The 270,189-nt window shown below is 38.3% G+C and overlaps 17 protein-coding genes across 37 annotated transcripts; 5 read left to right on the forward strand and 12 right to left on the reverse strand.

The window, feature by feature from the left end:
* Positions 1-222: 222 nt before the first annotated feature.
* atf7a (activating transcription factor 7a) lies at positions 223-31,692 on the reverse strand. 2 transcript variants are annotated; one of them, XM_081386234.1, is made up of 14 exons: positions 31,619-31,692; positions 22,386-22,457; positions 13,806-13,902; positions 12,334-12,464; positions 11,974-12,138; positions 10,913-11,070; positions 9,702-9,795; positions 8,883-8,972; positions 7,208-7,327; positions 5,978-6,127; positions 4,376-4,564; positions 3,264-3,369; positions 1,145-3,176; positions 223-1,104 (listed from the first exon to the last, which is right to left on the reverse strand). In XM_081386234.1, the coding sequence occupies exons 2-13, from the start codon at positions 22,431-22,433 to the stop codon at positions 2,941-2,943; spliced, it is 1,584 nt and encodes a 527-aa protein (XP_081242360.1). In that variant the 5' UTR covers positions 22,434-22,457; positions 31,619-31,692; the 3' UTR covers positions 223-1,104; positions 1,145-2,940. The 2 variants fall into 2 exon arrangements, with proteins under 2 accessions (XP_081242360.1, XP_081242361.1); XM_081386235.1 differs by lacking the exon at positions 8,883-8,972 and having other exon boundaries at positions 31,619-31,675.
* A 1,219-nt stretch (positions 31,693-32,911) lies between these two features.
* Positions 32,912-38,590, reverse strand: asb8 (ankyrin repeat and SOCS box containing 8). 4 transcript variants are annotated; one of them, XM_081386239.1, is made up of 4 exons: positions 38,503-38,590; positions 36,398-36,604; positions 36,216-36,320; positions 32,912-34,878 (listed from the first exon to the last, which is right to left on the reverse strand). In XM_081386239.1, exons 2-4 carry the CDS (start codon positions 36,524-36,526, stop codon positions 34,243-34,245), a joined length of 870 nt encoding a protein of 289 aa, XP_081242365.1. In that variant the 5' UTR covers positions 36,527-36,604; positions 38,503-38,590; the 3' UTR covers positions 32,912-34,242. The 4 variants fall into 4 exon arrangements, with proteins under 4 accessions (XP_081242365.1, XP_081242363.1, XP_081242362.1 ...); XM_081386237.1 differs by having other exon boundaries at positions 38,465-38,590; XM_081386236.1 differs by lacking the exon at positions 38,503-38,590 and adding an exon at positions 37,691-38,003.
* Positions 38,591-47,436: 8,846 nt separating this feature from the next.
* On the reverse strand, positions 47,437-58,769 carry larp4aa (La ribonucleoprotein 4Aa). 6 transcript variants are annotated; one of them, XM_081387486.1, is made up of 17 exons: positions 58,590-58,769; positions 55,090-55,216; positions 53,826-53,969; positions 53,570-53,660; positions 53,313-53,449; positions 53,118-53,221; positions 52,898-53,008; positions 52,759-52,812; positions 52,464-52,676; positions 51,680-51,783; positions 51,041-51,082; positions 49,989-50,198; positions 49,804-49,855; positions 49,557-49,715; positions 48,740-48,864; positions 48,442-48,634; positions 47,437-47,891 (listed from the first exon to the last, which is right to left on the reverse strand). In XM_081387486.1, exons 1-17 carry the CDS (start codon positions 58,752-58,754, stop codon positions 47,505-47,507), a joined length of 2,418 nt encoding a protein of 805 aa, XP_081243612.1. In that variant the 5' UTR covers positions 58,755-58,769; the 3' UTR covers positions 47,437-47,504. The 6 variants fall into 6 exon arrangements, with proteins under 6 accessions (XP_081243612.1, XP_081243616.1, XP_081243615.1 ...); XM_081387490.1 differs by having other exon boundaries at positions 53,570-53,657; positions 58,071-58,629; XM_081387489.1 differs by having other exon boundaries at positions 58,071-58,629.
* An 808-nt stretch (positions 58,770-59,577) lies between these two features.
* On the reverse strand, positions 59,578-68,776 carry pfkma (phosphofructokinase, muscle a). The gene is made up of 22 exons (XM_081386968.1): positions 68,590-68,776; positions 67,730-67,803; positions 67,556-67,633; positions 67,127-67,316; positions 66,826-66,991; positions 66,676-66,720; positions 66,395-66,503; positions 65,728-65,823; positions 65,518-65,610; positions 65,295-65,420; positions 64,939-65,003; positions 64,760-64,823; positions 64,530-64,676; positions 64,281-64,351; positions 64,108-64,195; positions 63,283-63,435; positions 62,145-62,309; positions 61,979-62,040; positions 61,696-61,807; positions 61,505-61,604; positions 60,015-60,120; positions 59,578-59,924 (listed from the first exon to the last, which is right to left on the reverse strand). Exons 1-22 carry the CDS (start codon positions 68,678-68,680, stop codon positions 59,771-59,773), a joined length of 2,355 nt encoding a protein of 784 aa, XP_081243094.1. The 5' UTR covers positions 68,681-68,776; the 3' UTR covers positions 59,578-59,770.
* Positions 68,777-69,378: 602 nt separating this feature from the next.
* On the reverse strand, positions 69,379-76,299 carry troap (trophinin associated protein). Its single transcript, XM_081386969.1, has 16 exons — positions 76,097-76,299; positions 75,818-75,892; positions 74,841-75,060; positions 73,917-74,436; positions 73,652-73,782; positions 73,414-73,462; positions 73,098-73,237; positions 72,922-72,985; positions 71,808-71,938; positions 71,658-71,718; positions 70,986-71,053; positions 70,809-70,907; positions 70,610-70,717; positions 70,204-70,513; positions 69,855-70,030; positions 69,379-69,755 (listed from the first exon to the last, which is right to left on the reverse strand). The coding sequence occupies exons 2-16, from the start codon at positions 75,871-75,873 to the stop codon at positions 69,681-69,683; spliced, it is 2,208 nt and encodes a 735-aa protein (XP_081243095.1). The 5' UTR covers positions 75,874-75,892; positions 76,097-76,299; the 3' UTR covers positions 69,379-69,680.
* Positions 76,300-76,799: 500 nt separating this feature from the next.
* Positions 76,800-89,041, reverse strand: phf8 (PHD finger protein 8). Of its 3 annotated transcripts, XM_081386967.1 has the most exons (23): positions 87,933-89,041; positions 87,292-87,418; positions 87,031-87,138; positions 86,849-86,934; positions 86,479-86,599; positions 86,097-86,257; positions 85,844-85,985; positions 85,392-85,578; positions 85,065-85,227; positions 84,492-84,579; positions 84,297-84,403; positions 84,094-84,185; positions 83,442-83,531; positions 83,053-83,358; positions 82,026-82,117; positions 81,757-81,923; positions 81,565-81,650; positions 81,363-81,481; positions 80,917-81,233; positions 80,709-80,804; positions 80,522-80,631; positions 79,012-79,393; positions 76,807-78,928 (listed from the first exon to the last, which is right to left on the reverse strand). In XM_081386967.1, exons 3-23 carry the CDS (start codon positions 87,126-87,128, stop codon positions 78,840-78,842), a joined length of 3,099 nt encoding a protein of 1,032 aa, XP_081243093.1. In that variant the 5' UTR covers positions 87,129-87,138; positions 87,292-87,418; positions 87,933-89,041; the 3' UTR covers positions 76,807-78,839. The 3 variants fall into 3 exon arrangements, with proteins under 3 accessions (XP_081243091.1, XP_081243093.1, XP_081243092.1); XM_081386965.1 differs by having other exon boundaries at positions 76,800-78,928; positions 87,031-87,418; positions 88,367-88,711; XM_081386966.1 differs by having other exon boundaries at positions 87,031-87,418; positions 87,933-88,708.
* A 3,025-nt stretch (positions 89,042-92,066) lies between these two features.
* arf3a (ADP-ribosylation factor 3a) lies at positions 92,067-98,161 on the reverse strand. Its single transcript, XM_081386980.1, has 5 exons — positions 98,114-98,161; positions 96,616-96,782; positions 96,318-96,428; positions 95,240-95,364; positions 92,067-93,341 (listed from the first exon to the last, which is right to left on the reverse strand). The coding sequence occupies exons 2-5, from the start codon at positions 96,761-96,763 to the stop codon at positions 93,180-93,182; spliced, it is 546 nt and encodes a 181-aa protein (XP_081243106.1). The 5' UTR covers positions 96,764-96,782; positions 98,114-98,161; the 3' UTR covers positions 92,067-93,179.
* Positions 98,162-103,877: 5,716 nt separating this feature from the next.
* wnt10b (wingless-type MMTV integration site family, member 10b) lies at positions 103,878-122,396 on the reverse strand. Of its 2 annotated transcripts, XM_081386977.1 has the most exons (8): positions 122,333-122,396; positions 119,010-119,167; positions 116,615-116,780; positions 115,818-116,492; positions 115,324-115,503; positions 107,653-107,915; positions 106,147-106,598; positions 103,878-105,448 (listed from the first exon to the last, which is right to left on the reverse strand). In XM_081386977.1, the coding sequence occupies exons 6-8, from the start codon at positions 107,813-107,815 to the stop codon at positions 104,957-104,959; spliced, it is 1,107 nt and encodes a 368-aa protein (XP_081243103.1). In that variant the 5' UTR covers positions 107,816-107,915; positions 115,324-115,503; positions 115,818-116,492; positions 116,615-116,780; positions 119,010-119,167; positions 122,333-122,396; the 3' UTR covers positions 103,878-104,956. The 2 variants fall into 2 exon arrangements, with proteins under 2 accessions (XP_081243103.1, XP_081243104.1); XM_081386978.1 differs by lacking the exons at positions 115,324-115,503; positions 115,818-116,492; positions 116,615-116,780; positions 119,010-119,167; positions 122,333-122,396 and adding an exon at positions 109,262-109,394 and having other exon boundaries at positions 104,822-105,448.
* On the forward strand, positions 113,465-116,884 carry wnt1 (wingless-type MMTV integration site family, member 1). Its single transcript, XM_081386976.1, has 5 exons — positions 113,465-113,554; positions 114,159-114,264; positions 115,353-115,606; positions 115,765-116,030; positions 116,295-116,884. Exons 1-5 carry the CDS (start codon positions 113,545-113,547, stop codon positions 116,784-116,786), a joined length of 1,128 nt encoding a protein of 375 aa, XP_081243102.1. The 5' UTR covers positions 113,465-113,544; the 3' UTR covers positions 116,787-116,884.
* A 3,377-nt stretch (positions 122,397-125,773) lies between the features above and the next one.
* On the forward strand, positions 125,774-127,075 carry rps26 (ribosomal protein S26). The gene is made up of 4 exons (XM_081386981.1): positions 125,774-125,839; positions 126,430-126,607; positions 126,694-126,824; positions 126,983-127,075. Exons 1-4 carry the CDS (start codon positions 125,837-125,839, stop codon positions 127,016-127,018), a joined length of 348 nt encoding a protein of 115 aa, XP_081243107.1. The 5' UTR covers positions 125,774-125,836; the 3' UTR covers positions 127,019-127,075.
* Positions 127,076-128,025: 950 nt separating this feature from the next.
* Positions 128,026-138,709, reverse strand: ikzf4 (IKAROS family zinc finger 4). Of its 4 annotated transcripts, none has more exons than XM_081386973.1 (8): positions 138,594-138,709; positions 136,604-136,663; positions 136,005-136,105; positions 135,586-135,891; positions 135,294-135,461; positions 133,765-133,917; positions 132,507-132,638; positions 128,026-131,661 (listed from the first exon to the last, which is right to left on the reverse strand). In XM_081386973.1, exons 2-8 carry the CDS (start codon positions 136,642-136,644, stop codon positions 130,865-130,867), a joined length of 1,698 nt encoding a protein of 565 aa, XP_081243099.1. In that variant the 5' UTR covers positions 136,645-136,663; positions 138,594-138,709; the 3' UTR covers positions 128,026-130,864. The 4 variants fall into 4 exon arrangements, with proteins under 4 accessions (XP_081243099.1, XP_081243097.1, XP_081243098.1 ...); XM_081386971.1 differs by having other exon boundaries at positions 128,033-131,661; positions 135,294-135,476; XM_081386972.1 differs by having other exon boundaries at positions 128,033-131,661; positions 136,005-136,109; positions 136,609-136,663; positions 138,594-138,691.
* A 920-nt stretch (positions 138,710-139,629) lies between these two features.
* dnajc22 (DnaJ (Hsp40) homolog, subfamily C, member 22) lies at positions 139,630-143,350 on the reverse strand. The gene is made up of 4 exons (XM_081386979.1): positions 143,207-143,350; positions 141,372-141,944; positions 140,050-140,342; positions 139,630-139,919 (listed from the first exon to the last, which is right to left on the reverse strand). The coding sequence occupies exons 2-4, from the start codon at positions 141,916-141,918 to the stop codon at positions 139,737-139,739; spliced, it is 1,023 nt and encodes a 340-aa protein (XP_081243105.1). The 5' UTR covers positions 141,919-141,944; positions 143,207-143,350; the 3' UTR covers positions 139,630-139,736.
* Positions 143,351-144,297: 947 nt separating this feature from the next.
* On the forward strand, positions 144,298-166,500 carry lmbr1l (limb development membrane protein 1-like). Of its 2 annotated transcripts, none has more exons than XM_081386974.1 (16): positions 144,298-144,670; positions 155,190-155,274; positions 157,172-157,205; positions 157,966-158,105; positions 158,899-159,002; positions 159,099-159,222; positions 159,393-159,461; positions 159,584-159,648; positions 159,961-160,033; positions 160,257-160,340; positions 160,425-160,501; positions 160,587-160,664; positions 160,889-161,053; positions 161,177-161,243; positions 162,141-162,302; positions 165,285-166,500. In XM_081386974.1, exons 1-16 carry the CDS (start codon positions 144,608-144,610, stop codon positions 165,368-165,370), a joined length of 1,476 nt encoding a protein of 491 aa, XP_081243100.1. In that variant the 5' UTR covers positions 144,298-144,607; the 3' UTR covers positions 165,371-166,500. The 2 variants fall into 2 exon arrangements, with proteins under 2 accessions (XP_081243100.1, XP_081243101.1); XM_081386975.1 differs by lacking the exon at positions 165,285-166,500 and adding an exon at positions 164,167-164,307 and having other exon boundaries at positions 144,471-144,670.
* Positions 166,501-174,404: 7,904 nt separating this feature from the next.
* Positions 174,405-180,303, forward strand: dhh (desert hedgehog signaling molecule). The gene is made up of 3 exons (XM_081386015.1): positions 174,405-175,340; positions 177,966-178,227; positions 178,501-180,303. Exons 1-3 carry the CDS (start codon positions 175,029-175,031, stop codon positions 179,292-179,294), a joined length of 1,368 nt encoding a protein of 455 aa, XP_081242141.1. The 5' UTR covers positions 174,405-175,028; the 3' UTR covers positions 179,295-180,303.
* A 2,664-nt stretch (positions 180,304-182,967) lies between these two features.
* On the forward strand, positions 182,968-219,946 carry kmt2d (lysine (K)-specific methyltransferase 2D). 5 transcript variants are annotated; one of them, XM_081387568.1, is made up of 54 exons: positions 182,968-183,379; positions 186,160-186,242; positions 186,604-186,715; positions 187,014-187,216; positions 188,583-188,692; positions 188,801-188,963; positions 189,052-189,223; positions 189,336-189,450; positions 190,168-190,349; positions 190,568-190,725; positions 191,259-191,408; positions 191,872-192,686; positions 192,799-192,936; positions 193,581-193,694; positions 193,801-193,905; positions 193,991-194,172; positions 194,266-194,430; positions 195,125-195,234; positions 195,333-195,374; positions 195,476-195,646; positions 196,009-196,194; positions 196,280-196,396; positions 197,124-197,387; positions 197,476-197,559; positions 197,646-197,732; positions 197,821-197,985; positions 198,122-198,206; positions 198,291-198,529; positions 198,688-198,761; positions 198,863-198,913; positions 199,002-200,609; positions 200,698-200,865; positions 204,134-204,261; positions 204,372-206,197; positions 206,286-206,409; positions 206,860-206,947; positions 207,024-207,084; positions 208,071-208,303; positions 208,392-211,322; positions 211,401-211,544; positions 211,663-211,827; positions 212,057-212,204; positions 212,293-212,374; positions 212,454-212,629; positions 212,708-212,832; positions 212,929-213,064; positions 213,171-213,286; positions 213,393-214,731; positions 214,834-214,970; positions 216,437-216,567; positions 216,681-216,966; positions 217,043-217,116; positions 217,198-217,306; positions 217,403-219,946. In XM_081387568.1, exons 2-54 carry the CDS (start codon positions 186,194-186,196, stop codon positions 217,493-217,495), a joined length of 15,036 nt encoding a protein of 5,011 aa, XP_081243694.1. In that variant the 5' UTR covers positions 182,968-183,379; positions 186,160-186,193; the 3' UTR covers positions 217,496-219,946. The 5 variants fall into 5 exon arrangements, with proteins under 5 accessions (XP_081243694.1, XP_081243696.1, XP_081243695.1 ...); XM_081387570.1 differs by having other exon boundaries at positions 198,176-198,206; XM_081387569.1 differs by having other exon boundaries at positions 197,649-197,732.
* Positions 219,947-220,314: 368 nt separating this feature from the next.
* acvr1ba (activin A receptor type 1Ba) lies at positions 220,315-239,683 on the reverse strand. Its single transcript, XM_081387573.1, has 9 exons — positions 239,402-239,683; positions 226,128-226,370; positions 225,285-225,530; positions 224,977-225,207; positions 224,363-224,530; positions 224,100-224,256; positions 223,884-224,008; positions 222,817-222,947; positions 220,315-222,456 (listed from the first exon to the last, which is right to left on the reverse strand). The coding sequence occupies exons 1-9, from the start codon at positions 239,490-239,492 to the stop codon at positions 222,331-222,333; spliced, it is 1,518 nt and encodes a 505-aa protein (XP_081243699.1). The 5' UTR covers positions 239,493-239,683; the 3' UTR covers positions 220,315-222,330.
* A 2,765-nt stretch (positions 239,684-242,448) lies between these two features.
* acvrl1 (activin A receptor like type 1) lies at positions 242,449-255,031 on the reverse strand. Its single transcript, XM_081387113.1, has 10 exons — positions 254,425-255,031; positions 251,744-251,815; positions 251,239-251,463; positions 250,166-250,344; positions 249,866-249,965; positions 249,048-249,194; positions 248,606-248,881; positions 248,291-248,488; positions 244,355-244,485; positions 242,449-243,440 (listed from the first exon to the last, which is right to left on the reverse strand). The coding sequence occupies exons 2-10, from the start codon at positions 251,811-251,813 to the stop codon at positions 243,294-243,296; spliced, it is 1,473 nt and encodes a 490-aa protein (XP_081243239.1). The 5' UTR covers positions 251,814-251,815; positions 254,425-255,031; the 3' UTR covers positions 242,449-243,293.
* Positions 255,032-270,189: the final 15,158 nt, after the last annotated feature.

A 270,189-nucleotide genomic window follows, 5' to 3' on the forward strand; every position in this document is an offset into this window, starting at 1 on the left:
ATAAATTGACCAGATATATGTATAAATATATTGTATTCGTCACACTTCCAAACGTTTTGTAGCCTTTAATAATAGGACTTTTTAGTTTAGTGGAACACTGCCCAATTCTATTATATTGAAACAAAATTATATAGAGAATTATATAAAACATGTTATGTATAATCTTTCGTGGTGCCTAAATAAGACTAAACACATTTTAGTTTTTTTTTTTGTTTTTTGTTTAATCAAAACTGCAGCACGGTGTTCAGAGTATTTCACTTCAACATGCATGAAAAATAGTAAATATATATGGTACACATATGTACATTACAAGGGACAATTTTAAAAACTATCGGTCCAACTTGGAGTGAGGCTATTTCCCATAAAATACATACTTTTAAAAAATCATTTATAATTTTTTCTTTAGCCTATAAAATCATCCTATTCTAAAGGACTTTTGTTTTGTTCAGTCAGACTATCTCAGGGAAACTGCATTCAATTTTACTTGCATGAAATAATTCCATAATAAATTATTTGTGCATTTTGTTGGAATAATGGATCATTAAGTCCATCAAGACAGAAATCTGGTATAACTTTAAAGTGATTAAAGTGAGAGGGGGGGATCAGTCAGGGACCGTCTCAAGGCATCCTCATTAATCTTTACAAATAAAAATAACTACAAATATTTGAGTACAAAGTGTTAGAAGAACAAAAAGAGAATGAGAAAAGAAAGTCTACAAAAGAATTTCTACTTTTACATCTTACAACACACACAAAAAAGATTTATTATAGATATTTCTATAGTCCTGGCAGCATACAATGAGAAAAAAAAAAAAAAATCATAAAAAATTAAAATTAAAAAGTGCCAGTGAGGCAAAAAAATCTCCATTCTGTTCATTTCAGGTCAACAATCCTCTATATGGGTTCTGCTGAACAATTACAGTGCCAGCACATAATATAACAGAAAAGCCAGGGTTAACACTTAAACCAGGAGTCATTCATGAGATATCGGTCAAGTGGGAAGTTTGATATGCTGTTTGAAAGAAAACCTGACAATCTCTGAGACACCAAACAGAACTGTTTTTTAGTGCATTCTAGCAGGCCTATATACATTTTGGACTGATACTGTGTAAATGCAGCATTCAAACTGCAAATGGACTGATACTGTGTAAATGCAGCATTCAAACTGCAAATAATGACAGAAAATGAACGAGAATTCAAGTTACATACTGAGCAACGACAGTACATCTTAGTCCCTTGTTTATATGCTGCCTTAATTTTGAAAGTGTCTGATATTGTGTAAAAAAAGACAAGACTGTGAGTTTGGATGAACATCAGGTACAGGTAAAACCATTCGAACAACAGTAGATTTGGATACTCTTTGATCCCTGCAGCCTTCTAGTTTGATGTAATAGCACCCTATTGCATCCAGGTGGCAGTATAGAATATGCTCTAAATTAAGGGCAGTGCTCTCTGGCTGTTTAAAGGCATAATTCATTACCTCAGGACTTATGATTCAGATAAAGCTTTTAACATCTCCTGACAGATGCCTGAATGCGATAGGTGGCCAGTCGGGTCAGCGACATGGAGCGAGGATAACCTATAAAGAGGCACTCGTGTGATTCATAAGGCAGAATCCATGTCTCTTTAAATTTTTATCAGGGACTGTGTATGTTTATGAGCGGATAAGGAAGCAGAGAAACAAATAGTGTTACAAAGTATCGGGATATCAACTTTAACAGTCTGTTAATTGTGAAAGTGACTGAACGGGAGGTTATAGAGGCACTAGGGCAGTATTACTGTAAAAGTGAGGCGGAGAACTAAGGAAGTCCATTTCCACCACATCATAAAATGCTCTGGTAAAACAATTATGAGATGTCAAAATTATGACAAAAACATCAAAATTGTCATAATTCTGACTTGTCTCATAATTTAAACTTGTCATAATTGTACATTTTCATCTCATTATTGTTATAATTATGACTTTTACGCCATAAATGTGACTTTTTATCTCATTATTATGAGTTTTCTTATTTTTTCTATGACCAACTTAACTCAATCTAAAGTTGAATTTAAAACATTGTGATCACAGGGAAAGAAAATGGCTAACTTTGGAAAGACATCGATTTTTCAAGACACTGGACTGTGCGCAAGGGTCCTGGGACAGTATGCTATTTGTGGCTTGCGAGTTTGTCGTACACAAGAAAACAAAGATGAACTATGAGGTTCTGTAGCCCAAACTGAATGCAATGTGCCAATACAATACCGTTTATATATAGCAAAAAGGTTGCATGCTAACAAGGCCGTCTTAGTGTATCAGTCCTTCACAAACTGCTATTTTCCATTGTACATCACTGTACACCCACACAAGAAGCACACATGCACACGTCGATTATAAACGTATATAACAGGTTAAAAATGAGGTAAGATGAGCGAGGGTCAGATGAGGGGGGTGGCCACTTGAAAACTAAAAAAACTCTAAAATAGCAAGGTAAAAGATCGTACAGAACATTAAAGCATCATGTTTCTCTCAAACACACACACACACACATACTAATACATATATATAAGAATATATAAAGTATTGCATCGTCACAAATTTGAGATGCAGCCTGCATGTGTGTGGATTAATGTGCAATACAGCACATGTACACATGCACCGAGTGCACCGTCACAATTCAGGCAATGTCTTTATTGCAGTGTGTATGTGCATATGTCTATGGGGATACGTTTAATGACAGGAAGTGCTTTGCAGTCCTACAGCCAGTGGAGGAGCAGGAGGAAGTTGAAGGAAGGAGCAAGAGTTACAGAGGATGCAAAGGAGAACACGGTTTGGAGTCCAGCCCCCATAGTCTATGGCATAGTGAACAACAACCTCCTTCCGTCTCACTCTATACGTGTACAGATCTGCCCCCTCTCCCGGGATGCGGAGAGTCCCAGGCAGACTGTTAGCTGCTCTCATCATCTGCTGGACTGGTGGGACTGTGTGGCCATGATGACATGCGATGGCCCACCGCTCTCCCCTCGCTGGCTGCCCATCCCTGCCAGCACCGACATGGCCACCGCCTCAGCCGCGGCACGGGAGCTCAGGCCGTTGGGCCCTACTGTAGACGAGGGGCTGTGGGCCAGAGAGCTGTGCTGAATGACCGGGGCCGGGGAGCCCGTGGGCTCAGACGTCTCTTTCATGTGTTCCTCTCCTGAGAGACAAAAAAAAAAGAAATGAAAAGGAGATTAGATCATGCAGATGATGCAAGTGAAAGAACCACAACTCAAGTTCCACTTACCTAAGTAGGCGGCTTTCTTTTGGAGGTTGGTGACAGGGCAGTCTTTATGAGCTAACAGCAACTGCTTTAGATGAGCAACTTCGTTTCGCAGATGAGACACCTCATTCTTGTACACATACAAAGAAGTGAAAACAAAGTGTGAACATGACACTTGGACACAAACTTGCAAACACATTTGTATCTACTCAATTTCAAAGTACATACAACAATGCCAAACCATCGATGCACACAACAAAAGCAATGAAAAATAGTATAAATAATTAAAAAAATGAAGTAATGAGAAAACAATATAATAAATAAATATATCAAAAATATTTTCTTTTATAAAAAATAAAAATATTAACATTTTTGCTGTTATTAATATTATTAATGATGATCAATTTGAAATATTAAAATAAAATAAAACAAACAAATAAATCCATACATACACATAAATAAAAATATTAAATTCTTATAAAATTATGTATATATATATATATATATATATATAATTTTATTATAATAATAGCAATAATAATAATAATAGTAAAAAAATGTATAATAATAATAATAATAATAATAATAATAATAATAAAATAGTCTATTTTTGGAATGAGATACTAGAAATAGTGCAGTATATGCAAAGGTATAAAAGAAATTAAAAATATTTCAAAAAACAGTGTGTAAAACAGTATAACCTCATCATAACCTATTTACATTAAGTGAGATACATTTATCTGGTAAATAAATGTTTGCTTCCTTTTTTTTGTTGCAATTTTGTGCAAACAAAATGTATCTTTTAACTCTAACTTTATCTTATCTTAACATTTGCCACTTAAAGAGATTACAAAATATCACAGTTGGCATTGATTTTAGTTCAGTCTTGACTCTTTAAATAGAAGTTAAAGACAAACGCATTGCATTGTGGGATATGGTCTCCCACACAGTATATTTTGGTTGCATGCATCTTGTATAAGAAAATGTAGGTACTCCATGAATTGCATACATTTTGAAGAACATGGAGGAATCACTTCTAACACATTTTTCAAGTTGCTATAAGCAATATTTCAGTGCTCATGCAGCCCTGATTTTAGATCAAATTACAAGTCAAAGAATTTTTCATGCATACTAACCGACAGCGAGACGTTCATGGATGTGAGCTCCTCAGCCTTCTTCTCCAGAGAGTTGACCCACACCTTGCGTTTCTGTCTGCAACGAGAAGCTGCTGCTCGGTTCCGCTCAAGGAAGCGCTGCCTTCTCTCATCAGGGTCGTCATCAGTCGTCCTCCGCCTGCGACCCCCGGTGGGCTGAGCGGGTGACACCTGAGCACAGCAGGACAGAGTAAACAGAGATGTTTACTGCTTGCTCTGCTTTCAAACACTCCCGTGAATATTTGTGTAAGCACACCCTTATTCCTTTTCCACCGACACCGTTCCAGTGCGGGTTCCCGGCCTGTGTCCGTTCTCAAACTGTTCCGTGCATTTCCACTGCAGAAAAAGGGGTTCCTAGCCAGAAAGATTGTTTTGAAAGAACTCCAGCCCTAAAAACTTGCTGGTCTCGAATGGAGCCGGGGAGCAGAGGGTGGAGAAATGTTGTTGCTGTCTATGGCAGTCTCGCTGAGCAATTTAACAACGTTGCACAACATATCTAAATATGCAACGTTATTAAATATGTATGCAACGTTGCTCTTTATGTCTAAATATATAAAACTGTGGGTGTGAGAGAGACTCATCGTGTGAGAGCATGAGTGAATCAATGGTTTCAGTTTCAATACATCTCCAAAAAGGACATATGAGAGGACCGGGATTTAATGCGAGCTGCCGGTACGCTAGAATCATTCCCGATACTGGAACAGCAAAACAGAAGCGCCGCACTGTCTGCACAAACACCAGGACGCACACTGTTTAAGTTAAACTGGTTATAGTCAGGTAAACAACACCATTCGTTCTTCAAGTCTGTGGAAACATGAGACCGGTTCGCCTGGCCAAAAACAGGCTCTGACTTCAATTTTTCGCTCATTTTGTCGCTCTAGCGCGAACCATCCTGGTGGAAAAGGGGTATGTGAAAGAAATTCTATTTACGTGTTTTTGCAGTGTTGATTGCACGGTTTCTTTATATAACTTTACTCAGTTTCTGTGTATAACCCATTAATAATTTGAATAAAATATTTATTTTTCATGAGTGACAACCATGTTAAAATGCTGGACTGAATCTGAAATTTTGACGAAATTTTGCTCTGCTTATTAAACACACAGGGACGCACAGCAGCACACAAACATGCCAAATATTAAAAATAAAAGGATTACAATGTAAAAGATTATTATTGTGTACATAAAGATATGGTGGAATCCGGCTTGTCCCGTAGATGATCAGCGTGCGCACTTTTACCTCGCGCACGAGCAGATCCGTTTGCAGTCGTTCCACTATCAAATTCCGTCAGGTAAATAGCAAATCCGCCATGGCGCGGGCGCAACTGGCATTTAAAGGGAATGGGAGATGAGACTCTGATTGGTTTATTGCACGTAAAGCCAAAAACACACCCATTACTCATTATGAGAATAGGGACAACTGTTTGGCGCACCGACCATTTTTCCCGCCGCTAAACTAGCAAAAGTGGATTCAGACACGCCCTAAGTGCACTTGCGCCGTGTGCTTTAGACCATGTGCTTAGATCGTTAAAAAAGGGCCCCTAATGTTCGCAGTTCAGACAATTCGAGCGTGAAAACGTGCTATACCTGTGGCTGAGCAGGGGATGGGGCGTCTGGATGCTGGACCAGCAGCTGGCTTTGCTCAACCCTCTGAGGTACCATTGCACTGGACCCCATCGCCACACCAAGACAACCCTGAGCAGCGGGCATCTGCTGAGATAATGCTGCCTTCAACCTCTGAGAATAACAACAAACACACCATGGTAATGTGGCACAAGATGGCATTCTGTCTAATTACAGACAGCTGTTACAGCCCAAACACTCAATTTGAATCCTCTTTCATGTGGAATGGCAAGAAAAGTCATTTCATAAAACTGAACCACAACTCATCAAGCACTGAGGATAGAAACCATGTGACAGAAAGGAAATAAACACGTGTGAACTTCTGTATTTTATTTCTATGTGTCAGGATGGTCATGTAGATTTTTTCTTCTCCAAATCTTAAAGGGGTCATATAATGGTACATGCACTTTTACAAGTTGATTGTACTGAAATGTGTGTTGGCAGTGCCTGTACACAACCATCATAAAATGATAAAAATCCATCCAGTGTTTTTTTTTTTTTTTTTTTTTATCTTCTTATGTTTCCTCCCATCTCAAATCAAGCTGTTCGATTTTGTGACGTCACAAAATCGACGCCCCTCCCACGATGGTTGATTGACAGCAACGTTTCAACACAGACCCGCCCTCGTGAGCGAGCTGTCAATCATAGCACGCGCCGACGCGCGTTCACTGTTAATATCTGGAGCACTGAGAATGGCGTCTAAGTTATTGTGGTGTTCTGTTCTTGGGTGCAATAAGGAACACAGCAGTCATTTTGATGTTCCTAAATCCGAACCGCTGAAGACGCAGTGGCCGAGTTTGTTTTCGAAGGGAATATTCCCCAGGATCAACATCAATGCTTTCATGTTTGCGCGAATCATTTCACACACCAGACTGCTTTACAAACGAGGGTCAGTATAAAGCTGGTTATTTGCTAAGAAGCTGCTCCTGAAAAAAGGATCGGTACCAACTATTCGTGTTCCTGCTGCACCTCCAGAAGAACTGAAGTGAGTGTAACATTTTATTGATCTTTATATTAATCTTTAATAGTTGCTTAGTTCCAACAGCCAGTGCTTGTTTGTTGTGAAAACTATCATCCATGTGACGTGCTGGATTAAGACTTTCAACATAGGAACACTAAGAGAAAGCTATGCATCTGAGCGTCTTGCATAAAGATCCACAGGCTGGCACAGAAAGAAAAAAAGCTTGCCCTCACCATCTTTGCCTCAGTGTGGGGGTTATAACCGGAAGGTGAAGACGAGCCGCTGCTGCTGCCCCCTAGTGGAGGCCCGGGAATTCCTGGAATGTTAGGCACCATACACAGGGGCCTCGCCAGCTACACCACAGAGCCAAACACAAAACATATTATGAGGCAAATTATAAATGACTCCAGAGATCAAAAATAACAGCTCACAGAAACATCATATTGAAATAGAAGTGAATAATTTTTGAGCTACAACTGGCACTGTGCTGAAACAAGGGGGTTACATGATACAAAAAACACACTTGGCCTTTAAAATTGAATCAGAGCAAAGTCCATTAAGGCAAGTCAATTCAGTTGGTGTCCATCTTGGTAATGGACCAGAGCAGCTATTTTATATATAGGTAATGGGTATAAAGGTACAGTTCCTGTACCCTGTACCAATTTATTCCTGTACTTCAGTGAGATCAAAGGACTGAAAGCTCCAAAACTATTTGTCGGGATTACATTTCAATAATATATTTCTAATCAGAACAAAGTTTGCTTCTTTAACTCAAAATATGCTAAAAGAAAGGGTTTTGAGCACCTCTAAATATGATGATTCTCTTGCAAATTATCCCTTTCTCAAAATATAAAGGCAGCTACAGTATATTTTAAGAGTGAGAACAATAGTATTAATTTGACATTAACATTATATACGTAATATGATATTATAAAGACAACCTTTTGTTTAAAAATTAAATAACAGATATGAATAGTTATTGTACTAAAATGTAGTGCTTTAAACAATAAAGGAAATATGTAAATATAGCACTTTCTGTTACTCTGAAATTTTTCAAGTGTTGGTTTAGTATTATTTATATACTATTAGAGTATTTATTAATATTTTTAAATTAGCTTTTTTTATATTTTGTTTTATTTTTAGGGTAGTTTTTAGTACATTTGTAACATGCTTTGTCATTTTTATTAGTTTTTGTTTTGTTTAATATTTCTGTTTAGCTTTAGTTTATTTTTATTTCAGTTTTAGTAATTTTAGTATTTTAACTTAAAGCTTTATTTCAATTAACAAAAACATGTTTTAGGCCGTTTCTCAATATGCGTTCTTAAGCGATCTTGCATCCTTGTGTTCTTATACTACGCCATGATCAACCGTCGAAGTTTAATTCCAATACTCCAGAACGCAAGTACAGAAGACGCATTAAAGTACACGGATGTGTTTTTGATAGCGAGGTTGCATCGAATGCAGACTTGAGAGAATCGACGACGTACAGAAGCCTATAAGCTTTAAACTTCTCGTTCCCACTTAAGAGATTCCCGCTGCAAGCTCGCAAATATAAGACGTCTTGTGAAAGTAAACATTTATCATTCTGTTTTGCTTCATTTTAAGAAAGTGATAAAGACCTGGAGAAAGCCTGCAGTATTTTAATTGGCATATTAAAAAATATCTTAACATTGACAAAGCATAAATAACATTAAACATATATGCTCGTTTTCACAAATACATGCGGTAAAATAAAACGATATAAAATTCAATGAAAATAAATGTCTATAATAACATGAAATAAATGTTTTAATAGTTTATGAGATTTGTTTGTGATGTTATGTTGTATTTATAGTGCATTGGCTGCTACTTATAATATGCTGGGACGGTCAGTTGAGCAACAAGATCACAGCACATCTCAATTCTCACAAGGATGCGTTCTGTGTCCTCGCGTCCTTCCGAGTTCGTTCTTTCAAAGTAGCCTGGCAAGACCGGCCTCCACGAGAACGCAAGTCCGTTCTTGGAATTGAGAAACAGCCTTAGTTTCAATTAACAATAACAACACTGAATTTTCCACAGACCCCCAGCACCATTTTGCAGACCCCAGTTAAAAAACAGTTTTACAGAGTAGTGTTAAGGCCCATTCACACCAATGACGATAACTATAATGATAAAGAAAGACAAATCTTTCTCAATGTAAAAGAATGGCCACACTAATCCACACCGTGTATTGTTAACTTTAACAATAATGGCACACATGGAGACGATATCATTGGAATTTTTTCTTCCCAGTTGATGAAAGATAAAAACTGACAGCCAATCAGAATCCATCCTGTTTTAAAAGAGCTTGAGCATTTAAAGTGGCAGACGACAAAACTGCAGCACATGCTTGGAATAAACAGAATGATATCATGCATTGGTGTAAATGCAAATATAGTTATCGTTATATTTACCGTTCTTGGTGTGAACGGGCCTTTACAGTCTCTCCAATTATTTTCCTTCGAGTTGTCCATCTACTTATACCAGGAGTGTCCAATCCTGCTTCTGGAGGACCACTGTCCTACAGAGTTCAGCACACCTGAACCAGCTATTCAGGGTCTTATTGGCATACTAGAAACTTGAGGCAAGTTGGAGCTAAACTCTGCAGGACAGTGCCCTCCAGGACCGAGTTTGGACACCCCTGCCTTATACTGTTTCTGATTACAGTATAAGTTCAAATGAATTATAGTAAATACACTTCAAACTTACAGATATTACAGAGGGCATCTGCATAGGACCTGGAAGCACAGGAACGGTTTGACCATTGGGAAGCATCATCATTGGGTACGGCACTGTGGGAGACCTGAAAGAGAAGTAGAGAAATTTCCAGATTGCAACACCCAATCAAACTGAAGTTCTGCTCTTTTTTTCTCTCATTCAATGCCAATAATAGAGCATTTGCCTCTGCAGTGAAAACTGAACTTTGGTCAGGGATGCGTATACACTGACACTGTTGATTTGCTGCAAAAGCACTGCCAGCTGATTTCCAGATTTAGATCTATCTATGTATATCAGGCTATGTTGTGGGAACAGTGCTCATGTCCAAAAATTGCTGGTTTATAATCATTCGGATGGGTTTTGGACTTCTGGTTTCTTGCTAAATCCAGATAGATTTTGGGCTTTTTGAAATTCTGCAAAAATGTGTCTGTTCCAAATTGTTTAAATCCACTTTCAGATTCTCCAAATGGGTTTTAATGTGTAGACCAAATGGACGGATGTAACTTGGCTTTCTTTCACATATTATTGAATGCTGACTTGAAAAAACTGTTGAATAGTCTGTACTTTTCTTATTTGTTTTAAGTTTGATTGCATATTCACGGCTCAACGCTAAGGATTTTTCTACTGGACCGGTCGAGCCAGTGGTTAAAATTTTTACATGCCCTGCCAAAATTTTCACTGGCCCCACAACAAAAAGTAAAAGAAAAGAAAAGAAAATGGGCCAAGTATTGTTTTCGTTATTTTAAAGCTACTAGATAAACTCATTTAAACATAAAATAGGAACAAATAATCAAATTACGAGTAATAGAAAAAATAAATACAAAAGAACAAACATTTAAATGAAATAAACAGTGCTTTTCAGATTTTTCAAGTTTTTAGCCTTGATATTGTAAAGCCAACTTCTGATTTCGTCTGATTTCGTCGTCTGATTTCCAAGGAAGGTTCATTGGCTTCCATATAGACTTCGGATTGGTAATGTTCTGTTGGCAAGTTCTTCTCTCTTCCTGTCGACTATCTGACCAAACATTCTTGGGACGTCAAGTATGGCATCTAAAATGAGCCAGCTGCCCACATTTTCCTAAGAATTACTACCGCACCAACTTAAAGCAGCACAGTGAGTCATATAGAAATGAGTCATAGAGAATAAAGCTAACGGCCCAAAGAAACGACTCCTCATTGATACGCTGTGGCTGTTCTCTTACCCCAGTGTGCGGTTGGACGGTGGGGTATGTGTGATGACAGAGGTAGGAGAGGGCATGGTGGGCTGTAGGCCGTCATAACCCAGGTGCAGGGGGAGAGAGCCAGGACGCACTATGGCAGGGGTGGGAGCCGAACTGAAGGCAGGCTTTGGAGGAGAATCCTGTAAGGTAGATAATCAGCCAGCTAAGCACAAACATCTCAAAGCTTTTAATTCAAAAGCAACACTGTTTACTTCCAAAATGGATGCCACCCAGTCGTGATTGTTTGTTTAGTGATGCAACACATCTAGTTCATTCAATGCCAAATACATAGTTTAGTGAAATGTATAATTATGGTCTCCATAGCTCAGTGGCCACGTGAATGTCAAATGTGTGCTAGCATACGTTACTACTAACTATTTATATTTTTTTATATTCTATGTATTCTACAAAAAGACTAGTGATAATGCTTTAGTTTTAATTTTATTTTAAATGTATTTTACTTTAATAAATGAAATACATTATTTGGATAATTATTTTAAATTATTAAATATAATTATACAAATACATTTATAGTTAATAATAAAATAATAATAAATACAAATTATTAAATTAAATTATTAATATTAAAATTACATAATATTTTAACATAGAAGTGAAAAGTGAAATGCTAGAAGTGAATGTTTCAATTAAAAAATGTACATGAATTTCAGAAATAGTATTCAGTTTGTACTCCTTTTGCTTTATTGACAGCAGTGTTGAGCTGCATAAACTCCACAAGTTTGTGTAAAACCTAGGATCATGTTCTCCAGCATGATTTGAAAACAATCCAAAGAGCATCTTGTGCTTCAATGCAAGATCATCTGATTTGTCTGTACAGAGATTCACATGATCAATGTCACAAATTTACCTGATTAGTGACCTAGAAATTATACAGAATCTTAAATATTCATTTTACAATTTATAAAACATTTATAACATTTTAAGTTTAAATAATTTTGAATTGCGGATATCCAGTGTTGTCTCAGACTTTTGAGCTTTACTGTATCTGCTCTAGCACAATTTGGTTTGCATAAAGCCTGTACCTGTCTTCTGCCTATGGGCTCTCTGCTGCTATCTGACATGCTGGAGAAGGAGTCAGGGCTGTCAGGCGGAGAGGAGTCCACCTCCACGGGGTCCTCCTCCTTCACCTTAACGTCTGAAGGCGTCTGCAAACTCATGTCTAGTGCTCCCGAATTAAGAGCCGGCAACTACATGGAAAAAAGAAAGAGAGATGAAGAATGCGATAGACGGAGAGAGGGCTAGACGAGGCAATGTTACACGAGAACTGATAGGGAGTCTGCAGTCCATAAATCTGAGTTCTGGCAGCAGGCAGCCAGAGCTCCTCATGTTTGGAGCACGTCTGACTGTATGACTGAATCCCTCCACCCAGTCCCGCAGCTCACCGGGTTCTTGGCCCTCTTGTCCTCATCTTCCTGGCCTTTAGGGAACTCCTGCTCGAACGAGCCGGCCAGCTCATTGAAAAGGCCCACCTCTTCACAGTTCTTCAGGAAACGAGTGGGAGTCGGCGTCTGGTCTGGGATAGAGAGTGAGAAACCGAGAGATCTCATTGTTTCCTTATGAAAGACATGGACAATATAAACTCTGCCGTGCAGCCAAATGGCTGTACGCAGCCGTGCAAACCAAATCTGCTAACGATTTAACATGATAAATCTGTGAGAGTTCAAGGTTATTACATTTGTGTTTTTTTCCCCAAAAGTTTAACAAGACAAAAAAAAGCACATTGAGAAATTTCCCCCCTTATAATTACTAGCTTAAGGGGATTTAGCTTCACTCAATAGCTATAAAGTAATGATATCAAATTGCATTGTTAAATCTCTACACTATTTGTTTTGTCAGTGCCACTGAAACCAGCATTCCTGGTTACCATTTCCCACAAAAGTAGTGACACACAAAAACATGGATGTAAATATGGGGATGGATGATAGGGACATGAACCTACCAAAGACAAATTAATAATCACTATCAATATTTATTTAATTAATATAATTATGCAGAATGTATGACGGTACATTTTAAGATTCTGTCGGTTTCAATGTACATTCATGACTGGGCCTTTATATTGGGCGGTCATGGCCTAATTGTTAGAGTCAGACTGGTAACGAGACAGACTGGTTCGATTCTCAATACCGGCAGGAAATGATTGAGGTGCCCTTGAGAAAGGCACCTAACCCCCAATCGCTCCCTGGTGGCCACTGTGTCTGTGTGTGTGTGTTCATTACTCCTAAAGTAAAAGTATGTGCACTAACACGGATGGGTTAAATGCAAAGGACAAATTCCGAGTAAGGGTTACCACACTTGGCCTTTACATGTCACTAACACTAATATAGGTTTATTGTGGGTTATTTTACTGTCAGGAGTACATATAATATAAAAACATTATACGGTCAAATACAAATTGACTTCAATATAAGGTGATTATCAAATCCATTTATAAAATTAAAAATTTAGTATTTTTTTTTAAATGTAATTAAATGAAACTTTTAAATTTAAGTTTACTGTTTAAATTAAAACATGTATGAAAACTTTTGTAATATTTCTTAAAAATAATGTTTTAATCAATTGTATTTCTATTATTATTATTATTATTATTATTACTTTAAGAAGTACATTGTACTGTGCAATAGCATTCATAATTTCATTCATAATTTCTTCAAGAAGACCTTTGAGTTTCTGTGTGTTTTAATAAGATGTATTATTATTATTATCAATTGAAGAAGTGATAATAATAATATCACTTGAAATTTCTTCAAGTTAAACTGAACTTTTATTTTTTATTTTGACAAATGAAATGGTAAAATGAATATGTTTGAGGCACTGTGCGTTCATACTATCATATTGTCTGGGTGCAAAGTACCTGCAATGATGACTGAGTCCGTTCTGGCGGGTCCAAAATTCAGCGTCATTTGATGTTTGTGTTTGTGGACAGCCAGGTGGTCCTCATTAGTAAACCTCTACAAAGGGACACAGATGAACAGATGGATTACGAGACAAATCTGGCCAGTAGAAGAAAGAGGAGCCTTTCATGACCTCAGGGCAGAGACACACTTCCAAAGGAATCTAGAGGGAGTGGCATTGACAAGATGTCTTTCGAAACAGATAATGTAGGCCAGAGAGGACTTCATTATGATCGTTTTTCACCAAACCCGTGCCCTACTCAATGTCTCTGAGGTATAGGATGTAACTATACAGTGTCAGTGTCAAAGACTTACAGTAGAAGTGGCTTTCTGTTACACAGCTGACCTTTGTACCCTTATACAACCTCTAGGCTTACAATGCTTACGTTTCTTTACGCTTCCGTTCAGAAGTGCAGCTAAAGCATTACACTGTAAGTATTGAACTTCCACTTTTGTCAAACAATAAAAATGTCTTTCAGAACAGTCCAAAAATACATTGTGCAAATGACAAAAGTGCTGATGCTAAGGTGGAATTTCGTGGTTTAAAACCATGATGTTATGCATGCAGGATACAACAGCTCATGGGCTGAGCAAACTACATAGATGTATTCAATTTACATTTATGACAGGCAATCATGCATTCTCCAATGTGCTTTTATATTTACCTTATATTTAACAAAACAGCTGTTCTGATGTTAAAACCGTGCGCTGCACATGCACAGCTAGTGAATCGCGGACATTAAAGAAACCATTTCCACAAGTATTAAAGATGCTTTTTTGGAATATGATGAATTAAAATGTTATGATCTGACAGATAGTAGTGAAACAACTGTGCTAAGTAGGAATGGGAATCCAATGAAATGTAAAGATTCTGGTTATAAATTTACAACAATTCTTGATAAAGATATTTGCAGTCACTTTATAGAAGCAGCCTATTTTCATCTAGTCAACTACATAATAAATGAATTGCATTAAAGGTCCTGTATTATGCCCCTTTTCACAAGATGTACTCCCAAGAAAAACGCTCTGTTTTAGTGTGTGCCCTTTAAATGCAAATAAGCTGCTGCTGCACGACCCAGGGGGCGGAGCTTCATGACGGAGCTCGCGCACAGTCTCTCAGGACAATTTCATCTCACAGAATGATGATAATATCAGAAACTCTCAGTAACGGTGTTCAGTTCGAGTTGGACAATAATGCCTACAGAGTCAGAGTGCTGTATAGAGATGGAACAGGTATAGTTTAGTAGTTTAATTACGGTTATTATAACGTATTTGTCATCTGCTTGTATGAATCCATTATTTATTAATAGCCTACAAGTCTGCTGTCTGAATGATGATCAAACATATACTGATGAGTTTAATAAAGTTTATTGTACATCACACAAAAGATGAAGCGTCAGTTTTACTTCAGAAAATCACCACAAGAGCTGAGTAAACACAGTAAGTTATTAGAAGTGCGCAAGTACATAAACGAATTTCGGTAGAGTTGAGGGAGCATTCCTGTGGGCGGAGGTTAGTCAAAAAACTGTTCTAGTGACGTCATTAAAGAAGGAAGTAGAGGGATGTAGTCCAAACGGGCCGTTCGATGTAGGCGACTTCTGTTAAATAAAATATCTCGCTTGGCATTGAACTTTGAGCTTTATCATTTTACAGATATTATTTATACCCTAACAACAACATTACACACTAACTAAAGTTTGAAACATGGGATCACGAAGAACGGGACCTTTAATAATATAATATGAACAACAGGAGTAAGTACAACATAAGATTTTACACAGTAAGATGTAAACTGTATGTTTTTGATTCACTAAAAAGAACCGGTTCATAAAAGTAATTAATTTGGGAATCAGACTACTTTGGACGTGTTCTTGTCATGTTTAAGTCATGTTTTTGACTTAAATAATTATTTGCTGACATAATCTGCAATAATCTGACAACAATGTTTGCGCTGCATGTTTTTGATTGACTAAAAAGAACCATCTCAAAATAGATATACGCTTGGAAATCGGACAACACTGTTTGAGCCCCATGTTTCTGATTCAGTAAAAAATAACTGATTTAAAAGGAGTGATTTGTTCAGAAATCAGACTACATAAGTTGTGATATGTTTTTGATTCAACAGAAATAACTGACTCAAAATAGCTTGCTTGGGATTCAGACTACACTGGTTGCAATGCATTTTTGTTTGACTGAAAAAAAAAAGTGTCATTTGTTCAGGAATTTGGACTCCACTTGTGCTGTATTTGTTTTATTCATTAAAAAGCGGACTTCGCTGATTAAACGTGACTCAGTTCAGGGTTTTTTGTGGGGGGGGGGGGGGGGGGGTTTGGAACGTTTGCCGAAATTAACAGTTGTTTGAAGAAGCACCTCGACTACTGAATCCTTGCAGGCTTTTCCAAAACAACTCATGCGAAGGTGGAGCATCTAGGATTATCTTTTCCTCTTTCTGAGTGGATTTCATGACTCAAACCATGTTCACTGGGCTCCACAGTCTTCTTCAGATTATTTCTGGCTCCATGTCATGGCTGCAGTTCAGCAGTGACAGCGCAAAGTGGAAACACAGTCAAGTGTCAGAAGCTTATTTTTAGCTGTGCCAGCATCACCAATACAACAACTGCATGTCTCATAGCTTTTTCCCCCTCAACTTAAATGAGTTACTCTGGCAAGGACAACACATGATAATAAACAAGGACAACAGCTTGATTGAAGCAAACAGAGAAACTAATTAACACCAACAAACAAGAAATGCAGCTAGATTGTCTTGCATGCAGTAGGCTTCATTTTTATACTTCCTCTTTAGTAGCCATATCTTATGTTTGTATCTTCCTCTAAGAAAGAAGAATGCGACAATTGTGAAATGCAACAAATAGTGCTATTCTAATAGTCAAGAATGAATTATGTTATATAGCGGCACAGTTTAATATTTAACTGACCTAAAAATTGGGTGTAACGTTTCTTTGTAAAAAAAAAAAAGAATAACCGCATCGTTCTCCACTCATGGTTCTGCACACACTTCTGATGAGGCATATATAATAAAGTAACAAAAAAAATGCATAAACCACTAATGTATGTTTTTGTTAATTAATACACTCCGGATTAGTTTCAAGTGATGGTAGCTACCCTATCATCTGTTAGAATGTAAATCTATTGTTGACAAAAGTGTTGCAGTTCAGCATAGCAAACAAAGGAGAGACACCGCTGATATTAGCCAAATATTGCTGCTGCTGTCTGTTTTTAATGTTAATCAAAAAACAAAGAAATCTCTCACTGCTCTTGACTGAATAACTTTTGTAACTTTAATAAGGCTTAATCTTTATTTAATTTATAAAGTGAAGATTATATGCAGTGTTATTTTACATTTGATTACATTATCAAGGCTCAAAATTGCGACCATTTTGGTTGCATATGCTGGCGAAATTAAATGCGACCTCAAAATTTATTTGGGAGTATTTGTGCGAGTGCAAATAATTATTGTGGAGCGACCTTTCTTCTAGAGATGCACCAATCGACCGGCCCATAAATTGGAAATGGACGGTTTTTGCTCCAAAAACACGAGCGGCAACCGGCTGGTTTTTAGTTTCATTTTGGCTAATCTCTTTTCTGGACTTGCACACAAACTGCATTGCAATCATTTCTCGCAATGTCATTCATGTGAAATTATAATGAAGTCTGTTAACAGGACGTTAACAGGCCAGAGACGGGACATGCTGAAGACTGATTTAAAGAGGAGAGCGCAGACGCGCAGCAGAGAAAATACCAGGCACAGCAAGATCACAGTTCGCGATGCTTGAAATATGGGTAGAAAAATATAAATATTAAATTGGGGTGGGGGGTTATATGAATGGATCTCTGAAGGGAACTGACTGTCTATAGAACAGTTTCGATGGCATTTTCTTTTCCTCTTCCCATCTGTGTAAAGTAGTGTTTATAAGCACAGCTCCTTTGTGTAAAGAAACGCTTCTTTTCCGTAAGCGCCACCTGTTATCAGATAGTGAATTGGCATTTTCATTCAGTCCATCTCTTTTTGTTTTGTGAAGGTGTCTTATGTAACATATTTCATAAAGCTAAAGTCAGACCATTCTGTATTCACTCTAAGTCTTGAAATTATGCAATCTAATTTAAATCAAAAACATGTGTGTAGCATCTTTGTTTGGATCGTGATTAAAATGCAGTGGTTGCCTCTAATTTCAAATGGCAACAGATGGTTGTTTTTTAAGGCCATTTTAGCCTGTTATAGATCAAATAAACAATAAATAAAAAAGGGGCAACCGGTATCGGAATTTGCCATGAAAATTCATAATCGGTGCATCACTATTACAGGGTTCCTACAGATTTTCCATTTCAAAATTCAATACTTTTCCAGACTCAAATTTCCAGACCTCCTTCCAAATGATTTTTCAGACCATTTTTAACATACATGGTTCAAAGAATTATTTTCGGTAAATAGTACAGTCATCTGTAAATATATATACATTTATAATATATATAAAAATTTGTTCTGTTTTTCATTAGTTTTCTCAAAGTGATAACATGCTTGCATGATGAGAAGAAAACTAAAAAGCTTTATAAAAGTGATGTGTCAGAGAAGAATATATGCAGATTATACTGTAAATGTGGTTTGATGGTTTCATGATCACCAAACAGCAAAGTACAGTCAGATTTAGGGGCCATTTACACGACCATTTTCAACTAAAAACGAAAAGCTTTTTAGAAAAAGAAAAAGTTTCGAAAACGTTTTTGCCGTTCATTTACATGATAACAGCGTTTTGTAATGTCATCAGCGTGTAATGTTGCTGTTTGAGCGTAAACAACATCTGCAAAGTTACGGCGCTCAAAGTTCAATGCAAAGGGAGATATTTTATTTTACAGAAGTCGCTTTTGAAGGACTACAACAAACGGCTGGTAGGGACTACAACGAGATTCTTCCCGGGTAGGTGACATTCATCCAAAACGACACATTCAGCCAGACTTGGCAGAGGAGCTGTAATAATGTAAAATGTGAAAAATAATGAATAATAAAAATAAAGCATGAAAACATATTCTAGTACACACCAAAAACAAAATCAAGACTTCGTAAAAGGGCATAATAGGACCCCTTTAAACACTGAAGAACATTTTCAGTAAAAATACAATGAATATGCAATATAGTGCATATATTTAGCAAAATGCTCCTCTCTAGAGTTTATTTTTTCCAGCTGACTAATAAGTTTATGGTCATTAAATGGCTTTTCTGGGGTAAATGTAATATTACATGACATATTATTTATAACAGGGGTGTCCATCCTGTTCCTGGAGATCCACCGACCAGCAGGATTCAGATCCAAGCCTGATCCAACACACCTGCCTGTAATTATCAAGTGCTCCTGAAGATCTAGCTGCTTCAGATGTGTTTGATCAGGGTTGGAGATGAAATTTGCAGGAAGTTAAATTTCCAGGAACAAGACTGGGCACCCCTGGTTCACAAGCTGTTCTATTGATGTCTTTCCGCAGATGATACACTGATTGAGCGATTGCATGAGACATGATATGGATTTCAGTTGTACTTTATCTTTTAAACATTCCTTCTGATGTTCATTCATGATCAGTCTAAACTTTTGCTTGTACTCCTAACTTTTTGAAGTTGGAAGCACCAGTGCTACCAAGTAAAAAGTTTATTACATTTGTATCACTGCAATATTGGCATTCCCACATATTCTATTAAAAAACAATATGCCCATTCGAACACTTCTGGTGGCTTCACTGCCGGCTGGCAGCTTAAAGCGCAATGAGCAATCCAGTCATTTATATAGATCAGTGGTTCTATATAATATGAAGTGTCTGACAGAACCCTTTAAGGTTCTATATAGAACCTTTTTTCTTTTCTTCATGTTAAGCAATGCAGAAAGCAATGCATGGTATTTGTCAACTACCAAAGTTTAAATACTCTGACCAAGTTCTACTAGCAGGAAATGGTCATCTATGCATAAAATCACAGTTTTTGTTGGCCTAGGCTAGGGTTAGTACAGATGCTCCTACATGTTGAGCTTCTTCCCATTAGTTATTCCCATGTTTAACAAAATTGTTGTTAATTGAAAACTGAATATTTTTAATATGATAAATGTATTTACTGTGACTTTTGGTCAATTTAATGTTTCTTTCTTTTTAGTAAAAAAGTATTGTTTCTTTAATAAATAAAAAATTATTGACCCCAAACTTTTGAACGGTAGTCTATGTCCAGGACTTCCTGTTAAAAACTAAACCACAAACTGACTTGCAAGCACTAGCTAAAGTGTAGCCTTTAGTTAAAACCAATTTTAATTTTGTTGAACAATGTTTTTTTTATATTCATATGACTGCGATACAGAAGAAATTAGTGTAAAATATCAGACATTATAATCAAAGAATCAAAGAACATTAAAAAGGATTAATTTACTCTGAAAATATCTTTAGACAAGCACTAGCATTGATAATCTCAAATCTCAGTGTTATTTTTCAGTAATAGGTTGCCAAAACAGTGGAGTCACATGGAAATCTGGTTCACTGGGATGGAGCAAAACAATCTTAAACCCCTATAGACTTCAGTATGACGCAAACAGCGTTTGCTCATCAACAAAAGAACAATACCTCAAGTAGAGTAAATCCTCACTCCCCTCATCCAGCTACACACATCTAAGCATCTCAACAAAGCCTGACAGATGTGCACAACCTGATCTCTGTTTCAACCAATCTCCTTTATTTCCCTTTATGTGGCCTTTAGTTTTGGTTTACGGAGCTGAGTGGTTTTAAAAAATGTCTTCACCTGACAACATGATACTGCTATGATGCTTCAGAATGCTTCAATCATTCAAAACTCTTTAGGGTCAGTTTTTTTTTTTTTTAAGAAATTAATACTTGGCAGTAACAACATCTATCAAGTTACAAAAGATATGGATTCCTAATTCATCAAAGAATCCTGAAAAAAATTCTTCACGGTTTCCACAAAAATATTAAGGAGCATATATGTTTTCAACACTGATAATAATAAGAAATGTTTCTGAGGCAGGAAATCAGCATATTAGAATGATTTCTGAAGAATCATGTGAGACTGGAGTATTGATGCTGAAAATTCAGCTTTACCATCACAGGAATAAATTACATTAAAAAAATACATTCAAATAGAAAACAGTTATTTTAAATTGTATTAATAATTCAAAATATGATTATTTTTGATCAAATAAATGCAGCATTGGTGAGAGCATAAGAGACTTCTTTCAAAAACATTGAAAGATCTATACTGACCACAATTTTTTAACCGGTAGAACAAGTCTATGAGATTTTGTCACCTTTTTTAATCATCTGCAAAAAAAAGTATAAGCAATAGTAATAGACATATTTGAAAATTCCAATATCTAAGGCAACTTTTACGTAAGGAAGTCTGGCTAGGTCAGAGCAAGCAGTAGCAAACAGTCATAGTCCCTGTGGATTATGGAAAGAAACATCTGCAAACAACTAACTTGCATAAATCATTCATTAAGTTCATGTTGTTCCTCTCAATTCTCAAGATTATGCTGCCAACGGTACGGTTAAATGATCATTGTTGCATTCAGTACTGGAGAGGCAAGGTGTAACTGTTAAATTGCCTCATTTCGGTCCATGCTACATTTCTCACAATGTTTTCTATGTAACTGCGGAGGAGAACATTCAGATCAAAACCACAAAATGAACATCACTGTCTCACTGAGTAGGATGGGTCTCGATCACTTCCTCTTTCGGTTTTCAATGCCCTCAAAGCACCACAAGCCTCCAAAGGCCACATTGTTTTTCACTTCTTACACTGGAAAATATAATTACTTGAGAAGCAAAATTGCTTAAGACATTATAACTTATTTTCAGAGAAATATATATATATATATATATATATATATATATATATATATATATATATATATATATATATATATATATATAAATACACACACACATAAATACACACACACACAAACACACACACACACACACACACACACACACACACTCTCTCTCTCTCTCTCTCTCTCTCTGAAAATATTCACTTACTTTCTTATATTTCCTTATTTAATTTTTTGCTTTTCGTTTTTTTTTTTTTTAAAGAGTATTAGATGTTTTTACTGTAAAAAAAATACAAAAATACAGAAACCTCTTGACTGACTTCACCAGCATAAGCGCACTTATTAGTATTACGTATTAGTCAATAATCTCATCATAGCGTCTGCATGGACTTTGACTCAAACCAGACAAGTGTAGACGATAACCGAGCTAAGATTAGTCATTGGCTAAGTTTGTGAGTGAGTTAGACAGTGGAAGAGACATTAACGCAGTTTCACAAGTGCGCTATCAGCTCCATCAGTGTGACAAAAACAACATGTTTACAGAGCGGTACAGCAGGCACACCTCTCTCCACACACACGCCGGGCAGACGTGCTGCCACCGTACAGCTGTGAGGACGACGTGCACGCTGACACTCTTCAATAACCAGAGGAGAATGAACCAGCAAAGAACACCCACACCTGAAACCCAAGACAAAGTGAAAGTGAACTTACCTGCCCACAGCCAGGAGCGCTGCACACAAAAGGCTTGTCATCCCCCATCTTTGCAAAGGCTTTGCAATGTAACTGTGGAAGAGAAGACGAGAACATTACTGAAGGGTTTTCCTAGAGGTTTAAGCCAGGAAAAGTTCTACAGTCGTTTCCAGGGATGCTTCTGCCTGGATCCTCGCTCGGCTCAGGAAACGACGGGTGTTTAAAAACAATGAGAAGAAACGAGCACATGCATGTTAATGCAGCAATCACAAGTTTCCCCGGTGATAGTTTCTTCACACTGGGGGCATCTGGCAGACCAATGACACGCGGTGTTTGGGATTTGCTCAAAGTCTTTTTGGCCCCTCCTCTACTTTTCATTGTAGTCTTCCTGACACCATCTCCACAAAGCTCGTCTGCGACGACGACTCTAGTGCCACTCTACACCTTTGTCCGCAGTCATTCTCTGAACTCCTCCACCCGTTTCTCAGGATCAAATATCAGCAACCCACACTCCCAGACACTCATCACTTTTCACAGGAACTCAAGACATCTACATTGACATCGAGAGGTTGTGCTGGTACCGTTTTGCCAGACGCCGGGAACTGATTTACCAAGGAGATAAGATCAATTGATTGCATTTTCATCTAATTCAAGAGAGTGTAACGAGTGTAAGTGTTGTAAATGAAGGAATGGCAGTGCTCTAATGGTAATTCTGGAGAGACATGTCTGGAATGAGCCGCTCTGATCCAGGGGAATGGCATGCGTGTGTATTGGCTCGTTGTAGACACTCCCTCTTTTCCTATTAGCTGAACCACTGCAATTATTCCAGACAAACTGCCAGCACCTTCCACACAAACACACGCATGTTTGACATTACTCTGTAATCAAACCAAACCAAAGCTTCCCTGGATCCATGTTAGGATCTAGCCTATGTTCAGAATAGCACTGGTTATCCAGAGTTTTTTCATGACTTCTGATTGCAGGTTATACTCACAAAAAGCCATTTTTAGCCAATTTTTTTATTAATTAGTTCATGTATTAAAGGGATAGTTCACTTTGAAATAAAATTTTGGTATGTTTTAGCTTACCTCAAGGGCATCCAAGATGTAGGTGTCTTAAAGACATTCGTTCCAATGAACTGCCGTAGCCAATGCGAAATCTAGTGTATATATCTATGCACCAGTCTGCGTACACGTCACACACCAGGATTCGCGCGCGCCCTCAGATCACTTGGACGTGGCTGTGTATAAGAGGTAAAAACGATATAAATACTATTCGTTTTCTCACACAAACCGCTCGTTTCGTGTCTTAGGCCATCAATGTGTACTTACGATGGGGAATTGTTTAATTTGGACGATGGGGAATTGTTTTAATTTGGACTCTGTGCATGCTCTTTGAGACAGTGACCACAGACCTGCATTATATGACTGACAGACAAGAACGGTTTGACCTAAAAATATCAAAATTAAAACTACTGCGGAAAAAAAGACACCTACATCTTGGATGCCCTTCAGGTAAGCTAAAACATACCAAAATTTTATTTCAAAGTGAACTATCCCTTTAAGTTTGATTAATTATTCATTTAGTAGGCATTACAAAAAATGTCCATGAATTTTTAAAATAAAAATTTCAATGACATTTCCAGGCCTGGAAATCACAATTTTAAAATGTAAAAACTTCCACGTTTTCCAACAACAACATTCAACATGCGAATTGCGATATTTGCTCAGAAATGGCTTAAAACTAAGTGTTTTGCTTTTCACTTAATTAACACAAAAATATAGGCTATATTTTATCATTTGCATTTATATACACTAATACAACAATATATAGTAGTAGACAAAAACATTTGCAAACATATAACTCTACAAAAAATCCAACATGGAGACCTCAAACCATTTTTAAAGAGATAGTTCACCCAAAAATGAAAATTCTGTCATCATTTACTCTCCCTCAACTTGTTCCAACCCTGTATGAATTTCTTTCTTCTGGCGAACACAAAAGAAGATATTTTGAAGAATGTCTGTAACCAAACAGTTGATGGGCCCCATTGACTTCCATAGTATTTTTGTTCTTCTCTATACTATGGAAGTCATTGGGGCCTTCAAAATATCTTCTTTTGTGTTCATCAGAAGAAAGAAATTCACTCAAGTTTGGAACAACATGAGGGTGAGAAAATGATGACCATTTTCATTTTTGGGTGAACTATCCCTTTAAGTGAAGCAAATGAATTGCTGAATCTGAGTTTTGAATCAATTCACTGTAACAGACAGTTTGAACTGATTCACGTGAATTTTAACTTTTTTTCCTCCAACTGGATGAAATCTGAATCTGAAACAACAACAAAAAAATCGTCCCTTCTGCACTACGTAATTTTACGTCAAATCTGTCAATTCTGACAGCCCAAAATGTGAAGACTAATGTGGCAACCAGCAGCGACTCCTTCAGACTGCATACTGAGGGGAAAGTTGTCTAGTGTATTCCAGCCATTAGGAAAAGTAATAAAACTATGTCAAGGTCCTTAGTAAACCTATCGGCTAACTAAAGAGCATAATCATAATCTTCACAATGTTGCTTCCTTTTATACTGACAACATCACGAACATACAGTAAATATTCAATACATTACCCAGCTTTTGTTCTAAATCTATTTATGTATGACACACATGTTTAGAATCATTATACATGCGTTTTATATTTAGTAGTGGTGGCCTTTAGCCATCTTGACTGGGATGGTTGAATCTGTCTTTACAGCAATCTACACTCTCACTCCTTTAAACCCAACGGCCCACGTGTGGAGAGGCTGGGAATTTTGGAAAAAGTAACACGTTCATTAAATTTAAATGGAGGGAAGTTTCATTAAACTTTCAACATGCCCCACCAGCTCGGAATGACGTCTGGTGTGTTACACAATCACCAGCGCAAACAAAAGGTGAAGAATGAACCAAACATCTTCCTTGACTATAACAGCAGGGATTTAAATGGGTAAAGCTTGCTTGCGTTGTCATCTGTGAAAATTTAAAAAGCCATTTAAAATGGCAGGTCTGCAGCATGAGTCGATGCCAATTTATGTAACACCGGCGCTGCAAAGTTTACAGCAAACAAAAGCAATTGCGCTCAAGGTGCCAATGGAATAGGAATGTGCAAAAAATATACATATTTCAAGAAACATTTATTACTCATATGCACATGCGGTTTAGGAGGCGTTTACAAAACATTACTTCATTAGATAAATGTAGCCCTTGTGTACAGATGGACAGAGCACAAAAGAATTAAACAATGCTGTGGTCTCAAGATGAGTTTTTTTTAAGGTTAAAGGACTATTTTTAAACTCACATTGTCTTAAAACACAACACTTGAGGGAGGACACTAAAAAAAAACACTCCAAGATGTGACACAACAGCCAAATAAAAAAAAAATGAAAATGCACTCATATGAAAATTTTGCCCAATACCGATAACTTTTTATATTTAAAGGCCGATAAACGATTTATTGGCTGATAAATCTAAATCCACATTTTTATATAATTTTTGAGAGCCTGATTAAATTCTCATCATTAAAAGTCATGTCCCAAGCACACAATTAAAATGTTCTCATTATAATTTTATGTAGCCTATATGACAGACTTGCGCTTAACTGTATTTTCCTTATTTGAAGTGATTCCAATCATATTTCACGCAATTTAAAACCATCATGGCTAACAGTGCGCATCGGAAGTGTCTCAGCTGAAGGAAATAATCCATTATTTATCAGCTTTAATATAAAAACGAACATATATCGATATGGTGGCCGATGTATCGTGCATCCCTAAAAAAACGCTACTGTACAAAGATTTTTTTTAGTGTGCAAGTTGTCAACATGCTATATATAAGGCACAACAACAACAATAAAAAGTAAAAAAAAAAAACATTTTTTTAAATATAAAAACCATTATATTTTTTAAATAAATAAAATCAAATATTAGGCCTAGACTTTAATTAGAATAGAATACCGTGACCCTACATAGGATAAGCGGATGTATGGATAGAATAGAATAGAACTAAACATAAACACCAATGTCCATACATCACTATTTCAATTGTGTTAGTGTTCAAGTGTCCCGTGTGGAGGGACGTGCAGTTATTACAAGCTGAAATTAGCAGCCACTGCCAAGACCCTTGCTCTGTTTTCCATAAAGAAAGTAACTGCATCTTGTTTGCCCCTGAAAAGCCCTTCCCATTACGACCGAGATCAAAGTGGCGTACAAGCTAAGCGGCTTGATTCCTTGCAGACCTCACACGCTCTACAAGTGAGCCAACAGCTTGGTGCCAGAGCTTTCGGTCTGGTTGCAATACACACAGACAGTTTGGTCAGAGAAATGCACGGAGTGACTATATACAAATGAGAACCACCCATTCGTTATACCCTGGGTGAAGTGTCCACATCTCAGTGAGCCTCAAACTAGGGGAGCGCACTCTCTGAAGTTTACCATCACAATAAATCAGACAAACAGAGATCGGCCCACCTGCATCAATGTGTGCTACAACTGACCATCCAAAACAAAAATAGAGCCAAGATAGATTATTAACAAAGACATTCTGGAGTAATCTAAGACTACTTCCTGTTATGATTAAGACTTGTTTGCAATATAAAAGCATGGGAAGCATTTGAACGTTTGTACTGAATTATTTCCAACAAATTCTAAATAAAACCCTTTATTAATCAGACATCATTCTCTTAACATTTCAAAGAGTCTGCATTAACAAAATTGCACCTAAAAAGACAAAAAAACGTTGGCAAACAAAAATATTTGGCTGGGGGAAAAAACGTTTTTGGATTAAATAGTTTTGGCGGGCCGAAACCATTGATTGAAACGGTGACGTTTAAACAGCGCTTTTTCAATTTCGCATTTTAACCGTGTCAGCATTTATTTAGCATTTATTTATTACCGTGAACACAACGTGGATAAACTAAAAATAACTGGGTGGATACTGGACACACTTCACAGTGACCAAAAAAAGGATGCTAAAGTAGCAATCTGTATAATTTGCTTGGCTGAAATATTGATAAAGTTGCCGAAGAACTTTACTATGACTGGTTTAGCTTATTTGAGAACGCAACACCATACCAAGCTCAATTATCAATTATCTAAACTTTATTTGCTGAAAATTCTACGTTTTTTGGCCTTTCTGTCACTTTTTGTTTTGATTGCGATTGTAGAAACAGGACAGAAAATGATGACGAGAAAGGGGAACTGATACAACCAGACTCAAACCAGAGTTTACATGAGAAGCATAGCTCAATGTGTCCCTGCACTAGTGCTAGTTGCTAGGCCACGGCTCTGACAGCATCCATCTTTGATTGTACTACCGAAGATAAAATCAAACAGCTGGGTTTGTCTATCATCAACAATTTAAACAGGAAGACAGCTGGTAGTACAAGCAGTGCACTGCTTTGGTTGAGTTTTTAAAAATGCAATGCATTCAGGGTTCCCACACCTTTCGACCAATCAATTTCCATGACTTTTGCATTTACATTGAATCATTAAGAGGAAGCTTTTATCCAAAATTACTTAAAAATTATGAGTCTTATATTAACAGATCATACAGGAACAACTAGCATTATTAGAGGTAACTTTGTAAACAATAACTTTTCCGTAACTCATTAGCCTAGATTTTTTAGATTTGAAAAAAAAAAAAAAAAAACTAGATTTTGACAATGTATTAAGAAGAATTTATAAGCTATGAAATATTTTAGAACATGTATATTCCCTATAGAAATTTCCATGATTTTTCAGGATGAAATTTCAGTGGCTTTTTTTCCCCCTCCAAAAACCATGATTTTGTTTTAATCAAAGCCTGGTTCCTCAGAATCATTTGGGTCCGACAAGGGGACAAGCAGCATCCTGCTGTTAACATGGATTTCTCCTACTCAGCAGGTGGACGTGTAGCGAGGTCCGGCTATAATCTGCCTCAGGCGTGCACTGTTTGATGCTGTCTGCTAGGAAACTGACAAAACAAACTGTATTAATAGCTCCAGCTGGAGCCAAGAATGAGGAATCTGGTGAGTGAGCTGCCAGAGAGTAAGGGAGACCCCACAAAAAGGGAGCGACAGAAAAGTGGGACAGGGAGCAGAGAATGGAACGAACGGTTTTGGAGGGTGTTCGGTAACTCGTAGGTAAAGGCCAAAGGTGCTGCGGATAGTGTCGGGGATCAGGGGTTTGCGTTCTATGGCCGATTTGGATTTATGTAACCTTAGTGAACCTGAGCTTTGGAAAATGGAACAAATGAAACTTTAGATCCATGTCTGCATGTCTGCAGTGTGCCCGGTGCTAAATCCATGGTGAGGAAATACACAATGTAGCCCAATGCAATCCCCAGGGCCCGTACTCCGCTAAGAACAATGTGGACGCCCTTCCAAAGTCCCCCTCTGTAAAAAAAACTCTGCTACAACAATGTTGGACATGCTACAAGTCAACAAAAGCCAAAAGTGTTCCATATCCATATCTATATCCACAATATATTGCAATGATTTTGCTGGTGTTTAGTATTATGCAACACTAAATTAATTAAAATGTAAATGCTGATATTGTAAAGTTGGGGGTCAGTATGATTTTATTTAAGACATTTATATTTTTATTGAGCAAGGGTGCATTCAGTTGATCAAAAGTGACAGTAAAGACATTTATAATGTTACAAAAAATATCTTGTTCAAAATAAATGCTGTTCTTTTGAACTTTCTATGGTGTTCCTAAAACAATATTAAGCAACACAACATTAATAACCATCAACATTGCTAATAATAAGCCATTTTTGACATTGAAGACTGGAGTAATGACTAATGACTAACTTTTTACAATATTTTGCTTCTTGCATTAAACTTTAGTGTATGGTCAAGATGATTGATCCTATCCTATGACTCCAAAAAAAGATAAAAAAAAATTAGAAATTCCAGAGCAAATACACATCAAGATTATATTAAAAGGCTGGAAAGAAATATCAAGATATATTGCTGTCGAGTATGGCCATGTTCTGAAAGAGCTGCTAATTATATTATAATTGACATACCAACTATATTTTGGCATATTTTACTAGTTCTCTAAACATTACAGCAACACGATGGCATGTGAATATCATATTTTAACGATCCCGAAATCACAGCAATCCATCAAGCCTGACGTGTTTGCCAAAATCGGATTTTCCAGCCACCCATACTGTCCATTCATTTTTTTCTAAAAATGGAGTATCTCCCTCAATCTTTGAGAGCTCTCTCACAGTACTTCATGGGCCTGTCACACCTTTTAGAGCAGACCAAATATTACATAACATTAGAAGAGCACAGATGCCCAGAATCAACTCAAGTACGGCTGGCAGTTTACCCTTATTGTCTCTTTTATTTGAACAGTCTGTTATTTGGTCTGCTGGAAATTTGAAACAGTGTTATTTGGTCTGCTCAATTACTCAATAGATGCATCCGGACAACCGTGCTGTCAATTACATTATCCTGTATAAAACTGTTGCCAGGACAACTTACATAATCATAACATAGGCTAATCCTTCATTCACAGTTCACTGACGTTTAATCACAGAGCATGGTTTTAACAAGTCAGAAACAGAGCCGATTTCATCATGTGAAACTTGCATATGAAGTTCCTTCCTGTAAAACGTCTTCACATTGCGTCTTCACCATGAGCTAGGCTACTACAGCAGATGCCTTACAGCAGAGGTGAAAGCAACAAGCAAGGCTCCGAGCTCTCGTTAATCAAGTCGCTGAGAAGCAATTATTGTAACAGCTGCAAAAATGTTCACTAGTGCACAAGCAAATATGTCTACTGAGAGGATGATGTATTATATGGGGACGTACAGTCATTCCAAAGAGTAACATTATTGGAATTCAACAAGCGCCATGCGAAGATGACCTATATACACAATTACAGGTCCTCAGATGTGTTTACAGGCACTCTAAGATAGGACATTCACATGCTCAGAAGAAATAAAGTAGATGGTTATCAGTGGTTTTGGGGGGTGTCTCTTCACGCTACATGCATTATGAACAAAGATGTGAAATGCTCACATTATCTTTGTTTTATTTGAATGATCTTGGCCAAATATACACAACACTTGGGATAATCAACAGCAGGTGCTTGTTTTGTATAGCATTTTTATATATCATACAAACAAGCCATAATCAAGTATTGTGTGTTTAATTGGCAAGCAAATATTGTGATTTAGAATGCTGACATTTGTGTGGGGTTGACCTATTTTATTTATTCATGACAAAAACAAAAAAAATAACCTAATCAAATAGTAATTTTAACATTTACTAAACCTTTAGCAAAAAGTTTAGTTAAAAATATGAAAAGCAGCACTAAGTTACTCAGACATCTCTGGAATGTATCCTACTTTAACTCATGATTGTTTCTATGTGTAGGGTAACAAAAATAGAAACTTTTGAAGGCAAATGTACAGTTATGGCAACTAAAAACAAAAGGTAAGGTTGCCGGGTTTTGTTTAAATATAATTTTCTGACACTTTAATGTGCAATTTCTACCTCTTATGTTGGATTGCTGCATTACACCATAAAATAACGTTCGTTTCTAGAGTCCTCGCCGAAAATAAACGTCGCTAACTATTTAGCAAACCCATGCTAACTTGATGTCTTGCGGACATGCCAACTTTAAAGCCAGCCTTTTCCCGCATGTGCCCGCCCTACCGTTGTTCTGATTGGTCACGTGCACGTCAATCAAATTTATGTAATTGCTGTTTGGCTACAATAAACGTCAATCATGCTTATTAGTTGCGTCTCATTGGCGGACGCAAATTCCACTCAAAAATGGAATTCACGGACTTACAGAGTACAGGCTCATATCTCCCCCCCCAGAAACAAAAGTATGCAAAGACTACTTTAAAGCAAATAAAGTAACTGTGGTATCTAATTTGCCATTTTATATAAGTAATAAAACGTATTAATTGACAAAAATAAAATAAAAACAACAACTCCATAGTATATAGTAATAATAAATGGCGGCTTGACACTTTTCTTATTGCTAAAATTTCTGCCCTCGCTTGTCAAGAGCCCTGAACGAGCTGCAGTGTACGCGCAGACCTCGGTGGAAGACCACTGCCAATCTGACAGCCTCACAGCCGCCACATTAAAGTTACTCTCGATCACAGACAAACCTTTTTGACGAATATAAATAACGATTGGACACTGTTTCAAATCCACACAATCATCGATTTCACATTTTTGACAGAATAAGAATGTTTACAAACTTACCACAGCGCCCCTCTATCCCACTCTCTCTCTTTCTCTCTCTCTCCTCTCTTGGAATCTGACACGCCCCTCCCAGTGAAGTATCGCGAGATTTTGGCGTCACACAAGCGTGTCTGTGGCGTCCCCGGCGTCCCTCACCTGGGGTGTTTACGATCTTGTCAACTCATTAGTTGGTAATTCCATATGCTGACATTCTTGATGCTTTTACTTTCTGTATGATGATACAGAAACATGTCGATGAAAGAATTATAGCTCATAATACTCTGACTGTAATATTTTTTGTGGCAAGAACTTTTTAATATGAATGTTAATGTTCTTACTCTAGAATAGATTATTTTAACTTGTAAATAACTAAAAATAAATGTCTAGAATTTGTTGTTGCCATCTGTATTTCGTAGGATAAATTTAATACGCAAATTAATTTCCAAGATTTCTTTGTAAGGTACTAAACTGACCCGTTTAATATTAATATTTAATATTAATATTCTCAATATATTAAACAATAATATATAACACGTTATATCAAACTCGAATCTATTTTTCCAAGATTCTGATAATAAAATAAAATATAAAAAATGATTGTAGAGTCGTTTTCTTTGTTCCTTTAAACAGTGATTCTGCATTCCAAATCTTAATGGCAAAGAATTTTATTTTATTTTATTATTCATACCCTAAGATTATGTTATAAACTTTGGCAATGTTGACAAAAAAAAAAAAAAAAAAACATGTGGTTCCCATCTCTGGGCTTGTCTCTCTTCACAAGTGTTCAGTGATTCAGTCCTCTGCTATTGATTAACTATGTAAGCCAATGATGAAGATGAAAACTGTGATGTAAACTGGAGGTGACGGCTTTGAAAGGACAGGAAGGTTATTTTATTCAGTCCTACTGTAGTTTCCTTCCTGACTGATTTGCATTCTCATAAAGAGGACATCCTGTGCTTCGACAGGAGTTTAAATAAAGCATGATGGAAAACAAACAGTGCTTGCTAAAATAAGGAACTGAAATGATAATATGCAATAAAAGTATGCACTTTTCTCATCAAATTTCCTATTCAGAAAACAAAAATATGGCTTCACAGAGTGTTTTTTATCTTAAAAAAGTACCATACAGCAAATGCTAAAAATCAAATGTACATTTTTGCTTTTGCAGCTAATATAATTAATGTAAAATAGTCTTAATAGATAATGGCTGGTTTTTTAACTATTGCAACTTGTAAGTAGGTTAAATATAGGTAATTAAAACTATAGATAATTTTTCCTTAAGGGTTGATACTGCATGTAACAGTCTTTTTCTTTCATGTAAAATTTTTATTTTTATTATTAGTATTTTACAAACAAGGCAATTGACAAAATTCTGTAGCTTTATCTGACTGTTTTATATCATGTGGTATTCCAGCGCCCTCTACTGGTAAAAAAAATGTATACACATAGTTCAAATAAGGTCTTGTGTCATTGACAAAGCATTATGTGCCCTTGATCATGTTCACAGTTCACTTGATTTCGGGAAATAACTGCAGTAAAACGATTGAACAATGCATGAAGTCTTTTACTGGTTAGTCTGCATGCATGAAACTAGATGTAAGCACTACATACTTCTTAATCAAGCAATATAACAACAACAACAACAACAAGAGAAATGAAAATAGAGCTGCAAAAAATCTCTTGGGGTTCACAAGTGTAGACGTCCATTCATTTAAGACATTCCATTTACAATTTGCCAACATTTGGAATGATCATGCTAACGTGACACTGAGGCTGAAAGAAAATGAACATTCCCAATATTGACACAGAAGATTCTTGTTAAGGTTCGTAATGTTTTCATCTCAAACGTAAAAGCACAGCTCATTTTCTGCAATCATTAGCACCAAAAAAAAAAAAAAATGTATAATACAGTCCAACACTCTAAATCAGAGAAATATGCATCATGAGTATGAAAGTGATAGAGGGACAGAAAAAGACGTTGGTTTGAAATCCAATAAAGTGTTCTTACACTGTCATACTTCAAAATGCCAGAGATTAGAGAACAAATGTAAAACAATGTTGTTTTTGTGGCAAATTTACTATATTTTTCCCCCAACTTTTCCAGGATGTACTTATTTTCGATGACTGGGAAACCTCATAAAATGATTTAACAAAAATGTTAATATTTATTTGACTTTAAAACTTCATCTAAAGGCCTCAGTTATTTCCTTTAAAAACATTACGGCATAAATTAAAAAAAAAACTCCAAGAAGTTTGAAACGCAAGAATGTAATATATGATTATAACTTAAGTGCTGTTAAAGTGTTATTTTGTTTCCACTGCATTTACGTGTAAATAATATTTTTAAATAATTTTGCATTTTAGAATATTTCACATCTGTTATTTTAACATCATGGGTTCATAAATGCATTATCGACGTCTCTCTCCTACCAGATCGCTATTTCTCTGCACCAAAGCACATAGTCGCACTGCAACCCAAGTCTGAATTTGCTTGATGACATTATGGCAACAAAACAAAAAAATGGGCAACTTCCTCTCATATTCACTCTGTATATGGACAGACACACTTCAGACTGCAGTCTGATTACAATCACATGTTCACATAAACAGAAGACCGCGTCTGACATTAAGGACAGTCTTCTCGCTCAGTCTCTGAGGAGCACATATTCTTTCACTGACTCTGGAAGCGGGAGCTGTTTCACCGCAGACGGGAGGAACTGGACTCCCAGGCTATTACGAACGGCGCAGCGCGCCAAGGCTCGCAACGAGGGCGGCTGGGCTACCAGGTTAGTGAGTCGAGCCAGTAACTGAGGATCTTTAGTGAGCTCACGCGGTAAGGAGCCGTCGGCCCTGCGGATCTCGAACCTCCCCGCGGCGCGGCAAAGCAGCTCCAGGCACTCTTCCTCCTGCTCCGTGCCCAGGCCCCGAGCCAGCAGCGCCACCAGCCGCGAGATGGGCGTCTGGCCCTTTAGGTTGGTGACGTGGACTTGAGCGCCGTATTCGAGCAGCACGCGCACACTCTCCAGGTTGCCCTTCATGGCCGCCCAACTGAGGGGCGTGTCGTTATTGTAATCGCGGACATTCGGACAGGCGCCGCTCTCCAACAGGGCCCGTACGCACTCTGGGTTATCTTTGAAGGCGGCCCAGTGCAGCGGGGTATCCTTGTTTCCGTCCAGCGCATTTGGCAGGGCCCCGTATTCTAGAAGCAGCTCCACGCAACCCTCGTCCTTCTCTGCTGCGTAATGCAGGGCAGTGCGGTTGTAACCATCCAAGGCGTTTACCTATGTGAGAAATGGTATAAATCTTCTATAATGTGCATGCTTTGAAGATTAGAAATGTCAACAGAAGGGCATTTATTTGATATAGAAGTCTTTTGTAAACATTTTAATGTCTTTACAGTTTTCGAACACACTCAGAATAATAGTTAAAAAAAAATCTTACTGACCCCAAACGTTTATCTATAGATTTTAACAAAACGGTTTAATTTCTTATTAATATTCTAAAAGCTTTTGTCTGCCAAATCAAAGTCACGTGGGCAAACCAACATGCAAGAAAACAAAAAACAAAACAGGAAATGATGAAGAGGACCATAGAGAGGACCACTGCACACACTCATGATTGACAATCCAAGTGAAAATCCAAGATTTTTTTACCTATTTATGACAATAAAAAGTTGGTTTAGGCTTTTAAAATATTTTATGGAGTGACTTCCCAAAAACATAATGCTATTTATGAATTAATTATTTCTGATATGAATAAATAATTTCCCCTTAAAGGGTTAGTTCACCCAAAAATGAAAATTATGTCATTAATGACTCACCCTCATGTCGTTCCAAGCCCGTAAGTCCTCTGTTCATCTTCGGAACACAGTTTAAGATATTTTAGATTTAGTCCGAGAGCTTTCTGTTCCTCCATTGAAAGTCAATGGACGGCATACTGTTCACGTCCAGAAAGGCAATACAGACATCATCAAAGTAGTCCATGTGACATCAGTGGCTCAATCTTAAGTTTATCAAGCAACGAGAATACTTTTTGTGCGCAAAAAGTAAACAAAAATAACGACTTTATTCCACTATTCATTTCCTTCTCTCTGGTCCTCGTAGTGTTTTTGCGCAGCGCCTCTATGTTGTACGTCACACGTAGGCTCACTATTGGCCGACGCTGATCATGTGTGATGCGTGTGACGTACAACATAGACGCGCTGCGCTATTACACTACGCGAACTCACGCGAGGCCCAGAGAGAAGGAAATGAATAGTGGAATAAAGTCGTTATTTTTGTTTACTTTTTGCGCACAAAAAGTATTCTCGTCGCTTTATAAACTTAAGATTGAGCCACTGATGTCACATGGACTACTTTGATGATGTCTGTACTGCCTTTCTGGACGTGAACAGTGACATGTCCATTGACTTTCAATGGAGGAACAGAAAGCTCTCGAACAAAATCTAAAATATGTGTTCCGAAGATGAACGGAGGTCTTACGGGCTTGGAACGACATGAGGGTGAGTCATTAATGACATAATTTTCATTTTTGGGTGAACTAACCCTTTAACAAATATTTAAACTGTCAAAACACTGAATTTAGGGAAATGGTTGGTTGTCTAAGCTATATGATGTACCTCTGCGCCTTTCTCCAGCAAGAGCTCCACGCAATCAGCATCCGCCACCATACAGGCACAGTGCAGGGGCTTCAGCGTGCCATGCATCCTGTTCACATCTGCTCCCTGTCAAAGGAGCACATTTTCATTCAGAATGTGATATATACGAAACAACTTTCTAAAGCTTTGGTGACACAACTTACCCTGCGTATAAGGTCTTCCACATTATCATGTGGGAAGGAGCGAATGGCCGCTATGGTTCGAATGAGCCTTTCCGACAATGAGTATTTGCTCTGAATACTCTGCATGATGTACCACATAGTAGAGCTCATGTGGAACAACAGGACATTTCACCCAGGCTGGGTGACGCCACACCGAGATGAGATGGCTGTGAAAGTGAAAAAATAATCCTAGAGAGAAAAAAGAGAAAAAAATCGATTAACGAGAATGATGTTGACAGAACAAATAATATCTTTCTTTACATTAGGAATCATTATTCTCTTTAATACCAATTTAATATTTAGTACTGGTTGACTTGTACAATTTATTTAATGATAATAATAGACTAATAATCTGACAATTGTCAAATTATATAGATGTCAATAAATATTATAAATATTAAACAAATGATAAAAAAATTATGAAGATTATATTTTAACTTGACAATTATTAAAATGAAATAAAAATGAATAGATGTCAATAAATTAATCATAATAAATGAATAAATAAAAGATAAACACATTTTTGTTTTCATACTAGTACTGTTTTTATATTTGCCTGTAATTTAATGTAAAAAAGTACATTAATTGTACCCGTTTTTTATTGTTTAATTTATAGATTGTTGCCTTTATTTATATTTTCTGCATTTATTTATTTAATCTTTCACTTCTTAAATGTTCAAACTCTATTCATTCATTAATTTCTATTTGTCCATATGATATGAGGGTAAATAATGCATCTCTTCAAAACACTCATTCATTTTTAATTTTGTCAAATTTTGGTACTCCTAGGTTCAGGTAATTCTCTGGTGGGTTAAATGGAGCTTCAGACATGAAAACCATTGACATATAGTTTATACTAGTAAAATAAATGTATTCTGCGTGTAGCAGGTGCCTGACACACTCGACCCAGTCTTATAAATGTTGATCAAAATATGCATACAGCTTGGGTCATCCAGATAAATAAGGCAAACGGGCTGCTTGCTGTCCGTCTCGTCTTGTTGTCATGCTGTCAACAAAAGGTCGCATGACAGATCAGCTAGCAAAAACCCACATTTGACAAGCAAATGAAGTCTAAAACATGACAGCTTAATAGCGCTAGAAAAAAAAAAAAAAGTCTAGTCGCATATAAAATAAATGCTTTCAAAAAAGAAAAAGAAAATACAGTGTTGTGCTCATGTTTATCACTCCTTTCTGTATGTGTCCTACCGGAGTGAACTAACGTTAGCCGTTTGGGGCTAGTTTCGACACCCGGGACGTGAAATAACATTTTCTTACCTCTGGATCTTCTTAGGTGCAAGTGTACGAAAAAAAGAGAAATGTAAAGTGTGTAATAGAAGACGATTAGATGCTAAAACTGTAACTGTAAGAAGTGAAACCAGCTGCAGGTTTGGAGAGCTAATCTGCCAGTGTGTCCGCTCGCTCAACACAAACACAGTGACGTCACGAGAGGAAGTGACAAACAATTTTAAAACGCCATTTATCCGTTTGTTTTCATTGGCGAGAGACATTTGTATCGTGTAATTGCGGCTAGAAATACAGCTAAAATTAGTTGTGCGCGTCTGTATGTGTGAGAGGCCATTCTTCACATACCGTACTGTTCGTGCCAAATATAGACACGATGGGCCCTGCTGTGCTGCGGGCCCCTGACTGAATGTCACTTCACTCAGTGCCCTCACACCCCCATTGTTTCCATGTTACAGAACAATTTAGATAAACTTACCCAAAAGATACATAATGCTTAAATTTGTCAAAGTAGTGTAATGTATGCATGCACCAATATTATATTATGACAGATGTATAACACTGTTAGTGTTTTATTTTTGTGAAAACAATGTACTGTCTGCAGATTGTCCTCAACACATTAGTGCTCAAAAGTTCAGGGTCAGTAAGTATTTTAAATGCATTAAGGCGAGACACGGCAGGCAAAAACATCGATTTTTCATGCAGTGGTCAGTTTTGAGATTTTGGGCTAGTTTACTCATTCAATGTTCTTTCAAGCTGCTATAAAGAAAACGTTGAAAATATACATTAAGATGTTTATTTTATTACATTTTGTTTACTTGCGGCGCTGTTTCTCCCGAATTTACCAAGAAGTTAGCATTCCAACGCGACATGCCGAGTTCCCGTCTGTCAGTCTGTCATGACCGGTATCGTCGTTGTAAAGCTCTGAGTCTCCTGCACAACGCTATGTAACCCAAATATGGGCATTTCCTTTCTATCAGTAACCAATCGTGAATGTCCAAAGGGGGATTTAAAGCTAATGACGAAATCTCATTTAGAGCTATTAAATCTTTAAATGCCGTTTTCTCAAAATTAGTTTTTTGTCATTCTCCAGTAGGCTACAAACATCTCAGCCTATGTAGCACCTGTAGGCTACACCAAACTTTCCAGTTATAGGCTACACTTAGCAGTATTCTGAAGATATTTTCCAAGGGATTTGTTAATAAATCATTCCTGGCCTGATTTTATTGACATTTTATTCAAGAAAATATGGCGATTTTTTTTTTTAAGTCTATGGACAATATATTTTGATTTCCTAGGAAATGAAGCATAAATCCTGAAATCCCTCTGAATTTTTTTTTAATATTGTGTGTAAACAAAATGAAAAAAGAATTTTGCACCTGGCTTTATCGTATGTTCAGATCTATCTACCGAAAATATATACAAAATCACACATATTTAATGAGATGATGCCTAATTTGTATAATTAAACATACATATTTCAAAAACTTGTAATACATTTTTTTATATTGTGTAAGTAGGCCTAATCAACTGAGGAAGTTTCATGGTGATATCTGTTATTTAAAAAATGTACCCTATTCACCTGTCGTGTCTCGCCTTAAATTCAACATAAGTGACAGTAAAGACTTTTAAATTGTTACATAGCATCTTTTAAGCCACTACATCAACATCTCTCATCATTTGGGTGGGGGAACGGATTCCGACCGCTGGATTGCTTGCCGTCGGATTCTGTTCCCATATGTTTGTATGTAAAAAATGAGGTTCTAATAATTACAACATTTTTGGTAGCCAGTTGGCACCAATGTCCTTGTGTGTAGTGCACTGTCTGCGCTTCAGGAGACCCGAGTTCAAGACCAGGTTCATAACCTTTCCCTGATCTTGTCTACTACTTTGTTTTCTTGTCTACACACTGTCCTATAAGGGTAAAAGGCAAAAACACCAAAAAATAAAGGTTTAAACTTATGCTGGTTAAGCTCCATCCTCACACATAATAGAATCATTCTCTCTCTCACACTAGGGCTGTCACTTTTTATTCGATATTCGAATATGCATTCGAACATGACGTGAAATATCCGAAACCGAACTATAAATAAACTATCCGGTTTTTAAAGTGCCATGTTTTGCGCATTTTTTACAGTCTATGATTAGACCGTTTGCTTTTTATTTTATTGTTTGCCATCTCATCCAGTAGCGGCCGCTCTAAACGTATTGTAGCGTAGGCCCATGACCAAATCAACCGAATAATAGCCAATAGCCAGCTTGTTTTGAAAATGGAAGATAACGACAAGACAAATGAGTCCGCGCTGTAATTCCTGCCCATTACACACACACACACACACACACACACACACGACCCACAGAAAAGACACGTGTCAGTATCGAGTTCTCTTTCGGGCTTGAACAAACCATAACACACAAATTATGCCAAATGTCCGTTTTGTCGAGTGTCCTCATAAGAGCAGTCTTAAATTATTTAAATAAAGTCTTAAATGAACGTAGAGATTTGTGAGAAAATGCGACGCATGTCAGATCGCGTCTCTGTCCGCAGCGGCTGGTCTTAAAGTGTCATTAATGTTAATAACAAAGGTAAGAGAGTACATTACTCACTCAGACCCGGCGCCAGGAGGATTATTATACCGGTAGCCTAATCATGAATGCACTCCGCTATCTTTTAACACATCTCCGGCGAACGGCTTTTTCACGCAAAAGAAAAACTCTTCATGAAGCACAGTGAAATTCAGCGACCATGTGGCGTTTCCTGATGGATCGAGGTTGTTCGTTAACTTCATTTTACTCGTAGATATTCGAATATATTCGAATACATTTCTTGATATTCGATATCCGTTCGAATTTGATTTTTCTCAAAAGTGACAGCCCTATCTCACACTCTCTCTCTCTCTCTCTCTCTCTCTCTCTCTCTCTCTCTCTCTCTCTCTCTCTCTCTCTCTCTCACACACACACTCACTCACTCACTCACTCAGTGCCCTGCATAAGTATTTGGACAGTAAAGCTGTGCTGTGAAGTCAAGACAGCTGTAAATATAATTAAAAGAATAAAAGTCTGTCACATTTTATTTCTGGCTGTTTAAACCCACACGTTTTAAGAACTGCACTTTTATTAAAGTTTTATTATATATATTATATATATATATATATATAGAGAGAGAGAGAGAGAGAGAGAGAGAGATGCAGTCGTTTTCATCCATTTCTTGTTTTGGGGAGTTTCTGCCTTCAGTTTCCTGTTCTCCTCTTAAACTGGTGAAATGCATGTTCAATTGGATTTAAATCTGGAGAATGACATGGTCCTTTTCTTTCTCATACTCATTGAATTTGTGAAACTCATCGTGTTTTGGGTCATTTTCCTGTTGCAAAATGAAGCACTTGAGCCTGGTGGCATTTTCCTGTACACTTCGAAATTAATTTTGCTGCCACAGTCATGCCAGGTCCAGAGGCAGCCATGATACGCATGACACTATAGGATACCTCCACCATACTTTACAGATGAGGTCGCTTTGGATCATTTGCAGTTCAGTTTTTCTTTCTCCACAATTTTGCTTCCCCGTTAATTTGATAAAAGTTCATCTTTGTCTCATTTGTTCATAAAACTCATCTCTATGCTTTTTCACAAACTCTAATCTGGTTTTTCTATGTTTGGTGCTGATGGAAGATTGAGTTTTGCTCTGTATATGTAATTCTTCAGTCGAAGTCTCCTGTGAACAGTAGATTGTGAGACCATCATCACCCCAGCTTTTTGGAGGTTGCTGATCATTTGACTGACAGTTATTTTAGTTTAGTTTTTTTGTGTGTGTGATTTGTCTGTCATCAACTGCTGTTGTTTTTCTTGGCCGACCCGGTCGTTGACGGTTGCTGAAGTCAGCAGTTGTTTCTTTCTTTTACAGGACATACCAAACTGCTGATTTGGCTATGCCCAATATTTGTGAGCAGCCCTAATTGCTTTTCTCAGCTCCCTCGTCTTCATCCTGGCTGGAGCTGCCAACTCTCACGCATTCACCGTGAGACTCACGCAATTAACACTTTTCACACGCCACGTATCCATTTTCTCACGCACAGAAAAATCGCGAAGCAAAGAGGACACGGAGACCAACAGACTAGACAGAACAGGTTAGTTAAGATATAAAAAAAAATCTCAGCTCTCAGATTCTGTCAATTTTATTACGAAATTCAAACAATAAATACCGTTTTGGCGTTTGTAAATGTGACGTGACAGATCCCAGCGGCACGTGAACCGATGATCTCTACTAGCTAATAGTAGCCTAGCCTAAATAAACACGAACACTGTTGAAAGATAGGCTACTACAGTAGGCCTTGGCTACAACTTACCGAAATGTATATTCATCATACATAATGTCGATCAATCACTGTTTTTCAACCGCGGAAAGGGTCAATAAAACAGCTAGAGAACAATTATGTCACATAACATTTACCTCAGGAAAGCCATTTGATGACCATAGGCATGTTGGCTAGAAAAAAATAGCTATAGAGAGTATTTAGCTAAATATGTGTACTATATTACATATTTATTACAGTTTTACTTATATCATTAAATAAAGTTGTTAATATAATAAAAAACGCATTATATTTCATTTGAGTTATTTTTAACCTTAAAGGAGACATATCATGCTTTTAAATCGTTCCTTTTAACATATAAATCATACATTTGTAGTCTATATAAAGCGGAACTGCAATGCTTGGGTCTGAATTCCTCATTATTATAGCTCCACAGGCCCCCTTTTTACCCCTTTTCTGGTGTGCGTCTGACAGCAACTCGTTTTGGTGCGGTCTCTTTAAATACAATTGAGACACATCATAACCCGCCCCCTCTCCAGTTTGCAGAGGTGACACTCCACCCCGTTCGGCCATTTTTGTAGTTTAATAGCAGAGATACGATTATAGCGGCACAGAAACTTTTTATTCACACGTTATTAACAAAATGTCAACAACGGAAGACTTACATGTTCGAGCCAGAGTCCGGAGCCGGAGCGAGATGAAAATGAAGACGACGAACCTGCAGAAGAACGTCTTCATATGGATGTATCGCAATGGTGTGTTACTTACTGTATTTACACATGAAACTTTGGTCTCCCGACCTTTTACCACCGTGTCGATTTATTTTGATTAATATGTGCGAGGGAGAGAGAGCAAGACAGCGTCTAGTATGGAGAAGGTTTACACTTTCGCCAGGGTCTGAAGAGAGAGAGTGAACGCGCGCGCGACCGGGTCTCACTCTCTCTCTGCTCGTTCTTTCAGTTAAACATGCGCACTGTCATAAGCGCGGCAGTTCATCTACAGTAGACGGTGTAATGAAGCGTATGGGTTACTACATCCAACAACCGAACATTTTAACTTACCCTCTCGTAACTTCTGCATCTTTTAGCTTGGACTACAAAATTGCAGCGAGAAATAAAAAATGGCGGATTGCTCGAAGTGTTGGGCTGGAAGTCTAGTCCTTATTTGGCAGTTCCGCTGCAAATACTGTGACGTGATTGTTCACAAAACGTCATAGATAACAGAAAAATCTGAACAGGTTGAAAAATATGACCAAAACAGAATATAAAGATATCAACGAAGCACCTGAAGAGAATAATTTCAACTTTTCTGTACTTCTAAACACTCCAAATATACAACACAATGCATTTAAGGGCTAAAAAGGTGGATTTAGCATGATATGTCCCCTTTAAATAATACTACCAGCTGAGAGGGCTCTCTGTATGTTTACAGCATTAGGTGAGATTTTTTTTTCTTGAGAAAAATGAACGCCTATCTTGTGTACCTAATATTTATCCAAATTAGTCAATATTAAATCAAATCACAAGAATTGAACTGAAATCCTGAAATTTGTTTCAAGCAATAAAAAAAAAACGTAGCTTACCAGAAATTGTACCATATAAATTGTGCCTTTAGTTATTTTAGAATCAATGTAAAAATGCTTAAACCGAACTTGAAATTTATACTTGGTTTTAATGAATAGAACATTCATTACATAGTTCATGTGAAAAGACAAATTTGTTTTTTGTTTTTTATGTAATGTTTATTTAAACAGGAACATTTGACAACATTAAGTGTAACTGGGACATGAACTTACATTTGATTTATGCATACACATATACGTACGTGCGTATGTATCAGCATATTGAAATGATTTCTGATGGATCATGTGACACTACACTAAAAACTGGATAATGGCTGTAGAAAACAGCTTTAATATCACAGGAATACATTACATATTTAAATATAAAGTTATTAATTATTAATATTTCACAGTATTACTGTTTTTACTATTTTCAATCAAATAAATGCAGCCTTGGTGTCACATAAGAGACTTCAATTATAATATAAGATATAAAAATATCTTAAAGACATGAAACGAACAAACAGATTTTTATAGCACTTTTCTTATATACTATTGTACATCCAAAGCGCTTTACAATCATATCAGGTGGTCTCTCGCCACCTGTGTGCAGCATCCACTTGGACAACGCAACGGCGCCAGTGCGCTCACCACACACCAGCTATAGGTGGAGAGGAGAGAGTGATAGTGCCAATTCAATGGATGGGGATTATTAGGAGGCCATGATTGATGAGGGCCAATGGAGGCAATCTGGTCAGGACACCGGGGTTACACCCCTTCTCTTTACGAGAAGTGCCATGGGATTTTTTTAATGACCAGAGAGTCAGGGCCTTGGTTTAATATCTCATCCGAAGTACAGTATAATGTCCCCATCACCATAATTGGGCAAGACTTCAGGGTTAGCACCTCCTGCTGGCCTCACTAACACCTCTTCTAGCAGCAACCCATCCAGGTACAGGTATCCGTTTAGCTTTAGTGGGCACCAAGTGTTGGGCCACAGTGTGATATGGCTGTGGTGGTGTATGATAACAAAATGGGAAAAAAGTAATAAACTCACTCTTTAATTACCAATATTTTAAATAATTTAAATAAAGTACTTTATTCAGTACCTTTCTTAGGGAAAATAAATCCATGATCCGTAAATGTTTTTTTTTACTGACTACAAATCTCTTCTTAACCAGACAAAAAGCAACACAAAAGAGTTCAATAACATAAATTGGGAAAAAATGCGGCAAATGAACCAGTCAAGAGTAAGGCCAAAACAAAATAATTTATTTTCTTTTTGTGACATTTTATGCAGACAGCTAGAATTTAGTGTCTCACTTCAATCCATTGTTATATAATTCTTCCCTTTGCCACACCAATCCCTAAATCAATTAACAGTAATAACCCAAACATTAAAGAGAAATTTGCTATTTTCTGTAGATTTTTGCAAGCCTGTCAACATCAATATCATTACCTTATGCTCCTAATATAATTTCACATTACATAACAAGATTTTTTTTTAACAAGTTAGTGCATTTCATTATCCTAAACCACTAGCTGCTCAAATTCATTAATGAAAACAAGAAACAAAAAAAAAAAAGCCCCAGTGATTTGTTATTTACCGCATTACTAAGCCTCTAGTAAATGCATCAAGTATTTTCTCTGCTGAAATCTCAAAAAAAATATACAAATATGTTAAATCTGTGACTCTCTCCCAATGTTTTTTGTACATATGATAAACTTACAAGGGACAGGGGGGTTGCATGGGGGGGGACATCAGAATTAAAATAAATTAAAAATCAGTTTTTAAAAGCAATACTTTACATTGAATTGAACAGCAATACTGTATCCTCCTGATTAAACGTTCAAATTACAGCACCAATTCACCACAGCACTTTTTTTTTGTAGTGAACGCATCCCTGCTATTCATATTCCCAACTTAGTCACTATCAGGTACCATCTACCAAAGCAACAATTTCTTATCACCCATACACATGCCACCCCATCAAAAAGAACACGCTGGCATTGGCATAGCAATGACGACACTCACATTAACCATGGCAAAGCTATATGAAACCTTGCAGCAATCGTTACAAGAGGATTTTGCACTGATATTGTCATTTGTCCAACAGTCAAAACGCTCTGTTTAGGGAAGAAATGTCGTCGTTTAAATAAGGGGGGTGTGTATTACAATTCATGGAGGACACATTCAGGTGATACCAAGCATCTAACATTCAATTCTCCTTTAAATATCATCTCCTTGAAAACATAAAACGTCATGAAATGACCGAATTGGAAATTCACATAAATGTGAGACCAGAAACGGATTTAATTTGACAGGAATGAGATGAGACATGTCACCCCTGAGCCAGATAACCCACTCTGGGCATTCATTTCGCACATAAATCATCATAAAAATGATTTCAAAAGAGACCAGTACTGCCGATTTTGGCTTTCGAATGCCCAATAGGTCATAAACAACGGATTTCTTCCACTGAAACAAGGAGGTGATGGTGATGAATGTGCCTTAAGAAACAATCACTTATGTGATTGTTATATAACAGTGGTAACCATATTATCATTTCAAATGTAATGGATAGAAACTAAACGTCAGACCTGCTTGACCTATATCATCATTATGACCAACAGCTCCATCCAATTAATCAACTCTGAATATAAGATTATGAAAACAGGAAACCTTCTAAATCAGAACCAATCCACTTAATGATCATGATTCTTGACTCTGCCTTGCATTAGCCCAAACCACCATCACCTTGTTGTAAACATAACCTGACTAATCATCAGGATATTTGAGCATGCTCAAAGCAGTCCAGGAAGGAGAATGCACAAAAACAAAACAAATCTGAGATGACAAAGTTCATGAGTGCCTATGTACCTGACTGTTAAAGTTATCATTCACAGGCTGTTGATTACTCAAACTAACTACAAAACAATGACAAATCACACATAAAATTAAAAAAAAGAAGAAAAAAAAAAGATTCACCCATAAGCAAATCTGTGACATAACAGCATCATAATTGGCAGGCTTTGACTTCATGAAGTGACAGTAGGCTATATATTTGAATCATTAACAAGGCTCCAAAATTGATCGTAAGTAAATCCGAGCGCCCATTACAGAGTTAATCACGAGCTACAGTATGTCACGCAAACTAATGCAAAACTCCAGACCAAAACGCACTGTCAGCCCTAAAGATACTCGCGAAATAATCCACTTTCAAGCACGCGCCACATATTCTACACGGGATCTAAATCCCAGATGAATCGACTCTAAAGCAAACCACATCCTTCCACACACAGGTTAATTTACACGGTCAAACCACCCCAGGGGTCGAGCGCCCATTGTCCTTTAATTGCGAATCAATCAACCGAAAATGAAAGAAAAGAAAGATGAATCATTGCATGTCAAAGTGATATCTTTGTATAGGTGCATGACATTGTTTATGCATGTTCCTTTTCTTAGTGCATAAGCTCTTTGCAGACCACCATCAGGGCCACCCAACTGCCCACTTTCACACCTCTCCCGAGCAGGGCTAAGAGAGGCCACCCACCTCTGAAGGAAAAAAATTCACATGGATTTACATTCTGAAGGGACATTGTCAAGTTAGAAGCATAAAATGTTTGTTTTTTTCCTATTTGATGGTGTCCTTCAGCAAGCAACAAATGCTTCCAATTTCTGATGCCCATTTTGCCTGGATACCCCAGTCTGTGCATTGTCACTTCATGAGACTTTTCCTCTGGAAGTGCTCCAGGCAGGAGAGGTGAATACCATTTTAAATTTTGACTTTTATCATATTTCATCTCATTATTTTTATATATATATATATATATATATATATATATATATATATATATATATATATATATATATATATATATGACACACACACACACACACGTGTGTGTATGTGTGTGCGCATGTGTATGTACGTGTGTGTGTAAATATTCATACATTAAGCATTTCTGTTCAGAGTCTTTACTTTGGCGATATGGGAGGGATGTTCTGCTCTTTTCCAGTGTGTCTGGAACCTCCCTGGGGTGAGCCGCGATGGCCGAAAGGGGGGCGTCTCTGCTGCTCTCGTAGCTTGAATCCCCCCGTACTGGTTCTGGGGGGTCCATTGCTGCGAGAAAAGCCCTGGGAGTCACGGGCCGGCCGGCCCTCCCTGGCCTTGCAGTTGACCCCCGTTTCCTGAGGCCGATCCGGTTTGCTTGCAGGGCTGGAGGGCTGCTCATCCACCTTGTTGACACGCAGCTCTCTCAAAGGCTGTGCATTTGCATTGTTAGGGCTGGAAGTGGATGCTGGAGGAGGGGGATCCTTAGGTGGTCGCTGACATACTTCAGCGTAACTGAGCTTGCGAGGTTCCTGAAGAGAAGAGAAGAATTAGTAGAAGGTTTCTCACTTAGCATTAGTCTTCAAGTACTGGGAGACCCATTGGATCGGCATTATCAAGGATGGGTTACAGAACTTTAGAAAGCGGTGGCATGTAAAAATGTCTTAAAGACTTAATTGAATCTATGTCTCTTTTAGGTTAGAGTAAGATGGAGGGAGGTTGATGTAATCAAGTTTCTTAAGTATTTAAAAAAAAAAAAAGTAATTTATGTAAAATTACAATGCTAATATTTAAGGCTGCCTTAATTTCTTTGCTTTCAAATTTTAAACCAAAGAGGGTTTTCTTGGTGAGAAATTTTTATTTAGGCCTTGACGTTTTCATTTGAAAAAGCATATTTTTCTCTCCATTTTGGCCTTGCGTCCACACTGAGAAGGTGTTTTTGTCCTGCGTAAAGGGAGCTTTAAGGAATGGGATCTTGAACCTGCATCCCACTGAACAGAGACTAGAATTCAGGAAGAACAAGACACTGACCAGTTGTCCATTCTAACTTTAATCGTCAGTCTGAGGGAAGCTATAACTCACCAGCGCCGGGGTGCTGGAGGGGGCAGTGTTAGATTGAGGGGCTGCAGACGTTGCAGAGCTAGGCTGAAGCTTTGGACCAGGTGCTGTTGGGGCAGGGGTGGGCAGCACGGCTGCGACAGGAGTAGAGGTCACAGGCGTCTCTTTATAGACCGGGGGCTCCACATTCTCCGGTTTCTTCTCCAGGTGGTTGGAGCTATAGAACACAAGTAGCACAAAAATAAAATAAAATAAAATAAAATAAATCACACACAGATAGAAACAAGTTTTTGTATGCTAGCCATTTGTAACAATCGCTTACCTGGAGGTCACGGGTTCAGGAACGTGAGCAATCATCTTGGCTACAGGCTGGGTGGGCCTGGAGACAGTCTCCTCTGAAGCTGGGCTTGTGGGACACGCAGCAGACTCTTTGCTTGAATCCTGATGCTGGAGAGAAACAAAATGACAAGCAATGAACAAAACCATTCTGAGTGGTGTGAAAATTAGGGCTGAATGATTAATTGCATTTGCGATAATATCGCGATATGATAAAACAATATTTTTTAACTGCAAAGGCTGCAATTACACACTGGTCACGTGACAGGAGCAGTCTGCAAAGAAACCATCAACTTGGCACACTATGCATATAGGCCTGGCCTACAGGAAAGAACATTTTATGTTTAATTCAATATGTTGGTCATACTATACAATAGGGGTGGGAGAAAAGATTCTCTATCCAACGATTCTGAGCTTAGTTTTTAACCACAGATGCACAATGATGCTGTGTTTTAGAAACACCAGTATTCTGCTTGCTTCCAATTCCTCACACACACACACACACACACACCTTTCATAAAATAATCTTTCATAAAGTTCGGAAAGCTTGAAGCGAATTACAAAGACATTAAGTTTTATTAATAAGGTTAATTAATAAAAAAGTAGCCTAGATCAAGAATTGACTCCCAGGATCGGATTGTGAGATGCCTTAAGATTCCCACCCCTACTATACACTGATTTATTGCTTGTCTTTGTTGAATAATACGGAAGAAAAGACCTTAAAAAATAACCGCAAATTAAAATTAAATTTCCCACATTTGTTCAGCCCTAATGAAAATGCTATTGTCTTATGCTTAACAAACCTTTTCCCTATTCAGGCCCCGTACAACATCGGAGAGGCGGTTCTCCAGCACAGGCTCCCCCTGCGGACTGACAGAGCAGCCAGGCAGCGGAGGGAAGTTGGAGGCGGCCAGGTCAAATTTGGGGGGCGGTACTTTCACTTGAGACAGGGGAACTGGTCTCTATGCAAACAAATAATAAAAAAAATTTAAGAGGGCATAAATAGAAAGGGGTCTTAATTGTAAACGGCAACACAAAATTAGAAATTACTGTTGTGCGATCATCGTCTCGCCGCCTTCGAGTGCCTCTGTATGTTGTTCTCCTAAAACAAAAGATTAATCCAATTTACTAAATGTGCAATCTGAATGAATTTAAATTAATGAAACGCTCCACAATAGTTTTTTAGCTAAACTAAACTAAAATGAGCTAAAAGTTTAAAGAAAAAGGTGACAAACCTTCCACGTCCTGCCATGATGCCATCATCAGTTGGATCGTTGGAAGATAGGTGTGAAAAAGATGAGTTGATCTCGGTGGATGATAGCACCGGCCCGCCGCTGGAGGGAGGCTGGGGACTGTGCAGGCCAGACAGTCCATCCACAAGAGCCACCGGGGACACAGTGGAAGAGAGTCCATCATTAGCCCTCGTCTGAGGCTTCACATGGTTCCTACTCGAAAAGCAGAATCAGAACCCTACGTGAGATTTGCAGCTGTGTCTCCTGTCCATACAAACATTTTTCACTAAACATGTAAAAGCGTGGATGTAGATGACGGTCTTTCAAGTTACGAGCAGCATGCAATGGCTCCAAAACAAAAATGGACAAACTTCTGGCTTTAAAACCAATATACTTCCTCCTGCCAGTGAGCTTACATTAGTATCCAAGCTTACATTAGTTTTACATTTATTTTTTGTATATTGTCTGCAGTAAACCCACTTCAGGCATTTAAATTAGGGCTGTAAATATCAACATTTATTAGTTAACAATTTTAGTAAGTTTGACATTTAAATGCAAAATTGCATGCACTACAATTTAATCAAATCACGTTACTCGGACAGCCCTTAATCTAAATGTTTCTTTAAGTTAATAAGACCTAAGAGAGAGAAATGTTTGAACACTGCTGAAGTAGATCATTCAACATTAAAAGCTGTTAGTGTGATGATTTGAGCACCATTATAGTAAAAATACATCTTAAACAATGTTAATGAAATTATGAAAAGTTAATGTGAGTGAAATAGACGCACTAATAAATGAAGGGTAATTCTATTTCTGACAGAAGTTGCATAATATGCATTTTGCGTGACTGAAAGATTGTTTGGATTAAGTCGATAATCATTGTAGTGTCGCCCCGTTCATTTATTATTTTCCTTCAACCCTTCCCAAGTTGTTTTGTTAGTTAACCAGAATTTTCTGAGCTGAAGAGCTGAACACCAAAGCAAGTAATTTAGCTGTCTGGAGAGGACAATAAGAATGGCTTGATGATTGTTGATACATGACATTTGAAGTTGTACCTGAAGGCATTTATTACATTCTTTCTTGAATAGAGTGGAACACTGTGGGAACAGTAAAAAAAGATCCAAGTGATCTACAGTGACTGCCTACATTCTTACACTACAGAAAATAAATTTGAACTTGAATGAAACTTTCCTACTTCTTGTAACAAATAAAATATGCGAATGCAAATTTTAGATTTCATTTTCGTTTACAATAGTGAACAGTGCCTGCCCACTTTTTTTTAGTGACCGTGGTTCCGGAAGTAAATTTTCCATTCATTTTTCCCAAAGGGATTTTTAAAAAGTTACAGTACAAGACATGAACCAAACCAACCAGACAGAAATTGACTCATAACATTACAAACACTGATTTGAAACTAAAAAGTATTTGGAATTCCACTACAAAACTTTATTTAGAAAAATAAGAAGCTGAAATAATGTGGGCTGATTGCTTCAATAAAATCATACACCATCGATAAACAACCTCATAGCTCACAGTAGGTCTGTCTTTAAAGGTTTATAAAAGTTATCGTTAAAAATTAATGGGATTTTTACTTTCCGGAACCCGGCTGTTTATTCTATAGTGATGTTAGAGCTATACAGTCAATTAATGCAAAATAAACAGGTGGTAGAATGAAAGTGCCCAACTTAACCTACCGGTTCCTGCTGAAGGGACGGCTGAGGTTTAGAGAATTTGAGCCAGTTTTGTAGTGTCCAGGTGAGCTAAATCCATTAACAAAACCACTGTTGGGAAAAGGTGCCTGTGGAAAACACAGAATGTCACTATCAGCTTAAGCGCCTCTATTATGTGGTTTTAAAAGTTCCTAATTTTGTTCTGGAGGTCTCCTACAATAGGTTTATTTGCATCCCAGGTCAAAAAAATGCTTCAATTGTTTCATAATATACATTGCACATCATCTCATTTCGCAATGAGTCTGAAAACGGTTTGTTTGAAGATTCTAAACCCCTCCTTTTCACGAGCATAGTCTGCTCTGATTGGTCAGATGGGAAAGTCAGTTGTGATTGGTCTACAGCTTACAGTGCGTGTCAGAAACAAAATGCTTATTACCATATCTGAATTTCAGCTCCGGAGGGTTCCTCGGTGCTTTATAAATAGACTGGAATTATGCAAATTTGTTACATGGGTATGTAACAGGAAGTGAGAGTGGAATGGCTGACGAGACAACTCATTTCGGCAGTTCAGAATCAATTCTTTCTTTTATGAGACAATAACTTTATTTGTTGTGCACTTTGATCTTTAAAACTTAGCAGACCTTTTATATTCACAAACAGCTATAGAATACACACTACATGAAAGGTAACATTCGAAAAAGCATAATAGGGCTACTTTAAAATAATGATATATAAAAACAACTAATAACAACAAAAATGATTGGCTTATTGTATCAGGTGTATCCTTAGTCAAAATACCAAGTCTTACCAGGGGAGTCTCAAAGTATGGAGTAGGAGATGGCGTCCAAGTAGGAGGTACTATGCCGTAGAGTGGGTACTGCTGCTGGGGGCTGTAAACAGGCTGCATGAAGAGCGGGGAGCTATACTGCGACTGAGTGTGAGATTGCTGAGGATACACACTGCAGTCCAGGTTTCGATAACCATTCTTCGCAAAGAATGTGTTGATGGCTTTTATTCTGGCCTGAGAATAGGAAATGCAAAAAGTAAGAACCCATCTAATATGTAAACAAATTTAATGCCACACATTTTAGTATAGAACTTGCCATGATTGGTTTTCCCTGAAAAGTCTTCACTTCTTCCCTTAAATATCTGTATGCCTGGATGGAGGCAAAACCCCCAATTAGTTTAAAATCCAAGGGCAAGCAATTTATTGCATCTCCAAATCATAATGGAAATTCATACCTGTTGAGCGTCTGTATCTGATTGGAATGTAATGTACCAGTTGTTGTTGTGTGCAAACTCCACACTTATTACCTTAGGACAGTTGTCATTCTTAAACAAGGCTTCCACTTCCTGGTGAGAAAAACAAACAAACACACATACATTTATGAGAGGATCCAATAATATCCAAAATAACCCAAGCGATCCCATTTCATGATATAATTTTTTTTTTTTTTTTTACCTCAACAGGTGTTGTTTCAGGGACTTCTCGCAAAATGATAATGCAACGCTTGTGATTTGGCCGCACTTTTTCCCCTTTTTCATCGACTTGGACCATAGGAGATGCTGTGGGCGGTCAGAGCAATATTAATTGTGTACTTTGACTAAATAAAAAAGAAATTCAAGCATAGATGTAAAATGCAAAACAGGCACGTACATCTCAGGACATCCAAGATGAGGTCCATGTCAGTTGTGAGGACCTTGATTCCTTCCATGCTGGCAATAGTCCAAATGGGGACAAACTGGTCACTGTCCATTTGAGATATTAGGTAAAGATCCTTAGATAAGTTCTCCCTGTGGGATGAAAGAGGAGCATCAGTAAACGCAGCTGATGGGAGGAGAGTGGCTGTAAAGTGCTGTTTACTTATTTGCATTAAATTGAAAGCTTACATCACACTACAGGCCTGCACTTACCTGGAGAAGCAGAACTCCAATTCTTTTTTGAGAGACTCACGCAAAGTCTCTTCAGAGACGGGCTGTTCCTCAGGGAGCTTGGACTCCACTGCTTGGAAACAATGTACGTAAACATTAAAGGTAAGTGTGTGGCACATGCTTGCTAACTGAAAACACCAATAATAGATAACAGTGATGGATTTAGGCTGTTTATCTTGCTAACATGTGCATTGATTGATGTGAACTATCATATTTCACAATTATGAACATCACTTACCATTAGTTGCTGTAGTGCGCTCACAAACCGGGAAGCTTTGGTCAGGGGGGTCCATACCATTCACCACACCTACTACTGTACTAGAGGTGCTGTTGTCCTCGAGAGCAGAGAAGCCAGACGTGTACTGTTTACCTACAGAGGTATCTAAGTGAATGCAGAAACAAAATGACAAAGACAAATCAAAATATATAATTTTATTTATACATAAATGAATACAAATAAATATATTTACATTTCTATCATTTGTTTTCGCAACCTTTGTAGGATAGGATGTCAAAAAAAAAATCTGCTAATCTGTAGCAGTTAAATGTTTTGACACTACCGTTCAAATACTTGGCTAGTAATACTTTTACTCAGCAAGGATGCACTTAATTGGTCAAATGACCACAATGACATTTATAATGTTAGAAAATATTTTGATTTTAAAGCTGTTCCTCTGCACTATAGCAGCGTTAGTGAGCAGAGAAGACATTTTTCAAAAATCTTTCCAAAAAAATAAAACAATAATTAAACTGAATGGAACGGAATTAAGAATAAAGTAAAAAGGCTGATTATATATAACCTTTTATCTCCCAGAACTAACCGTCGTAACAAAAAAGAAACCTACAGATTATGCATAACATGGTCTTATGGTTAGCAGCAGCCAGCAGCCATATCACCCTGTAGCCCAAGACTGGTTTCCCACTGAAGCTAAGCAGGGTTGAGCCTGTTAGTACCTGGATGGGAGACCTGGGAAAACCAGGTTGCTGCTGAAAGAGGTATTAGTGAGGCCAGCAGGGGGCGCTCACCCTGTGGTCTGTGTGGGTCCTAATGCCCCAGTAAAGTGACAGGGACACTACAGTATCAAAGAGCACCGTCCTTCAGATGAGACGTTAAACCGAGGTCCTGACTCTCTGTGGTCACAAAAAAATCCTTTCAAAAAAATGTCTTTCAAAAGAGTAGGGGTGTAACCCCGGCATCCTGGCAACATTTGCCTTGTGGCCTCAGTCCATCATAGCCTCCTAATCATCCCAATATATATGTACTAATTGGCTTCATTAATCTGTCTCCTCTCCACCAATAAGCTGGTGGGCGTTCTGGCGCACTATGGCTGCCGTCGCATCATCCAGGGTGATGCTGCACATTGGTGGTGGTTGAGATTCCCCCTTCTATGTAAAGCGCTTTGAGTGCCGAGAAAAGCACTATATAAATGTAATGAATTATTTATAAATTATTATATGCACAGTGATTAATTAAGATTAAGAATGTTTGGAAATATACTTGCCTTCAGTCGTATTGTTCTGGGACCAGGGGGAGGCCACAGTGCCATCCACAGGAGCTTCATTTTGTGTTGCAGGAATCTCCTGCCACACCTTGGCATTAGGGTTCAGACCAGCTCCTTTAGCAGTGACCTAGTACAATAGAAGGAAATGCAATGAAATCAATAAACTGGAAGATTTGTTTTAAAATCTTCAGGAGACATTTTATAATACAAGCATGTTTAGAGAATATTGACATCCCTCATTCAAAGGCCCTGATAACTGATTTTATAACATTTTTAGGTCTCTTTCTATAGACACGACGTGTAAAACGCTTCCTGTGTCGTTCCCATGACACTGAGGTTTGTTTACATGTCTTGAGTAACACTAAGAGCAATGACAGACAAGCCAACTTAACCCGAGTTTCCTTGACACCACATCTCTTACCCTCAAAAGCAACCTAAAAAGCCAAATGCTTAACCAGACATGAGAGATGGTACTTCAGTCAATGATAATAATTTGAAAATATACCATAACACAGAAAATGGGACCTTGTTTCTCACAGATATGAATATTGTGCTGGGATTTCTCTTTGCAGCAAATCAAGAGTGCTTACGCATTTCTTTCTCCTCTCAAAAAAAGCACAGAAATTTAATCTACTTGGTCCTGGAGACGTAAAAACATTTTTATACTTCAGCAAATGTAAAAGAAAAGATGTTAGTGGTATGTTTTGCTGAGAGAATGGACTAAACTACATCCTCAGTCACCACCTTCGGTCAATACATATACACACAAAGGCAGCACAAGGTGAGCAGAAGCACAAAGACGCAAGTCTACAACACATGAGCGGCCAAAACTACCATTTTACCCATTGGTCACAAGGCCTGTCAATAAAGACACAATCAGTTTCTGCAAAAGAGCTTGAATCTTTCTCTGCCAGTCCATCCTGCTTGTCAGACAGGGAAAGATTGACCGTTTCATTCAAACCTGACAACACCATTTCATCCTAACAACAGACAGCTTTCACAATAAGAGCTGATATCTAGTACAACAGCACAATGGCGAGTGTGATTTTGCTATTATATAACAGTTCAATAAATAATTAATATTAAGTAACTTGCATTTTAGACAGAACCTGGCCAGATAGTCTGTAGAATTCTTCTCCAATTTCCACCTACAAAAAAAAAAAAAAAAGCTAAAGAATTTAGTTTTGTGTCACAAAGCCGGTCTGGAACAGCATATGTGAGAAAAGCAGAGCGTTTCTGCTTCAGCTCCACTCCGAGTTTTACAATTTTCACTCCCCCCACACACGAGTGATCTCGAAGCGACAGAAAACACTGTTGTAATAACAGGTCATTAACATTTTTCATTCTATTTTAACACACTGTGGAAAAACAAGCTTTAAAAAGACCTGAAACAAAAGAATTATTTTTAACAGACTCCCCTTCAAACTAAAATATCATTCATTTAAGTGAATCTAAAGTCTTCCCACTTAAAAGGAATTTACTGAAGCAGGTGAAATATAAAAGGTTCCCATGTGTACATTTATTGCACGTTTAATATTTTGGCTACAAATTGTGCATCCAAAATAATTCATACCTGCTCATTTCACATGGCCACGGGGGCGCCATTGGGAACAGCCACCTGCTTCCTAAACCTCATCCTCCACATAAACTATCAAAAACAGCTGTTACGCTTTGTTCGCCTGTAACACAAACACCACTAAAAGATCCTCTAGGATTCTAGGATTAAGTGTTTCTGGAGGATGTCAGCCAGAAGAAGACATCATTTGGCCGAAAGCAGTCTTTACTGTCATTCTCTGAAAAACTCAGTTGCTACGGGTCCTCGCAACCTGAAGTGAAGGACATGTTTGGTATATTTAAGAGAAGGACGTCGGCTCACAACTATTCAAGCTGAAACAAATATGTGCTACTTATTACTCAGAAAACCATATCAACTTCCCAAGCCAATGTTATAAACATTATTTGGAGTTCGTCTGTTCTAGTCGGGTTTAACCCCGTGTGAGCTCACGTGTGTCATATGACTGCGTGAATAAGCTTATGAAAGCAGGCCGCTGAATGAATGTCGCCGAATTACAGCGGGGTTTACTGGAGAATTTGACTAAAATCAGTGTCCTTAAGCCAAAGTGAATTAAGTTATAACTAACAAACGTCTAATATGTGAACATTCGCTAGCATGTAGGCTAATTTACCCGGTTACTCATGTCATGCTCGAATGCCTTAAAGGGCCAGTTCACCCAAAAGCGTAAATTCTGTCGTGTTCCTTCCTATAATACAAACAACCAACCTTTACCAAGGAATTAAGTTAACTGTAATATCAGCTTGCTATTTCAAGACACATACAGATACAAGCAGCACAATGTCATAAAAGGTTGTTAAAAAAAAATCAACTCAGAAGAACATTTTGTATAAACATCTGTATAAAAGATGAATGAAAAGATGAAATGCGTCTATGCTAAAAAAAAATGTTTTCTGGGTCCATCTTAGAAAATAAATCCTTATATTGGTTAGGATGTGAGGCACTGACAGCCTCTGTCTCTATTTACTTGCGTTGCACCTTTTTTTCAATGGAAGCGAATAGTGAATGCTGCTGTCATTCTGCCTAACATCTCATTTCGTGTTCATGAGGGTTTTGCCCAACACGATGGTGAGGAAATTACGTTTTTTGGGCGAACTGTCGTCTTTGTGTGCGACAGAGCAATCTTAAAACCACAAACATGATGCAAAGTTCAGCCGCAGATTAGAAATGTCTTTTGTAAGAGGGCCAACTCAGAGATTAATGAATCATCCTTTCAATTGACAACAAGAAGCGTCTTCAACCACATGGCCAGCTTGCAATTTAGGTGATGTCAAGCTTGCAAGCTGTGTGAACCGACCGATGGCCTTATATAGCGAGCGATCATACTTCCTATGACCCTATTTTTAAGAAGGGCAACGGCCAGAGACCGATCGTCCTGTTGGGGAGGGGTGATGAGGCCCCGACTCACCATGACGCCTGAGTCTCCCCCGGTCCCGGGTGTGATCTCGTCCTCCCCACGGGTTTTGGGTCCCGGCTCAGCCTCCTCCTGCAGCTGCGGCTCTCCGCCCTGGTCTGAACTCATCGGCCGCTCCTGGCTCACTGCGCCTCCGTCGTTCTCTCCCTGCCCCCCTCGGCTCACCCTTTTTGCTGATCAAGTAGTTCTTTTATACACCAGAATACGCACAGATGACGGTCCGGTTAAATAAGCTGAATTTATTGAGTGCTCGGTGATGAAAGCTCAGAGTGCGAGCTGGCTAGCTACCGAATGAGCTAGTTCTCCTGCTGCTAACTAGCTGACTAGCTATCAATGCAGCGACAAATACGGCTCAGGCTCCGACGTTTGGCAACTGATGGGTGAAAATGACAGCGCAAGCGCCGAAAATAGCGAATTCGCTCCAAACGCGCCTTCCTCGCGATTTACACAAACTCCAGTGCCATAGGGCACATTCCTAAATGGGCGACCGAAGCGGACACAGGGGACACGCACCTTATTAATGAGTAGGCAGACATTAACACAGTCCGCCACCGTCCCACACTCCTCTGCGACCTCTTGATATCCTCTGAAGCTGATCCGCTCAGCTTCCGGTTGGAGCAATGGCTGACTGCAGGTTGTCTGCCAAAATAAAAGTATTTTTCTTAATAAAAGTTTCATTTCACAACAGTCCCACTTTTTCTTGTTTACTTCTTTTAAACTTAGTCTATTATTTTATTTGATAGTCAATATTTTGTCATCATTTACTCAGTTTCATATTATTTAAAACTCATCACTTTCTTCTGTGGAACACAAAACATGTTAGGCAGAATCACTGACAGCCTCAGTTAAATTTTATGACATTTATTTCTACGCAATAAAAGTAACCGATGAGAGAGGGTGACTGGGATAATTTAAATGACATTAAAATAGTATCATTTTATTCAGATATATTGATAGACATTCTTGCTTCTTCCCATTAAAATACAGAGGTGCTTTAACAGTCAGACACTAATCAATCAAAGGCTCTTCGATCAGGAAAAAATGTAGGCCTGAAGTTTAATAGTGTAAAGGAGCATTTCACCAAACTGGTGATTATTGTTATAATCTGAGGATGAAAATGAATAAACATACTGATGTAATAAAGCAGATCAAAGATAATCTATTCATGACTGACATCTGGTGCTGAATATAGTTCTTTGACTGGAGACTTGCAGGAAAGTTTCTTCGTTATATAGGAGTCTCCAAAATTTAAATTTACACTATATACTCCTTTAGTCAGTTTTGGTATCAGATGAAATAGTATGTTATGGTTTTAGTTGTTCATACTTATATTACTAATAAACATATTTATAAATGCGTGTTTGTTTGTATAATCATTGAAGGTTTACTAGACTAGAAAAATGCATGTTACTACATGCTGTTGGTATATTGACATTTAAATTCCTTCTTAAATTAAAATATAGATACATATATAAATATATATAAAAGAAAACCAAGGGCATTTGATAATAAGAGTATTTTATTTTGCATATTGCAACACAGTATTTCCATAAATACTATAAATACAAACAAAATGAAAGAATAATACACAGACAGGTTACTAATACACAGACATGATCACCTGTCATTTCACACGATTGTTAAAATGCTCTGTGTAGTCAGTCACATCTGTCTGTCCTCATTTTTGCTTATGATTACTTTGTGAGGGTCAAGTGCACTGGATGCTTCTTGCTTATGACATGCTCCATACTAGCATGTTCAGAGGTGTCCAGACTAATCTTGTACTTGGCCAAGATCTTCATAACAGGCCTCAGCTTCAGCCACCACTGGCTCTTTGGAATACGGTGTCTGAGCGAAAGAGATAAGAAATGAATAAGTGGGGTCACAAACTTCTGAATGATATGCATTTAAATGCACGAGATAAAGGAAGATTCTTACTCGAAATCTGTCTGTTCTTTCAATTCAGCCAGAGGCTGAAACACAAGTCCTCTCTTCCTCATACCCAACACGCACACAGAGTCTGGGGTGTTAGCAAAGATTCGCCCTGTACAGACAGTCAAATCAGAAATACATGTTTTATTTAAAGGGATAATGTACAGCCAGCCGGTTATTGTCACAAAATAATAAATAATAATTGAATAAAAATGAATATTACTTTGCTACTCACTGACTGACTAAACATTATAACATGGCTTCTGACCAAATAAATACATACGTGGACATTTGAGAAGAATTAATTTTAGAATTGATCATCGATCAGTAAGATTTAAAAAAAAAAATTAAAGGGGGGGTGAAACACTCAGTTTCAGTCAATCTCATGTTAATCTTGAGTACCTATAAAGTAGTATTGCATCCTTCATATCTCCAAAAAGTCTTTAGTTTTATTATATTTATAAAAGAAAGATAGGCTGTACCGAGTCTTTCCGTAAAAAAACGAGCAGCTGGAGGCGTGCCGTGTGGGCGGAGCTAAAGAATCACGAGCGCTGTTCACTGTTTACTTGCTGTGCTTACGCGCCAATAGCTAACAACACACAGACATTTGAAGCAGTTTTACTCACCGCCTGCGGTTCCAACGCACGACCGTGAACCTTTATCGTTGGGACTGCTCCATCCTTAAGCATTAGACGATCTGCAAATCTGGCAAATACTTCCCTAAAGCCGAGCACAGCGCTTTGATGGGCGTACTGCTTTCGCTCTCTCGCTCTGGTCTACGGGTGCGCGCGCGCCCTTCCGGGAGAAGTGCACTTAGGACCCATATAAGGAAATTCCGCCCCATCTGACGTCACACATGCCCATACTCGAAAAAAACTTTCCGAAACTTGTGACAAACCGGTAGAGTATTTTTGCCACAGAAATACTCCTTCAAACGTACAACTTTATTTTTGAAACTTTGTCCATGTTTAGCATGGGAATCCAACTCTTTAACAGTTTAAAAAACTCAGTATGCATGAAATAGCATTCCCCCCCCCCCTTTAAAGAAGCATCCTATGCTCACTAATGCTGCCTTTATTTGACCAAAAATACAGCAAAAACAGTACTATTTTGAAATATTTTGCTAAGTAGAAAATTCAAAAGAACAGCATTTATTTGAACATTATAAACGTTTTTACTGTCACAATTTAATGCATCCTTGCTTGATAAAAGTTTTTTTATTTTTTACTTATGAGTCATAATGTATATTATATTAAATCTTCCGCTAAAAAAATTAGTTAGTCCATTCAACTGTACAAAAAGATTGGCCAAATCAACAAAAATAACATGACAAGTGCAACAGTTTTGCAATAATATTAATGGTGCATTTGTATGAAACAAGAGAGCGATGTGATACAAGCAACATGAATGTAGCAGTGGTTTCCAGCAGACTGACTTATAGCTTTGCCACGGACGACAGCAAATATAAGGAAATATCAGACTGCATTATTTCTCACCATGTCTGTAACAATCCTTTAATTTCTCAGTCAGCCAGAGAACAGCCTTAGCACCCATCTTGGTAGCAAAGTTTCTGTCAAAAGGTGTCGGGGTGCCACCCTATAAAAAGAACAAATGTGAGACAAAACAACTGCTAATAATTGTGCATTCTTAATACGTATTAAAATAAACAGGGCTTATTACATCTAACCTGCTGCATATGGCCGAGGACATTCTTACGGCAGTCAAAAACACCCTTTCCCTCCTCTGAATACAGGTTGAAGATGAAATCAGTGGTGTAATTGGAATTGCAGTTTTCATTTCTACAAGACATGTTCATTTAAAGGTTTATTTTGACAATTCATGTTCTACTATTATTTGCTGAAGTAACCGATGCATGCTAAAGACGCTGTTTTTAGTTACTCCTTTAAGGAGTCTCACCTCAAAGGTAAAAACAAACTAAAACAGTCTTCATATTACGAATACGGACAAACCTGAGAATTAGGCCTCTCTTAACAGTGGTCTTCATCTTCTCAACAAGATGTTCCACATTTGTCTGTAAACATGAATTATTTGGAGAAATTCAAACTGAACAGTTCCGTTTTGAGTGATTTGATTAAGTCCATTTTCTTTGCTGTTTGTTCCGAGTTGCTTGTTTACCTCTAAGTCACGAATGCCAAATTTCTCTTCATATATATAAGCAGCATCAGCACCTGCAGAGAGACCAGACATGGTGGCCAGGTAGCCGCAGTATCCTCCCATAGTCTCAATGATGAACACACGGCGCTTGGTTCCTGCAGCCGACTGCTTGATCCTGTCACAGGTCTACAGAGGCCTCATGTGAGGACACTACAGAATAACCATATACTGGGGATGCACCAGTATTACACTTCTGGCTGAAACTAATAAGCCAATAATTATTTTTCATGTTAAGTCCAATAGCCGATAAATGATTGTTTTGTTGAAATAAAGATAAAACGCTTCAGGCAAGACATCTTAGGTGAATAGGGTAAATATTTAACTAATAGATATCACCATAGTTTTCCTAGTAAATTGATCACAGTACATTAGGACAAGTTTTCTTAAATGTTGGTTAAATATGCAAATGAGGCACAATTTTGCATAAACGTCCAGAACTGAAATCTGAACAATGGATAAAGCCAGGTTAAAAATTTGTTTCGTTTTGTTGACATATTAGAGTTAAGGGTTTTTACGTTGGAGATTTTGGATATCTCTTTTCATCACTCAAGAAAGCGGTCAACAGCCATGTTTTCTAGGAATAAAATGTTACAAATATATCAGGTAAAAACCTTCAGATTATAGATAGAAATCAAACTGTAAAGTTTGGTGTATGTAAGGGCTACTAAAGTGCATGAGAAAAAAATCATTTTGAGAAATGCGCAAAGTTTTGTCATTGAAAATAAAGGCGCAAATAGATAGTGTAATAAAATAAACACTTAATTGTGTATTTTGGGTGTTTTCTTTCCACTAGTTTGAAAGAGGACAAGTTATAGAAGCAAAAAAGCCCAAATTCTCAAAAAAAACAATGGTTTTGCCTGTTGTGTCTTGCCATCAAGTCCATTCAGGCATCACAGCCTTATAATGTACATTATGTAAATTAGATTTGCTAAAGATTACATTTAAGTAAAAACCAAACATTGAAATAAATAAATACATAACTAAATATATTTTTTAAAAATGAACAAATTCATTGAAAATATTGGCTCATAATCAGTATGGTACTGATATATACTGTGCATCCCTAAAATGTAGACAGTGTGTGTGCTGTATCTCTAACCGTGGTAATGGTGTTAAGGGCGGTGTCGGCTCCGATGCTGAAGTCTGAGCCAGGCACATTGTTAGATACAGTAGCAGGAATGATCACCATGGGAATACACAGTTCTTCATACTTCTCTCTGCCTTGAACCATCTCTAGTCCACCCGAAAATGCCTGAAAACGGGAATGTGAAGACTGCAGTTTTAAAGGGATAGTTCACCCAAAAATTCAAATTCTGTCATTAATTACTCAGCCTCATGGCATTACAAACCCACAAGACTTTTGTTCGTCTTTGGAATACAAATGAAGGTAGTTTTTAACAATATCTGAGGAAATTATGTCCATTGACAGCTACGCAACTACCCCTTTGACGCTTCAAAAAGTTTGAATTTAGGCTTTTATTCACATATAAACATTCATCCGCTCACACATCAGCTGTGGTAAACGGAAGCTCAAGCATGTCCGCTCGATGTGCAAAGAACCAATGAGGTTTATTCTCGTGTTATGCAGAACATTTGATCTTCTGCAAGAACCAGTGAAGTTTGTTCTCGCGTGTCAAGCAGGTTCTGTTGAGCTTCTGTTTATGTTCGCTGATCAATGTTTATATGTGAATTCATATGGATTTAAAGCGTCAAAGTGTCAGTTGCGTAGGCTGTCAATGGAGAGTACAGAAAGCTCTCAGATTTCATCACAAAGATCTTCATTTGCGGTCCGAAGCTGAACGAAAGTCTTAGGACTGACATGAGGGTGAGTAATAAATGACTGAATTTTCATTAACCCTAACCCTATAATGTGGCCTGAACAAAATGTGGACAGAATAGGACATGGACATGTTTCGTCACTTGCCTCGAAACCCCCAATGATGATCAGGGCGTGAATATTGTACTTGGCAATGTTCAAACTGATTTCCTCCATGTACTTTCCAGGTAACACTCTGCATTAACAGAATATGAAATACTTTCAAGTATTGCAGAACTATAAATGATGTAAAGTGAAAAATAATCTAAAGTGATCAGTACCTTTTGGTTCCCAAATCAGATCCACCTTTCCCTGTCCAGTCTCCAACAGTGTTCCAAGTGATGGGCTCAATCTAAACATTATGTTAGACAGAATATTGAATTGAAAAACAGAATTGTTATACTATCATATATAGTTTGAACAATATTTTTGACCAATTAAGCAGCCTTGGTCAGAATAAGATACATTTTTTTTTAAAAAGTGCCAATCCCAAACTTTGAAACGCTGCTCGATTCGTTGATGTTGCTTACCTTTTCCTGAGCCAGACCCTCAAAGCCGTCATGAACCGCCAGCATGTTGTGACCCTGGATGAGTCCGATCCTGACGGCTGCACGTACTGCTGCGTTCATGCCAGCGCAGGGGGCACCCACGTTTAAAATAGCCACATTAATGCTACCCTGGCCAACAAAATAAAGAAACACATGATTAAAAATGAGAATAAAAAGATAAGAAATGAGAATAAATGAATGAATCTCCTCACCTTTTTCTCCGGGGGGCGCACATGAGCTAAGAGTTTATATGTGTTCCAGTTATTCTCAAAACTCCTGCAAACCAATCACTGAATATACTATTACAATACAAGTTTATAATGCTACTACTACTAATAATAATAATAATAATAATAAAACAAGAGAGCAAAAGAGACATTTCTGAACATACCTTCCCCTGAGTTTTATAGCATCGTCAAATCGTCCCTCTTTCATTGCAACAGTGACATCCTTGGTCTATATTTAAAAAAAAAAAAAATAATTCTATACACTCTTAGAAGAAAAGGTTCTATATAGAACCTTAAAAGGGTTCTGTCAGGTGCTTCAGATATAAAACCTTTTTAGGGGTTACCATCATGGGATCATTTTATGGATTTAGTTTTAATGCATTATTATTATTATTTTAATTCATTAAAAAATTTAATTACTTTGTACGAATTAAACATTACTAAAAAAAATTGACCTAATTTCAAGTAGAAAGTCATGAAATTATTATAAATATTTTTCGAAATGTATGCGTATACACACCACTTGCACACACTCCATCAGGGGGAGTCTGACAGCCTGGTTTCCAGAGAGACTGACCACACAGGCAGGAGTTTCTGGAGTGGCTTCTAGCAGAGCCATTACAGCCTCCACACCCATCCTACTGCCCTGATATACAACAAACATGCACATACTCATCCGAAATACAAAAAGGGTGGAATATACAAAGGGAAAATTGAGAAAATGTGAAGGTGTGTGTACTCACTAGCACCCTGTCAAAAGCTGAGGGGGTGCCACCTCTCTGCACATGTCCAAGGATAGTGGCACGAGTATCAAAGCCCAGCCTCTTTGACACCAGCTGAACGAGAACAGAAAAACATAATCAAAGTGCACTTATAGACAGCAGTTACATCACTATGCTAGAGCATCTCTTTCAAGAGCATGTGTAGTATGGCAAGTTAAGGAGTTAAGTTACATCTTTCAGCTGGTCACAGGTGATTGGCTCCCCTTTTTTATTGATCGCTCCCTCAGCCACAATGATCACATTTAGACGAGAACCTGCATTTCTGGTCTGTTTGAGGAGAGATACAATTATGAATCAATGCAAAGTCTGTATATAAAGTCTTTGATTATTATCAGCACTGTGTTTTATGTAACATGTAACAAGATAATAATAGATATTGTAAGAAAATCTTGAATTAAACTATTTGTAATGTTCTATAGGAAAAAAAAACATGTTTTTATCTTGATTTAACCACAAACCTTACAACATTTAGCTAGATTTATGCTTAAAACATATATAAAAAAATATTTCCAGTTGATAAAAATAATACAATTAAATTAAATACAACTTTTTCAGTTTTGCTTTTCCAGTAGATTTACACTATACCGTTCAAAAGGTTCAGGGTCAGTACAATTTCTCATTAAGAAATGAATCATTTTATTCAGTAAGGAAGCATTAAATTAAATCAAACGTGACAGTAAAGACATTTAAATAAAAAAATAACAGACTTTTTTCAAAAACTTTAAGTAGTCTAACCAATCCCAAATGGTTAAATATGTCAAGGATGTTTAACTATGTGCATATGTAATGTGTGGTTTTTTTTTTTTTTTTTCGCGTGTTGTCATCTATTGCTTTGTACCTCAGTCAGTCTTCTGCACAAGTGCTCCTCCCACCCGTCATCTGGGGGCATCTCAGGAATAAACACCCAGTCAGCACCGCATGCAAGAGCAGTAACTAGAGCAAGGTAACTGAAACAGACACACACACACACACACATAATTAAATGTGAGATTCCAGCATCTATATATTCTAAACCATTTGATTTGGGTGTAAGGGGGTCTGGTTTTGGTCTTAGAGGGTCTGCGCACATAAGCTGACTTCAGTGTATAAGCAAACACACATACACAAGCACATTCTTACCCACAGTGTCTTCCCATGACCTCCAGGATAAAAGCACGTTGGTGGCTGTGGGTGAGAGCAGAGTTCAAAATCACAATTTAGCAACAAATGTCTAAACAAAAAAAAAAAACAGTGATTGCTGATATTTGATCAATTACGCATATTTGTGACCTTTGTGCTGTTGTGGTGATACTGTCCACCACCTCAATGATGCGATGTAGGGCAGAGTCTGTGCCGATGGTCATGTCCGTTCCGCAGAAGTCATTGTCGATAGAGCCGACCATACCCACAATATTCAGATGAGATGAAGCCTTGGCCTCTTCCTTGGTGATCTTACCTGTGTGCAGAGAGACAATTCAGTTTAATCAGAATTAGGGATTCCAGCCTTCAAGCAATAAAACAAATGTACACAGGCTATGTTTACACGATTTAATGTGTTTCAATAACACCTTCAGCACAGATCGTTCATTACCTTTGCTGATTAGATCTTTCAGCAAGTCATTCCACTCAGTACGAAATATGTTGGCACCGGTCAAACTGCCATCGCCACCAATTACACAGAGATTAGTGATGCCCCGCTTGACAAGATTGCAGGCAGCCTTCAAACGCCCATCCCTAGTCTGGAAATCCATACAGCGGGCACTGCCAATGACTGTGCCACCCTTCAGACAGAAAGAATTCAGACAATCAGGACACTACATATAGTGCAAATGAAAGAAAAACTCAATTTGGATGTTATCTTATCACCATCAACACCAGTGTCATCTTTAATGAGCATATATTCTTTCAGCATATTTTTTTTTCATTTAGCAAATGAGTAGTGTTGTATTGTATTAGAATTGAACTTAAAATCCTAGTATACGAATAATAAACTGAATGTCATCTGAAAGTACAGGCTCACCAGCTGTAGCATCATGGACACACTCTCCCATGTAGCGGGACGGATGTTATCCCCTCCGTCAACCAATCCCTGATAGCCCTACAAACAGCAAACAGACATGAAATGTAACAACATTGTTAACTGATATGATTGGCATCTACACGTTTGTTTTTATTCTTATAAAGTTCAATATACCTCATGGACAAAAAAGACTTTGGCTCCAGTGTAAAGACCAACCCTGACAGTGGCCCTCACGGCTGCATTCATCCCTGCAATAGACAAGAAAACCTCTGTCTGTTCTCATGTCATAATCATATCTTTAACTGTAGAGATACAAGAAGCTACACAGGGCTGCAGGGAAAGTAAAGAGAGATACCTCATGACATTTCATTCCACAGGTTGAGGAATTATGCGAGTGTCTGAGGTAACTTAATTCTGTGAACTCAACAGTAAAGCTCAAGGTGTTGTAGAAAAAAAAACCTTACTCAGTGTCTCTAGTTTCAACAGTGAGCAGCTGTGGAACAGCCTGCTACTCTCCATAACCTCATGTCATTTCAGAAAAAGGTCACTGGAGATAAATTTAGCCTTCAATTATGGAAATAGGTAGACAGGGTACAGAGCGACAGGGTACAAGAGCTAGAGGCTAAAGCTAAAGGCTACAAGAGCATTTACATTAATGGACCAGACTTGAGCAAATCAAAATACTACAGAAGATATATTTTTGTTAGTACATTTTGTGCTTTTGTTCTGCTTCAGAACATGTATTTAACTCATTTAATTGTAAATCATTTTTTGTGGCAATTCAGTACAATTCTTGTTATATTCAATTCCACGCCATAGATTATATATGTATAGAAAATGTCTATAAAAATAGTATAAACTTTACCATATCTGATCAGAGGGGGAAACCCTCTTTTGCATTAGGTATACTACAAGCATACTCCAAAAATTGCACCAAAAGTATTATGATCTAATTATCCACGCAGGAATGTTTTTTACCACCCTCTTGGAAACCAGCATGTATCAAAAAATCTAAGAGGCAGGTCATTACTTACCCTGGGCATCACCACCTGACGTCAGTACAGCAATGGCCCGACCGACCCCCATGTTTGTCGGGTCCACCACAGCTGTGTTTATGTTTGACATGGTCCAGGAATTCCAGAAATTGGTGGCTAAGGGAATTGGAAAAGGAGGCAAATGAAAGACGTGCTAGCACCGTCTCTCAAAGCAAGGGGCTCCAGAAGGAAGGGTTTTATAGGACAGTGTTCCAGTAAGTTGTGCCCACCCCCTGGATTTCATTTCACAAATACCACAGTCACACACCCCCTGATTCAGCTAAATATAAGGTATCAACTTGAAAGGTTGGATGCTACCAACCGCAAAGGTTGCATGCTCAATAAATAAAAGTTTTTTTATCATCAAGTTTACCATGTCTCAATGTTACATAGTCTTAATGTTGTTTTATTTGAGTATTTATTTATAATAGATTATTTAAATGTGGCTTGACTAAAAACCAAGACTTTACATAATTGAAATAATTTCATGTAAAAGAAATTACATAATGTAATGTAAAATGTTTTTTTTTTTGATCACTTTCACAAAATAATATCCTTAATGGATTTATATACTTTAACGTTGTAAAGCTGCATATTACAAAAAAAGCACTCATATGCATGTACGTATGCATGCATGTATGCATCTATGTATGCATGCATGTACAGTATGTATGCATGCATGCATATATTAATACATATAAATAAAAATCATATAATCATTTGTGATTGCATGTAGAACCTTGTATGATTCAGGAAAAGAACGAATGATTGAACAAATCGAAAAAACGTAATGTAAAACTTTGTTTATATATAGATTTATTATACACTTTACACAAGAGACAAGTTGAAAGCACAGTGTTTCTAGTCAGTGACAAGTTCAGTGTAAAAATTATGAAAGTGTTCAGTATACAAAGTGTTCAGTCACGCTGTCAACAGTGAATCCCATCAAACATTGTATCGGTCCAAGACTTTGCTGATCTAACTGTATGACAACATGCCATTTCAAAAGTGTAACTAGAAATACTGTTTCAGACGGTATTACATAACTTTACACAGACCTACTCAAGAAATATGCTTTGGGACATATGCCTTTATGCTCTGATTGAGGAACCAGAAGGGACTGGATTCAAATGTACCGGTGAGGACAGGCCAATGGGTAAAAAACTCTAAAGAGAGGACAGAAATAACAAGATGCATCAACAGCTATTCAACTTGACAACCAGCTTAGTTTGCTGTGCACAATTCAGAACAGACCAATCACTCACAGAATAGTCTTTAAACAGAAGTGTGGTGGCCACCGGGTTGCCACAGCGGGGCTGCAGTGGGCAGGACAGCAGGCGAGAGGTGTACGTAGCACATTCCTCATCCAGAATCATCTCCTCCAGAGGCGTATGACGTCGCCGCAGAGCAGATACAGCGGTAGAGTGTATGACGGTGGGAGCTACAGACAGATGGATACACATTACCAACACATTTAATGCAGTACACGCTACTAAAAAAGCTTAAAGTCTTCAGGATGTCTGCTCATTAATTACAACATTACACCGATATGGTCATTTACACCACTGTGGGGAAGAAAACAGACAAAAAGGTTGATTTTAGTTTCATGGTTACCTTTTGATTGGCTTTGTTTAGTCAGGTCTAAGCTAGGATTGATCTGTGATCCATTTCTTTGGTCTGATAGCAGTGGTAGTGCATTATGGGATGTAGGCCGGTCTACACAGAGCTGCAAAGGGACGTCTGCTCCAGTGGTCTTCAGAGTGTCCTGAGACCGGTCTGGTCCAAGTCTTTGACTTGATGAGAAAACAATGACCGACCCTCTGTGTGCTGCTTGTATGAACGGCTGGGCTGGTTTCTTGCCTCTGTTCTCAGTGTGGCAATGATTTGAATCTGAATTTTCCTTCATTCTTGATTGAGCTTCAGCCTGAATGAGGAAAAGACAATGTGAGATTACTTTTAAACCATCAAAAAATTGACCAGTGATGCATTAATTGACATTTTACAGTTAAAGCAATCATACAGTTTGGTGACTTTTCAGTAATTGTTGCGAAGTAACGTCATCTTGGTCAATCCGGTCATCGTCCATCTGCTCTTGGTCCTCAAATAACCTCTGAACAACATCCTCCCCCTACAACACAACAAACACCCAGTGTTAACCTGCCATTCTATCATGAAGATCAAGTAAACGACAAAGGTTCTGCATCATGGGCTTGTTTTACCTCATGGCACATCAAGAGTCCAGTACTGGGGTCGTGGGCTCCACGCAAACCTGGAGAGCCCCTTAAACTGGACATCTTTTGGCCGGTACAGAGCTTCCTCTGTAAACAGAAACAGTAAACATTAGCCTGGGATAGTTTCAAAACAAAAAATATAAACCAAGACAAGAGAACCCTCACCATTGACTGTGGTTTAGTGTTTGCAACCCGCTGCGGTGTCCATTTCATCACTGGTGTTCTATTTGCACCTGCATCACAACAGAAAAACAGTGACAGAGATGAAAGCATGATGTTGAAGGAGAAGGAACACTGGAGATTAGCTATGTTACCATCCAAAGTTGCGAATCTTACGCGCAAAATTGGAACAAATCACATTAAAAAAAATTCTGAATCAAGTAGCGTCTCCATTCCACGTGTTTAAGAGAAAATAAAACACGTGGCTCTTTTATCCTACATCATAAATGACTTGTGTCTCAGAGCGCACAGACAAAACACAATAAACGCTGTCACGTTATCTTACGATCGGCTGCAATCACGTGAGACCCTTCTGGGAGAGAATTAATCCAAATCATTTTGATGACAGATTTTGGCTCAGGCATTTCAGAATGATCAAACCAACATTTGAGATGCTGTGGAATGACATTGGTCGGCTGGTTAGTCCAGTTATCCAATCACATCCACTGTTGAGGCAAAGTCACGTGAGTTTTTTGTTGCACATCGAGGGATTTATTCAGAAAATGTGCTTCCATCGTAGTTTAAACACATCTTGGCATTTCCGTCCAGCTTTTTTAATGCAATTTCCCAAAATGAGCACGAAAAAAGGTGGACGGAAGCATAGCTAGTGAAACTTACACTGAGATGCTGCTGCCGCTGTGGCGTCTGGTTTATTCTTCTTCACTGGGACTCTCTGGGCCTGAGATAAAGAAAGTTCCATTAGTAAAAATGCCTTAATTTTAGTGCAAAACTGAAAGTTGAATCACTCTAAAGTCTAAACAGACTCACAGAATAAATGGAGGTTCCTCTGCCAGTGGGACAGGTTGAAACCCTGGGTGTTGCTCCAGCAGCCCACACACCTTCATTCCTTAGAATACTGCACAGGGCTGCAGGGTCAGGGGAGAAGGACACGGCACTTCCTAAAGGATCACACAACATCCAAATCAATCTTATTGGATGAAAAGAGCTGCATAATTTTGACAAAGTTCTGTAATATTTTTATAACAGAATACACAGTACAAAAATTTGGGTTTACATATATATACATACATATATATATATATATATATATATATATATATATTATATATATATATATTTAGAGAGAGAGAGAGAGAGAGAGAGAGAGAGAGAGAGAGAGAGAGAGAGAGAGAGAGAGAGAGAGAGAGAGAGAGAGAGAGAGAGAGAGAGAGAGAGAGAGAGAGAGAGAGAGAGAGAGAGAGAGAGAGAGAGAGAGAGAGAGAGAGAGAGAGAGAGAGAGAGAGAGAGAGAGAGAGAGAGAGAGAGAGAGAGAGAGAGAGAGAGAGAGAGAGAGAGAGAGAGAGAAACAGTATCGACCCACTATTTACAAAGCAAATATGCAAAGGCCAAGTCAAACGGGATTTACAAAAAAAAAAAAAAAAAAGGAAAACAACGATGTCAGACGATTTTGAAGTTGGAGCCCTTTGAAGCTGCATTGAAACACTCCAGGAAAGTTTTCCTCAAAAACCTTAATTTCTTTTCGACTAAAGAAAGAAAGACATGATGAACATCTTGGATGACATGGGGGTGAGTAAATTAGTAGGAAAATTTAATTCTGGAATGAAATAATTGATCAAAAGTGACAGTAAAGACATTTATAATGTTACAAAAGATTTCAACATAAATGCTGATATTTTGAAAAGTAAAGAATGAATATCAATAAAGCTTTGCCATTACAGGAATAAATTACATATTACAATTAATTTATTAGTAACATTTCATAACATTACTGTTTTACTGTATTCGATCAAATAACTGCAGCCTTGATGAGCATGAGACTTTTCAAAAACATTTATAAAAATACAGAGGCCAACATTTTGAATGCTAGTGTATAAGAATAAATAATCCTTCTAAAATCACTATGATGAACAAAAATACATACCTGTAGTGCTTTTGGCCTCCGCTGGAGCTTCTTTTTGAGTCTTTTTGACAGGTACTCTTTGAGCCTAAAGTGGACATGGTCATGTCTATTTCACAACATATTGTGCCTAAATGGACCATTTAGAAGTAAAATATCATAATCACTGTGTAAATGACATTTCACTGGACTGGACTCACTGAATAAATAGAAGTTCCTCTGCCAGTGGGACAGACTGATACTCTGGGTGTTGCTCCAACAGGCTCCTCCAGTCTCATTCCATCACTCTGTAGAATACTACGTAGTGCCGATGGGTCAGGGGAAAACGGCCCAGCTTTGTCTTGAAATGAAAGGAAAATAAAAAGCTCACCCTCTATGGACAGTGAGAAAAGTAGGGCCTGGTTTCACAGACAGGGTTTAGATTAAGTCAGAATTAGTCCTTGCATTTTAGTCTGGGACTAGGCTTAAGCCTGGTCTGTGAAACCGGGGGGAAAAAGTTTTTAAAGATGAACTAACCTGCGGTGCCATCAACACTATGATGACTCTTCTTCACAACTCTTTGAGGCTTAAAAAACAAAACAAAAAAAAACTGAGTACCAACTATCCAGAAACATACAGATCAACATAATGCTATCTGGAGCAAAAGATGTAACATTACATCATCATACTAGACTGAAAAGACAACTGGCATGATCATAATGAAGGGTCAGCAAACAATTTGGTTTCATTATAGGGCTTTTCTACAATTTCTAACCACATGATTGGAGGTTCCCAGTCCAGGGGGGCAGGTAGATAAACGCATCATCATGCATTGTGCTCCAACAGAACTCCATCCCTCACATGGAAGGACATTGCGTACAGCTGATGGAAGATTTGATGATGATCCTGTACTCACATGCACATACATCAATGATAAACAACTAATGAATAAATTAAACAAAGAACCATGAACACTTAAGACAATTTGAACATTGAATTGATTGACACAATGAGAAAAGATCTGATAGTATGCCACTCACCTTTAGAGCTTATATGGCTTTCTGTAGTTGAAGGGACAGTTTGGAAACAGTACTTGTCCTTTGGTGCTTGATTATCAGAATTAACATCTACTTTAAGTGAAGTTTTACATAAATGACTCCAACCTAAGTCTTCAGGAAGCTTAGATTGTCCAAGAGTGATGCTACCTAAACGTGAACTTAAATCAGTGTGACTGCAGCATCTGGATTCTTGTGAAGGTGGGTGAACATCAGTGGAGTTTTTATTTAATGCAACATATTCTACATGACTACCAGGCTGCAATCGCTGTGACTTGTTTGCTGGAGCCCTGAGGACACCTGGTGTAGTAGCCGTATGGCTCTGAGTTTCAGTTTTGGCACTTGGATTTAAGTTCCTCACTTTTGCCACAGGTGTTAGTCGGGCAGAATGCATCAGAGGCGCTTTTTCTTGAGGAATATCTGTGTTTCTCTGACCGCGTGAGCGTGACTGGGACAGGTTGAAAGGGATTGGTTTGGTGCAGGTCCTTTTTTTCTGCACTTTACCCTAGGGACAAAAAAAAAGAAAGAAAGAAAAAAAAGTAATTATTATGCATGTAGTAGTGTTGTTATAAACTAAAACGATTAAAAAAAGTTTTCAGTAATTAAAATAAAACTACAATAAGACCAAATATACTATATTAGAAAAATATAAACAAAACTTTCAACTGTAATAAGTATAAGTACTAAAATTACTAAAACTAAAGTATATGTGTGTGTGTGTATATATATATATATATATATATATATATATATATATATACTGTATATAAATTGTAATAAAATACTATAATAGTACATAAATAATCCTTATGTGGTCCGATTTTTTAGGTAAATTATTCCTTTAAAATTGCTTGGTAGACATGTGATTCATTTCAGATTTGTGTAATGATCAGAAACGCTTGTCCTTACCGTAAGAGGCCTCTGTTCCCATCTGTTGAGACTGGGATTTTGGGAGAGCTCACTTAGGGCTGGTTGCATAGATTTGGCGAGGACTGGAAGCCTGCTGACAGCTTTCAGTTTATTGACTCCTTTTCCAGTTTCAGCAGAAGCATTGGGGTCCAGATTCTCAGATCCTCTTTTAAAGGAGGAAGCACTGAGCTTAGTCTTCAAATCCTGATTCATCAAGGTCCTAATTGCATTGAATATAATGGATCAGATATTAATAAAACAGCATCTCTGTAAAATAAAACAGTTTATTCAGTTTAGACAATTTAATGTATTTTTCAATAATTTAATTGATTATTATTGGTTTGAATTTACAAAAATAATTCCAGAAAAATTAATATTGAATCATCATTAAATAAAATAATGATGAAGACAGTACAAGAACCATTATAGTAATGAGAATTGAAGGCTTAATTGTCCTGAAAATAGTTACAATGCAAAATAGTTCAAATATGATTTATTATTTTTCGCATTTAGTTTAACTTTACGAACTAAAATAAATAAAATTGAAATAAAATGTAATAAATTTAAAGAATAGACATAAAACAACAAAATTACTAAAACTTTAACTAAGATTGAAGTGAAAACATAATATAAAAATAAAAATTCAGAAGATAAATAAAAACTATAATGGTATGGTATCTCACAGATACTAAAATAACACTGCTTGCCATGGACATTTCTTGACAAGTGTAGAAATATCCACCCATTTAATTACAGAATTACTTGCTAAATGGATTAAAGACATACATTTAAAACTGTTCAACAATTTAAAAAAATTGACAATAACAAAAATTAGCATTAAAAATGTATGTTATTCTGAAATGTTCCGTCAAATAATCAATTAAGGAATCGATATTGTGACATTTAAATGCACTGGTTCTTGAGGGGGAGAAAGCTGATATAAATATAGCGTTACTGTGAACGATCAGCTCACTCACCCTGGCTGATCCTGCTGACTTCTGTTCTGGGGTCGCAGAGGGTTAGAGGACGCCATCTCGACAGGGATTCAGTGCCTGTAACAAGACGGATCTTGAGATTAATAATAAGAATTATTTTTTTCCTTAACGAAGAAGTGTTCGCTCAATCATAAATAACACTATAGCAATGTACAACATCAGAAAACAGCAAAGTACTGTGCAACTAACTTAGTTGTTATGTATTCATGTGAATAAATCGATAGGCATATAATTTTACCAACACACACATAACTTACGTACCAGGAAATTAGCTTATATATTAAAACTGCAGCTTCTTTTATGTTGTTTTCAAGCTACGGGACTTCCCACATCAAGCCACTCTTCACTAGCACAGGGAAAACGCTCAGTCGCGTGTTGACTTCCGGAGTAGTTTGTAAAAAGCGCGCATTTTGACTGGCTGACGGAGACGTGCCATCAGCCAATGGCTGACCGCCATTGACACCACTATGGCAACAGAGATGCGGCTTTAAATCACGTGACTCCCGTTTATTCAATTTGCAGGGGTTCATTATTTTTAACGTCTGGCACACAATAGTAATATAGACAAAGAAGCGGGTAAATGCTGAGTTGACCCACTAAGCGCGTGAGAGACTTGTAGATGAAAATAGGCTTATAAAGAAAAGTGCAAACAATTTTTTAAAAATATTTTTTAATAGAGGTCATTTGGAAAAAACTGCTCAAGCCGTTTCAAAAACCAAAAGACAACGTCCAATTATAAATATTAAATGGGTTGAAATTTGACTTGGTTTTTAAGTGGTCCTGAATGTTTACTCCTAACACTACTGTTGCTCTATCAAAATGATATTAGATACAAAATAAACCCTGAGAGGAACTGTATGATCAACATTAATTGTTCAAAATAAACTTCAACATACAAGAAAAAGGTTAAAGGATAACTTAATCCTAAAATCCACACAATTAACTCAAGACGATAAAGAAGATAATAACTTAATTAAACGTGTTTTAATAAAAAAAAAAACATCTTTAAAAGCCAGTCCTCTTATATTTTGAGATTTTTGAACACTTCCTTTGTTGCGCAGCTTGCTTCACATCATTTCTGTTTTTCACTGTCAATTTCTAGAGATCCTGAATAGCGTCTCAGTAGAAGTTTCAGTAAGAGAGGTTGCTATGTTTGGGACATTACTGAAGGCACAAATGTTTAGTAAAATATGAGTGTACATTTAGAGATGATGTGAAGTAGTAGTCAAATCAAACAAATGTACAAAAAACTCAAAATATTCCAGAAATATCCTTTTGAATTTCAGAATCATCCGAATACAACGTCTAAAAAATTTTAAACAGGATATTCTAACAACTGTCTTCTGTTATTTCATGTTCAATACTAATTTCTACAAACCACTTTAAAACAAGTTTCTAATCACATTCAGATGGTATGGTGACAGTTCGGCAGGGTGAAGATCTGTGACATTTTCAGAAAAAAAAAAAATACAGTAAAATAATATTTACACTGACCCATTGATTTATCAATATTTTTGGTGCTGATTATGGACATAATGGTCAAGGGAGAAGACTAAAAAAGTAATTTTGCCATTACATTAAAATTACAAGAAAATGTTATATTTAACACTTCTAGAATGGAGTATTTATATATATATATAAAAAAGCAAAACTAAAGTATATTGACAATACAATTAATGTTATTGATAAATGGGGGGGAAAATCAAATAAACAATAACATTGACATAGCAACAGAATACATTAACTATCACATTGCTAATATCATAAGCATCGATGAAAAATAACAGCATAATTATTCTATACAAATAAAACTGACTAAACAACTCTTATGCTGTTACCCAAACATGTGAGTATTTTTGTACAAGGTGTGTCAAGAAAGATTCCAATGCAATTTCTTTCTTTCGAGAAAAAAATAAAATAAAACATCAAATATATACACTGAACCTACAAAAATCAGCCATCAGATCTCAAACTGCTCTAAAATCAATTTCCGTGTTCTTTACAATAACTAAAATGTGTACCACTGAACTCAAACCTAGTTAAACTCGGAGCTGTACTATAGATGGAAAGGCCAACAAGACAACCATGGCCAAATGGTGGCAGGACATTATACTGTCCATGCTGAGTGGAAAACAAACAAACAAAACAAGACAAACTTATATAAAATATATATACACATCTAAAATACATTTGTTGATAAAAATGAGTTAGTAAACTACGGTAAAAACATTATTTAACAAGCAAAGAGACGTTACTACAGGACTTCATCTACAGCAATTACGATGGTGCATCAAATTGCCTTCTATGGTATAAAACAATTTGATATGAACACACACTAAATGAAGCATGTAAACAAACAATATGCATGGCTTTAGGAGGAGATTAGACTGGGACAGATAGCATTGGGAATGGGTGAGCTGATGACTGAAGAATTAGATGATCTCTCCTCCATGGGACAATTCTGGGAAGTCAAATTTCCAAATAAACCATTCAAACGTCTTCTGAACAATGTTCTAATCCTTTTTTCCGATGGCCTTAGGCAATTTGATCTAACATCAAGTGCTCCTCAGAATTTCGCTTTTTTCTAGAAATAAACAATGTTAAAACTAAAAATTAACTATGAAACAAAGAGGGTTTAGGTGGAGTGTACATGTACGCATTTTTAGAGGTGGAGCACTGAAAATGTTGGGGAAAAAATGGCAATTTAGCAATACAGCCATCACTCACTGGTATCCTTTAAGTGTTTAATGTATCCGTCTGTTTAGCTCTATTTGCTTTTCAAATAGAATTTCTATTCTAAAAAACATGCTAAATGGATTTCACTTGAATTTTCTCACAGCAAGTTACTGTTCTTTTCACTTTTCGCCCAGATGAAGCAAATAAAACCAGTCAAGCAGAACCATAAAACAGTCACATAATTTAACTCCATTATCATTCAGGTCCTCTCATCCTCATTTGTTTTCTCCACCTCTATTGTTCCCTGCAGTCTCTTCTCCATATCAATCTAGAGGAGAAGCTTGCCGTTTCGATGTATTTTCAGAATCTTTCCCAGTCTCTGTTTAGCTGTGGCAAGTCCTTTCTTTGGACGTTTCCCTGTGAGAAAGAAACAGAGATAATATTTCAGCGTAATTCCAAGCACATCACCGTTAAAGGTACTGTGCTATAATTCTAGATACCTTGACACGCTCCTGCTGGTGTTGGAGTTGCCAGACCTCCGGGTGAGGGGGCAGAGGGAGAGTAGCTGCTGCTGTTTTGGGGAGAAAGAGAATGGCGTCTTGAAGTCAGGAACACGCCAGGGGCCATGGCACCACTTCCTCTCGGACCCCCAGGGCTGAACGGACCTGGTCCTGCTGTGTACTCGTGGTCCAGCAGGCTGGCAGTGTACACCTCCACTCTCCTCTCTTCAACTATGCAGTCCACAGGAGGCTCAGAGGGCAGAGGAGGAGACACGGGTGCAGAGTCCGGCTGACGCTGGAGTTGGGCAGCTGCAGAATGTACTTTCTCTTGAGGGACCTTCTTCTTGGTGTATCTTCTCTTGGTGATGGTTTTCTGCTGTTCCTGATATTAAAGCAACAATAGATTACAATTTCAATCCTTTGCTGTTCTTTCTTTCAAATGCTGTGCACTTTCTATTCAAAGAATCCTGAAAAAAAAAAAAATCATGGCTTCCACCAAAAAATATTAAGTGGCACAACAGTTTTCAACATTAATGATGAAATTATTCTTGAGCACCAAATCATCATATTAGAATTATTTCGGAAGGATCATGTGACACTGAAGACTGGAGTAATGATGCTGAAAATGCTAACAACATATATAAATAAATATATATTTATATAAAAAAAATACAAAATTGTATTTTAAAGAAACACTATGTAACCTTTTTTAGGTTTAGGAACCCATTCCGAGGGCGTTTTAACTCCTACGGTGGCCGTATTATTTCAAATCTGCCGGCAGTCGCGAGTAATCTCCCCATCGCATTCGTCACGGTGCCACTGAGTGTAAAAACGCGAAAGGCGAAGCTTGAATTTCCAGGTATGTCCCTCTTAGGCTAATGTATTTTCAAGATGGAGGCGCAATATGGCTTCCGCCATTCGGGCGACTCGCTATGCATTCTAACACATTAAGGAGCACATATCATTTTGAAAGAACAAAGTGTTTTTTGCTAAGAATCAACTTAAAAATGACAAAAATAATAAAAAAAACATATTACTGACCCCAAACCTTTAAACAATAGTGTATAACTGACATGTTTTTGGTATAAAAATATATATATGTCATTGTTTCAAATAATCCAATCAAAACATGCTAATCAGAAAGTGTAGCTCATGTTGTGAACACGCTCTTTCCTCAATGTACTAAAAAACATAAAACACAGACAGCGAATAACTAAACTAATAAATCAATCAGGTTTTCAACATTGTTGTTTTTGCTAAATTTGTTTTCATTTATTCATTAATATACATACAATGTTATATACATTTTTTTTAAATTTTAATTTTTGGTTTAATTTTGCATGGCCTTGTCAACTTAAAGTTAAAATTAGATGCCATTTTACAGTAAAATGAATGACCTGAATGAATACGACTTGACTACATTTATTTTGAAAAGATAAAATGAACACTTATAAAAGGTACACATCCAACTTAATTGTAGGTTCTGGCATAGTGTGGAACAGAAGCTCACCTGTTGTGCCAGTTTGGCAGCAGCAGCTGCAAGCCCAGTTTCTACAGATGCCACCCTGGCACCCTCTCTTACCGGCCGCTCCTGCTTGGGCAGTGTAGGGGTCACACGGGCTGAGGACGTGTGAAGAAATGATGTTCAGAAATGTTTCGAAATAAAATTCTACAAAAATTTCATTTCATGCTGTTACCTTTAGGACTCCAGGGTGTATCATCCCAGTTTCTCTTTCTTTTCATTTTGGACTTGCTTAAGTGGTCCTCCTCGTCAGATTCTAGTGACGGATACACTGTAGACATGTAGAAATGATCTTTTAAACTGATTCAGTCTGATTCACAGTATTTCCTCTGCTACGCATTTTAACAACCCTGGTGTAAATATTCAAGAATGTGTGAACTCACCATAATCAGAGTCTTTAAAACAGGTACCCAAGGTCTCCTGTTCATCCAAGCTTTCTTCATCACTGAGGTGCCGTGCTGGACGCTTGATGGGCCGTTTCCCTGGCCTCTGAATGGTGGACTTCTTCTCGTTCTTCTTTACTCCACTTATCCACCCAGCTCTCCCGCCTTTCTCCTTCAAAAGCCCCAGCATCTCACCTCCTCCGGAGATAGAGAGAGGAGAGGAGGAGGAGGAAGAAGATGAGGAAGATGGAGGGTTGGCCATTGAGAGCATGCCCTGGATAGCATCACGGGTGCTGGGGGAGGCTGGTGCTTCCTCACTTGATAACACAAAGAGAATCAGCAGAAGTGAATATAAAAAACAAACATCTTCAGCTTTCACTATGGCATAAAGACTAATAATAATAATACTAAAAGTATGCAGCATATAAAGTGTGCAAATGAATTACCTCAGTGCAGAATCAAGACCCGCCACCTGTTTGCTTGCCTTGAGCAAGTCTAAAATCCCACCTGCTCCACCTTTCACACCTTGCACTGTGAGCATCTCCTCATCTGTGGTGTAATCCTCCTATTTAACAACAAGATACAAAACCAGTGACCACCAGACATCTAGAGATGAATCTAAAGCTTGCCTAAAAGAGACTTGCATACCTCAATATCAAAGTCCACTTCTCCTGGCTCACGGATTCTGTGGGGGTCGCTGCATGGTTTGGCCCGAGGTAGTTTCCTTGGTAGACCTTAATGAGACCATTGAGCCAAGTATTAGTTTGTACCAAGATGTTGATGTTATTAAATTAACCTTATTAGTTAAACATAAAAAAATAAATAAGGGAAATCTTTTACCAGCTAATTTCTTCTTGCTTGGTAGAGATGGTCTACGGCGAGGTGGAGGGGTTTCATCAATCTGAAGCTCATCTTCAGAATCAAAGTCGGACAAAGTAGCCATGTGGGGCTGGAACTGTTGAAGTGAACTCCCGGCTCCATTTGCACTGCCAGCACGACCTTTCTTCCTAAAACAGAAAGAAGAGGAGATATTAAAAATAAAGGTGTCACAGCGTAACACTTAAAAAATACTTGTGTGTCAGGGAAATGGGTGAAGATAACGGTTTTACCCTTGTATCTTTCCATTAGTCAGCACGAGCTTGAGCTTGCTCTTGTTGATCTTCTCTTCAAAGTCATCTAGACAGTCATCAGGCAGCTCAAGCTGAAAAGACAAAAAAGTGTTTCAGGAAAAAAAAAATATCTGAACATCCTTTATTTAAACCCAACGTAATACTATATAAGACAGAATATATACAATACAAAGTATTATTATGATTATTAAACCACTGTTCTAAAGTTTGGGATCAGTACTTATGCTCACCAAATCTGCATTTCCAAATTACAGTAAAAATAATATTATTATATTACCAATTATACGGGTTTCGTTTTAAACATTTCAATATTTTTAATGTCTATTTTTTTTGTAGTTTATTCCTGCGATGGCAAAGCTATTCCTCCAGTCTTCAGTTTCACATGATCCTTCAGAAACCAATATGATCAATATCAAATTAATAATCGAATATGCTGATTTGATGCATAAGAAACATTTATTTTTATCAACGTTGTGCTGTTTAATATTCTTGTGGAAAATTATCCTTTTTTTCAGGATCTTGAATGATGAATATAGCTTAAAAGAACATGAAATATAATTATTCTTATAGTTCACCCCAAAAATGAAAATTCTGTCATCATTTACTCACCCTCAAGTTGTTCCAAACCTGTATGAATTTTTTCTTCAGCTGAACCAAAAGAAGATATTTAAAAAAAGGTCGGAAACCAAACAGTTGATGGACACCATTGACTGCTAGTCATCAAATGTTTGGTTATCCATATTCTTCATAATATCTTCTTTTGTGAAAAAGAAATTCATATAGGTTTGGAACAACTTGCGGGTGAGTAAATGATGAAAGAATGTTCATTTTTGGGATAACTATCCCTTTAACTGTCACTTTTGATCAATTTAATGCATCTTTGCTGAATAAATGTATTACTTTTTTTTTTTTTTTAACAAAAAATTCTTACTGACCCCAAATGTTTGAAGGGTAATGTAATAAACATTATAATGATTAATAAATATAAATGTTTTAGAAATTCTACCTTGCTCTTTTTGACTTTGCACCCTGGCTGGAACTTCTTGAGCGTGTGTTTAGTATGAATCTCGAGTAGGTCCAGCTCTCCGGCTTCTGTCTTTATCTCTTTGCCTTTTTGGCTCTTTTTCTTTGCTCCTGGAGGGCCTATGCCCACTCCTCCAAATCCGTCCTTCAGCTTGGGACCTTTCTTTTTACCTGGGTGCTGGCCAAAATTAAAGGATGTGTTCAATGGAGCTTTGGGGTGAGGAGAGGGAAGACCCTGAGAGCCACCAAAGGGTGCCCCACTCCTGCCGATGTTCTGCTGGAAGATATCCTGCAAAAAGAGACACAAAATTCAGATGCAGGACATAAATCACAACCTTTTTCATTGAAAATCTGGGCCAGAACTACTCTCACCTCAACCAGCCGTATCTCCTTGGCCAAATCTTTCACTAGCTGCTGGATCTTTATGGTCTCCGGTATCTCATGTTCATGCTCAGCCAGGGACTGAATATCAGAAAAACAACCAACATAAGCTTTGTGTCATCACACATAATTGCAATGAAATGATTTACGATGGTATAAAACAATGGTAAAACAAATACTTTAAATTTTACATAAATTTAGTATCCAATTCAGGGATATTTGCCAGATATGATATTCTTTGTGATATGATTCTATATATATTTTCACAAAATTCTATGTAATCCTAATATTAATAAGCGAGTTTTTACAATGAAAAGAAACAATTTCAGCCAAACACCCAATCGAATTACACTGGAAAATAAGTAAAATACAGTCAAATCTGGTTTTCCACTTGCTATTTCACTAAAAGAACACACAAAAAAGATATTTAATATTTCATTTATAGGCTCCAAATATAAACAATATTTACCAACATATATATTCACACAGTGTACTGAACTACAATTTTTAATCAACTAAATGAAAGTTTGAACTGATTCATTGTTTTTTTTTAACTTGACTTTAAATATATGAATATATCATGGGTATATAATGTATATACCGTACTAATCACAAGTCCCACATGTAATATAATTAAACTTACTTCCTTCCTTGTCCAGCTACGGAAAGCATTATTGAGAGCTTTGGCTCCATGGACCAAATAAGTGGCAGGATGCCGTCGATTCTCTCTCAGACCTTAAGTGGATTGGAAAAACACAAAATGAAACTACATGAAAGACTGTTGCTTTAAAAACAAAAATAAGCAGTAAAGAAGACATCCATTTGCTTTATGAGGAGAAGCCTCACCTCTGAAGGTGTCGAGCAGATGCTTGCCAACATACCAGCACACCGTTTCAAAGTTTGGAAACCTGAATAAGTCTGCCGTGCTCAGACGCTTTTCTATCTCATATGCTCTGATGAAAAGAAAGGGAAAATTGACCAATGAAAAAGCCCAGAGCACAACTGCTTAGCGTAAGGAGATGAACAGATGCATCATCTCACCGAAGCTGCATGTCAATGTTGAGGCTGTGTAGAAAATTTCCCCCAAATGCCAAACAGTCCACAGGGGTCAGGACAGCATGAATCCACCCTGACAGCAAACAATTAAGGTACAAAGAAAGAATCAACATTATTAATCTAAATGTAGTTTCTCAGTCACATAGGATATCAAAACAAAAAGTTTATTTTGAAATTAAAGGAGAAGTTCACTTTTAAAATGAAAATTCTGTCATCATATACTCACCCTCATGTTGTTTCAAACCTGTATGAATGTCTTTCTTCTGCTGAACAGAAAGGAAGATATTTAGAACATTATCAGTAACCAGACAGTTTTTGGGTCCCATTGACTTCCATAGCATATTTTTTTTACCTACTATGGAAGTCAATGGGACCCAAAAACTGTCTGGTTACTGATAATCTTCTAAATATCTTCTTTTCTGTTCAGCAGAAGAAAAACATTCATACAGGTTTGAAACAACATGAGGGTGAGTATATGATGACAGAATTTTCATTTTAAAAGAGAACTTCTCCTTTAATCCCAGTGCATCTTACTACTGGCAGAAACAGACATCTCACCTGTTGGGATGAAGAGGGTGTTTCCTTGCTTAACTGAACATTTGTAGCACATGTCTACCTGGTCCCCAAAGAACAGCTCATTCTGATTGGTGGATGAACTCCAGCACTCAAAAAGGGACAGGTTAGCAGCAGTGGGACGAATGAGGTAAAAGATCTTCTCACCCTGACATGTATAAAAACAAATATATAAGACCTCTTTTGTCTGGAAGACAAATCATAATGCTTTCTATAGTAGTGAAATGCAGTTCCTCCTCTCAAATGCATAGAAACATTTCCAGCCGTCTCAACAGATAATGTAATGCACACGATTTAAAGAGAATAACTGACCCGGAGTACGTGGTACCACACAGAGGTTCCTCCAAAGTCAATGTGAAAGTCCGTGTAACTGTCCTTCACTCCCATCAGGCAGTATTTCTGCACATTAGGCCTCTCAAAGACAGACTCCTCAGGCCAGAGATTCTCCACCCATGACAGCTTCCTCACGATCTTTGGTGTCTCCACCAGATTTGACAACCTAAGAACAGACACAAAAACTGTTAGACAGTTTGCACAGATAAATCCACTTGGAAAAGTTGCCTTTAAATTCAACCCCTTTGAAGACGTAGCTGAAATAGCAACAAATATTTTTCTTTCGTCGTCGTTTCACAGGAAGAAAAGTTAAAAATTCCAAGAAAAAAAATATAGTAATGATTCATTTATGCATTTAGAAAACTGACTTCAATGCACCGCTGCTACAGCCGTACACATTCAGATTAAATTAGCACATCCCAAAAAAGCACCTGGTGTCTGAGAACTCTAAGCTGATCACATTCAGCACTCGGTCTCTGTTTGGGCTGTTATAGTACTCCACAAACTCTCCCAGTTTCATCTTCAGGTCTGCTTGGCGGATTACATCAATCACGTCAATTTCCTTGTCAGCTCCTATGACACAATTGTAAGACATTAAATTCCTATCTATACATGACTTTTCACAAACAAACGACAGGAAACATAGCACAGAATGGCACTGCAGATGTGATTAGAGTTATTTACCAATATAATGCTCAACATCCGATACGGAGAAGGACGACGGGGGCAGATTCATGCCCAAGCCATCTTTCCTGAGGACCAGGACCGGGACGCTGAAAGAGCGCTCCTCTAGAAACTCAACGGTGAGTTGGGCCCCGGTTGGCTTCAGCAGGACTTCATCAGCACTTAAATACAAACATTTAAAAATATCAGCATACTCATCACTGTGCATTTCCGAAACATTTTTTTAATCCAATAAAACCAGAGACTGCAAACCCAAGCTGAGTGGTATGAATCATCGCTTCAAGTCTGATCAGAGCTAAATTAATCTGGGTTAAGAAAGCAGAGTCACCTAGTGGCCTAATTTTGACCTTGCAAGTTGCAATAAGTTGTGAATAAACCATACCTGGGAAAAGTGCGGCTGCGTAGCTCCCTGACAAACTGAGCACTGCCCGTCTTCACAGGTCGTCCTGATTCTCTCCCCACATTAGTATCAGCATGCTTAGGAGCCCCCCGTCGTTTGCGCACTTAGAGAGAAGAAGATATCATAGTTACCAATCATGCAAGCTTATAGGTTTGCTAGCCCATTCTGAGCTTCTTGATTTAAAATTGTATTTTGTTTGTATTCCACAATGAGGGTGTAAATGGCTCTGCTGTCTATTTTTATTACTCGCTGAGCTTGATTAATTATCACAACAAAGTTAAGTCAACAAAATACCAATTCTGTCAGGACCACTATCGTCAAATACAAATTTTACGACGTATGCCACACTTACTGACAGAGGGTCCATGTGACACCTGACAGTTAGGACAGTGATACAGATCAATTTCTGCCGCTTTGTCCTCTTCCACTCCAACACAACTACAGAAGATCAAATAGTAAATACAATACAAATCATTTAAATCAGAAAAAAAGGTGACTTAGTTTTAAATTGTAATTTACAAAAGGCAACCTCACCTGCCATGAAACCAGTCCTGACAAACATCACACTCAATCATGAATCGGGTGACATCATAAGGGAGACGACACAGGCAGTAAACGGGAACAGATGCCATTCTAAAGTCCCTGGCCAAATGTCAATATAAAAAAGTCTTAAATAATATGGTATTGCTTCTGTTTTGGCACCACAGTTCAGTTAGTTGCCTCTGTGGAGAGTCAACTTCACTTCAGAGCGGTTCACAAATCAGCTTGCAGTGCTGTAAAGACTGTTGTATTTACAGTAGAGTGTTGTATATGAAGTATGCTGGCAGTGACAACAGCTGTCAGTCAATCGTAGATTAGAAAGCTTCACTACTACGACCACTGCAGTCGAACTGGGCGCTAGGTGTGTACCATGGTTCGGCGCCTGTTGAGAGAGCAAAGGAGAATTTGCTGAGAAAAAATAAGAAATATCATTCTTGAACCCAAATATTAAGTGCACTTTACAATATATAGTAAAATCTGACAAAATGGTTTCAGTCAGTGGTTAACCAATTCATCTGCTTGGCTACAATATTACATAAATGCACTAGCTGCCTTACTATGGTTAACAGACTCAAAATAATCAAGTTCCTATTCATTCTCAAACAAGCTTCTATACAGTGAAGGCAAACAGCGCAAACTACATATTGTATGATCAAATTGTGCAGAATTTAAAATATTATCCCTTAAACACCTGGACCTAGACTATCTGGTCCTGTTGTTCATTTACAGAGAGTTACAGATAGAGAGGTATTTGGGATTGGAGTTATAACACTTTAATGCACATTATATATTTATGCATTATAGTGGTAAAAACTACACATTTATGAAAGCGACACTTAAAATTAACTAATAATCAAATAAATAGCAAAATAATAATATAAACACTAAATATTCACCTTTGTATTACTTGTTAAATCGTATAGTTTAAAGCTGCAGAGATAAAGCTTACTTCCACTGGGACGATGCGAACGATATACTTATAGCTTAAAGCTATAATTTGCAATGCAAACTTATTTTAATTTTATCCCCTAGATTTGTAAATGAAAAAATAAATGTTTTTGGAAGTGTTTAGAAACGCGGTCTGTGATAGCAGAAAACAGTTTGTTGAAACATAAGAGCTGGTAGCTAGCTTAGCTGCTAATATTTTAGCATGCTCGTCAACGTCTAACTACATGAATCTTTGTGTTTACAATACAACAACGAAGCGTTACTGAGCAAACTCACAAATCTAACCTCAAATGTAGCCAAAATATGAAATATGGAGTTGAGATTATACGACCCATAGCAAGACAAAAGGACTTGTTGCAGCGCGCGCAGTATCGGGTCTTACCGGGTGTGAAATGCCGCGAGTGTCCCGAGGGCCGAGCGCACCATGCCGGACGATTTTTTTGGAAACTCCGAGGCCTGCGCGGCCTGCTTTACAAACAACAAGATGTTTTCAAAAACCGTACAGTTCTTCCGTTCTTACGTATTCAACAGAGGAGAGTGAGTAAACAAATCTGGGAAGATCTCGAAAGAATACAGTCCACAACCGAGAAGCAAAGATTTTATGAAATTCATAACGCAGCGATTTCCCTTGCTATAAATCCATCCCAATCCGCCCGTGCAGCGACCACTGTCTGCGGGAGAGGGAACAATAAAGTTGCTTCGCGTTGTCGGTCTTCCTTCGGACGGCAGAGACTTCAGATGAGCCAAAAAATATATGCAAATAAAAAGAATGGGGGAAAATCTATTTAATTAGCACTTTTTTTTTTGGTTGGTTCTTGTAGAATAAAAGTTAAGTAACAACCATGAATAGCTCCTCATCAAGGTTTGCTCAATGTAACTATTGTTTCCAAAAATGGAAATCGTGTTTATTATGAAAAATAACAGCTTACAATATAGAAACAACTACAAATGTATTTGTTTTTATTCCATTAATTATGTATTTATAACCATGCATAGCTCATTACCATGGTTAGCTCAAAGTAACCGTGTTAAAAAAAAAAAAAAACCTGTTCATTATGAAAAATAAAAACTTAAAAAAATATAGGCTACAATGTAGAAACTATACATCTGCTAGGGATTTTTTAAATCACGAATCTAAAATAATACTACCAAGAATGTTATCATAGTTTAAAGTTTTATTACTGTTTGTTTACATAGTGTGCAGTAGCCTAGGCCTACTATATAGTGCTACAGTGGGTAAAACCAAGGTAACTTTTCTTAAGGGCTGTTATATCATGTCTTAAGCAAACAGCAGTAGTTATTATGTGGAATATTTTAAGCAAAATACTGTATATTCTTTCCAAAATGTAGACCAATCCATAAATAAAAATAAGTAAATATCCAGAGCCAATTGAGTGACGTCACACTAGAGTCTGTTGTCCAGCAGATGGAGACATCGGATAAATGTTGAAGGATGTAGCAGCTAAAACATCTTCGCCAGTTTGAGAGGAATTTGTAGTTATAATGGTTGCTTGGAGCGACTACAGAGAAAGATATAAACTCACAGTAATGATAACCTACTGTACACCCCTATGTCTATAAACCACTTACATTTCCCTGATATTTAGGCCTACCACAGCATTTCGAACCATTTCATTAGACTTTTTAATTACGAATATCTATCTATCTATCTATCTATCTATCTATCTATCTATCTATCTATCTATCTATCTATCTATCTATCTATCTATCTATCTATCTATCTATCTATCCATCCATCCATCCATCCATCCATCCATCCATCCATCCATCCATCCATCCATCCATCCATCCATCCATCCATCCATCCATCCATCTGTTATTTTACTTTTAGTGTTTTCTACTGTTTGAATGAGCAAAACTATTACTACTTTTAATAAATAATAATTATTATTATTGGCTATTATTAATTATTATTTACTTTTTTTTACTGTTTGGTGGAGAAAGTCACCAAATATTCAAGATTAGGGGAAACAAAAATAAACGTCTTTACAAATCTGTCATTGAAAAGCCATATTAAAAACCACTTTATAATTGTGTTCACATGTGTATTTGCTCTTGTTAATGCTTGCCAGTTGCCACTCCATCTACTAATTTCACCTGTTTCAGGACCTGCCTAAAGTGAACCAACTCTCATTATGGCTTTGACTCACTTTGACTGAATACACACACCCCCCCCCCCCCCACTCAACAGCTCCCTAAATAATCATTCGTACGCCATCCAGCTCCTGATTTCTCCAGTCCTGCCTCTCAGCCTCATTGCTGGTGGCCATGGCCTGGATGAGGAGTGGGCTGGCCTGGCTTCAGCGGTCGCAGCTCCCATCACAAATTGATGAATTGATTGCAGCATTGCTGCCAGTGAGTCTGTGCCCTGGGCGAGGGCGCCCCGGTTACGGGAGGGAATCCCAGCTATGGCACCCGCCATGGTGCCGCTATTATGAGCGGCCTGCAGGGGACCATTGGGGCTGGCAACCCAGGGAGCAGCCCTGACCCACATACTGCTGTCACGCCCCTGGAGACACACACTGTGAGGGCAGGCGGGGAGGTGTGTGGGATTTGCCACAGAATAAGGGGGTGAGGTACTGGGCATCTTGCTAAACAAACAGACTTCCCTTCTTATTATTTCTAGGCTTTTCTGAGCCATAAGTGTTCACACAGAGCAGATGAAGCACTGTCAATACGCTCTGAAATTTCCACAAACCCAAAACCGCACAGAGATAAGATTTATCACATTCGTGGTGTCAGATAAAGTTATCAGAATGCAGAAACAAATTTTATAATTGTATACTAAACCACTGAATGAGTGAAGAGACTGTGTAAACTGAATTCTGGAAGTAAAAAAAAAAGATCTTAGAATGGAAGCAATTATAGTAGATGAACTTTGTCAGCCATGTGGGTTCAAGACTTTGAGTGGTTTTGTTGTATTATTTAATATCTTTTTTCTCATAGGCTATAATTTGTACTCAAGCACCTGTCATATAACACTTCTGACTTTAATTTTAATTAAATGGGATCAGTGTTGTTGTTAACTAAAACTAAAAAATAAGTTCAAATTAAAAAAAATAAGTATAATACATAAAAAAGAAAACTAATACAGATGACAAAAGCACATAAAAAATGACTTAACTTAAACTAAAATTAAAATGATAACTAAAAATATGAAAATAAAAACTAATTCAACATTAATAAATACTATAATAGTATATAGACAATACTAAAATAATATTGAATGGGATTGCAGGCTGTGTTGAGATTATAGTGAAAAATTCACAAATTGCAAATTGATGTATGAAGATATATATATATATAATTATTCCACCATATTTTACAATATTGTACACCATATTTTATATGTTCATATTTTATATCACACACGTTGTGTTTTCATGTTTTATGGGGAGTTTCCATAGACATAAGGATTTTTATACTGTACAAACTATAGGTGTACCAAATGATACATTAACCATCAAGTTAATTTATAATATAATAGTAATAGACAAATGTATAAAACTGAACAAGAAGAGATGCAAATCAAAAGTTTGATAGTAAGAGCTTTATGAAAGGCAGTTACTGTGAATGAAACATTTATATATAAAACATTTATTTTGTGTAATGAAAAGGATACTTTGTGATTTTGTGTATTGTACTAACACAAATTATGCTGAAATGTTTGGGAAAAAAACTGCACTTTTGATGATCTGTTGTGATATTAGTACCAAGAGCTTTGGACCGATTGCTTGTGAACATTGTGCCAAAGCAATAAAAAAACCTGTTTGTTTTTATTTATTATTATATTTTATTTCAGCTTTATATGAGATTTTTAATAGCTTTAGTTAACAATAGTAACACTGGTTGAGGAGCTAGATGCATATATGGATAAATGTAAGTATGGATGACTGAAAATGATTTTGTGTGCAGATGCAAAATTGGGAAAACTATTTAAGTTGATTTAGAATTTGATTTGAATGCTTGCAGAATGAACCGTATCTCAATGCAATGAACATAAAAAAAAAAAATTTATAGACACTGGACACATTTTACAAGAAATAATAGATATTCACATTAAATTATCTAAATGCATACTTTATTAAGCGTGCAATATATAAACACGACTTAGTCATTCATGAGCGTACACACACAACCATATTTGAGTCTATTAGTACCCGTGACTATACGGTATAGTCACTTTGACACTCTTTTCAGCATTTGTGTGAAGTTACCAAATGCTTTTAAATCAGCTACACCAGTCACATGGCTATAGAGATTTACCCTTGTTCTTCTCCTCAGATTTGCCCATGCAACACTAGCAAAAAGTCACTAACATAAATGCAACACAAGTGATGACGCGTTCAATGAGCATGTCTACACGGCACGACACAGACGAACATGTAATAGCAGCGAAACACATGCATTTAGCTACACAACAGAACAGAAAGCAACAGCTACACAAAAGAAATAGTTCTTGTACATGGAACACTGCTATTAAATACGCATGCCGAAAGAAGAGATCCGCAGTTTACAATCCAAAGCTTGCTCAGCAACCTGTGCAGAGACACCGGTTATTGTGTGGATACATACAATAAGAGCATCATCACCCCTGTGTAACACTGACAGTCATGAAGTCTGGCTGATATGCTGATAATAAATCACAATGCATTTCTATTTCATTTTCAGTAGCAAAACAACAACACTATAGCAAAAATCACAACATGTTCATCGACTGTTTTTCAGAGTATTATTTCACTTGATTTTATTGAAATATTTCAGGAAACTGAATCAACAGGTTTCTCATCTATCAGTGCAGTTAATATAGTTTAAATGACCTGCATTTAAGCGATACCTCCATATTCCATAGAAGTATATAAGTAAAAGCTTTTCATTCACTCCCTGTCTTTTATGCATTTACAGTGTACAGACACAAGAAACTGAGATGTTTAAATCACATAAGAATAGTAAAACATCTTCACTTGTAAGATGAATATGAATCATGGGGTGCTAGTGCTACCCCAATCATCTCACGGATCTGTTAGGTGGGGCGTAGCGAGGGGTTACACTGTCTGAGATGACCCGACTCCCGATGGTCATAACTTGTAAACAGAATGAAAGAATCTTTGAAACCATTGGTGCTCCCTGATGAGCTGCCACTTCCCACTGGTTCCACTTGGATCCAGCCTGCCTCATTTCTTGTTCTTGAGCTGGTTGGCCAGCCAGTCCAGACCCTCATATAGGCCGTCTCCGCTGGTGGCACAAGTGGCCTGGATGTACCAGTTACGGTGGCGCAGGGAGTGGAGACCCAGCTTATCTGTGATTTCTGCAGCATTCATAGCATTTGGCAGATCCTGTAGAGTGAGAAAGAAACATACACAACTACACATCTTACTATGTATACAGCCTACATAGTTTAGTTGTGATTTAGTAGCGACATGTGGACTATAAGGAACAATATGGTGGACATTAAAGTAGAAATGAAATGGAGAAAGCGAGTGTAATGGTCTGGACTAGCAGAAAAAGAAAAAATGTGAGGCGGAGACTTGGTTCTATCCACCGGTCGTTGATTGGATTTCGGCCGTTGCGCTCAAAAATGATTGTGAGCTCGCAGTTGATTGTAAGAAATGGGCGGGGTTTAAGCGGACTAAATGTCTGGAGAAGTCCGGCATATGTCACCACAGAGAAGTCATTTTCATCGGAAGATCTAGTTATGACATTTTGATTAAACATTACAAGAAAATGAAAAATGAAACATATAAACGGATGGATGAATCATTCACAATAAAATCTATAACATGCATTTACAAAATAGATAAGGTTAATTTCATACCGACTTCTATACTATGATTCTATACTGGTTTGTCCAAATATAAATTAAATTATAACGAATCACAAAGGAACTAGGGGTGCACTGCTATTAAAATTCTGGCCAACATAGTTGATAATTATTTTCATATTATGGCGAAAGCAAAAAATTCTATATTAATTTGTCTAAATAAATTATACATTTAAAATTATAAAACAAAAAACATTTATAATTTAAAATAATTACATATAAAATGCTAAAAATAAACACTAATTTCAGTTTTAAACACTGATTTAAGGAATCACAACATTATAATGTGCATGTGCATGAAAATGGATATTATTTTTTTTAGTTTAGCTAAAGATACCATTTAACTGTTATTAAAAATATTAGTGTTTTTAAATATTAGCATTATGTGAGTATTAGGTGATTAGGATTAAGCTAGTCCCAGACTAAACTGCATGTTAACTGAAAGCAACTTGCACTGGCATATCCTAAATAAAATATGTCAGTGCCATTGTTTTGTCTCAAGATGCACACCAGTAATGCACATTTATAAAAGCTACTTAAATGTCCTAATTTAACTAAGGCCTAATCCTATCTTAATATAAGCCCTGTCTGTGAAACCAGGCCTAAGTGTAATGATAAGGGAAATGAGCATGCATAGGCTATATATTTTGTACTGATATATTGTGCATCCCGTAAAGGAACCTTCATAATAGCTCTCAAATAATGTAATATCAGTATCCCTACCTCAGACAGTCTGACTATCTCTCTTAGTTATATAACAAGTAAGCATATAGGAAAACAACTTTAAGTTCCTCAGCATCCATATCAAAGAGAATTTCCCATAGTTCCTCAACTCATTTTCCTGGATGTGTCTGTAATTCCTGCACACACCGAAAAGCCTACATTTCTCTAGAGATCTTTTACAGAATCAGTGCTACTGTGGGAGCTATGGGAGCATCATGTCCTACTGCATCACACTATGATACACCAGCTGCACATCATCAGATCAAAGAGACCTTCAAAACTGCTCAACACATCAGCGGTAGACCTCAACAACCACTACCGGCAATGAGCTCTGCAAATCATCAGAGAGCTCATCCAGTCCAAAAATAGTCTGTTTTCACCTCTGCCATCTGGAAGATGGAGGCAAACACACACAGGCACACTGAGGAACATTTTCTATCTTACAAATGTTGATCACTGAGGTTTTCTACAATAATACCTTCTAACTACCAGTCCACTAATGAACTACAACCACAGCAGGGACATCACCAAATAATTCAATGGGTTTCCACTGTCAACAACATAGGTTATAAAAACTGATGCACTTAGGGGTGCTTTGAAAGTTATATTGGTAGATGGCAAACACAATGCTAACATTAATAAACTGTCTCTGATTTGAAGACCACAGCAGAAGCATAAGGAAGCTCTTGCCTGCTTGTTGGCAAAGATGAGGAGTACAGCGTCTCTCAGTTCATCCTCAGCCAGCATCCTCATCAGCTCTTCTCTGGCTTCATTCACTCGCTCGCGGTCATTGCTATCCACCACGAAGATCAGACCTTCAAAATACATGGGAAATTATGTGAAATGTGGTTTTGGAGAGGTAGTAATTAATAACAGGGCAGGGGACAATGAAGACCCTTGTGGACCCCAATATGAGATCTTTATACTAATATAAATACTAAATTTATTCAGACGAGGTATTTCCTTCCTCTATTGATGTATGTACAATTTTTACAAATCAAACGAATACTTTTATTCAGCAGGGATCCGTTAAATTGATCAAAAGTGACAGTTAAAGGAATAGTTCACCTAAAAATTTAAATTCTCACCCTCAAGCCATCCTAGGTGTATATGACTTTTTACTTTCAGCCGAACACAATCGGAGTTATATTAAATAATATCCTGGTTCTTCCCAGCTTTGTAATGGCATTGAATAGTGCCTGCATTTTTTAAGCTCCAAAAAGCACATCCATCCATAACAAAACTCCAGTGGGTTAATACACACCTTCTGGAGTGAAGTGAAGGAACCTGGGGATGCACTGCTATTGAGATTTGATACAGCCAATAATTATTTTCACGTTATGGTGGATATTTAAGTAGAGATGAAATGGAGGTAGCGGCTGTTTATAATGTTACAAATTATTTCTATTTCTAATAAACGCTGTTCTTTAGAAAGTTCTATTCATCAAAGAATCATGAAAAAAATGTATCACAGTTCCAACAGAAATATTAAGCAGTATATTAACTGTTTTCAACATTTGAGCTTCTTGAGCAAATCAGAGTATTAGAATGATATCTGATGGATCATTTTACTGTATATTTGATCAAATAAATCCAGCCTTGGTGAGTATTAAAAAACGTACTGTCTTACTGACTGTAGACTTTTTAGGCTTTAGTTTATGTCACATCCATGATTTGCAAGGTGTATTGCCTGTTTATTTAAAATCATTTGTGTTTAGTGTGTGTGAGTGTGAGTGTGTGTGTGTGTGTGTACGAGTCCTCTTCTCACCTTGTGTGTTCTGGAAGTAGTGACGCCACAGAGGTCGGATTTTGTCCTGGCCACCAACATCCCACACTGTAAAACTGATATTTTTGTACTCGACAGTCTCTACGTTAAAACCTAGTAACAAAACAGCACAATGGGATACAAATTACAAGCTGGCAAGATTCGTAAAACATGGCTTCCTTCTTTACGAGTAGAGTAGACATTGTCTATAACTTCACATAGACTTTGTCTCTGTGTGAGAGGAAAATAATACAATAATAATTAAGCGACTAAACATGTTAAGTCTGAAAATGTGCTTTACCAATAGTAGGAATGGTAGTCACTATCTCTCCCAGCTTCAGTTTGTACAGGATTGTGGTCTTCCCAGCTGCATCCAGCCCAACCATCAAGATCCGCATCTCCTTTTTCCCAATGAGGCTCTTCAAAAGGTTGCCAAAAATGTTCCCCATCGTAGCTGGATAGCCTTTACTTGTATAAAAAGACAAAATCTTGGGTCAGTTTTCTTAAATGACAACTGTCTTACCTGTCTGACCCGTACAAATATCACAATGTTCCTCTTCTAGACTCTTCTAGAAACCCCTCTGCAATTTATGATCTTTAACTATGGCAGGACAAAATCCTAAAATAACATATTTCTTTCACAGATAGCATCACATATCAGGAGAGCAAATGTCGACAATTTTCATTTTTACATGTTTTAGAGTGGATCTTTTCGCATAGCAGTACAGATGAAAATATGGCATGACGTGAAGGTCAAGTATGGTAACTCATGCTCGGAATTCTGCACACTTTACTAATAAAGCTTTGTATTTGGAAAAATATAGCTGTTACTAGAGCCTGCAACAAAATGTAATCCTTAAAAAAACAGAACCAGAGCACATGTATATCAGAGATGTCATGTTAATGTAAGATCATCTTGAACTAGCCTTGCACTGAGAGCACTAATCTGCAAATTCATCTCAAATGACTCATAACTGTCATCATGCACTGATTAAATAAATGTGTATGGAACACTGAGTCTTAGACAATAGACTACACATAAAAAACTCAGTCAGTACAATAAAAATACAAGATTATGTCCCTAGTCCAGTCCGGCATCATTGGTTTTTAAAATATCCAATTTGAAACACCTATATTAGAAAAACTAACATAGTATGACTTTATTTCAGGTGCTGCTAGACAGGTTGAGACGCACCATGGACCTTAATGTGTTTGTAAGGAAGAGAGGTTTCTCATCCTCCATAAAATGGTGATGACATCCACATCATGAGTGAGTAGCCTATTTAAATGCCAGAAAATCTGAGACTGTTGATTTGTATCACAATTTAAATCCAACAGAACTACTGAAGCCCAGATCAGTTCACATTCAGGTTTCAGAATCAGATAAGGTTTTAACACAATGGACACAAATGGAAACAATTATTTAAAATCAGAAAAACCTTGATATGAGAATTGATTTCTAATGTCAGCCTACACATATGTGGGCTGCTGATGAATAGGCTATGCAAAAGATGCTCAAATTCCACTGTATATTTTACAAAACAGAAATGCCTTCATATGGTCAACCGGCGCATGTCACATTAGGCAGTGATACGTTACTGTTTAAACATCTTTTATTTTTGTCACGACGTAAATAGCCTACTATAGCAGCAAAAGCCGGCCTGCGTATTGACAAATCATAAATTACTCAGGTATTTAATGTAAATTAAATGTAACATATACCATTTCGCCAGCAATGTCTAAGGAATTTAGACGAAATTATAGCCTATTCTTTCACGTTTTCCAGCATCCCTACTCACCTCGGAGACGAACACCGGATAATTTCACGCAAGTCACTCCAGTCTCGCGATATCAGCCGAACTAGCAAGAGTGTGTTAGATGATATCTCGCGATATCTTTGAGGCGCATCCTGGTATGTGCATTCAAAATGTCAATGAATGTAACTCATGCAAGCGGTCTTCTATATGATCAAGGATGTAAGATCTCTTCAAATGAGTATACTCTACAAGTATTTACCTATATAGAAAATTACCCAAACTTTTATTTTTAATATAATTTGTTGATAGCCTATAGCCAACAATGCTTGTAAACAAAATATAAGCACATCATGTCATTAAATGTGATAGAAGACTCACCAGAGTTCACTAACATGAAAAATTACATTTTAAGGAAGATCATGGACCTGCATGATGAAAGCAGATTTGAATGTTATGATTTTTTACAAATATTTCATAAATATATACTGGTATATGGAAGCAAATAAGAGACAGAACTCTTTGAAATTTAACAGCCACTGAATACTTAGTTTTGAAATATTTTATATTGAAAAACATTTATCTGAATTTATTTGCTCTGAATTCACCCCTTTGAAATTATTTTACTTTGGAAACCATGTATCTGAATTTATTTGTTTCGAATTTACCTCTCAAAACCTGAATTTCAATGAATATTTTTCAATGTTCACAAATACAGATTTAAAAAAAAAAATCAACTTATAGAATTTCAGATAAAATAGATTCATGTTGATCAAATTTGATTGCTCAAATTCAGATCTCAAATTTCAAGTTAATATTTTTCAAAGAAAACATCAGTCTAATTCGACTGCTCAAATTCAGATCAAAAAATTCAAGTTAAATATTCGCATGGTAACATCCGGGCTACCCAGGATAGGAAAAACAGTTGAGCGCCTATCAGAGCACGACGATCATGTGCGCAAGGTATACAGTAGGTGGCGGTAATACTCCGAGTGAACGGCCATGAAGCGGAAAGAAGAAGTAGAAGAAGAAGAAGAAGAGAAGAAGAGCACGACCAGCGACCATGAACCAGTCTATGCCATGAACACATGACGAGCTCTCTGTCGTGATCCAAGAAGTCGATCGGCACGGAGGATGTTAAACCTGTAAAGATGACTTCCAGGGAAAACGAAGGCGCCCCGGTAAGTTTGCCGTTTATGTACAATCGGACTCGGGCTCGACAGAACAGAAGTATGTAACTTGTTGCTAATTATGTTTGGAACACATAGCTATGGTTTGTGTGACTCGTCTCTCTATGTAGGTAACGTTAGCTGCTAAGTCAGATAGGCAACGGTACATGTATTCGTATTGAACCCGGGCGTCACGGTTCGGTGCATGAATTTACACGGAGAATACACGGTATAAAAGTAAATAAAACTCGCGTGCAAATTAATGTAGTGCGGAACTACTGTTAGATACGCGGGTTCTTTAGGGACGCCTAAGCTGTAGCCCTGCCTTATCTCTGAAGCTCCGTGGCTATAATGAACAGGCTGCGATGTCAAGATTGCAATGCTTGTGTGTGTGTGTGTGTGTGTGTGTGTGTGTGTGTGTGTGTGAGAGTGAGTGAGAGAAAGAGGGAGAGGCGCGGGCGCGATCATCGAACGTGTGTGTGTGTGTGTGTGTGTACCGTTGCCTATAGCTGACTTACCTACATAGAGACACGAGTCACACAAACCATAGCTATGTGTTCCAAACATAATTAGCAACAACATATGTTCTGTCGAGCCCGAGTCCGATTGTACATAAACGGCAAACTTACCGGGGCGCCTTCGTTTTCCCTGGAAGTCATCTTTACAGGTTTAACATCCTCCGTGCCGATCGACTTCTTGGATCACGACAGAGAGCTCGTCATGTGTTCATGGCATAGACTGGTGCTGCGTTCACTTCGTGAAGTGGACGAGGGAAGTTTATATGGACCAGATATGGACAGACCCTCGTTCCCTCGATTTTGACCGAGGGAGCGAGTCTACTTCATATGTACACTTCAGGCACCTGTCCCACAATCACGTCACCACAGATCTCGTCTAATCACCACCACAACAGACAACTCTATGATATATTAATTATATATTTTATTTATTTAAAACAACCCACACACATATAAACATTTGGATGCTGCATTAAACAAATTCTTAAAGGAAACATTTTTTAAATAATAAATCAACTCTATAGCTGATTCCAAGTGATCAAGGGCTTGGGACGTTCCAGTTCAGCCCATTGCAGTTTCTGCCAGTAGTGGGCACTCGTGCAACGTAAGCAATGACGTACATCCGAGTGAACGAGACGGAGGGAAGTTAGCGAGTGAAGGGCATGACAATTTGACTGGAACTAGAGCCCGTCTACGGATATTATTATATTATATTCCTATTAGACATTCTCTGCTGGAACGCAGCATGTTTCATGGTCGCTGGTCGTGCTCTTCTTCTTCTTCTTCTACTTCTTCTTTCCGCTTCATGGCCGTTCACTCGGAGTATTACCGCCACCTACTGTATACCTTGCGCACATGATCGTCGTGCTCTGATAGGCGCTCAACTGTTTTTCCTATCCTGGGTAGCCCGGATGTTACCATGCGAATATTTAACTTGAATTTTTTTATCTGAATTTGAGCAGTCGAATTAGACTGATGTTTTCTTTGAAAAATATTAACTTGAAATTTGAGATCTGAATTTGAGCAATCAAATTTGATCAACTTGAATCTATTTTATCTGAAATTCTATAAGTTGATTTTTTTTTTAAATCTGTATTTGTGAACATTGAAAAATATTCATTGAAATTCAGGTTTTGAGAGGTAAATTCGAAACAAATAAATTCAGATACATGGTTTCCAAAGTAAAATAATTTCAAAGGGGTGAATTCAGAGCAAATAAATTCAGATAAATGTTTTTCAATATAAAATATTTCAAAACTAAGTATTCAGTGGCTGTTAAATTTCAAAGAGTTCTGTCTCTTATTTGCTTCCATACTGGTAAAGAGGACATGGTTGTGAAACTTTATAAATAAAAAGAGGTGTAAGTAATTGTTAAATCAGGAAATAGTACTATTGTTCCTATATGGAATATGCTTTTTTGTTGTTAAGTTTAATAATATATATCTCAAGCATTGAGTTGGTTTAAGGACAGGTGGTTTTAGTAAATTAATATAAATGTCATAAGTTTGATACAAAAAAAATCAAATTAAATTGTGCATGTGAGTAAAGAACATTCTGATGATCTCTAAATCATTTTAAAGTGGAAATGTTGTTTATCCGGTTAAGTTGGCAGGTAAAGTTGTATTGTTTCATGTCGCAAAAAAAAAAAGTGGGCTAGTGAGCTGTGAGCTAGTACATTTTGATAATGTTTCGTCCAGAAATGTGTATTATGTGATAATTTACAACTGAAGGATTTGTTGCTGCAAATGTTTGGAAGCACATTTCCATATTGTGATTAATTATTCAGCTATGACTGAACCTAATGAATAAGTAACCTACTAGATGCTGCCAAATTACAGAACTTGGCAGTAACTGATTTCCTCAGGCTGCCAACTCAGTAGTTACTTACTTAGAAATTGCATGCCAGATTATCAGTATGGCAAAATATCACTCTTTATAGAGTAAAGATCATATAATACTACAAGAAATACACACAGCTTCATGACATGCTTAAAATCTTAATGGGTCTAATTATTACAGGACTTGTCACTGCGTTGTGCTTATTGTACATCAATACAATTGTTTAAAATGCCTGCTCATCTAGATTTTTTAACAGTAATTGTGCACACAGTGCCTGCCCAGACCTAGTCCAGATGAAAAGGAAACTTGGTCCACCGTGTGTCAGTGGGTTTATGATCGATGTGTTTATCAATTCAGTGGTTAGGAAAAGAGAGAGGGAGTGGAGCAGATGCTTGCAGCTGCACACCAGATTATAGGGTGGAGTGCTGTATGGGGGGGGAGTGCTGTGTTTGTGTGCACTGGGAGTTCTGGGGGTTATGGGGTGGGCAGAAGAGGCTACAGTGGGTAGGGGTGGGAGCAGGAAAGCTGGGCTGGGGGGTGGTGGGGGTGGTGGGAGTTATAATTTAAAGGAGCCTCTCCTCTGAAGTGTTTGCCAAAGTGCACCCCAGCAAACACAATCATAAGTCGGGTTGGTTAGGCTTGCAGAACTAATGAGGGCTTGCACATTTAGGCAATGGCTTTGATGTTCTGGGTAACTGGCTCCTTGTTTTTTCTTTCCCTTTCTCTCTCTATCCCACATCAAAAATGGAAGGGGTAGCTGGACAAGGAGCCCAGAAGCAGATGTTTCCAGCTGTTTTTCCCTTTTCCTTCTCTTTTGATGTACCTAAGTATATATTCACATATTTCCATTTCCGCTTCAACCAATATCTCATGTTTTATTTCAATTGCACATATCTATCTATCTATCTATCTATCTATCTATCTATCTATCTATCTATCTATCTATCTATCTATCTATCTATCTATCTATCTATCTATCTATCTATCTATCTATCTATCTATCTATCTATCTATCTACCTGTCTGTCTGTCTATCTATCTATCTATCTATCTATCTATCTATCTATCTATCTATCTATCTATCTATCTATCTATCTATCTATCTATCTATCTATCTATCTATCTATCTATCTATAGTGTCTATCTGTCTGTCTATCTATCTGTCTATCTATCTATCTGTCTATAGTGTCTATCTGTCTGTCTATCTATCTGTCTATCTATCTATCTGTCTGTCTGTCTATCTATCTATCTATCTGTCTGTCTATCTATCTATCTGTCTATCTATCTGTCTATCTATCTGTCTATTTATACGTATGGTAACTAACCGAAATATTTCATATGACCCAACATTAGTTCAATGCCCTTTTGTCTTAACTGTGGCAGTCTGGTTGTCATTATTCTTGATGCTGTCAGTATGTTGCTTTGTATGTGTGATTGGCTGCACTGCATTATAGGGGGAGGTGTTGGGGGGGGGGGGGTCGTCTACGGCCGTCCAATTTCTCTGTCTCACACATGGGAGAAACAGCGACAGGAAATTCCCTCTTGCAGCAGCTCCAGGGTGAAATGATAAAGGAATAAAGAAATACAAACCAGATATCTTGTGCTTTATCATTCCACACCACTCTTTCTCCAGTTCTCTTTCACTCCCATCGTTTATTGCCAGAGGAAATACCACAAGAAGCGAGTTCGATAAAGCCAGCAGACCGTAGGTGGTCACGTCACTCAATCGCCAGCCGCCACAGCGCATCCTCATTAGAGAGGCTTGTGAGGAAACATACAGAAAAACTCATTTATTCTTAAGATGTTTGTGATTGTTGTGCAATCACAGAACTCAGACAGAGTGTAGACATCAGAAGCGGGCCTGTGTTTAGTTAGGAAATCACAGTGGTCCAGTCTCTGACGGCTGCAGATGCAGATTCACAGACAAGGACAAACAGTACTCAGCAGCACATGGCACAACTTTGGACAGCTGATCCCTGTAAGACAGGTTCATGCCTTAATCTGCTTATAGAACTCTTATGAAAGCCTATCCCTGTTGTCCATTATGAGAGGTCAGATTCAGTTTAAAAAAAAATAAAAAATCTCTAGAAGAGAAGAATTATATCTAAAACGGCGATCTATGACCCCTCTTCTGTTCTAGAGGGTCTTTTATGGTTCTAAAATCAGTGTGATTATACACACAATAAACCAAGAAAGGTTTCTTAACATTAAAATTGAGGCTTTCTTAACATATTACAACAATAAATTCTCTACACTCTCCTTGAAAATGCAAAAGGCGGCAATATATGAAAGTTAATTTATCCATATAATTCATTTGATTTCCTAAGCATCGCTTAATCAAAATGAAAGTTTTAAGACTGTATACATCAATTTCACTGTAATAAGATTGTAATGGCAACTGTTTAAATACAGCTTAACACAGGACTTTAAGAATGTCTTCCATTCTTGCATCGAAGGCATCTGGCATCCAATATTGTTCAGCAGTATGAGATGAGATGTGACTGTTTTTAATCAGCTGCAAAAAATCCACGGGAGGCACAAGTGTTCTCCAGTCGTTCTTTCACTCTATCCATCTCCGTTTTCTGATTGGTCTGTCTCTATAAAGGTTAGGATGGGGTTACACAGCATATCAACTTCACAATTGTCCTGGTTTTCATAAAAACCAACCAAACTCAGACCCCTACGCAAGGCACATTCTCTGTCGATGGCCAAGATTTGCTCCAGACTTGGGAAAGTTTCTCTATAACATCTTATGAAATGGCACTGAAATGTTCCATTCAATTATCAGAGCCACTGATTCTTCACGATCAACGTGGGCAAAGATCATAACGCTGCAAGATACAGTGTTTTGAAACCTCAACCCAACTCAGATGGTTTTTCACCATCGTAAATGATTACAACATAAACTTCTCAAATATTTTGCCAAAGTAAGGAATATACATTAAGTGCACTTTTGAAAGAGTAAAAAAAAAAAAAAAGAAAAAAAAAAAGGTAGACCGTAGCAGTGCCTATATTTTGCAGGAATAATTTGTTCCTGCTGTTGTGCCTTGTTATTTGGAGGAGTGCAGATGGCGTTTAGGCCTTTTGCATGCTGGAGGCTGAAGATTCCAAGTGAGGAAAAAAAGACAAATGACATGAGTCACCTCCTCCTCAATCTCTGACTTGGCATTTTGAGAATAACAACAGCAACACAACGCAAATGGATCCCAGATGATGGAGGTTAAAAGAAGGAGAGAAATGGATAAACAGACACACCGTGGGAGAGCCAAACACACAGGCAGTCACATTCGGTATGGCAGGCTACAGGTTGTTGCCTCCCGGTCCAAAAACAAGGAAATGGAGATTTGGACCAAGGTGGGTCATTCACTTGCACACATTAACCCACTCTGAAACTCTGCACTCCTCACAGAGCACGTAGCAGCACCAGTGGAAGCGGCAGTGACACCGTTCGCTGCGTGCCTGTTTGAGGATGTTGTGTCCGCGGCCGCAGCACAGCGACCCGCAGCCGTCCATGCTGGGGCTGCTCTTGTTGCAGATGCGACCCTGCGTGCCGAGCGAGTCCACCTCGGGCTCGTGGTCGCAGAAGTCAGGGGACTTCTCGAAGAACACTAACTCGCGCGAGATGCTGCGTCGCCGGCCTCTGAGCTGATCTGAGCCGGCGCTCACACCAGTTCGAGAGTTGAATACCCCGTTGTTCTTGTTCTGAGAGTTTATGAAGATGGCAGTCATAAATTTCTCCCGTAGCAGTGACCCCACCAGCCGGAATTCAGGAGAAACGTACCAGCAGGTCTTGAACTGGCAGCTGCCTGATGTGCCATGGCACTTGCACTTTCTTCTCATGTTGTCAGTAACTACCTGTTAAGGTCAAAAACATAATAAAAATAATATAGTATATGTGTATTTTAAAGTTAGTGATCAAATGCTTAACACCGTGTCCTAACCAGGAATGAGTGATCCAACAAGCAATTTGACAAGCACTAGTGATAGTGTCTACAATAAGAAAAAAAAGTTTGAGACAGTAGTTATCTATCTATCTATCTATTAAAAATCTAGTGACACATGCACCAAGTTCTTAAAATTGTACCCACATTGGTTTTTATATTTTTATTGAAAAATGTAATTACTCTAAGAGTCTACTGCAACCATAAAAATATATGTTTCTTACATCTTGAAACATGTGTACACAGTTTAATCATTATTTTCAAACATGTTTTAAATATATATTTTTTGAATGTATTTTTTTTTTTTTTTTTTACAAATATTATTAAATTATTAATTTATAAATATAATTATATTTTTGGGGAACATCCAAAAAAGTACCATTTTAATTCAGAAATTAAAAACATTTGGATGTATAAATTGCATTTGCATGTGTTTTTGGATAAATTAATAGATTAAAAAACAGTGTCATTGACCCACAATCCCAACCCAAAACTCCAATATACATTTATTTCACGCCCGTTTAGGACACAGTTGTCATTGTTTGAAAAACCATATAACGCAATACAGATTATTAGAAATGATTATTAGATTTGAACATATTAAAACCACACCTGTCTGCCCACTCTATTATTGTGAATCCGCATACGAGCGTGTATATCACGAGGAGATCCTCTGGAATCCAGCCAATCCCTAGAGAACCGTACGCCAACACGAACATCGTGACTGCAGCCTCCCCACTCCCAGCTGTCCTGTGACGTTGTGACCTCATCTGGTAAGGGTTTGAGGAGACTGATGGGGTGGGACGAGCGCAGATTGGCCGGCAGACCGCCCTGGAGTGAACTGAACTCAGGTGTGTTCTCTCCTGCACCTGCTATGGACACTCCACTCCTCTGAAAAGTCTGAAGTTGGAGCTGGGTTAACTTGAGACGGATTTTGTCATCGTCCAGGTGACGTTTAGCCTCGCAACCACACCCGCGCAACTTACCGAGGCTGCAGGCCGAAGCCACCGAGTGCATGACACCTGCAGCCAGCAGCGACAGCGAGAAGGCGCTCTCTCGGAAACCTGGCATGAAAGAGAGCACTTTTAAGGGCCGTTCACACCAAGGACAATTAGACAATGATAAGACAATTACGTGATCTAGGACCTGTACACTGCGTGTGCCACTGTAAAGACTAAGGCTGCATCCGAAATCGCATACTTCCCTACTATATAGTAGCCGAAAAACAGTATGTGATAAAAGAAGTATGTCTGAATTTACGGTACTCATAAAAGTGGAGGCAAAAGGTATCCGGATGACCTAACTGCCGGCGAGATTCTGAAGCGAGCATTCGATGGACACTTTACTCTCCCATGAGGCCACGGGAGAGGATTTATGAATGGCAGTGAAGTGATGTACAGTAACTGTAGGTCACATGATAATGACAGCATGGTTAATGTAGTATGTGCAGATTACATTCATACTACACACACTTATACTACATAGAACATACTTTTTTAGCAGCTGTGAAGTAATTACTTATTCAAAATAAGTACCTACTCAACAGAGTACGCGATTTCGGACGCAGCCAATGTCTATACCTCACAGCCTCATTTTCATCCTCATTAAATTCAATGTGGCGTCTAACCTGAATAAGCTGTGCTGCAGTTTTGTCGTCTGCCTCTTTAAATGTTTAAGAATTTTAAAGTTGGATGGATTCTGATTGGCTGTTTTTTTTCTTTTCTGAAAAGTGATTCCAATGATATAGTTCCTCTGTGACGTTATAGTTGTGGTGTGCCCACTATTAAATTTAGAACGATTTTTAAAACTATCTTTATAGTTATGGTCCTTAGTGTGAATGGGCCTTTACATAGCAAATAAAACCGCCAAGAGAGTAAACAGAGCCTTAAGAAAGTGAAGTGCGCACGAGCCAGCTGGTGATATAATTATCTATAATGATCTTTATCTAAAATCTCATAAAATATGTTTTCCATGGCGCAAATGCGTTAAACAATGACTCAACGCTGATATTTGCCTCTCTGGCATTTGTAGCATTTCAATGCCCGGATTATGACTGTATTGGCTCTCTCTACAACTTCAACTTCAGCACTTCCCATGCCCCTTTTGCCATCCACTCACCCCTGTTGAGAATGGCACTCTGATGGGGCAACTTGCCATGGTTCTCCAAGGAGGAGCAGTTCCAGCGCTGGTCTCTGAGCTGGTGTTGGCATTCGTGAATAGCAACCTGAATGCCCTGCAGAGCAGAGGCTGTGACATCAGGGCTGCGCACACACAGACGCATCTGTTTTTTGGTCAGGCCAGCCAGTCGTAAACACACTGCGTTGGGGGTAAGCACTGGCTCTCCTGCCACCTTCAGGCCAAGGATGTCATTGCCCAGCACCCTGAGAAAGGAGAAAATTAATTTTATAGCAGTGATATCATTATGAAGTAACACCGCATGCAGTAAATATTGCAGAAGGCTGGTGTTACTTAGCATCACATGTGGTCTTTTTTAAATGACTCACATATGTGAAGAAATTATGACAATGAATTCAGTCATTAGCGAGACGCAGGAAAGATTGTAAAAGGAATGGATGTTTTTATGGTGCCATATTCATTTCAAATAATATGATCAATACATGCTTACTGGAACATTTTAAATATGGCAAAGAAAAAAGTGACAAATTCTAGAGATTCAGCAGTTGGAAACACTTGTGTGCTCAAGTGCCCTGCCACTCAAACAAGGCTGTGACCTTGCAAGAGGCATACATAAAACATCTATGAATATTCAAACGCCCTGGTTTCTATCAGTGTCTTGGCATGCCTGAGGATAATCTGATGAGAAAATGACTATATGGAAAAGATTTGTGGCAAGTATTACATCCAAATCATAACACACTGATGTTAATAAATACTTTATGCCCACTGACAGTTTTGAGAAAAGTGAGAGAGCTTACATAAGTTTCACAGTTACAGTAAAATTAAAACTCTTTCTGGTAACAGTTACCAGAATTGTGTCTATTCTATTAGTAGGAAAACCAAAATGAATTGTTGTTACTATTAAAACGAGTGAAACAGGTACCAGCAACAGTTGGAATACAACCGAACAGTATCTGAACTACAGATTCCCATTTATTCAGTGCCAAGCAAGCATGTGCCATTTGTTACCAGTAACAATGGAGGAGTCACTTGTCTAGTAGCAAAGGAATAAGTACTATGTAAATAAATCAGTAGCCTTTTATTGACTTGAAAATTATATACTTGGAAAAAACAATGATTAAAAACAAATACTAGTAACATTAATATAGAAGTTACAGTTATACTTTATTTTAAGGTGTCCTTGTAACAGTGTAATAATACATTTAAGTAATATTAATTAACCACATGTACTTACTAGGGTTGGGATTAGTTGCATGTAATTATGCATAATTTATAGTAATTACTACTTTAGAAACTACATGTAACCTGTAACACAAAGGACACTGTAAAACAAAGTGTTACCGAAGTTACATTAAAATAGATACTAGATGGTTTTAGATATAAGTAGTTTACTAAGGAGGTTACTAGTTTTAGATAGCCTACTGTTACACGTTACCTGACATATTTTATTAAATAATAATAGCTAATAATCATGCAAATGACAATTTGAGGCTATTGTACATAATCATATTTTTGAATCCCTGGCTTTCCAAAACAAACATGATTTACTCCAGCAGATCCCATGAAAGGGATCTACCTTTCTACTTACGTGAACGCAGGTGACAGAAGCGCAGCAGTCACAATCAGGACTCGTCCCAAACACTGTCTGTGAGGTAACTCCATTGCGCTGAAAGCTTTTCTCGACGGGACATTAAAACACCTGTGGGATCGCTTTATGGGCGAACTGGAAATGACTTTTGTGCGAGGAGCGGAGTTGAGCAAGCAGCATTTGATGAAGCTTGGGACTGGAGCGTGTATGTCACTGAGGAGGAGGGGGCGCCGTCGGGGTGGGCAAACATCGCCTGAGGCGCTTGTTTTTAAACACCATGAAAAAGTGGCGAGGCCTGTCAAATTCTCCATATTCCTGAAACTGCATGTAATGTGATCTCTACCAATATTATTCATGCTGAATGAGTATAAATCTGGCAATGAATAAATAAATTATTGGTTGTTTTCAGTATCCTGTAGTCCAACACTGCCTCAACTAATGGAAGCAATATTGACAACATTGACTATATAAATCTCGTTTTGTATCAAGTGCATTGAACAACACGTGACTGACAATAGACATGTTATCAATGGTAGCTATCTATTTTTACCATCCATTTCTTTTTTTTTACAACCATTGGATTAGCCTATAGGCTACCACAACCTATTTTTTTTTAATTGGTTGTATTTATTTCTACTTTTTACACAACAAAAACATTAAATTGATTATAATTTTGTTTAGCCTATTATTACTAGGCTATTTGTGCCATTACATTTATAAACAGCGATTGTCATCTTTGTTTTGGGCAATTTAACACGTTCCTTGTTGATCACTTGAAAATAAATGGCTGCTATGTAAAAAGTAATTTATGCCAACCACATATAATATGCAATTTGCTTTACATGTGATTACTGTTGTTTCCTGTTAAAGTATTGTAATGGCATTCTCGGGTGCCGTTTTTGAAGAACCCCCAAATGATGCCATGTAGGCTATCGGTATATACCGATACCTGATTAAATAGAAAAGTATAATTCAGGTAAATAAATAAACAGTCAATTAAAAAAATTAAATAAGATTTTAGCTTTAATTTTGAAGTAGGCTAGGCTATCATTCATTTGGTGCCCAATGACAATCTGCAATAAATTCATTTCCGTTTTTTGTTTAGTTTTTTTGCACTTTGAATTGAATTAATGATGAACATTTGAGTTGAAACTATGCAAACTCATTAAATCGAGTAAATTTACATTAATTGATGGTGTACACTGCCTCTAGTGTGTAACGTGATGCATCGCTGTTACACTTCTAGAACTTGTCCGTCGTCAAGTGCTACATTTGCAGGCTGTTAATTTTTATAGGCTATTGTCCGCTGTCTATTTCTGTTTTTTTTGTTTTGTTTTTGTTTTTTTACAGTGTAGGCCTATTATCTGACCTGCAATACTGCAGAACTTGTGAAAAGACATTTTGCTACCCCGTAAACATGTATGTCAACTATAAGCTAAACTAGACTAAGAGTCATTCATATAGGCTACAATGAGCAGGGCAGCAGCAGGCAGGCGTGCGACTCTTCTCGAACAATGCGAGGTGCGTGTGCGACTGTGCGCGTTCATGTGTCCGCCCATCCTCCCACTCCGAATCAGTTCAACAGTTCACCGTGCAGCCCTAGTGACGTTTCACTTTAATTAGGCCCACATTCATCATTTTCCCCGACACTCTTAATGAGAAGGCTTTGCTGACTGTTGCTGCCGGAGATAGCCTAGAGCACTACTGGAAAATAGACTTATTTCGTTTGTTTGTCTACACGTCTGAGTTTGTGCGTATAATTAGTCCCATAACTGACCATGATGGAGAGGTTTTTGTCAAGACTCATTGAAAGGGATGCGCAATTACATAGTGGGCCAACAAATTATGCATAATGCACATAATAAGTTTGTTCAATATACAAGCTGTCAGTGTTTTTATTTTTTTTTCTAGTTGAGACGTGATATGATAGCCTACAAGAAGACTCGAACACTGAATGTATGGATAAACCAGAATTTTTAAGGCATTAGCAGTTTACAAGATTAAGGGATTATCGTGTTGGTGGTCAGATATGCACTATGCGCAGCAGGTGAAAAAAAAACTCTTTAACTGACCCTATAGGAGCATCTTGCGTCTTATCTTTATTAATATTACTATTAACAGTAGTAGAATTGGGATTAATGTCACGAAATTGAGTTAAATCCACCCTTAACCATACTTAACACAGAATCCTGACAACAGTTCTTGGTTTTGGGCTAATCACCTCCTGGAAGATCAATTCTTGTATTGGAGCTAATCACCTCTATTCCTCTTCTTAAGCTCTGGCAATGAAAAGTGCATTAGCATTTTGCCATGGCGTGTATATCTAAGTGGCTTAAAAAGTGATTTGAAGTTGATTTGTATATAAAAGGCGTCCCTTTAACCGGATTGCCGCTAATCTGCGCCGCATCGCATGAGTGTTTCAGGAAAACCTGTTTAAGATCCTTCAAGAGTATAAGAGCAGGCTAAGCCCAGAAAAGCAGCCCTCATTAAATACCACTAACAAAAGCGCACTTCCTTCAGTTAGCCATTTACTTCAATCCCTCAGAGAAAAAAGTGCGCACTCTTTCTCTTTCATGGCGACATCAAACACCTTATATGCTTAAAACACGTTGATTTAATATTTGCCACTTGATCATATTTCTTTGTGCAGACGATAGCATATCACAAATGTATGGAGTCAAAACTGACAGCAAGATACTATTTTATTCGTGCCTTTAGTGACCATATGCGATCAAGTGAGGTCTGCAGTCCAGATGGTGAACAGTTTTATCATGACTATTTCTCCTGTGGTGTCACACTGTAAACTCAGATGTGTTGAGTTATTTATCTGTAACAATTTCTTATTTTATTCGTTGTCGCAAACGACGAAGAATGGCCTATTAGACGACTGGGAGTGTTGTAACACCATCAGTGTAACCAATTAGAAATGACCTTGCATGGGGTTAAATTACTATTAGAAGATGTAAGACTCTGAAAACAATTAAAGATTTATAGAATTAATTTTGAGGTTAAAAGGTGTGTAACATCGTCTGTATAGTTGTTACCTATAGCCTATATTTTATAAAATGTTGGGCATTTATTTACCTTTGAATTAAATGATTAAAATGAAATGAGGATGGGGTGGTGATGGAATAATTAATTTGAACAAATTAATTTGATAACCATCATAAATAAATGTGCACAATTTACGTTTACTGTTACAATCAACGTATCGTTCCAACCCAACATCCCTCATTGAAGTTGACGTTAATTTACACAGTTTAGTGATAAATTGTAGACATCTAACCCATTTAATTTGTAGCAAACAGGCATATGCATAAATATATACAAATTTGAGACACAACACAAAAAAGTAGTTGTTTGAAACAAAAGATTGTTACACTCTCCGGTCAATCCTCATTTAAAATGAGAAACTGAAGCAGCATTAGCACTGCCCCGTGTCTTTAATATTCTCCTTTTCATTTAGCCCAGATTTTTGACCATAATCATAGCATGACGTTTCCACTTGATGTGCTTTATTCAGGCTAAAGTACTAACGGGTGAGTGCAGAGCGCAAGCATGGACATCTATAAAAACACTTTTTACGCGCAAAGAGGGAGGAGACGCAGTTAAGGGAGTAATGCATGCACTCCGGGTAAAAAAAAAAAAAAAAACAGTTTAGATGTTTCATATTCCCTTCTTACAGTAACCGTGTCGAGACAGCATCCACGCAGAAGGAACTGCAGACACAAATGGCGCGCGCGCGCACACTCACTGCAATGAGAAGGAATAAATCTGCTCTGCATATATTGAAGACGCCTGAAGGAACTGTATTTTATATGATTTCGCTTGAATGTATCTGAGGAATCTCTGGACGAGGATTACAAAATGATATGTAATTTAAAGCGCCTATAACGGATCTTTTCTTCATCTCCTCTCCTTTATGTCGGGTTTTGCCTCCTGTATTCATTGTGCCCAATGAGAAGAATTAAGCTATCCGTCCATTCAGTTCCACTCAAAAGGAGGGAGGAAAAAAAACAGAGGGAGATGAGAGCAGCAAATCCCTTTTTTATTCATCTTGTAGCGTTCAATAAGTGAACAATGTGTCGCCTATCAGTCACCGAGGGGATCAGGTCTTCGGGACTGTCCCACGCGCTCAGTGCTGTGAGCAGAGCATCACTAACACACAGACTGTAAGAGCAGCAGCAGCAGCAGTTGCACTGGCATCCCATCCAGGACCCTTTCTGTGACTTCTACACTGATTTTATGAATAAACATTGACCCGCGCTGTCAGTCGCACTGGAATGTGGAGTGGTAAGTGGATGCGTAATGCAACCAAATTGCTTGTTTATTTATTATTATTATTTCATTTTAGAATGTCAAAAATAAAGGTTCTTTATAGCACCAAAAATCATTTTGGACAGTATAGGGTTTCGTGTGTTGCTATATGGTTCTTTGGAGACTAAAAAGTTCTTGATGTTGGGTTCTTTAGATAAGCATTAGTTCTTTAAAACATCATATGGTGTTCGAAAGAACTAAAGAAATGTATGGCATCTGGACTATATTGGCTCTAAACCTTTAACGTTTTTTTTCTTTATAAGTGTAGACTATTTTTAGTTGAGCCACATACAGAATCCTGACATTATTTTGATATTCGTGTAAAACTTCATACACATATGTAAACAAAAGCGTATTTCAATAGGCTATAATAAAATTCGCCATGCGCTAAAAGGCTAAAATAAAACATAAATCTCATCATTTTATTGCACTACACTAATTATTTTGCTATTTTTATTAATTTCAAAATTGTTACGATGCTCACCAGCTCCTTTAATATAGAAAGACATAACATAGACTGACATCGTTTATTATTGCAGGAATGTCATTTGAGGTTAATTGGTTAACTTTGCCCTTTCAGATATCATGCGGGTCCTCGCGTTGCTTCTCGCAGTCAAAGCGGCATGTGTCCTCCTGGTCTCCTCTCTCACTGGCACAGGGGCGGTCAACAACAGCGGCCGGTGGTGGTAAGATACAGCAGGCCTTTAATATATATAGCTACTATGACATTTAGTGTCATGTATATAAGATATAGTTGTATAGCATGTACATCCTAGAATGTGAATAATTAGTGCTTTTTCTTTTGGCTGGTGCACAGTGTCTATGATAAATATCTAAGTCTCTTAGATACTTAGTGCATGATACAGTAGTAGGCCCGAATTAAACAATCAATATTAGACAAGCTAAAGATTTATAACGTCATTCCGTTGTTTGAAGTGAAACGCTGTGTTAGCATGCGAAGAGCATATGCGGAGCTTCATTGTTATTTTATTTTATATAGGCCATATAAAAAACATATTATTAATATTATAAGTATATTATTGATATATTATAAGTCAAACTAATTTCCCAAATAAATGAATGCATTCTCAGCCTGTTTACTCAGAGCCACTGCTTGCGTGCGCGCGCGCGCTCTCTCTCTCTCCCTCACTCGGTTTCTCTCTGTCATTTTGACAGTGTGGCTTGAACACGGGACAAGATTTTTCAATCCAATGTGGGATAAATTAAATGCGGATTTATTTTATGGCTGGGAGCAGTTCCTTTCCAGGTCGTTTTCAGGGTCGAATTCGTGTAATGTGCTGAGCGTTCCGGAGTAGGTTAAAACTAGACACGACATATGAGCCAAAGCCTTAAAGCTGTACGTATATGGCATAATAGCGATCAAAGGGGAATTAAAAATTAAAAATGATAAACGCTGATTGATACACTACAAAGGACGAAGTTCTTCTTTCTTCTTCCTTCTTTTATCTATATAAATAAGTGTATATATTATTTTATATTATAATTAATTTGATTATATATATATATATATATATATATATATAGGCCTATATATATATATATATATTAAAATGATATATAGCTATACATATAGGCTATACATATTTAGCCTATCTCACAAACCAAAAAGGCAAATAAACAGAATAAATGAGAATCTTATAATAAAATGGTCTAAAGCCCCAAGACCTTACAAAGTTTTAGCATTTCAGTCCATTCAGATGAGAAATGGCCTTTTTCCAACTTACCAAAGTCAATTTTTCGTTTTCTCCACCAGGGGTATTGTGAATGTGGCATCCTCAGGCAATCTCCTCACCAACTCTAAGAATGTACAGTTGGTGCTGGACCCAAGCTTGGCGTTGTTAAGTCGTCGTCAGAGAAAACTGATCCGGCAAAACCCTGGCATCTTGCACGCCATTGCAGCAGGCCTGCATACAGCCATCAAGGAATGCAAATGGCAGTTTCGTAACCGGCGCTGGAACTGTCCGACCACCCACAGCCCCAACGTCTTTGGCAAAATTGTCAATCGAGGTGAGCATGGCTTCTCAGAGTGGCAGTATGAAAGCTTTAAACGATGTGCGATTAAACACTGTTCATATCTCATACAGTGAAATAAGAGAATATATAATTACACATTAATATTATCTGGATGGAGTCGAGATTGTAAGTTGTGCTTATTGTTTTGTTAGGTTGCCGTGAGACTGCATTTGTGTTTGCCATCACAAGTGCTGGTGTTACTCACGCTGTGGCTCGGTCCTGCTCTGAGGGGGCCATTGAGTCCTGCACCTGCGACTACCGGCGCCGAGGTCCTGGAGGGCCAGACTGGCACTGGGGAGGCTGCAGCGACAATGTGGAATTTGGCAGGATGTTCGGACGAGAGTTTGTGGATTCCAGTGAGAAGGGCAGAGATCTACGGTATTTGACCAACCTGCACAACAATGAAGCAGGAAGAATGGTAAGAGACCCCTTAAACACTCACCTCTCCGAGGCCATTTGTCTCATCAAATTACCAGTATGTCAGAAATAGATTTATCAATAAATGGATTTTCCCAAAGTACAGATGGAAAGCTACTAAAATAACAGTTTTATCAGTTCAAAATGTGCAGAATTTCAATATAAATGTCCAGAATTTCAATAGAAATGTATAAATTAGTGCAGTATTTGCTGTTGTTGTTCTTGTATTCAACAGATTCATTCATTTTCTCTCCTCTCCCCACAGACAGTCGCATCAGAAATGCAACAAGAGTGCAAGTGCCATGGGATGTCCGGGTCCTGCACTGTGCGAACGTGCTGGATGAGACTGCCCAGCTTCCGCGTAGTGGGAGACTTTCTTAAGGACCGTTTCGACGGGGCATCCCGAGTCGTGTACGGCAACAAAGGCAGCAATCGTGCATCCCATCGAGCCGACCCCCGCCACCTGGAACCGGAGAATCCAGCACATAAGCTCCCTTCGGTTCGGGACCTGGTCTACTTTGAAAAGTCGCCCAACTTCTGTTCTTACAATGGCAAAACAGGCACGCATGGCACATCGGGACGTACCTGCAACAGTTCCTCGCCGGCGCTGGATGGGTGCGAGCTGCTGTGTTGTGGAAGGGGATACAAGACTCGAATGGAGCAGGTCACAGAAAGATGCCACTGTACTTTCCACTGGTGTTGTCACGTGAGCTGTCTCAACTGCACCAGTACACAGACTGTCCATCAGTGTCTATGATGAACAAACACAACAAACTGAGAAACTAGAGACAAAGGGTCCCAAGCTGGGTAAAAAAAGGGGCCACTGGGGTATCTGGAGGTTATAGAGCAGTGGTTCTCAATTCCAGTCCTCGTGACCCACTGCTCTGCACATTTTGTATGTCTCCCTTATTTAACACACCTGAACCAGATCATCAGCTCATTAGGAGAGACTCCAAGACCTGAACTGAGTGTGTCAGATAAGAGAGACGTACAAAATGTGCAGAGCAGTGGGTCACGAGGACTGGAATTGAGAACCACTGTTATAGAGGAATGAATAAACATGTTGAGTTTAAATACTGGAGAAAAGAGACAGGATGGCAAGGTTAAAAGGGACTAAACACAATCTGTTGCTTGAATAGGCAAGTATATTCAATGTATTAACTACTGAGAACAGTTTAAAAGTTCATGAGCAGAACTCTTAGCTGATGGTAGGTCTTGAAAGACAATATTTTGGTGATGTTACTACAGCATAGGGCTTCAAATCGTAAGAAATGGGTCGACTGCGCAACTATGAGCAGGAAAAAGCGTTCATGTAGGCCCCGTTTAAAATTTAGGGTGCTGAACCACCAGTCCTGAGGTTCTAGCTTGTCTTTTCCTCTCCTGATCTCCATCTCTGGTACTCTGGGGAACATAGAAGCTAGAAAGTAGTAACTGGACACAGTTTGACAGATGTTCCTGTGGTTAGCGAACCACAAGCATGCTCTCTCATAAACCAGTGCAAAATTCTAACAAGAGGGCGGTTCTTTAAAATATTTTAGCGTTTTGTTTTCTTTAGCTGCAGTCCTACTCGTCTCACATAAAACTGTGTGAAGTGCTTCTCAAGGGATGGGGCTTCCTTTTCCGATTACTATGTAGCGGAATCCCGAACTCGGCCCAACCTCTCGTGATTTCCCATTCGGACCTGCCATACTTCCCGTCATTGCTTTGAGTCTCCTGCCATTTTTTAATACCATTTATTATTATGTGGTATACCATGTTATTGTACTGATGGAAAAGTATTGGGAACAGAAAAATTAAGATTGACCTGAGATTGACTCGTCGATTCAGCTTTGACAGAAGTATGTTTACTATTACAGAAGAAGACTTCTGTCAGAAGTTGTCAGACACTACATCGATTACGCACAAGTACATGCTAGTTTTAAAAAAGTGTGTAAAGATAATCCTGTAAATGCCCTACTACCTAGTTTACAGTGGACAAACAGTTCACATTTATGTTTTTGAAAGAGCCACAATTATGGAAACTGTATTTTGTATATCAGCTAACATGACCAAAATGTTGTAAATATTATAAATAGATATGATCTATATATTTATGCTGCAACTTGCAATGTGAGAAAATGACTTAATCTGAAAGTGGGGTGAATACACTATTATTATTTACAATTTTATGAGTAATTCCATCCAGTTGTGTGCTAACTTATACAGATGATCACAAATGGATGATCAAAACGAGGCCACATACATCTCAGAGACATGATTACTTTGTCAAATGCCTGATTTGCTTGTCTCTTGACACTTGTGTTTTACATGCACTGAACACCATCTTTTAATATTGTGAATGAAAAGTATTTATTATTGTATGATGGCTTTTTTTGTTAGAAAAAGGTAAAAACGCTGATAAAATGAAATATTTTAGCTCAGTTTAGAAAAGTTGTTTTCATATAGAGTAATAGCACAATAAAGTTTATATTTTCATTATCTGTGTTTTCAGAGAACCCCTCATTTCCTAACACTGCTCACAGTTGAGCAGAATAACAGGTTCGTCTTTCATATGTTCCACAGAATATTCTCCTCAGCTTAGTTTATGATCTATCAATCATTTCTCAGAACCACAACCTGGTATGACAGGGTATGTCTAAAGCACTTAACCTAAAATCAACAATGTGAGTGTGCAAAGTATATCCGTTCCTCTAAACATCATTCCCACCACCAAAAGCACAAGACCAGCCCTCTTCATCGAACAGTTAAGCACCCTAAATCCACAGTAACCGCTGAGGGAATTTGGGCAGTGGTGTAACACAGCGTTAAATCTGTATGTTTTCAAAACACTAGCGGTTTTGCTTCACTTACTTAATATCAGAAACAAAATAAAGAAATGGTATTAGAAATAATGACAGGCTGCGTTGTCCCCGCCCTGCTGCCGAGGCCAGCGCGACCGCAAGAGTTTGGATGAAGGCAGAAGATTCTTTCTCTCACCCACCGCAACATATCGCAGGGCCACAGAAGGTCAGCCAGACGGAGTGCAGCACCGCTGTAGTCGTCACATCCGCATCCCAGAACACACAGCGATGGGAGAGGATGAGAGGAGAAATAGGATCTGGAATGCTGACAGGATAAATGAGAAAAGCTCACAGATAACTGATGGAAAGAAAAGGAAAAAAAACATAGATTAAACATTTTTATGATATAAAATACTAATTTTAAAATGTTTTTGAAAGTCTTTTATGATCACCAAGACTGCATTTATTTGATGAAAAATACAGTAAAAACAGTAATATTGTGAAATATTGTTACATTTTAAAATAAATGTTTTTTATTGTGATATATTTTAAAATGCAATTTATTCCTGTGATGGCTAAGATGAATTTTCAGCATCATTACTCCAGTCTTCAGTGTCACATGATCCTTTAGAAATCATTCTAATATGATGATTTACTGCTTATTATAAATGTTGAAAACAGTCCTGCTGCGTAATATTTTTGTGGAAACCGTCATACACTACCACTCAAATGTTTGAGGTAAGACTTTTAAAATAATCATACTTTTATTCCAAAAGGATTGAATTGATCAAAAGTGACAAAGACATTTATAATTTTACAAAAGACTTCTATTTTAAAATAAATACTGTTTTTTTTTTTGTTAAACTTTCTGTTCATCAAATATTCCTGAAGAAATGCACCATGGTTTCCACAAAAATATTAAGCAGCAAAAACTGTTTTCAACATGAATAATAAGAACCATCATTAACAATTGAGCAGCAATAATAATTGGTCAAATCTGAGCATTAAATCAGCATAATGATTTCTGAAGGATCATGTGACACTGAAGACTGGAGTAATTCAGCTTTGCAATCACAGGAATAAATGTAAAAAAAATAAAAATATGAAAGGGAAATTTAAAATTGCAGTAATATTTCACAATATTACAATTTTACTGTAAAATAAAAAACTAATTTTTTAATCAAATAAATGGAGCCTGGTGAGCATAAAAGACTTAAAAAAAAAAAAAAAATCTGAATTATTCCAAACTTTTGACTGGTGGTGAAGTTATACGAGACAAAAACAATGCACTTTATACTTTCTTCGAAAGCCGTAACCTTGTGGGCTGCACTTCTACATATTGCATAGTAGCGCCTCCGACGATCTGAGTTTGAATCTCAGCTCGATGTCCAATCACAGTACTTTCACTTCCTGTCTCAATTCAACTGTCTTAATAAACCCAAACACGCCAAAAAATATATAACTAAAAAGCTTCCCTACTTGAATGGTAAGTAATACTGAATAAAATAGAAATAACAAATTAAACTGATCTTTGACTTTACAGGAAGTTTCTGTATGCATGTGCATTATAAGGCAAAATAATGAAACAATACGAAGCATTAATAAAAATGGTAAAGATATAGTGAGAATAAGGAGAGAAGGATAAAAAAAGGGGATAAAGAAGCAAAGTCAGGCTGCATTCCCAGGCACTGGTGGGATGAGGGAGGCGGAGGGTGGAGGGCTACTGTCATTGTGGGAGTGCTGAAGAGTCACTGATAATTAGCTCAATTAGTGACAAAGGCAGTGTAATAAATACCGACTTAGTGTCTGGGTCCCTGCTGTCCACTCTCTACACGGCCTGTGATGCAGCCAGGGACTGACGGACAATTCATTAAACCGACAAAATACCCCACCGTCCAGGCGTGACGCTGCGAGTTAGCCTCCTACAGGCCCGGCCCATTGTTCTAATTGTCTGGGTTGGAGTCGCTTTCTGGCCATCTCCTCCTCGCCCCCTCCTTCGTCCTCTTCTTTCAAAAAACCCAAGGAGTTAATGCCCCTACCTAACTCTGTAAGTAGGTGATCGGCAGGTTGGGGGAAAGAAAAAAATGGAAAGAGTTACTCGTGAGGGAGGGGTGCAGTGGGATTAGGGTCCGAGGGTTGCCCGGGAGTGTGAAGACCGGCCCCGATCGGAATGTCGTAGAGATGAGTCCAGAAGCTCGGATGCGGGACAAAGCGAGAGTTAATTAGGAAAGATTGAAGGAGTTGGCGACAATGGGCCGCCACCCGAGTCGAGATGAAATTGCTTCCGCGGATTATTGGGGAGCGAGTGTGTGGGTTGTGGAGATGTGTGCGCCGGGAGGGGTTCGAGCAGGCTTGGATTGATGGCTGCCCCTCTGGTTAGGGAATAGGGGACAGGGGAGGCTGACCGGCTGTTCCCACAGTCTGTTCTGCAGCAGCCACCTTTGACACACGGGCCTGCCAGGCGGCAAGTAGGGAGGGAGGCTGGGAAAGGGAGGCATCTCGAAACACAAGAAAAAAATAAATTCATTTCTCTTTCAATGCCAATAAGGAGCGTGATGGACACATGCAACCGACGAGTCAAAAAGCACAAAGTCGCAGATTGCGATAGATGCAAAACCGCAAGCTGAAAACTCTTTAACACTCTACATCTCTATTTAGTAACACGGTCGAGAGGGTTTATGAATTGCCGTTTTCCTTAATTGGAGCGCTCTGCTCTTTTTCCAAAACTGAGCAATAAAGTTTTAATTCGATAAGTGCCCTTGAGAGTCTCTGAAGAACTTCGAGAAACTTAACCTTCCAGTCGTGGTTTGAAGCTAATAGAATAATGGCAAAAAATTAAATCACTTGATAAAAATCCAAAACAAAACCTCACTGGGTTGGACTGAGTAAGAGTTTGGCTAAGCGATGTTGTTGTAGAATGACTACTTTCCATTCGAGGAAAGAAAAGAGTCACTTTAAACTCAAAGGAACAGTACAGCAAACAGGTACATGATATATGGACCACAAAAAAACAACGTGGCAAGCAGCTTCTTCCAAAAATTCTGGGAGATTGTTTTCCCTCTAAGCTGGGGGCCTATTCAAAGGGTTGAGGAACAGGCTGACGGGCAAAATGGACCAAAGAAATGGAATGTGAGCAAAGTTCGAGTCACCGTGCTGAATAGAGCACAGTGGAGCAGTGGTCACATGCAGGGCTGATGCAGTGTGGGCGCATGGGTTCAACAGAATGTGTGGATTTTGCACAAACCCAAAGAGGGAGGAAAAAACACTGGTACCTCAAGACAAGAATCCCAACATTCTTTAGTGTCAGCCCTGATGAGAATGGTTTCGGCAGCGCAGCATGCCTGGGATTATGCGCGTCTACGAGTGTGTGTGATAATTGCGAGGTGTGTAAGTGTGGTTGTGTGTGGATCTCGGAGTGCCTGGGCATGGCAGCTGGGAAGCAGGCAGAATCCAGGAGATTTGAACCCTACATGCTGCCTGACCCTCTCAGCAGATGGTGGCTCCAGAGAAACTGCCATCTTACATCACAAAGGCTCTAGTCTTGTAACATCTCCATCATGCGCTCGTACTCTGCCTTGCAACTGCTCCTTGAGGAGGAGAAATGTTAAAGATGACAGGGCATTAGTTGGCATCATTGTTTAGAAATCATAATGCAATTAGATGTATGATCACTGATCTAATAGATCATTTGATTTGATTCATATGGGCACAACTTTAATTTAAAGGGATGGTTCACCTCAAAACGAAAATTGTGTCGTCATTTTTACTTCAAACCTGAATGACTTTCCTTCTTCCGTGGAACACAAAATAAGATATCTTGAAATATGCGGTCCATGGGGTCCAAAACAACACTGGACCCTGTGGACTTTCATAGTATGGACAAAAACACATGAAATTGTCCAAAATATCCATCTACAAAGAGATTTGTGGCTTTTAGTCTATATCTATAGAGCGCCACATATGTCATTTGGCCACGATTAAGAATTCAGAATTCAATTCTATTGTAAGACAAGGATTGAATTTATTCAACGTGGTCAAGATTTACCTAATACAAGGGAACAAGTTATTAAGTAGAGGTAACAAATTCTTAATTCGCTTTTTTTCCTGCATATCATGTGCAGGGGTCCATTTATATCTGATAGCCGGAAGCCAGTTCTATGCTAGTGAACTCATAAATATCAACCAAATTAATGTATATACACATTTAAAATGTACATTCCTGCTCTTATAGAAAAACAAACAAACGAAAACTTTGATTACTTATCTTGCACTCTGGGTCACATGCACATTTCCCCATCCCTAAATACCAAATACCAAATCATGTTTGATGGCTGTGACGTAACTTAGATCTTTGATATGTGTCCAAACCTCCTGTTTCAGTACAAAATATCTGAGCATATGAAAGAAAATGCACAAATCAAGAGGTTGAGACGCATAACATTGCTTTTAACAGAGCTGAGGGCATGAGATTGACATGAAAGGTCAAAGAGAGAGAGAGTATTACATTATTTAGTGTATGAGTACTCTATATCCACAGAAATAGGAGCTGTGACAATCTTCAATCCACTTATTTCCTGAGGATGTGTCTGTGGAATGAGGGTGGGAAGTATAAACTATTAGACTGATATCTGTGGCTAATACTGAGCAATGTGTGAGTGGAGTCTGCCTGTGTAATGTACAAGTCTGCATGATAATATCTGTATGTCTGTGCAAGTGTGTACGTCGGCGTGTGTGTGGGCGAACAGGCCTGATGTAGTAATGATTTAGGTGGCAATATCGACCCCCCTCACTAATGGACCATGACCTCTTGATTTAGTCTATTGAGGCGACGGGCGGTTCTCAGTAGGCCTGTTTTTCAGCCAGGCTAAATCACTTTCTGCAACCACATGATGACAGAGATAAAGCTCAAATATAATGGTGCCATATTTTTTCGATGGCTGTAAAAAATGTGAATTGTTACTGTTGACTCAGGGGGAAAAAAGTCTTAAAGGGTCAGTTCACCCCCAAATTTAAGATTCCTTCATCAGTTATGTGCCCTGATTCAAATTTGCATAACTTTTTTCTTCAGAACATAACTTTGTCCATACAATGAAAGTCAATAAGGGTCCAACGTTGTTTGCAATGTTGTAACTTACCAAAAATATATAGACATAAAATATTTGATCATTTTACCTGTATATTATCTCAAAGGTCTTTTTCACAAAAATCAGTAACAGATGCATTTTTGTAAAACAAGAATACATGGTGTAATACAGGAGACATAAAAGTAACGGTTTCAGTTAGCCGATAAGTAGTTTCATATATACAGTGTTACCACAGACAATAGTAAATATTAGGAAATATCTGACCGCTGGATGGCACTATTGACCAATCAGAATCAAGTATCCCAAATATTTGCATAATAAGTTTTAACTGGATTCTACATTGCTAACAATCCTCCAGCATGGCCATCACAAAAGTTGCCTGTGTGGATGCAAATGATACTCCATACTATCCAGTCTTGGTGGTAAAAAAAATATATGAATGTTACATTGTCGAAATGCAATCCACTGGAAGAAAAATGTTGTTTAAGACAAAGGAAAAAGTATTGGGTTTTTGGTTTTAATTATTGCCTATGTTTTTACAGCAACAGTGGGCAAGTGTTCAGCTCTGACACATGAATGGAGGAATGTTTATTTGCTGCAGTTTAAGGGCATAGTGGTTACAGGAACACTGACACATTCCTGTGTCACCATCTCTCCCTTTTTCTCTGTCTCATGAAAGCTTAAAACACTATTCAGCTTCTGCACACACACTGACAGGCACTTTCCATTCTCAAATTCAATTTACCAATGCAAATATTATAGCCACAGCAAACTTTCCCTCAAGTATGACTAAGTCCCAGCACCGAAATGAATATCTTAAATGCCATATTACATGGTCAAAGTAAAATGAGAGGGAGTATATTTGATTGAATGCACCTTTGCGTTGGTGGGCCCTGGTTTTATCCTTTCAATTCCCATCAGTGACCCTGTAAAAAAGACTTGGCAAAGCTCCCTAAGTGCAGTGACACAGGGGACAGTCAACTGCAGGAACTACACATTCACTCTTCCAGACTGCACATGCATGCTGAGAGCTGCTTGCATAAGAACACCTCCCTCTTTTGCCCCCACCCTTCACCAGAGCTCCACTCCACAACCCAACTCTGTAATCACTTCCAGAGGCAAACCAGAGGACATCAGCCAAATGTCAATCATTGTCCATAATCTCAGAAATCCACCTAAAAAATTACAACACTGGTACATACAGAGGTGTGGTTTGATCTTCGATGACTGGTATTTTAAACAGCGAAAGTGTTCATAAAGAAATCCAGTGTGCACTGAGCACTAACCAACATACATAGACACTGAGAAGGACCAGTCCATTTAGATTAGTGGTCAATCAATATAAGTGTCTCAATGACTGATTCTTAAACTTCTATATTTGGTATCTCTCAATATTCGTTGCTTGTCCACTAGTTTAGCTATTAAGTGGTTTGTCTGCACTGACTAATTCTGAGCATTGACAAAAGCATTAAGGTGAGAGACTTGGTACTCTGTGCTATAACAAAGCCATTACTGACATCTAGTGGTAGTCTTAATGGGCCACAAACGTACTATGCGCACGAATTTATACTTTGCATTGTTTGGACTTACCAAGAAGTTAATATATTAACTGTATTGTTCTTTCAGTCAGGTTATTTTGCGGCTGTAAACCACAAAATGGCACCAGTTTACGTTGAAGACCGTCTGTCTTTATACGTATCTATCTGCAAATATCACAGGTAAAATACACCACAGAAATACTCCTGAAAACACATAAAATCACTCATTTTTTACAATCTCTTTTTCTACTTAAGTTTAAGATAATAATAAAGAAAATAATGTTAAATTATTTTAAAATTAATAATGGCTTTTATTATATTACCCAAAGACGTCCGGCTGCTGCGCGCACTATATAAATGACGTAAAAGTATTTCCGGTCCTCTCTCATGCTTCTCTAAATCAAGATGGTGAGTCTACCGATCGTTCAGACTGAACACCGTCTTTTATCATGTTATTATTGCGACAAGTGCGTTTTCTCATTAGTTTCACATTTCGGAGTAATATCTCTCCGTGTACAACCAAACAACACTCAGTTTTTCATAGTTTTTGATCATAATAATTCATTAACGATACTACGCCTGAAGTATCACGCATGAACACTAAACACGCATTACACTACAGTCTTTTATCTTGTCTTAAACCTATGAGTTAAGCTTTTACCCCCGTTAATACCTATCTGTATTTTAAGAAATTCCGTATTACTATTTCTTGGTATCTTAATTTGGCTTGATTTACCTATTCTCCACAAATTACAGCAAAGTATTTTATTTACTGTACCTGTTTGCACTATAGGTGTACAGAGTCAGACGGTTTATAAATCAAATACACATTACAAAACATCAGAATTGTTCAATTGTATAAAGTATCAAGTGCAAAGCCACCAATTACAATTAAATTTTAACTAATAAAACTACGTTTTGTAAATGTGCATTAACAGATTATGATTTCAAGGTTGTCATTTGCAAACCAGTGCTAACTTTATTTCTCTATCTCCTAGACTAAGAAGAGGAGGAATAACGGTCGTGCTAAGAAGGGACGTGGGCATGTCCAGCCCATCCGCTGCACAAACTGTGCCCGGTGTGTGCCCAAGGACAAAGCCATCAAGAAGTTTGTCATCAGAAATATTGTGGAGGCTGCGGCTGTAAGGGACATCTCTGAAGCCAGTGTGTTTGACTGTGAGTAAGATACTGGGCTTCTTAGGGAGGGGAACAAACGGGCTTGTTAAAACATTTATCGGACTTGTTTCTTTGTCCTTCTACAGCCTACGTTTTGCCCAAACTGTATGTGAAGCTGCACTACTGTGTCAGCTGTGCCATCCACAGCAAAGTGGTGAGGAACCGTTCTCGCGAGGCCAGGAAGGACCGTACCCCTCCTCCACGCTTCAGGCCCGCTGTAAGTGATGCATCCATATCCATTTTAAATTAGGGCGTAGGCATATCTATTGTGCTTAATAGCTATTACATGCATAAAAATTGGCTTCTTTGACTATTTTGTCAATAATAATACTGATCAATACAATATTAAGTTTTCTGTTTTTTTCTTTCTTTCAGGGTGGTCCCCCACGTCCCCCTCCAAAACCAATGTGATATGGAGATATTTGCATACATGTTTCTGTAAAGAAATAAAGATGACTAAACCTAAAATGTTCTCTTGTCTTTGTTTAATCAAAAATGGAAAATGTTGCTGTCCTTTAATGTGTACAAGAAGGTTTTTCTTGAGGTTGTTTGTTGTATTCTTAGAGGTCATTTGGGGGAAAAATAAAGCTGCTTGATGTTATAGTCATTTTAAATAGACTTTAAATTTAAGTTTTTACATTTAAGGCAAAAATGGTGTAAAACATGAGTGGTTTTAAGTTTACTGAAACTCATTTTCAATAGGAAAACACTTGTTCATTAGTTAACAATAGTTGTACATGATTTATTCATCTAAATGGTCATTTTAACATTTACTAACCATTTTAAAATCAAATGTATCTGTTAACATTTAATGAATGCTCTGAACTATCATGAAAAATTGTTTTTAATAAATGCTGTAAAATACATTGCTCAATATAAGCAAAGTCTTGCAATTTTTACAATAGAATTGAAACCGCATTATCGTAAAAAAACTATAAAAACAATTTGATGAGAATCTAACAGTTACTAGAATCTAGAGTTACAATTACTAAAACTACAAAAATACTAATAAAAACTGAATATTAATTAAAAAAATGTGAAAACTAAAACTCTACAAAAGGTAATTCAAAATATTAATAAATACTATAATAATATAGTAATACTGCACTGAAACAAGTTGGCTGAACTGTACATGCTATACTAAATTATTATTTCTATAATTGTTTTTATTTAATTTGACCTTAAATTTAGAGATCACATAGAATATTTGTTCTTTTTCAAATTCATCCGTCACACTGCACGACTATTTAAGTGCACTACAAAAATGAAAAAAGGCAGTTAAAGATGGTGAGCAGTCACTTTAAATGTCCACCTTGACCACGTATTGAACCTGTGTAGGAGAAACAATTCATGGACCGAATATGTGTTGACTTGATCAAGACTGGACATGAATTAGGGAAACTAGAGAACAAGTGTTTAGAGTTGTAAGCGGACAGAAGTTACAACAAATATTACTTTATTGGACATGAAAAATTACTTCAACTTAAAGTTGGGTTACACTCTTTAAAAACAAGATCAAATAAACAATACCTCTTGAAACCAACACACCTTTTTATAGAACATGAGGCAGTTTTTTATATTTTAACAAATTTGAGGTAAAGAGTTTTTCTTTGTCATATACATTTTTTTTCTCACAAAATATTTAAAAACATTGAACCCAGGGATAAAGCCCAAGAATGACAGAGTTTGATCCCTGCCTCCCCAAAATGCTAGGTCTCTCTTTCTCGGTTGCTGCTCATTATGGTTGCTTCACAGTTCGTTTAAAAATATTGAGTTCATCACACCTTGGGGATAAGAAATATGAAATGGTGCAGAAAAGAGCCTGGTTTGGTTTAGAGGAAATGGGGAAAATTGCAGCTAGTATTTCACAAGCAGAACAGTTGCAGAACCCCAGCAAACAAACGAGTACACATGCAAACTCTCTCATTCACACACTCGGTAGAATTCATTAAATAATTTCTTTTTGACCGATAAGTGCATTAAGTGTCATATATGGTTTTTGCCATAATTTCAAGTAAATAAATTTATGTCAGCAGAAAAAAAAATTAAAGTCTATGAAGGGTGCAAAGTCACTGACTTAACCTTTGTAAATACTGAATTTCACTTCTTCGATCCATTCATTCTGTACTCCGTAGGCTTGCACTGGAGTGAATCCAAGCATACGTATTAAGAGGCCTACAAATGTTGTAAAAGTAACTGAAAAGATGTAGGGTCAGTGGATTACACACAAGCAAGTTTTGGAAACAGCTGACCACCTCCAAGGTCAAGTGATACACACATGCTACAACATCCAAGTACCCTTAACCACAGCCCACGACGTCACATAAAGATGTACAAGCAATCAAACAAAACAACTCTTTGAGATTCTCCACAATTCTCTCATTGGTGCTTTAGTTTCGTTTCAGTTTGTGCAAGTGAGATCCGCTGATAAAACAGGCCACAATATATCTTGGCAGGACGGTACGTAACTCTACAACAATATTTCAGTCCTTTCCTTCAAATTCAAGCAGCAGTTTGTACTCAGTGGGGATCGAGAGTACCGTATGCATGAACTCATATGGGACATGACCACACAGGACAAGCGTACAGGATACAAGTCCAATATCAAGGGCAGAAGTCACACAAACATCCAAGCACCAAATTTTACAACACAAGGAGAAAATGTTCAGTTCTGAATCCTTAAATGACCGTGACCCCTTTTATGATTAGGAAAATAGCCTTTATAGAATTGTTTTTAAAAACACCACACTGTTCATCTGGTCTTTATAACCAACGTGTTCTTGTATCAAATTGTTTCTTGTTTTCTCTAAATAGCATTTTTATCAGAAATCAGTGCAATAGAGCAATTTCAGAAAACAAAAGAATATGTTTCAAAGCTCAGTTACCAGTCATTACTGTGTCTGCTCCCCTAAAGCCTTTGAATAAAATCCCCCTCCCGCCCGGTGCCGCCCCGCCTGTCCGAAACCCTCCCAACAGCCCCAGCAAAAACACTCACATTTAAGCAGAATTAGAAAAAGTGCAATCCTCCTTTTGAGGTAAAAACCCTTCCCCTTCACTCGTCTTCAAATTCACGGAATGCAACATAGGTCTGTGTTTGGTCTGCACCAGAATATTAAGGCTTCTTTTCCGCATCTAAAAAACATAATGTGGCTCACTGTGTTCGCAGCATGGCAGAGGATGGATGGCGGGGACTTCGTACTACAAAAACTATTTAAAAAAAAACCTCAATAGATTTGATAGGCAAAATCTTTATCGCCACTTAAGTGAGGTTGAGATAAAGTTGAAACGACAATCAAGATCTGAGGCACAAGGAAATCAACTTTTTTTTCTTTTCTGGACAGAGATTGTAGACTCAAAAACTAAGGCAAATGTTTCAAGTTCATTTCCTTTCTTAAATAAAACATTAACATACATTTTAGAAAGCAATAAAATTATCCGAGCCTTAGCCTAACCGCAATCCTATCTGACCCAAGAGTGACGTATCATCTTTGTTTCGAAGTTACCCGAATTCAGGCTGCATTGTACCTACGGAATGGTCCAGCATTAAAAACCATGTGCAATTCTAAAACTAACTCGTACAGGGTTCATATAAAGCAACGATTAAGGCAATATGTGTCTGTGCTCCTTATATGGCTAACATACCAATGCTCCAGCCTCAATTTTGCAATTCACGCTGCTTGCTCTCCATTCCCTCTCTGTCAGCAGTGTCCTCCCTGAGTCGACCTAATTTCAACAGTCCCACCGAGGTATCCTAAAAGAGCACAAAGTTAGTGTGAATACTCTTAGGCATAGATTTCTTGTTTAACAGGCTCAGAAACTTTGGAAAACCACTTTGGACGTCTAAGCAATTCAATGTCTTTCTCTCTTCAAGAGGCAGACTCTATGTAAACGCCACCAAACAGATGGGTATAGACCTAATCTCACATCTCGAATTTCTCTTCCCAACTGATAAAAAATAAACCCCACCGAAGTAAGGCACTTCTAAAGCAAAACAGCTGCTTCTTGCGATGAATGACTTGGTGTGGGAGTGCAATCGGAGGATATGACTTGTCATCCTCTAACGCGGGATGCAATTGCACGTTTTACGCTCGTACCTAAGCAATTAGCCTTCGACGGAAAATCTGATGTCCGCTAATTATAAAAGCAAGTGCTAATGTGCCCCAATCTGGTGCAGACCGAACTAGACGCCATGACGCCATCTCAAAGCAGCATACAACGCTCTGTACATCTCCCCCCCAGTCTTGACCTCCGCCCACCTCAGCCCACCTGGTGCTCCCCGCGGACAATGTGCGAGGAGAACTCGTAGCGGTCCTGGCTGCGGTGGCCGCAGATGTTGCACTCGAAGGGCTGGCGGAAGCCGTGGCAGCCCATGTGGATGGTAAACATGACATGGTCCAGGAAGAAAATGCGACAGTGCTCGCAGCGGAAGGAGCGCACTGGCCGCCCTTCCCCGTCCACCACCTGCATGGCTTCCCTCGTCAGCGGGGAGCGCGGGCTCGCCTTGGTCGGTAAACCCCCAGGGATCCCTTTCTCCCTGTCCCCCTCCATGTCCGTTTCTTTGGCGTGACTAGGACTGTGCCGCTCGCGCCCACGGTGGTTCAAGTTTCCCGGTGGCACCGAGGTGATGACGCACTGCTCCTCCGCCATGCTCTCAGTGTCTGTCGAATCTTGGTAACCGTTGCTCGGCGAAGCGGCGTGGCTGCGGGTGGAAGGTGCATCTTCGTGACCCTCGCCGGCCTCCCTCCCGGCCAGGCCCATGGAGATGCCCCCTGCACAGTTTAGACGCTGCCCTAGAGAGGTTATGTGAGGGTAGACGGAGCTGATGACTGGGGTGAACTCTGAGATGCAGGTGGAGTGGGGGGGCATCCGCAGCGACCGGGAAGGATCCACATCGTTGCTGCCTCCTCTCGGCCCCCGCAGGAAACGCCCTCCCATGCCTGCTAAAGCAGCGGGGTCACCCTCCGGGTGCGACAGCAACATGTCCCCTTCTTTATCAGGATTGGGGTCGAGTTCATAAGGTGCTTCAGATATATTCAGCCGCATGTGCTTTTCACCTAGAAAGCCAGGAAGCATCATAATCATAACGATCATTAGATTGCACTGAAATTATTCTGTTTTTGCATCTACGCAATAACCAATAATATTCTTACTATATTATTTCTAAATCTAATTTATAGAAACAAAACTCTGAAACTCTTTTTTAAATAAATTATTTAAAATATAATATTTTAAAAAGTAATAAAAAATATATACACTACCGTTCAACGGTTCGGTTATTTTAAAAGAAATTAATACTTTTATACATTGCACTGATCAAAAGTGACAGTAAAGACATTTATAATGTTACAAGAGACTTTTGAATTTTGAACTTCCTGTTTATCAAAGAATCCTGACTTTAAAGAAAAGTATCACAGATTCCACAAAAAAAGAAAAGAAAAAAGCAACACAATTGTTTTCAACATTGATAATAATAGTTATAAAGGTTTCTTGAGCACCAAATCAGCATATTAGGCTGATTTCTGAAGGATCATGTGACACTGAAAACTGGAGTAATGATGCTGAAAATTCAGCTTCGCCTTTTTAACTATTTTAAAATAGAAAATATTTATTTAAAATAGTAATAATATTCCCTTTATGACCATAAGAGCCTTTTTTCAAAAACATTTGTAAAAAAAAAAACCTTACAGACCCCAAACTTTTGAACAATAGGTTATCTTGAACAACATGTTGTCATATTGACAACCAATCATTAAACAGACTGATTCAATTTTTACGAACCTTACAAATTTGCATGTTTATCACTCAAAAAAAATCTCCAGTCTTTCTCGCTGCATACAGTTCACAAGCTCACAACTCGGGTATCACTGTTCTGCATAGGTATTCAAAGAAATGGGCCTACCCAGAAACTTCTGGGGTGTAGATCTCTTCCTCTTGGTGATGCTATTGGCCAGCCGATCAATGAAGGTCATCTTTTCTGAGGAGGACTGGATCAGTGGTTCAGACATCATCTCCACATTATGGGACTCTTCACCTGAAGACAATCCATACGCAGAAGCATGATTATAATAGAATGGTGTGGGTTTTTGATTATATCACACCAATTTTGATACCACAGCATTTAATATGGTATTGAAACTATATTAATTATCGTTCAAAAGTTTTGTGGTCAGTTTTTGAAAGAAATCTCTCACCAAGGCTGCATTTATTTGATAAAAAAGTAAAGTAAAATCAGTATTGTGAAATACTATTACAATTTAAAATCAATATAATTTTAATATACAGTTTAATCCTGTGATGGCAAAGCTGAATTTTCACAAGTCATTAATTCAGTCTTCAGTGTCACATGAATAATATGCTGATTTGTTGCTCAAGTAACATTTCTTCTTCTTAGTATTATTTTCAGGATTTATTGATGAATAAAAAGTTCAAAAGAACAGTGTTTAATTGAAATTTTCTAACAATATATAAAAATGTCTTTACTGTCACTTCTGATAAATTTAATGTCTTTTCTGAGTAAAAAATATTTTCTGTAAAAAAAATAAATAAACTGTACCGACACCAAACTTTTGAACGGCAGTGTACACTTTTATTAATAAGAGTAAAAAAGAAAAGAAAAATCACAAGTACTCTAATGTAAATTAATTACTAAAATTAATATTTTTGCAGTGTCTTAAATATATGATTATTCGTTATGTACATTAATATTTATTCAATGCTCTCAGAGTTTGACTGAGCAGCAGGTTATTTAAATTAAGAATAAAATTCAGCATATTAACAACATAAGGTTAGGTTATATTAGGTTACATTTTAGCTCATACTGCAAGGCCTACAGCACAGTAATATTTTTACGCACAACCACCTGTTTAGATTCTCTGTGTTTACAATAATACCTCTCTAAGGCATGTATTTTAATCAAGAAGTGCTTTGGACCGTTCAAGTGCGCAGCTACATCACCAGCTGTGATCTTCACAGAGCATGCACATAACAACACTGGTGAGCTTTCAAAAGCAGCCTCCTGTCAGGCAGCACTTGGACGACTTAAGCAAGTAACTGCAGAAAGACATCAATTAAAATCATCCAATTTAGTGTCAACTTGATATCCAAAGTACTGCTAGGTTTGACCTCCCAAGCATTTGTGTTAATAAATATGGCATTACCGTGCGCAGGCTGTGTGTTATGAGCAGGCTGGTGGTCCAGACTCTGTAGGTAGCTGTGGCAGCGCTCACGGTGCTCCTCCAGGGTGCTCTGCTGCTTGTAGCTGCGGCCACAGTAACTGCACTTGTAGGGCTTCCCTACTGTAGGGGAGGACACTGAAATAACGTGGAGGGAGAATATGAATGCATTTCACACAGCTTATGTGTTATATAAACAAACATCAATAACACAGTATTGATGCTGTGGTTAATTTAAGGTGTTACCCTGTAAAGTTATTTAATTATACACTGCCTGGCCAAAAAAAAAGTTGCTGTTTGGATTTAAATAGGGAAATGCTTTTTGATCATTATTGCCGTGATCATCTAGCATGTTATATGTTTGGCAACAGTTCTTTTAACCCTATTTGATGGAAATGACACCACAACTATCTATTTCATCAAGAGGTTCATCTATTTTTGGTCAAGATCTTGTATTGACAAAGCAAGAGTGTCCAGCACTCTGTAAAGTCGACTCCAGCACATCCCAAAGACTTTAAATGAATTTAAGGTCTGGACTCAGAGGTGCCAATTCATGTGTGAAAATGATTCTTCATGCTCCCTCCCAACCATTCTTTCACAATTTGAGCCTGATGCATCTTGTCACTTTATCATCTTGGAATATGGCCATGATGTGTCTTCCTACATGGTTGTTTAAGAAATGAAAAGCTACTCCATCAATCAGGGTCAGAAGAACTGCTGACAAACATATAACACGCTAGAAACATAATAATCACTGCAATAATAAAGTATTTGCCAATTTAAATCTAAACAGCAACCTTTTTTGGCCGGGCAGTGTATATTATATATAAATATAAATATGATATATAATATAGTAATATATTTCCAATATAATTACATTAGAATACTCTAATTACTGGTACAGGATTCGTCAGACCACAGAATTTCCCTTGTCACAATTTCCCAAAAACGAAATGACGCTGCTCATCTATGACGTTAACAGAAGAGGAAAAAACTACAGACCACATCTGTCCATTTAGCTTTAGAGATGTGCGTCATTTCAGAGAAATTCATTATTCTATCAAGTCATTTCTCTGAATATCTGCAATATTCTCATTCAAAGGACCTTAGGCACTACAGGTGAATGCTCTTCATCATTCAAAAACACAAGCAGGATTTCCTGTTTTCATAATAGTCTAAATGTCATACTAGACCGCTGCATTTCGTTTGCCTAAAAAACGTGATTATATAACCGATCAATGATGTCTTATTCACACTTATTAGTCTGCTTGCACAAGCTCTAGTAGAGCAACAGGTTTAAAAGGAAATTCTAAGCAGCAAAAATAATCACCACTTACATTAAAAGAGAAGTAGGTTACATGACCTTGACTATTCATTTATGCTCAGTGGCAAATCAAAATGGCTTTTTCCATCCCACACACTTTTCCATCCATTTATTTTCCAGCCACAAAGTTCTCTCTCCTTCCTTCTCTTTATTTCTCGCAAATGGCCTCTCTCAAACCACAAAGGCTCACCGGAGTGGGTGCGGAGGTGTCCTGTCAGGGCGTCACGGCGGCGACAGGCGTAGTTACAAAAGGGACATTTGAAGGGCTTTTCGCCAGAGTGGAGCTTGATATGACGCAGCAAGTTGCCCTTCTGAGTGAAGGAGGCCCCACACTGGTTACATTGGAATGGCCGCTCACCTACCGAGACCAAGACTACCAGTTTTCCCACCGGCGCAAAAAAACAGCAGCACATATCTTCAAACTGACATTTTTTTTATATATATGGTCTTTTTTTGTCAAGGGTCAGTGAAAAAGCACTTACCTGTATGGCTGCGTTTATGCACCATTAGAACATTGGGTCCAATGCAGATCATCCCACATATATCACATTTCAGTTTCCCATTGGGCAGCCGAATGGGACCAGGGGATGCGGGCTCAGAGCTGGCCATCTCTCCACAGCCGCTCCCAGCCTGTCCTCGTGTACCTCCGACCATCTCCACTCCAACATCTTCAGCCAACTCGCCCTTTTCATCTTTCCATCCTTCATTCTTCTCCCCGACTCTCCTTTCCGCCAGTGGAGCACCACCTGCCTCCTCGTCACTGTAGAGCTCCACCTTGATGGAGTTAGCTGGGCATGGAGATAAAGTTATACATTTATTCACATGGCAGATGCTTTTACCTAAAGCAGAACTTGTTCAAACTAAGATGTTAAAGTGTGTTGTTTAATGGACAGACACTGACCACTGAGTGAGCGGCTGGGTGAGGACTGTTGACTGTTTGGTGTGCTCACGGTGGGACCTCTCAGCCCTGCAAAAAACTCCCGCTCTGTTGAAGAATCTCCACTACCTGAAAACATGTACAAGTACAATGGGGCTTAAAATACACCTTTGTATTTTTTCTTATTTCATGCCAAATTTCCACTAGAAATCATATTATCGGCATAACAATTTGAGCGAAAAGTTTCATTGAAATTTTTTTTTTAATGTCTCAGGATTTTTGTATTCATTGTGTTTAAAATATAATAATAAAAAATATAGGAAATAAAAAATAAAAAGAACATAAATAAGATTTTTTAAGTTTGCTTTGGATAAAAACTCTGGAGTTCACCCTGTCATAAAATTCTTGAAAAGTAATATAATTTCCTAAGAGAATTTAAACCAGCACAATTCAATAAAACATGTTAAAGATAAACTGGATTCTTTCATGTGGATCACAGCAGTGGATAATATATATATAAAATGTCCCAGATCTCAGTGTGGTCATTGACATTTGGAACCCACTGCATTTAGCTACATGCATATCTATGAAAATAGCAAAAGAATAAGAACTTAAAAAGATACCTGACCTGACATGTACGAACGGCCATTGCAATCGTCAGCATTCATCATCACAGCAGCTGCCTGTACCAAGAAATCATACAAAAATATTTGTTTTACCAACTTACAATGTCATCATTGCCAACAAATAGGAAAGCAAGTTTTTAAAGATATGCATTGGTACATTTTACAATAAAACATTAAATCATATATATATATTTGGCTCATCTGATTTCAGGTGAAAAAAGAAACGTGGTAGTTCACTTGCAGTTTGTTATTTCTCCCTTTCCTGTGTGGTTGCACGGTTTAAGTAGCTGAATAATTGATATACACACTGGTCAAGATCTCATTTCTAACTCAACAGCTGAATTGAGCGTCCATTCTATAGAATTCTGGTCTTAAATGAAGAGCGCAGTGTGCAAGAAACTGCCCTCCCTTTATCTTGTGACCTATCAGAACACAGGCTGACATCTAAAGCAATGATGATACTAAGCAAAATGCAGGGGTTGTTATGATTTGCTATTACTCAGAAATTTCCACATATTATTGCTTTGGTATTGGAAATAGGCTTTAAATGCAACACATTTTAAAATTACATAATTTATTTTTATACAAATAACTATTTGACTCATCTGTGGTCACGTCTGACTTGGATATAAAGAAGCAGTTTCAGCATGTTTTCTGGACATCTATAGATCAAATGTATCCCCAAAATCTTTGATATTGTTTAAGGTTTACCCCCTCACACATAGCCTACAGTTCTAGATGATAGGAAATAGTATGTAAAAAAAAATAATAATTCATAAAACCCCAAATGACAACAAAAACCACCATTGCACTTTCCTAAACAACATAACGTAAGAGGGAATAAATTAATTTGTTTAATTAACTGCTCCATTCACAACAGACAATTATGAAATAGGCTACACAAACTAAAATTAGAGATAAACAGACATCATACATTTACTAACAGCAAAATAATGCACAAGGTGTTCCTAAACAGGAAAAGTGACACTTTTACCAACAATAAATCTTCAACATTTCTTTTTACACAGATTGTGTTAATCCACGAATATTTCAATTGAAAATATTTTGTTTATGCATTATAATACACTTTGGAACCAGATTAAAAACTCCTTCTGAATGGCTTCAGACCTATGGTATCATAATTCTACAATTTATGAATTTTTCATGGTTAATAATATGGCTCAAAATTGATCACAGATAAAAAAAAAAACATCATTCAAACACATTCCGATGTCACAAAGAGCAGGTGCAGGCTGATGCTATTATCCTATGAGATGACACACTGCTTACTTTTCAGTTCTTTCAAGCCATGAATAATTATGGACTCATATGAATAATAAATATGGACTCTTACAGAGTCGAGTCATTATGTTATATCGGCAATAACAAACAGGCCTTCAGAAATGTAAGACCTCATTGTGTCGTATTCACAGCTGCAACAGGCAGATCTCATGAATTCACAGAGCTGTCAATGAGTCTAATTAACGCAATGATCGAAACAGCCCTGTCTGTCTGCAGTCACACCAGAAAACAACGCCTGAAGACGAGAACACGAGCTCTCGTATGTTTAGTAACTTTACATACACCATCGTGCTGTAGAGGAGGACTGACAGCACGCAGAATCATGTCAATCCGGTCTGTCTGGAGCAACACTAGCTAGCCACCGCTGCTAACCAGCTAACGAGACGTGACAGCTCTCAATAAGGCAAAGACGTCGCTAAACTAACTCACAAACGAAAGAACAAGTGTTGCTGAAAACGCAATCCGATCGGCAGCCTCCGGTCGTGAAATACAGTCGATCTTTAGACGTGCCAAACTAAAGCAGAATTCTGTTTCCTGAGAGCCCGCTGGCGTTGCTATGGCACCCAGCACTCGACAGATGAGTCTAGCCGCGTAAACCCTCCCAATCCGAACATAGTTACCTGACCTAATGTCACTTTCCTTGAATAAGTGCCATTGATTTTGCACGGTGAATATTTTTTCTTACCTGACGATCGACTGTGATTGCAATATTTATACAGCAGAAGCGCCGTTTGTTTTCTCTAGCGAAGGCAGCATCTCCGGGATCTTTTACCTGAAACCCCAAACAACTTCCGGGCCCATGCCGGGATACAGGCCCGAATAACCTATAACCGAAAAACTGGCTCTCAAATCCATGATTGGGAGGGATTATCGAATGCATCGATCCTCATGCTACAGGTTAGAAAAACAAAAATCCTGCAAAAAGCTACAAATACCAAATATTATTTTTATTATCATAATTATTATTATTATTAGTGTTGATGTTGCTATTTCGATGGTAGTATCAGTAAAAGTGGCGTATGTGTTTACTAAGATTTATCATAAATAAAACGTATATTTGTAAGGAATTTAGCCTAATTCTTTCTCTGTGTCAAACAGGTAATATATGTCTATTTATGAGGATTGTGTTGAATGTGTTAGAAAATGAATTTTCTATGAATTAGAATAAAAATATGTTTACGTATTTTTTTAAACCATTGATAATATAATTAGTGTGGTTATTGTTATTATTATTATTATTATTATTATTATTATTATTATAGTAGGCCTACATTATTCATATTCTATTTTAGATCCACCCCAAAGTGTCAAAGTGACCAGCTCCATTTTACATACTGTATTAGAGTGTTGCATTTTAAGCCTGGCCTGTAGTAACATGTACCATGTTAATGTACATTGCAAAATACTCTGTTTTGATGTACAGTCATATACTTACTGAGACTACATTTTAATGAGGGGGGACAGTGTACTTTAATATGGTATATTTACTATTAATGTATATACATTTAGTTTAATATATTTTTATTTATTTCTTCAAAAATTGAAACAATAATTGTCCAACCCCCTGCACTATCACTACAGACCCTCCAGGGGTCACCGAATCACTGTGGAAGACCCCTGTATTTGAAACAACTCTATTCATACTGTTACCACAAGATGGCGGAGAATCCTAAATTGTCCTTGAGAATTTCTCTGAACAAAAATGAAAAACTCTTTTGTTTAGATAGTTTCACGTTTATTCCACCAAATTGGCTTTATGAAATAAAAAATCCTGTTGTTCTTGGGTATGTGAAAGTTCAATCTGAGCCTTCTAATCTTCCTCAGAAGATTATTTTTTCTGTCTCGTCTTGTGTCTGTCGAGAAGTATCTCATATGCCTCCTGGATCTGAATAAACATCTGTTGTGCCTCTTCTTGCTTCATGGGGTTGTGATCCGGATGCCACACTTTAGCCAGTTCTCTGTAGCTACGAGTGACCTCTTCCAGAGAAGCTTCTTCTGGCAATGATAGTATCTGATTGTAAGAAAACATTATAATGACAAAAACATCATTAATTACCTTGTGATTATATGTAAAACACTACAAAGTGAAAAGTATAAATGTTAGATTCCCTGTTGACCACTTAAAACTGTACTGAACTCACCTTCAGCGCCTCCCTTTCTTTTTTACTATACTCATTAAGAATTATTTCTAGCATCTTCCTCCAGCTTTCCTCGTAGAACCCCCCTCCTGTCAGGATGCATAACAGACGATATGGCAACAGCAGAAAATACTCCAGAAGCCCTTTGAGCCATGGAAGGAACCAGAAGAAATCAAGCAGGGCCGCTATACAGTCCGATATGTAGTACAATGTGGCTGTGGTGTTGTGGAAAACACAGTATCCCAGCGGAGCGGAGAAAGCCAGCACACCTAAACTTAGACGATACAGGCGAGGCCCTTGGGAAGATTGACACAAAACAGGTTAATTAAACACATTTATTGCACATGATGTAAGACCAGATTGACACATATTTCCCAAAAGTGGTGACCAAAGGGGATATTTGTTTTTAATGACCCAGAAGTTAAACCATCAAAATATGTGAATATATATGGGAGAAAAACAAAAAACACTAAACTTGGTAGCTGTATAGTTTGCCTTTTTTGGAAAATAATTTTGTCAGAGAAATGACTTGATAATTATTTTGCAAAAAAAAAGGGTTTTATTACAGTTATATAATAATAATAATCAGTTATTCATATTTTGTTGGTTCCCTTTTGTTTTTGCATGTGTTAATAACTACGCAATATGCTTACAAAATCTTTAAAAATATATATATATAATATTTGAATAAAGGGTGAAGATGTCAATTTTCCTAGGTTGGACATCACTTTTGGCCACTATATGGCTAACATTATATGGTTTAATTTCTTAACATCAGTTAAATACATTAGTTAAAATGAACTGACAATGAACAATAATTCTACAGCATTTATTAATATTAGCTAATGTTAATCTCAACATTTACTAATACATTTTTTAGATCAAAAATATGTTCATTGTATATGTTAACATTAGTTAATGCACAAACTCACATGCATATAATTTTCTTTATTAAGTAACATTTAAGTCGCCATGAAAGGGAAGTTGCCATAGTCTTTTCTTCCCTGCTGTGACGTATATCCAGGTGAAATGGCTTCTCGAACAAGAAAAAATGTAGGGCGGGACTTCGGTCAGTCGTTGCAAAGGGTCAGACTCAGGAAGTTATTTTGATTAAAGATTACAAGGGCATTTTAAAGAAAATGATGTGCACAGATAAATCATTTATAATAATTATAGTGCAATATTCCATAAAAGGTTTGCAAGATTTTCTAAATTTGATTTCATGGTGACTTTAACAAATGTTAATGTTAGTTAATGCATTAACTATAACAAATGAGACCTTATTGTATATAAAGTGTTACCAAAATGTACATAGTGCATCTCACCCAGTGGCTCTGGCCTCAGAGGTTTGAACATGCTGTGCTGCGCAGCGGTGACACTGGCAGCTATGCTAATGGGCAGAGGTGAGAGATTGCTGCCGTAGAAGATGGAAGACGTGATGATGCACGTAATAAAGGTCTTTTGAAGGTCAGAGGTCTGCTGGCCCACAGAGGACACCAGATGCACACCTGCACCTATGCTCAATGGCAGCACTAGGAAGTAGAAGAAGCTAAGAGAACTGAGGCTTATTAAAGCCACAGAGCCAAAGTAAATACCTACACAAATTTGACCGGCAAATCGAATCAGGCCTACTGGTGGTGGCGGAGTGGCACGTGGATGTCTAATACTACGTGGATGTCTCTCTGCTTCATGGTTGGCCTCGCTCACATACGATGGGATCCGGAAGAACTCCCTTGCCCAGCCGATGCCAAAACCACCGAAGGTCAGTATCCAAAGAAGGGCATGGCTGTCTCTGCCCAGGTAAATGTGATGAAGGCCAAGTGGGCCACCCATGGCCCACAAGGCATATGTGATCAGGAGCTTTTTAGCCATGAGGTCATTCTAGCTGCACACAGGAACTTGAAAAAGAAGTAATTTTCAACATGTTAGGGAAAATGTTTCACTGAAAAATATGATTTTTTTGATGGTTGTTCAACTTAATTTCATTGTTCAATCCACTTAAATATATGTTTATTTAATCAATTTGTGTTGGGGATACATGAACTGAATTTACTGAAACTAGTACTCATAATGCTTTGTATATGGCTGGATCAGGAGAGTAAATGTTTATGAATTAGTTTAAGGTGGCTACATTAATTAATATAATGAGTGTTTCTTCACTCAGTGAGCAATAACTGTACAACAGATCTTAGTCAGCACCATACTTAATTTTTGACAGGAAAGAAAATGAGGCTGTGAGAGATAGAATACAGTGCATTCAATGGATTGTACAGTTGTTTAACAATAATCCTATTGTTCAGCTGTCGAAACAACTTTCTGAAAAAAACTTTCAGTAGACAAAAACTCCATTAAACAAGTTTAGAAGTTGTGAGAATTATATGATCTAGGACCTTTACGCAGTGCATGCCATTGTAAAGACGGAAAGTCTATCCCTCACAGCCTCGTTTTCATCAGCGTTAAATTCAATATGGCGTCTAACATGACTAAGGTCTATGGCAAAGACTATGGCCAGTAACTTTTAAATGTACAGCATGAATGTCATTTCCATACTCTAAAGGACAGACTTGAATAAATCAAATCTATAACTAGGCTAGTTGATTAAGTGCAACTAAAAATGCATGTTTAAAATTAGGATAAATTGTAAACACTTGCCTTAAAAAACTGAGTAAAATCAAAAGGCCATTTTTTTCCAGTGTATTAAAGCAGATTATAACATGATTATGAAAAGTGCTTTATGATAAATTAGGGGCAAGCATGTCATGTGGATCTTATACAGTTTTTAAAGGAATAGTTCACCCAAAAATGAAAATTCTGTTTGCTCCTCATTCAAAGCTTTTATGTAAGACTTGGAATATAGCATATAAATCGTAATTACTTATTTTATAATTGCTTTTTTGGTGCTTTTTTCTTTTTGGAACTTGACATTCCTTGGTCTGCGTTTATTTCCACTGAATGAGAAGAGCAGATATAACTTCTCCTTTGGTATTCCAGAAAAGAAATTAAGTCCACAGGTTTGGAATTCATGACAGTTAGTAAATAATGACAGAATTGTTATTTTGGGGGTGAATTATGGTTTTGATAATCTCTCTTGTCTCTCTCTCATATCACCAATATCCCTGGCTTTCAAGTTATAAAATCAAACATGTCACTGTTCTCTTACCTGCGGGACTGAGAGATCAAGCTTCATTCATACATCAAATAGTTTTAGACGACTCCTACAACAAGGTCAGCATTAAAAATGTAAGAATGCATGCAATATATCACAGCTTTGAAGTTAACTTAAAATTTAAATCATTCACTTTCTGAAAATAATGTAACCTATGGACTTCCGTGTTTGCGCTTGTATGGACTTTGGTTTGATGATGACACGGGTCATAAAGAGTAAACTTTGATATACCATATCTGTGGACACAAATAAGACACAGAACATTAGACATTTGCTAAAATGCATTGAACTAAACTGTTTTTGCAAGAGTAACCCTTACATGCTGTGCTGCTCAGACTGTAACCTTAAACACATTTCTGTTAATATACACTACTGTTCAAAAGGGCCAGTATGAATCATTGTAAATAAATGCTGTTAAACATTAAACAGTACACATTGGTACATTTGGATTATTGTTGTTTCCATCTTTGTTGGTTTAAATAGAGAACAATAGAGAAACAGCCATGTTGCTATTAATGTAGCAATCCCCCCTCCCTCCTTTTGTACCCCCCCCCCGTTATTAATAAAAAAAAATAATTATGTGAAATATTCCATCATTAGGACATAAAGGCCTGGTTTCACAGACAGAGAGGGTTTAGATTAAGCTAGGATTAGGCCTTAGTTAATTTAGGACATTTAAGATTTTCAAAATGTGTCTTAAAACATTACTGGTGTGCATATCGAGACAAAACAAAAGCACTGATATATTTTAATATAGGCTATGTCAGTGCAAGTTCCTTTCAGTTAAAACAGCTCAAACTTTTAAATATGCTACTTTGATATATTAATCATTTGCGCTCATATCTTTTTTTTTTCGAACTTTTTTTATTATTATTATTAGAAACAGCATGTGCGCTCATATTTTTAATACATAAATATATTTTTACAATTTCATATGTTCTATTAGGACTACATCATCCTCAAACGAAACTATTACATGTTTATAACGTTGTATTATTTTATATAATACATGCAAATGTTCACCATTGATCAAGTTTCATTAGTGTTAAATCCGCCTCTTCCTCCTCCCACAGCCCAGCCTCTCCAGTAGATGGAGTTTGAGGAGAGATTGGAAGATTCATTTTGAGGAGCATCTGTGAACACGCTGACTCGATGAGTTCAGTTGCTTGTTTGCTGGTGAATAATCATTTAAGAAGCTTCTATCCACCTCAATGAAGTAAAACAGGAGTAGTTCGCTAACTTAGTGACTTCAGAAGGAGTAACTGCAATATGTTCAGAGGTGGAAAGCGTTCGTTCGAAACTTGAGACAAGTTTCCACGTAAGCTATTATCTTCTCGGAGACTCAAATGCGTTGCAAATTATAACCCAGCAAGCGCCAAGACATGGTTTCAAAGCATGGAAACAGAAGACGTGACGGTTAGAGAGCAACTATTCCACGACCGAGTCCGAGAAACCATTGTGAGTTTCCCTCTCTTTGCTGCTTTTGTTTACATAGTACCGTTTGCAGTGTTACAATCTGACCGTGCCCTTGTGTTTGTCCTAATGGTATTCAATAATAATTGATTGATTTGATGATTGTGTGACGTTATACCGTGAACTGTGCACGAGTAGCCTACTTTATGTTCTTTCATAAAATATTGATTGATTTCACTGTGATTAGACAGTTTGGAGTGTGCAAGTGTTATCTTTGCTCATTATTTATAAGACATTTAATTATTAAGTAGAGTAACGTGTACCCAAACAGACTCTGAGGCAGTATTTTTCTTACTTAAGTGCGAATGACCTGATGCAGCTGCTCGTTGTGAAATTGAACACTCTTTAAATGGCACTAGATGAGCCTTCTCCGCTTTGTGAGATCCGGAGCTCATTTTGGAGGACAACAGCTGAGTTTTTGGCACCCTCGTGTATGAAAATGTCTTTGTCAACACCTATTAAAGAACAACTATAACTGAACTTCAGACCTCAAGGACCTTACAGCAAGACACTGGGGGATAACCTTTACTCCTTCATAATGATGTATCTTACTCAGCATTTTAAGCAAACAGTTTGGTTAGTGCATAATATTTTTAAACGACTCATCTTTCAGATTATGTAATTCACTAGCTGCAAAAACTAACCTCTTAAAACTATGGCAGTAGCAGTTTTAACATTAAGTGACATGGCATCTGACGCACAGAAGCCAATGGCACATGTCACTATGCGCATTGGCACATCCGGTGGCATATCCGGTCTTCATTGGCACGTGCCAGTGGATAGTGGCTTGTGTCACTGACATTATTGGCATGTGCCACTGACATCGCGACACACTGACACTGACATGACACCTGACTGACACCGAGTCGCGGAACATGCCACCGTGTTGCGACACCTCCAGTAGTGACTGACAGATTAATCGAACACCTATAGCCTACTGACGTAATTGTGCCACAAAATCCTAAATAAATAGCCTAATTTTGTGATATTTAAAATATCAATTAAACGAATTAAAGTAGGCTACATTAATGTTTTTTCAAACGTGTTATTTATGTCACGTCTGTATTTGATTGGTATGTGTCACTGAATGTTTTGTAATACCAGTGCTACTTTATGTTGTTTATCTCGCAAAGTCACAAACTGGCCATTCTAGGAAAGACACGAAATAAATCTATCATGGGTCACTACGAATAACGCATGAACAGTCGCGTCCGTTACTGTAAACCTTTATTTTTGCGTGATGCTGCACAGACGCACGCCAGTAGGTGTCAGTATAAGTGAGTGTAACACTGGCCAGCGCAAGATTCTTATCTGTGGCTTAAATATTTCAAAATAATTGTATCGAATTATGTATGTTGTAGGCTACACATTAACTTAGCGATGTTATAAATCATATTTTTTGACAGCATAAAGCAAATTGTTATGCAAGTGGCATATGACGCAATCCATTGGCACATCTCACGTTTTAGTGACACATGTCAATATCCACTGGTACATGTGTCACTAAAACTGACATCTCTTTATGTTGTGCCACCTCCAGTAGTGACACCTGCAGCTGTCTGCCGTAGTATAATGTAGATTATGTACCATATGCACATCGTTAATTTGTAGAACAAAAATGTATTTTATTTATTGAATAATTACATAAAATTATTTTTTAAATATTAAAGGTACCGAGGAAGGTCCTGCGCGACCGAACGTTTGTTGCACTGAGGACTTTTTTGCACTTGTACAAATAAAGAATATTGCTAGTAGCTCGGTATACTCCTTTTCAGATACATAGCCTAACAAACATATGATTTTTAATAATTAATTTGTTTACACTTTTTGGAAGGACTTGAAATATTTAAGCCACAGATAAGAATCTTGCGCTGGCCAGTGTTACATAGTTACACTCACTTATACTGACACCTACTGGCGTGCGTCTGTGCAGCATCACGCAAAAATAAAGGTTTACAGTAACGGACGCGACTGTTCATGCGTTATTCGTAGTGACCCATGATAGATTTATTTCGTGTCTTTCCTAGAATGGCCAGTTTGTGACTTTGCGAGATAAACAACATAAAGTTGCACTGGTATTACAAAACATTCAGTGACACATACCAATCAAATACAGACGTGACATAAATAACACGTTTGAAAAAACATTAATGTAGCCTACTTTAATTCGTTTAATTGATATTTTAAATATCACAAAATTAGGCTATTTATTTAGGATTTTGTGGCACAATTACGTCAGTAGGCTATAGGTGTTCGATTAATCTGTCAGTCACTACTGGAGGTGTCGCAACACGGTGGCATGTTCCGCGACTCGGTGTCAGTCAGGTGTCATGTCAGTGTCAGTGTGTCGCGATGTCAGTGGCACATGCCAATAATGTCAGTGACACAAGCCACTATCCACTGGCACGTGCCAATGAAGACCGGATGTGCCACCGGATGTGCCAATGCGCATAGTGACATGTGCCATTGGCTTCTGTGCGTCAGATGCCATGTCACTTAATGTTAATACCGCCTCTCAACTATGGGTTAAATCCAGTGTTCACCAGGACAACGTAACATCGGTTTAGAATTAGTTCTGGAGTTCTTTGTTTTTCTACACAAACAAGCTGCTCTTTAAAGTCTGTTTTCAGACATTTTAAGGGCATTCACTTTTATTCATACACGCTTCTGTTCTGCTTTGTGATGCAAAGCTTCTGTAATCCTCCTAAAAAATGTGAAATAGCTCTCTTAGTGAAATGCACAGATGGATCATCACACTAGATCATGTAAATTGTTTTTACTATTGTCCTGCAGGCCTTGGGCACCACCAAGCTCATGCTGTCATGGGTTATTGATCCCTTGGTCACTGATGCTTATCTGGGATTTATAATTTAAATCAGTGATTTAACTTGTGGGTTTTGACCCAAAAATGCATCTCCGATCTGTTCTGATAGGATCACGGATTACAGGGAAAATCAATGTTAAATGTAAAATTGCAAATACTAAAATGCAACTAATCTCAGTTGTTTGTTGTTAGGGTAGCAACATATCAATTCAACTTTAGAAATGGGTGGAGAAAATGCTTCACATATCTTTTGTTGTTGACGTCAAAGATTGTGCGTAAAGTCACTCAGTAATATGACTAATACCAATAGAATATTTGACTCTGTGTTTCCTCACTTTATGCTGAAAAATCACTTCTGCATTTTTAAAAAAATGTATATATTTTTTTATATGTATACATTTTTGACAATTTTCTTCCTCATTACTTTTCCATGCTATATGGGCCATTCTACAGAATTGGTGCAAACTGCTGTCCCTCATCCAAAAAACACATTTGAAAAGCATTTAATTATTAAAATCTTAGATGTTTACTAAGATCCTTCAATTATCTATTGAAACCCACAATAATATTTAAGATATCAGTAAGCTTTATATATATAAAATCATAATTTATGGGCTACTTTCAATTAGGAGGTGGCTGTCCCAAACCCTAACCCCTAAATTTCAACTTGTGAAAATGATATTGAAAAATTTTTTGCAAATTTTTCCATTCTTGTTTAAAAAAAAATATTTTTGTTTTTTAAAAAAAAATGAAGTTAAAAAAAATATTTATTTTATATTTTATTTTTAAATCATGAAACTTTATCAAAAAAAACATGTCCCGCATTTTCATGTCACTACCAAAACAGTGAATGTTGTAGTCCATTGGCTGAGACTGATTTTAACCACACTCCTACATTTTTGATCAGGAAATATTCCTGTGTCCCTCTCTCTCATGTGCTATATGGTGAGTAGATTGATCCCATCATTTTGAGGTAAATGTGTTCTAAAGTCTAAAAATCTGTGTGTAACTTTAAGGAATGTCACTACCAAACTCATTTTTTCTGCTATTGAGAATTTTTTTTTGGATGTTATTCCATAAAATTTAGTTGTTATATGTGTTCAACTGTTCTGACCAGTGATTGCTAACCATGTGCTGATTAGCATCTTCGAGCTAGGCTCAAAAGTATCTAAAATTGTCACTACCAAAACAGTCACAACCGAAACATTTTCTTGAAGTTTCGGTTGTGACATTGTTTTGGTAGTGACAAAAGGGAACACATAATCCTTTATTTGGAGGAATAAACTACATTTTAGTACAGTTATGCAAATAATTACTACTGTAGTATGTTTTAGTAGTGTTTTAGTATGCAATATTCTGTTAAAATTATGTAATGTAATGAGGTTACAATTACTTAAGGTTGCAGTCCATGATACTAGCTTAGGTGTAAGGTTGTTGTCAGTAATGTTAATTTATATGATTAACTTGACAGGGAGAATGACATAAAACACCAACATGCCTAAAAAAAATAGAAAAACTACAACAGAGAGACAGAGAGAATACAAACAAAGGTTGAGGGAAGACCCAGTGAAGTACGAGGAATACTTAAGGAAAGAAAGAGAAAGAAATAAGAAACGAAGGGAAGAAGGAAAGTTGAAGAGTATCAGTGAATTACCTGACAGGGAGCAAAGAGATGTCAGAAAAGCATGGAGGAAAAGACACAGGATGATGGTGAAAAGACAAAAAGAGGTGGAGACATTTTGCAGGGCTTCCACACCACCTAGCACTTCCAGTGAGGGTGATCAGACACCAGTACACACACACACACACACACACACACACACACACACACACACAGTTCAGTGGTTCTGGAGATTTATCTGAATGAGGAAAATTATTCTGAAATTAATGTTTTATGTACACACACACACACACACACACACACACACACACACACACACACACACACACACACACACACACACACACACACACACACACACACAGTTCAGTGGTTCTGGAGATTTATCTGAATGACTCATAAACAAAATGTTGAAAATGTGCAAATAAAACAAAGTGGTTCTGAGTCTACATTGTAAGTTGTTGTTTTTTTGGGAAGAAAAATCTAGGAGCATACCTCTTCTCACTTGCACCTCAAGACCCAAAGTATAGAATAGCTCTAGGTGTTCTTATAAGATATTTACTGTCAGATTTGTGTCTGCTATGTACTGACTGCATATGTGCATCATAGTTATTTATTTATATTAACATAAAATGTGGACAGTCTGATTCAGCCATGGCAAACTAATTATTGTGGTCACTACCAAAACATTACTGTCACTACCAAAAATGTGCAGTCACTACCGTAACATGGGATGTTTTGTCAAAAATAAAGTATATTGAATTATCAACTAAGATGTTATGATAGTGTTTGGTTCAATGCATATTCAAACTAATGAATCCTTAACTTTGAAATCAGTACGATAAACTTTATGCCTTCTACAAAGAAAGATTGGGTTCAAAATACAACAAATCTCATAAATCACACTTAAAATATTATTAAAATTATAATCTTTATTGATTTCACCAGTAAAAATATTTTTTAAAAATAGAAAAAATATATATTTATAAGGTAGATGTAAACAAAATCTTAATAGGTCATTATAAGCCTTCTTAATAAATTATTTAATATTGTGTTTCGGTAGTGACAAATTTGGGGAGAAGGAAAATATTCCAGCATTTTCTGAAAATACAATATGAGAATTAACTGCACAATTACTAGAAAAGCGTACCTTGGATATTATACAATTTGCATACATGCAAAATTTGTGGGAAAAAACAAAAAAATTTCAAGATGTTTCCAACTCTGACTTTGCACCAATTCTGTAGAATGGCCCATATAGTTCATTGTTCAAGTTCTTTTTCTTGCTTTTGTTTGAAAATCAGTTTATGTCCTGTGTTGGGTCACCTTTTGATGCCCAATCAAAAATCTGAATTTTGAAGTGAAACTAGTTTGAGGAGAACAACTGATTTAAATAATATTTGTGTATTTTAAAGACTTTCTTATGCTCATCAAGACTGCATTTATTTGATCAAAAATAGAGCAACATTAAACCGTAATATTTATCGATAACCGATATTTATATAAAGTATCATTCGAATTTAAAATGACAGTTTATTTTAAAATGCATTAAAATATACATTATGTATTCCCGTGATGGCAAAGCTGAATTTCCAGCATCGTTACTATCTGTAGTTTCACATGATCCTTCAGAAATCATTTTAATATGCTGATTTGATGCTCAAGAAACATTTCCTGTTATTATCATTGTTGAAAACAGTTTTCAACTTTATATTTTTGTGGAAACTGTGATACTTTTTAAAGGATTATTTCGATATTTCCGGATATTTATTTTCACTAATATCAAACAATTGTTACCACAAGTTGTTACCACCTAAATAAAATTAATTTAATTTAAATTAGAAGCTAAATCAAACTAAGAATGCACTTGGATGATTTAATATGTTAGATGATAACTTTTTTGAAGGTGGATTCTTGGGTGGAAGTCAGAAGTATTGAATTCCCACTTGTAAAGCAACACAGAAATTATGACAATGTCGCAGTTTTGTACTTGGTTGATCTTCAAGAGAGCCAGTGTGTTAGAGGGAGTAGCTGATTTGGAACGGCTCCCACTATTTAGATGTGCAAGGAATGCAGTGTGCGTGTAATAGACTTTATTAAGGTGCGTATCTGAACATGCCGCTTGGCCTTCAACAATAGAGGGCTTTGTATTTACGTCTGCAGAGGTTAATAGAATTTATTAAGAAGATATCTTCTTTATGATTGGACTTTTGGAATTATTATTTATTCCTCATGAAAACAAACTTGAGTCTTGAAATTTCTAAATGTTCTACTATAATTCTATCTAGTAATGAGTTTAGTATCTCTGAATACACTGTAGTATTATGTTATGATATATTGTGCATTTATATAGAACTGATTTTGTGTTTGACACTGTGAAAATAAATTTTAGGGGCCAACTAACATTTTTAAAAAGCATAAAGTTTCTGACACTAGTCTAAGTATTCGCCTCCTTAACGGCCCGGTTAAAATCAAGTTGTTAGTGTTTTTGTCCTATATGTCTTTTGCCAACCTATCCCAGCACACCATGAGTGTTGTTTTCTCATTGTGTCAGTTCACGGTCGCTCTATAGCTGACTGTTTTGTTAAATAGGCTTTCACTTCAAGGAATAACTTGGGCTTCGTTCCAGGTCTTGTATTGTGAGCCGAGGATTACCCAGAGCAGCTGAATGAGCCCTAAGATTCAAAATGTTTGAGCTCGGACGTTTAACCAGCACTGCCAAATCGGTCAGCAAATACACTGGTTGCTGGTTGATACTACGATTACACTCACATTTTACGGCCAGTCTCAATACCATTGACCCAAATTGATGAAGAGCTTTGAAAACATGCCCACCATTGCCTGCATATTAGTTAAGGCAAAGTTTCTTTGTTTAATGACCCACGACAGACAGGGTATTACAGGGACTTATTGTCAAATGTTGTCATTATCCACCCTTGTGGTTGTTTGAAAGGATTTAAAGGGGATAGTGCACCAAACAATGAAATTTCTGTAGTCATTTACCCGCCCTGATGACGTTCCACACCTGTGTGAAGTTTTTTTTTCTTCTTTTGTGGAACACAAAAGATATTTTCATGAACTCTTTTTTTTTTCAGTTGAGGCCAGTGTTGGTTTGGGCCCCATTGACTTCAATTGTGATGAAAAAAAAAAAAACCTGAAGTATTTTTCAAAATGTCTTTGACTTGTAATACATTGAGACCAGACATGTATTCTCATATTAAACTGTGTTAAGCAATCTTTTGTTTAAATTTTTAACATATTCTGTAGTTTTGTTTGGCTGTTTCAACTCTGGTTCAGTGCATGCTGTCTTCGTCAAAGGAGACAAACTATTCAAATGCTGAGCACAGATGAGTGAGAACACCTTTCAAAGCTCCAGAGATATTTATCCCACAGATCCATTGTTTTCCCCGCTGTTGGCACTTTGAAGACAAAATCCCAGCTTCCTGCCCCCTCCCTTATCCCTCTTCCTCTTGCTGTCATTCTTCTCTTTTATGGGACATACAGTGTTTCAGAATGTTTTTTTTTAGTTCACTTATAAGTGTAGTTATAATCATCATGTTTTATGTTTCACTTCTCAAACAAATTGCATACACATGAGGATCTTATATCTGAAATTAGGTTAGAGGTTAATCATGGAATTAGAAGGTTATTGTCATGTGGACAGATCCCACTGCAGCTCTCCTGTAGGATGAGAATGGGAACTTGAGACATACATTGACTTTTTTTCTACTGTTTTTCTCTTGCATCTCTGCTGTATGTTCTCTTCTGGTCAAATGTTGAGAGTTGTTATACTGCAGCACTGCGATTTTATTTATTATTATTATTATTATTATTATAAAGGCCTATTTTAAGTTCTGTCATGAAACTATGGCTATATATGTATGACAGTAATATACAATATAAATGACCAACTATTTATAAATAAATAGCTATATAGATAATGATGTAGCACAGTAATATACAATATAAATATGTCCAACTATTAAGTTCTTGTGATAAATCTCTACATTTTACCAAATCTTTACTGTAATCACTGATTTAATCCCAGTTGTAACTGCATGTTTTAAATCTTCATTTGCATTTGAGCTGTAATCTTCATCCTCCATCTGGTGCTGTTACCCTTATTTTTAATCTGTATTGTGGGTGTTCATTAATTAAGAATTCAGATTCCTCAGAAAGGGGACAGCTGGCTTTAAAAAAGAAAAAAAAAAGGGGACACTTTTCCTATTGATTCACTTACTATTGCTTTTACATTCTAGGACACATAATGCAGTTTGTTTATCAGTGCTTTCTTCACATTATCTTTATCAATAATACGAAATCTACACTTATAACATCTTTGACTGGTCTAGTCCCGTCACCGAACTGTGTGTTATCATTAAGAACCAAATGTCCTTGATTAGGAGTTCTTATGTCACAGAGCTATAAAGACAATTCTAGACTGCGCACAGCAGCGTGTATCAGTGATAATGGGGCTGTGTTGGAATCTCTCTCATGACCTCTGCTCCATTACATGCACTCGGTCTAACGTGTTCTTGATAACGTAAATTGGCAGGAAACACATCTAAGCAGCGCGTTTGCATTGCACGTCTTGTAGCTGCCTGTTCACGACTATATTGCTCATATTAACTGCATGACTCATACTGCAGATGCCTGTGAGAATGTATGTAATTTCTGATACTCTGTAAAGTGGCATTTACACCCAATATTCTAAGAAAGATTGCGATTATTCCATCGTGGAACATAAAAGGAAACGTTTTGAAGAATGTTCACACTGCTCTCTTCCATAAACTCTCAGAAAAAAATTGTACAAAAGCTGTCACTGGGACACGTGTACTTTTTAGGTTCTGACATACAATTTAAGCACTAATATGTACACTTTTGGTACAAATATGTTACTTTGAGCTACTAATTTGCACTCTTTAGGTTCTGCCCTAGTGACAGCTTTTGTACCTTTTTTCCTGAGAGTGTATACTGACATTGGGTGCAGGCCAAGGGTGGGGATCTTAGTTCCTAAAAGGAAAAAAAAAAGACTGGAAAAGCTAGCTTTATGTGAGCTTACAAGAAGAAAATACAATTTTCATTTAGAATAAAATGTGCTTGAAAACAAGCACTTCAGTTACAGTTGTAATCAAAATTATTCAACCCCATTGCAAATCAGGTTTATTTGCAAAATGTGCAGACTTTCAGCTGTTTGCAATGAACAAATCAAACAAAAGTAATTGAAATAGCTCGACACAACAAATGTTTCAAGTGGTTTCCCCAAATTCAACTGAAAATGACATTTTTAATGACTTCTGCAGTCTCAAAATTATTCAAGCCCCTGAATAGAATCCCTCACAACAGCACAAATCTGCAAAACAGGTGCAGTCTCAAGCACACCTGATGCAACTAATCAAGGGCTTCATTAGTTTCTCCAGGTGTGCTTAAACTAGAACACATGAAATATCTGAACTGGCTAGGCTTGTTGAGTGTCACGTTTGACTGCATGTTAGAAATATGGCAAAGTCAAAAGAATGGTCCAAAAAGTTAAGAGAAGATATCATCCCCCTTCACAAACAAGGAACCGTATACAAAAAGTATACGAAAGTATCAGGTAAAGAAGTAAAGAAGTATCAGGAAATCCCAAGAATACCTCAAATTCCACCAAGGCTTGGTTGCAGAAGAAGTCCTGGAAGATTCTACAGTGGCCATCAGTCACCCCATAGAAAATCTCTGGTGGGATTTGAAGAAAGCAGTTGCAGCACACAAACCCAAGAATATTACTGAACTGGAGGCCATTGCTCATGAAGAATGGGCGAAGATTCCTCAGAAACGCTGCCAGAAGCTGGTGTCTGATTATACATCTCATTTGCAGCAGGTCATAACAGCAAAGGGTGTTCTACTGAATACTAAAGATGCTTGCCATGAAGGGGTTGATCTGAAAGCTTCAGATCTTTCTTTTTTTTTCTGATGTGAAATGTTCAGACTTCTTGAAAGACGAGCTTCAGTGCATTTGTAAATGTTTCAAATTTCATGTTTTCGAATTGCACTGATTTTCTTCTTTTTTTCTGCTTTAGATTTGCGTGCTGCTTTTCATTTGCCTGTACATCTTGTCACACTTCATTCTCACTCACTTCAAGAAGAATGCTGAGTTTGTCGCCGGTAAGTTAAATTTGACACCAGGACCCTCAGCACTTGTTTGGTTTAATGTATTACAGTCCTTTAAAGCACACCTGTGATTCACTGCAGCTGCTCTGTGAGCTGAACAACATTTCTACACACACTGACTATTTGTTGGTCAGCACGACCTGACATGATCATTCTCCTGCATTTTCCAAAAATGCTTACCTAATCATTTTCACATAGTGAACCATTACTGTATTTCCTCTGTTATTTGATAAATAGTTTTGGTGTTCTTTAGCTATAAAAATGAAATCTTCTTCAAAAGAGAAGAGTCAAAGTTTCTGATTGCTGTTGACAGCAGTAATGTAACGTTGAGGGAGGGCAGCAGTGTGGATGAGGAATGTTCCCGTGAGATAAACATAGCCCCCCCTGCCCGAGCACTGCTTGAGGCTTCATAGGAGAACTCTACCTCATGTTTTGGTGTAGTTCCCTTTAATTGAACTCTCTGCTCTCTCCTGGTTCGGCTAAACCTGTTCTCAGTGGAAAATCTGAGGGATTGTTTTCTCATGCCTTTTTTAGACTGTTGAAGAATTGTTAGGAGCCGTGAACACAGGATGCATTCTTGTTGTTCAAAAACAGGTACAGCAGAACAGAATGCAGGGGTCTTGAAATATTTTTAATGAAATACATTTTGTAATATTTAGAAATTTATTGGCTTTTTACATTGGTCCATTTATTGATCTATGACAGCTAGGTACAGTGGAACAGAATTCAGGGGTCTCAAACATTGTTTGCATTCATATATATATATATATATATTTTATATACCTTTTATAATCGTCTCCTATCAGTGGAGAGGAAAGTGTAAGGAGAGATTAGTGAAATCATTTCGAATTTGAACCTGGGTTCCTGTGAGCACAGCTGCTCCTGTGTCAGTGCAACCTTTAGAAATGTCCATTCTACCACATGCTTACATGTTCTTTCTTTCCTCTGCACTATTTTTACATTTTTGATCATGTCCTGTGTTAGACACTCTTGGGGAACATTGTGTACATTGTGTAGCCAGACTGCTTGATGGTTGAAGAATTGTTTTACAATTTGTTAAATTATACAAGTTAATAATTATATAGGTCAGAGTAGACTCTGGAATGGAAAGTGTAAGGAGAGACAGGAGAATTGGTTCTGTCTTGAATCTGGGTCCCCGTGAGCACAGCAGCTCCTGTGTCATGGCAGCCTGTTAAAACATTCGGCTAGCACGTTTACATGATCAATAGTGCAGAGGAACATAAGAACATGTCTTGTGTTAGACACGGGGAACATTGTGTACTTCCAGCCAAACCATTATCGGTATGATACATATTCTAATTTAGGAACACAAACAGAATCACTGCACAAGATTTGTTGCTCAATTTTTGTGTATTTTTAACACCTCTATAACTCAGTCCATTTCATAGACTAAACGTGCACCAGTCGTGGAGGGCTAAAGCTGTTTCTTCAGTTGCATATTGGTTGTTTTGAAGTATATGTGCAGAAAACCTGTTCTGCATTAGGTTTGGGGCTCTCCCAGGAAATGTCACACATATCTACCCTGGAGCTCTGTCACACTGGGCATGTTTTGCTCTTGTCGCAGGAGAATGTTTGAGGTTTATTTTTCATTCTCTCTGCCTCCTCATGTTCTCAATCAGTCCCTATTATTGGGACACATTCCTCTTTAAATGGATATTGTTTTCCTGCACATGCAATAAAGAATGATCAAACAAAGAAGGCTTCCCAAAATGTTTCAAATACATTTTTGAGTTGTTTCCTTCATGGAATAGCTTCATAATAAATCTGGGTCCTTCTGGGATCTTATTTTGTTCAATTTAGTTTCAAGGTTGAACTATCTGCAGTGGGATAGTGTTGTGGACAGAAACTTATTTCCTTTTTTTGCCCACAGATGACATTGAGGATGCCACTGTCAACAAAATTGCGTAAGTAATCAGTATTTAAAGAAGCACAAAAAAAGGGGGAATAAATGGGATAGTTCACCCAAAAATGAAAATTCTGTCATCATTTACTTAGCCTCAAGTTGTTCCAAACATGTATGAATTTCTTTCTTCAGCTGAACACAAAGAAGTTATTTTGAAGAATGTTAGAAACCAAACAGTTAATGGACCCCATTGACTTCCATAGTATTTTTTATTTCCGTCAAAATACCTTCTTTTGTGTTCAGCCGAAGAAAGAAATTCATACGGATTTGGAACAACTTGAGGGTGAGTAAAATCATTTTTGGGTGAACTATCCCTGTAAGTAAAGTATCAACGTTACATGGAAATTTAATTTCTTATTGTGGCCCGCACTACTGTTGGATAATGCGGAAATGTATTAAGCCATTATTTCAGCAAGCTCAAATTCAGTCTGGCTCCCATTTTTAACATCCAATAAATTCCAAATGCATAAAATCAGCTCTCACCTTATAATTGTATATCTCATTACACTCAGAAATGTCACATTATGGCAGTAAAATGGTGCATTGCACAGTAATTCACTCTGACTTTAAGTAAAGGACACTCTGCTGGTTAGTATTTTGTTTTTTTATTAGTTTGCCCTGAATGATTGTAAGTGAACAAATTGCCCTTTGGTCTCCAGAGTGGCGTTTAACATCCACCTCCCTTCACAGCTGGCACTATGTCAAAGTAAATGGCTGCAAAAACATTTCCTCGCCCTTTGATTGTTTTTCTCACTCCGCAGGCTGTGGCTGTGTACATTCACACTCTCGGTGGCCGTGTGTGCAGTGTTGCTTCTGCCCATCTCTATCCTGTCCAATGAAGTTCTGCTCACATTCCCACACAGCTACTACATGCAGTGGCTCAATGGCTCGCTCATCCATGGTAAAAACACACGCACTAATGAAAAACTACATTTGCTTTGTACATTTGGATTCTGTGTCTACCATATCGGTTTACAAAGAGTCAATAGAGTTATCAATATAATAAATTACAACTTCATTAGGTTCTCAAGCAGTATTTTGTCACCCAATCTGAACTGAAATGGTAATGTTTTGATTCCCACAAGGACTTAGTCTGGAAACACAAACTAATAAGTTTTACAGGTCTGTGTTAGCACGTGATGGGCATGGTAGCGAGTCTGCCAAGAGTATGAGATGTTCTGGCTGTAAATCCAAGGCCACAATTTAGTTGAAAATCCAGATTTATTGAATTTGCTGGCATTTGGTGAAATGCTGTTCAATAGTGCACGTGTAACACCAGATCTCATAAGCTGCACATGGTTGCCCCCAAGTGGTCTGTAAGTGTACTGTATTCTTTGTATTAACCTGGTACTTCTTTTGAAGCACAAAATATTATATATACATGGTTAAATATTGTTGATGTGTACTACTGTTTAGAAGGTAATTTATTCCTGTGATGGCAAAGCTGAATTTTCAGCATTATTACTGCAGTCTTCAGTGTCACATGATCCTTCAAATATCAGTCTAATATGCTGATTAGTTGCTCAAGAAACATTTTTATTATTAGCACTGGTGAAAACATTTGTCCTGATTCATATTTTTGTGTGTTAAGACAAATGTTATCATGCAAGTTTGGGATTTTTGCTGTTTAATATGGGAAGAGTACAAAATCATCTTTCATTTAATCACTCATTCTCCTTCTGTCTCTGTTTCAGGCTTGTGGAACCTAGTCTTCTTATTTTCAAACCTCTCTCTGGTCTTCCTAATGCCATTCGCCTACTTCTTTACTGAATCAGAAGGATTTGCTGGGTCCAAAAAGGTAAAATGATGGAATTAGTTTAACAGTAAACACATCTCTATAGCATCTGAATTCAGATCTGTATTTGTTCAGTTGTTGTGTGTTTTCCTCTTAAAGGGCATTATGGCACGGGTGTATGAGACTGCAGTGATGCTGCTGCTCCTCAGTCTGTTGGTGCTGGGCATTGTGTGGGTGGCATCAGCTCTTCTCCATCACAACACCGCCCGTGAGAGTCTTTACGGTAAGGGCAGCAATGCAACATTAGAGACTGTGCTGCACTTGTTCAGTATCTTTGATTGAATGGATCACATCACAGTTTTTAATGCCAGCTAGACTACCAATGTCCTCTTAATTGTATAATAGCAAGATAAAGGTTTTGTAATATTCTGCTCTTTTTCTTGTGCTTTTCAGACCTGTGGGAATATTACCTGCCCTATCTCTATTCTGGAATCTCACTTTTTGGAGTTCTGCTGCTTTTGTGTAAGTGTATATGCATTTTTATAAAAAAAAATTGTATCATTTGATGATTAACATGTAGTTTGGTATTTCATTGCTTTTGACTTGTCATATATAGATTTGTTGCTTGTTTTGTCTTGTAACAGTGTGCACACCCTTGGGACTTTCACGTATGTTTAGTGTCACTGGGAGCTTATTGGTCAAACCTCGGGTAGGTGGACAAGATAACTGTTTTTATATATATATATGTATATGTATGTGTATGTGTATATGTATATACATACACACATAAAGATTATATATAAAGAATAGCATTTATTTGATACTGTAATATTTTGTAACATTAAATGTCTTTACTGTCACTGTAAACTAATTTAATGCATCCTTGCTAAATAAAAGGATTAATCTTAAAAAAAAATTATAGTGCATATATTTAAAGAGAAATTAGAAGTGTGAAGTTAAGAGTGTTCTCTCTTAGAGTTAAGAGTTAAGAGTGTTTTTTTTTTTTTTTTTTTTTTTTTAGTTGTTGGAGAACTTGGAAGAAACAATGAACTGCACAGTTTTTGAAGAGGCCTCTCTGTCCAGGAAGTTGAAAAGTGAGTGTCAGGATGTGAGAGAAAAACTGGCTGCTGTTAAGGAAGTGGGCCCACCTTATAAAGATTTCTCTTTCTTTCTCTTTTTCTTTTTATTGTCCAAAGCAGTTTTTTCTGGCATTATGAACCAGGATTTACATTGCCAAAACATGGTTTCCTCAACGTATAAATTCTCTCTCTATCTCTCTATCTATCTCTCTATCTCTCTATCTGTCTGATGTTTTAGGTAACACCTCCTGTTGGATCAGTGCAAACGTAGAGGCCATCAACAAGGAATTTTTGAGTGTGAAGTCCAAACGTATTGCTCTAGGTACGAACACACTTGTCAAACTGTTAAATACATTGATAATTGAACTATCATGAATTGCTTTTCATCCTTCTTTCTTTAATTTAGAGATGAGGAAGAGAGTATCTCCATGGCAACGCAACCTGGGATACCCAGTGGCCATGCTGCTACTTTTAGCTTTGACTGTAAGTAAACCTTATGGAATTCAGAATACTTATACTGGCTACGATTAAATCATTGTGCTAAAACAAAATGTATGGTGTTTCTCAGGCGGTGTGTGTGCTGATGGTCTGTTTCCATGTGCTGGAACTGCTCTTTGATGATTCTGCTATGCCTAGAGGGATGGAGGTGAGATACATGACAATGGGATTCATATATGGACCTGTAAATGCAATTCATGGAAAAATAAATTCAAGGAAAATTTCATGTCCTTCTAAAACCATATTCTGCTATTTTTTTTTTCCTTTCATAAAACACAAAAGAAGTACTAAAAATGTCCCAAAGCATCATAAAAGAAGTGCAGCAATCATTAATGATCATAATCTCACAATGGTTGGTTTTCTCTGTTGCAGGACCCTCACTTGGGGCTTGCCTCGTTCTCAATGTTCGGTTCTCTGGGAGCTGTAGTGCAGGTGGTCATCATCCTGTATCTCATGGTCTCCTCTGTCGTCGGCTTCTACAGCTCTCCACTCTTCACCGGTTTGCTGCCACGTGCACAGGACACTACCCTCACACAGGTACACAGGAACACAGAGATCTGCTATACTCGTCATGAAACAACAGTAGAAATAGTGCTGAATATCACGCATTCAGATGCTGTGGCTCTTTATAGTTAAATTGAATTGTTTATCTCTCCACAGATTATTGGGAACTGTGTTTCTCTTTTAATACTCAGTTCAGCCCTGCCTGTTTTCTCCCGCACATTGGGTAAGTATTTTAAAATTATTAGTCATTATTTAATGTTTTTATATGTAAAATGTTATTTAATAGCAGCATTATTTTGAGGTATGTTGTAGGCCAAGACACAATTTGCAATTTTTTTCAGTGCTGATTTTAGAGAAAAATCTGCTAAATTATTATGAATGAATTTAAAGCAACACCAAAGATTCTTTTGTACCTTAAAATAATGTTTCCAAAATCGTTTCAGTGGTTCATCAACTCGTAACAGGGTGAATGGCACTTCTGCATTCGCTTTGCGACCCTCTATCGGCTATAACCACACTATGCAAGTTTGGCAGATCGGGTAGCAGATCTGTAGTTCGAACGAGACATAAGAAACTACAAATCTGACTTGCTTTACGGCAAGCGTTACAATAGCCGATAGGTGGAGCCTATATAAAAAATAGCCGTTTCTGATGTCGCAATACATCATACTTTCATAAAATCATGCAACATACTCTACCTTGTCTGTGGACATCATTATTCCAAAGCCGGTGCTGGATAAACAAATAGCGTGCGTGTGATGGTAGGCTAAATTATTTATGACAGTGGTAATGGACAGTTCCGCTTCCAACCTGTAGGGGGACCGAAGAGGAAAAGTGCTTTGGTGTTGCTTTAAACTGTTAAATGTAGCTGAGTGTACTACACAATTATTGGTGGTTCAAAGCATATTCATATTAGTGAAAATGTTTAATAAAAGGACTCTTAAGGGCCATGTGTCAAACTTAATGAATAACAAGAGTTTAATTTGTAATCTTTTGTCTGTCCACAAGACGGCAGAAGTTGGCAATAATTCAGCAAGATGTGTCCATTGTGTATTACAATTTGAATTAATACTTACTATAATACTAATAATTTTCATCTTTTTCATGTAACTACATGTAGGAATTACAAGGTTTGATCTGCTTGGAGACTTTGGACGTTTTAACTGGCTCGGCAGTTTCCACATTGTTTTCCTGTACAATATGCTTTTTGCTGGACTCACATCCGCCTGCCTCATCAACACAGTCACATGGGCCTTGCAACGAGAACTCATCCGTGCCTTTGGTTAGTCTTTTATATTTTTACTTGTCTATTTATTTTTAGTTTTGGGGAAGATCCCTATGATAATTATTTATTTATTTATTTATTATTTATTTACCACTTATTTTGATGATGCTTTTATTCTTTTTAAATATTCTGTGGAAAATACAGTACCAGTCAAATGTTTGGACACACATTCTCCAGTGGTTTTTCTTTATTTTTATTATTTTGAACATGTACATTAATACTGAAGACATCCAAACTATGAATGAACACGTATGGAATTATGTAGTTATCAAAAAAGTGTTAAACAACCCAGAATATGTTTTATATTTTAGGCCAAAGTAGCTACATTTAGCTTTGATGGCAGCTTGGCACACTCATAGCATTCTCTCATCAGATTCACGAGGTAGTCACCTGGAATGGTTTTTAATTCACAGATGTGCCTTGTCTAGAGTTATTTTGTGACATTCCTTCTTAATGTGATTTAGACCATCAGTTGTCTTGTGCAGAGGAAAAGTGGGTACCGAGTCAATAGCCCTATTAGTGTTACTACAACTACTGAACAAATCTATATTATGGCAAGAAACACTCAGTTAAGTAAAGAAAAAAGACAGTCCATCATTATTTTAAGAAATCAAGTCAGTCAGTCAGTCAGAAAATCATCAGTATCAGTATATGTATATACAGTATGTATATCATATATAACGCAATGATGAAACTGGCTCTCATGAGGAACATCCCAGGAAAGGACCCAAGAGCTACCTCTACTGCAGAGAATAAGTTTCTAAGAATTACCAGCCAATTTACAGCACCTCAGATTACAGCCCACATAAATGCTTCTCAGAGTTGAAGTGGCAGACATATTTCAACATCCACTGTTCAGAGGAGACTGTGTGAGTCAGGCCTTCATGCTCGATTTACGGCAAAGAAACAATTACTTTAGAAGAACAACAAGCAGAAGTGACTTGCTTGGGCCAAGAAACACTGATTTTTATAATGACTGGATTGCTCATTGCATTCTAAACTGCCAGCAGGCGGTGAAGCCACCAGAAGTGTTCGAGCGGCCATCTTGCTATTCCCTACCGACAGAGTGCATCATTAACTTACAGCCAAAACATCGACCAAAAATCACCTGATTTGCAGCGTATCAATCGCACATGAATAGTTTTTAAGATGTATGTATGTACATTAATGGATACTTCAACTGTTATCTTTAATGTTTACGGGCAGGATAAACGATATATAGTAATCATTAAGATGGGTGTGTCTACGGCACACTGCCGACACATAGATCTAAATGTACGTTTATCAAAATAGTCTATGTACATAATTATGCAGGAAATATTAACCATGAACATATATATATATATATATATATATATATATATATATATATATATATATATATATATATATATATATATATATATATATATATATATATATATATATATATATATATATATATATATATATAAAAATCTGGGATTAGATGATTTCCTGTTAATTTAATAGAATGTAAGTGAATACTAGGGGAATACCAATATGGCGGCGTGGTGGCTTCACTTTTAACATCATGAGCAATCCAGTTCTCAATATAGATCAGTGGCCAAGAAACACAAAGAATGGACATTAGATTAGTCTAAATGAGACTGGAGATTTATGGTTCTAACTGCCGTGTCTTTGTTAGAAGTAGAGAGGGTAAACGGATGGTTCCAGAATGTGATGCCCACTGTGAAGCATGGAGGAGGGGGTGTGATTGTGTGGGGATGCTTTGCTGGTGACACTGTTGGTGACTTAACCAGCATGGCTACCACAGCATTTTGCCGCGGCATGCCATCCCATCTGGTTTGCACTTAGTGGGCCATCATTTGTTTTCCAACAGGACAATGATCCCAAACACACCTCTAGTTTATGTAAGAGCTATTTGTCCAAGAAGGTGTGTGATGGAGTGCTGCATCAGATGACCTGGCATCCATAATTACCTGATCTAAATCCAATTGAGATGGTTTGGGATGAGTTGGACCAGAGAGTGAAGGAAAAGCAGCCAACAAGTACTTAACACCTCTGGGAACTCCTTCAAGATTGTTGGAAAACCATTCCAGGTGAGGCTGAGAATGCCAAGAGTGTGCAAAGCTGTCATCAAAGCAAAAGGTGGCTACTTTGAAGAATCAAAAATATAAAACACATTCTGGGTTATTTAACAAGTTTTTGTTGACTACATAATTACATAATTGTTCTGTCATAATTTCAATGTCTTCAGTGTTAATATAGAATTTTGAAAACAATAAAAATAAAGAAAAACCATTGAATAAGAGTGACTCATGACTGGTTCTGTATGTATGGTATGTATGTATGTAAACTTCTTTTTTGTACAACACTATAATACATTATAACTCTTTAGGATTTGGACTTTTAATGCCTTTTATTTCCAACATCACACCACATATGTTGTCGATAGACCTTAACTTGTATTGACCTTTTTTAACGGTTAATTCTAATATTTATCTCAAGGAAAATGTGCAAGGAGAAAGATTTGTGCTTGTACACATTGTATCTTGAAAGGACAAGGGGTGTGCACTATGCTGCCATTTGCCAGTGTTTGTAGTTAGTCTTTGGGTGAGGTGTTCCTCACACAGGCCATGTTTCTCTATGGGTAGGTCTCTTTCCTCAGATAGAAAAAGCACAATTCTCTCAGGAAAGTGAGAGGGGACAGAAGGGGTGAAGCAGGGTTCCTTAGGGACATCAGGGCGTCAAACTCCTTCTGGAAGACACACACCCATCGCCCTCCACCCAACACAAACAACAGTGCTGAATGTGAACACACACACTCTCATAGACCATCTTCAGATAGCATTTCTTTTTCGTTACTCCCCCTACTGGCTTTTGTTCTTTGATTGATTTGCTTTTAACCCAAACATCGCCCGCCAAAGTTACCTTTTCTGGTCGTTAGAGCAGGTTTAGCGCTCTAATGTTGTTTACTCTCCTGTTTCCTTTCTCAAGGTCTCCACAGACTGCCTCAGACTGTGTCTCGTTCAACCATCCCCCTCAAACTCCTCCTGGCCAATGGGCTCTCAAAGATTCATTGAAGAGCGATCAGCTTTTTCATTCATTCATATTGAAGCCCATTACCTTCTGGAGATGGTTCTGGATCGCATTCTGTGGCTTTCTCCTATTGGACCAGAGCTATTTTGCGTCCATGATAGGTCAATGGTCACCAAACCTGTTTACAAAGGTTGCCTGAACGATGTATATCGACTGATGGAATTTCCGGAGTGGGTTTCTGCAACTGCAGTTTTTATGCGTTGTTTACTTCAGTAATATATTTATACATATAACTGCATTTAAAAGGGATGTCAAATCACTGGACGCCTTGAACTAACGCCTTATGAAAAATGAACAATGGCTTTGGAGGACTTTGACATGCATCCAGAAGAGCTATTTCAGAGGATGACATCACAGCCATGACCACGTTTCCTTTTCCTGGTGGTGGAATGAGAGTGTTGAGTTCTGTCCTGGTGGGCCCCCCACGCTTTCCCCTTGTATATCACTATTTTTAGTGTCATCCAATGAATCCAATCTCTGTTGTACTGTGGGTCCTTATAGGAGGAAGTTCATTATGATGGGGTTTGTCTGCTTCGAACTAAAGTGAAGAACCTGAGAAAAGTGATGAAAGTGGAACAAGTGATACTGATCTTGGAGATCATGTGTTGAGAAAACATGGAGGGATTCTAGTTTGAAAAAGACACTTTTTGGAGAGTTTAGGTTTTAAAATGTATGTTAAAGTCAGACTATGGTTGCCATTGATTTCAAGCTTTAGGCCAAGAATACTGTGAATGTTTGGGATTTTGTTCCTGTTTTTGTTATTTCATATGTGAAACTTTAATGTGCAATATAATATTCTGAAATGTTAACACAAAATTATGCAAATGTAACTTTACTGCCTTCCGGAAACTTGTGCAGATGACCAAAAGAAGATGTTTGCTTTGATTAACACCCAAATTGGGCAATAAGGTCACATTTTGGTTAGTTCATGCATTTTGGGTTGAATTGTGTGGCGGGACAATCAACGTACATGGCCGTTTCCTGTTTCATGGACACTACGAGAATGTGATTGATAAATGTGGACTTTTTGATTCGATAATCACTAGTTTTATAAAGTGCAGTATTTATGATGTACACATTTTATTTGCTGATAAAGATGTTGTTTATTCTGTTGTATGATTGATTGATTTAGGGATTTGTTTCTGTATCAGCATCATTTTAAACCAATTTCATTTCATGTCAAACATTTTATTTGTCCCCAGGGGGCAATTTACGAGGTCACATAATGTACCATAACAACACAACATAATATACATAGGAAGCATCATACATGTCTTAATGTCCTTCAACCTGTGGCCAGTAGAGGACAGTGTACCACAAATCCATTATAACAAAATGTATAACATGATAGTTGCATAAATCTGATTTTTTTAATATAGCAACATGACTGTAAATTATATTCTAAGTCAATTATGGATGCAAATCATTGCTTAATGGATAGTCCACTCAAAAATAATAATCTTTTATTCATTATTCATGTGCTAAACCTGTATGCTTTCTTTCTTCTCTGGAACACAAAAGAAGATATTTTAAAGAATTATTGAGGTTCAAAATGTTTGACCCCATTGATGTTCAGTGTATGGCCAAAAATGTACTGAGATATTTTTCAAGATATCTTTTCCATTCATACAGTTTGGAACGTTTAATTTTTTGAGTGAACTATCCTTTTAAGCGGTTTTCCACACTCACAAAAAGCATTTTTACAGCTCAAAACAACTGGATTCAAGAGTGACATGATGTCAGACTATCTGTCCTGCACTGATAGATCATATATGGATATATGTCTTTTTTACTTCATTATTAATGGAGAACTCCTATGGATGACAAAGAAAATACAGTGAGCATTAATAATTGTAAAAAAAGAAAATGTTGACCATTTAAATTCTTTCAATAATTCCAGCTGCGTCCTTAAAGCATAGCAAGGGACTGTGACAAACAATTTCTCCACAGGACTAAAGTACAATAAATGTTTTTACACCTGTTTTTCCAACCAGTGTGTAATTTGTGAGTCATTTTAAACCCATTTTTGGTTCTGGATCTGCTAAGGACCTTTCCATGGAGGTCAGCATACATTTCTTGCCATCTGAGCACCTGACTATTGCTTTAATGGCGCCGTGGTGGTTATGTTTAGCTCTGGTGTTAGTGTGCTTGTCTGTCCATACATCTTCCCCCAGCTGTCCCTCCACCCGTAGCTGGCCGGCTTTAATCAGGGTCTTTATTTTGCCCCAGGTCTGTCAGCAGGCCCGTAGAGACGCCGCTGCTGACCCATCCTGTGCTTTCCCTTCACGGATGCCCATGGCAGATAAAAGCCCTACATCATCAGGAGAGTGCAAGCCACTCGCTTTCTCCCTTTCACCCCCCACCTCTATATCGTCCATCCGTTGTCCTCGTTGAGTGTTCATTTCCTTTTCCTTTTTTCTTTTCTCCTGAAGCAGAAAAAGAAATCCCGGCCCCTGATTATGATTTGTCTGTCTTGATTTTTGTTTTCTTGCCATTTCTTGTGCTCTTTGATGGATGTCCTGATAGACCTAAAATGTTGAATTTCCTCTGCTCAAACAGTTAAACCATAAAGGGTTTATTTTATTTTATTTTTACTGAAAATGTAATATAAAGTAGCCTACAGTTAAGTCATGAGAAGTTAAAATAACATAATTAAATTATGATTTATGCTAAAATAATATTTAACATTTCTTAAATAAAATATTACACATTTGTTTAGTATTATAATCTTGCAAATGGTTAATTTTACTGGACATTGAAAATGTGGGATGAAAAATCTAGTTTTCTAAATCTAATTTAATGAAAAAAAATAAAAATGTAAATAGCCTATTAAGATAGTATGACGGAAACGTTAAGAAAATTTCTAAGATTCTACACTATTTCTGAGTCACTTTTTAAAGCAAATTGTGACATTGATTATGTGAACTCAAACTAACAAACGTAGGCTATGTGCTTATAATGACGGCAGGTAAAAGCGTGTCTTCTTACTTTTAGTTTACCTCAGAAACATTTAGTTCAACAATATTGGGTGGACGCATGCCACTTCTGTCAGCAGAGGGCATTTTTGACTGGTCCAAAATGACTTAATCATATCAGACAAGAGGAAGACAGGCAGTCTTTCACAGGTTGCGATAGGCTATCGTTATTGTCAAAACACAAGAATGAAGGGGGAAATAGGCAGATTAGCTCCTGGCGGTTGTTTGAAGTGTGTGCCAAAGTGCATTAGAAGATATTATTCCTTCTGGAAAATAGAAAACTCTCGGCCGGAAAAGACTTGCTAATCAACTGATAATGGGCCGCTGCTCGCCTCCAACGGCACATCCACACCCACCTTGCACACTCATGACACACTCCCTTCACACACTCAAGACTAGAGCCTTTCTCACATAGACCTTAAGAGGTGTTTTTGTAAGAAAAGAACCGACATAACCGGGAAAGAAATAATAATAAAACAAGAAAAGGACATGAAAATTTGGTTATATATATTTTGAATCGGTTTCCAAACTTGTTTTTTTTTGCTAAAAGCACGTGTTCGCCAATCTTAAACCACGTGACTGCGGAGAGAACTCTAGCGCAGGTTTCCTTACTCCAGTTAAAAGAAAGAAAAAGATTTATATCGTAATGTGGTAAAAAATAAAATAAAATAATGCATGGTTAGGTTAAACCACATAGATCACAGATTTTATTCGTGTTTCGTGTATTTTAGTGCCAATCACCCCAACTTAATCACTTCGACAATGACTTTTATGCCTTACAAAATTTTCATGAAGAATCGGTTGCAGAACCAGATGTGAAAATACCAGCTGTAATGGGACACAGCATTTTTGGTAGGTGGTGATATTCATATTGTTGACCATGTATGTAGCCCACCATGTCGACAAGCTTTGAGTAGGCTAATGAACCCTGTGATACAGTTGAGAGGAACACCTCTGTGTTTTTCAAAGCTTAAGACATCACTATTTAACAATGTTTCTCCAACAAATACAGCTCCAAACTAAGCCACTACACGATCAACCGTAGCTGAACAACACCCAGTACAGAAAGCCCTAAATGTTGAATGAATTAGGGTTATGAACGAGTTGTTTGAGTGAATGATTCAATGATTTACTCATAAAGACAGGTAGGCCTACTTATTTTGAAGAATTACTTTGCATCCACTAAATAAGTATGTTCTATATAGTATAGCTATTATGTAATGTAACGTACTACATCCGCAATGTTGTCATTATCATGTGACAAATCCTCTTCCGTGGCTGATAGTAAAGTGTCCATCGTATGCTCGCTTCATAATCTTGCCGGTAGTAGGTCATCCGAGTACATTTTGCCTACTCTTTTATGAGTATACTGTGAATTCTGACATCTTTTGTCACATAGCCTACTGTTTTTTTGCCTTCTAAATGAAGTATGCGATTTCAGATGCAGCCATGCAGTCACTTGTTTTTGAACAAATAGGTTGAGTAATTGATTCAATGACTCACTCATAAAGACAGTCCCTAGTCTGTCAACCTGTTATATTTACAGACATTCTAAGGTTTTTATAGTACAGAGCTCCTCACATGTTTTTTTTTTTTTTTACAATAAATACTTAAACAGGTTGTGAGTGTATTTATAAGTATTAGCCATACAAAAGTGAAACGTAAAGTTGTCCTTTGCACGGTATCTTTCATTTTCCTGGTCGAGTACTGCTGTACTTTAGAAACATGTTTCTAAATCTGGTCAGCATGATAGCAGGTACAGTACATTATCTGCAATATATTCTCTTCTCTTGACCTTTAACCTGTTTGTTTCGGATCAGGAAGTTCCACCCTGATCTGCTATTGTTCTGTCACAGTTGTTGTATTACTACACTTATTATATAGGCAAATTTAAATATCTTCTGAAAGCACAGAGCATGCATATATTGACGGTGCATGAGTGTCAACTAAACCAGGCCATAATGCAGTACGGTATGTACACCTATCATCCTGTTTATCCATGATCCCTAGCATGTTATTTAAGGTAAGGGACAGCCTATGAAGCTGTATGTTGGCGCTGAAGCCAGAAATCATGTGCTTTTAGCATAGCACAGTACAACACACCACCCTGCCTCTTCCTGCACTGATAACAGGGTGAGGGACGATAGAATTGACCGATGGTGGTGGGTCATAATGGATGTCAGTTCCTTGACTCTTCTCGGCGACCCCCTCATCTCGGTCCCCCCAACAGCTTTTGTTTCAGGAAACATATTCTTTAAAGCATCTAGTCAGCATTTTCCTACTAAATCTAAGTGCCTCTACCTTATTTACAAGCCCGTGTTATGTAAACGTGCTCTGTAACGTCTGACATGATTGATTGAACACCATCACCCCCGAAGATCAGCTGACTATTCTAGGCCGTTTTGGAATCGAGGGCTTTGCGAATGACGCAGCATCTAATTTAGCTGAGGCCAAGTAAAGCATGAGCTCAACGGTACTTTACTATTATAAGGCCAGGTGTAGTCACGATTCGTCTGTAACGGGAAAACGAGGGCTGGAGTAACTTTGGCAGGAAAGATCTCATTTTCTGTACTGTGGCTGCTCAGGAAACTCAGGCATTCACTGTTCTATATACTCCCATCCTGAAGTGGGGGAGTGAGGTCGCTTAAGAGGCTACGGGATGGGGGGATACAGAAATACTAATAACAATTACACCGTTACCATTTCGAAACAGTCGTGTTTATTTTTATTGCCATCTCCTCCCTTTAATGTTTAATGGCAGCTATTTTTCTCTATTTCCCCTTGGCGGAATGTCAGTATCACTGATTGTGCTCTTGAAAGCATTTGCACTTGTGATTAAGCCTTTCCCCACATTTGCTGTTATTTGTGGTGTCTGGGACGTGTGATTGAACCATAGATCTTTCTGCCAGAAGAACATAAAAGAAGACCTACTGCATGATCTTGGATCTTTGATTTATTCTACTATGTTGCATAAATATATTACTTGAACACAAAATGATCTTACTTTATAATGTTTTTTGTATATTAGTCGGAGATAATGAAAATGGGTCATTTAAAAATGTAACTTAAACCTGAAAATATATATTATGAAGGAAATGAATATATAACAAAATCTATTTTTCTTAAACATTTTGCATAATTGAACACAACATAATATCTTACTTTACAGCTATTTTTGTATCTCCAAGAGGCTGAGACCATATTGAAAACAGGTAATTTAAAAGTTTAAAACAAAGACATGTTTGAAGGAAAATGAATATAAAATATTACGTTTAAATTTATCAAACATGTTGCATAACTAAATCCCCTGAACACAAATTAATATCTAGCTCTATTTTAGTCATTTTTGTCCATTGGTGTAAAAACATCTGTCTAATTTAAACCTGAAAACATTAAAACAGCAATATTATGAAGGAAAATTAATATAAAACATTATGTTTAAATCTGAAGGATTGAGAGATTTCCGAACAGCATTAACCTTTACATGTTTTATCTGTGTGTGTGAATTAATGGTTTGAGATGCCAAAGGTCTGAATGCACATCGCAGGTCAGCGGAAATCATTTTGATATTTTGTTGCTCTTTATTTTTCTTCCTCTCGCTAGCATTGCCATATTGACTCAAGATATTTGTATTGTCCTCTAATTTTGAGCCATTGTTCTGAGGTGGTTTAAAATTACGATGCTGATAAAATATGGGTGTTAACAGCCCAGAGGTCTTCTCGGCGCGGGGTGCATGTGTCAGCCAGTGTCTTCTGCTTCAGGAGAAAAACAAAGAGAGAAATGAATGACTCATAGACTATGTTATCTCTCATACATTCATGCCAATGAACCTCACCTGCAAGTAAATACAAGCCGATGGACTGAGAGTAAATGGTTCGTTTTAAGCACTTTGCTACAATATGGAGACTGGGCTAGTTGGCACACAGTTGGCACAAGGGTTTGTGTTTCAAATGTGTTTTTTTTGTTGAAAACCCCCTCTTAGAATAATTCGATTTTTTTAAATGAATAAAAATAATTTATGCAAGGGTCTAGGTAGGTTTGAACAAAAAGGTTAAACTGCGTTCTCAGGAGGACAACAGTATTTTTCATAAATATGAAGCCTGGGCAAGTTGTCTCATGTATGTTATGTTATTATATATAGGCTATATATATGTATCAACATACAACACCAATGTAAGTAAAAACACTTTTGTGTAACTGGACTTTTGAAACACAAACCCTTGTGCCAACTGTGACAACTATAGCCCCAGTCTCTTTTTTTCTTTCTTTATTTATAAAGTGACCATGTACAATTTTTAACATAAATGTTTCCATTTCATGCATTGTACCGGATTTAGCCAAAGGCATATTTTCATTCGTAGTCCCCAGGCAGGTCAACACTAACATAAAATTACACAGACTACCTATGTATGATACCTATGTGTTAACATACAATAAAAACATACATACACACACATACTATCAGGGCTATTAAAAATAAATAAATAAATAAAACGGCAACAATGTTTACAGAGTTGGTTCGATTTAAAAAAAGACCAAGAGCTTTACACCCTTTTATATCCTCTGGTAGGGCATTCCACTGATTAGTAGCTTTCACTGCGAAAGACGAACCAGACAATTACTCATGGACGATAATCTGGTATAGTTTCAGAGCGAAAATGAACAGTCACATAATGCAGAAGGAGCCAAGCCATTTAAGATTTTATAAACCATACACAATTTTGATCAATATTATGCCAAGATATTTGAACTCATGAACTATCTTTTCACCATTAATAAACATATCAACATCAGGAGATTTAACATTTGTTTTTGAGAAAAAAAAATTCCTTTTGTTTTAATAATGTTCAAGCTAAGACATGATTCTTCCAGCCATTGTGTAATCCTTTCTGTAGCAGCTTTTAACTTCTTAGCTGCTAACTCAGCTGTTTCCGCATGAGTAAAAATAACAGTATAATCAGCATACATTTGTACTTGTGTCCCTTCACACTGTTGCGGGAGATCATTAATATACAGACTAAATAATAAGGGACCTAACACTGATCCTTGGGGTACACCCAATGTAAATTGCAGGACTTAACGCCTTTAATTTTTACACATTGTACTCATGCTAAAGCTTCAGATGAAAACTGAAATGTAGACAGTTTAGAAAGGAGAACTGCATGATTAACTGTATCAAAGGCTTTACGTAAATCTAAAAATATAGCACCAACAAATCCTCCTTTGTCAACTTTAAATTGTATTTGCTCAATTAAATGTAAAGTAGCTGTTTCAGTACAATGATTTACTCTGAAACCAAACTGCATACAATGTAAGCCAGACTTGACTCTGTTAAGATGGGATGTCAGTTGTTCAAAAACAATTTTCTCTCCAACCTTTGAGAATACTGGCGGTATGCTTATGTGTCTGTAGTGTAATTACTAGCTTCATAATGATCTACAGATTTAAAAATAGGAGTAACAATGGCTTGTTTCCACGCAGTAGGAAAAACACTATGACAAGTTAATTAAATGAGTGATGACAGGGGTTAAAATATCTTTGTGAGTTTTAACAAACATAGTATCCAATTGATGAACATCTCTACATTTAGATTTTTTCAACGAGCTAATAACTTTGTTGACTTGCATTTCATTTGACTTGGTTAGACTAAAACCTAAATCTATGTAGCAAAGTGCTTAAAACTACCGGTTTATATATTCTGTAAAATAAGCAACTGACATATAATAGCAAAAGCTATTGGGGCATGTTGTCACAAAAGATTAACGTGTTGCCAAGACTGTACGTTTGTAGAAATTGATTTTAATAATAAACCGACCCTGAGAAATACCCAATTTATTTAGGCTATATAGTCCCAGTTTTCCCTGTTTCTCAGTTCAAGGAGAGACAAGTAGCCTATGCTGTTAAATACACAGCACAGGGAAGTAAAACTTTGCACTCATTGCAATTCACTGCAATGACTTCACAACTGCATGACTGGAAACGCGCGCAAGGAGGCGTGTGCGCTACTGTCCCGGAGCGCGCGCAGGAAGGGAGGGCGATTTGTCCGGTCACAAATACTCAATGGTCCGAGCGCAACGCTTAAAAGCGGGAGCAAACACATGTTGGTCCAGAGTCAGAGACCTCATACAGTAAAGGGATGAAATTATGCTTGAGCGCGACTATGAGGCAGGACATACAGAGACACGCGCTGTGAACATTATTGCAGAACACGCTGCTTCGCGCGGAGCTGTCCAAGGTGGGGTAGGATGATGGGATGAAGCACCTGTTGCTATGCCAATATCTACAAACGAGAACGAGGATGCGACCAATCCATCTCAGCTTGGAATACTGAAAATTGGCTTTATAAATTTGACCTGCATGTGTAAGCTCATTGAGAGCTATTTTATGCAAATTATATGGAAAGTTCTTCAGTGTTAAACACTCACCATGTCTGGATGTCGGATGCATTGATGTTAAGGTCTAAATAATCAGTTTAATCTGGAAGCCATTACACTTTGGTCAATGATTCACGAGCCTAATCCCCACGAGTGCCCATTTTAATTCAACACCGTGATATGGACATGGAAAAAGTCAGTTGTGTTAACGAAATGCCACGAGGTGCTGGGAGAGACGCTCGCGCTGCAGGGTTCGCGGCTCGCTGATCTCCTGGCACACTTCACGCGCGTCAATGACGTTGACTCCTTGGTTAAGGCTGGCAAGGCTCGGCCTGCTGACTGCGTGTCTTTATTCATGGCTGGCGGTTGACGGATGCGGGCCGGGTCCCGGTTACGGCAGTCGCCCTAGGCAACGCAAGTTAACTCCAATGTCTTACAAGCAGTACGTGCCCGGTGTCTCTGAGAACAACCTGGGAGCGAGCGGAAGAGCGGAGGGCAGGATAACGAGGGATTCGGAAGGCTTCAATAAGCTCGTGTGCAACTACAACCCTGACATTGTCTTCAAAGACGAGGAACATACCAAAGCCGATCGGTTAATGACCAAGGTAAAGGAAACCCGTGTGTAACGGTTAATATATTCAAACGCGTCATATTTTTTGCAGACTGGTCACTGTACGGTGCTTTTTGTGTCTCACATTAACAAGTGTAAACAATGACTAAACATTATTTTTTTAGACTTTCTTCATGGCTTTTTATGTGATAGGGCTATATTAAAACAGTAGGTCTATAAAATATCTTTAGAAAAAAATTAATTATAGGCTATTTTAATATTTTTCTATATAGGCTATGTTAGAATACCCTTTGAATCTTTAAAGCATTTTTACTCGATATTTATTAAAATGATTATTTACGAATAATTACGAATATGTCATTATGACATAGTTGTCACTTTATCTTACATTAGGTAGTCAATAAGGAAAGTTTCTTACTGGTAGCCTACTTATGGGTTTTGTACAGTAAACAGTTTATTATATATATATATAATTGTCTTTCGTATAAACAGAAACATAGTTGGATACCAGCACGACAAATACACAAATTGTCTTTTGTAGAATCATAATCTCGAGGACAAGGCTATAATGGCTAAATCAACTGTAAAACTGTCATTAAAGGCATAGCTGTATCCTAACATGTATTGCATTTTTAAAATACAATTAAAAAGCACAATTCAATTTATTAATACCTAAAGGCATTCTTTGTCTCATATGTTTAAAATCTAATTTGAAATGAAAATGGAGAATTAAGGCACAGATTTCGTGGAATGACCCATATGCATGTCTGGTGGCCCATTCAACTCTCTCAGCCATCCATGACATACTTCATGCACAGTTAAACAGTACTTGAAAATACAGGGGTTTTGAGATTCCTGTAATTCAGATGTGTTTCATTGTCATAGTTTTCTAGTTGCAAATTGATGCAAATGACTATTATGATAAGAGACAGAATGTGATTTTTTAAGAACAGGCCCTGCAAAATGAATTACCTTAAATTAAAGAAATCTTAACAATAATTATTTGAATGTTTAGATTTGTGCAGCTGAAACTCTGGGACCAAGAGGAGAGATTTTGACTGATGTTGATGTTGTTTACCCATTTACCCATGTTCCCTAGGCAATGTAAAAAACATGACAATAGGACTGTCTGGACTGCCACTGCACATTTAATCTTTAACCAAGTTCTTCATTAGAGCCATAAAATGATCACTACACCTCTACTTCCTTATAGCCTGGGAGTGTGTGTGCGTGTGTTCTCTTGTATAAACATGAAGGTAGGTAAGGGAGATAACATTGTGAAGAACACAGACTACACTAAATATTATTTTTAAACCTTAAATACATACAAGTCCCAATATGAGACATTCAAAACTTGTTTCTTTAAGGCAATATGATGAAAATATCAGTTAAATAAGTTGTCCTAATTAGGCATGTCCTAATCTTTAATGGTATCATAGGTCGTTTGGAGATGTTACTGATAAGTTTGATATCACTGATAATAAGTTTGACTAGATTGGCATCTAGTGAGTACTCTTATGAAAGTGCTTTGCGTTGGTGTATGTGTACGTATGCATGTGCCCTCTTGTTGCCCAACTCTGAAAGCTATCCTTTGTGCATCTTTTCAAGCCTCTGCGGGGTCGCCTGTGCAGAATTCTCGCCTGTTGAAGTAATGGCACCATTGGAAAAGCCTCTATTGTAGTTTCCACAATGAATCGCCTCTGTCCGACAGCATTGCGAGAAAAATCTCCCTGGTTTGTTGTCTTCCCCTCTTGATTTCTCACTCTTGCTGTCACATTCCCAAGAACACGTCTAAACATTCCATCCATCTGCCCTCTCGCTCGGACTGGTTCTCGCTTTCTTCTCGCTTGCCTTGGCTTTTCAACCCTGTTTTGCTCTCTCACCTTTTCCCATACCCTCTCAATCACGACCCTATAGGTCACATTATATTATTTTCACAGACAAATAATACTACCTTCTCACAGATTCCCCATCACGTGAGGTGTAGAGAGACACAACATTTTGAAAATTTGTGGAGGAAGTCTAAATGCTTTAGTACAAAGTCTCAAGGTTAACACTGGGGTCGTTCAAAAGACTGTGTGAAAATGTTCCCATCGTGTGAAGAGAAAAAAAAGGGAATTGACCTTGACTTCTCTCTGTGACCATGCTGAAGTGTCCGAAGAATGCTGGAAATGAGTTAAAGTAGCTTTGTTCTTGTTAGATGTTAAGGGGGTGGAAACGGCCTTTTGCAGAGCTGAGTATGCTGGACAAAAAAATCGCTGATGTCTACCAGCACCAATTTTTGCCAAAGGATTGTGAAAATAGTTAAATGTCATGGTATTTGCATATGCTTTCAAAATTAGCACACTTTTGGTTTGAAACATTAGTAAGAAGGGAGACGGTCTGGAATGGTTCAAGTGAAAATTCACCCAAAAATGAATATTATTCCTTATGTCATTCTAAACCTGCATGACTTTCTTTTTCCGTGGAACACAAAAGAAGATATTTTGATAAATGTTGAAGAAAGAATGAATGTCATACAGGTTTAGAACGACATAGGGGTGAGTAAATGGTGACAGACTTTTAAGACAACTAAGAAAACTATCCCTTTAAATGGAATGTTTTGTCCTTCTGTTTGTGTCACCTGTATGATGGTTTCATTACTTTTTCCACTGCATAGCGCTGTAAGGACTGCCTCAATAAACTGGCAATAGCAGTAATGAACCAATGGTTTGGGGTCCGACTGCGAGTGACCGAGGCCTGGGATGAGGACGGCCATCACCCTGATGGTTCTTTACATTATGAGGGCCGTGCTGTCGACATCACCACCTCAGACCGAGACACAGAAAAATATGGACTGCTTGCCCAGTTGGCAGTTGAGGCTGGATTTGACTGGGTGCACTATGAATCCAGGTATCATATACACTGCTCAGTCAAAGCCGGTAAGCTGCTAAATCTTTCCTTTTCAGTGTTATTCCTCATTCAGATCGTGTACCTCTTAAAGGAAAATTTCACCCCAAAATTGAAATGCTGTCCTTATTTACTCACCCTCGAAACTGTATGAGGAACAAAAAAGAAGATATTTAAAATTGTGTTGATTTGGACCCCATTGACTTACAGTGTATGGACAAATGATAGTGAGTAAATGATAACAGCATTTAGATTTTTGGGTGAACTATCCATTTAACTTAGTTCCACCTCTATATTTTTTCCAGATCACTCTGTAGCCGTGGAGAAAGGTGGCTGTTTTTCTGGATTGGGACTTGTGACAATGGCCGATGGTGTTCAAAAGCCTATTTCGAGTTTGTGGCCTGGGGAACAGGTGCTTTCCTTGTCTGGGTCAGGTGAAATTGTTCTCAGTCGGGTAATTCTCTTTCTACATCTGAATAGAGAGAGCAGAGCCACTTTCTTTATTTTTGGCACCGAAAATGGTAAACAAATGGCACTAACTCCCAATCACCTCATCTTTGCGGCTCACAATCTCAAACTGCACCACCATGAGTATGAAGCTATTTTTGCCAAAGAAGTTAGGATTGGGGACTATATACTTACTACTGGAGACAATAGAGGAATTCAGCCATCTAAAGTGGTCTCGATTTCACTGGAGGAGAGGATGGGGGTTTATGCTCCTTTGACAGAACATGGGAACTTATTTGTGGATGACGTGCTGGTATCCAGCTACGCTTCTGTTGAAGATCACAGACTCGCACACTGGGCGTTTTGGCCTGTCCGTGTCCTGTTTGGCTTTTTCCAGACAGAAATGGAAGAAAACGTACAAAGAGTGGGGGTTAAAAATAGTGCCATGATCCCTAATATCTGTTCCACAAATCAGACCTTCCTTACAAATGTGATGCACAACATTTCTTCCAGCACATGCTGCAAATTCCAAGATGCCAAAGTGGAAATGGAAAATAAACACAGTTTTTTGCCGCAAAAGGAGGTTTACTGGTATGCAAGGCTTTTGCACACATTAGGACGGATATTTCTTGACCCTAGGAAGTTTTACTGATGGTCAAGACACAGAATATGCAAACATAATATAAAACTGATTTTTGAACTGACCAAAAAAAAAAAGAAAATGCATTAGGCACTATAACTGGTATAATTACTCACCACATAACATCCAGTTGTAATCACTTTATTAATTGAGAATATGTAAATGTGTTGCCGTTATACATATACTGTATGTGAAATATTCAGTGTAACTTAAAAAATCATATTTTTCAGATAATACTTGCCATATTGAATAATCACCATATGGACAATAACGGGATTTGAAATGTAAACTTGTATTTTTATGTTTGTTTTACAAGAAAATATTTCAAAGAGTAATAAATATTTATTTTTATACATCTGGATTCATAATATATATTTCATGTAGTTCAAATTATGGCTTGAGGCCCTTTGTTATACCAAACAGACACTGATACAATCTTTTTTTTTTTTTTTTTTTTTTTTTTACTTATTGTAGTTTATAATGTTTATAGACATTATTCACACAAAACACAGAGAGTTTTATTCTCACTAGAGTTGTACTGAGTACAATATCATGTCAGTTCCCAATTTGTTGAAAAATCAGCATATTACATTACATCACATCCTGTAGTTAGTCATTTAGAAGTTCTAAACAGAAATGAGTTCCCAACCAAATATTGTGTTAACACTGTTTAACCATGTCTGACTAATTGAGGTCAATTTCCAGTGTCTGAAATGATGGTGCTAAACAGGAATTAACAGTGCATCACACCCCCTTGTGGACACCAAAGAATACACCACTGTATCTTCTGATGTGCTAGTATGATTTCTGAAAAACAGCTTCCTGAAATTAATAAAATTAATGAAGTAATAAATTATTGTTTGTGATATTTTTAAGTTGTTCTCTATGACTTTTCGTGTTTTTAAAAAAATTGTGCATCAGCATTAATGGCAAAAATGACTGGGGAAGCTTTCTTTTGTTTAACTGGGGAAGCTTTCTTTTGTAAAAAATGACTTTTGTTTAATTTTAATAAATGCAATACAAATAATAACAAAAATCACATTGGGTGTGTAATGTGCATATATTTAAAAACTGAAACAAAATGTACAATTATAGTGCACTATGCTAATCCATTACTGCCAGACAATGTAAAAGATTTAGCATTGTAATGCTAAAATTAAGCTTTTGAGACTGTTGGTTTTTAGAAAGTGCATGCTTTTTCCTCTATTTATTTTTCTCAGCTGTGAAGGTATAGAAGAGGATTATCTTGCTCATGGAGGGGGCAGATGGACACACACCCCCACTGGAGAGGAGCTGTACTAAACTCCATCTGGATCAGGCCAATGGCAAACTCTGTAATGTAGACCCACCCAACCATTACCTTTGGTGAACCAATCAGATTTTTAAGATAAGCTTATTCAGGCTTCATCCAAACATTTCCTGTTCAAATTAATCCCAGTGAAAGCTGGGAAGAAGTTATTAATCTTGTCAATGGGTTAGTTTGATCAGACAATTTTTTAATATGCCACATTATGTTCTGTAGAGATCAATATACACTCTCAGAAAATAAAGTACATAATTGTACCTTTAGGGATATAATGGCTTGTCACTGGGGCTGTACCCTCAAGGGTACAATATTTTACCTTAACCTTTAAAAGAAACTGTACATCTATATATACCTTTTAATGCTTTTTGACCCTCAAAAAGGTACATATATGTACCTTGAGGTCCAATAATAAGCCATATGGGGTACGTTATAGTGTAGATTGTCCCTTGGGGAACAGAAATGGACTCCTACTTTACCCCTATTTCTGTACCAGTTTGTGTTTTAAAAGACACTGTGCACAGAATATGCCTGTACTGTGCAAATGAATCTTGCAATATCAGAATTTCTGACTTAAACGTGACCTAATACAACATGATTGAGTCATATTAGAAAGAACATGACTGCATTGTAGTAGATGTTGGTAGTGCATTTCATAAAGACATCATTTCATTCTTCTCCAGTATGCAAATGAAGCATACTGTTTGGGTGTGTTGAGTGATATATTTACTGCCTGTGATCCAAACTAAGCCACATTGATGGCTTGTCAGCTCAAAGAACAACACATCTAAACCTGCCTGGTTTCTTCACAAGATAAATAATAGTTTATTCAACAATCCTCTGTAGATTGAAATAAGATTAGCCTATATTTAATAAGAAATAGCCTTGTATTACAGGCATACATAATAGAGACATTTTATTTTAAATTGTGCAGCTTATGCATTTGCACGGGATCAATAAAGTCGGTCTCTTTATAAATCTATACTAGTCTAAGAATAGACAGAGTTAACCTTTGATCGGGCAATATTTTGTGGTCTCATTTACTCATTTTAAATGTTTTGGTTACAATTGATTTTCATTGAGCTAATAGTGTGCTGATTTTGAAAGCAAAGATGAACTGACATTTATTATGACCAAATGTATCTGTACTGAGAGTGCTGTCTGCGAGCATTGTGGCCAGATAATAAATGGGCCACTTAAAATGGCTACCTTTTTAAGGCAATGAATAAACAGAATGAATCATTTAATTATTTAATTGTGTACTTGTAGGCTATAGACAGCAGAGGTGGACAGTAACACAGTATACTTTACTTGAGTACTGTCTGTAGGCCTACTTAAGTACACTTTTTGAGTATCTGTACTTTACTTGAGTATTAATTTTTTTCTGGAAACTTTTTACTTTAACTTACGACAAATATCATACTTTTTACCCCACAACATTTCTGTCAAGGTCCATGAGTAGAAAGTGGTAACGTCAGTCAGGGGATGATTTTGGTTGGAAAATAAAGTCGGTTTGATGTAAGAACCCGACGTCAGATTGACATTGGATTTTGGTTGGAAATGAAAGTCGGGTTGACGTCAGAACCCGACTGATGTTGGTTTCTGACGTCAACCCGATTTAAATTTTCAACCACAAAACAACGTCTGTCCAACGTTGGAGATTAACTTCAATCTGACGTTGGATTCTGACATCAACTTGATTTTCATTTTCAACGTTGGGTTTGGTCTTCTAAATGCGAATTTTGTCATTGTTTTGGAGCACACTAGCTAACAGTAAGGCTAACATATTCATGCTAAAAGCAAAACTTTAAATAGGGCACTATTTGAGGGAACAAGCCATTTGGATGTCCGAAACCATTGTGGATGTTATTGAGTGCACTTATTCAATCTCACATTCAATCCCACTTCTGGAACTGTGTTCTAGAAATAAATTTGATATTGATATGAGGGTAGGTAGGTAGGCAAGCATAGATTCAGGTGCATAAGGTACTGTAAGTATAACATACAACAATGTAACAATAAAAAACAATGCATTGACATTTAGCCTACTTTTTACTTTTGATACTCAAGTACTTTTAAAAACAAGTAGGCCTACTGATAGACAGACAGACAGACAGACAGACAGACAGACAGACAGACAGACAGACAGACAGACAGACAGACAGACAGACAGATATGTATTCTAATAATAAATTTAATAATAACAAAAACAAACAAACAAAAGCAACAGTTATTAGTTAGTCCATTACAGCATAGCATCTCTCCATAACTACAAGAGACAGGTAAAACGGGAGAAAACACTCTCTCTAACTAACTTAACCATGACCCAGAGTAGTGCACCCCTGTTTGTCCTATCAAAAGTAGGGGTCGCCGTTGAACTGAGGATAGGTGTAAACAACATTGTTTAATCTGCAGCCTGCACTCGCACAGGCAGAAAGCTGGTGCCGTATCCTTCAAACTGTTACATGAAGCAAGTTTATCAAACAAGCTTGCTAGATTTCTCCAGATTGAAGATCTGGGTGTGGGGGTTAGCCAAAGCTACTCAGTCTGGATGAAAGCAGCAAACATGAGAGTCCAGCATGAACTCATTTGATTCACTGGTATTGGCCAACCAAAATCTTAATATCAGGTAGTTTTGCAAACGTTTGCTCGTCCGACAGCACTTCCCCCATCAACAACAAACTAGTAAACCCTGCCTAGCCAAAGCTAGCTTAATGAAATGAAACGGACCCCAGCGATTATTATCCGGAGGATTGTTCCGATCATGTACGAGGACGTTAGCAGCGCATTGTAGGTGAGTGTTAAAAGACGTATTTAATTTTTAAATGAATATATATATATACTTGCTGATTAATCACCCTAGCAATACTCGGGCCCCCCTTCTGCGTCCATTTAGCGAAGTGAGTGCGAATCTGTCGGCCAAAATGAATGTGCTGCTAGCTTCATACGTAACTTACCATTGCGTTTCCTAAACTCAAGGTTAAAAACACCAGCGTTAGGAATGTTATGTTATTTTGCAGGCCGTTTAGGTTCTTTTACGATAGTTCGTTGTGGTTTTTAGTTTAGCTTGGTGCATGAGTGTTTATGTCCTTGGTAAATGGGTAAGCCATATTTTTAGCCAGCACCAGTCCATGAACGTTCCGTCATTAAGAACACGGAAACCACTAAAGCTTAAGAGTTAATTTTGTCAGTATTACAATATTGTTGCTTACTGTCAGATATACATTATCATGTTATAAACATGTTATCAATCTAAGTCAATAAAACTGCTCTATTTGTTTTTACTGGGAAGAGCAACAGCATTTTGGAGTATTAAAGTGTCTGGCTAGCAAGAGTTAGCAGATGTGAAACTGGGTGATTTGTTTTATTTATTTATTTTGGCAAAAGTGGGGCTGATAATACAATCTGATCAAAATGGGTGATTATTCTAATATATTTCGTTTTATAGCAGTGGTTGTAGTTTTATACCACATAGAGACGCTACTTGCAGCCTGTTAGCATGCACTGCTTTACAGGCAATACGTTTGGTTCCTTTCTAATAGTGTCCTCGGTATAAAACAATTGAAAATGCTATAACAGAGACAAATAGTTTAAAATGGATTTTGTTAAAGGACTGTGCTGTCTGTAGCATATGTGAATGTGATCGTCAGTTAGCGTGTTAGGACTTAAAACCGCTTGGGAAACATGTCAACAAATTAGTGTGAAAGGATTTAGCTTGCCAGTTTATACCGAGTTAAAGGGTCAGGGATTGTTAAAGTGGCGTTGTAACGTTAGCCTATATATTTTAGGCATCGGGTGTTTTCAAATAATTTTATTCAGCTAAACGATAATAAATAATGACAATAAAACACTACTGTGAATGGCACCAATGTCCCATATTTTTGTAATTAGCTACGCAGTTGAAAGTTAAAATGGGGAAGCAGTGCGTACAGGATTACACAGTTCCTTATGCGAACATCTTAGTAAAAACAATTTGATCAAACTGAGGAAAGAAATTAGGGTATAAACGTTTAAAGATTTTTATTTATTTATAGAAAAACACGGTCACAGTAAGAGCAAGCTTAGATTGAGTTTCCTGAATAATCAGCATATCAGGATTTAGACACACACAATGCGAAATGTATGCATTCCTCCATAAGTCATATTACTTTTTACCTCTCTATAAATTAATTTAAGGATTAATATGATCTGTAATTCCAATTTGCTTTTATTATATGCAAACATTTACATAATTAAAGGTCATGCTTAGCCTAAAAAGTGTCTTGTCCGAAGAATTTTGTGTTACTAGTTTAGATTAGGATATCCACCAATCACTTTAAAAGTCTTTAAAAGTCTAACTGGTAATTTTTTTATTTTATTTTTCATCTGTACAGTGACATTTCTTTAAATATTCATTCAAAGCCAGTAAACATGTCACTACAATATAAGTGATAAAATGAAACATTAAATAATAAAAATCACTAATTTATTACCTATTATTGTTTTCTAAATAAAATGTTAAACTGTTACAGTCTGCTGACTTCATCTCTTGCAAAACTGTTTACACACACACACACAAATATATATATATATATATATATATATATATATATATATATATATATATATAGATATATAGATATATAGATATATAGATAGATAGATAGAGATAGTATACAGATACAACAGGAACCGCAAGAACATGAGTGTAAGAAGAGAAAGAAGTAATTACATAAATGTTTCTTAAAATACGCTGCAAATCGAGTGATTTTTGTCAGTATGATCATATTTACGTCTATAAACGTGCACTCTATAACAGGCGGAACAAAATAACGTTGCCCATGTTTTAGCCCGACCTCGTTTTGTGTGTCACAGGAAGCGCGGTACACGGAAGTTGTATTTTCTTTGTGTTTCTCCCTTTAGCGTCGTTTTACATAAAGAAAGTAACACGTTATCTTAGTTATGCACGAATTTGTAGAGTTTTATTGACCGCGGGTCATCACTAAGCAGCGGAGCTGTGTTTACGTGTCTGTATATACCTGGTTTGATGATGGGCGAATGGATTATTTTGCATAGAGTTTGTTAACCCCGGCCAGAATGCTAGCGTGTTAGCAGCTTCTAGGCACTACTGTAAGCTGAGCAGAACGACGCAGCTGCAGGATCAGACAAATTTAACAAACCCACTAACCGTTGTTTATCTACCAGCGCTAACCAAAACGGAGAAAATGCACCGAACACGCGAATCCACCTCATGGTTTGTATTTAATCAGATGATTTTTGTTTTCCTATATACACTAATGTTTGCGTAGTTAGGTGTGGAGTAATTTGAACTTTGCTGGATTATGTACATTAAGTACGCGTTTGCCGAATGACTAGACATTCCCAAATGCAGTTGATCGGATGGTGTGCATTATCAAGAGAGAGGTTGACCAGTCCAACTTTTTCGTTACCGCCTTTGAGAGGCTGTAATAAAATGGCACAGTGGTTTTGTGGTTGTAGATCATTGCAAAACTTGGATTTGTACATGCATGCTGCTCTACTTTGGTGGCACGATCATTTTGTTTTTAAACCATCTAACTGTCCTCCCTGTTTCAGATCTCTGCAATAGAGATCTTCTTCAGGAGTAGGAATGGACGAGCAGAAATCAAACTGCGAAGAAAATGATTCAGAAACTGCAGGTTAGTAATCATCAGGAAAACATGCACCGGAGAAATAAGATGATTTCTTTAGCCATAAGTGTGTCTGAAGTTCACAAGTGTCTTTTTACTGTTTTTAAAGGGCATTTAAAGTGCATGTTGTACTAACTACATTATTTTTATTCATGCACAGTTTTGTGGATGCATTTCTGTCGATAGCTTAAAGCATATAAAAAAATAATCTTTAATCTTGCACCAGAATGATATCTTTAAATGGTGATCCTCTCTAGCATGCGACCTTTTCTTGAATTCCCTGTGAGGGAGCAGTGTTACCTATCTGGGATTTTAAAGGGCACATTTATATTTGTTCCATCTTAACTTACGGCTCCCGTGTTTCTCTCAGCTGATGATGGGACCCCTGCAAAGGAGAGCGTCCAAGTTGAGGGGGAACTGAGTGTCCCTGTTGCTGCAGAGGACATCTCAGGCACTACTGTGGACACTTCCTGCTCATCATTGTAAGGCCTTCTATAAATATTGCAGTTTGCGCTGCTTTGCATAAAATGTAGGTCATGCTTGAATAGCTCAGTTTATATGAAAAGGCTAATCTTCGTTAAATAGAACATGAGATTATGTAGACAAAATAGTCACTCGTTTAGAGCCTTAGATCTATCAGCCAAGGTCAAATGACACACAGGATTTGAATATTAATGCGTCCCATTTGATTGCACTGAGCAGTTTTGTTGAGGTAATGTGTTCAGAGTTGCTGATCATCTTTTTTGTGTTGGTGTTTTTTTCTTTTTTTCTTTCTTTTAGGGAGACTGTCAGGGCCTGTGCTCTGTGTAACTGTGTGGAGCGTAGTCTGCATGGTCAACGGGAGCTCCAGTGTTTTGGACCCTCTTCGGATTGGCCCAGCTTGGAGCCCTCTGTCTCCTCTCTGCCAGCAGCTGGAAACGATGACCTGTCTTCCATTGGATTCTCTGAATCCACCTGTCTGGCATCTTTCTTTGATGACACAGGTATACTTAGGAAATCCAATGTTTTGAATCATAGTGATATCGCTGTCATGTTCGGATGCAGCAGTGAGACACTTTAAGACACAGTAGGTTCTTCCCAATTTGCAACCTTTCTCCATGTTTGACTGAAATATCATAGTAAAAAAAAAGAAAAAGCTATTTATGACTATTTTGGACAATACAGAGCTCAACGATTTTTTTTTTAATTAACATTCTTATGCCATGCTCCCACTATCATTCAAAAGTTTGGGGTCAGTATGATTTTTCCCTAATGTTTTTGAAAGGAGTTTATTATGCTCACAAAGGCTACATTTCTTGGATCAAAAATGCAGTAAAACACAGATATTTTGAAATATTATTACAATTAAAATAACCGTCTTCTTTTTTTTTTTCTTTTTTTTTTTTTTTTAGGGATGCACCAATATGAAAATTTAGGTTGATACCGATAACTGATATATTGGCCGATAAATCGAAATCCAAAATTTTATATAATATTTAAGAGCCTGATTTCAAAAACAAAAGTCTCACCATTAAAATCCATGTCCCAAGCACACAATTATAATGTTCTCATTATAATTTTATGTAGCCTATATGACAGACGTGCACTGCACAAGTGCACATGTTGCACTTAACTGTGTTTTTCTTATTGAAGTGATTCCAATCATATTTCAAGCAATTGAAAACCATCATGGCCAAATTTTCTTATCGGGCCGATAACGGTAACATTAAAAATGAATATATATTGGCCGATACCGATATGTTGGCTGATATATCGTGCATACCTACTTAAAAAAATAAATAAATTTATTCCAATGATGGCAAAGCTAAATATACTGATTTTCTGATATGGTGCACAAGAAGCTTATCTGATTATTATCAATATTTAATATAGTTTTGTGGAAGCAGTAATTCCCCCCCCTTTATTTGAAATAGAGATCTTCTGTATCATTATAAATGTCTTTAATGTCACTTTTAATCCATTTTATGCATCCTTGCTGAATAAAACTATTAATCTCTTTTTAAAAAGCATACTGACTTATGTTTTACTGTTTATGTAACAGGTATTAAGAAATATTTTTTATTTAAATTAAATACAAATACAACAACAAATAATTAAGTGTCATATTAGTTTGAAATTATTTATTTATAGTTTAACCCATTCTTATTGATGCTTCTAACATAATTTCTAAGTATTATTTATAAATATAATAAAAATAAATTATAAAAATGTAAATTCAAAATTGTTATATACTCAAGATCAAAATTGGGATAAGAAAAAAACTCATAAACCTTGTCCATAATTTTTTTTTTCTTTTTTTTTTCTTTTTTCTCAGTTGTGTTATAATTGCAAATCCTCTCTTTTAAACAGGGAGCTGCTGGGTTCACCACTGGTGTGCCGTGTGGTCAGAGGGAGTGGAACAGACTGAGGGTGAGGTGCTGATAAACGTGGATAAGGCAGTCATCTCAGGGATACAGCGGGTAGGCCAAAAGCTTCCTTAATCAAAGCATTAAACCTCATAAATATTTCTTTATGGCGGGCAAATTAACTTTCCCATCTTTTACTTGGCTTTTCTATCTCTGCTTCAGCCATGTGATTATTGTAAAAGGATGGGCGCTACCATCCAATGCCGGGCCGAAGGCTGCTCACGGTTCTACCACTTCCCCTGCTCGGCTGCGAGTGGATCATTCCAGTCCATGAAGCAGCTGGCGCTCCTCTGTCCAGAGCACATAGACAAGGCAGAGGAGATTGGTACGTAATTGCAGCGGAAGAGATGTGATATCATCAGTAAATTACGTTTGCAGTTTTTGAGATGACAAACTCTGTGTTTGTTTTGCAGCCGGAGAGGAGGCACGGTGTGCAGTGTGCGACTCAGTTGGGGACCTGTCGGGTTTGCTATACTGTACGGGCTGTGGGCAGCACTATCATGACGCCTGTCTAGAAATCAGTGCTACACCACTTCAGCGGTCAGGCTGGCAGTGTCCCGAGTGTAAAGTTTGCCAGACCTGCAGGTATGTTTGAATGCTTCTTGCATCTTTATATAAAGTTGATGTCATAAAACAATATTTATATCGGTGTTCGCACAGACTTTGTGGTTAGGTGTATTTTTTTAATGACGTACAGGCAACCAGGAGAGGATTCGAAGATGCTGGTTTGCGATGCTTGTGACAAGGGCTACCATACCTTCTGTCTACTGCCAGCCATGGACTCTGTGCCCCCTGATTCATGGAAGTGCAAAGTAAGCTTATACTCATGACTCACTCTTACATGCCCTTAATCTATCACCATTTAAGGCAGAAATTAGACCTGTGCAGTTTATTTACATAGTTGCTCTGCTCTTTTCTCATACCCAAAATTGGGTGGAGAAACCACTTGAATTCCCCACCAAGGTTCTCCTAAAAGTGAAAATCGCTGTCATTTAACTCGCCACCATATCGTTGAAACACAAAAGAAGTTTATTCAGTTCAAATAAAATGTCATCTAAGCACTTGTAAGAGGCCGTTCGCACAGAACAAATTTTTGTTTGTCATTCCACTGTGCTGTTTCCATAGTTTTTTTATGTAAACATGTGCTAGATGGACACCTTTGACAATTGCCGTCACGTCTTGTATCCTTTGCAACGCCTTGATACGCCTTTCTAAAAACACAGTGCTCAAGTTAAAAAGTTCAACTTAAAATCAAAAAACAAATGTTAACAAGTTTTTATGGCAGGCAAATCTTTTTTAGTTTCACTACCCTGCGTCTCGCATTTTTAACCGCAAAAACACACTTTATGATTGGCTTCTAAAGAGGTTCAAAATGTGTGCCATTCCTTTTATAATGTCCCTTTGAGTGATTGTGGCGTGTGATGGTGATATCAGTTTGAACAGATGTTTGGCAAATAGGAAAATGTGATTTTTGTGAGTGAAATATCACTCTATTGGTTTGGCTGACCTCATTTGCATGTCTGTTTCAGCGGTGCCGTGTGTGTATTGACTGTGGCATGCGAGGGCTGAAGCTTCCTGGCTCTGAACAGTGGTTTGAGAGCTACACAGTATGCGATGGCTGCCAGCACAGGCGCACCTCTGTCTGCGGTGTGTGCAGTAAAGCCGTGGAGCCCTCGGCCTCTCTCCAACATCGCTGTGCCATCTGCCACAGGTTAGTTTTTTGTACCCTCTGCTATAAAGCACAGGCAGGTGAGCGGCTTCCTTGTCTAGAGCAGAGCGTTTGGTGCTATGCAAAGAAGCAGTTTACTAAAATGGAGGCGACCTTTTAAAAATTCTCTATTGTGAAGCAATGTTTGCTATGAAGTAACAAACAAACTGACTTTCAGTTGTCTCTTTGCATATTTATAACTTGTTTGATGTCGTCCGCAGATGGGTTCACAGAGATTGTGCCTCTCTGTCAGGACCTCCTGAGGAGAAATGCATCTGTGTGCTCTGCAAAGAAATCCCAGATGAGGTTCCAATCGAGTCTGAGGTGTCATCCACAAATGTAGATGAGAAAGCGGATTCGGAGGTGCCGATGGAATTAGGTATGTTCTTTAATACACTGTTTTTAACTATTTTAAAGGGCTCTTTAAAACGAGTCTCGTGAAGAGGACTAAATAGGGTCCAAGATGTACTTATGAATGGGGTTTTTTCAAACTACATTCAGATGTCAGAATTGCATGTGACATCGCATTTGTAGTGTAAACATTAATCACTCCTGTTGCCTGTATTCCTGTAAATCATCCATTAGGTTTTACATTTTTCTGGTTATCCTATCAATTTAATGCATCCTTGCTGTTTTAAAGTATTAATTTATTTTTAAAAATTGTACTGACCCCAAACTTTTGAACAGTAGTGTACCTGATAATTGCAAATTTGAAAATTCGGGCATTCAAATGGAATTTAAAATGCTTCTTTTAATTCAGTTCTGAATGCTGCATTGCAGTCAGTGTTTTCTCTGTATAGCAATGTGTATGTGGTATCATGGGTTAGTTGGTGAGACCTAGCCCTAGTTTCTGTTCTCTGTGTATTATTGACTGATATTAGATGTGGATATTGAGCTGATGTTTCATTTTAGGGACAGAGCTTGAGGTGGTTGGAATGGCAGAAGTGAAAGAAAGCATTATAGAGGAGGAACTACGGCCAGAAGGTGCTGAGGGCTCCACAGAGACTAATGTGCACAGTGAGGTCTCCACAGAGCAGCAGGCTTCTTTAGCTACGGTTTCAGGTAAATTTCGAAGCCCACCATAGTTCAGGTTTTTACTTGCAAACACTTACACTGGCCCTGCCACAAAAATAGGCAAAATGATTATTTTTTTTTTATGCAATCTGATGGGTCATTTTATTTTAATGGCAGCATAGTTCAATGTTTAATAAAAATATAATTATATTTTTGATGGGGAAATGTAATTTATAAACTACACATATTTTATACATATTTTTTAAATTGTTTTCAATTAAGTTTTATTTGCAAACAAGCTGCAAATATTAGGTTTTTATTTGCAATAATATCTGCAATATGAAACTACAACACTATGATTTTTTCGTTGTTGTTGCAAAATTACTTTTTCTTTTCTTTGTTTTTAAATCCTTCCAAAACTATCACAAAACATTCCTTGCAGTTCCCACAAATCCTCCATGCTACAGACTATTTTGATGTTTGTATTTCTTAAGCTTGTTGTCTTCTATAGATATGGATGAAAAACAAAAAGAGGAGGAGAGTACCAGTGAAACAGTGGTTACAGAGGCAGTTGAGGAAAAATCAAAGGACACTCAGGACCCTCCTATGAAGGATAGCCCAGACAGCCCTGTCCCTGACACTATAGAGGAAGCCCAACCTGATGTATCCCAGATTCCTATAGAAAGGCAGGAGTCGCAAGGGCAAGACAAGCCTCCTCAAACAGAGACAGAGGTGGACATTACAGTGGATTCCTCTGAAACAAAGCCTCCGTCAAACCTGTGTTCTCAATCTTCTCAAATCACACTCCCTGTTTTGGAAGAAGCAGAGCCAGTTGCGATGGACTTGGAAGACATGGGATCTGAGACGCGGCAAGGGTCAATAGACAGGACTCCTCCACATGCTCCTCAGACAGAAATGCCCCTTGCATCTGACACCGATGACAGAATGGGCCAGTCTGAGGAAGAGGAGGATGAGCAAGGGTTGGAGGAATCCTTAGATGAGTCTCTTCTCAAAGATGAGAGTCAGGGAGAAGATGATCAATCCAGGAAGGTGATGCAAGAAGATATGAAGCCCGAGCTGGTCCTCGATGAGACATCAAACATTAGCCATGGTGACGAGAGCAGCAGCGGTTTCCTTGGCTCGCCTGCTGAGGCAGACTCTCAGATGCTGTCCATGGAACTCAGCCTGGTGCCAGCTGGCAGGACCCGTTCTGATTCGTTGCTCACCGAAACAGAGGACTCGTTGCCATTTGATCCGCTGAAGCCCGATGGGGAGAAAGTGAAGCGTAGGGGTTCTCCTGGACGCTCACGGGTAAAGCAGGTGGATGTCAGTCTCTAAACTTTTTCTGCATGAAATTTAATTCTGATGGATTTTGGTTCTCCAATAGTCCAAGAGCAGTTAAGTTTGATGCTCATAAATGTATTTCCTGACCCTTCAGGGCAGAGGCAGTGGTTTCCCAGGGAAACGGCGGCCACGAGGTGGTGGTGGTGGCGGCGGTGGCGGCGGCAGCGGTGGTGGAAGAGGGCGTGGGCGGTCACGTCTCAAAGCAATGGCCTCCTGTATTGACGCCTTTATAGTAAGCTCTTCACTTCATCTGCAATCCCTTCTTTTTTCTTTTACTAGTGTTTTAAGGCATTTTAATGTAAACTTATGTTGTTCATTAGAATTGTACATTAACATTTTAGTGCCCTGGTTAAAATGAAGTATTTTGTTTTAACAATATGAATTATTCTAAAACCATTACAACCAGTGCTACTAAATAATCTATTAAAAATATTTTTTATTAATGGAAATAGAAATACAAAATAAAATATAAATATTAAACTAAAAACTAAAGATTTTTGCCATGGCAATTATCTGAAATGAGTTTAAATAATAAAATGCTAAAGTTACTAAAGCTGAAATAACTTTTATAATTAAAAATGAAAATGACAAAAGCTCATAGCAAAATTATTAAAACTTAAGCGAAAATTTAAAAAACTGAAAGCTACTTCAAAATGTTTATAGTACTAAATAGTTAGTTAGTTGGCATTAAAACACAATCATAGAATTTTGATTTAGCCTTATAGCCTTTTTTTTGTAACAGTTTAATAGTGCTCAGGTTATGTCAGAATTCCCAGAAATAGGAGATGTTGACTTGTGAAAGGTACACCGTAAATCTTTGAAACAGCCTTTACCTCTTGTGATTTTTTTAATTAAATGCATCTATAATATTTACAGCTAAGCATGACTGCAGACACTGGACTTAGCAAAGAAGAAGATGAGGAGGAAGATGACACCATGCAAAATACTGTGGTACTTTTCTCCAACACTGATAAGTTTGTCCTGCAGCAGGTACGACTAACTTTCATTATTCATTATTGTTATTATTATTCTTTTAAATTCCTATAAAAATCAGCGTCATAAGTGACTATAATTTGTCTCTTTTTGTGTGCAACAGGACATGTGTGTAGTGTGTGGTAGTTTTGGACAAGGTGTGGAGGGTCAGCTTTTAGCCTGTGCTCAGTGTGCACAGTGTTATCATCCATACTGTGTGAACAGCAAGGTAAGCTTTTGAACTCTATTTTGTATGGGGACCCTCTTTATGCACAGATCCTCATTATTTCTTTATTTGGATTTCTCCTCTATAGATCACCAAGATGATGCTAAGAAAAGGCTGGCGTTGTCTTGAGTGCATTGTGTGTGAGGTGTGTGGGAAGGCTTCAGATCCTGCCCGATTGCTGCTTTGTGACGACTGTGATGTCAGCTATCACACTTATTGCTTGGACCCACCCTTACAGACTGTGCCTAAGGGAGGCTGGAAGTGCAAATGGTGTGTCATTGCCTCCATACAGTGATTAAATGTGTCAGTTGGGAGCCCAAAGAGAAAATGTTGAAACCGAACTATTGATCTACCCCCCTTCAGGTGTGTGTGCTGTATGCAGTGTGGTGCTAGTTCCCCTGGGTTCCACTGTGAGTGGCAAAATAACTACAATCACTGCGGCCCTTGCGCCAGCCTGGTAACATGTCCTGTGTGTCGTGAGAACTTCATGGAGGAGGAGCTGCTTCTGCAGTGTCAGCACTGTGACAGGTCAGTGTGGAACTGGATCATATTATATTAATAAAGGACAATCGTAGCTCCCATTCTCCATCTTCATTAGTTGGTCTCTGTTTAACAGTTCCGTCTAATAGGTTATTAGATAGAACTGTTAAACAAAAAGTATACGGTATACGAAAAAATTATTATAGCGTTTGCATTAATATCATTGGTTATAGAAAGGTAAACGCTATAATACTCAATCGACATATATATATTTAACAATTTCTTTATTTGTGAAAAATACTGTAATAGATTTGCAGAATCAAGAAGTTACCATCTAAAGTATGTCTTTATTTTACAGATTTTAAAATTCCTTTTCAAATTATTTATTTCTAATTCATTAAATATATTGGCCATTGGCCATCCTGCTCTTTGCATAGGCCATCAAAAAAACAATATCGGTTGACCACTCAAAAAATGTATCATGATTTCCAACAAAATATTAAATAGCACAACTGTTTTCAACATTGATAATAATAATAAATGTTTTCGAGCGCCAAATCAGCTTATTAGATTGATTACTGAAGAATCATGTGACACAGCTTTGGCATCACAGGAATAAATTACATTATAAAATGTATTCCAATAGAAAAGCCACTTTAAAGGAAATAATAGTTCACAATATATAATTTTTTTTTTCTAAAAGCCTTAGTGAGCATAAGAGACATTTTTTTGTCTTTCGCAGATGGGTTCATGCTGTATGTGAGAGTCTTTACACTGAGGATGAGGTTGAACAAGCATCTGATGAAGGCTTTGCCTGTACAGCCTGCACTCCATATGTCCCCAGGCCTATTGGTGAGTTTCGTGATAGATTTGATTAGAAGTTAATTTCATTAGTGGGTTGATTAGAAGTTCTATTTCACAAAATAATAACCTTTATCTGTCTCTCTTAGTGGAGTCTCCTATGATGTCGGTTTTCAAAATGAAAGATCCAGGTATGTGTATGTTTGATAATTTGTCAGTTAAGTTGTCAGGCTTTCATCTGTTTGCTATTTTTATCTGACTTTATCTCTGTTTCTCCATCCGCTTGCTTCAGAGCCACAGTTTTATCGTCTGGAGGGTGTCTGGCTAACAGAGACTGGCATGTCTTTATTGCGAAGCATCTCCATGTCACCCCTGCACAAGCGCAGGCAGCGCCGGTCCCGACTGGGTACCATGTGTATTGATGAGCTGAAAGAAGGTGATGCGGATGGTGATGAGGGGAAAGGTCAGTTTATTACAAAGTTGAATTATTTTTATACTGTATGTGACCAATTATTTTTGTCTTCTTTGCAAATGAACGCTGGTACAATGTTTATAAATACTTAAAGAACTCTTCAGGCTGTTCTCCTTGAACATTGTGTAATTAAATCAGTGTTGTGATTTACTGTGATTGATTATGAATGCAAATAATATAACTGTATATATATATATATATATATATATATATATATATATATATATATATATATATATATATATATATATATATATATATATATATATATATATATATATATATATATATATATATATATATATATATATATATATATATATATATATATATATATGTATGTATGTATATAGGAGGTGCAGAAGCGATGGAATGTGAGCCCAAGCTGGAAGCACCTGGGAGCCCAGACAGGGATGGAGTGGACAGAGAAACTGGGACAGATGGGGGTATAGAAGGCATGGCTGACTGTGAAACTCTCAAAGGAGGAGTAGAAGAGACAGATGACGGGAAGAAGAGAAAGCGGAAACCATACAGACCAGGTCACTGAGCCATTTTGTTTCCTAATAGCTGTATCAGTGTTTTGTGCTTTGAAAGAAAGTGTTAATAAAGTGATTTCACTTTTAGGGATTGGAGGCTTCATGGTCCGGCAAAGAAAGTGTCACACACGAATGAGGAGGAGTCTGTCTGCCTCGGGTGATGCTGTTCCTGAAGGTCAAGCAGCTGAAGCGAAACTTGAGGAAGGCAAGTGTGTCCAAATTGGCCTTCACACTGCCACAGCAAACATCAGCATCTAATGATTGTTGAGTTTTGTTATATCAGTGTTGAGTCTAGGAATGTTTTAAGCATACTGGTATAGTTTTCAAAAAAACTATGTTGTAGTCTGACGTAATCACATAATGCTAATGTCCCTGCCAACTACTACAAAAAAAAGTCTGTGGGTGCAACTCCCTTGACTGTCTGGGGCTGTCAGTTATTACCCACAAAAAATGTCTTTCAGTTCCTTTTTATGAAATATATTGTGAATGCCTTGCATCAAAACACTCAGGAAATCTGAACAGTGAAGTACAAATTTGCAAATAAAATTTTATGGTCATAATCTTGCATGTTACAGTCCTCTGGCAATTTTCTCAGAATAAAATGTTCTTTGATCTTTTCAACTTTTATAATATCAAATAGAAAAATTAATCTGTTAAATTCAGAGATGTTAAACATAGTACACTGCGTATTAGCTTATAGTAAAGTGATCAGTGTCATGCAAACCATTTGTTGTTTTTTGGGGAAGTATAAATTGAGTTTTGTTTTTGTTTTTACCCCAGTGTTTTAGTCCAGCATCCTTTAGTATTTTTTAAATGTTTCTTAGTGCAGTGTGGTCTTACATGGTAGCCTCAACATCTTTTATGATCTCAAAGCGTTCACCAAACCTTCATATAACTCCAGTAATTTTAACAGTCAGATTTTATTCATGTAGGACCTCATCCTGACATACCTCTCGATGTCCCAGAGGCAAAGACTGCAGAGGGAGAGGGTGAGCAAGCCAAGAAGCGCAGGGGCAGAAAGAAGAGCAAGTTGGAGGACATGTTTCCTGCATACCTACAGGAAGCTTTCTTTGGCAAGACATTGCTCGATCAGAGTAAGAGAGCTTTTCTTGCTCCTCCAACCCAAAGACATACGCAGGGCATTCAGAGACCTTCTCTCCCTGGGAATGGGGCCAGAAATACAGCCTCTGAACCAGGTAAGACATTACGTCAGTGTTAGTGTTAGAGAGTAATGAAGCTAGATGTGGCACAGATTTAAACAGTTGTTTCATTTTGTTCTTACAGTTGAAGCTACAGTCAGGCTGACTGGTCTTCCCATGGAACTAAAGCAAGAGGGTGAGGGATCCAAGCCTCCAGGTGATCGATCAGGTAGGATTTTCAAAGCTGTGGTAGTTTGATATTTTAGCAATGATTGTTTTCAGAACATAATATTTAACTTGCACAACATTTTGTAGCAGTAGTGCCAGGAGTAATTGGGCAACTTTCCAACACGGAACAGAGCTCAGGTGATGCAAAAGGGTCTGACATACAGAAGAATGAAGGTAAATACTTTCGTCAACAAAAAAGTGAGAGGTACCTGTTGTCATGAAAAATTGTATTACTCAAAAGACCACCCTTTTCACCCACCAGATCTCCCTCGGGGACTAGAAAGTCAGGATTCTGAGCAGTTCTTCCGCAAAGTACTTGGACCTACTGAAGGGAGCTCTGTGAGTGGGCCCCTGCAGCCTAGCATTAAGCCTGTTCAGGAGAGTGATACAAATCTAAGTGGTTTCCCTCAAAGAAACCTCCTTCCAGGTATGGGCAGAATTTTATACATTAAATTATTTGTTATATGTAATTTACTTAAACTTATTTTCACTCAAGATGAGTTATATAAGTTAGATTTGTTATACTTGTATACACTTAAAAATGCACCATGATTTAACTACAGGTGCTTCCTTATCTGGCCCTCTCCCCTCAACTGGTATCATGGACTCTTTTTCAGGTCTCTCCCAGTCCCCCTTTTTCGACATACGGTAAGCTTTTTTCTTTGCCCTTCTCCCTTTTGTCCCCTTATGAATTTGACCTTCTTTAAATTACTTTATTTTTCTCATCTCCAGTGATCGAGGGGGTCTTTTCAGTCCAGACCAGGATGAGGAAAGTCCATGGGCAACACCATCCACTCCAGCCACCCCTTCCACTCCTCCAACTCCTACTGAACAGGAAGGTGATGGCCTCTCCTACAATCAGCGCAGTCTGCAGCGTTGGGAGAAGGATGAGGAATTGGGAAATCTATCTACCATCTCTCCTGTATTATATGCTAACATGAACTTCCCTAGTCTCAAACAGGACTACCCTGGTTAGTATTGAACTGCCTTTTGAATGTTAAAGTGTTGTAGAAGGTGTACCTGCTAATTCCACTTTAACTTAGTTAATAGTTTTACTCCTAAAAATTTGGAGGGCTTACATGAATAAAGATTTGTTAGGTCTGCTTCATAATTTCCTTTCTTTCCATAGACTGGGCAAGTCGCTGCAAACAAATAATGAAGATTTGGAGGAAGGTATCAGCTGCAGACAAGGTTCCTTATCTGGTAGGTGCTAGTTTGAACCTATAGTGTAACTTAATTTCAAAGTACTGTCTTTGTTCTCTAACAGTTTTCATTTGTTTACCACTTGTCCCTTATCCATTCAGCAAAAGGCCAAAGATAATAGGGCTGCTCAGAGAATAAACAAGGCACAGAAGGTAAGTGACAATCTCTACAAATGCACTGTATATCATTTGATGTGTTTGCATTGTAATTGTAAACTTGTTTCTTTATTCTTCTCAACAGCAGGCTGAGAGTCAAGTATGTCGGCCTATCAAAACTGAGCCTGGCCGTATTAAAGGCGAGCGCCCTAATCTGCACCTTCAAATTCCTCCACCCTCAGGCTCTGTATCCACTCCCTCCCAGCCGAGCTCTGCTGAGAGTCCTTACCCCCATGCCCCAGACTCTGCATCTTCAGCCTTTTTTCCTGATGGACCCCTCAAGACTCCTTGCTCAGCTGATTTGCAGACAGACCCATTTTCTAAACTTCCCTCTCAGTCTCCGCACCTTCAATCTCAGCCATCCACCCCATACTCGCAGCCTTCTTCCAGCCCCTTGCCAGTCTCTTCCTCAGGATATCCTATGCCTGGCTCACAGGGTGCTACTCAGGGACGGCCAGCCAGTTTCGGCTCCCTTGACATGCAACCAGGGACTCCTCGCAGGGCCCAGCAGGTTGACCCATTTTTTAGATCACAACAGCAGATCCCCAAACCTCAGCAGCCCTCTCAGGAGGCCTTAGGTCACCCTGAGAGTCCTCGACCTAGGCCTGGTGGGCCTGGGGATTCTCAGATGTTCTCACCACCTCATACAACCCATTGTGGCGACCCTTACCGTGGCCAGCATGGAGCTGCCCGACAAGATCATACTTCATCTCCTTCTCAATCTGCAATAGCTTCTTCACCTTCTGGGGTGGGCCCAAATAGGGCAGAAATGAATGCCCCATCTCCACGTTCTTCCTTTGGCAGACAAGACCTTAGCTCTGGTTCTCCTGCTAGTTTGGACTCTGGAGATGGGTTATTCAAAGCCCCCATGACACCTCGTATGCATCAGGGGGATACAGGTGGCTTGTCTGTTTCACAACCTCCGGGTGCCTCTCCTAATCATCATCCTCCTGAGAGCTACCGCCAATCTCCCTCCACGTTCTCTGACCCTTACACCCAGCCTCTCACACCGCGACCTCAATCGGGTGATGGCTCCTCTCCTCTACCCCAAAGGCTTCCTGCGCCTCAGCAAGAAACGTATTCAAGATTGCCTTCCAGTCCTCAGTCGCAAGGCAGTTCTCAGTCACCTCTCACACCAGGAGCCATTTCCAATGAAATGCTCTCTGTGCAGTCGCCAGCCGCTCCACGCTTCCAGTCACCTGACCCTTACTCCCGCCCACCTTCACGACCTCAGTCCAGAGATCCCTTTGCCTCACTGCATAAACCTCCTCGCCCATCTTCTGTAGCACCAGAAGGTAACTCTCCATTTAGAGGCTCACCTCATCCTAGCCAGCAACCTCCCTGCTCACCCTCAGTAGCAGATCCACTTTCTGGAAAACCCTCTGCTTTCAGCTGCAGTCCTGGTGTAGGGCTTCAAATGGGCCAGCAACAAATAGTTGGCCAGCAGCAGATGATGACTTCTCAGCAAGCTCAGGTCCATCTCCAGCAGCCACAATCCCAGAAGCAACCAATGGGTGCTGATTTTAACTCAAGAATAGCACTTCAACCTGGAAACCAAGAAACAACTGTTCGGCCAACAGATGCTCCACATTTACCCAACATGCCAGGGACGCAGGATATGTCAGACCTGTCAGCTGGACAGGATCCAGCTCTCATGAGCCTTAGTCCATCCGAGTTAGAAAAGCACAGACAGGTATAGTAGACACCAATTAGATGTGCACATTTAAAAAGAGTTTTGGGTAGAATTGTTTTATTTCAATTTTTTGTTTTCTGTACCACAGAGGCAGCGATTAAGAGAGTTTTTGATAAGACAAAAAATGCAGAGAAACTCACTTCGCCAAGAGAAGGAAGCACCTGTGGTGAGTAATCCTGCTCAGAATTGGCCAAGCGGGGAAATGCCGGCCTTTCAGCAAGACAAAAGCCAGCGAGCACCACCTCCTTACCCTCAGGTATTGACATTGAATTAATATTGAATGTTTTTTATTGAATCCGATGAAATGGTAATTAGGGATGCACCGATGTATTTTCCAACAATCAGTATCAGCCGATAAAAGCTATTATTTTCACTATCGGCCATTGTCCGATTGTATCCTGTCAATCATAAGGGTGTGGTAAAACATGACCGACTACAACTCGCACTGTGTGTGAAGAAAATCTCTTGTGTTGAGGTAGGGCAAGTTAATGCGACAATAACGCATTAACAGCTAAAAACAGCTACATAAAAGCAGGCTCTTTTTGACCCTATGAATTAAGGGTGTCACGATTCTCCAAATTTTCGATTCGATTACATTTTCGATTCTAAAGTCACGGTTCGATTCGATTCTCGATTTAAAAAAAAAAAAATTGAAAGCACAAGCTATGCCATTTTTAGACTTTATGCAATATAATAATATCTGACCTTTGTTCGCAATGTACCACACACTACATTGTCAAATTTAAAATGTTTATTAACAACATAATGTAACAATAACTTATATCTTAAGTCAATTGGAAACTTAAACAATATAACCTATTACCTATTATAGTCCCGGGGCTCCCTGGACTCCTCAGAGCAGTCACAGGCGAATAGCACGGCGTTTTAAATTGGGTTCCCACTGCGTTTGCAACGCAGTACGAGAGAACGTTCTCGTAAGGGAACGTACTTGGTTACTTGCGTAACCTCGGTTCCCTTAGAGATAAGGGAACGAGTACTGCGTTGCCTTGCCGTGCTATTTCGCTCATATCTGGTACTTCGCTTCAGTCAATTTAAACCTAAAGTCTTTTGTCGAGTTTTCTCTGAATTTATACACTTCAGCTGCGTCCAAATTCAGCGCGCTCGAGGTTAGCAGGGCACCAAGCGCTCTCATTGAATCGCACGCCACTGCTAACTCGTCACAGGTTCGTGCAGTTGCCGCAGCACAGACAATCAGCTCGCTCAGATGAGCTATGATGCTCTCGCTGTGCAGCTGCAATGTGTTTTAAAATAAAGGCTTCAATATTCTCGAGAAAAGGAGTTTTACCTATTACAGGCAAGCCGAGGTGAAGTGACATATGGGGCGTGGCAGCATCGACGATTCCATTTTTTGATTCGATAATCGAGATTGAGCATTAATTTCGATCGATTTCGATTTAAAATCTAAAGTTCATGCAAGGGTTGCCAGATCTGCAGTTTTTCCCCTATACTAAACATTATTTGTAGCGCACCTCTTATTCAATAATCGCAAATATCTCTGTGCTTTGTTACTTCTAAAAAGAAACAAGGTGTCATCTTTCAAATTCTGTTCATTTTATCACGAAGTTCAAACAATAAATGGCGTTTTGACGCTCTTAAATATGATGTGACAGACCGCTGTAGCGCCTCAGTTCAAGCAATAGCGTGGGGCACGAGTCTTTTCTTCCACTTTAATACAAATTATATCTAGAAAAAACATGCATGAATATCAGAAGGGAAGATGAAAGATACAGTACAACCGTATCATGTCTCATATAATCACTCAATCAGTGTTTCAACCGTGGAAAGATGTCAATAAAACAGCTTGTGAACAATATCACTTAATGTTGCATTTACCTCAGGAAAGTCATCCGTTTGTTAGTTAGCTTTAAAGGGGACCTATTATGCCCCTTTTCACAAGATGTAAAATAAGTCTCTGATGTCCCCAGAGTGTGTATTTTGAGTTTTAGCTCAAAATACCCAACGGAATTTTATTTACAGCACGTTTAAATCATCATTTTTTGGGTCTGTGAAAAACGCACTGTTTTAGTGTTTCTCCTTTAAATGCCAATGAGCTGCTGGTTCACGTCACAGGGGGCGGAGCCTAAGCAGCCGCGAATCCCGCGATCAGAGCTAGAACAGGGAAGATGATAATAATAAAACAGACAGTCACAGTAATGGTGTTCATTTCGACCATAAAAATGCCTACAGAGTCAGAGAATATATGCTGTATGGAGTTGGAAAAGGTATAGTTTAGTTTAATTACGATTATAACCTATTTGGCATTGCTTGTATACACTATTAATGCAAGCCTGCTGTAGGACTCCGTCTGACGATCTGAATTGTCTTAATGATGACACAAAATATACTGATGAGTTTAATAAAGTTTACTGTATGTCACACAAAAGATGAAGCATCAGTTTTTCTTCAGAAAATCACTGTTAGAGCTGAGTAAACAGTATAAGAAGTGTATAAGTAACTTACATAAATTTCTGTAGAGTTGAGGGAGCATTTTCTTTGAAAACAAAATGAATCCTCCTCGTCTTCAGTGGCTGGCAGATTTCAAGAGTAAATAGAGAGCTATGTGAATGAATACATCCAGCTACAACACCTTCAACGCTTGGGAGATGCTTCGACTCTTCTTGTGAGTGCATTGCTGCAGCAATGGCTGATGTGTACAACTCGCAGTGAACTCGATCAGGGCGGGTCTAAGTTATAATGGTATGTCAGTCAACACTCGTGGGCGGGGCCTGCGGCTTTAGTGATGTCACTAAAGCCACATTCTAAAAACGGGTCGTTTGGAGAGACTGCTTTTGATTTATGGAGATAAAAAAAAAAGTGAGTGGATTTTTATCACTGTAGGGTGGTTGTGTACACACACTGCCAACACACATTTATGTTCAAACACCATACAAAAGTGAATTTTGCATAATAGGTCCCCTTTAAAGAAATTAAAATAGAGAGGAGCTTATTTACTGTTAATTATATGTATGTTTGAATAAATTTGCCATGAAGACAAGTGCTTATGAAAACTACCTGAGTTGTATACAAACATTTCAGCTTTTATTTGTGTAGGCTAAATATATTTATCTGGAAATAAACAGTTCAATATAATAGCTCTGTTGTTAATTTTAACCTCTAATATTATAGTGTACCAAATGAGAGGGTTCTCTTTATAGTTTGCAGCATTATTTGAGAGAGATTTTTTTTTTTTTTTATAAGAAAAACCAAACTATCGTTATCGGCTGATATCATTCTGAATAATCGGCTATCGGTATCGGCTGAGAAATGTCATATCGGTTTTGTTGTAAATGCTCCAGTTTGCTGTGCTTGTTTGTAGGGATGCTTAATTTGGCCCAAAACAATGTTATATAACAGTATAACTAAAAAATAACAATATAATAACTAAAAAAATATGAAATATTGCAAAATATATATAATGGCTGTATGGCGTAGTGCATTTATTTTGACTGATTGTACAGACAAGTGTTTTGTTAGTTAGCATAACATCACCTTACATCCATCAGGACAGAGCTGTGGTTGCTCAGGCAGCCCTTAGCAGCAGGATGCCTCTGCCAATGGGAGCAATGGATGAAAAGCTTTGCCGCCCACCTCCTCCTGGGACACCAGCAACTATGGAGCCCAGCGCATTAAGGTACAATGAGCTGAAAAATGCAACTGGTTTCAATTAATCTGTGATTTTACACAGTCCTTGTAAACGTTACTTTCACAATTAACATTTTTTAAAATGCGCTTTTTATGTAGGCAAGCTGGGCCCAATATTTCTCAGGGGATGTATCCTCGTCCATTATTTCCTGCACAGTGGCAAAACCAAGGTGCTCCGCGGAGGTTCCCGCAACCATCTATGATCGAAGCCGTTCCCAGGCAGCACCTTAATACTCCCATCAACAATTCTCTCAACATGCAGTCCATGCAGAATATCCCTAATCCTTTGACAGGGGTCACAGGCACTGGCGCAGAAGCTGTACAGAGCCATGTGTCGGGAGCACCACCTCAGTTTATAGAGTTGAGGCATAATTCCCAGAGGATGCCACTCGGTCCTCAGTTTATGCAAAGGGCACCTTTACCCAGACAACGCATGTTTCTTCCACAGCAGGAAATTAATGCTGCTTTTCTTCAGCAGAACTTACCCCCATCTCTCAATGCTTCAGCGGAGGGGATGCGTGATCCCAGACTTGGGTTACAGCAGGGTGGTATGGACTTATTAATGCAACAACAAAGCAATGTACCCCCTCCTCAGTCTCAGCTACAGCCGCAACAGGTGCCAACTACTACACCTAAAACGCCCATTTCTCACACTACTACTCAACAGCTTCAACCTCAAACAAGTACAATAAGAGGTCAACAGACTGTTGTGAATCCAGTTGACCTACCTGAGTCTGACCTAGAGGATGCCTTTGCTTCCAAAGGGCTGGGTGATACAGTGGCAGAAACCGGAGTGGAGGATGATGATCTTGCTACTCTTGACCTTGATCCTGATAAAGGCGATGATGATTTGGGAAACCTCGACAATCTTGAGACCAATGATCCTCATTTGGATGATCTGCTCAACAGTGATGAATTTGATTTGCTGGCATACACTGACCCTGAGCTTGATCAGGGTGATCCCAAAGATGTTTTTTCTGACCAGTTGCGACTTGTGGAAGCAGAGGGGGAAGGACCAGGGTCTTCTGCTAATGTAGAAATCAAGGTTGAAGAGAAACCAAGAGCCGATTTAGCTTGTCAGGTCACGCGCACAACTGCCACTCAACCACCTTTAAAGACTGAGAGTTCATCTGCTACCAATACTCCAAAAGTAGAGTCCTCTGATGCCATTAGACTGTCCTCTGTAAAACTTGAAGGGAAGGGGTTGGTTGAACAACCACAGTCAGGACAAGCTTCGGTTAAAGATGAACTCAGTGAAACTGTGTCGGTTTTGCTCAGTGGATCAAAAGCCTCTAATCAACCAGAGACCGCAACTGCTTCTTTGAACACCGTCCGTCTAGGTGGTATACCTTTTCCTCTTCCCAGCCAAGCAGATACACTGTCCTTTCCACCAACTGCACCACATCCAGACCTGGGTAATGATCCACTTGGGTTGCCAGATTCTGGCCACCACTCTACAGCAGAAGATCTAGACAAAGTAGAAAGCTCTCTGGAAGCTAGTGAACTACCTTTATTAATACAAGATCTTTTGGAGCATGAAAAGAAGGAGCTTCAGAAACAACAACAGCAGCAGCATTTAAGTGCTCTACAGGGAGGGATTGGTAGTCAACTTCACAGCATTCAGAATCAGCAACAGCCTCCTCAGGGGCCAAATCAAATTATGATGCCACAGCACCACCACCCATCCCAGGGCATTGTGCCTCAAGCAGGTATGGTGCCCAGGCCACCTCATGTGTTACCACAACAGCAGCAGAGGTTAATTGGTGCTTCACCTCCCCATGCAGCAATGGGACAGCAGCAAGGCATTTTACGAGGTGGACAGCCTGGCAGAATTCATCCTGGTATTACTCCTCAGCAACAGACGGCACCACCTCCACATATTGTTAAACAGCAGAACTTGGCCAGCAACTTTTTCCCAGATAAAGGTATGTTGAAATGAGTTTCATCAACTGTTTATTCCTATTTTATTATCCAAAAAATTAATTTTATGTTGTAAATATTATTTATTCTCAGAGCTGGATAAATTCATGACAGATGACATAATGGATCCTATTGCGAAGGCTAAAATGGTTGCGCTTAAAGGAATTAAGAGGGTGTTGGCTCAAGATCCAATAGGTGTACCACCTGGAATGAATAGGTACCTTTTTGTCTTTATTAACACACATTGTTGATCAGTTCTACTGTTATGGATGTAAAATTGAAAGTGAAAATATGAAATGTTACTTTTTAGAGAGTACCATTTGTATAATAATATGTTTAATATAATATGTTTAGGCAAGTTTTTCCTGTTTAAATCAGGAAATTGTTATTGTGATGCAATACACTTTGAAGTGCACAATTATTTAATAGTCATAAAGTAGAAAGATTGGCTCTCCAGTTTTTTTGTATAATTTGAATAATTTGGTGTAGACCTCATGTGGATGATACATTATGCAATAAATCGGTTATCTGTCTTTAGTACAGTAATATAAATCAATAATTTAGTAGGGGTTTTTTCCTTTTCTAAAAAATTAGCTGGTTGATATTTCCATGGAATTGCCCATTTCAGTTCTGTTTTGGATATAATTTAAATTTTATTAAACTTTAGGCAGCAAGTATCTCTTTTGGCTCAGAGGTTAACTTCAGCCCCTGGAAATGAGGATTCCCAGGCTCAGCTTGCACCTGGGTCTTCCAAGGTAGGTTTTTAAAAATTTTTTAGTTCATTTTGTGTGAATTTAAAATCACATCTTAAACTTAATCCTTCTATTTCAGGATGGAGAAGGCAGCAACCAGGTTCAAACAAGACCGAATCCTCCACAATTTGGCATCATTAGTATGTTGTGCATTTCTATTTTTCCAACAAACCACCCCTTTACTACTTTTATTACCCTTTCCCTTATTTATTATTATTATTATTATTATTAGGGCTGCACGATATGAGGAAAAGCTGCGATGTGCGATAACATTGTTTAATATTGCGATGACGATATGACTTGCGATAAATATTCAAATGTGAATGTTAGCTATAGCTTACAACAATTCCTGAATTTTTTTTTTTTTTTTTTAAATAGACATTGTAAAATAGAATATACTGTTCCCATGTCTTAGTGCTTTAATAGGTTATTTGCGTGATAGGTCAAACGTTTATTACCTGCCTGGATTACTATTTAGCGTGAGTGAGTGAGTGAGGGACGGTGTGTGTGTGTGTGCGCGCGCACTCGAGTGAGCGAGCGAGCGAGGGACAGTGTGTGTGTGTGTGTGTGTGCGAGTGAATGTTTGCGAGTGAATGTGTGCGTGTGACGGCACGCGATGACTGGTCGGAAAGCAACGTGTAGTCTGACATGTTTCTTGTCCATGACACGACAAGATTTTAGGAGTCAAAATCGAGTAATCTGACACCGTGACTATCGGATCAGACACAAAAATCTTGTAATCTGAACCAGGTGTTATTCATCGTGTCAGGCTGTCTGTTGCGATGTGTTCATCGCGCGAGTTCATATCGCGATGACGATGAAAATTCGATGTATCGTTCAGCCCTAATTATTATTATTATTATTACTTTCCCTATGTAAACACAAATTTAATGTCATGATTTTGGCAATGCAGAAAACAATCAGACATTAAAATGGATATTCTGAATTTACTAATTTGACAATTTCAGAATCTAGATAACATGGAAATCTGTCTATTTTTGTTGCATTGCACAATTTGTAGCAAACTATATTTTCCACAAAGTATATAGGCAGACATTGTGCATACAGGTTATAGACAGTTCGGTTTATTTCATGCTTTTAATGTTGATGTTAACACTTATAACAGATGATGCTGAGCAGCACCAATATGAAGAATGGCTTGTGCATACACAGCAGTTGCTGCAAATGCAGTTGAAGTTCTTAGAAGAGCAAATTGGAGCACATCGCAAATCCCGTAAAGCTCTGTGTGCCAAGCAGCGCACTGCAAAGAAAGCTGGGCGTGAATTTGCAGAAGCAGATGCTGAAAAGCTCAAACTGGTCACTGAGGAACAGAGTAAGATCCAGAAACAATTGGACCAGGTATGCAAAATATCTTTTTACAAACGAATGAGAGATTTTGTTGTCTTTAAAGTCATTCAGCTAATAACATTGAAATGTGCTTTTCTAGGTACGTAAGCAGCAGAAGGAGCACACCAATCTTATTGCAGAGTACCGGAGTAAGCAACAGCAGCATCAGCAAGGGTCCTCCGTGCTAGCTCCAGGGCCCTCTACACAGGCGCCCCACATGCTTTCCAAGATGCCTGGACAAATGATGATCGGCCAACAAGGAGGACCAATTATTGGTCAACCACCTGGAGGGATGCCTCAAGCAGGGATGCCTCAAGGAGGTATGCCAATTAGAATGCCACAAATGCAGCCCTTTAGTGGAGCCCAGCCTCCCACTCTCCCACTTGCAGCTGGCACTGTGCAACCAGTTCCACCTCCTGGTTTTTTTCCACAAGGCCCTGGAGCACAAGGACCAGATCCAAGAGTTCTACAAGAGCGACAGTTACAGCATAGAATGCAAATGGTCCAAAAAATGCAGCAGCAACAACAACAACAGTTGATGATGGGGCAGCAGCCTATGTCACATCAACCTCAGCAGCCCGGTGTAATTAACCAGCAACCTGGAGCCATAGGCAACCAGCCAGCCCAAGTTTTGATGGGCAACATGGGGCAGCAGCAACCAAACTTACAACAAGGATTAATTAATAACCAGCAAAATCGTCAGGGGTTAATGCAGACTCCTCCAGGAATGATTGGACAGACGCAACATAATGTCATGGGCCAGCAAATGACCCAAACTGCAAATATGTTGGGAGGCCAACCACAGGGTATGGGTGGTAATCAACAAATTGTTCAGCAGCTTCAGAGACCTCAAGGTTTGATGGATCAGCATGTTGCCAGGGGGCCACCAGCCCAGCTCACACCTCAACAGCAGAGTGTAATGGCTCAGCGCATGCTCCTGTCACAGCAGCAGCAGAATGCTGTGAAAAACCTTGCTCAACTTCAACAGCAACAAATCTCACAATTGAAACAACAGACACAGGCTGGTCCCTCTGAGCCACAAAGAGCTTTAGAAACTCCACCATCAGGGAGTACCCAAGGAGTTGCCGAGAGTTTGCAACAAGGTGTCCAGGATCTTCAGAATCCTGCCCATAAAGATGGAGGACTACTTAGTCCGAAAACACCCCCCCAACAGGGTGGACCTCCTACACCACTTCAGATGCAACAACAGGGATCTAGTGGAGAGCAGCATTGTGTTGTTGGACAGCCACAGCAGCCACATGCTTTTCTGGCTCAACAACCGACAGCACCGCCTCAACCAAACCAGAACATTGGAGTTGCTGAACAACATGGTTTTGTAGGCAACCAACAGGCTGGAACACATCTTAAAGTACAACCACAGCAACAACAGATGCAGCTTGGTCTTCAGACCCAGAACACCATACAAATAAAACAGGAAGATCAGCAAATGTGCTTTATGGCCCAACAGCAAGCTGGTCAGGTTGCTGCACAACAACCACAAGAAGTGCTTGTCCAAAATAGTCAGACGCAAACTACAATGACTGGCATTGCAAATCAACAGCAGCAAGCTTTATTGACTCAACAGATGGGCATTCCTAGAGGCCAGCAGATGATGATGACCCCAAGGCCTGGTGCTTCTGCAGGGCAAATACGTGCCCCTATAAACATTCAGGCCTTCATTGCGCAGAATCCCCAACTGCGTCACCTGACTCCTAGCCAACAGTTGCAGCAAATTCAGGCAATGATTGCCCAGCGACAGCTACAACAAGGCCAGATGCTAAGAATGCAGGGTCAGGTGCAGGGACAAATGCGTCCCCAGGTCCCACAGGGGCCACCAGTTGGTCCACGGCATCCAGGTCTTGAAATCCAACAACAGCAGCATCGCTTTGGAATGGCCGGCAAACACGGTCCAGTTGGCCCTCAACAGCAATCGGGAGCAATGGGACAACCATCTGGAATGGCTACACAGTTTCATCAAGGTGTTGCGGGGGCTATGCAACAGCCTTCTCAAGGACCCATGCCTCAATACATCAATAGTGCCCAGCAGCAGCAGCAGATGTTACAACAGCAACAACTGCATCATCAGATGATGAGAGGTCAAGTTCCCAGGTCAGTACTGGGTCAGGTTCGTGCCACAGCACCTGGACATATGGCTAGACCAATGTCTCCTCGCCAATTAGTGGGTCAGGGTTCTCCTGGAAGCCCACTTTCTAATCAGCAAAGGATTATGAGAATGTCTCAGACTCCACCTGGACCCCAGCATCTACAGCAACAACAGTCCCATGTGGCAACAGCACTGAGCCCCTTTCGAGCCTCTCCCTCTCATGCAGGTTCTCCTGCAGGGTCCACTGTTCCAGAACCTGGTTCAAGCCCAGCATCTGTAAATAAACCTGAGACAGGCAACCTGTCACTCTCCAGTCACTTGTCATCACCTTCTAGACCAGATGGTATTGTAGGAAAGGGTAGTCCCTTTAGCCAGACAGGGGGATCAAGCGCTTCACCTCTGAGATCTCCAACTACAAAGACTCAGAGTCCCAATACTGAAGCTCTTTCTGCTCCTTTTCCACTCAATGGTCCATCTCCTCATTCAGCACCCAACCTACACCAAACACCAACCAATGCTCAAGTATCTGAGGGTCATATGTCTCGGCAAACTCCAGTACCCAATGAAATGTGCAAGATAATGCTGCAAAACATCAAACAGGAACCACGTGAAGTCCAATGTGACACAGGAGATAGTGTAGAGGCCCATTCTGATGGCATAAAGAGAGAAATTTCTGGAGAAACCATCAGTGCCACTGCTATTTCGAACTCTGCTCTGGGCTCTAGAAATCAAGTAGGAGATCTTGGATCCCAAATTCAAAGGACAGAGACTGGCCAACAGTTATTACAGAAACTCCTTCGAACCAAAAATTTACAACTGGCATCTCAGAGGCCCTCAGATGGTATTCATAATGAGATAAATGGGCACATCAATAGCAAGCTAGCAATGCTTGAGCAAAAGCTTCAAGGAACTCCACGTAATATGGAGGTAGGCCAAGGAAGTCCTTTTATTATGCATATGTATTATGAAATTGAGCATCTCATTCTTATCTGATTCTATTTTTAGGATCTGCAGTCACTCACAAAGAGAACTCCAATAGTCAAGGCCAAACGTACTACAAAAGCTGGAGAGCGTGGGCCAAACTCTAGAAAGAAAACAAAGAAAGAAGAAGTTGGAAAAACTGAGGCAATAATGAAGCAGCTGAAACAAGTATGTGGCATTGGCTTTTTGAATCTTTGCTTTCTGTTTTAAGTGTAATGCATGGCTATGAACAATTTGGATTAATATTATGAAGTTAAATCATTACTCACTTATGGTTAACCTACAGGGACTTTCTCTTCTTCCTTTGATGGAGCCCTCCATTACTGCTAGTCTGGATTTGTTTGCTCCCTTTGGCAGCAGCCCAGCCAATGCCAAGACCCAGTTGAAAGGCTCATTTGGAAGTGCTATGCTAGACAATATTCCAGACTACTATTCCCAGCTTCTTACAAAGGTACACTATAGTTTGAAATTTTCAGTTTAACCATGTACCTTACAAAAGACTTTCTAGATTGGCTCTGTGTATTCCTCATTCTAGAAATTCCAAAGACTGTTCACTGTTGTATGCAAGTTCTTAAGATGCAGCCAGATTGCAACACTTTTACATTCTTTTCTCCCATATTTCACTTAATTACAGTAAAATTCCATATTTTTAAATGTTCTTTGTTGCTTTTTCCTTTTAGAACAACCTCAGCAATCCTCCAACACCACCATCATCACTTCCCCCAACTCCACCACCTTCGGTGCAGCACAAACTTCTAAATGGAGTGACACCTGTAGAGGAACTAGCAGAAGGTCAAAAAGGGACAGAGGCGTCAGAAGATACCATGGGTAAGACATTACATTGATTAAGATTTATTAGTGAGCCGTTATGACTTTAGTGACTTATGACTCCTAACATCTTTCCCTGTACTTGAAGGTTCTGTTCCAGAGGAAGTAAAGAGTGTAGACATACTAGCAGCTCTCCCCACTCCACCTCACAACCAAAACGAAGATATACGGTAAATTGCCTAAATTTATTGGAAAACTAATCTTAAGCTTGTGCATATGTCAGCGCACTAATGGATTTTCTCAACTCAGGATGGAGAGCGATGATGACAGTGATGCTCCAGATAGCATTGTGCCTGCATCCTCACCTGAAAGCCAACTAGGTGATGAGACAACACGCTTCCCCCATCTATTGGATCCCAAAGAGGAGGAGGATGAGAGGGCCATCTCTCCTGTTATCCCCATTATTCCTCGTTCTGCCATCCCCAGTATGTGGCACTGTTTGGAAATTATTTTAATTTGTTTACTTGAATCTTTCATGATGGACTGATCTTACCTATATACAGGTTTCTCAGAGACAAAACCATTCGAGTCAGTGGATGGAAAAGTTGAAGCCTCATCCAGCCAGTGGGACAAAACTAAAAGCAATGAAGTATCTGTAACCTTCATGCTTTCATCAGCTGCCGCAAAGGTATTTAATTCTCTAAATGTCTTAACCCAACCTTAACCTCAAAGGCATTGGATAATTGTGCGTGACAAGGTTTAAGTACTGTTTTCTTTTTAACAGAATCTCAACACAGTGATGTTGGCTGTTGCCCAACTGCTGCACATACGTATGCCAAGTTCTTACGAGGTGGCTTTTCCCCAGAGTCCTGGTAGAGCAGGTGTTGGACCTGGGAAAGTACCTGACTCCTCCAACCCAGGTAATGCACTCAAACTGTCTTTCAAAATTATTCTCAAAGTATCGGCTAAATGATTAGCTTCTTGTTTTTGGTTTCTCTAAAGCTGTTTTAATGTTTTTTTTTCCAGCTATGAAGACAGACCCTTCTGCAAGCAATGATGCAGAGTGGCTTAGGCAGTTTGATGTTTCCCTCCCAGGATGTACTCTGAGGAAACAAGTCGATATTCTAGCTCTTATCAAACAGGTGAGTTTCCTGAGAATTTCTCTTTTTTTTGTTTTCTAAATGTCTTCTTTCTTTTTAGAGGTACCTTACATATCTAATTTCTTCTGACATGTTTACTCTTTTGCAGGAATGCCAAGATCAAGAAGATAGACCTGCTCAGCACTGTTACATGACAAATGTTTCAGACCTGGATGTGCGCCACCTGCCTGTTATTCCTGTTGAGGTATCTCCACCTCCATCACCATCCCCACCCCCACCACCACCACCACCACCACCACCACCACCATCTTCTGTTGTAGCTGAGCCAGAAAACATCACTCAACCTGAGCCCAAACCTGAACCGGATGCACCTGTTCAGACTACATCATCCCCTTCCGCAAGCCTGAGTGATCCTGTCAAAACCGACCCTATAGTTAAACTGGAGGCTCACAGCTCCCCTGTTACCGTGGAGTCTGAATCTCAGGAGCCAGTGGTTCTCCCCTTAGCTGCTCCATCAGAAGAACAACCTTCTGCTCCAGCCATTTCTCCTCCTCTAGACTCCCCCACAATAGAGATGTCCCTCAAACCTATCAAACACCGTAGTAGGACTCTTTCTGATGAAGAAGAACGACCTAAGGTAAAAAAATGGAAGGGTCTGCGCTGGAAGCGTCTCCAGATAGTCATCACTATTCGCAAGGGTGGGTCTAAGAAAGAGAACAGCCGTGAAGTTTCTGAGCTCATGGAGCGCCTCCGCATTACCCTAAAACCAGACAAGCTGCCCAGAGACAAGCGCAAGTGCTGTTTCTGCCACGAGGAAGGAGATGGTGCCACAGATGGTCCTGCACGTCTGCTTAACATCGATGTCGATCTGTGGGTGCATCTTAACTGTGCTTTGTGGTCCACTGAGGTGTATGAGACCCAGGGTGGTGCGCTTATTAATGTGGAGGTTGCTCTTCGGCGTGGACTGCGCACCCGCTGTGCTTACTGTCAGAAGACGGGTGCTACTAACAGCTGCAACCGTTTGCGCTGCCCGAATGTTTATCATTTTGCCTGTGCCATTCGGGCTCGTTGCATGTTTTTCAAAGACAAAACTATGCTCTGCACCCAGCACAAGCTTAAAGGCCCCAGTGAAGAGGAGCTCAGCAGTTTTGCTGTTTTTCGACGCGTCTACATTGAGCGAGATGAGGTGAAGCAGATTGCAAGCATCCTGCAACGTGGTGACCGCATTCACATGTTCCGTGTTGGCGGGCTCATCTTCCATGCTGTGGGCCAGCTCTTGCCCTCTCAAATGGCTGTGTTTCACTCACCCACTGCTATATTTCCAGTGGGCTACGAGGCCACACGAATTTACTGGAGCACTCGCGTGCCAAACCGCAGATGTCGCTACCGTTGTCGCATCAGTGAGCAGGATGGCAGGCCTCTGTTTGAAGCGCGTGTCCTAGAGCACGGGTATGAAGACCTGCACTTCCGAGACGCCACACCAGATGGTATGTAAATCTAAGTTTATTTTCTGAAATGACTGTAAATGTAATCCTGATGGAATGATTTATCTTGCCGCATCATGCTTATGTCATGCCACTGCTCTTCAGGCATCTGGTCCAAGATTGTGCAGCAGGTTGCCAAGCTGCGTGATGAAGCAGCCATGCTGAAACTCTTCACAGAGCATGTCAAGGGAGAAGAGATGTATGGACTTACTGTCCATGCAGTGATGCGAATCACTGAATCGGTGAGAAATAAGTATGGTTGGGAACCGAGAACTGGTATTTATTTGGAACCAGTGATGCGCGGGTTGATCCAAAATAAGCGGGTGCCTGCGGTCACCCGCGGTTACGAGTCATCCAAAAATATTTTTAATGATATTCGGGTCGCGGACGGTCGGGTCAAATTTTAAAGGAGTGTATTGCAACATGTTATCTACTACTAACATGTAGGCTACAAGTTCAAATACAGTTTTGACAAAAGAGTTTTTATAAAAAGATAAACCTTGCATATTTCAGCCTTTAAATCATTTTTATAATAAGAAAGATTTATTTAGAAGAAGAAAACACCCGTAGTTTGGGTGCACCCCCATCCGTCATGTTGACTCGCTGCGCCTGGAAAAAATGAGCGCGTCGCTTCAATTATTTGAAATAACGAACTTGAGCGCGCAAAAGACGCTAAAACGGCCCTTGGCGAGCTACCTCCAATCAGGCCACGAGCTACTGGTAGCTCGCGAGCGACGTGTTGGAGAAGTGGGAAATCCTTATTTACCATTTTTAATGTTGAGCGTTATTAACTTTTGAATAAATGCTGACGCGGGACAAAATGCCCGATTTCCCAACACGTTGAACTGAGCAATGCCATTGTACCTAGGCTACTTTTAAACACATATAGCTCAGTAATGTCAGTTTTATGTCTTTTCTGAGAGGGGGCGGGATTTTTGTTGGGAAAGTCGGAGGAGAGCCCCCCGCACCCCTAGTGCCTACGTCTATGGCCCAATGACGCTACGATGAGCATTTACTACTTTTAAAAAATGCGGGTCGGGTACAATATTTTCTTTCTTTTTTTTGCAGTCCGAGTTGCGGGCGGGTTAGTTGAAAACGTCGGTCTGGTGCGGATTGTTTATACATTGACCCGCGCATCACTGTTTGGAACCGCTAACAAAAATGAACATCATTCAGTTAATAAAACTGTAAAAAAAAAAGAAAATAAACCTAAACCATATGATTCATTTTTGTTAACTATTCTTGCTCTGTTTTCTTCTGTTGATCAAATCAGCGATGACGCATGTAGTTAAAGATAAACAATGTTTTGTCAGTAATATGTAAAAAAAGAAATGAATGAAATTCACATTTTTTATCATCGTTTTTTTTTTTAGTATATAGTTACGGTCAATTATTTGATTACATTAATGCTGCCTCTAAAATTTTTTTCTTTTTTTTTTCTTTACATTTACTATTGAAATGATTTAATAATGTTCTATATTTACATTTATCTAGTGTTGAAAATATCTAATTTGTCTAATTGCATTTCTTTTTTCCAAATATTTATTCCTTAAGTCATAAAAAAATGAACTGGAACCATTGAGGAACTGGAACCAGGACGTTAAATTCCTGTGATTCCCATCCCTATTAAAAGCATTTTTCTTCAATATCTTGATTATAATTATTAACAATATAATACAATTTTCGCTGCTCAAAATTTGTCCTGCAGCTTCCTGGAGTGGAAAACTGCCAGAATTATACGTTCCGATATGGCCGCCATCCTCTCATGGAGCTTCCCCTCATGATAAATCCTACAGGCTGTGCACGATCTGAACCCAAAATTCTCACCCACTGCAAACGGTAATGAACAAAAGAAATGGAAGACTTCAGCTTTCTCATGTGTCAATTGATTTAAGACTCTAAGTATGGAAAGTGATTGTAAGAATCTAATGTAATTTTATCCTGCTTCTCAGGCCTCATACTCTGAACAGCACGAGTATGTCCAAAGCCTATCAGAGCACATTTACAGGGGAAATTAACACCCCGTACAGCAAGCAGTTTGTTCATTCCAAATCTTCTCAATACCGTCGACTGAAGACAGAGTGGAAAAACAATGTGTACCTGGCCCGTTCTCGCATTCAAGGACTGGGTCTCTACGCTGCTAAAGACCTTGAAAAACACACCATGGTCATAGAGTACATTGGCACCATCATTCGCAACGAGGTTGCAAATCGCAGAGAGAAGATTTACGAGGAGCAGGTTTGTAGATGTCAAGCTTCTGCTATATATTTTCTCTATTTTTCATTTTTTTAACTTCTTTGGTTTCTTCAATCAGAACCGCGGGATCTACATGTTTCGCATAAATAACGAGCATGTGATTGATGCCACCTTAACTGGCGGTCCTGCCCGGTAAGATCAAACTTTCTGTGCTGTTCTTGCAATGCAAATGTTTGGTTTGGGTCTTAGTTTATGATTTCTTTGTCTCCCTAGTTATGTCAATCATTCTTGTGCACCCAACTGTGTCGCGGAAGTTGTGACATTTGATAAAGAGGACAAGATCATCATAATTTCTAGTCGCAGGATCCCGAAGGGTGAAGAGGTAGGTTCGAGTTACATTTTTCATTTGGCTTGGCCGTGCTCTCAGTGCTGTTCCCCAGTATAATCCTTTGCATTCTCCTCTCTCAATCTGTTTTAGCTGACGTATGACTATCAGTTTGACTTCGAGGATGATCAGCACAAGATCCCCTGCCATTGTGGAGCCTGGAATTGCAGAAAGTGGATGAACTAACAGGGACAGAGGAAGAGTCCGACCCGTCTTTGCTCCCTGGTGCCAGAACACTCCTGCGCCAAAGCCTGTTATATTCTTACTATCCAGTTAATAAGCTGCTCTGAATCGAGTAAGAAAAGTTCACTCTCAGTCACCTGAAAGACAAGACTTTGTTATTCACAACAAGAGCCAAAGCTTTGAAGAGTAAACTTTTGAAGACACAACCTTTTACAGATGAGCTTGAAGGTATTGGACCTGCTTGAATCTTTCATGTTGATTAAAAAATTCACCTCTGCCAAAAGCACTTCCACTGTTTCCTCCTACAATAAGCTGACTCTGGCTACAACTGGTCCCTTCGACATCTACCAAAACAACTGAAGCTATAGCATATCAATACACTTAGACTAGAACTCAGTGAAGATGTTTGATTAAAGCCATGTAAGTTCTCAAAAATGAACTAGTACAATTTAGCTTGGACCTATCCTTCCCGCTACCATCCTTTCCATCACCCCAGACGAACGCTCTCCCATCAAATCATCAATGAAAATCGTGGACCTTGGCAAGACAATCCTGGAGTGGCTCTGCTTAGAACTGTGATGAGATATAACGTTGAGATACTATTGACCTGTGGCTCGAGAGGCACGAGATGTTTTATTATATTGATTTAAAAGGTGGGTTTATTTCACCCAGTCTACCTCATTGAGTTTGTGGGACGTCACTGCTTTGTATTAAACTGTTAAGTGCTACTGTGGAAAGGGGAAGGCAGGAATGTGTCCATGGCAATTGCCTTCTCGGGTAAGCAGGGAAACTTAAGCAGCAGGCTTGCTCCTATCTATATTTTGCTTTCGGATGATTACAATAGTGAGCCAGTGCAACTCTTTTTGATTTGATTACACAAATGAGATACAGTATATGATGATGCATTACTTAGAGCAATCAAAACTCAAACGGGTGTCTCGCAGGCCACCTTTTTCCGATTGTAGATATCATGTAGCTGCGTCAGCGCGTGCAGATCATGTTTTTAGTGTATAAACGCTCATCAGGATCCTCTCGCATTTTTAACGATGGAGCAAATAATGAGAAAGGGCCACAGTGCAGATCCACGTTGATGCAATTTGAAAGATTATAGGGCAAATAAAACTAGTGATGCAAGACTGCCACTGCATTTGACATGTTTTCCCATCTTGAATCCTTACATCCTGCCTTCATTAGATCTCCATTCGGATCTCATCACTCCAACCAGGACCCTTAGGTGTAAGCCTCTTCCCTTCTGTGATAGTGGACTGTTGTAAACTTACTGTAGTGAGTCTTTCTCTGCCTGCTGACGGCCGGTTGTATCTAAATCTAATCTATGTATCGTGGTTTGATAGTGGTAGCACAGTCTACAGGCTTGATGCAGTGACGGAGGAAGACTTAAAAAGGGCATTTCTATTTTCTTTTTTATTAAAGTAATTTAAAAGTTAAGAACAGTTGAATTTCAAAGACGGGAGTTGAACAAAGTCTCCACAAAGCCCATGCTACTTTGTTCCTTTCTCCCCTTACATATGACCTCACGTAAGAATAAATGCAAAATGTATAAACTGTAAATAATAGGGGTCTAAACTCTTTATCCAGCCCCTTTTTAATCAAATTCAAAATTGTAGAGAAATAAAAATCATGAAAAAAGCAACCACTGGATATCATTTTATCAGAAAACTTAATGTGTATATATCTATAAATATATGTAAAATGGCAAACTAAGTAATATCTTTATGTATATGAACCAGAGTGTTTTTGCATTTAACTTTTTTTTTTTCTATCTGTTTTTTTTTTTTTCTTACAAGACCATATACATATTAAAGGTGTGATGTTTCTCATGTCTTCACCAATGAAATTTGGAAGAGTGGTTGCGGTGAATGAGACAAACATTTAAGATGGGATTCATGCAAAGTTCTTTATTGAAATAGATTGTTTTGTTTTGGAAAGAAACAGCAGTAAAATGGTGCATAGCATTTGTGTATTTATGTAATATTGTTCACATATATTTCTTTTATTTATGCTACTGCTTGTGAATTACTGATCCCTGTCCTTGAATCAGTGACAGTTTAATTAGTATATTCAGTAAATGGAAAATCTTGAAGCTCCCAAGATGATACTGTTTTTGATTGGTGTCCTATTGTTCCCAACCCCCCTCCCCCCGCCCCTCCCGGTAGAAGTGAATGTTTTATATGACTTCTGAAAAGGCTGCATAGTCGTAGAAAGGTATGACTTCATTAATTGAAAATATCTCCATTAATTACATGTGAATTGCACTCAGCATTTTTTTATTTATACATCCTCCGAACTAGCATTGGTTCTTTTAAGGGTAGTCTGTTATTAAAGACGCTCACTGGATTTTAGCCTGAGTAACTCTTGCCCCCCCTTTGTTCTTTTGAAATCTCTTAATTTAAGCTCTATACACATGTTGTAATTAAATAAACAAATAGATCCTGATTTTGGTTTTCAACCTGATCTACTTTTTAAAAAAGATGCTGCAACTGTACAGCAGAGCTACTTTTAGGGATGATGAATAAAATGGTAATTTTTATTGTATGTGGCATGTTTTGTATGGATATAATTTTGAATTGTACATATTTTTTGACGTCAGAGGTTGCATCTCTTTATATACAGCTGTCCCCTTCCCTCCCAGCCCTCCATTTATTTCTTTGTCTCTGCTTTATTTCTTGTAAAGAAAAATAAAATGCATTTTAAATATAAATGTTGTAAAATTTGAAGCTTTATAAACTTCTTTTGCGTAGCATCTTTTATAGGCTATTATATATTCTAAATTAAGTTATTGGAAAGAGTCAATGAAACAGAAATAAGAAAAAGGATTTATTACTGTATACCATTTATGTACATTATATTAACTAACCCACAAGTGGATTTGTTTTTAACATGTTTAAAATACACATGGAATCTTAGAACTCATATGCATCTGACTGAAAGCATCGTCTGCCAAGTCTGAACTCTTATTATCAAGACTAAATGGACAAACATGTCAGGGAATTTAGACTAAACTGCCTCTACAAAGCAGCAGTAACTACCGTCTGAAACGTGTCGTTCAGAATCATCCAAATGCACAAGTAGATGTTTTACAAACAACTGCAAAATCCAAGTTGTGCGAAAAAGCAAGCACAATATAAATAGTGGAACGATTAGCCTTTACGTTTCCAAGGACAGAATTCCCAGTGTATAATGTAGAGCACCATGGTATAACAAAATTCAGTCATAATTATCATTTTAGGCATTCTCAATGCCACCCAACTCAACTGAATCATGCTACTGTCATCAAACATATTCCAGCAACTTCCAGAGCAGATTCATATAATATGACCTTGAAAGTATAAAATGCATAGGTCAAACAGAAATGGACTGTAATAGAGCCTGCATTAGATGTCAAATGTTACACATAATACAAGACCCTTGTTTTCATCCAGCCATTCTACAAGCATTTCAGACCATTAATGCCAAAGCTAGTCTAGTCATTCTTCGCACCTACTATTATACATATCCCAAGGATTCCAGTTAACCATTCAGAACATCTGCAGGTTTTTGACTGTGATCAAGACATTGGTGCAAGTTAATAAAGAATGGAGGAAGTAGTGAAGTTGGCTTTCTAGGGATGTGATGGTGATACAATGTCGCCACGTCCAACATTTGGTCTTGGCAAACCCCAACTGTAAATATGAGAAGGAAATGTTTAGTTGTACTTTTAAATGAAACTGAATGACAACTCTTCAATGCAAGGCAAAGCAGAGCAATATAAATGTTATAATGCAGGCAAATAGAGAGATGCATTATTTTACTTCAATACTTTACATGTGTGTTTTCTGAAGTGGTACTAACTACTAAATCCCCAAAAGGACACTGACTGCAAACAAATAACAACAGTGCAGTTTAACATGCCAACATCCCAGAATAATAGGAATACAACATACTAAACGATCCCATTAAAATAACGGTTGAATTTTAACATACAAGTGGTAATGACTTTCCTTATGACAAAAATCGCTCATAGCAGTACTAAACATGTGCAATCATTCTACAATGCATTCAGCAATCACAACACTGATTTTATGAACCCAGTTAAATAAAACAAAAAACATGCACACACACACTCTCCCTGTGAAAATGTAAAAGCATTTGAACCCAAAACCACATTAATGGTTTTGACATTTTCATCAAACGCAGCCAGAAGAAAGATAAATAAGCAGGCTGATTTTTACATGAGTAAATGATCTGCACTCCTTCATTTCTTCCACAGGAACAAAGAACTGCAATGCCACTTGGTCACACGGTCGCGGTGTGTCCGCTTTGCTACACTTAGCTTTGTACATGAATTGCTAGTCATAACAGGAGGAGACAGTGTTAACCACGTTTTTTTTCACATTCTCACAACAGCAGTAGAGCACTTTATATAATCGTAGATTGACGCTGAAATATGACGTATGATGTATTAGTGAATGAGGTTGAAAAAAATCAAATCGAAAAACATTCTTAAAAAAAGTCAATTTTGGACAAAAGTGGTGAAATAAAAACAATGATAAAATCAAAATGCCTGTCACAGTTCAACTGTCATTCCTGCCAAAAAAAATCAGAAAAATAATTCAACAACAGTAGGTCCATGGAGGGAGGCATGATTGGGAACGTTGATGTTGGAGAAATGGAAAAGGGCTGGGATGGACTCAGACTCAGTAGTTTCGTCTTAGATGGTGAGGTAGGCCTCGTCACAACTTTCGAAGGTTCAAAAAAGGGCTAAAACTGGCAGGCTGCTATTGGCGCAAGTCTTTATTTGCTTCGTCGTCTCTGCGGGGATCTGCAGTGTCCCACGTGTTTCAGATCTTAACGTCTTCTTGGACGCTGAGTTGCGAGAGAGTCTTCTTTATCCGCAGAGCCGTAAGCCGCGCCGCTCCGTTGGCATACCAACACTCCCGCATGATCTTTCCCATCACTCTCAGCGCCTGTGGGGAGAAAACAAATCAAAATGAGTTTTCCAGGCTCTCTCACAAGTATGCCTGCGAATCACAGCTGAATTTAATTAAAAGGATGTATTTTTACATGGAACAGTCTCAAGATGGCACGTGTGAAGCATATTGCACTCAAAAATGGCTTTTCAAATTGGCAAGCATGTTTGTGGTGAATGCTGCGCCATTATTTGAGTATTTGTTTCTTATTATAGTCTACTATTATCATCATTTACTAAAAGTCAAGTATTGACGACAAACTGTGGTTGGTCAATTACTGCAAATGCCAATTAGATGACCTTTTATATAAGTGGGATTGATTGTCTTGGGCACAATAAGCTAAAAAGAGTTTTATACCTCGTAGCTCTGCCACCAGTTGGGCACATTGGGCCGTAGTCTCTGGTCACAAACCACCTTCCTCATCTCTTCTATGGAGGGATCAGAGGGCACCAGATCATAGTAGGGAAGCTGGTAATCTTCATGAATGCCTGAGAAGATGGTCAAAACGTGAGCTTGTTTAGTGTTGAATGGCTCAATGCATCTATATTATTTAGCGTAACTAAATATATCAGAATTCCCAGTCCCGAGGGGAAAAAACATTGCATTTTAAATCCAATATGATATATTTTTAATCTCTAAATAGAAAATATAGTGCCTTACACACCTGAATCATTTGTAGATGCATTGGATAAAAGTCCAATATGAACTCAAGAAAAAAAGATTTATCTCAAATTTTTTTATTATCAATAAGCAAGCTGTTATGCCAGTATGAATGTTTGTTTTTGCTCACTTATGCTCACCAAGGATGCATTTATTTGATCCAAAATTATACAAATACAGAAACATTGTGAAATATTATTAAAATCTGAAACGTTTCTATTTGAATGTATTTTAAAATGTAATTTATTCAAGCCATTACTCCAGTCTTCAGTGTCGCACAATCCTTCAGAAATCAATCTAATGCTGATTTGTGACTCAGATAAACTTTTTATTAGCAATGTTTAAAACTGTCGTGTTGCCTAATAGTTTTGTGGCAACCGTGATACTTTTATCTTCAGGATTTATTGATGAATAGAAAGTCCAAGAGAACAGCATTTATTTGAAACGGAAATCTTTTGTAATATTATAAATGTCCTTTTGATTAATTTAATGCGTCCTTGCTGAACAGAAGTATTAAAATCTAACTGACCCCAAACTTTCATATGGCAGTTTCTAAACACTTTTTCACTCACAAATTTAATCATTTACAAATATGTCATTGAAAAACCCATAATGACAGACTACTATTCAGGCACTGAAGTGAGACACGACCTCCAGAGCTCTATTGCACCTACAGCCTGTGAAAGCACTGATTTAATTACATTTGTTAAGATGCTGTGGGTGGATGATTACTCAGGCTCTTTGCAAGCTTCTTTTTCCCTCACCTCCAGCGTTACACCGTCGTGCAATCTCCCAGTATACCAGTCCCAAAGCGTAGATATCGGCACACTTGAAAGAATCAAAATGCTTCATGTTGATTGTTTCATCTAAAACCTCTGGGGCCATATATCTAAAAGGCAAAATAAATTCACATCAAGTAATGCAGACTTCATGGTTAAATTTACATAAAAGCAGCTGTTAACAGAATTTAGTAAGAGTACCTTTTAGTGCCAACCCTCTGATTGGGGGCGATGTCTATAGTATCAGTGATGGACTCGTGCCGTACAGCGAGCCCCAGATCTGCTATGGCACAAGTACCATTCTTTTTCACCAGGATGTTTTTAGATTTCAGGTCACGATGTGCAATGCCTGGTTTCCCTGTGGGAGGAGACCATCTTGGTTTAGTTCGGTTTTGTGAGTACAGGATTTGAGAGATATTACAGCTCATATAACCGATGCATCAAATGTATTCATTCATAATTACCCTGCGTTCCCAAGATCTCCATGTGCAGATGTGCCAAGCCACTGGCTGCTGAGAGTGATAACTTAATCATCCCCTCGATAGTGACGGAGTAGTGGTTGAGATAGTCAAATAATGAGCCATGTTCATGGTAGTCTGACACCAGCCACAACTGTGTCCATGTGCCATTGTCTAAGAAACGAAAAGTCAAAGCAAAGAGATTTAAGGGTTGGAACAAATCACTCTCTTAAATGTTTGATCAATTTATAGATAGATAGATAGAATCACTCTCTTAAATGTTTGATCAATTTGTGATAGATAGATAGAATCACTCTCTTAAATGTTTGATCAATTTGTGATAGATAGATAGAATCACTCTCTTAAATGTTTGATCAATTTGTGATAGATAGATAGAATCACTCTCTTAAATGTTTGATCAATTTGTGATAGATAGATAGATAGATAGATAGATAGATAGATAGATAGATAGATAGATAGATAGATAGATAGATAGATAGATAGATAGATAGATAGATAGATAGATAGATAGATAGATAGATAGATAGATAGATAGATAGATAGATAGATAGATAGATAGATAGATAGATAGATAGATAGATAGATAGATAACATCTTACCTTTATTATCGGCAGCAATGAAGCCTAAGATGTTCTCATGACGGAGCATGATGGTCTGGTAAATCTCGGCCTCGCGGAACCAGGAGCGTTCCTCTCTGGATGAGAAGATCTTCACAGCCACATCCCCTCCTCTCCATCTCCCCCTCCATACTTCCCCAAAACGACCTTTACCTATGATCTCCTGCAATACAATTGTCCTGGCCACCGTCCTCTGAACAAACAAGGGCAGACCTGCAATGAGAAAACACATTAGCACATAAACAAAACACTTGTCAGATATGCTGGAGAAGGATAAAGATGCAGCTTACCGGATCCTGAACCAGAGGTGGACAGATCGAAGATGAGATCCTGTAAGGTCTTGTCTTTGGCCAAGTACAGATGATCACAGGACGGATCCTCAACGTCGAGTCGCTGCCGGTGGTTATAGTTCCGTTGGTGGTACTGGAAAACGAGCACTCCAAAGATAAGCAGCAAGCAAAAGAGGAAGACCGGGCCGGCTATCACTGCCACCAGCTCTACTGGACCCCAACTTCCCCCTTTACCTTCAGGAATCCCTGAAAGAGACAAGGAAATGCACATTACAGGCTGGACCTGTAGAGATGAACTGATATTAAGATTCTGTTCGATACTGAAATGAATTATTTTCATGTTGTAAATTAACTGCAACAGTAAGTGTTAGAGATGAAGGTAATGTAGATGAAAGAATAAGGGGAAAATGCATACACAATTACATATCCTATATTGAGCAGCATAAAAACTTTAATTGTGGCAGTTAACTGAAAGAGTACGTACATAGCAAACCAGTGAAATATTAATAAAATAACTTTTCTATTTGAGTATATTTTAAAATTTAATTAATTCCTCTGATGGCAAAGCTGAATTTTCAGCAGCCATTACTCCAGTGTCACATGATCCTTCAGAAATCATTCAAATATGTGGATTAATATTTTTGTAGAAACCATGAAGAATTTTTTTTCAGGATTCTTTGATGAATAGAACTTTTAAAAGAACGGCATTTATTTGAAATAAAAATCTTTTGTATTATTATACAGTCACTTTTGATCAATTGAATGCGTTCTTGCTGAATAAAAAGAAAAATCTTACTGAGCCCAAACTGTTGAACAGTAGTATATTTTAGCCTGTACTCCTACCGTTGGGAATCTGGAGGTTGATGCTGTTGCAGAAGTCTGTATAGCAGCAGTGCGTGTTGAGAAAGCCTTTGGCACTCAGGCAGTAGACGGGCTGTCCAGGTGGAACCAGGCTGACCCTAGGGAGGCAGATCCGTACTTGCTGCTCCTCCTGACCATTGATGTGGGACGTAGAGGTCATGCAGGCCCCATCAGTCTCGCACACATATCCGGTGTTCTCACATGCTGTGCAATTACACTTAAGAGCTAGAGAGGAAGAGAGAGATTAAAGATTAAAATATGACTCTAAATGCAATGTGTGTTCATTGTAATGTCAGGTCATTAATGAGGATGCATTCAATTCTTCCTTCAGCGGATGCTTTATGTGAACTGTGCTAACTCAAAATATCCTCCAGAGGGCAAGCAAGACCAATTTAAGGAAATGAAAACACTGAGTAAGGGAAGTCAGGCAAAAGCACTGCATGCAGAGTTCAGTTCGCAACTAAACTAAATAACATGAAACTGAATCCGCCACTGCAGATGAACCCAAACAGACTGTGTACAGCAGAAGCTGGCATGGGATGGCCTGATTTGGACCCCCCACTGCAGCTCCTTTATATCAGCAGAACATATTCACAGACTGTTTTGCTTTAATGAACAGTCATAGAAACAAATAATGAGCAAGATGAGAGTTTATAAGTTAAAGTTTATTAGATTTGTTGTATTTTGAATCCAATCTTTCTTTGTAAAAGGCATTAAGTTAATCATATTGATTTCAAAGTTAAGGATTCATTAGTTTGAATATAAATTGAACCATTGAGAATTCAATCTACTTTATTTTAGACAAAACATCCCATGTTTCGGTAGTGACAGTAATGTTTTGGTAGCGACCACATTACATTACAGAATTTTAACTCACATACTAAAACACTACTAAAACAAACTAAGATACTAATGATTTGCATAAGTGTACAAAATTTTTGTTTATTTCCCCCAAATATATGATTATGTGTTCCCTTTTGTCATTACCAAAACAGTGATGACATGTTTCGGTAGTGACGGTTTCGGGAGCCTAGCTCAAAGATGCTAATCAGCACAAGGTTAACTAGCAGAGTTCTGAACAGCTGTACACACACAAAAGCTAAATTTTATCGAATAAAACTAAAAAAACATGTCACAACCAAAACTTCACCACTTTTCGGTAGTGACTGTTTCGGTAGTGACAATTTTAGATACTTTTGAGCCTAGTTCAAAGATGATAACCAGCACATGGTTAGCTAGCACAGTTCTGAACAGTTGTACACACATAAAAACTACATTTTATGGAATAACACCCCAAAAAGATTGCTTAATGGCAGAAAAATTGTGTTTGGTAGTAACATTCCTTAAAGTTACACACAGATTTTTGAACACATTTCCCTCAAAATGATGGTACCCATCTACAATGAAAGAGAGGCTATGAGCGAGAGGGACACAGGAATATTTCCTGATCAAAAATGTAGGGGTGTGGTTCAAATCAGTCTCAGCCAATGGACTAAAACACACACTGTTTCGGTACAGTAGTGACATGAAAATGCGAGGCATTTTTTTTACAGAGTTTCATGATTTAAAAATAAAATATAAAATAAATGTTTTTTTCTTTACTTTTTAAAAGAAATCATAAAGATATTTTGGAGATATAATGAAAAAAACAAAACATTTCAATATCATTTTCACAAGCTGAAATTTAGGGGTTAGGGTTAAGGATAGCCACCTCCCAATTGAAAGTACCCAATAAATGATGATTTTTAATATTAAGCTTACTTATATTTTAAATATTATTGTGGGATTCAATAGATAATAGAAGGATCTTAGTAAACATATAAAATCTGAATACGTTTTAAATGTGCACGCACACGCACACACCTCAAGTCTCTAGATATGACTCGGGTGCTTCTTAAAATGGTTTGTTAAAATATAATTTATTACAATTATTTATTTATATTGTAATTAAAATACAAAAAAAAAAAAGAACTGACATCACATTTTGGAGTTAATTTGTATTACAACTGATAGCTTAGATAGGGAATTCGAATATTGTCTTGGACAACCATTGGTCTATTCGATTTTATCATCGGATTGCTTAGAAAAATAGAAACACTTCTTTGACATATATATAACCTACTCTTTTCACTAAAATATCTAAAAATCAAAATGTTTATCATCCATCGACAAGGCTGTTAGATTTTGATATTGACACTTTTGTTCATCAACCAAGCTCGACAAGGTTAAGAGCCGATGCTGGAAAGATCAAAATATCATCCAATTTATTAAAATGTTACTAACTAGAGACCACTAGATACATGTTTACATCCAATAATTTTAATCAGTCGGAAATAATCCAATCCTATTCCAGATTCTTACACATTACAGGACGTGATATCATCAGATGCGACCAAGGGCTACCTGTTTTATCTCGTCATGAGCATAGACTGTAAAAAATAGGTCATGAGCTACGTTGCCCATTACAGTTCAGTACAGGCATCAGAAACGCCGCCTATTTGCAACAGAGGAATTCCTGATGCTGTTTTGACTCCTTTACACATTTTCTCAGTTGGTCATAATGCCATCATATGTACGCACATATAACGAGCACATTTAGCCCAGCACACAGGCAGCATTGTTCTGGATGTTCGGTAAGTTACGTAAAAAAAAAAGTTTTTTTTTTAATCTTTAGGTTGGGTCTTAAAAATGACAGTGTGAACGAACGGGACTAAATGTATTATTTTCTTCTTTTTTTGTTGGTCTGGACCAAAAGAACCAAACTACAAATGTGAACACACCCAAAGACTACTATGGTACCATATACCTTTTTGTTTTCATTAGCAACAACATGATCTTAAAAGCCTGCGGGCATAAAGACATAATTTATCTTCAGGGGCATTCAAATCGTCGCCGTGACAGAGGACCATATCACCTTTTGTAACCATTTTAGATCTGTCATCACTATTAGTTATATTTGTGTCTCTTCAGCAAGTCAGACAAACTAAGACAGGATATGATGACTGCTGGAACACAGACTGCCGAGGGTGACCGAGGTCATGACACGAGGGGTGGCATTCACACTTCACCGGCGCCCCTGATTTTATCCGAGCCGCATACAATGGCAGGCCACTTAAGACAAATTGCAGTGGTTTTAAAATAACAGGACTTCAGAAGCTTGACGCCTGATCACAACAGGGCCCACCGAGGGACAAACAGGCAGCACTTTAAATCCCAGGCTTTTCTGGGCGTCCCTGTCAAGAATGTTCTATTCTAATCCTCTCATTTCAATGCTTTTCTTTCACCTTTCCCTCATGTTCAGGCCTCTATTTGTACCTTGTGCTCCTACTGTCACTCATCTCACTCCAGTAACACTTAATTAATCTGACTCACTACACTTCCTCCCACAGTTTTTCACACACAGGTTTTATTGCACAACTCATGACATGCAAGTGGCTGAACCACACCCTTCTGAACAAGTGTCAACTTTGCTTTTTCACCATGTGTATGTGTGTGGGGAGGGGCGTGTGTGTTAAGTGTCATAGAGCAAAAGAGGGAGTGCGAGAGTGTGTTTGTGTACTCTTTATAAATCTTCCAAAGGCTGTGATCTAACAGACATCGAAGCGCACTGCCAGTAACCGTTAGTGGAGCGGATCCAAGTCAACTGAAGTTCACATGCACAAGGAATTTCCTGCAGATTACACGGAGGTAACCAGGCCTTGATAACAGGAGAAAAACAACCCGGTGCCATAATAACCCTCTAATGGAGCACACACGATATCATTAAATCATGGGGCAGCAAATAGAATGACTGTAATTGCCTCATAGTGTCTTGCTAAAGGGTTCTGAGAAAACGCAGTGTAGTTATCACTTTAATCACAATCAGGATAACTATACTTACAGCTGAAGTGTGTCTTTTTATTTTAAAGGTCCCGTTCTTCGTGATCCCATGTTTCAAACTTTAGTTAGTGTGTAATGTTGTTGTTAGAGTATAAATAATATCTGTAAAATTATAAAGCTCAAAGTTCAATGCCAAGCGAGATATTTTATTTAACAGAAGTTGACTACAAAAAACGGCTGGATTGGACTACACCCCTCTACTTCCTTCATTAGTGACATCACCAGAACCGTGTTTTTATTTTTTTACAGTCTATGGTTTTGACTAACCTCCGCCCACAGGAATACAGGCGTATTGATGGCGAAATGTCAACAGACGTGGTTGATGTTTATCTATAATCGGATACCGCAAAAGTTTAATTCGAAGTTGTTAGTTTGCTCTGTCCATTTCACCACGGACTGTTTTTCTAACCGGGGATAATATCAAGCAGGCTTCTCTCAGCGTTTCATACTGACGAAGGGGACAATTTCAACTATATTCCAGCAAGCGGTAAGTAGTGATTTACTATGGAAGTAGCGATCAACTTCACATCGTTCTCTTAGTAGGATGAAAATAATCTTACTTAAACTGTGATTAATATACAGAAAGCGATCAAAGAACAATCCCTTTCCAATCGCCCAAGCTGTCAATCACACAGCGCGAGTTTATCTGGACACTTGCCAAAACTCGTTATGAAATCAATGACGCTGTTACACTGCACAACGAAGCTCTGACTGTATTTATATGCCTCATGTTTGCATTGGTGAAATCATTAGTGAGTGCAGAAAACTGCGTTGCAATGATAAGATCTTTTTTCACGCGATCAACAGGCTGTCATCTGCTCAATGCTCATCACTGCAACCTTTTATGTGATGGGAATAGATCTAAATACTTAAACTTCTCCCGATTCGTTAATCCCGATAGCTGTAATAGTAAAAACGTATAATAGCTGTAATAGTAAAAGTTTTCCAGATAGTTCCACATGTAATGCCAGATATTTCATATGCAAGCATGTCAGCCAATCACAGCAGAGGGCGTTTACATTGAAGTCTCACAGCAGACACGCCCCTTCAAACAGAGCGTTCAAACCAGGGAATGAAATCAGGCTAGGAAATATGCCTTTTATTTCTAAATTATAACAATTTTTGATCTAAAAAACATACTAACATTATAAGGGCACCCCTGGAAACATGATAAAATAATAAAAATAATCCATGGAATGGGACCTTTAAAAAAATATCCCAAGTTATGCTCAATCAACAGCACCAGAGGCAAAAGTTGATATGAACAAGACAAGCAATATGAGCATTAACATGATTTTATTGTGGGGAAAAAAAACACTAACCTTTTCTGTGTAATGTTAGATCCAATTGTACAATTTTGTGGTCATGGCAACAAAACGCAAACATATAACATATAAACATATAATCACCCTAAACACAAGTTTTAACAGAAGACTTAATGTGAAGTGCTTTTAAATAATTAAAAGCTTCTCATTTCTGCTTTGAAATTCTCTTAAAAACAGCCCCATTCACTTCAATTGAAAGAGCTTCACCATAATGTAGAATTTTTTTGTGGTAAACATTGTGCCATAAATCTAATATGCAGAGATAACTATAAGTAACCATTTGTAGGGCCATCTGTTTTTTCGTCCGATGGAAGATATTTTCTCTTCATGTTGTTAAGGGTCATGATGATACTAGAGATGCACCGATTACAATTTTCTGGGCCGATTCCGATTTCCGATTTTTCATTAAGTTTGACCTGCCGATACCGATTTTAGCCGATTCCGATTTCATTTTTTCTAACCACTTTACAGCACACACAAATATTTATTTTATATAATTTCTGTAATAGAACATTTTACAATTTGCATAGTTCACACACATCTAAAGTGCAGTGTTGTGGAAGAACATTTTACAATTTGCATAGTTCACACACATCTAAAGTGCAGTGTTGTGGAAGAACCATTTCCTTTTCACATTTAATATCCAATAATTTTATATATATATATGTATTTAGCAAACGAAACGTCTGTATGAAAACAGGGAATGGCAATAAAATAATATATAAATAAAAAATAAAATAAATATAGCCTTGCAGTATAAAGATATTTCTCAAAGCACACACACACAGGCCTATTGCAATCACTTCAAACTGAATAATAAAACAAGTTTAAATGGGTACATTTTCTATAAAAATATTAGTCTTTGTTTTCTTTTCTGACATAGCCTACTCCAGTTCTTGTTAAAACACGCAAATTCTGTGCATTTTGGGCACTTTTTTTGTGAAACCCTATTTAGGCTATTTTCAACCAAAAGTGTGATTTCCCTTTAATTGAGCGCGAGCAGTGCAGCAAATAGACTAGGCGCCGAAACACGCGCTTCACTGCTCGCGACGCTCCTGCTTGACGCTCCTGCTTGACGCTCGCGCTGCTCCTGCTCCCGTTGTGAATGCACTCATATTGATTAACATATGCACGCCGAAAAAAAATACGCGCTTGCGGTCTGAACGGACGTAATTCACGAGGTTTTCTACATGTGCTCCGTGTGCACGTGTGATGCTGATGTTGCGCAATGTTAATCATGCGGCGCCCGAGTGCATTTGACCGGCTTAAAATCGGCATTTGTCAGACTGACCGGCCGGTCGCCGGTTACGGCCGATCACGTGAAAATCGGCCAATTCCGGTCACCAGCCGATCAATCGGTGCATCTCTAGATGATACACATCAACAATAACTTTGTCGACAACATGCTACACTAAATGTAATATGACACTTATGACAATATATGTGCAAATTCATGTAGTTTGCTTGTTGTTAAATATACAAATTTAAATGTCCCTTGTAATTTTAAAACAAAAAGTCATAACTCGATCTTCCAGTGAAATGACAGAATTCTATCTGGTGATGTATGCTGGGACTTTAATTAGTCATCTTAAACCCCGCCCCTCAAAAAATTGACTGAAAAATCCAATAAAAATTTGGTATAGCCCCCACCCTACATTTTTTATTTTGCTGTTACACTCGGATATACGAAACAATACAGCAGAATATCTGTCGCTATTTCCATTTCATCACAAGAAAATGTTTCTAGTAGAACTACCTTACACAACAACCAAATGTATCAACTTTTGTAATCTGACAGCTAGGGAGGCCTGTTTCCACCTTACAGTAAAAAAAAAGACCTTTTTTTAAACTGCATTTCTTGTTATTGCAACTTCAAATCTCACAATTGTGACTCACTTACTAAACTACTAAACCTTCTACAACATCATTACCAAACACCAAATCACTTGCACTACAGAAACCTGACACTTTCCACTCAAATTCCTGCAATATGGTCTGCAACACTTCAAAAAGACCGATCAAACTTTATGCAAAGCCAGTTGACAGAACGGTGTGAGTGGCTCCAAACCTGCGGAAAGGGAGCTCGAGCGGTTCAAGCCGAGCGAGGTCTTGTATGTGCATAATTGGTAGCCTTACACTGGCTCTTTGTGTGGAGATTAAGGGGACATGAGGAGGGATTGGGCGGGCTGTGTCTGGACAAAGGATGGGAGTGGGCTGTGCGGTGGAGGATGGGGCAGTTACTGTTAGAGTGGCTGGGGGGTAGGGGACTCCCCTGACATGCTTTTAAGAGCTGCTGTTGAAACAGATACGCCGGACAGAACACAGAGAGGTAACAGAGGGCGACTTACAGAACCCCCAGCTGTGATGGGATTTCGGCCGAGAGACTAGCTACGACAGACCTTAAAACCCTAGTCTAGACTTGGCTTAACCCAACAGAAAGAGGGGAATTCAGTAAAGGACAACATCAAAACCTCACTGCCAGTGTGAAGTTCCTATCATTCCATTCTTGTTTAGACAGGAAATGAAAACCATTGCGGCAAGACGTGAATGAAATCGTTGCCATTAACAGTGTGCTTGGTTGATCACAGCCTGGCTCATGGAAAGTCTTTAGTCAACGGTGAAGCCACAAACAACTTCATATTACTGGTACTGTGACTAAATCCTTCACTATGGAACAAAAATTTCACAACCTCTCCTTCAAGAGCACCGACTTTCCACGTTGGGGTCAAAGCAAGGATTAAGAGCTCACAGGGTTTGTGGTTTAAACACTCAGACGCAAATATTGCCCCCCACGACACAGGCAGTCCTCTCATATCTATTACAAATGGACGGCCTTGTCTCTCGATGGAGGCATTATCTCTTGCTTCACCTCCTCTGGATAATGAAAGCCCATCATCCTCCTCTTCTAGCAGGATGCCAGGGGCTACTGAGAGCGGGCAGACTGAGAGAGTGCAGTTACCCAAGATGCATAGAGCTGAAATGAGATCCATTGAGCACCCAGACAGGGAGCTGATTAAGACATGCCGACGCCACCAGACAGAGCGCGCGCACACACACACACACACACTCACACAGACATGCACAGCGAACTACACTCACAAAATCAATGCAGTGAAAGGAAGGGGAGCTTCTTTAGAACCCTCATGGTCAAATTACTCATCTGGTCCAGAGGAACGAATGTCTCTCCCCCATCGAAAACATTCAGGGTTTTTTCTCTTTCGACGGGCAGCAGCCTCAGACCTTTTCATGCAACAAAATAATATAGTTCTTCTGACAAATATTATAAGGTGTGCAATAGTTTTAAATAGGTATTAAGATTTTTCAATGTTTTTTAAAGAAGTCTTATGCTCACCAAGGCTGCGTTTATTTAATCAGAAATATAGTAAAACAGTAATATTACCAGTACAATTTAAAATAGCTGTTTTTGAATAAATTTTAAAATGTAATTTATTACTGTGATGACGAAGCTGAATTTTTAGCAGCCAACTCCAGTCTTCAGTGTCACATGATCCTTCAGAAATCATTATAATATGCTGATTTGTTGCCTTGTTATTATTATCAATGTTGAAAACAGTCGTGCTGCCTAATATTTTTGTGGAAACAGTGACTTTTTTTTCTGGATTCTTTGATGAATAGAAAGTTCTAAAGAAAAGTATAAAAAATGATATGTCATTTCTGACACTTTTGATCAATTTAATGCAGGACTAATAAAAGTAATAATTTCTTTTTTTTTTTTTTACTTAAACTTTTGGACGGTATAGCATAGTTTGGAATTTGATTGTCTATACACGGTTTATATGCTATACAATAACAGTTCATTGTTGGTCTATGCTGTACACAAAACTATCGTAAAATATATAATGCACAAGTCACCATAGTAAAATATGATGCTTTTTTTTGGAACTTGACAGACGTGGTCAGAAACTGTTGAGCTACATAATGACTCTTCCAAAAAAAATGTCTACTATTCTGTCTGATGGAAAAATTAATGCTATACAGGTTTGGAATGACATGAGGGCGAGTAAACAATGACACAATTATTCCTTTAAGCTTATAATACAAATTACCCTTATTTTTAAGAAAATTATGAAAGATAATATTTTTTAGTACTAAGGGGGAAAAAAGTCAATTAAAGGGGTCATATAATGTCATTTTTGTACAAGCTAATATGATTCTTTAGGGTCTAAATTAAAAGTTTGTAATACACTTTAATTAAAAATTCTCATTAGTATTGTAAGAAAACACTCATTTTACCTGGTCAAAAACAGCTGTTTTCAGCACGCCGTTTGAGTGCATGTGTCTTTAAATGATAATGAGCTTTGCTCACCCCGCCCCTCTGTTCTGTTCTGCGTTGTTCATTATAAACGTGGGATTATGAATTATATTGAGGACGTCATACATAGAAAACATGCTGTAATGTACCCTGAGTGTAAAAATGGCCGCATTCATTGTGAAGCGTGCTAGCGATTTGCAAAGATTAATATAAAGGTCAATAAAACGTTACACTCACTTCACTTCTTCTGGAGGTGCAGCAGGAACACGAATAGTTGGTACCGATCATTTTTTCAGGAGCAGCTTCTTAGCAAAACCAGCTTTATACTGACCCTCGTTTGTAGAGCAGTCTGGTGAAATGATTCGCGCAAACATGAAAGCATTGACGTTGATCGTGGGGAATATTCCCTTCGAAAACAAACTCAGCCACTGCGTCTTCAGCGGTTCGGATTTAGAAACATCAAAATGACTGCTGTGTTCCTTATTGCACCCAAGAACAGAACACCACAATCGCTAAGACGCCATTCTACTCAGTGCTCCAGCTATCAACAATGAACGCGCCGGTAGGCGTGTGCTATGATTGACAGCTCGCTCACGAGGGCGGGTCTGTGTTGAAACGCTCCTGTCAATCAACCATCGTGGGAGGGGCGTCGATTTTGTGACGTCACAAAATCGAACAGCTTGATTTGAGACAGGAGGAAACATATAATAAGATTAAAAAAAAAAGAACACTGGATGGACTTTTATCATTTTATGATGGTTGTGTACAGGCACCACCAACACACATTTCAGTACAATCAACTTGTAAAAGTGCATGTACCATTATATGACCCCTTTAAATTACTATTTCTAAACAAGCACTGTAATGTAGGTCACACAAAGGTCTATCTCTCTATGTAATCGGCACTGCCCGCCGGCCATTCGGGTCATTAGCAAGGTCATTAATGAAGCGGAGACCAGCTTCAGTCGGCTGTGACCGTGGACTCAACCCCACCAGCCGGCTTCCCCAGACACACACTCGCACGCGCGCACACTCCCCATGAACCCACATATCTTTCTTTGCTACACTTTCCGTACTCTGATCTTATATACAAGCACACACATGCAAAATATGGCTCAATGTGCTCCCTTTCATTTCCATAACAGCACTGGAGGCCTCCTGTGATACGGGCTTCAAACGTCTGCTCCTTCCTGCCTGCACAACACAAGTTCAGGGTCTTTGTGATTCAAACACCCATTATATTTTTCTGCATTAACAAACACTTAAAATTGCGAAAGTACTTTTGTTATAGAGAATTAACTCACTTTTTCCGCTTTGGCACTGCAGTTATGAGGAGTGGGAACACATTAATGATCAGTTCTTGTAAGTAAGTGAGTCACTCGATGCAATGTAAGTTTGAATGACTTAATTCACCATTCCTGGAACGTAAATGTGGAGGAGCTGGGACTTGGAGCATGTTTAATACTTAAGTTTGGTCTGTGTGAAGGGAAAAGAAAAATGTGGGAGAGAATGAAAGATGATTAAAGCGACGCACCCTGCCTCACGGCTGTCTGCCTAACTCACAGTGCCCATATCACATTGCTGTTGTTTTCTCACACAGGCCTGCGAGAAGAGTCACACGGACATCTAGAAGCTCGAAGACTTGCGACAAGCCAGTTTATCAAAAACAAACAAAAAACAGCATGCTGACTGAGAAACTAGGCAGTCATACTACAAGTCCAGAGCCTTAGAGCCCCCGGTTTCAACAGCACTACGGTGGAATAATTACCATAACACGGCTGGAGTCGCCAATCTGTTTCGTTTCCACTAGTTTGTGTCCAACTACCGGCAGCTGTGCAAACCCATCACTGGCAGCCCGAAGGCGCCTCTCGCGCTACAATTCGCTCAGTGTAGAGTCTGACATTGAGGCGACCCTGTCAGACGTACTACAGGTGGGATCTGTTTGTTTAGCATTTCCTATCAAGTCCTATTGGAGCATTTGGCAGCATTTTGTGCAACACAACCGTTTGCGAACAGTGGGAGCGATGCTTCTTGGAAAAAGATGAGTCACCAATTAGAGATCACAGATTGCTTAACTTTTTTTTAATTTGTAGATGAAAATGGTCCCTGCTGTGGTACATTTCATTACACAGTCTTCCTTGATATGTCTGGAGCACAGCAAGCCACAACAAGACATTTTTTCCACTCTTTAAAATGCATTAGTATTCTAGTTATGATCCCCATACAAAAAAGGTGGCTAAGTATTCATACCATTTTGTTGGCTTCTCAGTATAATATGAAGAGCATCCCACTGATTCACACAGTTTTGTCCTTCCAGAAAATCTCACCAGTGCATAGTTATCGTGCTGTGCCATGCAACCACAGACATGTTTATTTGTGCTGTGGATGTAACCACCATCAGTTTGGCCATACAAAAGAAAGGCAGACTCCCTTGACAGGCCACTGAATAGGGCTCATTGCCCACATTTCCATTACAAAGGACCAGACTCCAAATCTGACTTCAGTCTGAACTTGCTGAACGACTAGCTTCCCATCGTACTCTACGACAGAATTGTACTTGCCAGGGGTTATAAAGCACAAATTTAATTTTCTAGAACCATTACAATTTGTGAATACATTGAGAAATTAATATCCAAATTGTCAATATTTTAGGCCTTATGGCTTGGTAATCATGGGGTCAAGAGGACTGTTTCACCAGTTGAAATATACAATGCTGATTATTGTTAAGAAACCACCAGACTGTTTTGTAAACACAGGGTATACCACAGCAAGCCATGTACTAACAACATTTATGATATAATCTAACACATAACTACGAACAAGGTCCGTCCTTTTTAAACAAATCACTGGAATTCATGTAGAGCTACATGTCACAACTAGCTATGGGAAGTCAGATTCATTTCTGTGAATTGGTAATTTTGAACATTCCTCTGAACTGAAACGTTCTCTTTGTAATTGAAACTATATAAAATTAAAGCCATAGAAACGTCAATCATCTAGAAAATGATCCGAATCAAGATCCAAATCAAAATCCGAATCAAGAGCACGATTCATTTACGGATAGAATGAGAACGCTCGTTACAACGTGCGACCAACCAGGGAAGATTGTTGCAAGTAGGCCTATAAATGTAAGTTTTGCAACATCTGACGTCAGTTCTCTGAAGTCCTGTGGAAATAGTGGAGGTTTGGCCATAAGCTACATGCCACAATTCACCTCACCTAAATTCGCCTTTGTGCAAATAGCCTAATACTTTAGTATTTTAACGTAAGGTAGGCTAAATATGCATTAATTTGTAATGGACAGCAGGCCTGTATCTAAACAGAGGTTGGTTGTGTCAGTGTGTGTAGCATATATATTATATTATATTATATATATATATATATATATATATATATATATATATATATATATATATATATATATATATATATATATATTACACACACACACACACACACACAGAGAGAGAGACGCCTATTTAGACCTCTATACGAGTGTACAACAAGGGACAGCAAAACATACTCGCGTGCTTATATCTTACACGAATCTCTTAAATGATAAATACAATTACAAGTCATGGGCTTTAGAAAATATTAAACTAGTTCAATATAAGGAATGATTTAGGCTACAGATGACTGGTTTACAGCGCCATGATGAGCGCCAGGCTGCCCCGTCCAGCACAGCACAGCCTGGCCACACTCTCTCCACACACCAGCAGCCTATCAAATAAATAAATACACACACAGAGAGGTGACACACACACAAACACCCGACTCACCATCGCCGACCGCTATTAATCCACACAGGGCAAGCAGCGCTACAGCAGTTCGTCGTGGAAGCATGACTGCAAGATTCCCATCTCTTAGCATTAATGCATTCGTTTTGCGTGATATTGACAAGCGAGCGAGACTTCCAACACAACCACAAACCAACCGACCAACCAACCATACACCGCCTGCCAGGCTCGGCTAGACAATAGTGGGTTAAAGGGGTGTGCCTAGTTTTAAAGGGGAGGGCTAACACGCCTGGGCTTCTTTGTTGTGGTGAAATGTCTCTTTACAAGGACTCATTTGTGAATTGGCCTGATGGTTAAGGCCACCAGTTAAGGTCTCATCAGGATTGTTTTTGATTGATTCCATGTCGTATTTTATGTTCAAGACATTTAAGCTGTGGCTTTAACATGGATGAAATTTAGGCAAATATTGTTTTTTTTAAAGGTACTGAGATAAAACGGATTACAAAACAAGAAAAAATGGTTTATGTGAGGAATTAATCTGTTCAGAATTTTCAGACGTAGCCTATAATTTTCTCAAAAAAGGTGTGTTTTTCCTGCTCTTTAATTCAAAATTTGGGTCAACACTCCCAGATACAAAAACAATGTTTCCTATATTTTTTTTAACAAAAAATGTTATAATTTTTTATAATAATATTATTCTAAATAATCTTGATTTCAAATTGATTTTCCCTTTCATCTATTACATTACCTTGTAAAATTGTAGGCTAAATCTGACCGAAAATCTAATATTGTTGATAAAATAACCATATTTGTGGTCAATTTGTGAACACGTGTGTGTTAAATGCAGGAGACATTTTGTAATACTTAAAATGAGAGAAATGAGTTAAAATGACAAAACATCTTTTAACAGTTGTGTGACTGAGCATATGGCCAACATAAAATATAGGCACAATCACTTTAATAACGTTACAAAAACTCTTAAACTCTTAGAAAAATTGAAAATGTAATATTTAAAAAAAAAATAAAAAAAATTGAATAAACCAAATTTAAATATGTAAACAGTTAAATGGGGAAAGTTAAAATTAAAATTTATAAAATAATTTGTAAAAAAAAAAAAAAAAATGTAAACATGTTTTGTCTCATGTTTCAAGAATGAGTTATAAAATAAATAAATAAAATATGTTTACTCTATTTGATTCAAACTGTCTAATGGAAAAAATATCATCCAGGTCATGGGAATATTTCACGTAATTGTCTCTTAAAAATAATATAATGTCCTTTTCACATATTCATTATCAGAGAATATACATATATATATATATATATATATATATATATATTAAATGGTGTGTATGAAAGTTGACAGATTTGCAGGTCACGTCTTTGTTGTGGTCCAGCAGGAGGTGTTCGCTATTCCCCAGAGTCTCAGCATTAATAATATGACTCAGGAGCCAAAGTTACCTTTGTGAGAAGGACGTACATTGTGCGATGTGTGTGATCCAAAGGAGCTTACAGAACCCCTGTGAGCAGCATTCAGGACTCCTACAAAAACCACAGTATGGGTTAAGCTTTAGAGACCTCAGACCCTCAATAAAAAAAAAACACTGATTAGAAAGAAAAATAACATTAACAAAGTCCTTGACTTAGTATGAAAAAGGAAACTGTCTTCAGGGATAGAAGTCAAACATATTCCTATAGGAGCGCTCTAGCTTCTGCCAGGACCTCAGGATGTTTACTTCCTCTAAATAGCTGGGCAGATGGGAACTTGTGATTTTAATTTTGAGAAATAAAGAGATATTTGATGCACTCACTATTTGTCCTCTTAATGGCCACATGACATGAGGAGAGTCTCAGTTAGTGCATTAAGCCGTATGGGTACATAAAGAATGATGTACAAGATCTAATCTAATTACACTGAAATTCCTTTCAAGTTGTTCTCAATGCAAAGGTCAAATACAAAGCATTCAGAGTTGTGGCCTGCAGACTTAAACCTCTATTGTTACCATTAACCTCTTTGCTTTCGCTAGACTACATAGTAATCTGGTCCCTGACTGTCTATTGTCTGTAAAGTGGGGTCATATCTTTCAATTATCAATCGACATATTTCAGCTGGGTGTTCATATCCGATTTTTCCAAACAAAGACATCTGGAATGGGTCCATTCTGTGTAAAAACGTCACAGCTGATAGAGGGGCACCATTTCAGAGGAGTCTGGCCTACCAGAGCAGGGCATTGATACTCCACTCAGCCGCTGTGCTCTGTTAAAAATAACCCTCTCTCCATCTGACCGGACAGGCCGAGTTGGGGGAATTATCTCCAGCAAAGCCCCCTCTCTGTACTCCTCCACAGATGGATATAGCGAGGGTGCAGATATAGATAAACAGGCAGACAGAAATCAATGCCCATCCTCTCACTCCGCCATACAGTCTGACAGCAAGACAAACACGACACGCCAAAGGGAAACTTTGGCTTGGGGAAAAAGCCGAGATAAACATCTTATAAATATCCATCAATCAGTGGAGCATCTGCTCTTTTGGCCTCCTCTGCGTGTCGGTGTGCATAGGAAGGGATTTATACTGGAAAGACACCCATTTGGCAGTCTCATTTCTGTGAATAAGATACGTGAGAAATCTATTTTTGACGGGGTAAATATAGGTCTGTCTGAAACATGATCGTGAAGGATGCATTCAGTATTGTATCCGTGAAATGTTGTTCAACAACACTGAGGTGTGTCTTGGTAGCTCCCGAGGGGTATCAGGTCCTTTAGTGTCTCTTGTGACGAACGATTCTAACAATTGCGAGATTGCGTGGCTTGTAAGACAGTATACACATTGTTTATGGTTTACAAGAATTGGATTGAGGCAAAAGGAAATAGATCCCATGTATATCTCCTTTAGGGCTACTGAAGTGACGACGTTGTATTCATTAACCAGATCAGGTTGTGGCACAGTTTGCTCAGATCAGTCTACGGGAAAGAGAAAGAGGCAAAAAGAACCTAATGGAAGACTTTCAGGGGAAAAAGAGCAATTAATGATTGCCCTCTAGTGGACACATTTTTACTACTACATGTCAATGTTCAAAGATGCATTTAAGTGAAATGTATTTACTTGTTTGAGATCAAACAATATTTGGTGAAGACCCCTTTATTGTAGAAAAATGTTCAAAGTCTAATGTTTCAGTATCCTGAAGTTTTATTAATACTTAAATACTATTATTTGTAATGAGAAGAAATAGAGACATCTTGTATACACATTTTTGATTATAATTTCTTCAAAAAGCAAATATATTGTACATTTTCCTTACATCGTAAAAATGATATAGTACAGCTAGAGTAATGTGATGTAAAAAATTTTTTTACAAAAGTGCACTATACTAATATGTCCTCTGTTTTAATAATTACTTGGTGCAAGTTGTAATGCAATTCTTGTTTTAAAAAAAGAAAATTTTGAAAATTTTCATGGAGCCACAAAAAAATAAGTGCAACAAACAGTCTAAAGCATGTGCCAACCTCTCTACGTAAGAGTCATGTTTAGGAAGTTCAGAATTTCAGGAAACACCGCAGTTAGGAAGTCCAGAATGACCCACATCCTGACTGTAAAAACCCCTCTCACTCTCACTATTCTAAAAAGAATTTTGTGGGTTTATCAACTCTGTTTTACTCTCAGTAATAAATGAGTCACTGTGAATGTGAAATACGGAGGTCTTAGAAGAGTAGTCAAGAGGATATGTTTCAGGAGAAACATTTAACAGCACAGTTAAGGCCTCGACTTCCCACAGTGAATGTCATGATAAGATAAACCATGTTCGGTGAAGCCTTAAGACAAGAAGCTTGAAAGGAACATTAAAAGAGTTTAGATTATACTCAGATGGATGGATATGCAATGTGGGTCCATTAGAATGGAACTTTCTTGGAAATATGTGGTAGGAGGTTTATTCTAGAGGTCCAGTTTAAGCTTGTCAATGTCGTAGTCATGGTCCTGGTCCAGTTTGGAGAGGGTCTTTCGCACACGCAGAGCAGTGAGTCGAGCTGAAGGGCTTTGGAACCAGCACTCTTTCTTAATCTTCGCAATTGTAGACAGGATCTTGACAGAAAAACATACAGAAAGCGTAGATAATCATTTGTTTAGTCATTTCTGATGTCTCTCTTAGTGTGTAAATGTACAGTTGTGTGGGTAGACCTATATGTTTATGTGAAGTGACTGCGCCTGGAGTTCATTTTCAAAAACAGACGCAAAGAAGTGACCAAGATTTCAGTGCATTTCAACTTCAATTGCAAATCCAAACTCAACAACTTCTGACACAAAACAATGAGATTTTGTGAGAATTCTGTTCATGTCATGCTAGCTTTGAAGTAGGTGTCAAACAATCATATTCGCCCTTCAAAACTGTTAGTTTTTTTTTTTTTTTTAGCATTCTGCTCTGAACAGATACATTGTAGGAGGGAGTGTGTTTGTGGCAGACATAAAACAGTCTAATATGGCAAAACAGTTTCAGCAAGAATCAAGATATATGGACTCAAAGGGTGCAACAGTTAAAAATAAAGTTTCTTTATTCTCATCTATGGTTCCATTAAGAACCTTTAACATTGCATAAAAGGTCCTTTATAGTGGAAAAGCTTCTTTAGATTTAGAAACTGGTTCTTTTCACAACTGTTCTTTGTGGAACCCTTTTGGAACCTTTATTTTTAAGAGCGTAGCAACAAATCTAGCGACTAGCCTGCAAGTCTGCTACTCCTCAACACATGTTACCAAGCTGCTGCAGCTGCTTTTTGCATTAAGCAGGATAAATGTAAATTCCATCCATTTTCTTTTTGCAAAGCAAACCTAAAATTAAAGCCTATAAGATATTTTCAGTGACATCATAGATGGATATTTTGTCCCACACGCATGTAATGCTAACATTTTGCTCCAGATTGCAGCTGTCAAAGCAAATCCTTGTGTAGGGTCTGACTCAAGTAAGTCTAAGTCTGTATCTCTGGTATGTTTGAGTATCTTACCGGATGAGAGTGTAGTCGATTGTGGAGACTGGGCCTTTGCTGGTCAACACACACCACTTTCTTCATCTCCTCGAAACTGGGGTCAGAGGGCACCACGTCAAAGAACGGTGGTCTGTACTCCTCCACGATCCCTGAGGCAACCACAGATTTAAGGGATTTCTATGGGAGTTTTTGTCAACATTTGCTGACTACATAGCATTTGAATTTTGACTGATAAAAATGCAGATTTATGCCAAGACTGAAAGTCTGTTCTGACCATATCTATAAAACAGTGGTTTGGGCGTTGAGGGAGGTTGGCAGTACTAATACTTCTGTGGGAGGATTGCTGGAAATTATCCAGGGAGCCTAACAGCATATGGCAGCTGACATTATGGGGAAAAAAGCTAAAGTGGAATCATTAAAAATCTTCTATTTTGCATTTTTATAGTTATACACAGTATATACTGATGAGCCAAAACATTATGACCAGTCACAGGTGAAGCGAATATTGTTGATCATCTCCTAACAAGTGAGTAAAATAAATAAAATTATGTCATCATTTATTCACCTTCGTGTTGTTCCAAGCCCGTAGGATTTTTGTTCATCTTCGTAAGAATGAAGATATTTTTAATAAGATCTGAGCCAGTTCTGTGCTCTGCATTGACAGCTATACGCAACTACCACTTTGGCGCTTCAAAATGTTCATAAAGAGATCGTAAAACTAATCCATATGAATTGAGTGGTTTAGTCCAAATTTTCTTTATATGATTTAACAGATTCAATTTAGGCTTTTATTCACATATAAACATTGATCAGCGAACATAAACAGAAGCTCAACCAAGAACAAACCTACTTGGTTTATGTGGAAGATCAAACGTGCTGCGTAACACACGAGAATGAACCCCATTGGTTCTCGCACATCAAGCGAACATGCTCGAGCTTCCATTTATCATAACTGATGTGTGCGTTGATGAATGTTTATAGTGATTTCTGTTTTTTAACTTGGACCTTACTTGACCTTTCGGATACCTGTTTTCTTTGCGAACTGTTGCCTGTGAACCACAATGTTTTAAATACTCCCAGATCCACTGGTCGAGGTAAGAGAGTGGCCACGCTCTTTAAGGACAGTTTTAAATGTAGCTTACAATCAGTGGAGAAATACACAAGTTTCGAATTACAGCTGGTTAAACTGGAACTGACCTACACTGTTCATTGTGCACTTATCTACCCCCCCCCCCCAATATGATAAGGACTTTATTCAGGATTTTTCAGATTTTCTTTCTTTTATTGTTCCGCCCAGTAAAAAATGTTTTAATCATTGTGGACTTTAACATTCATGTATGTTGCCTGTCTAAACCACTGGTGAGCCAGTTCTCTGACATTGTTGACTCTTTTAACTTTACACAGTCAGTTTGTGATGCTACACACACAGGCATGGTTACAGTTGACCTGGTTTTATCCATGGGTTTGTCTATTAGTAATGTGGCTACAGAAGACAATTATATATCTGACCATAAACCTCTTTTTTTTTTTTATCTTGATCTGCCTGCTTTTATATCTAAAAGCTGACCTTGCTGATTGTTAATGAGATGACGGCAAAATAGTTTTGCTGATGCATGCTGCAAGCCCATTTTCTTCTATCATTGAGGCTTCTCGGCCCTCTAGACACAGAGGAGATGACTGCCTTTTTTAATTATGTAAGTCTGGGCATTATGAATAATGTTGCTCCACTGTTGTTTTTTTAATTAATGGTGTTGTTCCACCCTGTCTTAAACAAGCAGTGGCCATGATTTTGCAGAGTAATTACCACTTTTAGTATAGAGAAGGTTTTAATATCTCAAATTACCCTGTTTTTATCAGAGAATGATATCCTGGATAAATTCCAATCTGGCTTCAGAGCTGTTTAGAGTAGAGAGACCGCTCTGGTAAAAGTTGTGAACGATTTATTAATAGCGGATGATTCTGGGCTAGCAGTTGTTTTAATTACGTTGGATCTCAGAGCCGCATTCGACACTGTTGATCATTCGATTCTCTTAGATCGTTTGGAGTATGAGGTTGGCGTTTGTGGGACAGCTCTAAAATGGTTTCACTTATATCTGCTGGATAGAACATTTTCTGTTAGTTTTGCAAACACTTCATCCTCTGTGGTCCCCTTAAAATATGGTCTCCCTCAAGGCTCTGTTTTGGGCCCTACGTTGATTGTATATGTGCCCTCTGGGATCCATCTGCCGTCACTAAGACATTTTTTATCATATGTGTGCAGATGAGAGATATATTTACCGCTGAAAGTTGGGAATGAGTCTTGTTGGTCTATTTGAATGAGGTCAAAGCTTGGCTGTATAAAAAATTTCTCCAACTTAATGAAAGTCAGAGATTATAATATTTGGTCCACCAAAATTCAAAGAGAAGATGGCCAATACTCTTTCTCCCTTAGCAATAACTGTGGAGGACAGCGTGAGAAATGTTGGAGTCATAATCGACTCTTTGATGAAATCTGTTTTTATCAGCTTAGAATGATCTCTAGGTTAAACCCCTTCCTTAATTTTAAAGTTTTGGAGATCGTTGTTCATGCTTTTACTACCTCAAGACTGGACTATTGCAACTCCCTCTATGTAGGGATCTGTCAGTGACAATTATCTAGTCTGCAGATTGTACAGAATGCCACAGCCAGGCTTCTTGTTGCCAGGATTACTGTTTTTTAAAGCTCTTCATAACATGTCCCCAAATTATATCAATAACCTTTTAGGGTTTTACACATCGGCTAGGACTCTAAGATTAACAAATCAAATGATGTTTGTTCCCCAATCCAAGAAGAATTCGTAACGTGATAGTAGTTTTGCTCAGTAGTAGCTCCAAAATTATGGAACAGTCTTCCCCTTTATATTCAGCAGGCTCAATCTATCGAGGTTTTTAGGTCTCAGCAGAAAACGCATCTTTTTAACTTTTTTCTAAACCAATCTCAATGGGGAGTTTCTATTTTGGTGCGTTACAATGTTTACAAAGTGCTTCACCTCGAAACCTACAGGACTAAAAGGATCTGCTGCTAACTTCATGGTGCCAGATCCCACAGACTCCATGCCTCGACGGGCCGGCGCATTTTTGGCAGCACCAACATTCCCAACAGCATATTAGACAGGTGGTCATAATGTTTTGGCTCATCGGTGTGTGTATATAAGTGACAGTAAAGTAATTTATAAAATATCTAATTAAAATATATTATGTTCTTTTGAACTTTCTATTCATCAAAGAATTCTGAAAAAAAAAGCATCACGGTTAACACAAAAATATCAAGCAGCACAACTCTTTCAACATTGATAATAATAAGAAATGTTTCTTGAGCACCAAATCAGCATATTAGAATGATTTCTGAAGAATCATGAGACACTGAAGACTGGTGCCATTAGATCACATTCTGTAATAAATACTACATATAAATTATATATAAAGGGTTGATTAAGTGCTTCTTAAAAAGTATGTGTGTGTGTGTTTAAGAAAGAGAGGGAGAGAGAGAGAGAGAACAAGCGCATCTGGACTAAATGAGCAGGAGCGCTGACAGCAGATAAGATTGTTTGAAAATTATTGGGCCGCTAATCGTGGATAGAGACAGACACAGACATTGAGAAAAAACTGAAGGATCGAGAGAGGGGAAGTAAGACAAAGAAGCTTAAGAGAAAAAATAAATATAGAAGTCTATCACATCTAAAATCATTGCTTAGTAACAGGAAACCGAAAGTTAGGTAGAGCTTTGAGATCCTGCAATCACAGAACTTTTAATTTAAAGTTGTAATGTGCAATGAAACTTTAACTAATTAATTCTTTCTGTAAACACAAGTCTCAGCATATCAAGGTTTTGGTATCAATACTGTATGTGACATTTTGAAACAAATTTTAAAGTCACAAGAGCACAGAATAGCGGTAGTGGCACAAAAATAAAGTTGAATAACTATTCCATCTTACCATTTACATTAGTTCGACGAGTTATCTCCCACATGACGAGACCCAGGGCCCAGATGTCAGTTTGTTTATAGGACTCAAACACATCAACACGAATACTCTCATCCAGAACCTCCGGTGCCATATAACGCTTGGTGCCCACTCTCGGGTTGTTGCCCACATCCAGATAGTCATTAGACTGAGAGTGAATGACAGCCAGGCCTGAGAGATCACACAGAGGACTCAATTAATAAAGCATATGATTTGCCAAAGTAAAAAAAGTCTTGGAATGAGATACATTTCCTACTTAGACTCAGATATTCTGTTCTACTTTCTCACCCAGGTCTGCAATGCAGCACTGCCCATTTCTCTTCACCAGAATGTTGCGGCTCTTCAGGTCTCGATGTGCGATGGCTGGTTTGCCCTGCGTACTGAGGATCTCTGTGTGGAGGTGCACAAGGCCGCTGGTGATGGACAGGCACATGCGCAGACAGCCCTCGGGGTCTAATGTGCTGTCCTGAAGGAAGTCATAGAGGGAGCCCAACTCATGGAAGTGTGTGACCAGCCACAGCTGAGTGCTGGAGTTCTTAGACGTCATGTCTGATGCTATGAAGCCTGATGGACAGAGGACACGTGTAAGAGAAAAAGTATTACATTTTAAATCAAAAGTTGTGTAACTCCTTCATTAGAAAAGTCAGAACATAGCATGGCTGCAGCAGAACTCTCAGAACGATCCCTTCCCACACAAGAAATGAAAAATGCAGTGTGGGTGGAAACCTACCCAAGATGTTTTCATGCCTTAGTTGGACTGTGTTGTAGATTTCAGTCTCTCTAAACCAGGACTGTTCATCACGAGAGGAGAAAATCTTGACAGCCACACTCTCTCCCATCCAGGTGCCTCTCCATACCTCTCCATAACGCCCTTTACCTGCCAGAAACATTCAGAGGGAAATGATAAACTGAAATGAGATGCATATATTATTATACTAAGGTATAGCCATGATCAGTGCACTTGTTAAATGTTAAAACAAATTAAATTGTAATATATAACATATAAATTAATACAAAGATTACAAGTTTTATTCATTATTATTATTAGATCCTAATATAAATGTGTACACTTATTACACAAATTTAAATTATTATTAATTTAATAATAATAATAAGAAGAATAATTACATTTTTAAATAAGTGTAATATATGGGTTCAAATATATTTATTCAATTATGGTAATATTAAAAACATATTAAGAGTACATTTAAATCAATATGTGACCACCCTTTCAATCAAACCCGATGTTGTACAGTATGTAGTAAAAATAAAGAAATCTCTTTACAAGGAAAAAGTATAAATATTACATGTATATAATTTTATTTAATAATAATTATAATAAATAATCATTTTTATATATTTTTTTTATTTAAATATAATTTTATTTGAAAACAAGTTTAGAGTACATTTATCGAGCTCACAATGTTATACATTATGTAGTAAAAAGAAAAGAAAAAAGAACACATCCCTTCATTGCTTCATCCTGCAGTTGTTTCACCTTATTCGCTTATGCAGCATTGTGTCATGAGATATGAAAGTTTCACTCACCAACACAATGAGCCAGAGAGATCTGTCGGGCCATGGTCCTTTGCACCAGATAAGGCAGGCCGGTCCCACTGCCAGACGTACAATACTCATCAAAGATATCCTAAAAAGGAGAATTACAGACACTTACTGTCAAATGATGGGAATTTGAGTCACAAACCAGAGGAACATTTTGCTCAGAAGTTGCTCAAGAGACAGAAGTTTTCAGTTCTATTTCATTGACTAGCTCATTACAAATAAGACTAATGAGAATAATGAGATCAAACAAAAAGCAGTGAATGTCACCCAGCAGTTGTGTTTTACCCCGTATGTGGGATCCCCTCCGCAGGGGACTTTGAGCATAGAGGTTTCGTGTTCCACCAGGGGGCGATGCTGTCGCTTTGTACGCAGCCAATACACGAGCCCACAGACTGCCATGGACATCACCAACAGCACCAACAATGGCACTCCCACCAACAGAATCAGTTTGATGGGCTTTTCCACTGGAAACAGAGACAACATCTCTCTACTACAACAGCTGAAAATGTTTCATATTCAATTTTGTATTTAATTTCAGAAATGCCAAAATACATTACAAAATGTGCTTCAAAAGGCAAGAAAAATACATTTCTAACCTTAAAATAAATTTAAGGACAATGAAAAAGGTTTTTTTTGTTTTTTTTTGTTGAGACAATACATTTCAATTCAAAATATATTACAAACTAAGATATATATATATATATATATATATATATATATATATATATATATATATATATATATATATATATATATATATATATATATATGAAAATGGCCAAAAGATATGAGAAAAAATAACTAAAACTCATTTATGTCAATTATAAATTATTAGCAGTAGCCTATTTATTTATATTGGCACAATATTTTTTTGTTGCTATTTTAGTACATTTTTAAATATATTTCGAAATATATCTCTAATTTTTTCAAGTATGACATTCCAGGATATCCTTAATGTTTTTTTTTAATACAAAAAAAAGAAAAAAGAAAAAAGCATAACAGGCAAACAAGACATATATCATGGAAACAATACCAATAAAATAACCAGGATCTAGAGGGGAATAAAAATAAATAAAAACAATACAAATTATACAAGATTAAACATCGAAAGCAATCTTGTGACTTTTCACAAAACATTGAAAATAAATAATGCCCATCAAAGACAAAACATAGGAATTATAATCTACCAGTATAATTTACAGTAGTGGGATTTTACCCCAAAATTTGCACTTTAAAAACCAATGAAAGTTAAAACCGGTGAAACACCAATGTAACACTAAGGCAGCAAAGAGTTAACTTCTACCAAGGCAAACGACTCTTTGATTTTAATAATGAGTGTTTTTATAGAAATGACTGACCTGTTGTTTTAGGCATACTGAGGTTTGCATTGCACAAGTGTGTGAAGCAGCACTTAGAATACACTCCAGGAACAACAGGAGTGTAGCACTGCTCGCTGGAGGGTAAACAGCCCCTTTCTATCTTCTCATGGACCGAAGTGTAGTAGCAAATCTGGTCCCAGCAGGTGTCGGCTACACAGTATGGGTTCTCACATGTGCACTCTAAAACTTCCTTTTTGCCTTCATCTATGGACATGTAAGTAAAAATGTAATGTTACACTATCTCAGTTGATATACTGTATAAATTATGGCTAACTAACCATTCTCTGGTGGAGAGTCCACCACCACATTATTTTAAAAATGAAATGTGTTTGAAAATATGTCAAAACAGAGTAGGAGGATACATACTTCCTCTTGCTTATATGTCTACTCAGGAAGCAACACTCTACATCACCCGGCTGGTTTTCATGCAACACTCAGACATATACACACATAAACACTTATGACCGCAATTATGTAACCTCACCTGCGAGAGTTGCGTAGCTCCCTGAATACACCAAAACAAACAATGCTGCGAACATCTCAGAAGCCTTCATGTCTAAGAAAGAGGGGATACAGGATGAGAGCGAGCCTTAGGAGGGAGCACTTTGACACAAAAAACCCCACTTCCAGCTCCTTCCATTTAATCGTATTCACATATCACAGGCTCCCTTGCATCATCCTTCACCGATCTGGCATTAACAAGGCACCGCTCCATGTGTGAATAATATAATGGCACAATCATACAATGACATAGTGTTGGAATCTCTTAATGGAAAAAAGCTCAATAAGCCCTGTCCACGCTAAAGGAAGTCATGAGTTAAAGAACGACAGATGGAGAGGGTCCAGTCAGTCTGTCTGTGTTGCAATTATAGTGAGAGTGGGTGGGAGAGGACTTTAGTGGAGGCCTCGCTCTCCTCCTTGCAGACACTCTGGCTGCTACACACGCAGAGTAAATATTGATGGCTATACTTCCTGCCATTCAGAGGCCGCACCCGGCTAGCCGTCCAGATACTCCGGATTGCTTGTTCCTCAAGGTCTGGAAGTCGACTGGTCACGCAAGCAAAATGGCTGGGTGAAAACGTGTTATATGAAGATGACGGAAAACCTGCATGCTGAAGTGTTGGCCTGTTCTCCAGGCTGCTTTCAACAAGCAATAGGTGAAAGTGTCTAAAAATTCGTTTTAGGTCACTGTATAACAGTAGCACGCTGAAAACAACAGACTATTTTCGTGTTGCCTCAACACTGTAATTAAAGTAGGCATACTATATACTTATGTGACGTCATGGAAAAACAGAGTCAGCCATGATGTTTTGAGAGCCAGGGTTGATGTGTATCTTTGTACAAATAAATATGCATTGGGCAATATGTCTGTATGAGATGTTTCCGAATGCATTTGTGTATATATTATAATCTATATAATCTGTGATATTTGTTGTTATCTGCGTATGCATATAAATGATTGTCATTTTAGGGATGCAAGCCCACACACAAACTGGGTAACTGGAAATGAGGATGGCTATTGCTTGATGTAGAAAACACATGCAGCGAGATTCCAACAGGAATCACTTTGTCTGTGGAGTTCTCCATTTAATCCCATCAATGTAAGCGCAGGTGGGTCAGTGTAAACAACTTTGTCACGTACGCTTAGTGCAAAGAAAATGGGTAATTGTTGGGCCCTCTGGGCCACATTAAGACGGAAAACAACCCCACCCTTCTCTGGGTATTCTGATCTTTATTTCCAAACTGCCAGGATGTTTCTCAAATCAGATAGTGGCCGTCTTGAATCAAAGCCTTAAGTGAACATGATGAAATGCGATTCCTGTTTCGATGACCTGCTTGTCAGCATTCTCTCTTGAGAGCAGTCAAAAGACCCATGGGAACTAACAGTGAACAGTCTTATTCTCCTTCCACTTTTCTCAGGACTTTTAAATAGAATAAACTGCTTTGCCGCTCACAGCTTTGTTTCATCATTTATATTTACATTTATTTATGTTACAGTCATTTCCTACTAAACTAAGTAGTGTGAATATAGATCAAGCTTTTTTTATTTTAATATTTAGGTAATTTTATTAGGAACGCATAAGTGATAGTGAAAGTCTCAGTTTCTTTTCACATTTAATCACTTTTTGCCTTCTCATTGTGTGTGATAATGACATATTAATTATAAAAGTACAAAATATTCCATTTAGTATATAAAAAAATATAAAATAATATAATACATAAAAAAGTATTATTAAAAAATTAGCTGTTTAAAATAGTTTTAGGCAGATTATAGCATGTTACTCTGCAGGACATGCCAACTTCCCAAATGTATTTCATACATATTGTTATCCTGAAAAAATAAATCAAGTGTCTGAGTCAGGATTTTGAAATTTAAGGGTATAAATTCAGCGTTCAGCAGCATATCTCTGGCTCCATCTTTGCAGCTGTAAGAACTTGCTTGTTTTGACTGCAGTTAAAAAGAAGTGGTACGCCTCAGCCAGCATTTCACAATCACAGAGATAAATGAACTGAACTCATGGTTCATGCTAACTAGATATGGGTTTCATTTAGGGCTCTGTTCGTGTCATCGACTGCAACAAAGATTCTCGTAAGAATGGCGTGCAAAGATGCCTGAACTGAATATATTTGGAAATTCTAATATTCTAATACAATATCTGATACATAAAGCAGCCAAATCTTTGTAGTAAATAGAATGTAGTATGAGAGCATCATCCACATGTCTCATGACCTCAGATATTGCATCATCATCATCATTCATTATATATATTGTGTGTGTGTGTGTATATATATATATATATATATATATATATATATATATATATACATACACACCACCTGTGAAGACCAAATACCTCAAAAATAAATGTAAAAAAGGAAGAGAGTAAGACAAAAAAAAGCCTAAGATTTTTTTTTTTTTTTTGCACGTTGTGATTCTCTTTTTCTTAAAATAACAAAATTGCTGCAACAGTTCTGCCCCTTTACAATGGAAAAGCTATGACCAAGCATGGCCCTTTAATTCAAACCGGTATCAACATATTTTTCTAAATAGTATTCATATTCATTAAATATAGGCTATAGTCATGCATTACGCCACATTCACCATAATAGCAATTTCAGAGAGAGAGATTTAAAAGAGGTTAGAAACCATACTGGGTGATTTACCTGATTTTCTTCTTGCTTACACTCACGAATCAAGCTTATCAAACTTCATCTGTTTATGAAACTCGTCTCTCATTTCTTTAAAACATCAAACTGTTGTCTCAAAGCGACGAATAGCCTTGAAATCAGAGGCTCAAGTCATATCCAGATGTGCCGGATCCTAACTTTTGCCACATCCTGACATTCTCGGAGTTTACTCTAAAGTTAAATTCTTTCGAGTTCAGTTTTCATTCACTCACAATCCGATCAGTCTTATATCCTCGAGCGAAATATTGGACAGATAGCCGTAACGCAGAACATATCGAGCTGTGGCGTACAGTATAGCCTATCTCCAGTCAAATCTCGAGCTGATAAACCGAAAAAGAGAAACCGCTTCTCGGAGAAGAAACAGTCTTCTTCCGCTTGGAAATAAACATTCCTAGATCGACTCCTGACGACTCCATCTCGATAAGTGTAAAGCAAACTTTAAGCAATGTTTCTGATTTAGGGGTTAGATTACAGATTTTAAAATATCTGTCCCACCCCTCATTGTCTAAGCCGGGGTTCAGAAGGAATGTGCTCTCATAGCTGTTTTCCTGTTGCTGCAAGACCTTTCATTTTTTCCACGTCTGTTTTATTTTCTTCTCCATAGCTGGTTGCTTATGAATTGAACTTCATAGAGGATTCATGTGCCTTCTGAACAAGTCAAATCACAAATGTGATCTCCATTAAATTGTACTTTTTAGGCTAGGCCTACTTTAAAATTAACAACGTATTGTATTATATTTTAAAATAAGTTGATTACTTTAAAATAATATGCTTTTTTGGTGGGGTGTTGGCCTGGACTTTTTTTCTGAAAAATGCTTGCTCTTGCCATTCATTATGCTGCACTTTGTAATATTTAACTGTAACTCGGTTTACACTTACAGTAGAAATGGACTCATTTACACTACCATTACATTTTGTTTTGTTTTTGAAAGAAGTCTCTTATTCTGACCAGCTGCATTTATTTGATCAAAAATACAATAACAACAGATATATTGTGTTATGTTATTATCATTTCTTATTATTATCAATGTTAAAAATGTGGACAAAATATGTCTTAGTTTATTTAAAACATATACATGAAAATGTAAGTAATACATTCACATAAGTACCAGAATAGACATGATGATGTGCATGTAAGTTTCAGAGATGAGCAAAACTGGTGATCCTGGGGCCATGAATGGCTTTTAAGGAGATTGGACACAGATGGACAGTTGGTTTATTTAATGGGACACTGCTGAAGGCAGGGCAGCCTGAGGTTACGGTGACATCTCCCACTAAAGCTTGAAGCCTTCCATATGGTCCAATGCGACAGAAGAATCCAAGACAGATGGAAACAAAAATCTCATCTTTCATTCCTTACAACTTAATCAAGAAATAAGTTCCAAGAATAATGTTAACATAGACTGCATCAGTTGTATAAGATGAGAAAATGATCCTTTGGAGACTTTTTCAATCTGTTTTCTTGGCTGGTGTTTTTGGACACAGCTGGCACTCCTCAGATCTGAGAGGAGAAGGAGAACTGTTATTTGAAGAGTATTCATGTATTTATTTTTCCTGTTCCCATGATATAGGCTATGTGTGATTTCTGAGGTCTGTCTTTTCTCAGACTTTTATTTACGGCAACTGTTTTTCCATGATTGATGAGCAATTCATTTGATTTTTAACCTAAATAAACCAGAATAATTGATTCTCTATTAAAGGGGTGGTATAATGAGCTTTTCGAAAGATGTAAAATAAGGCTTTGATGTCCCCAGAGTGTGTATTGTGAAGTTTTAGCTCAAAATACCCCCCAGATATTTTTATTGATTACATGGCTTGGTTGAATTCTAATGTAGAATGCGGTCTGTTATTTCTTGATAACAGACCACTGCTAAGGATAACTGTAACGATAAACTGGACGGAAGCAAATGCAAGTGCAAAGATGTTTTATTAGATAACAAATACTCAATGGTAAAGACAGATCGATGCAATAATAACTCCAGCGCTGAATGCAGTCTCTCGAAAGGGAAGATCGATGATCAGGAACACAACAGCAGGAGAGCGTGACACAGGGACTGAGACAGGCAAATCCTATGGTGCAGAGTGACGGTGATGGTGAATCCACGGTGAGATCAGAGGTGAAGTAATCCACAGTCCAGTACACAGGAAACACGAGGGAACAGGAAGAGGCACAAAGACAGGAATACTCAAACAAACAAGGATCTGACAACATGAGACAGGAGAGAGGGCATTAAATAGGCTGTTAGATGACATACAGCTGCCGCTGATCAGGATGATTGGTGGCCACGCCCACCCGAAACAATGAACGTAACGAGACACACCCACACACACACAAACACACTAGACTAGAATGAGACAGCGGATCTACCAACCGTGACAGTACCCTCCCTCCTAGGAACGCCTCCTGGCGTTCCCAGACGACCCTACCTGCCGATTGTAGTCATCGATAAGGGAGTGATCCAGGATGTCTCGAGCAGGCACCCAACTCCTCTCCTCCGGACCGTAACCTTCCCAGTCCACCAAGTACTGGAATCCGCGTCCCCTCCGTCTCGAGTCCAGGATACGATGTACCGAATATGTAGGTTCCCCATCTACGAGTCGCGGCGGGAGAGGAACCGGGGCAGGCAGATTAAGATGAGTATGAAACACGGGTTTAATCTTAGAAACGTGAAAGGCGGGATGAATTCTCCTGTACGCTGGAGGAAGGTTGAGGCGGACTGTCACCGGACTAATGATCTTGGTGATAGTAAATGGGCCAATAAATTTAGGAGCAAGTTTATTAGAAACGGAGCGGAGAGGAATGTTCTTAGTAGAAAGCCACACTTTTTGACCAGCGACGTATACGGGTGGCCTAGACCGGAGGCGATCGGCTTTAGCCTTGGTGCGTGCCCCCACCTGGAGTGGAGTCTCGCGGGCTCTAGTCCAAGTGCGGTGACACCTCTGGACAAAGGCGTGAGCGGAGGAGACCGCGACTTCGGATTCCAGATTTGGAAAAATAGGTGGCTGATACCCTAAACTACACTTAAACGGAGAGAGGCCCGTAGATGACACTGGTAACGAGTTATGGGCGTACTCCACCATAGAAAGTTGTTGGCTCCAGGATGAAGGATTCTTGGAAACCAAACATCGCAACATTCTCTCTAAATCCTGGTTGGCTCGCTCGGACTGACCATTGGTCTGGGGATGATAACCCGAAGACAGACTGACTGTAGCCCCTAATAATCTACAAAACTCTTGCCAGAATCTGGACACAAACTGAGAACCCCTGTCAGAAACCACGTCCATCGGGAGGCCATGTAACCGGAAGACGTGATCAATTACAGTAACCGCTGTCTCCTTGGCTGAGGGTAATTTGGGCAAGGGAATGAAATGTGCCGCCTTCGAACCGATCCACTACGGTTAAAACAACCGTCATGCCTTTAGAGGGCGGGAGGGCGGTGACAAAATCTAGCGCAATGTGGAACCAGGGTCTTGAAGGGACAGACAGCGGTCGAAGTAACCCATCAGGAGGTTGGTTAGACGTCTTACCAACAGCACGAACCGAGCAAGCCAAAACAAAATTGTGAATGTCGCGAGCCATTAATGGCCACCAAAACCGTTGCTTTACTAAGTGACTAGTGCGACTTACCCCTGGATGACAAGCCACGTTGGAGCAATGACCCCATCGAATGACGTCGGACCGTAACCCCTCCAGAACAAACAACCGATTTGGTGGGCAACCGGGCGGAGGCGTTACCCCTTCTAAGGCCGTCTTGACCTTCGATTCGACCTCCCATGCGAGTGTGGAGATAACTACTTTCTCTGGTAAAATGCACTTGGGAGTAACCGGGCGTTCGGATGGATCAAAAATACGAGATAAGGAATCGGGTTTGATGTTTTTGGAACCCGGGCGGTACGAGAGAGTAAAGTCAAAACGTCTGAAAAAAAGTGCCCACCGAGCCTGCCTGGAGTTGAGTCTTTTGACAGATCTAATATATTCAAGGTTCTTGTGATCGGTCCAAACGATAAAAGGTACCCCCGACCCCTCTAACCAATGACGCCACTCCTCCAACGCTAACTTGATGGCCAACAACTCTCTATTACCAATGTCATAGTTACGTTCGGCAGGTGATAAACGATGGGAGAAAAACGTGCAAGGGTGCATCTTGTCGTCTGAGGAAGCGCGTTGAGAAAGAACTGCACCTACTCCCACCTCTGACGCGTCGACCTCCACCACGAACTGAAGTGTGGAATCAGGGGTGATTAAGATGGGAGCTGAAACGAAGCGGCTCTTGAGGTTAGCAAATACAGCCTCAGCTGTATCTGACCACCTGAACGTCGTTCTGGGGGAGGTCAAGGCGGTCAGAGGTGTGGCTAGTTGGCTGAAGTTGCGAATGAAACGCCGATAGAAGTTGGCGAACCCCAGAAACCGCTGTAGGGCCTTACGGGAATCTGGACTTGGCCAATCCATCACAGCCCTAACCTTGTCAGGATCCATGTGCACTCCCTCAGAAGAGACGATGTAACCTAGAAAAGAAACAGACTGTGCATGAAAATCGCATTTCTCCGCCTTGACAAAAAGCCCATTCTCTAGCAACCTCTGAAGCACTCGTCTGACGTGTTGAACGTGTTCCTGGAGAGACGAAGAAAAAATCAATATGTCATCCAGGTAAACATATATGAACTGATCAACCATGTCTCTCAACACGTCATTGACGAGTGCCTGGAAAACCGCTGGGGAGTTGGAAAGCCCAAAAGGCATAACCAAGTATTCAAAGTGCCCCCTGGGGGTGTTGAACGCGGTTTTCCAGTCATCCCCCTTCCTGATGCGAACCAAATGATAGGCGTTACGTAAATCCAATTTTGTGAAGATGGATGCTCCCTGCAACCTCTTGAAAGCTGAAGACATCAACGGCAAAGGATAAGTATTTTTTACCGTGATGTTGTTCAGCTCTCGGTAATCAATACAAGGTCGCAGAGAACCATCCTTCTTCCCCACAAAAAAGAACCCCGCCCCCGCAGGAGAAGAGGAAGGTTGGATGAATCCGGCCGCTAAAGAATCAGAAATATATTTCTCCATGGCCTCCCTCTCAGGGACAGAAAGAGAGTAAAGTTTGCCCTTAGACGGAGACTTACCTGTCACTAGATCTATAGCACAGTCATAGGGACGATGCGGAGGAAGAGAAGCAGCCCGAGACTTACTGAACACTTCCTTCAGGTCCAGATACTCCGCGGGCACGTTTGACAAATCCACTCCCTTCTCCTGTAACACAGAAACAGATACAGACGGACACGCAGAGACAAGACAGGAGCCGTGGCAATGCTCGCTCCACATAGAAATGGAGTTGGAACCCATTTTCACCAACCAAGGGTGCCCCAATACAATAGGTGCCACCGGTGAGTCCATGAGGAGGAAGGGAATGGTTTCTGTATGGTTGCCAGAGGTGATCAGAGTTATGGGACCAGTAGTGAGCGAGATGTTGGGGAGTTGTTGTCCGTTGAGGGCACTGACCGAGATCTGGTGAGGAAGAGATGAGATGGGGAGGTGTAACTCATGTGCTAGGTGAATGTCCATGAAGTTCCCCTCGGCCCCGGAATCCACAGGTGCTTGGCATGTGTGTGTCTTGTTTTGGGCCCATCTCAGTCTTACCAGAAGGAGGGTAGATGGTGAGGACTTCCCGGCGGAGATCCCACCCGATAGTAGCCTCAACTTTACTATCGGGCTTGCTCTTTTACCGGGCACGAGTGTAGAAAATGTCCGCGGCCACCACAGTAAAGGCAGAGTCCATGGGATCTCCGCCTTTCCCTCTCCTCCCGGGAAAGCAGGGCTCTCCCCACCTGCATGGGCTCGTGATCGTTGATGGGACCGACCGTGTTCTCCTCCATGCCGCCTCGAGGTCCAAGTCAAGTCAAGTCAAGTCATCTTCATTTATATAGCGCTTTTAACAATGTAGATTGTCTCAAAGCAGCTTTACAGAGATAAGCGTATAATTTAAGGTAACAGAGATTGTTTTGGCTTTACAGCAGAGTTAAGTTATTTCCATCTAAAGTTAGTTTTAATTGATTTGGTTCCGTCGCAATGATCATTTGTTATTAAATTAGGGGCCGCTAAGACGACACCATTCTCTCTACACAGACTTTAAACGCGAACCTGTGAGAAACGCTGATGGCGTTCACATGCGCATTTAGAATGGGTTCTATAGTTATGTGCGTTAGAATATACGCAGGTTTGGAATTCCCTACAAGCCAAGCCTAAACAAAGTACTTGTCTTTCCTTATAAATTTTGATAAAGAATTTTATTTTATTTTGTTGCTATGGGGTAGGACCGCAAGACGAATTTTCTCAACGCCTTATCTGTAGAGTGGTAGTGGGATCCTCCATAGGGAGAGACTAGTTGGCACTTCAGCACTGCGTTGTCATCGGTCCAGGTGAAGGTCCTTCGTCAGATCTGGATACGGCCTGGATCCGGCAGGCTGCAGGAAAAACCTTGGGATAAACACAGACACTAAAATTAGCGTAGATGCCATTCTTCTCATGATGTAACGAGTACATCAGGATTTTTGGGAAGTGTTCCCGGTTCCGGCTGACCTAATCTATGCAGCATAACATTAAATTATAGAAGTCTATAATGTATTATGTGAAAGCTAGGTCAAAGAGATGTGTCTTTAATCTGGCTTTGAACTGACAGAGTGTGTCTGCTTCCCGGACAATGGTAGGAAGACTGTTCCAGAGTTTTGGTGCTAAATAGGAAAAGGATCTACCGCCAGCAGTCGATTTTGATATTCTAGGTATAATCAACTGGCCGGAATTTTGAGATCGTAATAGACGTGACGGACTATAATGCGTTAAGAGCTCGCTCAAGTACTGCGGAGCTAAACCATTCAGTGCTTTTTAGTAATCAGCAATATTTTAAAATTTATGCGATGTTTAATAGGGAGCCAATGCAGTTTTGACAGAACTGGGCTAATATGGTCATACTTCCTGGTTCTGGTAAGAACTCGAGCTGCTGCGTTTTGAACCAGCTGTAGTTTGTTTATTAAGCGTGCAGGGCAACCACCCAGTAGAGCATTACAATAATCTAGCCTTGAGGTCATGAACGCATGAACTAATTGTTCCGCATTTGTCAATGAGAGCATATGACGTAATTTAGATATATTTTTAAGATGGAAAAATGCAGTTTTACAGATACTAGACACGTGACTTTCAAATGAAAGATTGGTATCAAAGAGCACACCCAGGTTCCTAACCGACGACGAAGACTTAACAGAGCAGCCATCAAGTTTTAGACAGTATTCTAGGTTATTACGTGAGGAAGTTTTTTGTCCAATAATTAGAAACTCTGTTTTTTCAGAATTTAGAAGTAGGAAATTACAAGTCATCCAATTTTTTATATCCGCTATGCATTCCGTTAATTTTGTGAATTGATAAGTTTCGTTAGGTTTTGAAGAAATATAGAGCTGAGTATCATCGGCATAACAGTGAAAGCTAATGCCATGTTTCCTAATGATATCTCCTAAGGGTAGCATGTACAGAGTGAACAGCAGCGGTCCTAGTACTGAGCCTTGTGGTACGCCATACTGAACTTGTGATCGATGAGACATCTCATCATTTACTGCTACAAACTGATAACGGTCAGATAAGTATGATTTAAACCATGCTAGTGCATTTCCCGTAATGCCAACATAATGTTCTAATCTATTTAAAAGAACGTTGTGGTCGATGGTGTCAAATGCAGCGCTAAGATCGAGTAACACTAATAGAGAGATACAACCACGATCGGATGATAAGAGCAAATCATTTGTGACTCTAACGAGAGCTGTTTCGGTACTATGGTACGGTCTAAATCCGGACTGGAAATCCTCGCAGATATAATTTCTTTCAAGAAAGGAACACAGTTGTGAGGATACTGCCTTTTCTAATATCTTTGACAGAAAAGGTAGATTCGAGATCGGCCTGTAATTGACTAATTCTGAAGGATCAAGTTGCGTTTTTTTAACAAGCGGTTTAATCAAAGCCAGCTTAAAGTTTTTTGGTACGTATCCTAGAGACAAAGACGAATTAATGATATTAAGAAGAGGATCTATGACCTCTGGAAGTATTTCTTTCAGTAGCTTAGTCGGTATAGGGTCTAACATACATGTTGTAGATTTAGATGATTTAATGAGTTTAGTAAATTCTTCCTCTCCTATAGCAACGAATGAATCAAATTTTTCCTCAGGGAGACAATGCACTGCCTGATGTGATACTGTAGTAGACGGTTGCATAGTTATAATTTTGTCCCTGATATTATCAATCTTATAAGTGAAGAAGTTCATAAAGTCATTACTGCTGTGTTGCTTGGAAACTTCGGTGCTTGAAGCTTTATTTTTCGTTAGTTTAGCCACCGTTTCAAATAAATACCTAGGATTATGTTTATTTTCTTCTAATAGGGTTGAAAAATAAGCAGATCTAGCAGCTTTTAAAGCCTCTCTGTAAGTAATTGAGCTCTCTTTCCATGAAATGCGAAATACCTCTAGTTTTGTTTTCTTCCAGTTGCGCTCCATTTTTCTGGCTGCTCTCTTAAGGGCCCGAGTGTGCTCGTTGTACCACGGCGTTGGACTATTTTCTTTAATCTTCTTTAAGCGCAACGGAGCAACTGTGTCTAAAGTGCTGGAAAAGAGAGAGTTAAACGTTTCTGTAGTAATATCTAGTTCTTCTAAGCTATCTGAGATGCTGAGATGATGAAACTGATTAGGAAGATTATTAATAAAGCAATCTTTAGTAGCAGAAGTGATAGGTCTCACATATTTGAAACACGGAGTCGGCTTTGCAGCCTTGGCTAAATGCAAATTACACGAGACTAGATAATGATCTGAGATGTCATCGCTCTGCTGCAGAATTTCAACGGCATCCACATCTATTCCGTGTGATAATATTAGATCTAGAGTATGATTACGACGATGAGTAGGTCCTGACACGTGTTGTCTAACTCCAATTGAATTTACAATGTCTTTAAATGCCAATCCCAATGCATCTTTTTCATTATCGATGTGTATATTAAAATCACCAACAATTAGTACTTTATCTGCAGTCAATATTAATTCTGATAGAAAGTCCGCAAATTCTTTGATAAAGTCTGTATGGTGCCCTGGTGGCCTGTATACAGTAGCCAGCACAAATCTCAAACGTGATTTATCGTTTACACTATATATTTTTACATTAAGCACCAATGCTTCAAAAGAATTATATTTAAAACTTGATTTCTTAGTGGTTTTGAAACTATTACTATAGATTACAGCAACACCACCCCCTTTGCGTTTCAGACGAGGCTCATGTTTATAACAGTAATCTTGCGGGGTTGATTCATTTAAAGTAATGTAATCGTTTGGTTTTAGCCAGGTTTCTGTCAAACACAGCACATCTAGGTTATTATCTGAAATCATATCATTAACAATGAGTGCTTTTGAAGTAAGCGATCGAATATTCAGCAACCCAAGCTTTAGCATTTGCTCATCTGTATTATAGCTGTTTTTTATTTGTTGAACATCATTTAAATTTTTAACCTTAGTTGGGTTTAAAAGTTTTTTGGATTTCCAAATTCGGGGAACAGACACAGTCTCTATATGATGATAGCTAGGTGAAAGAGGCTCTATGTGATGGGATTTATCTGACCTTGGTGACGCGAGGCCGCTAGCAGACAGTCGGTTTAGCCAGTCTGTCTGCTTCCTGACCTGAGCCCCAGATTGTCATGTTTGAGCTCTAAGACTATGAGCCATATTACTAGAGAGAAGAGCAGCACCATCCCAGGAGGGATGAATACCATCTCTTTTCAACAGGTCAGGTTTGCCCCAAAAACTTTTCCAATTGTCTATGAATTCTATATTATTAAGCGGACACCACCGAGACAGCCAACCGTTTAGCGAACATAATCTACTAACTATCTCATCACTCCTGCGAACAGGAAGGGGGCCAGAGCAAATTACAGTCCTTGACATCGTACTTGCAAGTTCACACACCTCTTTAATATTAATTTTGGTGATCTCCGACTGGCGGAGTCGAACATCATTAGTGCCGACATGAATAATGATCTTAGAGAATTTACGATTAGCATTAGCCAGCACTTTTAAATTTGCTTTGATGTCAGGCGCTCTGGCTCCCGGCAAACATGTGACTATGGTGGTTGGTGTCTCTATTTTCACGTTCCGTGTAATAGAATCGCCAATAACTAGGGCACAATCATTCTCAGTGGGTGTTTCACTGAGCGGGGCAAATCGATTTGTTATGGTAATCGGAACGGAAGAGTGGTTTTTAGATCCGCGACTAGAGCGATCCCTCACTGTCACCCATTTGCCCGGCTGCACGGGCTCTACTTCAGCCAGAACCGACTCATGTAAAGTGTGCACTATTCTATGCGCATCCAAAACATCTAAAGCACTAGCACTCTTACTATCCTCAATTAAAGTTTGGATGCGTGTTTCTAATTCTGAAATCTTCTCTGTCAACCTAACTGTCTCCTTACATTTATCACATATAAATCCTATATTGTCGACAGAGAAGCCTATACTAAACATGTGACATGAAGTGCAAGTGACAATAACAGGACAAGACATTACTCACCGTGTTTGTTGAGTGATTCTTACTCACCTGAGCTTTTTATGAACTCAAAGGCGCGGACGCGCGAGAGAAAAATAAATAAATAAAATAGCTGAGCGCACGGGTGGCGCGTTAACAGGCTAGCGAATTACTAGCGTTTTGTGCTAGTAGTACTAATAACAAAAGCTAGCGATGTCAGGTTAATCTGAGATGTTGGGTAAAATGTAGTAGTATAAACAACTAGAAATGGTAGTAAAATGATGGTTCAAAACAAAGAAATATATGGCTAAGACGGAGCTTATCGCACCAAATCAAACAAACACACTCACAGCAGGCAGCGAGGCAGACAGGAGCAATCGATCAGACAGCAATCGATCAGACAGCCTCCGTGGTTACGAACGGAGTGAACATGTTGGTCCAACTTGTTGATGCGGCCGTCCACCTGCAGCGCCAGATCAATGAGCCCGTTGAGATGAGGAGGCAGGTCGAGCATGTACATCTCCCTCTGAACACGGTCGGCTAGCCCATGCAGGAACATATCCCACTGTGCCTCCTCGTTCCACTTGCACTCAGCCGCGTGCGAGTGGGGGAGGGGAGGGGGAGGGGGAGGGGGAGGGTGTTGTGAGGTTTTGTGCTCGTGCACGGCTGCACGCGTAGTCAGAGCTGAAGAAGAAGTTGGCTCAAAACCTCACAACACCCTCCCCCTGTCGGTGATTGGTTGGAACACTATTTGTTTTGGTTTTGAGTGTTTGGCTAAACCATTTGTTTTTGTGTGCAGATCTCAGAGCCTAGGCTGCCTACAGAGACGCGTTTTTTTGACGGCATGCTTATGGGGCGGGCAGCTAGCGGATCGTTAGGAAAGATTAGATGAATGTGATAAAAGTATTTTTGGGCCTGAAATCACTGATACAACCTTTAAGTCCACCATTCTCCAGTTGAATGGTTGCTACACACACAGGGCCGTTTCTAGCCTTTTTGGCACCCTAGGCAAGATTCCTATTGAATGTATATTTTACATTACACTTATAGTATAGGAAAATTACAATACTTTTGTCCTAATTTCTTCACTTGCAACTTTGCAAGAAATAAACCCTTGAGCTTTTATTTTGGAGAAAAACACCAGGGGCTCGTTCTTCGTAGGTCGCTAACTCAGTTAGCTGGATTTGATTGTTGACGATTTGGCATGATCTTGGATCGTTTGGTTCTTCGAAGCTCATCCTGGACTTGCTGTCATAGCAACAGATGCGCAAGCTCAAACCTGCTCGGGAGCAGGCTTATTTCATGTAAACAGGATTAGATCGCGGCTTCATAAGCGGAGCTGATACGGGAAGTCCAGCGCAGCGCGATAGTGCACTTTCTGAGATGTTTTTTTTTTTTTTTTCTCGTGACTCGTGAGATTGTCGTTTACATTATTAAATTGTTGGAAACGCACATTTATTTTCGACTTGTCGGAGTCTGGCTTTAAATACAGCACAAACTGTTTGCATTGCCCTAAGATTATTTGCGAGTGGCTCTTTCCTTTACACTATTGGAGATACGGAGAACTTGATGGAAAGTGCTGTCTGTCGTGTCATTTGGAGTTTACCTGGCGCTTTTAGGTTTAAAAAACAGTTTTTTGTTTTTTTTTTGCATTTCCAAGCCACTTAAGACCCAATGTTGTAAAGCAGTTTTTTTTAAAGCAATTTCTTTAGGCTATCATCATTTTTTATGAAGATCATACAATCATGACCATGCCGATTACAGTATGTCACTCAGGCTTCACTAACGTGATTGGTACCATAGACTATAGGCTGCCATCAAGGCCTCAATGAAGGGGATTATGTGAACAGAAAGGGGGTTCACAATGTAAATGTGCAGCCCAGTTACAATTGGGATTCTTAATATTCCAGATTAATAATATTATATCAAATAAAAAAAGGCAGTTGACTAAAATCTTCCATAATCACAAATGTGAAAGCAAAACGGCCAGGATCTGTGCATGACTTAAGAATTTTCAGAGATTCACATTCCTGCACATTATTTGAAAGTGGTAAGGAAAGTTCCACAATTAAATATCAAGCTCACTGTATTACATACACTTATTGATCCTAACAGAACTGCATTTTTTCATAGGTGATTATGACATGTTCCTGCAGACAGGTGTTTTATGACCCCATTCCCTGACCCAAACCAGTTACAATGCAGCTCTAGCCAGGACAAGGGCACACAATAAAAATGAACTTCAGCTAACTAAAGGGAAGATTTCAGTGTCTGAAAAGTCTGAGGGTTGCACACCTGACAGGGCCTGTGACATTGCTGCATGTGCCATATTACACAACATTGCCAAAAAAAAAAAAAAAAAATTAAATGTTTAATAAAAGACAAATATGCTTAGTTCCTTGAGTTTTATTTAAATTGTTCTTCGTAAAGAAAAGCCAGTGGTCAAGTGCCTGCAACAAGAGATATTAGACACATGCCTCATGCAACAAATAAAAAGGAAAAGTTGGCTATACACTGCCCACCTGTAGGCCTATGTCTCCTCTGTCTGTGCAGACTCTTCTGTAGGCCTTTCTATAGATGTGGAATCCTGCAACTTATATTGCAGCCATAAAGCATACAAGTATAAATGAAGTAAAGTTATTTATGCACTTGCAGGTAGGCTAGTTCCTCCATATGACAGTTATCTGAGAGGCTTTATTCAGTGTCCAGTGCAATGGAAACAAATAGACATTACAAAGTCTTATACTTTCTTTCCTTTGGAAAGGTAGAAAATGTCCACTTACTGCACATATTTCAGCCACCACTTTCTTGGGAACAGATACAAGTGTGTATTATGTAAAAGTGCAAAAAAGAGGAAAACACAATGTCATTACAATGAACTACACTCGGGAAAATGTGATCAATAACTCATGGCAAAATATTTTTACATTAACATAAGTTTATCAGTTTTCACTTTCACAAGTCAAAGCAATTCATCACTTTTAATGCGGCCTTCATTTAATGCAGCAATATGTACAATTATTTTACAGTGTAGGCTACTAAGATCTTTTCTTTTTTTCAGCCTTTTTCTTGGTTGCTTTTATAAACAGACAACCATTTATTCAACAGTGCCTTTTATAGAAGAGAAGAGACTATAATATAACTAAAAATTACCATTAGGCTATGTAGAATATTTTTGTACTTCACTTTTATTTGTTCCCATGTTCTAGTGTGGTGACTCTGACATTACAATGAAAAAAGTAGCCTAATTATGCAATTATTAAAATACAAATAAGGCTAATAAGTGATTAAAACATCTAACATGGCCACTTCTAACTGATTTAAATTGTCTGCTACTTTTTGCCAGCCCTCTCTCCTGGCTTTTGCAGACTTTGTGTTCCCTGGCGTTTTGATTAAACATTAAAATTCCGAATAAACTTCGACTATTAGTTCTTGCTCTGCTGAGGAGAAAAACTGTGCGCGCTCTTTGGCCACGCTGAACAGCCAATAGCAGCGTTGCTGATCAATGTTTCTACGATCGATACATATCCCCTTTTAAACCAGCGCATGAACGCGCAGTTATCTCAGATAACTCAATCCAGCGATACTAATCATAAACAACAGGTGAGTTCGAAGAACCCAATTAGCCGGATCATGATTAGCACGATGATATCATCTTGGATGTGTCATTTGATCTCGGATGTAATAAGCAACGTACGAAGAACGAGCCCCAGATCACCATGCTGATCGCATGAGAAAAGTAGGCTACGCACTTTTCTTTAAATCAAGCAGCACAAACAGAATGCCTGTATAGGCTACTTAATTAAAGTCTTGTGCTGTTTTATAAAGGCGCAAAGCCATATCACGATTTCGATTTTAGTTTGTTGACAAAATATAACGCTAGAGACCTTTATGTTAGGCTATAAATTTTACATCTCATGAAAAGGGAGAAGAGCGAGTTCGGCAAAAGGCGGATTCGAACTCGGGTCGAACGCATCAAAAGCTACTTTCAAGCACCTCACGCCCTACGACCTATGCCAGTGTAGATATTTAGTGGTGGGGGTCTTTTTGAAAAGACAGGTGAGTCCCGCCCCTTCCGCTAATCCCCCTGGACCTCTAGGTTGAAAAATCGTCAATGCAAGTGAATGGGAGAAAATAATTATTTTCTGGTCCCGTTTGAATTTTGCCATGAATGTGAACATTGTCTGTGAATCTTTTATATAACTTTTCGTGTAAAGAATGCTACAATTTAGCGGGTAAAAGTTTGATATGGTTAGACTTTGTGTGAGAGCACTTTGTGGACTACAACTCTTCGCTGCTTTCGACGCGTTTGAAACGTCAACACCACTAGCACACGGACACTAGCTCACGGATCCCGCTAAACATGGCTGTGTCTTTGGTGCACTTCACCGCCTTCTTTCAGGGAGAGGACAAAATCGTTGAGGTTGGTGAAAACCATGGGTAAGTCAACTTTATGGGGTGACGTCACATAGGCGACATGTAGTCTTTCTCGTTATGTTTTTTCCACAACTGCTAGCCGAAGAATCATACCATATACTGTCAAACTCGTTATATAAAAAATTCACAGGCAACATATGTTCACATTCATGGCACAATTCAAACGGGGCCAGAAAATAATTATTTTCTCCCATTCACTTGCATTGACGATTTTTCAACCTAGAGGTCCACTTGGGGTTTTACGGATGGGCGAGACTTACCAGCTCTATATACGCTCCATTATCGGAAATGTAAAAAAGAAGGATTTTTCTTCCACTCACTTGGGCGAGAAAAAAATCTCTTGGTGTGGTGGGGGCTCTCACTGGCGCCCCCCAGCTGTTTGCGCCCTAGGCGACCGCCTAGTTTGCCTATGCCTAGAAACGGCCCTGTACACACAGTTTAGATGTGTCCGTGGTTGATGGCCAACCAACCGCCCGCAGCCAGAGTCTAGCCCTGGCAGTATCGCGGGGAAAGATGCACTGGAACTTTTGCACCACGAAAACAAACGCGCGTCCCATCATGATCTCTCATCTACTGCGCGATATCACACAGTTTGACATGTCTGTCATTGGTTCCACGTGGTGTCATGAATAATTAAGAGCCAGTGTCTTCTCATTGGATAAGAAAACTCAGTCTAATGAATAATTATGAGACACCAATGAGTCATCAAAGTACTATAGTGACGTGGACATGATGAAGTTTTAAAACCTGGAAGATGAAAATAGCGGAAAAAT

The sequence above is a fragment of the Scardinius erythrophthalmus genome, assembly GCF_964197995.2.
Source record: "Scardinius erythrophthalmus genome assembly, chromosome: 15".
Taxonomy (NCBI): Eukaryota; Metazoa; Chordata; class Actinopteri; order Cypriniformes; family Leuciscidae; genus Scardinius; species Scardinius erythrophthalmus.

Coding starts and splice junctions, on each gene's coding strand:
- pfkma (XM_081386968.1), bottom strand. CDS start 68,680: ATGTCAAACATAAACACAGCTGTGGTGGACCCGACAAACATGGGGGTC. Junction 65,421..65,517: donor CAGCTTTTGACAGGGTGCTA/GTGAGTACACAC, acceptor GTTGTATATCAG/GGCAGTAGGATGGGTGTGGA. Junction 64,677..64,759: donor TGCGCCCCCCGGAGAAAAAG/GTGAGGAGATTC, acceptor TTTGTTGGCCAG/GGTAGCATTAATGTGGCTAT.
- lmbr1l (XM_081386974.1), top strand. CDS start 144,608: ATGGAAACAGAAGACGTGACGGTTAGAGAGCAACTATTCCACGACCGA. Junction 157,206..157,965: donor GCCACTGTCAACAAAATTGC/GTAAGTAATCAG, acceptor CTCACTCCGCAG/GCTGTGGCTGTGTACATTCA. Junction 159,003..159,098: donor GATTTGCTGGGTCCAAAAAG/GTAAAATGATGG, acceptor TTCCTCTTAAAG/GGCATTATGGCACGGGTGTA.
- troap (XM_081386969.1), bottom strand. CDS start 75,873: ATGGCGTCCTCTAACCCTCTGCGACCCCAGAACAGAAGTCAGCAGGAT. Junction 73,238..73,413: donor TAGTGTTGATGGCACCGCAG/GTTAGTTCATCT, acceptor TTTCATTTCAAG/ACAAAGCTGGGCCGTTTTCC. Junction 70,031..70,203: donor TAAACAAAGCCAATCAAAAG/GTAACCATGAAA, acceptor ATCTGTCTGTAG/CTCCCACCGTCATACACTCT.
- arf3a (XM_081386980.1), bottom strand. CDS start 96,763: ATGGGGAACATTTTTGGCAACCTTTTGAAGAGCCTCATTGGGAAAAAG. Junction 96,429..96,615: donor GACTACCATTCCTACTATTG/GTAAAGCACATT, acceptor TTTTGTTACTAG/GTTTTAACGTAGAGACTGTC. Junction 95,365..96,317: donor CTACTTCCAGAACACACAAG/GTGAGAAGAGGA, acceptor TGTATTTTGAAG/GTCTGATCTTCGTGGTGGAT.
- kmt2d (XM_081387568.1), top strand. CDS start 186,194: ATGGACGAGCAGAAATCAAACTGCGAAGAAAATGATTCAGAAACTGCA. Junction 188,693..188,800: donor TCATCTCAGGGATACAGCGG/GTAGGCCAAAAG, acceptor TCTCTGCTTCAG/CCATGTGATTATTGTAAAAG. Junction 196,195..196,279: donor GCGGAAACCATACAGACCAG/GTCACTGAGCCA, acceptor TTTCACTTTTAG/GGATTGGAGGCTTCATGGTC.
- wnt1 (XM_081386976.1), top strand. Junction 114,265..115,352: donor AACAACAGCGGCCGGTGGTG/GTAAGATACAGC, acceptor TTTCTCCACCAG/GGGTATTGTGAATGTGGCAT. Junction 116,031..116,294: donor ACAATGAAGCAGGAAGAATG/GTAAGAGACCCC, acceptor CTCTCCCCACAG/ACAGTCGCATCAGAAATGCA.
- larp4aa (XM_081387486.1), bottom strand. CDS start 58,754: ATGAAACTTTTATTAAGAAAAATACTTTTATTTTGGCAGACAACCTGC. Junction 55,217..58,589: donor TCTGCCTACTCATTAATAAG/GTGCGTGTCCCC, acceptor CTATTGTACTAG/GTCACTGCTAAAGGAGCTGG. Junction 52,813..52,897: donor CAGATACAGACGCTCAACAG/GTATGAATTTCC, acceptor GCCTCCATCCAG/GCATACAGATATTTAAGGGA.
- asb8 (XM_081386239.1), bottom strand. CDS start 36,526: ATGAGCTCTACTATGTGGTACATCATGCAGAGTATTCAGAGCAAATAC. Junction 36,321..36,397: donor TGGAAGACCTTATACGCAGG/GTAAGTTGTGTC, acceptor CTCCTTTGACAG/GGAGCAGATGTGAACAGGAT. Junction 34,879..36,215: donor TGCTGGAGAAAGGCGCAGAG/GTACATCATATA, acceptor TTTCTCACATAG/GTAAACGCCTTGGATGGTTA.
- phf8 (XM_081386965.1), bottom strand. CDS start 87,128: ATGGCATCTGTTCCCGTTTACTGCCTGTGTCGTCTCCCTTATGATGTC. Junction 86,935..87,030: donor CAGGACTGGTTTCATGGCAG/GTGAGGTTGCCT, acceptor GATCTTCTGTAG/TTGTGTTGGAGTGGAAGAGG. Junction 86,600..86,848: donor GTCACATGGACCCTCTGTCA/GTAAGTGTGGCA, acceptor CTTCTCTCTAAG/TGCGCAAACGACGGGGGGCT.
- acvrl1 (XM_081387113.1), bottom strand. CDS start 251,813: ATGAAGGCTTCTGAGATGTTCGCAGCATTGTTTGTTTTGGTGTATTCA. Junction 249,195..249,865: donor CTCTCTGGCTCATTGTGTTG/GTGAGTGAAACT, acceptor TGTTTCTGGCAG/GTAAAGGGCGTTATGGAGAG. Junction 244,486..248,290: donor TCGTCGAACTAATGTAAATG/GTAAGATGGAAT, acceptor TGGTTGCCTCAG/GGATCGTGGAGGAGTACAGA.
- atf7a (XM_081386234.1), bottom strand. CDS start 22,433: ATGGGGGATGACAAGCCTTTTGTGTGCAGCGCTCCTGGCTGTGGGCAG. Junction 4,565..5,977: donor CATCCCCTGCTCAGCCACAG/GTATAGCACGTT, acceptor TGCTGTGCTCAG/GTGTCACCCGCTCAGCCCAC. Junction 3,370..4,375: donor CCATGAACGTCTCGCTGTCG/GTTAGTATGCAT, acceptor TATGTGTACAAG/AATGAGGTGTCTCATCTGCG.
- dnajc22 (XM_081386979.1), bottom strand. CDS start 141,918: ATGGCTAAAAAGCTCCTGATCACATATGCCTTGTGGGCCATGGGTGGC. Junction 140,343..141,371: donor TCTGAGGCCAGAGCCACTGG/GTGAGATGCACT, acceptor AATCTTCCCAAG/GGCCTCGCCTGTATCGTCTA. Junction 139,920..140,049: donor AAGAAAGGGAGGCGCTGAAG/GTGAGTTCAGTA, acceptor TCTTACAATCAG/ATACTATCATTGCCAGAAGA.
- wnt10b (XM_081386978.1), bottom strand. CDS start 109,335: ATGGAGTTACCTCACAGACAGTGTTTGGGACGAGTCCTGATTGTGACT. Junction 107,916..109,261: donor CTTCTGTCACCTGCGTTCAC/GTAAGTAGAAAG, acceptor CTCCTTTCTCAG/GGTGCTGGGCAATGACATCC. Junction 105,449..106,146: donor ATAATAGAGTGGGCAGACAG/GTGTGGTTTTAA, acceptor TGACCTTAACAG/GTAGTTACTGACAACATGAG.
- acvr1ba (XM_081387573.1), bottom strand. CDS start 239,492: ATGCTAAGAGATGGGAATCTTGCAGTCATGCTTCCACGACGAACTGCT. Junction 224,531..224,976: donor CATTGCTGCCGATAATAAAG/GTAAGATGTTAT, acceptor TTCGTTTCTTAG/ACAATGGCACATGGACACAG. Junction 222,948..223,883: donor ACGACGGTGTAACGCTGGAG/GTGAGGGAAAAA, acceptor CCATCTTCTCAG/GCATTCATGAAGATTACCAG.
- ikzf4 (XM_081386970.1), bottom strand. CDS start 136,651: ATGATGAATGCTGACGATTGCAATGGCCGTTCGTACATGTCAG. Junction 133,918..135,293: donor ACACCTCCGCACCCACTCCG/GTGAGCCTTTGT, acceptor ACGTTATTTCAG/TGTCCTCCCCTACAGTAGGG. Junction 132,639..133,764: donor TAACACACAGCCTGCGCACG/GTAATGCCATAT, acceptor GATTGTCTTCAG/GTGAAGAGTCCCATAATGTG.
- rps26 (XM_081386981.1), top strand. Junction 126,608..126,693: donor TGAAGCCAGTGTGTTTGACT/GTGAGTAAGATA, acceptor GTCCTTCTACAG/CCTACGTTTTGCCCAAACTG. Junction 126,825..126,982: donor CTCCACGCTTCAGGCCCGCT/GTAAGTGATGCA, acceptor TCTTTCTTTCAG/GGTGGTCCCCCACGTCCCCC.
- dhh (XM_081386015.1), top strand. CDS start 175,029: ATGACGTTGACTCCTTGGTTAAGGCTGGCAAGGCTCGGCCTGCTGACT. Junction 175,341..177,965: donor CCGATCGGTTAATGACCAAG/GTAAAGGAAACC, acceptor TCCACTGCATAG/CGCTGTAAGGACTGCCTCAA. Junction 178,228..178,500: donor ACACTGCTCAGTCAAAGCCG/GTAAGCTGCTAA, acceptor TATTTTTTCCAG/ATCACTCTGTAGCCGTGGAG.